Source organism: Anoplolepis gracilipes, chromosome 14, assembly GCF_047496725.1.
Source record: "Anoplolepis gracilipes chromosome 14, ASM4749672v1, whole genome shotgun sequence".
NCBI lineage: Eukaryota > Metazoa > Arthropoda > Insecta > Hymenoptera > Formicidae > Anoplolepis > Anoplolepis gracilipes.
The window spans coordinates 6,031,697-6,271,801 of NC_132983.1; the positions used below are offsets into that span (position 1 = coordinate 6,031,697).

The window sequence follows — 240,105 nt, forward strand, 5'->3', positions numbered from 1 at the left end:
CGTAAACAGTCCTCATTGACATGTGATGAAAACAGATCTCAACTTATTTTTACCTAAAAATGTTTCAAGAATAGACTTCTCTATCTTTAACAGAAATAAGAAACTTGGCTTCAGAGTATAATAAGGTAAATTATCTATTTATATAGATATTAAAATCTTGCATTAAATATATCAGATTATTTAAATAACAAGATTATATAAAAATGTCTTCATATATTTATTCGTTAATGCAAGTGTTAACAAACAATCAAAGTTATGTATCCACATTGTAGACAACACTTTTGAGAAAGAAAATTGTATCTATTACAAATGTAATATTGAAAATAAATGTAATATTGTCACAAATTTCACAAGTTTGTCTTTTCTCAAAATAATTGAAAGTTAATAATGTAGTTTTTTTTAATCACTCAAAAAAATACATTCGACAAGAAAATAATGCGTAATTTAATTCTCTGACTTCCAGCGGTCCATAAGATTAGAACATTTTTTTCATAAACACGCGTTGATCACCATTGACTTGGACTGCAACTGTTCCAATTGATTATGAATGTTTTTTCACTAATCTATCCTCGCAATCTCGTTCTTGCAGACAGAATAAGTGGAATTATCGATGTCGTATGAATTTTTCTTATAATTCCTTGTCTTTGCTCACTACGTCAAATTCACATTATAGGTTATGTATCCTGAATCACGTGTTGTCAAAATTTTCGCGCTTCCTATCCATATATTCCATATATTGCTGCGTATGCGCGAAAGTTCTGCTCTACTTAAGCCGTATCCGCATTAAAGATTGACTTGACCAATCAGAAAAAAGAAATTTTAATTCCTTACGTTTTGATTGGTCAAATTTAAATCTTCAATTTTCAACACGTAATCCGATATAACTATTGTTGTTAAATAGTGAGAATTTTATGTAACCAAATTTGACAGTTCTAACCAGAGAGAAACGTGAGAGACGCCAGAGGTCCGGTTTTACGTAATCCCTGAAAGCGATACGCCCTCTGTGGACATAAAAACGTGGACATTGAACTAAATAGCCAATGTCCACCAATGTTCTCAATGGATAACACATAATGTGCACAGTTTTGATTGCGATCCGTGCTATATCCACCAAATTTATTAACACATTTTGCTTATTCACTTTCACCTAAAAATAATTTCTTATTTCTCCACACTGGCGATAATTTAATTTTAATATCAAATAACCATGTAAATATTGTCAATAATCTAACTTTGCCGATAATATCTTGATTTTTGGTAATTCTTTTTCTTTTATTAAACGCTATTTTTACATTCTATATTTTACAAATTAAAACTTATTTTATATAAAAAAAAAATTTTCTTTCAACAATTTTATAATTTAGAGTATTATATTATTCTACAAATACAATAATAAACTATTAGATATATCGATAGATCAATTAAATGAAATAACAATCAGATATATTATATGTATACGTATATATACAAATTTTTTTTAATTAGAAAAAAATGTTAATTTTTTTACTTATTTAAGTAAAAATTGTTCGAATTATATCGTGTTCGCTGTCATAATCGTAAAAATTTCATTAATTTTCATTACATATTATTTTAAAAAAGATAAAATAAAATATAAAAGTTTTAATTTTTGCTTGAGCAAGCATTTTAATTTATATAGTTAAAGCATTAGAGCTAAAAGAAGGTCCCTGCTAAATATTTAATCGTATAAATTCTTGTATTACTAATAAAAAAGTTGATGCGAGACACTTTCTGTAATAACTAATCGTGATTTGAAAAATTACTTATCAAAATTAATTAACCCAGATCATTGTTGCAAAAGACTCTTATGTAACTATATATATATGATATGAATACATTTTTATAATATAATTTTATTTTGTTTAATTACTGTAATTCTATTCATCAGTTGACTCATTTAATTAATCTACTTGTCGCTTTGAATTTTAAGAGCAGAACGTTTGATATATCAATTTCGGGAAGAGAAACTTTATTAATTACTGTTAATTAATGCCGATTATCCAATTGGCATACTTGTACGCGATTAGTAATATTTAATTCTAAACTTTGTAATATTTTACTTTAGAATATACTCATATTTTTGTGCGATCGATATCAATATCAATTGGCGAATGTCGCGGGGTTGTGCGCGCTTCAGTGGGCGGAAAGCTCCGACCGATCGATCTATGCCGGCGCGTATCGATTCGGGTAAGGATCCGCGGGTGGATCGTGATTGGCGGCTTCTCGCGGGGTGCGGTTTCGTCGGCTCGTTCGAGTGGCCGACAAGATGGCCGGGAACGGAAAGGACCGCTTTGCTCGAGACTCGTAGAGCGTTTGGATATGATTAAAAAACGGGCGCTCTGCGCCTCTGCCCATTGTCCGTCGGGTGTTGGCCGGGTAACGAGGCCAGTATTTGACCACGTACTTTTCTAGCCAGTTGGACCTACCTTTGTTGCTCCTGGCCATATTCATTCTGACTCGATTTTTAGTCAGAGATCAAAGAAGAAAAATAATTCCTTCCTATTGCCGGTTAATTATATTATCGCCGGCAAATAAGACGACCTATATTTATTTAGGATCGTACGATATTATAATCGTTTTCTAGACGCGTTGTACGTCATTCAGTCGTTTAAAGTCGCAAAAAAGATAATATAATCATGTATATGTATACCGAAAAAATTATATTCTCGAAATATATACTTTTATAAACTCTCCTTATAGATATATTTTTAATAAACGAGAATATTTTCTTCTTTACATAATACTTTTTTGACATATCTTATATATATAAATTAAGTAAAACTATGTATATATATATATATATATATATATATATATATATATATATATATATGTTTAAATTGTCAAAGTTTTAATAAATAGCCAATGTCAACAATTTATAAAGTTGCTTTTTGAAATTATTGAAATTAATGATCTCAAATCTTAAATAATATAATGGTAAAGAAATATCCATTTTAGTATACATTCTTACATGTTAATAATATCTAAAATTACTTTACTCTGTAGAAGATTTCTCCCTTAAACTAATATTAAGAAGATTCTTTTGATATCTATTTTAAGAAGATATTATAAGTAAAGTACTCTTAAGATGAAAATATAATTTTTCCGATGCATATAAAATATATTAGCATGTATGTTAGATACCCCTCTGTCGGCAGGTCATTAACATCTGTATCTTTAAAATTGTTTTATAAAACTCATATTACAAATATATAATTAAAATTAATACTTTATGTATATTTCATTCATCATATTCATCATTACATTTTATAATACGTGTCTTACATAAAATTGGAATAAATATTACATATTCTTATTCCTAAAATATTTTTCCTTTTTTTTCAATTTATATGTATAACTTTTCTATTTTAACAAAATTTTCTATTAAAACAAAATGAATAAAAAATATAAATTTTATCTTACATATAACAAAGATATAAAAGAAATTTTTCTATGATTTAAAATTGACTCAGAACTCACTAGAATACGTTATCCTGCCGTCCGAGGGTTAAAGCAACGGATTTATCTACAATCTACATCTCTATCTACCAGAATCTCTACATAAATTCGTTGCTTTAAAATATAATAAAAGCTTTTTGTCACTCACCGACACTGATGCGCAACAGCGGAGTTATCGATATTGAAGCTATGTTATCTGTAACATACATAATAAAATCCAAATTATAGCAGCGATATTAAATAATTAATATTGAAGAATTTATTATTATACTTTATAAATTTATATTCGACGCGTACAATAATAAGCAGATATATATATAAATATGGAATAACTTTGTAAATTAAAAAACTTTTCTTTTTAAATAAAAACGTTTATAAGATTTATATAAAAATCTTTATCTTCGAATTTCTTTTGATTAAATTATTCAAATAAATGAATCGAACTCATTCGTATAAAGAATTTATAATAATTAATATACAAATAATGTTTACCCTAGGGTTGCTCCGCCGATGCAGGATGCCTCTCCTAGGCCTCCTCCTCCTCTCAGATTGTAAGGGACGTCAAGAACTCATTGTTTTATACGCGCGATATACTTTTTTTAATTTGTCGAAATCGTACAAAAATAAAATTGCGCAATATTTTAAACCGTACAAAAGTAAAAACGCGCGATAGTTTGACGGCACTCCCGCACTTTTACGCGCGATACTTTGACGGCACTCCCGAATTTCAGAACGATCGAAAATTCAATTTCATCACGCGCGAGAATCATATTTAGAGTCAACAAGTCAGGCACGATCAAACTCCAACGAAAGAAAGATCAAAATCAGGGTAAATGAACGAAAACACGATCGCGATCGCGACGAAGTCGAGACAAATGTCAAAAACAATAGCGCTCTATATGTTACTAAGATCGAATGTTATTATATCATTTCGGAGTCATTTTAGACGTACTTTACACGTTAAGATTTATCGTAATATTATTACATATTATTCGTATTATTTTTACGTATTATCGTCGCGAAAAACGTGTACGGCGCGCTCGACCTCGAGGTGCCCGAACGCGAGACGCACATGACAGCGCCGGCGCCGGAGTAAAAACACGTGCGCACACTACGTCGGCCCAAGTCGGAATGAATGATTCACCGCTGTCACGAGTCGCGTACGCCGTGGTCTCCTCTCTCTTACCTCTTACTATGGAATGCGTGACGTCAAAGACAACAAGGTCGAGTATGCTCATTCTCTCTCTCTCTCTCTCTCTCTCTCTCTCTCTCTCTCTCTCTCTCTCTCTCTCTCTCTCTCTCTCTCTGATTTAATCAAGAGAATGAACATACTCGACCTTGTTGTCTTTGACGTCACGCATTCCATAGTAAGAGGTAAGAGAGAGGAGACCACGGCGTACGCGACTCGTGACAGCGGTGAATCATTCATTCCGACTTGGGCCGACGTAGTGTGCGCACGTGTTTTTACTCCGGCGCCGGCGCTGTCATGTGCGTCTCGCGTTCGGGCACCTCGAGGTCGAGCGCGCCGTACACGTTTTTCGCGACGATAATACGTAAAAATAATACGAATAATATGTAATAATATTACGATAAATCTTAACGTGTAAAGTACGTCTAAAATGACTCCGAAATGATATAATAACATTCGATCTTAGTAACATATAGAGCGCTATTGTTTTTGACATTTGTCTCGACTTCGTCGCGATCGCGATCGTGTTTTCGTTCATTTACCCTGATTTTGATCTTTCTTTCGTTGGAGTTTGATCGTGCCTGACTTGTTGACTCTAAATATGATTCTCGCGCGTGATGAAATTGAATTTTCGATCGTTCTGAAATTCGGGAGTGCCGTCAAAGTATCGCGCGTAAAAGTGCGGGAGTGCCGTCAAACTATCGCGCGTTTTTACTTTTGTACGGTTTAAAATATTGCGCAATTTTATTTTTGTACGATTTCGACAAATTAAAAAAAGTATATCGCGCGTATAAAACAATAGTTCTTGACGTCCCTTACAATCTGAGAGGAGGAGGAGGCCTAGGAGAGGCATCCTGCATCGGCGGAGCAACCCTAGGGTAAACATTATTTGTATATTAATTATTATAAATTCTTTATACGAATGAGTTCGATTCATTTATTTGAATAATTTAATCAAAAGAAATTCGAAGATAAAGATTTTTATATAAATCTTATAAACGTTTTTATTTAAAAAGAAAAGTTTTTTAATTTACAAAGTTATTCCATATTTATATATATATCTGCTTATTATTGTACGCGTCGAATATAAATTTATAAAGTATAATAATAAATTCTTCAATATTAATTATTTAATATCGCTGCTATAATTTGGATTTTATTATGTATGTTACAGATAACATAGCTTCAATATCGATAACTCCGCTGTTGCGCATCAGTGTCGGTGAGTGACAAAAAGCTTTTATTATATTTTAAAGCAACGAATTTATGTAGAGATTCTGGTAGATAGAGATGTAGATTGTAGATAAATCCGTTGCTTTAACCCTCGGACGGCAGGATAACGTATTCTAGTGAGTTCTGAGTCAATTTTAAATCATAGAAAAATTTCTTTTATATCTTTGTTATATGTAAGATAAAATTTATATTTTTTATTCATTTTGTTTTAATAGAAAATTTTGTTAAAATAGAAAAGTTATACATATAAATTGAAAAAAAAGGAAAAATATTTTAGGAATAAGAATATGTAATATTTATTCCAATTTTATGTAAGACACGTATTATAAAATGTAATGATGAATATGATGAATGAAATATACATAAAGTATTAATTTTAATTATATATTTGTAATATGAGTTTTATAAAACAATTTTAAAGATACAGATGTTAATGACCTGCCGACAGAGGGGTATCTAACATACATGCTAATATATTTTATATGCATCGGAAAAATTATATTTTCATCTTAAGAGTACTTTACTTATAATATCTTCTTAAAATAGATATCAAAAGAATCTTCTTAATATTAGTTTAAGGGAGAAATCTTCTACAGAGTAAAGTAATTTTAGATATTATTAACATGTAAGAATGTATACTAAAATGGATATTTCTTTACCATTATATTATTTAAGATTTGAGATCATTAATTTCAATAATTTCAAAAAGCAACTTTATAAATTGTTGACATTGGCTATTTATTAAAACTTTGACAATTTAAACATATATATATATATATATATATATATATATATATATATATATATATACATAGTTTTACTTAATTTATATATATAAGATATGTCAAAAAAGTATTATGTAAAGAAGAAAATATTCTCGTTTATTAAAAATATATCTATAAGGAGAGTTTATAAAAGTATATATTTCGAGAATATAATTTTTTCGGTATACATATACATGATTATATTATCTTTTTTGCGACTTTAAACGACTGAATGACGTACAACGCGTCTAGAAAACGATTATAATATCGTACGATCCTAAATAAATATAGGTCGTCTTATTTGCCGGCGATAATATAATTAACCGGCAATAGGAAGGAATTATTTTTCTTCTTTGATCTCTGACTAAAAATCGAGTCAGAATGAATATGGCCAGGAGCAACAAAGGTAGGTCCAACTGGCTAGAAAAGTACGTGGTCAAATACTGGCCTCGTTACCCGGCCAACACCCGACGGACAATGGGCAGAGGCGCAGAGCGCCCGTTTTTTAATCATATCCAAACGCTCTACGAGTCTCGAGCAAAGCGGTCCTTTCCGTTCCCGGCCATCTTGTCGGCCACTCGAACGAGCCGACGAAACCGCACCCCGCGAGAAGCCGCCAATCACGATCCACCCGCGGATCCTTACCCGAATCGATACGCGCCGGCATAGATCGATCGGTCGGAGCTTTCCGCCCACTGAAGCGCGCACAACCCCGCGACATTCGCCAATTGATATTGATATCGATCGCACAAAAATATGAGTATATTCTAAAGTAAAATATTACAAAGTTTAGAATTAAATATTACTAATCGCGTACAAGTATGCCAATTGGATAATCGGCATTAATTAACAGTAATTAATAAAGTTTCTCTTCCCGAAATTAATATATCAAACGTTCTGCTCTTAAAATTCAAAGCGACAAGTAGATTAATTAAATGAGTCAACTGATGAATAGAATTACAGTAATTAAACAAAATAAAATTATATTACAAAAATGTATTCATATCATATATATATAGTTACATAAGAGTCTTTTGCAACAATGATCTGGGTTAATTAATTTTGATAAGTAATTTTTCAAATCACGATTAGTTATTACAGAAAGTGTCTCGCATCAACTTTTTTATTAGTAATACAAGAATTTATACGATTAAATATTTAGCAGGGACCTTCTTTTAGCTCTAATGCTTTAACTATATAAATTAAAATGCTTGCTCAAGCAAAAATTAAAACTTTTATATTTTATTTTATCTTTTTTAAAATAATATGTAATGAAAATTAATGAAATTTTTACGATTATGACAGCGAACACGATATAATTCGGACAATTTTTACTTAAATAAGTAAAAAAATTAACATTTTTCTCTAATTAAAAAAAATTTGTATATATACGTATACATATAATATATCTGATTGTTATTTCATTTAATTGATCTATCGATATATCTAATAGTTTATTATTGTATTTGTAGAATAATATAATACTCTAAATTATAAAATTGTTGAAAGAAAATTTTTTTTTTATATATAAAATAAGTTTTAATTTGTAAAATATAGAATGTAAAAATAGCGTTTAATAAAAGAAAAAGAATTACCAAAAATCAAGATATTATCGGCAAAGTTAGATTATTGACAATATTTACATGGTTATTTGATATTAAAATTAAATTATCGCCAGTGTGGAGAAATAAGAAATTATTTTTAGGTGAAAGTGAATAAGCAAAATGTGTTAATAAATTTGGTGGACATAGCACGGATCGCAACCAAAACTGTGCACATTATGTGTTATCGATTGAGAACATTGGTGGACATTGGCTATTTAGTTTAATGTCCACGTTTTTATGTCCACAGAGGGCGTATCGCTTTCAGGGATTACGTAAAACCGGGCACCGGGCCATGGCGTCTCTCTGTTGTAACCTTGATATAAAATATGCACCTGATTGAAGTACAATTTAAAAGAAAAAGGAATAACTTGTTAATCATGAAAAAAACATTTTTACAAATATATATATTTTTTTCTTGATGTATTATATATTATATATATATAAATTAAATTTTTAAACAAAAGTAGTTTATGATAAAGTAGTTTTTTTTTTTAAATAACATAATTATTTGTACTTCGTACTATTGAATCAATTAACTAGCCACGTTATATTAATAATAAACACGGAAATTTTGTTTTGCGGATGAGGATTTGTACGCGAAAACAAAATGACGAAAAGCGAAGGAAGAACAGAAGGAACGAACGTGCAGAATGTGTTTGTTACTTCGCTTATTGTGAGCAATTTATTGCATTTGTATAATATATTATTACATATATTGTAAGATTTGCAAATAATATTTAAAATCATTCTTTTACACATAAATATAATTAATATATCAGAAGTGGAAGGATTAATTAAAGCTGCTGTAACTTAATTGTTGATCAATATTTGTATTTTTAATGATTGAATCATAAAATTCTATTTGTCAGATAACGATAAAAATCACTTGTGAAAATACGAAATGTAGAAGTTGCTTTAGGTTTTTTTTTCTAAATTTCCAGCTTTTGGTTTTGCTGAAATTAATATCACAGATTTTATTTTTATTTTCTCTACATTGCGACTGATGTAAATAACATTACAAGTAAGAAACAAATAATAGTTGTATACTTGCGTAATAATATTTATTTGCTTAGGCAGGAGGCGCCGCAGGAACATTTGTAGATGTTACATTATATCCGCTAGATACATTGAAAACTCGATTGCAGAGTATGCAAGGATTTTTAAAAGCTGGAGGTTTTACAGGCCTTTATAAAGGGATTTGTCCAGTTATAATTGGTTCGGCACCAACAGGTATAATGCCAGATTTAAAATTTATATACATACTCTTATAATAACATTTCTCTCTCTTATTTTAGCTGCGTTATTCTTTTTAACATATGAAGAAATTAAAACTATAACGCAACCAAAGATTTCTGCCAAATACCATACAATAGTTCACATGGGAGCAGCGACATTAGGAGAAATGGTATGATTTTAATAATTACATATTATTTTTCTTTATTAATAATTAAAGAGAATGAAAAGAAAAAAATAAAAATATATACATACAATTTGATGTTTAAAGTCAAAATGTTATAAAAATAGTTTAATATATAGACTATATTGTTTTGTCCATATATTTATTATTATAATTAATTTATTTGTTGTGAAAGAAAGATATTTAATCATATTAATGATGTTATGCAAAGGTAGCATGTTTAATACGAGTTCCAGTAGAAGTCATGAAACAGAGAAAACAGGCACTGATACATGACAAGGGATCACTTGATTTAAAGTTATTGTACCGTGGGTATTGGAGTACAGTATTACGAGACACACCTTTTAGTATTGTACAGTTTCCATTATGGGAACGTTTGAAGAAGTTCTACAGTTTTTACATCAAGAGAGAAATATATCCAATGGAAAGTGCAATCTGTGGTGCAATTTCAGGTTTTTATTTTATATTATAAATAGAAGATAATAAATTATTAAATTAATAAATAATTTAATTTATAATTATTGTATAAACAGTAATCTATTTGTATCTAATCTGTGTACATATCTTTATAATTTTAGGGAGCATCTCTGCAACTGTTACAACTCCACTGGATGTTGCAAAAACTAGGATAATGCTCGCTAATAGAACAATGCTTTCATCACAACTGACAATAATAAATGTACTCCATGAAATATATATAGAAAATGGTTTTCGTGGGTAAGTATTTCTCAGTGTCTTTTTTTTTCTCGATAATAAAAAAATTACAAATATTTTAAATATTCTTAATATCTTTGCAAAGATACATTAAATATTTAATACTATAGACTATTTGCTGGTCTCGGACCAAGATTAATGTGGATCACATTAGGAGGTTTTATATTCTTTGGAGTTTATGAAGAAGCAAAAGTGCTTACAAAAAATATTTTCAATGCTAAAATAATAACTATGTGAGTTTATAGAGTACACATTGTTATTTGAAATATGTATAAAAAATTTATTTCAATATATAATATTATAATATTATTCTATTCTTTGATATAATAGTATAAATCCCGCGTTTAATATAATCCTCATTTATATGAATAATTTATAAAAATACAATTTTATATTTTATTTTTTATATCCAATCTATATTTTTTTTTATTTTGCTTTTATAAATAAAGAGATGTTTTGTTTCATGGAAACAATCAAATATTTAAGCCAAAAATACTGCTACTAATGTAGTAAATATTAATTTGTCGCAATTTGCACAATTTATATATATTTGCATTTCCTTAAACAATGTTCTTAATCTCGATTTGGAATCAATATTTCCTTAGAAAAAAATATTGAAACATCAGTAGTTTTTACATTAACATTTAAATGCACAATTTTGAACATTTTGAATATTTTATGTTTTTAATCAATCTTGCTCTTTAACTTTCATATTTCATATAAAACTTTTTAACAAAACTAACAGTTGGTTAACCAACATTAATATTCAAAATTGAATACAAGACAAAAAATGACATTTACAATGAAAGTTTTGTTAAGGAAATATTGATGCCAAAATTATGCAAACACTTTTTGTCAAAAATCCAATTGTGTCAACATACACTTCCCTTACTTCTACGAAAGATAAAAATTGCACATGTAATGTGCACGTATAAGATGTATATTTAATCCTTGTTTTTTTCCTAAATTGAAATCTTTCTTTTATATCATATATAAAAATATAAAATATGTAATATATATATATATATATATATCTTCAACAACATTATATCATTATTTCAGTTTCATAATTTTGCTTTTAAACTACCCATTAATTTTTCCAATTTCATTGCTTTCTGCAGATTTCCACTTATATTTAACTTGCCTGTCATAAATGCTGCAGCAGGTTTTAGTTTACCTGTCGATAAAGTAAGTAATTATATTGTTAATATAATTTAGAAAATTTATTTTAATTATATTAATAATTATCACACTTATGCTGTGTGTGTGTGTGTGTGTGTGTGTGTGAGACACACATTAATGCACACACATACACACACAAAAGAAGTTATATTGAAATATACATATACCTGAAAACATGGCAAAGAAATTATCTGAATCCATTGTAAGTGTTGCATCTGCTGGTTGACTGGGTTCTCCTTTTCCAGTAGCGCCTTTTCCATTTTTTAAATCCAGGAACCACACACCAGCTTCTTTTCCTAAAATAAAAAAGAATTATATATATAAAACAGTTATAAAAAATATATGTATATTTTATAAATAAATATATATTTGTTATAAATAAATATACTTATGTATATTAACACTTGTCATATTATATTATAATATTTGAATCAAGAAATGAAAAATTACCTTTCACATTAAATTGATATATTGCACCAACTTTGTTTACCAGTTCGTTACTTAAATTTGCATTAATGGCAATAAATATACGTTCCACATGTCCCACTTCACCGTTATTTGTTTTGTCAGAATTATGTTTCTTATCTTGGGAATCCAAAACATATGTATCATCCAAAAAGAAATCTGTCATTAAATTGTCCTTGTTTGCTAAAGAAAAAATTACAAATACACTTATTGCAAAAACAATCATTTAATAACTTATAATATCTAGCAATTCTTACATGTATCTATTTTTACAAAGATTTCATATATAGAAAACGATTTAAGTAACAATACAAAATAATATGTGAATTTTATCAATTATGTATAATTTGTTAATACTAATCTATTAATTGTACAATTATTCATAAGTATGAAAAAATATAGATACCTGGATTACATGCATAATTTGTAAAATCAGTAACACCCTCATTTTTTAATATGTCTTCATCAATCAAAAATTGACCAGTAATAGATTTATCATCTTTACAAAGCAAACTGTAAACCGCATCTGCCATGATTTCAGGTTTTCGGCAAACATTACTCGAATCCGAACCGGTTAACATGTCCATTGCAGCAGTATATATAGCTGAAAATAAAAAATAAAAGTGATACAAATAAAATCTATAATCTATAATAATTCAATATATTCTATATGAATTCTATATAATTATCCACTACATTTTATGATATACATAATATACGCAGCATTAAAATCATTAAATAATTCACTCAAAGTCGATTAAAAATAATTATTTCAAGAATGAACTTGATATATAAATGCTTTTCATTATCATGTTTTTTTTCATATCTAAAGTCAACTTTCTTAATTACATAAAACACGTATGTAATTCAACTTTGGAGATAGAGAAAGAAAAAAGAAATATTTATAGAAAACGCAACTGAAATAATTAAATCCATTGATTATTTGTTACTCATACATAAAAAGACAATATTAATAACATACCTGTCCTTGGCCAAACAGCGTTAACCACGATACCGTCAGGTTTTAATTCTTCCGCCATGCCGAGAACACACATAGACATTCCATACTTGGCCATTGTATATGCAACATGATTTTTAAACCAAATCGGCTTCATATTTAACGGAGGACTTATATTAACTATGTGTGGATTTGTGCTTTTTTTTAAATATGGTATACAAACTTTTGATCTAGAACACAATTTTATTGCAATATGATAAAATATGCGATAATTTTAATAAAATATCTCATTTTTTGTTTAATTTAACTCTATATACAGAGTATATATGTACATAAAACGTTTACTTGCTTGAACATCAAGGATATCGTGATATAATAAAAAAAAATATACTTACACAAGGAAAGTTCCTCTAGCATTAATGTTATTCATCAAATCATATTTTTTCATATCGGTTATGAGAGTACCCGTTAAAGAAATAGCGCTCGCATTGTTCACTACAATGTCTATACCGCCAAATTTTGCAACAGCATTTTCAACTGCATTAATCACTTGGGCTTCATCACGTACATCTACGATGCAAGGTAGAGCTTTACCACCGGCTGCTTCAACTGAAAAATATATGAAGTATATTTTACATATATATATACACACATATATAAAAGTTTTTAAACTCAAATTCTTTTATATAAATTATATCTAGCCGAGAAATATCTACTATACAAATATAAAATCGCAGAATATCTCAGTTTTATATATTATAAACAAGAAAAATTAGTTCAGTAATAAATTTTTAAAAATATTATATAAGTAAAATTTAAAACATTTTTTTAATTTCGAAACTTTAAGTATATATCTATTAAATACAATATAAAATATCTGTCACTGATAAAAAAATCAAGATCATCTAAAGTAATTAACAAACTACAAGATATTTACTTCTTTTTATTTAAATAATTCCTTTATTATATGTCAACAACTAGTTAATTTTTATTAAAATTTAAAAGTATGAGTTTTCCACAACATGTAAAAATACCTTGGTAAAACTTTATCTCAGAAAAACATTTTTATATCACTGCAAAATAAAATTTATACCAGAAATCTAAATTTGTTGAAAAATTAATAATTAATAATTACTTTCATTAGCTGCTGTATAAATGGTACCCGGTAGTTTTGGATGCGGTTGAGCAGTTTTTGCAGCAATAACAATATTTGCACCATCTTTTGCCGCTTTCAATGCTATACTTTTTCCAATACCCCTTGAAGCTCCTGTAATGAAAATAGTGCGACCAGCCAACTTCCTGTATCAAATACATATTAATAAAGATCAGTACCATTTTTTTTTTTTAAATAAGATTTAAGATAATTATTGGAAATATAAATCTTATACAAATAATATTTGGGATATATATTCAATTTTAATAAAATGTACACACTTAAGCCATCAAGATATTTACTAATTATAATTTCACGAGGCACTAAAGAAATATATAAAGCTACATTGAATTTTATTGAAAAATATAAATTATAACTTTTGTTGAAAAAAATTATCTCAACATTTAATTACTTTTTTATTCAGTAAATATATATAAAATATAATAAAAACAATTTTTATTTATCAATATGAGACATGATATAAATACTGTAAGAAAAAATGTTAAATATAAAAGTTTTAATTCAATAATATTTATCATACTTAAGTTTCGTACAATATCAAAATTCAATAAATATTCAGTATTCTAATTCTAAATTTACAACCATATCACTCAATATTAAACTTAAAAATCTAAATGATAAATATGTTTCATACATTATAAATGATTTATAAATTTACACTTACCCAGTATTAATCATTTTAGCGATTTCTATAAAATTGAGACGTATTGTCGATAATAAAAAGTATACGTGGAATGATAAGAGGCAAAAAACTAAAACGAACGTTGCTCAAGATTTGCAGATTGAAAATTAGGAAAAATCTATCATTAAATATGTACGTATGCTTTGATGTTTCAATTCTTATTTATATGAGGTTCCAAGTACATTGGACTAATAATTACACAAGTGTATTTACTTCACGCTTTAAATATCAGAAATAGAATCGTCATTCTGACATTTGTGCGGCTTGCTTGTGTTGCTTGCACTTTGTACTTCGATCAAAATAAAAAGAGACAGGTACATATCTTTGTGTGGACATCTCTCTCTTACATTTACTACCTGAGCTAAAAATACTTTCTCATCAATTAATTAGCGATAAAAATGATACGCAGTTTCTGGCAAATGTTTTAGTTTTACTTATTAATTTAGACGATAAAATTAAAAGAGATTAGGATTTTTTTAGTTTTTTTTTAATTCGTAAAATACATATAAATTAAATGTTTTTTACTATGATACTAAATACTAACCTAACCATTAACCAATCAACGAATCCCCGATCCCGATAAAGATGATTCAGCTTTTCTTTCTTTATAAATAATTTCCCCATTTTTTTAAAAGCTCACTCCATTGTATTTCAATTTTTTTTTTTTAAATAGTTTTTGCCCAAACATATGCGATACCCACCGGGATGTAAAGACTGTAGCCATTTGACGCTCCAATTAAATAAAAGTAGCATAAACATATAAGCAAGTTATATTTTATTTCAATTTTTATATTTACATCATAATAAAAAGAATTGTGATACATTCCTACAATCATATAGGAAATTAATATCGCGTATTATTTTATAAAACATTCCATTTATCTCATTCAATCATTTAGATGAAGATCTTTTGCCAACATGTGTGCAGTTACGTACATCATCTTACTTTTCTTATTCAAGTATACATTGATTGCTCGCTGACGCATCTCTTGCCACTCATACAAGTCTCGAAATATAGGGCGAACAAATTTCATGCGCCCTTGTTCAGTGGCAAAGTCCAAAGCATCAGAAACTTTCGCTTCCCATCGACTTTTGATGCACAAGCGCAACCAAACAAACCTGTGAAACATGTGTTACATCGTGTAATTGCAATTTCATAAATACAGTATTCATAAATAGAGATGCTCAAATACCGTATTTCAGAATTCTTCATTAAGTCCAACTGATAAGTGGCTGTCATTAGCTGTATCTTGTCAAGTGATAAAACAGTAGATGATTTATGTAGATTGGTTAAAAACATAACTTTCTGGCCAGGAGACAAGCTCTCTATATCCGACTTGACAAAAGGCAAAGCAGTATTCTCATCCCATTGAATCCATCGGTTTGCTAACTCAGTACACGCATTTGTCAAGGTTTTGTCATAATCTGGTATCACAGGTGGCATACCTGGCTTATGGAGCCATGTATCCCAATCTACAGAATTTAGCAACTAAAAATCAAGACGTTATCTATAATATTACAAATATTAATGTTGAAACTCTATATATTATATATTTTTTTTTTAAATAAAAAAGCAAGTTACCTCGACTTTATCCGAAAAATACTGATACAAATAATCCTTCCAAATATTAGTCTTTATGCTTTTGTACTTGTAGATAGCCAAATAAGATTTTAAAAATGGTTCGAACACTTGTGGTCCACCTAAAAGCTGCTCCAAATAGAACAGAAATGTATGTCCTTTTTCATAAGGCACAATTGAAAATGCGTCATCAGGATCGACGCCGATTAAATTTGGTACCAGGTTTGTTAGCTGATTGGTTTCACCGAGGTTTTTTATCTATAATAATAATAATAATATACTATTAAAAGACATTGGAAATGCAATGATATGTGATATATTGTTTCCAAGTAACATATTTCATTGCTCATATTTATTTCATCATTTTTTGGATATTTAATCGGTATCAAGTACATACCTCTTCTCTCAAACATTCAATACCATGCAATGCTTCAAAATGTCTCATTTTTTCACCAAACATTTTTGCATTAATCTTCCTCTCTATAAACATAGTAAAACCTTCGTTCAACCAAAAATGTTCAAAATTTGCATTTGTAACTAAATTTCCTGTCCAGCTGTGTGAGATTTCGTGAGCAATGACATTGGCTAAAGAACGATCTCCAGCAAGTATGGTCGGCGTCACGAATGTCAGGCAAGGATTTTCCATTCCGCCAAATGGGAAACTCGGTGGTAACACTAGTATGTCATACATGCCTGCGCAAATGTATTATTTAGAATATAATAAAAATAGATTAACGAAAAAAAACCTCTTGAAATATAACTGACAAAAAGAATTATAATACATATACAAAACAAATTTTTTGTACTTTACCCCAGACATAAGGACCACACAATTGTTCAGCAAATTTCAACATTGTTTCAGTTTCTCCAAACTCATATGCACTTTGATCAATAAATTCTTTTTCAGCCCACACTTTGCTTCTGGGACCAACTTGTTTTGACACTAGTGCACCTACAGCAATAGCCACCAAATAGGATGGAATTGGTACAGGCTGATGAAACGTGTATATTTTTTTTTCTGAATTCTCTGACACTCTATCCAAAAGTGCAGACATTACAACTGTAAGTTCTTTTGGTACAGAGATCTAGAAAATATAAAGTACACATGTCAATGTGAAATTTAAATTAGACATTTCTCTATTACAGTCTAATTAAAGCAATATTTGAGATTGTTTTTTTTTTTTTTTTTTTTTACTAATATATTTTTCCTTATTTTTAAATAATTACCTCGGCAGAGTATGTGGATTTGACAGATGGTGTATCCTGGCAAGGAAACATAGATCTAGCATGTATGGCCTAAAAAAATAAACAAATTTATATATAACACATATGTTAATATAAGTTATAAAAATTGTATTTAATTTTACCTGACATTGAGAAAATAAGTAAGGATGTACTCCACCAGCAGTTTGCTCAGCTGTTAGCCATTGTAATGAAGTAGCATCTGGAGATGTTTCATACTTAATCTCAATTTTACATCTGAAAGGAAACATGCTATTAAATGCTTGAATTGATCATTTTTAATACTCATTTTTCTAAAAATATTCTATATTCACTTAGTATCATCTCCAATAGTCTGTGGTAATTGAATAATCAATTTACTCCCAAATTCAACATCAGCTTCTATGGAATGTTCTAAAGTAGATCCGTCAACAGCATTTGTAGTATTTGATATAACAAGTTTGCGATTGTCTAAAATCTAATTTTTGAATATGTATTAATATGATAAAGTATGTTTCTTTTCTATATCAAACAATCAATATCAAAATTTTTACTTACTATTTCATTAGCTGAAGATGTCTTTTCTATATGTAATATTGCTTTGCCCTCAAGGACTTTTCTATCAAAATCAACAATTAATTCCAAATGAGTATGAGTTACAACTGCAAGATCTGCAATAATTAAAAATTTATAAGTCATGTATAAATATATACAAGAGGTATAAAATTTCAAAACAGAAATAAATTTACATTTTAAAAAATATTACAAAATGTAAGTTACTAAAAGAGAATTATGCAACAAAATATATATCTTAAAAATTATCAAAGATATCAAGATTTCATCCTTCAAATATGTTAAATATATATATTAAAAAATGGTAGACTTTCTTCATTTTACTTTCTTTAATAAAAAAAAATCAGATTATTTCAAAATGTTTAATATTTTATTAACTTAAAAAAAAAAAAAAAAAATACCTGGTCTTGCATAAGAGCTCGGATCTCCAGGACTTAGAGCCATTTTAAAAGCGTTTTAGTTTTGACGAATAACTTTGGATAATTCGTTGCAAGCTTTTTAAATCAGAACACTTCTCTTAATGAGATAAATTTAATATCGTATATTTTTTTTTCCTTTTTATATTTAGATATTTATTTCTTTTGCGATATACCGAGTATAGTGCAAATATATATCGCAATACTACTCTTCCTATCTCTCTTTTGCCTTTTTTGATATCATATCAACCTGTTTGGCAGTACAAAATAACTACAATATCAGATCTCGGATCACGAGTGCCGCATGATTATTTTATGCGTTCACTAAATCAATCTATTATATACAATGCAATAGACTCATTCATTTTATTGTCAGCTACATTCTGCTTGTTCTATTTTTTTCTTCCTTCAGGCTTCGTTTACAATAGAATAATAAAATCGTAAGAAATTAACCAATCACGTTCGATTATTTTTCGCCAAATTCAACTGATTGGTAAATTTTTCAAGACTTACGACCTTTGACTATATAAGTGAAAGAGTAAAAAGAAACCTGCTAGCAGGCTGCATATCCTATGGTAAAATCAAGCGAGTATATAGAGTTCACTCGCATTTTGCGCGCGAAATACAAATCATCATCAAATACATTTTTCAAATTCTTTTATATTATTTAATATTATTTCTATTGTTTTATTATTATGCTATTATTTTATAAATTCTTTTTCAAATTCTTTAATTCAAAGCTATATATGCATGTACACATTACGTAATGTAAATAATGATTATATGTATATTAAAGTAATATATCTTTTTTTAACAACAATAAACTGACGTATAAACTTTTGATGTTTTTTTTTATTTTCTCTTAAAATTTAAGTACACATGCCATAGAATTTCTTGTAATACTATAACTATACTGTTATATTTGTCTTTTTTTATATTACGTGTTTTTTATTACAGATTATGACGTTCTTAAAGTAGTAACACATTCCCAAAAAAATTTCCCTAAAAAAGATGTCTGATAAAAACGACTTATCTCCTTCTCCTCTCCTTTGGACATCTTTTGGTCCTTTTGTCATATCCGGGATTTACAATTTCTTGTATGTAGGTAAAAATGGCACATAAGATGTCCATTTCCACCTAAAAGTTATTAATTATTATTATTATCCACGTGCAAATACGTGCAAACGAAAAGAAAGTTAATAATGCGATAATACTTTTTCAGTAAACTCATTCCAAACGGAAAATCGAAAGTGTTCCGGACGAATTTGATACTAGACATTTCATCAACTTTCTTATCAATCGTACGAACGGTCAATTCCATTTCCTTCGCCCAATCCTCTAATCCACGTTCTTTTGCACTCCCTTAATGTTAAAAATAAGTAAATAAATTATATATTTGTTATTATTTAAATTTCATCATAAATAACATACCTGGGATAATATTATCTAAAAAACAACCTAATGCACCACCGACCAGAATAGTAGTGCTAAATAGTACAGTGAGTACACTATCTATTATAGTGCTTCCTGTTTGTATTATGTCCGGATATTTAATTAACCATTTCGATAAAACCTGAAAATGATCGGATCAAGATATCATATTTGCACATATTCATATTTTTTATGCTGTTCCTTCGATTTTATAAACTGATAATACCAACAGTGAGGTTTGTTTACATCCTATTGATGTGTGCGATACGGAAAAAGTTTTTGTTTACATTATTTGAGGAAGATCAATGTATATACACATATATATATATATATATTTATATAAATTTATATATACAATATATGAAAGTTTATGCATGTATATACGTATGAATAAAGCGAAGACCAGTATAAAATTAATTACATCCCCGAAAATGTACTCACCAGAGGAAAAAATATGGATAGGCCCAAGATGAACAGATTTCTCGAAGAATTGAGATTTACATATTGCAATGTCGACAGACCTAACAAAAGAATTGGATTGAAATTAATTAAATATAAAAAAAAGCAGTAGATTTTAAGGCTCCTGAGTATTCGCCGCGGAACTTCGATGTCGACGGTGGCGACATATAGTTCTGTCTCTTTCTCTCTTTTGGGAAATATGTCAGAAGCGAGAAATGACAGCCCAATTTATGTTGCAACCTACGTCGTAATTATTTGCTTTTTGCTAGTGTTGTCATGTGCAACGTATTTATGAAACTTGTGAAAATGAACGGCTGCCAAGCTGTGTGAGGAATAAACTGTGTAAAGTAACATTTTCCTCTCCTTTCGACAGCTGTCAATCGTGTTTTTCCGCATTCCAAGGGTTCATTTCGGACTCAATTTACAGTTATTTATCAATTGTCAGGAGAAAGGATTCTGAAGAGATTGGTAGTATTATTTCGTTGAAATATGTTTTTATTTACATGTCAGTCGCAACATAAATTAGGGTGTCATTTCTCGCTTATGACGTCACGATTTCAATGTGGCCGCGGTGACTACTCAGGAGCCTTAAAAAAAAAAAAAAGAGAGAGAGAAAGTTTTGGGTGCGTACGTACGTGTTTAGACACTCACCAAAAGCACAAATCATTCCAAACATCACACAAAATATTCCGCCTATTATCGGTTCGGGAATTATGATAAACACTGCACCGAATTTGCTGATTACACCTTGTAGAACCATCAGGAAACACGCCCATTGTATGACTCTGCGACTACCAACTTTGGTAACTCCTAATTATTTCCCCAAGCTTTTATTAGATTATATTATATGATTTACGATCATGAAGACCGTAACAATAAAAAATGTAAATAATAAACAAATCGATCAATTGTAGTCAAGTATTCTCAAGTTTATGGATCAATTGTAAAATGTAAACGGTAAATAAATAAAAAATGTCAGTTTGTTTACTGATTATGTTTTTTTAAACTGCTTAAATCGACGAAAAATTCGCTTAAAATAAAAGTGCCTTTTACCTATCGTGCCAACGTTCTCGCCAAATGTGTTCGTGCCGTTACCACTACCCCAAAGCCCAGCTAGTATTGTACCGAGGCCTTCGATACCAATACCACGATTGATCGCGTGAATCGGTGGCGGCGGTGCTCCTAGAAATTACGCTAATTATAAAATCATTAAATAAAAAATCTTAACATGTACATTTATATCTACAAATATAGTCTTATTTAATCATTAATTTTGTGCTCATAAGATGTACAATATCGAATTGTACACGTGCTTAACGTTTGACTTGGAAAAATCACTCCAAACATATATAATGAATGGAATATTTCAAACATCTCATTATCAGAGAATACAATTTATTTTTATACCTTATACTCTGAATTTATTATTATTTAAGAGAGAGAAAAAAAAGATTTTAATCATATTTAAAAAAATATATTTTTTTTTGTTAAAAAGTTATACTATTATCTATGTTACTATCGGTAACTTGAGCTTAGAAGCCTAGATAAAAAATATTCACCTTGTGCAGCACAATATTTGTTTTTAGGTGAATACCTTTTTTTTAAGCTTCTATAAGCTTATTTCTAAAAGTTCACAAATATTCTTTCATGCAATTCTGAGAGGGGAAAACCTATTTTATTTCATGTGTATATAAATTGCAACTTTTATATTAAGCAAATATATTGTTTTGTTAGATTAGAACTCGGTCGGTAGTTCATACCGAACTCATTATCCCCATTATCATTACTCCCCATTCTAGTTGTTTTTCAAGTAAAAAATGGTGGCTCTAAAGCTAATTTACCTACCACACATCCTCGCAGTAGTCGGGTAATAACTGATAGACTCGACCGTACACGCTAATACTCCCGCAAGCATACCGAGGACTCCTGATAACGTTACGGTGGGCATGCCCCACTGTCCAGGATACGGTATTCGAAACCATGGTGAGTCGCTTATTATTTTCAATTTACTGTCAGATCTGGCGGGATGACCGTATGGTAGCGTATCGGTGACCGTTAGTATAGTGCAAATTATCCACATGATAATTATGGTCAATAAAATCTACAAATGCAAAACAATAATACTTGTAGTTTAGAAGTACAAAAGGAAGCAAGAAAGGATGCCGTTCACACATTCACCCTGAAACGGCACAAGTGGTAACGATACTCGAGGAGTCGGATCGGAGCAAACCAACGGGGGCCCTTCGCAAAGCGTGAGGAAACAGGATTCTCACTATGAGGATGAGCTACCCAGCATTAGCTTTACATCGCAAGAAACAAAATTACGACGTCTCCTTCGTGGCCAAGCGATGGACGATGAAAAGCCATCGGTGTTTCTTTAACGATTCCGCAACCTGGCAACTGAGCAATGCAATGACAGTATTCTACGTAGCCTATTTATGGAGCAAATGCTCGAGAACATGCGCAGTATTTTGCAGATCAGTCAACTAGATGATCTACCTCAACTCAAGGTACTCAGGTCGATGGAATCGCGGAGGTGCTTCGCCCGCAGATCGCGGACGTTGCCCAGGAGCCGACAGGCATGGTCGCATTGCCGGAATGAAATACCACAGGAAAGGACGCCAAGCCGATTGCAGCTAATCTCGATCCACACAGGGAGATACTCCCCCTCGATGGTGAGGGGGCTCAGTCACTCCTGTAAACTTGGCACACTATACTTAAAAATCTGAAATTTTTTTTAGAGTTCTGGCATTCTTTTGAATAGTTCTAGAGTTCTACATAAAGATTTTAAATAGTTGCGATGATTAAACACAAAAAATCAAAAAAAATAATTATTTTACAGGAAAAAGTCATAAGGCCTTTCTTGTAGAACTGAAGGAACTCTACGTAGAACTCTCATTAAATCAGCTGGAACTCGAGAAAAATTGTTTACAAATTACAATTTGGTCACTAGATTTTCAAAAATCGTTTTTTGCTTTTAATTGATAGAACTATTGATATATTTAACACAAAACTGTAGAACTAACTAGAACTCTAAAGAAATAATTGATTCTCATGATTTGGTGCGTTGCGTGAACTTAGAACACCATATTTTCGAATTCAATTTTTAAACGTAGGAGGAACCACAAAAAATTTTTCATATTTATTTATTTATTTATCTATAAAAATTAATACTATAAATGTGTTTTAAGAGTTACAACTGTTGACGTTCTTATATGGGTGGGAGTCTATTAACCACGTCGCCAATTGGCCAGTTTAAAATGAGGCCCTCTGATTGGTTAATCGTTGCTGATGACCCTAGGCATCGGTCGATATAAGTGGCTGTGGTCAATCGTGACGTGTCAAACGGGACGCTCCCTCTTATATTTGCCATTATTTTACAAAAACTTATTTACTTAGAAAGAATATAATAATGACTTAAAAATCACATTATTATAATGACGTTTTTGTACATCATTATATAAGACGTCACAAAAAAGACGTCTGTTAATTAAGCAATTTATTAGTCATGTGATCAGCAATGGTCAGTTTTCGACGTTAAAATGACGTATGCTTGCTATTTGCGGCAACTCATGTGTTATTATTATTGCAAAATTCCAAATTCACCATCTTCGTTTTGTACTTACCGGAAAAAGTTTAAATAGTTCAAACCAGATAATATGCAGTCCTTGGCTTTTGCGATACATTGGAAATGGAAATGGCACGTTAACCATTATTTGCGAGCATGTCGTCAGCAGTACTATTGTTCTAAAAATATATGCAAAAGATTTTCAATATTGAATATTATCGCAGTAATAATTTAATATAAAGTGTTTTCAAACTTTTTCGGAAATTATAAGAGACAATACCCTACTGCTATACCCCAGTGCTGAGACGCGGCGTCCGCTGCATTTTCGAACAAAGACAGTCCAACCAATGAAACCGTCGGCACTATTGTTAACGGGGTTATAAATTTCAGCAAATATCCGACGATACCTAAGCACGTTTTAATGTCTCAATGTTTAAAAAAAGAAACAAACTAATGTACGTGATAGAATTTGACGATTGAAATCACCTCCAAACCCAATGATCACTTGGAATACAGCCGAAACAGCAATGGCGCCAGATAGTTCTCTCATTCGAATTTGCCACAGCTCAGTCCGATTCTCGTGGGACATCTGACTTAACACTTCCGGCACGGGGCACTGCCACTGCGGCAGATTCAATATCGCTAAAGTCGGCACTAAAAACGATATAGTGCCACCCTGCACTAATGGCAACCTAATACAAAAATGCGTTTTTTTTTTTTTAACATAAACTTTACATTCGGTATTCTCCTAAATAGATCAATTAAGGCTCCTGAGTACTCGCCGCGGAACTTGGATGTCGACGGTGGCGACATATAGTTCTGTCTCTTTCTCTCTTTTGGGAAATATGTCAGAAGCGAGAAATGACAGCCCAATTTATGTTGCGACCTACGTCGTAATTATTTGCTTTTTGCTAGTGTTGTCATGTGCAACGTATTTATGAAACTTGTGAAAATGAACGGCTGCCAAGCTGTGTAAGGAATAAACTGTGTAAAGTAACATTTTCCTCTCCTTTCGACAGCTGTCAAATCGCGTGTTTTTCTGCATTTCAAGGGTTCATTTCGGACTCAATTTACAGTTATTTATCAATTGTCAGGAGAAAGGATTCTGAAGAGATTGGTAGTATTATTTCGTTGAAATATGTTTTTATTTACATGTCAGTCGCAACATAAATTAGGGTGTCATTTCTCGCTATTTCTTGCTTATGACGTCACGATTTCAATATGGCCGCGGTGACTACTCAGGAGCCTTTACATTACAATAAAGTTTTTATTGTAATGTAAACTGAAAAAAATAAGTATTTAATCATCATCTTGTTATAATCAATTTTACCTTGATAATGATTGTACATACCTACATCCTATAGTAGTCTGAAAAAATGTTACCAAACCGGTGACGAAGATCATCGTAGAAATAATATGGCTCCTTGCAGGATCATCTTCTGCCATGCAAAGGGCTGGCGTTAAAATGAAAGGGATAGAAACGATAGCACCGATCATAGTTAAGTAATGCTGTACAGAATATATTATTAAATATTATATCATATAAAATATAATGTGTCGAATATACATATATGTAATTATAATATATAGTTATATTCTGTATATATTGTATTATGTTTTTTGTTTTTAAACATGATTTTTTTCAACGTTATTTAAAATATATCTGGAGCATTAAAAACACGTTTTAAACAAAAAAATTTTTTTAAACATGATTTTTACCAACCCTAATTTCACTATTACTTTTGCGTAATATCTCGTATACTTATACCTGCAGTGCCATAAATAAACATAGATACCACGGTGGTATATCATCGATGCCGTAGGTAATGTCAACATTTCTCTTTTCGTCTCCCGTCGTTTCCTTTGCTATTGTTGTCATTGTCGAATTTTCTGTCTCCTGAAAAATCAAAGAGCACACAAGATGGCTCTTATACCTTATTTATACATACTTGAACAAAATCATTGATGTATAAATATCTGGACGGAGCCTTCAGGTGCGGGGAGTGAAGATTTTAGGGAAGGAGAAGGCCGCCATATAGTCTGGCGACATTAGTACTGCTCCTTTGTGGTGGAATAATAAAATACATAATTAGAATTCGACCGAAATTTCGGGCTAAAAATTTTTGGGAGGATCCCGTTAACGTAATATATATAATAAAAATGTGTAACTGATAGTTACAAATTCAGATTTTTTTCTTAAAGATAATTATGTGTTTTAATTACATCAATTGATTCGTCTCATTATTCTGTGAATAAAAGTATTAGGGTAAGATAATCGAGAAATGAATATTTAACGAGATATCTTGTATTTTATGTCAAAATATTGCAACTTTGAAGCCTTATAACTCGAAAAATGTTTAATGAAAAAACATTTGATTATAGTGTTTTGGAAAGCTCTCGAAGTCAGCTACAAGAATTTGTAACAAAAAATAGAGGGTGCCATTTAAAAAAATTGAGGTGACCTTCACGTGACCTTCAAATCACTCTTCAAGGTCAGACCAATGGTACCATCTTATGGCCCCCTCGAAACCGAACAACTTTTGCCTGAAACATTTTTCTCTCTCAGGTTTGATTTTCGAGATATTCGACTGGATCGATTAAAATGGCCCACCCTGTATAATATATATATATATATATTATACAGGATGTCCGGTACCCGAAAGACTCAGGTTCGATTCTCGATTCAGTGACTTCGCCCCGATCGATATTTTTCTCGCCTACGTCTCTTTAAAAGAGTAAAGAAGAGTTTATAAAATTCTCAAAAATGAGAATTTAAATCTTGGTAAATACAGCAAGAAAAATATGTGCCCTGTGCACTTATCAATTTCGCAGAAAAATTAATAAATTCTGTGAAATCGACGTATTAACATTCGCGTTTAGCTCTTATTCGCTCAGTTTTCTAATTGGTTGTTTGTAAACCTTAAAGAGCCTTTTTCTCAGTAATTTATAAAAATATAATTTTGTTATCAGAGTGTACTTATACAGTTAGATTAATCCATAAATAGGCAGTTGTTAAAACTCAGTATCGGTAATAACAGTAATAAAAGTATTGTGTCATATTTATCTTTTTAATTAATTAATTGGTATACTTAAACTGATAATAAATGATAACACAGAGATAGAAAGAGACATTACCCAACCACGCAACCTTCTAAATATTGAAGATACTGTAAATTATTCGCGATTATTACTCGCATTACTAACGTATGCTCGACGCAATAAGCGATTATCTTAAACGTAGCTTGTAAATGGCTAACTATAAATTCTTAAACAAGTAACTATCAACTTGGCGATAAAAACCATAAAAGCGTGGATGTTAATGCGTAAATTTTCTTTAGAAATTAATTCTTTCCGCGAAAATTTGAAACGTGCACCCCCCCCCCCCCACCCTAAAGAGATGTAGGCGAGAAAAAATATCGGGGCGAAGAGGGGATGAAGAGAAGTTATAAAATTCTCAAAAATGAGAATCTATTTCTTGGTAAAATACATCAAGTAAAATATGTGCCCTTTGCAGGTTTCAAATTTTCGTGGAAAGAATTAATAGAATTTTCTAAGGAAAATTTACGCATTAACATCCGTGCATGGCTCTTATCGCCAAGATAGTTATAATTGTTTGTAAATATTAGGAGCCTTATTATTTATTCGAAATTTTAAATTCTTATATTTCAAAAACTCGGAATAAAAAAATATGCTTTTATTCTTAATTTTTTTCATACTTAATTTTTATACTGTAATCTTTATCCTCAAATTTCGGAATATTCTGTATTTATCGTGCACACATGACTGCTATATGCAACATACTGACAATATGATTGATAAGAAAATGGAGAATGTGCTACGTAATATAAATAAAAATATTTATATCACTCATGCATTTCTTTTAATTTAGAGTTTTAAATATATGTATATAAATATTATGAAATAACCTGCACCATTCTTGAAAATAAAATTTCCTTTAAACTATGTTCTGTAGTGACTCTACTGTATTTTGCATATTTGTAGTGCTTAAACTGCGTAATTTTCTCGTATTGATGTTAACGAACAATATTCACACCGATCAAAACTGAAAATTAGAGAAGACATTATCACATTTCATTCTAAATACGCTAAATATTTGGCGATAATAAGAATATTAACTAGAGAATATTAGGAAAATTCTACTGTTCAGACGAGACATAACTCATTGCGTTGTTCGTTTTAAAATAATATTAGAATAATAGCTAAATAGTATTTTGAATAACTAAAATATTATTGTGTACCGACTTAATCAAATTCATTACAGTGATGCAAAATTTATTTTACAGCTCTGCATTTTTGTAAGCACTAATGTTTAATAATGTAAGAATTATAAAAATATATATATATATTATTTTATATTATTATGACATCGTTTTGACATAAACTACAATAATTTGGAATAAAAAGTTTTATTAAAAAATTTTTTTTTGTTGAGCTTGCATACGTGTGCAGATTCTTGCTTACAATAAATGACAATCGACAAAAATGGTTATTCATTGTTATTTAACTTGCAATGATTTGTGATTAACTAACACACACAATTATTTGTATTAGAACTAGACTATAAAATGAAATTATTTCAAGTTAACTAAAACTAATTTATAACTATATATAAATTAGTGCATGAATTAATTGCACATCCTTAAAGTTTTATTCGCGAAGAGACATACAATTTTATGATAGCTCATAAAAAGAGCAAATAAAAATAGCTCCTAATATCTCAATCCACAGCAAAGAATTAAGTTTCAATTATAAAAGTATAATAATTATAATCTTTCAAGGTGCTACGTAGCATTGTGAAGACATTTAAAATATAGAAAACTCTTTGTCGTTCAAGATAACTCACCATTTCCATTATTTGTATTTCGTTCTCCGGCATTTTAGCAAAAAACACAGTACAATATTTCGATGAACTTGATCAATCGAATCCTATACGAAAAAGTCTCGAGTCTCGTTGAAAGAAGAAACACGTGTCAGTGAACACAAGCGCGCGAATCTTTGCTCAAATAATCAGTTCATATATGTCGACACGTATGCATTATGTGTTAAAAAAATGTGCGATCTTTTCTTATATATGTAATATGTACTCTCCTACTATCCGTCGTCTATAGACAAAGTTTCTTAATATACCAGATTGCCTCAATCAGGCACTTTCTTTTCATTGGTCGTGACATCATTGATAATGTATCCATCCTTATCGCATGCATCTGTGATTTTCATTTTACAGTTTTTATAACAAATTGATCATTTAATAAGGAGACGTGATACCATTCGATTTCAATGAAGCTCATTGTATTGATAGAGCATGTCAACGATAAATTACACAAATTACTAAAACGTTTTTTTTTTTAATAATTATATCAGGCGATATTATAAAGGTTCATGTCGTACTTGATGGTAAAACCCACTAATAAATTTTTTTGTAAAAAGTATTTGTTTAAATAAATTAATTTCTTAACCTACACACTTGTCAAAAGCAATTGCATATTTAATACTGTTGTTAAATTCTAAGACTGAATATGAATCACATTCGTTTTTATATAATATTATTTCTATATAATTAATATTATATATAAAGTTTTACATAATATACTACGCACAAAAATATAGGACTATTTCATTTTATGTTTTATTAAATATCTTTATTCCTAAATACTTGTGACTTTGATTGCAGTAATGAAAAATGTATGATATATTATTTGAATAATTTTTTTAATTGGAGAAAAATGTTAATTTTTTACTTATTTAAGTAAAAAATTGTTTGAATTACATATCGGGTTCGATGTTATGTTAATCATAAAATCTCCATTAATTCATTATAATTATTATGAAGAAGATAAAATAAAAAATAAAAGTTTTAATTTTTAGTTAACAAGCGCATTTTAATTATTTAATTATTTTTTTAAATTATTTTGATTACATATTAATAAAAAATAATCCAATTTATGTCGTGTTTGGTGTCATTTTAATTCGCGGATTTTCTTCTATCTCCAGTCTTTCGTATCGTATTTCATTTTACTATAGAAAATAAAATTGTTACATTACGCATTTTATTGATCCGAAAATAATTGTAATGAATCAATGAGGTTTTTGCGATTAAAGTGACACCAAGCACGACATAAAAAGCACAGACTCGAACCAATCGGTTGTTTTACCATGGCACCATGGTAAAGTAGATCCAGCCATGTAGTTCCATCGATCGATAAAATGCATCCAGTTAGCACCACTGTCGCGGGCGGGACGGAAGGGGGGGAGAAAGCGTCTCAAGAAAAACATAGGGCATGGCGCCTCTCACAACACATGTAAGCAGCCTTAAGCATGAATGGAGGGTTGAAGGTTTGAAGTTTGAAGTTTGATGGCTCTGATAGTAAGATGTCTGCCTCTGTGGTGTTGTCTGATTTGTAAATTGTAACCTATTAATTTTGTCTGATATATAGTAAGCCGTTATTCGCGTTAACGACTATACTATTGCGAAATTCACAATACTCAGTCGCTTTTCTTAATAATATTTAAACGTCTAGCGCATTCGTTGCATCTGTGCAATGGACGAGTTTGACGAATCTTCGGACGTGGAGATGGTGCCTATCGAGGAAATAGAACGAATCAGAACAGCTTCAACAACAGAATTACGGGTAAGAGAAATAGTATTTAACTTAATCGATACCGTTATTAATTGATATATTCTAAAAAAAACATGTTTTAAACTATTCTATGTAGACTCAAATGCAAACATTAGACAACAGTCGCTATGAAAAATCCATGAACAAGTTTACAACGGGTATAGATATATTCAGTGAAGAGGAGAAATTGAAGATGGAAGAACGAGCAAAGCGTTTTGGCTTATCAGAGAAATCCAAAACGTCGCCGAATCAAGAAGAGAATTTATATAGCAGGTAAATAGTAGTTATTTGTTTTAGAACGAAAGCAAATTGGTATAATAGTTAATAATCTATATTTTATATTTATATTTTATATTATGTTATATTTTATATTTATTATATTTTATATCACAGTATGGGTATCACGGATGATGGCGAGAATGCAAAAAATGTTAGATTAAATGTAATTCATATGAGAGGAACTGAGGAAATGAGTACCAACGATGTGTTTAAATATTTCCAAGATTACGCCCCGATGTCTATCGAATGGATCAATGATGTTTCGTGTATGGTTTAAAGTTTGAAACACCTATGATAATATATCATTAGTGGCTGACATTTGTTTGGTGAATAATTCATTCTATCGCAGGTAACATAGTATGGTTCGACAATTTATCAGCAGCTAGAGCTATGCTAGGATTATCCAAGAAGATTATAGGTAGCGTTATGAAATGTTCAGATCGAGAAAACGATTCTGAAAACAGAAAATACAGCGAAGCGACAGTGGATGGAAAAGATGAGTCTGTTGATCTAGATAAAAACAGAAAGGAAGAGAATTGCATAAGCATTAAAAACATCGATTATCCATTACCTCCAGGTATATGGAGAAAGGGAGTGGATTATCCAAAGTCTAAAGGAGTCTTTCTTCGATTTGCTACCAGAATGGATAAAAAGCCTGCCAATGCAGAAAAGAAGAGCGAATACTACAAAAAGTATGGAAATCCCAACTTTGGAGGTAAATTTGTGTACATGTAACAAAAATAAATTAAAATCGAAATAAGGAAAGATGATAGGATTGTTTAAATTTTCTTTTGGATATTCTCAGGTCTTAAAGGAATTCTAACGAAGTCTCGTAAGCGTATGTACAAGCAGATCCAACAAAATGAACACGTATCATCGAGTGAAAATGAAGATCGAAATCAAACGAAAAATCCATGGGGCGCATTGTCCGAGACGTGGGGCTTGAACGACGTTGTGGAGGAGGATTTTCTTCCAAAGAATGGCGTTAAGGACCAAGTACGTGGTATAAAAGAGAGATTGGGTATCAAATGCAGAGACAAAGATACAGTACAAACGGAAGACCAGGGAGAGACTAGTTCGGGTAGTGACAGCGACGAGAATTGGTGTAAACGGAGTAAGATTCCACGTATGCGAATGCACGCCGACGATGAGGAAGAGAAGTTGCAAAAGCGACGGGCAAAGCTCCGATATCAAGTTAGTTATTTTCTTTTTATTGAAAAGATGTCTCTTTTACTTGTTTTTTTTTTTTTTTATAAACAATTAATATTTTACTTCAGATGGTTCTCAACAACTTAAATAGTAGCGGTGACTTGCGATCGAAATTAAGGAGACCAAAAACGAAAACGCAGTTCCGCGATCCCATTCAAGTAGTAGTTACAAACACGAATCTAATGAAATCGAAGCACGATAATTCAGGAGTAATCCTGCAAGATTATCAAAAAGAGACACAATTGTCGGAAAAAGAAGAGGGAGAGTGGCAAGAATCGGAAGACGAAGACAATCAAGCAGAAGAAGGCAAGAAAGAGCAAAAGTATGGACAATGTGCTTTGATGGAAGAGGAAGAGAGAGAAGAAGACGAGGAAGAAGAAGAAGAGGGCGAACACAAAGAAGATGAAGAGGATAGCGATGAAGACAGCAATGTACCTGCAAAAGAGATTCAGGGTCCTAAAGGAAGCGTGATAAAGGTAGTCCCACCCAAGCCGCGCATTGCTTCTACTGTATGGGCAAGATTAAATCATACAAAAAGCGAAACAAGTGACAGCTATTTGAAAAACAGGTAAAAGAATTATTTCTTATCTATTAATCATAACTTGCTGATTTTCTTTTGCCTTTTTCTCTCTCCCTCTCTCGTCTTTTCCTCTTTCTCCTTCTTTGCTACCTATTTTTTTTTTTTAATTTTACATTGTAATAAACTTTTAACATTTAAATATTCTGGTAACTTCTTATAATTTTTTAAAGTAAAATTTATATAGACTATCCAGAAAATTCCCCGCAGTATTTCGGGACCCAAAAAGAAAGAAAAAAAGCTATATAACATAGGTCCGGAAATAAATCATTTCCGAGTTATAGCCACTTTTATATTAAAAACATTGTAATTTATTTTTCTTAATCATAAACATAATAATCATAATTTATTTTTTATAATGTTTTAACATAAACAACTTTATTTCGGACTGTTTTGGCGTTATTCAAGATGCATCACGTGGAAGCATAGTCCGCTTTTGACATTTCTCTTTTTCAATTTAAAAAAATTTTTTTAATATTTAATTTTTATCTTTTTTTAATTTCTTTTTTGATTTTTGTAATATCGGGCGATTTTTCGGACACTCTGTATATATAGATGAATTGTGAAACAAATCTTTATTTTTTTTTTCTAATATTTTTTAAAAAAATGTGCATGTGTGCAAAAGATATGCTGTGTAACTTATTATATAATTAAGTGTTTATTGTTTCTGAAGACTTATGAGAGTTATATTTCTTAAAGACGATCGAGCAACCGTGACTTGAGAAGTACCATAAAGGGCGGCGATTTGCGATCACGCATTGGAAATCATACCAGAGGACGTTCTCCATTGAGAATAGAAGTGAAAAATGATAAATATACAGAAGACAATAGTGACGGAGAGTGATTCTTGCATGACCTGATTGTTTAAAAATTTGAAACTTGTGAAAAGAGTGCTCATTATCTTAGTATATTGTTTTAAGACTTTCCATCTTTTCGTAACATTTTACATTTGTTGCGGTGGAATATAAATAATGTATACTTATGTTTATGCAAGTATATATAATTTTGATTTAATCGAATTTTTGTTCAGGTTTTTTTTATGCAAATGCGAAGAAGCAATAGAAAAGATATCGATAGATTTAGTAATCATTATTATTTCTACATTTTTTATCGTTGGAAGATAATGAATGCTTTTAACAATAGTTCATGTAAATTTGAAAAATCATGTATCTATAAATTGATGTATATTTCTGCAGATAGAAAAAAAACAGATAATTAAATACTTTGATCAAGTGTTATTTGTGCAATTATAGAAAAAAAATGAGAGATTTTTTAAAGATATCTCTTTCAGCATGTTATCCTGAAAGCATAAAATGTACTTTTTACATGAAGTAAATTATAGAATGGATAAAAAACAAATAGGTAAAAGTAATTTTATAGTTTTTCGAAGTAACCTTGAGATATCTTACAATTCCAATAACCCGAGAGTATGATCGCTGGGTGCTCGATATCACTGTGAAGAAAGAAATAAATAATACTTGTATGCATTAATCTATATTCGAATATCTATATTCTTGTTAAATCACATTGGCATGACCAAAATTATTTGATGCGTAATTATTAAAAAATTATTAAATAAGATATTACTTTTTGTTAGTTTAGTACAAGTGTAACTCAAAAGATAAAACTGGAGAGTGTTTATAATTTAAAAAAGTTTATAGGGATATACAAGTGGCGCAATAAAGACATCAAGTAATTGGCCAATAAAGCCATTTTTATATTAGCACAATAATAGTTTGGAATAGCTGTTTAAAATACAATAGTCGATAATGATAATTTAATAACATGAATTATGATAATCCATTTTGGATAACAATTATTTGGAGCAGTAAATCGAGGTATAAAGAAATCAGATAAAGAGAACACAGTAAGTACATTTATTTTTCAAATGACTCCTTAGCTACATTCATAGTTTATGTTTCTATTTTTATGGTTTTTATATTCCATATATTTTCAAAGAATAATATCCTTAATAACAACCTGCGAGTAATTATCAAATTAATAATGTATTGAAAATTATATTTTAATTTTATTTAATTATTTATTTGTACGCACATTTAAAAATCTATTTGCATTTTTTATTCAATATTTATTTATAATATTTGTATTATTTACCCAAAAATCCGAACAAATTGTAAATTTGATTAAAAAAAAAAGCATTAAAATAATTTTATCACGATTGCAAAATCAGAAATTATGATTTCAACTATGTAATCGTATTAAATGTATTTATATACTCGCTTTGAACACTATGAATGTAACTTCGGCGATGAAAACACCATCCATGGTTCACAATTGACCGGACAAGATGATATCTTTCACGATTGCCGTTAACGACGAAGGACCAAAACTGAAACAACAAAGAATCAGGAATTCTGCTTTTTGTCGACGATCGAAGATAAAGAAATTACTTTTAATTAATTGATTAAAATTAATTTCTTTATTTTTTAATTAATTTATTATTATTCATATATATATATATATATATATATATATATATGTGTGTGTGTGTGTACCCTGATGGAAATAATTTATTTACAACTTATATGCGAAAACTACAATTTTTTGATGATGTATAACTAGAAAATTTTTTAAATTATTTCTACGTAATTTTTACGTCACTACGCGATTTGGGCAATATTTATAGTTTTTCACTTTATGTAAAAAGTTAAATTTTCTCCGTAAAATTTGTGTAAAATCTTTATGATTTTCTACAACTATATTACGTAGTTTACTTTTTTTTTAATCATAATCTACAATTTACTACATCGCTCGTAAAAAGTTGTAGAAATTTGTAAAAATTAATAAATATTTCTCACAAATCACTACAACTTTCCATAAGTTCCTACAAGTTTTTATAAATTTGTAGAAAGTGTATGATTCATTGTTAAAAATTTTAATTTTTCCTAGAAATACATTATTGTAATTTTACAATTTTTCATAGAAATCAAAGGTATTTCCACCAGGGTACAGTTTTATACTTTTTTCCTTGTCCCAGAAATTGTTATCTTAAAAAGCGACGTTGGTGCGACAGTATAAATAGATCCTCCCGCGATGTCTTGCTGGATACACATTTGATTGACGCACATGTGAAAAATGCCGATCTTGCCCGTCGTTATAAGAGGTAGTGACCTTTTTTTCTCAAAGTTTTTCTTTTTATTCTAGTCTACATAAAAACGCTAATGATTTTCAACCATCGTTTGTTTACGAGGACTAACAACAGTCGTCCTATATTCCTTGAGAAAACGGTGCGTAGATCTACATATCTTTACTCTCTCCTGTCCTTCTTTTTTTTTTCTCCCTTTTATTTCAATGATATAATCGTCGATCGTAACATCGAAAATCGACGGACGACATGTTCAGATATATGTATATAAGAATCGGCAACAACAACAAGTACACGTAAATAACTTTAAGTATATTAGGCCTGATGATATTGATGTTTCATATACATATACACAGGGTGTTTCAGAAATAGGTGGCTAAACTTCGAGAACATGTACTTACCGTAATGAGATGAAAAAACTCATATGAATTTGGAAACGCTTCCTTTTCCAGTTATAATCATTTTCATTTTATTCATGACAGATTGATTTTTCGAAACACAATTCTTGTTTACTGACAAACTTTGAGATTTATCGAGCTATAAACACTATTACTTTTTACTACGGATTTAATGATAAAATGTATACTTATATAATTTTAAATAAAGAAAACAATTTTACAAACAATGAACAAATTTTTAATTTTTACAACTCGAAAAAAAAAAAAAAAGCGTTTCCACACCTGTTTACCTGTTGAGGCAACTTAGCGCACTCCGTTTCAGCAAGCTATGTTAAAATTCAAGCAGTGTTGAAAACGTATGGTGTAAAATGGATATTAATATGGAGCAACGTGTTGCAATTAAATTTTATTTGAAAGTTTGAGGACATGCAAAAAGCAATAAAATCGAGAAGCTGAAGATTCCGCAATAAGATTTTATCCGTGCTTTGCACAAAACTTGAAAATGCCAGTCAACCAATGCGTGTAGCATTAAATGGAGACTGTTTTGAATAACCAATGTATTAAATAAAGTGTTGTTCAATTTTTCCAGCATGCAGAGCTTCTCGATTTCTTTTTAACTTGCAACTTTATTTTCAGAAAAAGAAAAATAGTCTGGCAGATATTTCCGTCGCATTCAAACTTTAAAATAAAATTTAATTGCAATACCCGAGTAAACGCTAAATTTTCCTGAAATATTCCAAAAGTTCTGTATATCCTGGAATAGTAGAGAAATGTTATAGAAGGTTCAAATAATTGTGAAATATTCAGAATATTCTATGAACATTATACCTGTACGGTTTAATAAGGAACATTCGGTGTAAATTTTGATATAAAAAATAGAACAGTATACAAAATGATAAAAAATCAGAACATTTTCTGCTTATTTGAATATTCTCTGCACATTCTTTAAATATTCCGCAATATTTTGCAATAATCTTGGAACGTTCATTTTGGATTTTAGCAACATTTTATAAATATTTCAGGAATATCTAGCGTTTACTGGGACGTTGCTCCATATTAACATCCATTTTACAATGAGTAACGCAACCATCACAAACACCATTCATGCGAAACGTTTGAACACTGCTTGAATTTGAACGTATAATATTTAGCTTGCTGAAACTTTACACGAGGCGCGCGATAAGTTCCCTCAACATACTCCCAAAAGTACAGGCAAATCACTCCACTAGTATTGAATTTAAAAATTCAGTCCGGCAACTTTTGGGACATACCGTGTATCATCTTTTTTTGCCATCATCCAAAACACCCTCTGTCTATGCGTGTGTGTTATATGTACGTGTATGTATGTATGTGTATGCGTGTGTAACGCGCAACGTTTTGCATTTGCAGTGTTGGCGCTTTTCCAATTTTTATCACTTTATATCACAATTTATGTATATATATATATATATATATATATGTATATGTGTATATATATATATATATATATATATATATGTATATAGTACATATCCAATTATCATTGACAGGGGCATCTTCGATTTCTCGTCGGTTTACATTTTTGCTAAACGCACGATTTTGTTGTCGCTTTTTCATGATTTACAGTATGAAAGCATCATAGTTTTTTAAAAAGGCTTCGGAATGACCACCACTTTTTAAAAGAACTCGTCTATTATGTACAATATCTCATAATCTGCTAAATAATATAATATAATAAAGACTTCATTTTTGTGCTTCGAATTGAAAATTGTTAACAAGCACAGCAAAAAAATTTTATATATATATATATATATATATATATATATATATACTAAATATAATACTAAATCTATACATATATTAAAAATGTGTACATATCGTAAATTATCAAATGGTTCTCTGTCGAGATAAATAAAAAGTTTTTAGAAATCATTGTTACACAAGAGATCAGTTATATTTAAATTCCATTTCGTTGATGAATCGTATAAGAAATAGGAATATTATACAATGAAAATTAAATTTGTATGTCGAATATTCAAAGGCAGCGATCTGTCTGGATCGCGGGAAGAAAAAGGTATATATATATTTATTTCACTTCGAGTTACATACACAATATGAAGAATGTTTACAAGGAATTTCACCATTCCCAAGAAAATCTCTAGTCGTAACTAATTTAGAATTTGTCGCTACAAAGGATTGTCGTCATTATATAAACTAATGATTCTTTTCCCAGAAAAAATTATGTATGTACTTGTCGTGAATACTATTTGCAATCGTCTACATAATTTGTGCGCGTTATAATCAAGGCTTGCAGTGCGCGAGAAAAGTGTAAACCGCAAGAGATTTCTTTAATTCTTTTTATCCACGACAATATCTTGCCCTTATCTCGAATGTATGTTGATAAACGTCGAAGGAAGATGAATATATTAAATCGACAGAGATTGATGTAACATGAAATCATGACGATGTGATAATATTATAGAATGTTCTTTGCTATTATATACAGGGTGAGGAAAAAGTATGGTGAAAATGTGAAAACTCTGAAAAATGGCGAAAAGTATAAATTTTCAGAAAAAGAATCTAAGGCAAGATCAAGGAAGGCTCCCGGCCATCTTTATTAAAAAGTGTTATGACAAATTTTAAAATATCTCAGGAAATTCTTAACCGAAAAAAGTTTTATTATAGTGTTTAAGAAAGCTCTGTGTCGAGGTAAGCTACAAGAATATCTAATTAAAAATAGAGTATTCCATTTAAGAAATTAAAGGTGACCTTCACGTGACCTTCAAGTGACTGTTCAAGGTCAAATCAATGACACCATTTTATGTCCTTCTCAAAATCATACAATTTTTCTCTGAAACATTTTTCTGTAAAACTTACGTTTTTCGAGATTTTTCGAAGGATTCGATACTTTTTCCTTATGGACAAAGAACGTCAAGACAATGTGGGAATCATCCTCAACAAGAATCCATAATTACTAAAAATGCGTCTTAAATCTAGATAAGAATCTGTCTTTAATTATCAATTTATTGGGTGCATCGCGAAGAATATCGGTAACAGTTTTAATGGAGGAAGTAAATATTTTTCTTTCACCTCTTTTTTTTAATTCTCGCTCAATTTAGTGGAAGAAATTTTTTAGTGGATTCAACAAGACCGAATGAAAACAATTGGCGGACTCGATTGCTAAAGTAATTTAAATTGATCTTATCGCGGGTAAATTTTCAAGTTGTAATATCAACTCTGGAAGATTTTTTATACTCAAATGAGTACTCAAATGAGACTTTTATATTCAAATGAGGTTTATATATGCTAAGATCTCCGAATGACAGAAATATTAACTTGGAAGCTTCTTCTAAATGTTATTTTAATTATCGCTTTATTTGTATCTTATTATTCGGGCACCATCGTTACTATCACACGTGCAGAAAAAGAGAAAGAGAGAGAGAGAGAGAGAGAGAACGAGAGAAAAAGAGATCACGATTCTTTTCAACATAAATTATATTCTATTATCCTCTCGTACGCTCAATTATAGTGGCGCCTATATGTCGCGTATTTGCCTATAATGGTTGACTATCACGGACAGATTATATAAATACCAAAAAGAATTCTGTCATACACACACGTGTACACACAGTCATACGTACACACATGAGACGAAGAACATCGTACGAGATAAATTTTACACGAATTATATACGCTATATAAGCGTCCGAATCTCGGTTTGGAGCGTTTAAACGTTTATAGAGCTGAATCCGATATCTAAACCAGGACCTTCGCATTCACGAGTCACGAAAGATCAAATAAATATATATATATATATATATATATATATATATATATATATATATATATATATATATATATATATATGTGTGTGTATACATGTATACATATAGCCTGATTATGTCATACAATTAAGCGATATGATCGCAACTATTTCCTTTGCTTTCGGAAAAGGATAAAGAGAGAACAATATAATATAAAGACAAAATATGTTACGCGTGTTACATTTCGGCACGCTCGCAATTCACAATTCACAATTAAATCACAGACAGACGGTACGGTGCAGTACGATACGACGATAACATAAATAAAAATACATATTGTACCAATTGTGAAATATTATGCTATGCTCGGTATAACATAAGAAACACTATATTTTTCTTTCTTCTTCTGGTAAGAACATGCGAATGTACAAGCGTATGTACGATTGCTTCACTCACCCGATTAATCGGCTCGATTAATCGTTCGTTGATCTACATCTTTCGTCAATATCCTAGCACTTTATGTCTCATTAATTAGAGCAGCAATAAGCGGCGAATTAAAAGTACGTTTTCTTCATACCAATTCCGCTGTTTGTTTTTTTTTCTTTTCTTTTCCATTCAATCGTTTGAATCCGCTATTGAAAGTCCGGCAACGACATGCCTGATAGAAAAAAAAAAAAAAAAAGAGACAAGAGCACTCGATTATCAATAAATCATGAGACCAAAAGAAGCCGCATTTAGTTAGTACTCACCAATCGACTACATAGCGTTTTCTTGATGATTCCTTTGAAATAATAAAGTTTCTTCAAAAATATACTGTTTTAATACTTCTTTTGGGAGATCATCCAACTCCATGTCAAATTTAAATGGCTCCTCTGCTACAGGCTGAGAGAAATTTTTATTAATTTGAAATATAAATTTTGAATATAAATTATCGCAATAGTAATATTCCGTAATCGCAAGCTTACCTCATCGGCAGGATCATAATATTGCTCCAAATAGGGATGCGCCAGCGCATCTTCCACCACAATGCGTTTATTGGGATTAAACGTTAACATTTTATCCAAAAGGTCCAAAGCTCTCGGATCAGCATTGGGAAAAAGACTCGTCCACGCTACCTTTGGTTTATACGGCAAAGATTGCAGGTAATTGCGGGCCTAAAATCAAAGGGTTTTAATACCGAACAAAGTTAATGAGAAATTATTGAGATTAATAAGGCTCTTTTAATGTTTACAAATTATTTTGAAAACGGAGCGATTAAGCGCCAAACACGGATGATTGTGCGTCGATTTCGTAGAAAATGATTTTTTCTGCGAAACTGATTGATGCACCGGGCACGAATTTGACTTGTTGTATTTAATCCAAGACTAATGTTTATTAATTCTCTATATATGAGACTTTTAATAAACCCCCTTTACACTCCTAAAGAGACGTAGGCGAGTTAATGAGTATACAAGTTGTATTGCATAATGCATTTGCGGGATTAGATTTGGATGAGATGCAAAAAGGCATAAACGTAGGTGTAATCCAGTACTTTCTCGTTTATGATGCATTCGAGATCCTCCGGCGAGGGCGATCCGAGAACACCGAGGATATGATTCAACTGATCCAGGTAATGTTTGCCGGGAAATATGGCTCGTCTCGAGAGCATTTCTGCCAGGATACAACCAACTGACCAAATGTCTATAGACTTCGTATAACCCTGAATAAAGAGAATTACGTTAAAGTAATGTTAGATTTTTTTCCCCCTTCGACGCGTGCGAGTTTTTTCATCGTTTAAATAATATTTTTGTTTGGAAGAATTGTCTAAATACCTTAGAATTAAGCATGATTTCGGGAGCTCTATACCATCTTGTGGCCACATATTCCGTGAGGAAACCCGCGTGATTGTGCTCCGGATCCGCGACCCTCGCTAAACCGAAATCGCAGATCTTAAGGTCACAGGTGGTATTCAACAGCAGATTGCTCGGTTTTAAATCTCTGTGCAACACGTTTGCCGAATGTATGTACTTGAGTCCTCGCAATATTTGGTACAGAAAATAGCATATGTGGTCATTACTAATAGCCTGAAAATAAAAATTTCATTTGAAATTTCTCGCTTGTAAATTTCATAGCTTTTTTTCCTTTCAAACCAATAATTATCCAATAAAACCCAAACATTTATGTTATATAACAGAACTGAATTAATAGGTAATATTGTTAAATAATACTGGTAAGCTATTAGCAAGTTGCATTTAATTTCTCACTCATAAATGTAACATGTAATATAACAATATATACAATTTCATATATCGTTGTTACATACAACATACTAACAATTGAATTAAACATAATCATACAAATAAAGAAATAAACTATATTTAATTCATAAAATTTGAGATTTAATTTATGAAAATTAAATACCAATTTTAATATGCAGTAAATTTTACATTTTAAATATGCATGTAATTTACATTATTTGGTACTACCATGTTACATTGCAACAAATTTATTTATTGTAGAAATATATGTATGTGTGAATTATATACTTACTTGTGTTTTCAGTAATTTATAGAGATCAGTTTCCATCAGACACTGAACGATATATACGTCTTTCATCTGCTCTAAATTAGGTGCTCTTAATATATCTCTTATATCTATTATCTGTTGCAAAGATAACGATTAATTAATGACAATAACATTTAAAAAATATTACGTTTTAGATCATTATCAGATATTCATGTTAACTTACATTTTCATGTTTAAACCTAGTAAGAATTTTTATTTCTCTCAAAGTTCTCTGGCTATACGTTTGATGCTCGAACGGAGAAATTTTTTTAATAGCTACTTTCGTTTTGGTTACGTTGTCGTAGGCAGATCTGTAAGATAATATTATAAAGATATATATCTATTTATGTATTATTTATCAAAGACCTTTTAACGCTTTCTCGATCCTACAATTTTTTTTATTCATATATTATCCTACTGCAATTATAGATTTCCGATTATTGAAATAGAAAAAAAGCCGCTCCTCTTATTGTTAGTGGAAGCAAACTGTTTCAATGACAGAAACAATATTCGTTTTAAAAGAAAAATAAAAGAAAAATACAATAAAAATAATATATACTTTGTACGAAAATCTTTCGCTACAAAATATAATGGAGAAACTTCATACAAATATTCTTTTCTTTTTCCGCATTTTTATTCGAATACACTCGTATTCGGAGTCTCATTGCAATAGACTTTCATATTTGCAAGCTTAAACTTGTTCACGAAGAAATTAATAAAAATAATAAAATATTTAATAAAAAAATTTAGGCAAAGTCTAAGAAGTATATGTATAAGAGTTTATTTTGTAAGTTTACTTACAAAATAAATACAAAATAACAAAAGAATGTTTTTCTTTTATTTCCTTATTATACATTTTTTTCATTTAATCTTAATCTTTTTGCAATTTTTTAAATTTATTTCGTATTTTGATAATAAACACAAAGATAATATATGATTTATGTGTGTGTGTGTGTGTGTATGTAATATATATTTATAATTATATGTTATAGAATTATAGAATATACGTATTATATAAATATGTGCGTATATATTATACGAATTCGATTATTATTATATACAGATGCGCGAAACAAATAAATATAATTTAAAAAATGTTTTAATTTACTTCCTTGTAGTAAAGAATACACAAATGCCCTAATATTCCCAATTTGAGGCTTTCTTCCAAGAAATAAAAGTATTTATCATTCATAGATGTAGAGATACAGAGATCGAGCATATTATTGCAGAGAGGAACTTAATTAATGGCCAATGCGAAACGACAAAGTAAATTGTGCCTAAATTTGATTATTTTTCAGTACAGTTATTACCTGTTATTTTGCAAAGTAAGCACATTCACCTTCATTTCGGCTTCGCTCCTCTTATCCTACGAGTTTATGCTCGGTTCCTGTACTCCCTATATCTATGGCTTCATCTTATATCTGTTATATTATTTATGTATTTATCTTTTGCCCTTATCATAAAGAAACTTTCTTCTTAGACTTCCTAAACAAGCTCTCTAGAGGAATGTGTATCTTTGAAAATGTAGCGTAAATGTAGTGTAATATGTGATTATGTATTTTAGACATGATGAAAATTAGTAAATTTTTCCTTAATTTTTTTCTTATTTTTTAGTATACAAATACTGAAAAGATACAGAAATTTTTTTAACTTATTGATAGCACATTAAAGTTGAAACTTTAAAATGCTTTTTTAATTTTTTATCTTTTTAAAGCCACGTTTTATCGTTAAATGCCGACATTATTTCTAAAAAATACAAGTTTAGTTAGAAAATTATGTAATTAAAAAAAATCATAGAAAAATTTAAAACAATGTGCTTTAAAAATTCTTATTTAAAGCACGTAACAAGGAAAATTAACTAAAAACTACCGATAATGTGTTAATAAAGCTGGTATTGGTAATTTTAGTAATTTTTAAATTTTTAAAAATTTTTCTTGTTCTCTTTATAAAAGAACACATTGTTATGTTCTTTAAAATTATGTATTTTTGACACTCTGCGTCTCAATAAAAAAATTTCTCTCGGAAAATTTAAATCAAATTCCATAAACTACAACATTTTGCCTACAAAACACTTTTGTTAAATTTTCTCACGATATTTTTCGTCAAATTACACGATTTTGAAATTTTTGAAATATTTAATTTTTTAGAAATAATATCGATACTCAAAAAATCATTGCAGACGAAAAATTAAAAACGCATTTTAAATCTTGAAGAACTTCAATTTTAACGTACTATCAATATATCTTTTTAAATTTTTGTTATATTTCTTTTTTAATATTTACATACTAAGAAGTAAGAAAAAATTAAGGATGTCTAATAATTTTAACCAAGTCTGTATGTAACATAGAACACGTGGAATTTATTCAATTTGATCTGACGTATCCAGACAATTAAATATGTTTGACTGAAGAATGATCGAGAACTAACGTTCTTACTTTACATGTTAAATATATTTTCTTTAATCAATTTATTAAAATTTTAATAATTAACGTGTATATATCCAATACAATATATGTATAATAGAGTGATACAAAACATTAAAAGATAATTAAATACGTAAAACATGCTATAACAAATGTTTTTCTTTTATATTATTAATTGACATTTTACTCTCTTAAAATGTTTATTAATACTTAATAATAATAAACTATATTTAATAATGAACTTCTAAGAAAAAAATATTAAAATGAAAATAAAGTCTTGTTATTATCATAAAATAAGATTCACATAAATAATTAAAAAACTAAAAGTTTTATTTTAATAAAAATAGCATATAATATAAGACAAGACTAGGAATATTAAATTATTTTCAAATGTGTTGCTAAAAATAAAGATATTAAAAATATTCTCCAATATATTATTATCTTAAGACAAGATTTACAAAGTTATATGTAATTGAGATATATATAACAAACAATAAGATTATGAAAAGTCTTTTTTATTTGGAATAACTTACAATTAAAAAATTATTAATATTTTAATGTTCCAATTCATACAATAATAATATTAATTCAACATCGTAAATATTAAATTTATCAAAAAAAAAAAAAAAAAAAAAAAAAAAATATATCGTTAAAATAATGTTTTTTCTAAACCTTTTGCCGCGCAGGACTATCGTCAGTTCCTAGTCTTGTCTTATTATGCGTGTGCGTGCAAGCGTGTGCGTGTTACAATAATAACTGTAATAAAAATATAAAAGAGATACAAGGATAATAATCTATGCCAGCAGAAAAAGCGTTAAACCCGTATCAGACTATGTATTGAAGATTAATATTAAAGATTAAGATTTGACCGAGCAAAAAAAAATGTTAGCTTCTTTTCTTCTAGTTAAATTCTAATCTTAAATTTTCAATGCAATTCGAGATACGGGCTTCAAGCGTCAACACTTGTTTTCCATCGCGGTTTGCTATGTGATTGCGCACGTGTTGGATAATACGTCGATAAAATGATAAGATTGATAAATCGTGAATTTCATCTTATTAGCATATTAATATGGAGGAGAGGGCTAAGTGTAAAGAGAAGAAAAAAGAAGGATAGAAAGAGAGAAAAGGGAAAAACAAAAGAGACACGGACAATAAATAAATGAGAAAAAGCGTGAAAGGGGCGTGACATGTGTTCGAAAGTGGCGGCACAAAATGAAGGTATACATAAGTATGTGCGTGCGAGGATTGGTGAGAATATTGTCGTGTGTGTGTATATATACTCGCGATCGGCGATTTTTATCGCGGCCACATTCGTTGAATATAATATCGGCGAGCTGTGCGCGATAATGGCGAAAACGTTGCCGCAAACTGTCACAATTGTTACATTGTTATCCGCTCTCAATGTTTATCTCGGGCTCTATCTACTGTCAGATGACGGCCTCGAAAAACCGACCACTAAACGCGAAACACAGTGAATGGGCGCACACTCAGGTAACGAATACTTACACGACCATGCCGTAAGCACCCTCGCCCATGTATGACAGATTCGTGTAACGCGGTCCGACCTCGAACGTTTGCCCGCGAACCACCTCGCAATTCGGATTCACGCCTTCCAACGCCGCCATTTTGACAACTACTTTGCGGCGACAACGACGTTCTGACACACTACCTCGCCGGAGAGCGACGCGTCACCAGTGATGCCAGAATCGAGACGCGGGCAACCTTATATCATCTGTGCGAGCAACGCGCAAACTGGTGGAGGGGATGATGACGCGCACTAGTGAAAACCGCGCATACATATGAGCCAATGGCGGAACATCTGCTGAGTTGTCGTCTTGTCAACACTCCACCCTGATTGGTTCTGAAAATACGGCCTAATCGTGATTGCTCGTAAGCAATTCGTTCTGTTAAATGTCAATAGATTTGTTTTTTATTCCTGCACTTATAAACACTTATGAGTGCAGTAAGTTGGAACGAGAAAAAGTATATTTGTCCTATTCTAACTTATTGCACTAGTTCAGAGGTACAGGAATAAAAAAACAAATTTAATGTGAGCTCAGCGCTTTAAAATTTTAAATCCAACTCTTTAGCAATTTTCCAAATTTTGTAAGGAATATATAAAAAAAGACTTTACGAAGAAGTATGACTTCTTCAAGGACTTCTTCCTACATATGAAAAGTATGGATATCGCTATCTGTATCTAAGACACAGCTAATAGATTAGATTAATAGCAACTAAGGAGAGACAAAATATAAGATAATAATATCTAATATCTTACAATATATAATGATGTTTTTTTTATACGAACATACACCAATACATCGAACGAAAGCTTATTTCTTAATGTTGGTAACAGTGACATTGGAATTTACTTGTCACTCTTGCTGACCCTTAATAAAAGTTTATTAGAGCTCAATCATTATTTCCTGCATTCTTCGAACGTGTGTCTTACTTTACAAAGTATTAGTAATATAGACTGTATTGACGTCATGACTGATTAGTCATTCTAATTTATAGTTCTTTTGATTAACAACAAGCAAAGGCGGCGTGAATCAATGCAGTCAATTTCAGCTAATGCCTTATAAAGTAAAACACATCACGTTCGAAGAATACGAAAAATGGTGATTACCATTGAATTCTTTCATAGACATAGTGAGTATATATATATATATATATATATATATATAAATAAATATATATTAATAAATAAATATATATATATAAATAAATATATATTAATAAATAAATATATATATATATAAATAAATTGAGTGTCGAGGAATGGGGGAGCATCCCGTTTGACCACGTCACGATTGACCACAGCCACTTATATCGACCGATGTCTAGGGTCATCAGCAACGATTAACCAATCAGAGAGTCTCATTTTAAACTGGCCAATTAGCGACGTGGTCAATAGACTCCCACCCGAAGAATGGAAATACATAAAGATGTTTTTTCATGCTGACGCTCGACGCTGATTTTCAGCGTCAAAAGACATCACGTGACCAAAAATAAAAATACCAATTCGTTAATTTTGATCACGTGATCTGTTTTGACGCCAAAAATGAGCGTTGAGCGTCAACATGAAAAGGCACCTTAATAGTACAGTCTGTCCTTTTCTCTTCGGCTGATGGACACACCCCCCACTCCTTGCAGGCTTGCTCCAACTCCAGTATGCTTTGACTATATAAGTAATAGTCAAAGGCTCAGTGGGTCAAACGGGACGCTCCCGCGTATGTCGCGTGGGGAGTGTCCCGTTTAACTACGTCATGATTGACCACAGCCACTTATATCGACCGATGCCTAGGGTCATCAGCAACGATTAACCAATCAGAGAGCCTCATTTTAAACTGGCCAATTGGCGACGTGGTCAATAGATTCCCATCCGTCGAGTGAATGATAAATGCACATGCGCAAGAAAGGAAAATGTGTTCATGTTGGCACTACGAAAATAATGTAAAGGCGACACAAGGCTTTATCTATATTTAATATATCTATGGTCGTGACATACTTTGATTTCAAATATGACATATGATTATCAGCGACTTATACTTGCATAGTCAAAAATAATACAAGGTTGTGGATACTGTGACTTATTTATTGAAAGAAATTTGTACAAAAAGAAAAGAGTTTAAAACAAAATGAACGCACCTCCGACCTTTGAATCGTTCTTGCTATACGAAGGAGAAAAAAAGTATATTCTAATATCCGGTTATTATTTGACCCTAACCTTATTTCAATGAGATATATAAATAATTATATTTATTTCTGCATGCTTGTTACAGGATAATAAAGGAACAGGACACTAAAGTGCCAAATGCTGCTATTTTTACAATCAACAAAGAAGATCACACTTTAGGAAACATGATTCGCAAGTAAGTATATATAAGTGTTACTTTATTTCTTTTTCACATAACATAAACTGTTAATAATTATTTTTGGGTCTACAGTCAATTATTAAAGGATCCTCAAGTATTATTTGCTGGTTACAAAGTCCCTCATCCATTGGAACATAAGTTTGTTATTAGAATACAAACAACGTCAGATTATACTCCACATGAAGCCTTTATGCATGCCATTACTGACTTGATTGCAGAACTTTCGTTGTTTGAGGAACGTTTTAAGGTATTTAGTTTTATATTATAACTAATTATAACTATTATAAATTAATTTTGTGAATAACAAAATATAAAAGTATTATTGTACATATTAATGAATATAGTTTGTTTTTTTAGGAAGCAATCAAAGAGAAAAAGGAAGGTTTGGATTAAATAGATGAGCTAAAAATATATCTATGCATAGATTAAACTTTCTTTTACTTAATACTTAGTTCTTTAACTTTAAAATATATAATAGACACATTAAATATGATAAATTTATCTTGTAAATAATTTAACATGTTTAATTGTACTAATTATAAATCTTGAACTTTATACATATGTACATAACTCCATTTTAGTAAGTATTTTATAAAAACTAATATAAGTTGAAAAATTTATTTTCTATGTGCATTCTATATTATTTATTAATGAAATATTTTCGTAAAATTATACAGACAAATTAATTTAAACTATCTGCTTAAAAAATTATTTTTTTCTTGAGCAATAGCTCAAGCGATGAAATGTCCGGTATTCGGATTGTATTGGTGTACTAAACAACAGTTAATATTTTCTTAAGAAAGGTAAAAAAAGAATTTGAAATTTATAGGATAATTTAATTCTTCAAATAATAATAAATTATAAAATATTTTAATATTAAATTAATGTACTAATTTATTAATATTATTAATTTAATGAAAATAAATACATCACAGTTGTCCTTAGAGAAGAATATCGAATATCATTGGTTAATTTTTTATAGTGAAATCACATGGTACGGGAATCATGTGCGGGACAGAGGATGCGTGATTCAAACAGCCAATCAGCGCGGATAAAAAAATGTGGAAGAGCGCTGATTGGCTGTTGGAATCACGCCTTCTCTGTCCCGCACGCTGATTCCCGTACCGTGTGATTTCACCATTACGGTTTAAGCCTGGAGCATATAAAAAAACTTAGACAGTAAACTTAAGACTTAAACGAATCGACCAATCACAGTGCGTAATAGCACGAGAAGGCCTAATTCAAAACGCGTCACATCTTTAGCTTAGTTTACACCGAGCACTTGATACACGTACTAAGTACTATACTAGCCAATCATGGCCAGTCTTCCAAAGAATGGAATGGCTATGATTGGCCAGTAGTATTTAGTACGCGTATCAAAGTATGTCGGTGTAAACAGGGCTTTTATAAGCGCATTCTGAATACGGACCATGGGATAGAAGCCACATGCCACATGTATCATTAGATCGAACCGAGATTTGGGTTTATAATCAAAACCGAAGTTCGTCCTCCTGGGTTCTATTCTCCGCACTATTCAGAATTCAGATTACTCTGGCAGGGTAAACCAAGTCGTTCTGTGTCAAAAAAACAAGAAGATCAGTGATTCTCCATGACTGCCATGGATGATTGGAAAGCACTAGTAAATATTGAACCACATTTATATAACCACTAATACAATTTTATACATTGTTATCAAGCATGTATCTTCATATATTAAAATATATTATTAATTAACTTAATAATATATAATATGATTTGCCGTTTAATATTGTATTTGTATACAACAGCCTATTATAATTTTGTAGTTTTTAATGTAATAAACATAATTTTTCTGAGTTTTATAAGAGAAAAAAATATATATATATATATGTAGAGAGAGAGAGAGAGAGAAGATATATGGCTAAAAACAAAAAAGATCTAAAATTTCTTTGTGATTGTTAAATTTCAATCTTTAATTTTTCTCAATGCAGAGTCTGATATGGATTTAATTCCTTACAATTTCTTATGCATGTTTAATTTTGTATTTTTTATTGTTCATTGCAAATGAATACTATTCATCATTGATTGATATTTGATACATTCAATTTATGAAAAAGTTAAATTGTTATTAAATAATTAGAGCAATAATTTTTAATTGTAATGGATTTAAATCCGAGAGTGATTAATAACATTGCAAATTTTATCTTGTGTGTTACTCGGAGAATAATGAAAACTCAACTTATATATTTGATCTATTTTTATTTAAAAGAGAGACATTTGTGAAAAATATTGCAAAACAATTGTATGCAAAACTTGTTTAATGATAATATTTTAATAATTTAATATTTTAATGTATAATTATAATAAAAACATTTTCGTACGGTCCATGATAAATTGAATTTAATTGCTCTCTGATTTATTACTAACATATTATATAATAAAATATTAATAATAATAAATAAATTATAAGTTACAAAAATTTTTGTAATTTATAATTTATTTATAAATTTGATAGCATCTTGTATAAGAATTTCTGGTAACATACTTTATTAATAAAAAAATAAATGATTGTTATTAAAAATAGGGGCTTGTGGACACGCTATGTAATACATGTGTTCAATTAAAATGGCAAGAACCTACAAAAATTCAACGAGAAGCTATTCCTTTGGTACTTCAAGGTAATTTTAACAATGATACAATTAAATTCTGGAAAGCAATGTATTAACATTGATGTAATGATATTTATTTTAATTTATAGGCAAGGATGTAATAGGATTAGCGGAGACTGGATCAGGAAAGACTGCTGCTTTTGCATTGCCTATACTACAAGCATTATTGGAGAATCCTCAAAGGTATTTTGCACTTGTATTGACGCCTACGAGAGAATTGGCTTTCCAGATTTCAGAACAATTTGAAGCGCTAGGTAAGAATAAACTTATTTTGCCTGTTGTTCTGATTTATATCATATACTGATATAATTATCATATAGTTATTTTAATAATTATCATATAATTATTTTAGGTTCTAACATAGGTGTAAAATGTGTAGTGGTGGTAGGTGGGATGGACATGCATGCGCAGGGATTACTATTGGAGAAAAAACCTCATATCATCATTGCTACACCTGGTAGATTAGTTGATCACTTGGAGAATACAAAGGGCTTTAATTTACGGCAATTAAAATTTCTGGTAATTATATACATGCTCATAATTTATCTTGAGAAAATTATTGAATTAATTCTAATCTGTCTTCTGTTTTATTTACAAGGTCATGGATGAGGCAGATCGCATTTTGAATATGGATTTCGAGGTAGAGGTTGATAAGATTCTCAGAGTAATACCACGAGAAAGGAGGACATTATTATTCTCCGCAACTATGACGAAGAAGGTACAAAAGCTACAACGCGCGTCCTTACGAAATCCCGTTAAAGTTGAAGTATCCACCAAGTATCAAACTGTGGAAAAACTGCAACAATATTACATATTTATTCCAGTGAAATTCAAGGTAATTGTCGACAATAAATATAACGGCATGACTATAGTACAATCTAAAAAAATTTATATATATATATATATATATATGTGTGTATGTATATGTATAATCTTATATATATTAAACGATTTTGTGTGGCAGGATGTGTACCTGGTACATATATTGAATGAACTAGCAGGCAACAGTTTCATGATATTTTGCGGAACTTGCAATAATACCGTAAGAACGGCTTTATTATTGCGAAATTTAGGATTTACGGCAGTTCCCCTGCACGGCCAAATGTCGCAAAACAAGAGAATCGCCGCGCTGACGAAATTTAAAGCAAAAAATAGATCTATACTAATTTCAACAGATGTTGCCAGCAGGTCAGGCTCAATACAAAATATATATATATATATATATATATATACTATTAAATGTTAAGTATTAAAAGCAAATTTTAAATTATATTTTTCTTCTACAGAGGGCTTGATATTCCGCACGTAGATATCGTTATCAATTTCGATATACCTACACATAGTAAGGATTATATACATAGAGTAGGTCGAACTGCACGTGCAGGTCGTTCTGGCCGTTCGATCACGTTTGTCACGCAATACGATGTCGAATTGTATCAACGAATAGAACAGTTGATATCAAAACAATTACCATTATATCCAACGGAAGAAGAAGAAGTAATGTTACTGCAAGAAAGAGTAAGCGAAGCACAACGAATAGTGAAAATGGTAAGAGCTAATTTAAAACACATAATTTACAATAAACAAGTGCAAACAATATATAAATATTATCTATAATTCTCTAGGATATGAAGAATATCGAAGAAAATAAAAAATCAGGTAAACGAAAGCGAGGCGACAACAATGAAGACGATGACACAGAACAGTCTATGGGGGTGAGAAAACGGATGAAAGTAAAAAGTAAAAGAAAGTAAGAATGCTAGATATTGTGTATAAGGTATGTCATTAATATTATATAATTAATTTTATTACAATAAAGGTCTTTCTTTTCTATGATTTTTGTAGTTTAAATAAAAAAATATAATGATCCTTTCTACTTTATATTAACTCTATATCTCTTTTGATAATCAATAAAAATTTTCTCATATTTAAAAGGCAGTTCGTCTTATATTTGTATATTGTATATTATTTTATATATTTTTTCATATTTACTGAATATTTTATATCTTTTTGTTAGATTATTATTCTTCACATTCGATTTTAATTCATTATAAAATATATTGTTTATTCTGAATGGATTAAGGCTCCTGTAAGGCTTGAAATGCAATAATTAATAAGGCTCAGCAATAAAGCAAACGTTATACTGAAGAAATTAGTACTGTATTTTAACGACTTGTAGTCTTTGCACAGAGCAATATGGTATTTAAATATCACTCAAAGAATCACAATAAAATATATTAAGTAAAATCACAATTTTTTTATCATTTGCGGCGAACGCGTTAGGGGAAATTAACGAAGCATCGAAGACAAAATTCATTATTATACAACAAAGAGAGGTCTCTTCTTTCACGCTTCTTACTTGCATGCTTCTATTTGAGTGTTATCACAAAGCAGAATATTATCCCATTTATGAGAAGAAATGCAAACAAAGAAAAACACGTTCGTCCTTATATATATATATATATATATATATATATATATATATATGTATATATACTACAGAAAAATGTTATAACGATCGTTATGTACAGCTTTTAGACTACTATTGTAAAATCGATAGTTGATTGTTTTTGTCAAACCTCTCTATAGAAAGTCAGTAAAATCCATTGTACAAGGTTTTTGTAGTACAAAATACGGTACAAGAAACACAATAAGTATTTCTTCTTTACAACTACGATGCATTTTCATTAGGGGATTATTAATCGCGTGTATAAAGTGGCAACAGATTCTTATTACTTTTTATGATTTTTTTTTTGAAAATGCATAATATTATGTAATCGCGTATATTGCAAAAATTAAAATATATATATATAAATGTGCATTTCTCTCTTGAGAATATTTCGGTGTTCTGCCATTGTTATCTTGTCATTGCAAGAAACACAATTAAAATGCTGCAGTTTATCGAAGAATTGTGTACCCATCACGCATTTAACTCGATTATCAACGTGATACAAGCTGTTAAGAATTTCAGATTTTCATTTCTAACGTACAGTCAAGTTTTCGATAAAATCATTCTTATGTATCACCTTTTTTTTTGTATGATTTGAATGTACATAATTATATATACTCTCGATATCAAGAAATTGCTACATACATAATCATATGTATATAAATTTCGTAAACATTCGCCATAATATATTATTTACTGTGTTGTTTTGCAGATGTGTATTACAGAGTAAGGAAAAAAAAAAATGGAAACCCTGAAAAATCTCAAAAAATATAAATTTTACAGAAAAATATTTCAAAAGTTATATGGTTTCGAGAGGGATACAAGATAGTGTCATTGATTTGACCTTGAATAGTCGCGTGAAAGTCACCCACCTTCAATTTTTTCAATAAAATACCCTATTTTTAATTGTATAGTTTTGCAATTTACTTTTTAAAACATTATAATAAAACTTCTTTCGAGTAAGAATTTCCTGAGATATTTTACAATTTGTCATATTTTTTAATATAAAATATGAAGAAAAAAAAATGAATAGATCTTGCCTTAGATTGTTTTTCTGTAAAACTTATATTTTTCAAGATTTTTCAGGGTTTCCATACTTTTTCCTCATCCTGTATAATAATGTCTCTTGGATCACTTAGTAAACTTGAAAAATGCGTGATTGTGCAGTTCCATCATGCAAATAATATTACTCATCGCAATATCTCTGCAACAGGAATACATCAGCTTAGAGTACATGTATACGCTACGCTTTACACGATATATATAATTAAATCATACCTCTATCCCGCTAAATAATCGTATAAGAATTTCAACTCAGTTTTTATTACTATGGGGAAGGAGGGAGATGTACATTTAATCTCTCGTTATCGAAGGTTCTTGCGAATGACGCACCCACGTGAAGGTGTCACTTCGATTTGCAATGTGACGATCTTACGTATGAAATTATTTATCTCAAATGATTAATTTTGTAGTGTTTATGTATGTACATACTTAACATACATAGTGCGAATATTTACTTAAAAATCTGACAGAAATCATATAGTGTATAAAAAGATACATCTCAATATCTTTTTATTTTTAATTTGAACAATGTGTTATTTATTTTGTAACTTAAGAATATAAATATTAGTATATCGGATACCCTGATAAATGTAATGTTTTTCTTTTCTAACTTTCTGGAACAATATTGATCGATTTATTTGGAAATAATGCTTTGAAACATTAGCAAATTATGCACTCATATCATTATTATTGCGCTGTGGTGTGTCGATCAACGAGATTTATAATAAATAATTTATAATTAATAAATAAATTCGCGCGCGCGCGCACGATTTTCGATAAAAGAGATACGCACATGCATATCGATAGTGATAAACGTCATTCGACGATTATAGTAAACTTGTATTTGTAAAGTATAATATTGCAAATCTAAGGACTGCAAAGAGTGTAGCATGAAAAGTAGCTTAGCCTACCGCGCTACTGTTATTAATAATATCCGGTACACAATCTTAAAACCTTGACGAGCCTCCCTCGTCCTCGGATCAATCGCATATAAGTAACCTATTTCGAGACAGCAGAGGAATCACGATCGATCTAATCACGATGGATGGAATGTTTTTTCCAAATATAGATTGTGAAATGACATATGCTATAGTGTGTGTGATAAAATCGAAACACAACTTAGGTTTCATTTAAATGAGAAATAAAATATATTCCATAATATTATTATTCACTATTTCTACACATTCTGTACATTAATTCAATTTAAGGGTTTTATACCTCGATACACTTTATACAAAAAGGCTACTTATAATCTAACATTAAGACATACCATAGCATGAGCGCCCCCCACTTAACCGCCAGACGACGGAGGGCCGCACGCATGTTTGTACTGGTATTATAGAATCAGTCGCCAGCAAGTATACCATCCTTTCCCTCTTGTTTCATTTTCATTCTCTCCTATTATCACACAGCACAGTGAATTATCTCATATGGTTTGTGTAGTTGTTTCTTTTTTGCTATCTTTCTTTCTTCTTTTTGCTCTTTCACATCGTTATCATTTACAAATAGTTATGCTTTCTTTCCCAAACAATCTCTTTATTTTTTCATTCTTTTTCTTATGTCATCTATTTTATAATTAATGGTTTTTCTCTTCGAAAGAACGATTAAAAGAGATTTTATCGTCGCAGCATCAAAATGTAATGAAATGCTTTCATTGGTTTTTATGCATGAATTTGTTCTACTTTTTTTCCGTCATATTCTTTACCGAATTTTTTCATTTTATCTGAATCATTTGCAAAAATTTCAGAAACACAATACCGGTACGGAAATGGCGTATCTCGAAGACTTGACGAGTGACAGAATTATTAATTCAAGTCTCTGTCCTCTAAGTACTTATACTCGAAAGTAAATCCTTCTTTTTTCCTTTGTCCCCATTTTTCATAGTCAAAATAAATGTACGTTCCCTAAAACGCAAAAGATTCGTATAGAATGTCGCAAAATATTAGTGATTAATGTACAAATTAAATAATTTCTCCGTAAAGAATTTTTTCTAAAAAAAAAAAAATAAATAAATAAAAGAAAAAAAAGAAAAAATAAAAAATATTAACCTGTTCATATTCTTCGTTAATAACTTTTGGTTCCTCGTGCCTTTGAAACCACATCATATACTTGGTGTGAAACCTCCAGCTTTGCTTCTTTAAAGCTTTTGCTGCCAAGTACTGTCCTTTAGACCCCTCCATATAATAAAATATGAAGAATAATGTTTCTGTAGAAAGACGTTGGAAGAACTCCACGGTATCCGAATGGGGAAGCTGAACCTAATCGAAGCACGTGCGTGTCAGCTCACACTTGTGAGTTGTAGCGAATGCTACGCATCAGACAAAATATAAAACCTATAAAAGAGATATACCTGCTGATAATAAGGTGGCGTGGTGCACGTGTTTCTGGGCAAATACGAACGTAGTCTTTCCGAGTCAGACGGATGTGGCATATGACAGTACGCGGCCTCCATCATTTGGAATTGCAACTGATGTTCCCTCTGTAATGGTACAGGCCCCAGAGGCGCGACTCCAAGCAGCGGAGGAATGTGTGCTTCCGACGTGGCACTGTTGCCGCTGTTGTTGTTCGTCTTGGTACTGTCAAAGATGTTTCTATTCGGCTCGGAAGGCGGTATCTCGAGACCTGCTCGGACAATTACTTGTTGGGCAATGGATTTTAGAGAGGACATGTTCCCATCAGGAAGCTTAGGGATGAGACCATTGGCAGTGGACGGTGCTGGCGAGCAAGAGTTTGCAGGCATCGGGGAGGATCTACTGCTGACCGATGATTGTGGCGATGACGACGGCGGTATCGGCGTGGTCATTTCCGTCTCGCTATTGTGATTCTGACTCTGCTGACTGTGTAGCACATGCGTCGTTTGTATCGGCGCCGAATTACTATTATGCTGCTGCGTAACCGTTTGCGGTACATTTGACGTAACGCTGGACGTAGACAACGACAAGAGACTATTCTCGTTGTTGTGGGCTATAAAAAAAATTGAAGAGATTTATAATTATTTAATTTAATATAAAAATCTAGTGTAAAATAAATATTATAAAAAGCGCGAATTGATTTTCCGTGACGAAAAAAAATATCTTACTGGATGTTTTATTGGAGGTAGAATGGATGGTTTGTGAACTGCTGTGCGAAGCAGCTACGGTGGCGAAATTGCCGGCATTAGTGGTGGCAATGTGATTACTCGTAGAGCTAGGCGAGCTGTGGCTAGGCGTCATGGGAATGGTTTTGCTCGGAGTGCTGCTTGATAATATGTTCGATTTTATGGTGGCAGTGCTTCCCGTAGTTGGAATGCTCGCTTGTGTATTCAATAGCGGCCTGACTGCTGTCGGTTTCACAGGCTGAAATCAAAACGCGACATCGGAATTGATGTGTCCTTTGTGTCCTGATGCCGATTTTATCGAGCTTTATTTTTAACTCGATTCTTATGGTATATTTCGATTTCTTTTTTCGAAATGAAAAATGAAAAGTGTGTACCTTTGTTTTTTTATCGTTATCTGTAGAGCTATCGCTCGAATGATTATGCATAGTTGAACTCAATGATGGTGACGGTATAGGCGAAGTACAGGAATTAGTTGAAGTCGGCGTTCCTCCAGTTTCGTTGCTGTTGTTACTATCCGTCGTTGCTGACGAGGGTATACCAACCCCGGACAACTCGACTTCATCGAGGCCGATAATATCATCATAAATATACTCGTTTTCTTCAAAATCAGGATCTTGCGAAGATTCGATATAATACTCAACATCGTCCTTTATCCTCTTAATCTGTTGGCGATTTCACGGAGAAATAAATAAGAAAAATTGTTCTATGTGACAGGATACGTTATACCGTATATGTATATACGTTATGACGTTGTTTTTACGTATCGAACTAAAAAGACTTACTGTATTGACTTCGACAGACATATTGTCAAGCATACGTAATAACGTTTCCAATTTACGAATATGATAGCGATGCTTGTCGAGCTTCGTCTTCAATTCGTCTACCCTATCTTGCTTATCTTTGTCTATTCTTTTTTTCTTTCCCGCCTGTAATGATTCTATTTCCGATTCAAATGTATCCATCTACATCAAAAATAATGACAGATGTGTTATAGTAACTCGTACTTGAGTAGTATTTATCGAAGACCATCCAAGTAATGCTCTCAATGTAATAATAACTGGTACCTGTAGGTTGAGAGCGTCTATAGAATTGGCGAGCCAACTAGTAACCTCGTCTTTCTCTTTCTGAGCTGGGTCTAATTTCTGAGCTGCACCCAAACCTTCTTTAGAGTAAGCCTTTGTTTTTGTCTCTCTCTCTACTACTTTAAATCTTTCCATTTGCTGCAATGCATATAAAACATTCGTTAGTATTTTTGATAATGCATAATATGTAGATACGCATACATGGTAAGCATACTAACAGTTTCAATCAATTTTCGGTAGTCGAGCAATGTGCTCTTATCTTTTATTTCACCTGACGCGATCCAGCTCTTAATTTGATCACGTAACCTTTGAAGTTTCTTAATTTCCTTTTTGAGATCAGCCTCGTACTTCTCCTTCTGATTGCTGTTGGTGGCATTATGAACTTTTTGCCAAATATCTTCAAAGGTTTCTACACCTTCCGTTACTTTTTTAAGGCACCGATCTATTTCACCTGAAACGATACAGATGTTTATTATAGATTTTGTTTGCTTTTTTAATATACTTAAAATGATTGAATTATTGCCAATTAAGAAGAAATTTATACAATGCTTTTCTTTAGTTTCCAATTTAATCTAACGGATCAATTAATCGTATAAATATTTCTGAAAAATAAACCAATTTTCTTACTACGTAATAGAGTTAAGTTAAAGTTCAGATTAATAATTATTTCATTAACTTTCTGAATAAGATAAATTATAAATTATAATTCACACAATCATACACACAACATATATATGTAAGATAACGTTAAGAGATATCATTAGAGATGTAAAAAAAAAAAACACAAAGAAATCTAGAAAAATTATTACTTTTGCAAGATGAAAATCTGAAAAGGACGAAATATACAAAATGTAAAGTTAGAAAAATTGCCACAAAGACTGTATTTGACTAAATATTCTCTCATAAATTAAAAAAATTAAAAAAAAGCGGACATCTCACAGCTATGCGTAACAGCTTATTTGTGTATAATATTAAAAAAAAAAAAAAAATATATATACGCGGATGTGAATTTCAACAGCAAAACGTATATATTATTCCAAATCATCTTTGGCTGCAATTAATTGAAAAGAAGCTGATTTATAAAGTACAACACTTTTAAAGGTTATGCCAATACGTGTGAAAGAATGGATGCGTTTGCGAGGGAAAATTCGAGGCAATCACGACAAGGATCGCAATGACAAGGGACCCAAGCGTAACCGTGCAAAATCAGGCGGAGTTAGATCCGTCAAGATGTGCCCCGAACACATGATCCGTCATTGGCATCGGGACATGACACTGAAATGATGGTATATCAGAAGGATTGTAAGTAAAATGGCAAGAACCGAATTGACAGGATTGTCGTTAAAAGTCGATAGAATCGGACGGGTGGAGGAGGAAAAGGGCGACGGGGAAAAAAAGCTGTGAGATGCCGCAGCACGACTGATGATCCCCTGTCGCATGTAAACACGCTGTTAGAAAGACGTTTTTCCCCTCACCTTGCAACTTTCTTGTCGCAGCCATGGCTATGTGAACGTGCGGCAAAATGGTTCATGCATAGTCTAGATGTATTGGAAAAGGTACGGAGCAATTTATCCGAAACGAATAACCGCGACTATTATTCCTCGTATATATAATATGGGAGACTCGGACCACACACAAGATGGCTTCCGTTTTCAAATGACAACGTCCCACACCGTCCGTGAGTGTGTGTAGACGCGAGAGATCCCTCTCTCCTGGCCTTTGAGAATCTCCGTTTTTCTCTAGAGATTTTCCTGCCACCTGCGAGCCAAGTGCTATACGCGACGTAAATACGATGCAATCTTGTTTCTTTTTTTCTTTTTTTTTTTTTTCACAGTAATACAGTCGGCTCACGAGAACCAAGTAGCATCAACAAATGTGATATATATGAGATGCGAGAGAAATAAGATAGTATATATAATCGACGTTAATTCGCATACACTCCGTTCTCGAATCTCGAATACGCTTATGTTCCATGTGTTCGAAAATGTGTTGTGATGTCTCTATGAATTAAGGTGCCTTCTCATGTCGACGCTCGACCATAGATCATATATATATAAAGGTAAAGGTGCCTTTTCATGCTGACGCTCGACGCTCATTTTCAGCGTCCAAAGACATCACGTGACCAAAAATAAAAATATCCATTTGTCAATTTTGATCACGTGATCTGTTTTGACGCCAAAAATGAGCGTCAGCATGAAAAGGCACCTTAAAGGTAATTTTCACGAGCCGCTGAAACCATTCAACTACAGTCGGACCTCTTAAGGTGCCTTTTAATGTTGACGCTCGACGCTCATTTTTGGCGTCAAAACAAATCACGTGATCAAAATTGACGAATTGGTATTTTTATTTTTGGTCACGTGATGTCTTTTAACGCTGAAAATGAGCGTCGAGCGTCAGCATGAAAAGGCACCTTTATGCTACGAACCTCATAAGCCTCGTCTACAATGGCCGTAGAACGTAAGGTCGCAAGCAAATTGACCAATGACAGTCAAGCATTTTCGAAAATGGGATGTTTTGATTGGGTAATTCATGACTACGTTTCATGTCACTCTTAATCGGGTTTAATAACATCCCTAGTTCTAAAATGACCCAATCATAACTATTCCTTTGAAGAATGGAATGACTGTGATTGGTTAGTCTTAGAACTACGGATGTTATTAAACCCGATTAAGGGTGACGTGTAAACGTAGTCTATGACGTGACGGGATGACGCATGCGTGACACGCTCAATGAGAACGCACTTTTTTGCAAGTTTGTCTGGATATGTCATAAGGCCTTGTTTACACCGACATATTTTGATACGCGCACTAAATACTACTGGCCAATCAGAGCCATTCCATTCTTTAGAAGTCTGGCCATGATTGGCTAGTATAGTACTTAGTACGGGTATAAAGTGCTCGGTGTAAACTAAGCTATAAAGGTTATATTTCAAGAAATAAAGTTTTGGAACGCAATCTAGTATGTTCATAAACAGGCTGTCTACGCGGAATCGCATCATTTCCCGCTGTTCCCGCTTTCGACTCCTCACGAGAGGTATCAAGAATTTCGCTGATCGGAGGACTAGGCTCGCTGTCGTCGCCGGTTTACTCGCCGGTCATCGGTCCTTGTCGGAATTCCTATGGTTGAAATGAAGAGGTTGGGATTTACAGAGACCCTACAATAATATAATACACTCGTGTGTGTATATATATATATATATATATATATATATATATATATATATATATATACGTTGCCGCGAAATGTATCGTCGTTCGAGATTTCGCGCGGTGGTGGTCCTAAGCAACGGACAAGCGGAGCAAGACATTGGCACTCGCACTCGCTTGTCACCCATTGTATATCCAAGTTAAATCCACGGCGGCAGCAGCAGCAGCAGCAACTACAATAGTAATAGCCGTAGCGTCATTCGCCTGAACTGTCAGTTCACCTACGTCCGCTCGTGATCCGCGGACTAACCTTCTCAGGACGGTCGTTGGAGCGAGCCATGGCACGGTCGCTATGACAAAAGGTGGCATCACTGGGTACGTGTTGGAGGTTGGAAGCACGGACGTTAGAGCGCCCATTGATATGACGCCATTTTACTAACCTTTCTCGTCGTGTCTATCGCGACCAGCGAGTCGAGGCAGCGTCGAGGCATCAACTACGGGTTACGTGTCGTGTTTTCACGCGGCCACCATCGCTATCGAATAATTGGCTCGGTTTCACGCCCTGTGAGAAGTAAGTATAACGTTAGTCACGTCTCTCTCTTTCTCTCTCTCTCTCTCTCTCTCTTTCTCTCCCTCCCTCCCTCCCTCCCTCTCTACGAATGCCCGCGCTCGAGAGTCATCCTCGCGCGCATCCAGCATTTTTGTCACTCGTGTTCCTAGCGTCGTTTCTTGGCCCACGCCAAGGATTGTCGTAGTATTTTACGGGAAAGGCGGGGAAGAAAAAGTGTTTATCGGTGATAGATTTTACCGGCGATTCCTCTCTCGTCCCGTCGTCGCCAGGATATGAAATAAAGGACGGTGTCCCTTAAATCGCTACCGCATTTTCTTGGAGGTTGGCAATTTTGTGCGATCGCGAAATCGGACCTGGTGGCGGTGAGGTTTTTCCGTATTTTTCTAAATGCTACAGGTAACTGTATATCGAGCTTGTGATATTTTTTTTTTTTTTTTTTTTTTTTTTGTTTTTTCTACAAGACCAAAATCTCACGTGTAGAATTAAGAGGGATTATTTTCGGTGAAACACCGCCTACGCATTATTATGTGCACGTTGCGACGCAATAAACATCAATTATCTCAATTTCGATGTCCGAATGAGATTTCTAATGAAAATGCATTAATATGCTGTTTCTATATTTTAGGAAATTTTTGATCACAGATAACTTCAAGTTTTTACTCTACGTCACCTGATACTTTTGGAATATTTCTTTTAATAGTGGTAGATATATTTGTGTTATTGCTAATTGCATTATTATTATTTTATATTTATTTATAATATCATTATTATTATATATTTTTATTATTATCGATTTTTCATGCTTTGGATTTTGATAATTTACATGTACATGTATCTTACATGGTATGGGTATGTATGAAAAAAAAAATAAATGTGTAAATGTAACTAATTAATTGTTTGTTTCAGGTAAATCGCTACAACAGTTTGCATTATTATGGAAGATGAGGATGGAGAAGGTAAAATTATAGATATGTGGAATATCTTGGAGGAACAACGACTCAAAGATTCGACATTGGGTAATGCATTGAGACATTCCATCGACGATGTATACACAGATGTAATAGAGGAGAAGCAGCTGATACGCTACAACTCGATTATAGCAAAAGAGTCTGCTAGAAACACAGTAGCAAATCCGAAATTTACAGGCTTCAAAGGCTTCAAGAAACGCATCCTAGCCCAGGCACGGGAGGTACATACCTCCACCCCGAAGAATAGCACCCCAGAAACGCAACATCCTAATGCGAGGGCCGGCAAGGACAGGAGAACGGAAGGGAAACGAGAGCGTAAGATAACGGAATACGCTCAGTGTTTGGGCCTTCAACCATCCGCGAGATACAAATGCTCCAAGTGTCAGGCGTGGTCGGTTTGCGGTTCCAACACGAAACAGAACTCTTGCACCTGTAATCCTAGTATGACACCGATGCCGAGTACCTCCGAGTCGAGTACTCCAATGTCGCACAGCGCCAGCAACTTCAAGATTACGAGGAAGGTTTATCTGTGCGCGGCGTGCGGTACATATTTCGAAAACTGGAACTTATTCTTACATATGAGGGACATACACAAGCGTCACATATGCCTCTACTGCCTCGGCATGTTCGGCCAGGCGGAGAGGCTGTCGTACCATCTGATGAAGAAGCACAACGTTCCGGAGATGGCGTTTACCTCGGTGGAGGATTTCTATAACGCCTTTAAAGGTTCCTGCTATCTGGTTTGTTGCAGCTGCGAGAGGGTTTTCTCGGAGACGGACGATTTTTTCAACCATTATTGTTCATTGGCGTTGAAACAGGACGCGACCGACACTGAGACGCCGGTATGTACCATATGCAGACAGAGTGCGGGTACACACGCGAGTACCTGCAGTTTCGCGCTATCGTCGGACACGGATAGGGAATTGTACGGTTCCGGGACGCCATTATCGGTCGCCGACGCGACGCACGCGGGCAATGCGTCGCCAGCGGCTATCCTCCCGCTGGAGAAAACTACAAATCTCGGAGGCAGGGGTCCACCGAGAAAAATAATAAAACATAACAAGAGCAAGCACAGCGGAGGAGATGGTGCACAGAATTTCCGCCAACAAAGATCCATCGCATCAGCGAAGAAACTAGGCACGAAGACCCCGTGTAACGAGAGCCAACTCAATCGCAACCTCGATATCCAAAGAGAACTAACAAATAATTTACCTAGGGACACAGTTACCGAGACAATAATGGAGGTGTCCAGGTACACGGGCGATTTGTCTGATGAGAACGACGAGAACGATGAGCAAGCAATGAATAAAGACGTGTATAACAATCGTGACAGGGAATTGGCAGAAACGTTGCCGGCTCAAAATTGTCAACTCGATCGCAATGAACCTTACGACAGTGTAACCGAGACTATTATGGAAGTGTCACGTTACATAGGTGAAGATAAAAACGAGAAAGAAGATTCAACGTGTATTACAGATGAATGTACGTCGCGCACAGGTGAAAAAATGAATATCGAAAACAACGAAATGTGCGATAAAAGCGATATTGACTTGGCGCGTTCGAGCAGTTCAAGACCACCTAGTCCAGCACAATGGAAAACCGAGGAGACCAGGGACACCAAAACAAATGCTACGACGTGCGACCCTGATATTGAGGCTGAATTTCACGCGTATAATAGTCCGGAAAATGCGCAAAGTCCTGTCAATCGATCGCTATTTAGTCCGCAACACGAATCACATGCGTTGGATCCGCAATCCAAAGAAAAGGAACATGTCGATAATATTGAAAAGAACGAGGAAGAAAAGCCAGTTAAGCCATGCGCCGCTGAATCTCAAGCTTCGGTCTCGTTTAACGCTGTTGTCACTTCTGACACGAGTTTGGTCATCAAGATTTGCAACAGAAATTCACAATTTAGCGTTGCAACCACCACTACCGTGAGCAAAAAGTCCGAAGAGAATAATAACGCCCAAGGATCGACATCGAACAAAATGTTAAACGGTTCGAAAATGGAAAGAAACATCAACGGCGGTGACGAAGCGAATAACATGCTGGACGATAGCGATTCCGACAGCGATAAACTGGCGGTAGTGGATAGCAATCCGGAGGAAGATGAAGAAGCGGAAGACGGTGAGGAGGTTGAAGAAGCTGACGAGGAGATGGAAGGTGACAAATGTAATGATGCGAGAGACGACGACGAGAACCAAGGGAATGAGGAAGGAAATGGTGGAATCGGAACTGAAACGAATACTGATCGAGAATCCTTTGCCGTCACACCGATGCCGAGCCACGACGTTGGTATTGAAAAATTCGTTAACAATGATACTGAAGACACGGCGAGAAGTGTTGTCAGCGACCAGACGGACCAGAGGAGAGACGGTACAATTGATGTCGATGGTATCGCATTAGCCGGCGAGGACGCTCCATGTATTGACCTGAATGTTGAAGGTACTTTGGACAGCATGGAGTTGGAGGAGCTGCTAAAACGTTGCATCGAGGCAGCTAGTCCTATCTGCGTTTATTGTAATCATGCGCGACACATAGCTATCAACGGCAAGCAACTGGGTCTGCATATGCTGGCGGAACACAAATTTCAGCCGCAGCATCCCGCGATAATCATACAGATGGAACAGTTCACCACACGAGTGAGGAGGTCTCTGGACGAGCTCGAGTTTCGCTACTTCAATCTAAACACCTATACTAGTACGGATGGCACGTACAATGTTCCGGCAGTGTTGATATACGAGTGCTTTCACTGCAGATTCCATTCCGCGATACACAAGGAATTGTATCTGCACAATCGAAAGATGCACCAGAAAACCATATTGATTTGCATAATGTGCAAATCGACATTTTATAGTTATAGTGAGCTGTTGTGCCACCTGTGTCCCGGTGTTTACTCGCCAAACGTGAACCTGCGATACCGTTGCTGCCTCTGCTCGGTGGCCAGTCTCCCATCGGCGTTTCGACTCATGGTGCACCTGCGCAAGCGTCATCACGTCTGCGACGTCTGTCTAGAATCTACCGGGAACCAACAGCGTCTCTCGAACCACGTATGGAAACATAAGCTACACCATTTGTGCTACAGATGTGGCATTGCCTACCGCAACAAACCGGACATCACGAAACACCTGTTTTGGAAACACGGCACGGAGAGTGTTCTGTGCCGGAAATGCCTGCAGAAGAAATGGCCACACATATATCACTTTTGTATACCACCCACGGCGTTCGTCTGCGAGGAGTGCGGCTTGAGCTTCGGTCGCGCAGTGGCACTCAAGGTACACAAAAGACTGCATTCGGGTGACTCGCCGTATGGTTGCGACGAATGCACAGAACGTTTCATATCGCGGAAACTCCTAGCTAAGCATCAAGCGGCTCACAGAGAACCAAAGTCAAAAGATATCGATGTGAATATGATGGAGATAGTTCATACTCCACCTACGGAAAGAGATGAAAAATCGGACATAGTGGCGTCGACCATTGATGGGATTGCCGTGGTCGGAACGGGAGTCACGGGTGTCGAAACTACGAAGAATGTCAAAGAGGCTGTGAAAAGGGTAGTCGACGTGTACGATCTGCCTCCGCTGAATTTGTCGTCCGAAAGCGACACGGATAGCGAGGAAGAAAAGGTCGCTTCCACGGAGAAACTGCTAGAAAAAGAAAAAATCGCCGAAGACGCAGCGGAAAAGAAAACCACCGAAACCACCGAAGAGCTGTCTGTTGTCGTCGCCGATGATGTTGCTGCACTGAACAACGACATAGTCGAAGTTGAGCGAAACGAGGAGGAGAAGAAACAGGAGGCACGCATTATGGATGGTATATGGGACAACTTCAAGACATATGCCGCCAGTCTGGACGTAGAGGAGTCTGCCAAGAACATTGCGTTAAAGGAGAGCGTACCCGAGACCGATGCCGCGTATCTGAGAAGTATTATCTTCGCCGACCACGACTATTTCGTAGTGTATTCCTCTGATAAGGAGAAGAACGACGAGGCTCAAGCGATTTCCAAGGACGATGACGTAAAGGACGAATGCGACGGAGTTAAATCTAAAAGGAGTCCGTCACCCGGTACGCCAAATCGTAACGCCGGATGCGATAGCGACGCGAATAAACGAAAAGCAAAGACTCCTAAGAAGAAGAAGAGAAGCGGTAGCACGTCATCCACGAGTGATTCCTCGAGCGATACTGATTCGAGCAGCTGCTCGTGCGGCACCAACTGCAGCTGCAGCAGTTCCTCTTCTGGCAGCTCCTCCAGTTCTAGCAGCAGTTCCGATTCTGATAGCTCCACGTCTGAGAGTTCACCTAGGAAGCAATCGAGCAATCGTAAAGAAAAACATAGTAAGAAAGAGAAAGAAGCCGCGCCGGAGGACAAATTGCAATCCGTCGAGCCGGAGAACAAGCCGGAGGTCACGGTAGAGAACGGTCTGGTGATCCCCGAGATAACGAGCGAGCCTCCGACAATCGTGGCAAAGCCGTTGTTGCGGGAATCCGATTTGGAAACCGAGGAGACGGAGACGGACGAGGACTTTTACGACGAACATCCGCAATTGCTTGCCAATAAATTATTGTCGGAGAAACGCAATCAGTTACAGGTATTGGCCGCTGTCGCACCGGCGTCGGCCCCGATCCCAGCGTTGACACCAGCAATGGAACAACCATCGACACCACTCAACAACGGCATTTTGGATGCGGAAAAGGCGTTACCGGAGCCAATCGTGATGACCACCGAGGATCATCAGCAACCACAACAACAGCAGAAGAGAAAAACGAAGACCAAGAAACGACGAAAGGGTGAGAGAGGCGGTAAACGTAATGCTACTACAACAGTTTCTACAGTGGAATCGATCAAGCTAAACATTCCCAAGACGTTTTACCGGAAAAATCCGGGATTCGTCGCATCATCATCACCAGCAATGCTGCATCCCAATAGCAGGTCCTCGACACCGAACCAACTGCCGGCTGTCACATGCAACGATCACTACAGCAGTATTGGCGGTGCAATGGAGATGATGCAGCAGCAGCAGCAGCAGCAACACACATCGATTACTACCGTCATCGGCGTGCCAAATCAGCATATCAGTGCCAGTGGGCCGGAGACGGAGAACAAGAGGGTTTCCAAAAGGAAACGCGTGCCGAAGCGATTTTATGGCGATTCGAGTGATGACGAGCCGCAGGACAAGCATCCAGCGTTCAGTAGATGGCGGAAGGTTGAGGTTTCCGCCAGCCCGTTAACCTTCGCATCGCCACCGCCGCCCCCACCGCCGACAGCGATGACATCGCCAAACCCGAGATCGATCGTATCCCCCAGATATTCCTCGGGTGGCAAGACAATTACGCAGACATATGGAAATAGGTCCCAGGTAGTTCAGATGGAGCAGGTAGCTAGCCAGCAGCAGGCGGTCCTACCCGAGACGTTGCCGCGCGTCATCGCGCCAGCGTCCGCCACCGAATCTGACGATCCTGCGGAGAGCAGCAGTGACAGTAGCGAGTCGGAGGATCAGACGGAGGATCAGACGAAGATTAACCAGATGAAGAACAACCTGACGATGCCGCCGAGTATAAACGCGTCGGCCGTGGAGCGGCCTGGCAAGATTTATTGTTATTGCCGTTGCCCGTATGACGAAGTGTCGGAGATGATAGCCTGCGACGGCGAGGACTGCCGCATCGAATGGTTCCATTTTGAGTGTGTCGGTATAATGGTGCCGCCCAAGGGCAAGTGGTATTGTCCGGATTGTCGGAAGAAACACGGTATTGTACAGAACAATGAGGAGTATTGCGATTGATAGTAAGATGATACAAACGGGACAATGATGATGAGCGACGGCGTACTCTAATTACTAAATTCGAATCAATCGGTGGAGAAATCGTTGCTTTTAGGTGTAATATTAGAATTTTCCTTCTTTCTTTTTTTTCCACGAAAAGGAGAAAAAAGATACTACACACTGTTCCATGTTGATATTTTTCTTAAGCCGATATGTAGACAATGTTTGTACATACTTGTGTAAATACGTCCTAGAGTTTGTAAGAATGAAAACATGAGGTTTTTGTGTACATTTTTTTGTATTTCTTTTAACGACGGCGCCATGTATAAATATAATGAAGTAGGAATGTAGATAAATAGATAAACACACTGATAGGTAGGATAGATAGGTAGGCAGATAAACAGGCTGATAGCGGATGCTGACGATGGTGCAAAATCATAGGAATCTTCATAAAGACAGGACACAGCGTTTTACGAATTTAAAATTTGCATCTGATAGCGATTGTCACGTGGCACTGCTGATGACATTTGCATTGATCTTAGCTGTTCTCGTTGCGTCAATTCTCGCATTTTTTCTTTTTTTTTTTTTTAGTTTCACAAAAGTATTATAGGTCATCTACAATGGCCGTAGAACGTAAGGTCGCAAATTGACCAATTTTCGAAAATGCTTGACTGTCATTGGTCAATTTGCTTGCGACCTTACGTTCTACGGCTATTGTAGACGAGGCTTTAAATTTCTAATGCTAAATATCTAATTGTCGCGGATGATTGCCAGTTTTTTCTTTCTGAAACTTTTATAAATTTTTAAATCGTTAAATTTATTAAGTTTGTATCATTAATCATTAACTGTTCTCTTTAACAAAATGGCTATGTTCGAATTGTAGCGCTTCCTTAAAGCGGTTGTACCTGTTGAGAGGTGAATCTTTCCTTGCTTCTAGTCTACCATGAGGTAAAATATACCTTGAAGTGAAAAAGTTATTCTTTCAGCAGCCGAAACAGCCCTTCCGTCGACAGTCTTGTGTCACATCGAACAGCCGATTAATTATATCGACGCTTGTATATTGCATCAATGAGATTTACAAACGTGTTTAATTAAATTGGAAAGCAGGCGCCATTTTTCAACCATGAGAATAATCTATTAATAAAACAACGATGTGCGGAAAGTACTGTTAATATTAGAAACTACGAGGAACTTCGTGAATTTACTGAAAATTTCGCTTTAAACAGTATTATAGGATATATACGAGGAAACGTGTAACCATCATGTTTATATATATATATATTCCAATTTCACAGTCAGTTCGTATACATATATACAAGGTGTTCAAAGTTAAACGATAGTTCTATTCATAGAGTATGCGAAGTTTAATTATTTAACTTTGAAAAACCTTGTTATATACAAGCTGTCCTGTAATTGGGCGAAAAACCTGCTAATAACAGACTCTCATTCGGGATCATTCGGAGCCGATTTTTCCTCAGCGATGATACGAGAGACGTCGTCATTTCTTGCAAGTTTCCAATTTTTATTTTAATATATATCTTTGTAATTAAGCTTTAAATTAAAATTTTATTAAAGTAAACTCTATCTGCAATTAACTGAAGAATGTAGTTTTAACTTTAAAAATTTTAATTTGCAAAAAACGCCTTTTTTTTTAATCGCTTATAATTCGGAAATTATTGATGCCTCGACATTTTCAATGAGGAAAAATCGTCTCCAAATGATCTCAAGAATCTACATTAGCAGACTATTCAACAATTACAAGGCACCATATATATATATATATATACATGAAATTCGGAAGTGTATATAAAATAGAGAACATGAATGTATATATATTCATGTGTATGTGTACATGTGTGTATGTATATATATATATATATATATATATATATATATATATACATATATAAACACACACACTCACATACATGCACCCGTAAAACTGATAATACCACTGGAAAAGTGATGGTTCTATGAAAAAATAAATTAAAAATATAAAAATTTTTTATATGAGATTTCATTTCCGAGAAAAGACTTTGAAAATTGGAAAATTAATAATAGCATACTTTTTTTAAGCTTAATTGGCGTGATTGTTTAAATTATATAAAGATATACATATTTTCTTTATTGAAAAAAAATAATGTTTATCTAAATATTTTTTTTTCATGTACAATATTTTTCTTTAGTGTAAATTATTTTAACTCGTTAAATCATTTTAATTTGTGTTATTAAATGAATAATAGTTGTATGTTTACATGTTAATAATCACTCTCGAGACGAAAAAATTTAAATATGAGAAAAATTATTTAAATGAAAAAAACCAAATATATTATCGATGTTCCAAATTGTAAAGTTGATTTTTCTCGAAAACAAAATCTTATGTAAAAAAATTTTGTTGTATGTTTTCGATTAATTTTTGCATATAGAATCCTCGTCAAATCTGTTTGAACAGATTTTGGCAAATGTCCGCTACAAATTTTGTCAGCAGAAAGGCTATAAATTTATTTACAGAGTCCATTAATTTCGATTATGTCTGTCGACAGACTGTCAGCAAAACTAAAATAGAACCTGCTGATATAAGGCCTAAACATAAAGATTATCGTAATCGTTACCTACAGAATCGTAAACATAAATCATAAACGTAAGTTAATGTATAGTGATTGAGGTAAACGTATAGCTATTACATATTCAATATGCGATGGATATGTTTACGTCAATCTTTGATTTATATTTACAACTCTGTCGGGAATGATTGCGACTTTGCGAGTCTTTGTGCTTCAAATCCTCAACATACATATACAGGGTGTCTCTATAGATATAGAAAGCATAGACACAGTTCGTTTGTTTTAGACTTATTGATAGACAAGGTAACGTAACAAAAGAAACACTTGACGGATTGCTTCTCTCTTTTTATTGGAAATAAAGAGCGCGAGTTAAATAATCTTTATTATATTTTTTTTTTATTCGACCAAATACATCATATAGATTGAATGAAGACTATGCTTCCTGTATCTCAAAAGAAAAGAACAATATTTTGGCAGATGATAGTATCAACCATTATAAGGAAGAAATCATTATAGAAAAAAGTTTCTCAATATATTTTAAATAATTCTCGTGTGCGAGATTGACAGCGCTCTCTCTCCCCCCCCCCCTCTTCCCTTTTCCCTTTCTTCTCTTCATCTCCATCCTTCTCTTTTTTTTTCTCCTTTTTCTCATCTCTAATTTCTTCTCTCTTTTACGCACTTTGATTAAATTTGTGAATAAATGCAGCTAAAAAAAAGCATAGACTGCTTCACTGTAAGTAAAAAATATAAAGTCGTTTGAGTAGTAAACATAAAGCCTGCTATATTTTTCTGTGTCCTCTCTAGTTTTGAAAAAAAAAAGAGAAAAGAAAATATAGTTTGTTAAATATATCACTTTTTTTTTTTTTTTTTTTTTTTTTTCATAATCACTACTATCAGATACTATCTCAAAATATTGATCTTTTCTTTTAAGAGGAATATATTATTGCTGCTTTATTATATCCCTTTATGCAAATCTCGAAGGAATGGATGATGGACAAATGTCGACGGCCACTCTGCATTTCTTCTTTTCTTCTCTTTTAATTTAAGTTGACGTTTACAAGAAATAAACAGTTTCGGTTTTTTGTTTTAGGGTTGCTTCCATCACTTTCGTTTATTTCTCATCTCACAGCAGTATATATGTATATAATATATATATATATATATAAAAAAAAAAAAAATCTCTAGTACCGCGCGGCTACGGATAATCATCATGTTGGTTTCTCCGATTGTCAACTTCAGTTTCCTCCAATGTTTCGATACCCATAATGTCCACGGCAAAATCTTTGTAAGATATTGTCTGTATCATAACGTAACAATACATTACTCTCGACGAGTTTATCTGGTTTATTCTACATTTACTGCCTATATTTGCATATTGTCTATTTTTCAACAAATTTGAGGAGATAATTACTGGCGGAAGAAAAAGGAAATTGAAAAACACGTCTCTTTCCGATGGACTTGACGGCTCCGTCGTTTCCTCGTCAGAAGGCACGAGCAATTTAAGATACGTGTATGCCTCTTCCAAAGTCAACGGTTCACCTGTCACACACAACACCATATATAAATTGAAGAGACAAGTCTCGTTGAGTACTGCAAGTAAAAATTGAATTACTTTGAAAAAAAATGAAAATATATTCAACTTTGTTTCAGTTTATGTATTCAAGATCCAATAATGTAGTGTCCGTAAATTTTGAAACTGTTTTAACATAGAAAAGTATAGATTGTTACATTAATTAATATACAGTATATAATAAATTAATTATAATAAATTAATTTTTAATATTTATTAATAATATTTATATATTATTTGAATATTTATTAATAATTATATATTAATTTTTATTAATTACTCATTAATAATTAATTAATGTACAGTTTGAGAAACAATTATGTTCTCTCTAATTAGAAGCACGAGCAAAAATTAAATTAAGCAGACAGATCATATGGGAATTAAAAATTTGACAGATTATTAATTTATATCAAAATGCAATCAATAATGATATAAAATTACAAAGGTATAGATTTTATACATATTTTTGCGATCAAAGTTGAGTGATACTTAATCCTTTGAGTCACAGCGGATCACCCAAAGACCCACCTTTTTTTTCGTAGTTTTTTTTATTGTTTTAACTACTTTTTTATCAACAAATACCGGATTTTTTGTTTCTACAGAGTCTCTAGAACATTAATAAGTGTAAAAAAAATATAAACAGTCATTAATTGTTAATTGCAAAAATACCATATATAAACAGTCAAAATTAGTACTTTTTTACGAAAAAATGCATTTTCCACTAATCTATTATGACAATAAATACGGCAATTTTTTTATAATCTTAGTACACTCTAAAGTATTTTTCAGAATTTTTTTACAATTTTCCACCGTATTGTTTTTGTTAAATCCTTTTTTTGATAAAAAAATATAAAAAGCAATATTTTCTGTTCTAAATTAAAAGTAACAGTCGTATTCTTTTTTAAATTTTTTCTCTGAAGGTTTTTGTAGATCGCAGAATCTGAATCTAAAGGAAAAGAAATTTAATTTCCAAAATTTAATATAGGGATCCAATATGGCGGAAGTAAAATTTCGTGGATCCGCTATCTTGAATTTTGAAAATCTGACAACGGATTCGTAATCAGTGGCCCCAAAAACCCTTATAAACCAAATTTTATAAAATACTGACAATTAGACAAATTCGTGACTCGAAGGGTTAAAGAAGTTAACTTGGACTTGCCGACACGCTCGTCGTCTTCTATCGAGGTCTTCGACGTTACTTTACCGAGTAAAATGTTTATAAACTGCTCTCTTGTCAAGGTAGGATTTTTCATATTAATAGAATTCTCATCGATGAAATTACGGAAAGCTTCCTTTATTTGGCGCATGCAAAGTCCGAACGCCGGTCGGTGATTCACGTAAAGTTTCACGAATTCTTCAAAAGTGATCCTCTCGACGAATTTACCGGTTTCGATATAATTTCTATAGCGCACTTCCGTCTTGATATTCTCTATCTTGAAAATAAATGTATACTTATAACGTGATAGAGTCCCGCTTTTTAAAGTTTAAAAAGATTTCGTCCACGAGTTCAAAAATTATTTATAATAAAATTAAAATTATTTGAAATATTAAGGTTCCTGAGTACTTGCCGCGGAACTTGGATGTCGACGGTGGCGACATATAGTTCTGTCTCTTTCTCTCTTTTGGGAAATATGTCAGAAGCGAGAAATGACAGCGCAATTTATGTTGCGACCTACGTCGTAATTATTTGCTATTTGCTAGTGTTGTCATGTGCAACGTATTTATGAAACTTGTGAAAATGGACGGCTGCCAAGCTGTGTAAGGAATAAACTGTGTAAAGTAACATTTTCCTCTCCTTATTTCGACAGCTGTCAAATCGCGTGTTTTTCCGCATTTCAAGGGTTCATTTCGGACTCAATTTACAGTTATTTATCAATTGTCAGGAGGAAGAATTCTGAAGAGATTGGTAGTATTATTTCGTTGAAATATGTTTTTATTTACATGTCAGTCGCAACATAAATTAGGGTGTCATTTCTCGCTATTTCTCGCTTATGACGTCACGATTTCAATATGGCCGCGGTGACTACTCAGGAGCCTTAACATTATTTTATAAGCACCCTGTATGTACAATAGTATTATGTGCATGCACACACACAAATAATATAATATATAAAGAAATACTTCTTCGTTGGTCAGAAAATATCCGATAGCTCGCATAAGGTTTGGAATCTGTTCGATGGCCACGGTATCGGAGACAATTCTGGCAGCGGCCGTATTTTCCTTTTGTTCTAACATTTGCACGTAATAAAACAGAGCCTTCATCTCGTTTATCAGCCATCGAGTTTTCCTCTCGCCTTCGACGAGACAATGAAACGGTGAGAGTCCTTCTCCGCCTAATTGCGCCATTAAATCAACGGATCTGTTGTGAGAAAAATGTAATAAAGACTCGCAATCAATCACTTTGCAGTCGTATTTAATAGCGATGATGTCACATATGTATTTAGCGTGAAAAGACTGGAATAAATTTTTAATAATTAATATAAATAGGTTCAAAATAAATTAATTTTTCCCATATTGTCTCTCTCTCTCTCTCTCTCTCTCTCTCTCTCTCTCTCTCTCTCTCTCTCTCTCTCTCTCTCTCTCTCATGTATGATACAGAAAAGGTTGCAAATTCTAATCTTTTTTATTAAAAGCAAAACAAAAAAAAAATAAATCGTTTTTATTTTGACGACGATATATTGAAAAGGAAAATATATATATATATTATTTTCAATTTTCTTTTAAGGTCAAAATTTAATCCGGCTGTAATAAAGGGCTAGAAGTCACCACTGCTTGTCAACATTTATCAACCTGAGTTTGATTTTCCACATCAACACACACGGATCGTTGTAGCCTGTGGTAAAGAGTATTTCTCTGTTGTTGCTGACAGCGATATTTGTTATCTAGAAATATATATAAAGACACAAATGCATAAATATATATATATATATATATATCTATCATTTTGTAAAAATGAATATGTGTATAGGTAGCATCTAACTTTTCGTGGATGTCCTGTCATACCGACAATCTTGTAAGGATTGCCGTCGAAAGGCAGTAGCTGCAGACCAATTTCCTTGTCGGTGGCGAATACCATGTAACTATTATGATTGACAAGTTTCTTCGTCAACACCTGTTGTAGAGATTTAAATACGTGAAATTTTTCAATAAAATATTCTAATTGATTTATCATAAAGAGATAGGAGGAAATTTCTCCGATAAATTAAATTCTTAATGTAAACACACAACAGAAAAAAAAAATGTAAAAATTCAGACATGCATTCTACGTAATTTTAATTATTAATAATCGCTGTATAAAATTTTTAATGATTATCTCTTGAGGAAAAATGTCAAGATTAAATTATCTCATATTAACATGACGAACTTAATTAAAATTAAGAGACGTTAGAATGTCTTGACAGATAAGAGTGATGACAGGTCTATCTGTCATTATTTATCATCAAGTATTTCTTTTTATCTGAAATTTTTCTATTAATCATAATTTTAAATAAAATATCTTAATAACAACTATATATGGTAATAAAATTTCTTTCTTTCTCTTTCTCTCTCTCTCTAAAACTTTAAAATTTTTGTGATATAATATTAATGCAATCTTTTAATTTCTATTAAACCGATTAAAATTAGTATAGACTTGATCTCGAGATCTCAAAAGTTTTGAGATATCGAAAATTTCAAAATATTTTAGTTTTCAATGTTTATTACATATACTTGCTAGTAAATAATGATAAATAAAGTTTTTGTATTAAATAGAAAAAATGTTGGCTTTGTAACAAATGTATTTATATATAAAAATTATATATAAATATATATATAAATTTTATAAATATTCTAATAATAATTATAAAAGAAATAGATATATTATTATTCTAGAAATATTCTAATGTAATTAATGTAAAAAAGATAGGTATATTATTATCTAATCAAATATTAATATCAATTAATGTTATATTACATTAACATTATGTATCAAATTCAAATCTAATAATTGCGGACATTCCGTCTAAACCAATCAACACATCGTTCTAACAAAATATATATAAATGTTCAAACGCGTTACTTGGAATTGTTGTACTGGTTCTCCAAAGATCGGTCCTAAATAAGTACCACGAATAGTCTTGGTAACATCGAAGATTTTATATTTGTACTGCAATGAGTGTACGGATTAAATTATTACATCTTTTTTTTACATAACTCGAACAAAACAAATTTTAAAAAATCGCAGAGAACTATTTATTGAAGTATTACTTGGGAATTTGAGATCATAAGGAATCTCTCAACACCAAACTCGGGATACCACGCTAGGCAAAGAGGAATAGCGCTCTGTTCGATTTTGTCAATGCGCAAGATTTGAAGTCCCGGTGTTGGATACGGCCCGCTGTAAACGACGAATTATAAAATAATAATACAGCCTGTACATATATTGTAATAATTACCTCTTTCAAGAAAAATGCTCGACAAAAATATCTACAGAACTTTAGCGCACGAATAATTCATTCATATATCTCTTTTTAAGAAAAAAGATTTTATATTGATTTTTTATAGCCATCATGGCTATAAATATAGCTGTAAATCTCAAACTATATTTTAAATTATGTTTACCGAACAAAGAGCCTTCGATCACCACGATTTCACCACTCTGTATTATTGCCAATGAAAAAAATTGATTTATTTCCCAAGAAAAAGAGGCTGATGATTTTTCGTTTCCATAATCATAACTCAATCGTTTCCCAATTTATAGAATATCATATTAAAATTATTATCCAATTGATTAAATAATTGATGCCATTTTTGCGAATAATATAGTAAGTCATGATGCAACCTGCGTTCGAGATCGTATTCGATAAGCTCGCGATCCTCTCCGAGCGAAAAAAATCGGGACCCAGCGGAGTCGGATGTAGCCGGGCCGAAAAGTATATCTCTGATGGGTAGATAATGCGAATGATATTTTCCGATTAGGTTCCACAGGTTGACCTCCTTCGAAGCGATATTGTTTCTCTTAAATACTACTACTGTCAATGCGTCGTCCTGAAAATAAAAATCTTATATCGATATCTCCCTTAAATATAGAATGTCTTTGAATGACCATGTGTTAGTTTTTTCCCGCATGAATTTAATTTGATTTAAACGATCGCTGCGTTGCTATCCTTCAACCAATATGACTGGTTTGTAATTAATAAGAACTTCTTGTATTGTTAAATTTCAAATAAATCAATTGTATTGTCTTACTTTTATTAATTAATTTTATGTATTTTATCTTACACATACTATATCTATATCTATATTGTGGCAAGCTTTCAGGAATGTTGCATGCAATATTCCAATCTTGCAAAACAATATTTCCGCAATATTCCATAAATATATCGTGCTGTGGGGGTGATGTTATATTTTTTATTCTGTATTTTGTATATTAAAGCGGAGTTTTTTCTCTTGTCCCTACAACACGAAATATTGTTAAAATATTAGATGAATATTTCAATATTGCGACATATTACAAATATTGCAATAATATTGTCCAATTACAAGTTTAATATTTTATTAGAGATATTGCAAAGATATTACTGCTATATTATAATATAATTATATATATTTCGTTACTTCGTTCGCTTACCGTTATGTAACGAACTATGCATTATTTATCTGCGTAATCAAGTTTTTTTTTTAAGTATCTAAAGCCTGCAAAAACATAACAAGTAACATTAAATATATTTTTCTTAATTTATAATACAATCCTAACACAGGGAGTTCAGATATTGGATTAATTGTTTAAAAATTGAACAAATAAGTATTATGCAAATATTCTGCAATATCTTGTAAAAATATTGTATTCACGTTGCAGAAATATACATACATGCAATACGATTTGAAATGTGCCAGCATCATTACAGAATATTGCACAATATAGTTTTGGAGCGAACATATGTATCTATATTGTGGCAAGCTTTCAGGAATATTGCATGCAATATTCCAATCTTGCAAAACAATATTCCCGCAATATTCCATAAATATATCGTGCTGTAGGGGTAATATTATATTTTTTTATTCTGTATTTTGTATATTAACGCGGAGTTTTTTCCCTTGTTCATTCTCTAAATAAATAAATAAATAAACTCTTAAAAATAGATTTTACGTTCGATCGATGAAATATTTCCTCACTGTGTAAGCCATGTAATTAGCACACGAGGCGAAAGTGATTTTATTGACAGCTGCTGAGGAATGTTTGTATGGAATCTCCTCTAAGAGATCCAAGGTAATGTGATGTAGAATCCAAATCGCCCCGTTCTCCATACCGCATACTAACATACTGCCTATTGTAGAGGGAGAAAATAAATAAGCGCTCTTCTATGCAGACTCGAAAAGAAAAATTATGACATTTCTCGAGATACCAACATTTCGGTGAAAACTTTAAAGCTGTAATGGCTTTTAAAGACTCGTGTCTTTGCGGACAAGTGACGTAAATAATCTTCTTGTCAACAGTCTGTTCTTTTTCGAGAATCGGCCGGAAATCTGGTAGGGTCGGCATTCTCCTGGATATCAATAAAGTATGCTCTTCGTAATTGTACAGACGCAGAGTACCCTGCATATCGCCTACGGCTATGTAATTACTGTAATTAAAATTAACAAATGTAACAAGTATTTTACACATTAATTAATTATTTTAAATATTTTCTTTCAAAGTATAATATGAATATAAATAATATAAAAAATACTATTATATAAATATAATTAATATAAAAATAAATTAAAATGAATATATTTATGTGTTTTTAATTATATTAATATAATATTTAATAAATTGAGAATTATGATTAAAAGTGAAAAATGATGAAAATCTTTTTCTCGTGAAATAAATCAACTTTTTTCGTGTATCACTCGCATTTAATAAAATGCAGATTAGTAAAATATATTAAAAAATCTTTCTTTTTTTCAATAGTCATAGATTAATAAATGTAGCTGTAAATCTCGATCAATTGTCATACTAATAAGATCTTTTTTTGCTAAAAAATATAAGACATACACGAATTAATTATCGTGCATTTACTAATAACAAGAGAGAATAAGGGAAGTTTTCGATACAGGGTGGTTCATTTTAATTTTCCTAGGCAAATTCTCGAAAAATATAAAAGATAAAAAGATTCTTTGAAAATGTCATATTTTTCGAAATCCCCCTCTCTCTTTTAATTTTTAAAAATCTAACATAATTTTTAAAAATCTAACGTACCATCAAACACGAGCAGTGATCTACGAAAAAACTAATTTATTTTGTAAGAAAAAAATCACTCTAATTTCTCGCTTTTATAATGCAATATTTAGTTAAAATAAGGAAATTATATATGCAATTTTTCAACAAGTAATTTACTCTACGTCTCCTTTTTCTTCTACCTTTCTGGATGAGCATCTATGCTGATCGCGGCTGCCACTGGATGGTGTAATATAAAGTGCCATTTTTGCTTCGGAATTTCTACTAGTGCTATTACTCCCGTAAAAGAGCCTAAAACGAAAGACTAAAGCTCAAATAAAATACCATAATGTATTTAATAATATTTGTTGAATCGACGAATTTTTATCTGAATCAAATTGAATCGTTATAAAACATGATTTGTAATCAACAATATAATTATTATAGGATTAAATTAAACAAAGATAATAAAGAAAGACTTTGAGCTGAGAAGGATGACATTCCTTGCAAACAAATTTTGCAAGATTGGCACCAACACATTGTTTGTATTAAAATCTTCTCGATTTGAAATTTTCGAATAATTCACACTTAAATGGTAGGAATGTGAATTAACATTTTTAGCGAAATAAAATGTCTTACATGCAAGAAAATTTCGGATGTTAAGCGGAGAACCGTCCAGTAGAGTAGCATCCATTGGCGGATAGCTTGACTTCACTTCGCTAAATGTTTTGTTGTTTCGCGAAACATGTTTTGCATTTGTAATGAATTTGGACGAGGCCATCTCTATTTTACCATTTGCTTCGTATTCTAATTCATGAGAATATTTCATATTACTGTGTGTGATCCGTATAATTGTATACTTTTTTGTTTATATACAAATATTGAAAATTAATTTTTTAATGTTAAAACGAGACCAGAAATTAAATAAAAAATATACTTTTGTAATATATTTTATTTAAAAAATTAACTAAAATATTAATAAAATATCAATAAATTTTTAAAAATTTTTTATTTTAAATTCGTAAAACCATAAATAATAAAGAAAATATTTTAAAACACTCAAAGTATAAATAAAAAAATTTTGGTTTGTATTGTATTTATAAATATAGCTAAATATACGATATATTTTTTGTATTCTCATAACTTTCTTTAAAACCTATATAATACACGTTTTACATTATTATCACATAGTTTTGATATCAACTCTAAAAAAAATTTACGAATAAAAAAATACATAAAAATGTACAAACATAAGAAATAAATAACGTGTATAAAGACACGCATGAAAATGCAAATACAAAAAAATAAGCGATAGAACTTGTACTTGAAGGATAATTTTTAAAGTTAAAAACTGATCGCTCGAAGGAAGGGAAAAAAAGATTTTTTTTTTTTTTTCCAAGACTTACTCTCATTGTCAGACATATTGGTGGTAAATACCGGAGATAATAAGTTTGAATAAGGATCGAAACTTATCCATCGAATGGATTCAATATTGCAATGTTGACACCAGTATAAAAGTTGCAATTGGTAATTATAAAAAGTGATCCGTCCATTTGAACTTCCTGTGACAAGCATACTGCAAAATTAAATTCGTATTACGTATATAGCACTATTAGGCTATTATTAAATCACAAAATACAAATACCTAAAATGGTCTACGGCGTGATATAAAAATAATTTGTGGCTGCAAAATAAATCAAACTTTGCAATGGGTGCACCTTGAAAAATACCAGGGATGGAAAGTTACTTTTAAAAAGTAACTAGTTACCGTTATTCATTACTTAAAAAGTATAACTATTAGTCACATTTTTTTGTTACTTTTTTCATGTTAAAACGAGACCAGAAATTAAATAAAAAATATACTTTTGTAATATATTTTATTTAAAAAATTAACTAAAATATTAATAAAATATCAATAAATTTAAAAAAATTTTTTATTTTAAATTCGTAAAACCATAAATAATAAAGAAAATATTTTAAAACACTCAAAGTATAAATAAAAAAATTTTGGTTTGTATTGTATTTATAAATATAGCTAAATATACGATATATTTTTTGTATTCATTTAATTTGACATTATTGTGACTTTCTGTTCTACCTGGCTGGGAACTAAACCTTCCGTTCCTTGATATTGTATTGGCTCTCGTATCGCGGCTTAAAAAGCTGGCTCCTTTAGAAGAGGTAGCCAACCAAATTTAGAAAAAAACAGGGGTGTTCGTGTACGTCATGATGGGACATTTTTTTTCAAGGGTGCGCCCATTAGAATATTTAATCTACTTATTATTATGCCTCATCGGCTGCTATAAAGTTATTTTTATGTAGCGTTATTTCCTATATAAATTGGGTATCATCTTTTCAGACGTGTATACTTTTCGCAATGAACGATAACAGCAATACTACTGCTCTGTAAATTAATTGTTTTTATATGTTTTTTCTTCTTATAATTATCATGATTGGTCGCCTGTTCCTTGCGAGAAACCTCATTCCAAATCAAAATGCATCCTGAAAGAGTTATTAACGTTAGCACGCAATATGTTAGATAACTACTAATTAATCGGCAAGCTATCGCGTCGTTAAACAGAGGATACCATTCGTAGTCGCTGTAAATGCTTGCTGTATTTTTGAAACGTAGCAAGTTCCAGTGAAGATTTCAACACGTCGAAATTTTGTCATGACTTTGGGACAATCGTAACTCAAAAACTGGCCGTTCTTGTTTGTGAAATTTGACATGGAAATATGAAAATCAGAATTAAATCAGGCATTCGAATTAAAAATGTATGTAAGATTATTTTTCTTGTTTTGACAAAATATTCAATATAATAAAATTATATTTAACGTAAAATCAAGTTGTATTAACGCAGTGTATATTTTATGAAAAATAAAATCTGAAATTTTATGTCGTACAAAGAAAAAGGGCTTAAAAATTCATACGATATATTTCTCACTAACCCAAATTAGGAATAGAACGTGATAATCGGTAGTTAATGCAAACTGTTCCGGATATTCATCATTGAAAGTTATTTCCTTGACGGGTTCAGATGCAGTATCGATCAATGAAATTGATGCTGGAAATATATATATATATTATTAAATAAATCGATAATTTATAATTAATATACCTTTTTACAAAACCTTAATAAATCATAATAATCACAATTGTTTATTTTAATAATTATTAAATCATATTAAATCCGATTATATATCAACAACTTTTGCATAAATAAAAAATTAATCACAGAATAATTACAGTATAAATTTCTTAATAATATAAAAACTATTATTTATAATATTAGGCAGATCTAGAGGGCAAAAAGTTATGATTAAACGAACGATGAACAAATTAAGGGAGCAAACCGTCTGGTTTGTCTCCTCCACGAGTCCACAACCAGACGTGCACATTCTGACACTTTCCATTGCCGACAGTGATTATCTGCTCAGCATCGGTACTGATACGAGCGACTGTCATGTCTTCATTTGCATGTGGATTAAATACATTATACACGGCCACCCTGCAAACGCATCAAAATAAATAATAATATTACGAGGATATGTAGTTTTTCCGAGAAAAAAAAAAAACTTGCCCCTTTTCCGTGTCCCAGACCATCATTGCGGAATCCTTCCCGAAATTTGCTGTCAACAACCATTTGCCGTCTCGCGAAGTCGATAACGTTCCAATAGCATTTCGCTAAAAGGAGGACCAGAAACAGGAAAAATATATATTTTGTGCTACAAGTGTAAAAAAAGAAAACATATACCGACATGGCCCAGAAGCGGCAACATTTCCCTTGAAACATAGTCGTAAATCACAACTACATGCGAACAGGCATACGCTATTAACGTACGATTTTCCCTGGTCAGATTTATCACCGGTACTTCCGGATTTATGCCGAAGGACCATTGCAACTTCTAAAAAAAAAAAAAGGAACGACAATTTTCTGACAGTTATAACAGCGCTGACAGATACTCGTGTCAGTAAATGTTCATCGCTCAATATAGTTTTCACTTACGAACGGGCAAAGATCATGCTCCGTGAATGTCGGTTTATGGCATTTTTCCTTCGCATTTTTTTCAATACTCTCAGTATCTATTCGAGATTCGGAAATTGAAGGAGCAACGGCACACATCGCCATTTTATAACAAATGCGACAGAAACATTCAATTTACAATACAATTGCAAAATTTTGATATAAAATAAAATTCGAATTTATATTCGATTCTTGATTTCCGAGAGATGATGTTATCAATATTGTAGATAACAACTGTTACTCATAAATGTATACAAAATTTATTATTTTTAATAATATATATAAATTTTTAATATTTATAATAATGTAATCGTTCCTAAAGATTCACTTTTTGTTAAAGTAAAAATGCATGTTACAGTATTCTTGTAAATTTATTATGATATGAAATAAATAGTAATTATAAATTACAAATAAAAATTTACAAGATTATTAAAAATGTTAATTTTTATTTTCTTTTACTAATTAGAAAATAAACGATTCAACACAAATAGAGAATTTTCTTTAGCTCGATAAGAAAGCTTATTTTTATTCATAAGGATATTTTTTTAAGCTTACAGCAAATGCTAATTACAATATCAATGTATTATAAATATATTTATTTCTTTTTAATACTTAAAATAATTATAATTTTTTGTCATTGATGCATATGCCATAAAGACGCTTTGTTTCTTGAAAAAATAATATATATAAAAAGTCACTGTATCAATGCAATATTATAATGTATCATTTCTATATTCGATTCTATTATTTGCTGCTTATTCTACGCGATATTTCAGCGCTCTGTATGACAGATTAAAACACTATCTGAGCTGAAAGGATCAGTTGATGACTGTTAAAAATGTCAAAGTTATCTTCGAGTAATAGATAATCTTATGTTAAACGATGACACTATGTATTTATGTACATCAATCTAACTACAACAGCTTTGTGGCTTAGGATCCAGGCCTGAACGTTTGGTGATGGATATACGAGTAAACTCCTCCGCTACCGTTGGATGAATTCCTACAGTGGCCTTCAATTTCGGGATTGTTAAACCACATCTACGAAAATACGACAAAAGTATGCGTTATAATATAGCTTCGTAATGTAATTTTTTTAAAGATAAATTTGTAATTTTAAATGATAATGATGTGTAAACTAAACGCTTACTTAATAGCAACAGAAAATCCTTGAATCACTTCGCCCGCGTTGGGTCCGACAAAGTGCATACCAAGCACTCTCTGATCATCGGTTCTGAGCGCGACAACCTTCACGTAACAACGATCGACGCCTTTTTGAGGAACGAAAAATTCCGTTGGTTTGTAGTACGCGTGATAAATCTCTATCTGTTCCTCTCCGTGAAGTGCGATCGCCGATTCTTCGCTCAGTCCGACGCATCCATATTCTAAAGGACTAAACACCGTTGTTGCTACATTTATGTAATCCATTTGCTCGGTAGAATTACCAAACAGCCTTTTCGCTAGGAGTTTGCCTGCATGTATAGCAACGGGTGTTAATTCGGGCCTTTTCTAAAATGAACATTCAAAAATTAAAAATCATTTTTTCTTAAAGTCGTTTATCATATTTGTATTAAGCTCATTTTAAATATTCAATTATAAATCTTTTTAACAGTTTATAAATAATTATTAAATATATTTATAATGAACATTGCCGCTTTCGACAACAATAAGATAAAAGAAATGGCGTTACTTGTTTCTTCTCTTTTCGAAAAGTTCGGTTTCTTTTTGGACAGATGGTATATATTAAATACATAATATATAAAATATATTAAACATATATTAATACATTAATTAAATGTTTAAAAGATTTATATGTATATTGAATAGTAAAAATATTTATATTTTTAAAATATGTAAAAATCTTTTCTGATCCAATATATATTTTAGTATAAAATTTCACGAAAAACTTACATGAAGTACATCGCCAACTGCGTAAATGTTTGGAATACTTGTTTGTTCATTAATTGCTTCAATCTTGTCAGTTTCTGGAACAAGCTTCAGCCCAGCATTCTCCGGTTTTAATTCTGCCGTAAGCGCTCGTCGGCCAATGGCAAATAAAACGGTATCGTACACGTCTTGATGAATTTCCCCATCCTAAAAAAAAATTTAAATTATATTACAAGTGCTACTACAGAGAAACTTATATTTATTCTGATTTTTTTAAATATAAATTTCTGTAAATTGGCACATATACCTTGTCGACCCAATCAACAAGGAGACGGCCATCCTCTTGTTTCGCAATTTTCTTAGGCTTTGCTTGATATTTGAAATGCACACCACGTTGTTCCATTTCTTCGGCAACGAGGTTTGCCATTTGTTGATCAAATCCGCGCAACACGATCGATCGGACCATTATTGTCGTGTCGTAGCCTAAGCCATTAAGAAAACCAGCACACTCTAGGCCAATATCTATTTCTTCATTAGAGAAAATATTAATATTCTTTTGTGTATAATTTTGTTATATAAATATCTAATGGAAGATGATCTGATAATAAATCGTATAAACTTGGTGGAAAGGATACATCCAGCTCCGACAACAAGAGTCTTGCCCGGAGCACGTTCTAAACTGAAGATATCGTCACTAGTTATGCCATACTCTAGAGCGCCTGGAATGTCGGGATATCTAGGTCTACCACCCACTGCGATTAGTATGTTTTTAGCTGTAAAAATCTTCTCCTCTCCTTTTTTAGTGATTCCAACTATCGTGTGCGAATCCTTGAAATGTCCCAGAGCATTGAAATATTCGACTTTCCTATATTAATGTAAATAATACTTAGCTAGCAAATGTAAAAGAAATTAAATAAAAGAAATAACAACATAAAGATTAAGTAATTAACAAAATAATAAGATTATAGATAGAAAAATTGGAAAACTACTAACTTTGTTCTAAGCTCGACACGAGTGACCCAGTTGACAGACTTGACGTGATTTTGTACAGCAGTTCTCAAAGCTTCCCAGTCAATCTTCACAGTCTTAGGATCAGGTAATTGCCAACCAAATGTTGCCGCCTCCTACAAATCACGTAATTCATACAGAGATCAGACGGAGGCTCTTTATCTTATTTTTGAATTATTACAATAATTTGAAACATTTATATACATGAACAGCTTCACCGAGCAATGCGGCTTGATGCATTAACTTTTTCGGTATACATCCCACATTGACACAAGTACCACCTAAACCCCAAGTGGTACCAAGGGGAGTGGGAGTTACATAATCCAAAACTGCCACTTTTGCATCTAGTCCCACTGCTTCTTTAGCTGCTGCCAGGCCACCGGATCCTCCACCAATGACCAAGAGATCATACGTGTAACTCTGATCAGCTAAAAGAAAGATAATCATATATTATATATATATATATATACACACAGGAAAGAAATATTTTAACAAAACGAGTTCTTGAAAAAAAAAGATGAAGCATTATCGTTAAAAAAGAAAAAAAAAATTAAGAAAGACGTTTCTGTTTTTTATGTATTTGTCTCTTTGAAATGTCACTCGAAGGTTTGAATCGCTCGCGAACCGACAGCTCTTTTACATATGTAACTAGAGGTTTGTTTTTTATTCAAAAGTACAGGAATAAAAACAAACCTATGTAGTGTTAAGCCCGTATCAGACTACGCATTAAAAATTGAGATTAAAGATTGAAGATTGAAATTTGACCAATCAAGACAAAGCAATTTTAGTTTCTTTTATTCTGACTAGTCAAATTCTAATCTTTTATCTTCAATCTTCAATTTTCAATTCGTAGTGTTATACGGGCTTCATCGCGATTGCTCTCCAGGTAGACCAGAAGGCCACAATAATGTCAAACTGACAAATAAAAATATGATCGAAAAGTGAGTTTTTGTAGTCATATTCTCGTCATTTTGACGTCATTCGATGTTACTTCGATATTATGGTGACTTTCTGTTCTACTTGGGTCTTGTCAATGGCTTATACCCTTGTTTCACACTCACTGCACATGCAAGCCATTGCGCTTCCGCCGTAGACGAACTCGTCGCATTTGACAGACGACGGATGCCAACGCGGTAACCCGAGCAACCTGGCGTGCGCGCCTCGAAGTGACAGGAGCCGCGTGAACACCGTTAGAGTCGCCATGATAACCGGCGACATATGCGATTCACGATATTGCAACACGTGACGTCATCGACGTATCGCGTCACATCAGTCGTCACGCGTTCTCCGAACGCGACGCGTTTTTCTCTGCGACCTGTTTTCCACGAGCGACGGAACGATGAGATCGATCCTAATCACCGGCTGCAACCGCGGCCTCGGTCTGGGCCTGGTGAAACATCTGGCCGAAACGTCACCGCCGCCGGACGTCATCTTCGCGACCTGCCGTGACGCGAGCAAGGCGACGGTAAGATATATCTTAGAGTGGGCGGCTTACTCTTACTATTTTATTCGTTCCGTCAAACACAATCGTCGGCATCTTTTAATTTACATACAATTCTGAGGATCTCAGATCTCGTGTTCCACTTACCAATCGGCGCCATCGCGACTCTCTTTACTCCTCGTGTGAAAGAACGAATTTTGCCCGTGCGATACAATCGGCTAATTGTCAAAAGGCGTTCGTGTAATGTCAAAAGTACTGAATTTAAAAACGCTTAATTCGGAGGAGAGCTAAGGTTGTACTGGCATCGATGTACGTTCACTCGTCACCATAAATTCTCAGTCCTCATCACCGCCATCTGGTATACTTTTACGTAGCCTTCCTGAGTCTTCCCCCTCCCTCACTCCTCTTCTTCCTCCCCTCCCCCCCCTGTCAAGTTGTCGCAATTTTGTAATGAGTCAGCGATAAACTAGGGTGACGATGATGATGATGATCAATGATCAACGAACGATTGTGACATCGGTAAACCAATTATGCAATTAGACTGCCCTGGAATGGTCCAGATTAATTTCTTTTGTTTCGTCTTCTTCCTCCTCTCCCCCCCCCCCTCTTTTGTTCCTCAAGTTGTCGCAATTTTGTAATGAGTCAGCGATAAACTAGAGTGACGATGATGATGATGATGATCAATGATCAATGATCAATGAACGATTGCGACATCGGTAAACCAATTATGCAATTAGACTGCACTGGAATGGTCCAGATTAATTTCTTTTGTTTCGTCTTCCTCCCCTCCCTCCCTTCCCCTCCCTTCCTCCCTCTCTTTTGTTCCTCAAGTTGTGGCAATTTTGTAATGAATCAGCGATAAACTAGGGTGACGATGATGATGATGATTAATGATCAATGAACGATTGCGACATCGGTAAACCAATTATGCAATTAGACTGCCCTGGAATGGTCCAGATTAATTTCTTTTGTTTCGTCTCTTCGACCCGTAGTTATTTCGTTTTGAAATATTTTTCACGGTCATTGTTACGTTTAAATTGAATTAAAAAAAAAAAAAAAAATGAGAAAAATGTTTGCAGGAGTTACGCGCACTCGCCGACAAGTCGTCGAACATACATATTATCGAGATAGGTAAGTGATTAACTAGTTTTTTTATTCGTTTCATTTGGTTACGCTAATTTCAATCGCAATGCGTGAATGCAGTTACGTCGTTATTATCTTTATTAGCGTGATAACATTCTTACTGCTAGAACGATTACAACTAAATTTGATGAAAGCGTTTATGGAAGCATCTCGAAACTTCGATAATTACTTTTCGATTGTGAGTTGTAATTAAAATAAATGTAGTTTTTTTTTTTTTCAAATATAAAAAGAATATATATTATATGCAACAAACTCTACACTTGTGCAAGGTAGTTTCAAATTAACGATATTTCGATAAAAATTGTAGTCGCATTGAGTTTATCGAAAAATAGTTAATGTCGAAAAATAAATTAATAATAAATAATTATAAGAAATAAATGCGACATACAACATTCTTCTGTAAACACTTTTATCTCTCAGATTTAAATAAGATTTATTCAATCCTACATTTTAATTATGGTGGTTGATAGATTACATTGTCTTGTCATCAAATTTTCTAATAACTTTTGAAATTAAGTTTGGGTGGATTTGTGCTGATATTTATAAACTTTTTAAAATAAGCTTAGAAACTCTTAGAAAGTAAAAAAAAATTTCGGTCTAAAATGACTTAATAGGGTTTATGACTCATAACCAGACTTAATAACTTTATATAAGTCATTTTAGATTGAAAGTTTTTTATTTTATATGTCACTTATGTAAAGAATGATTAATACAAAGAATATTACAAAAGTATAGCCTAGTGTGTGTTGTGTGTCATTTCATTTTTGGGATATATATTTTAATAATTTAAATCGAAGAATCAATTGTCGAGTTTCCAGTAAAAAGAATGCAAATGTTTAAAAAATATTGAGAGTCTGATACAACAGACATATTATTTTTAAATCGCGCATCCATTAAAGATGCGACTTTTATTTATAGGTAAAACACATAATCCGCAGAAAAAATACAAATGTGATATTAATAAATTAAAATTATATATATAAAAAAAATTTGAAAATTAAAATATGTAGGATAAGTCACGGAAACCCCTGACGATTTTGAAAATGAAATATATAACTGTATCAAAAATAACAATAGGATATAGAATACCGATTTATATTACTTATTCAGTTTTTAAAATTAAAAAAAAAAATTTACACTTGTCAAATGTCCTCCATACTTATCCTATATTACTCCCCCAGTAGAACAGAAAGTCACGATAATATTAAAGTAACGTCAAATGGCGTTAAAATGACACGAATATTATTACAAAAACTCACTTTTTGATAATTTTTTTGTCATTTTGACGTATTTTGATATTTTACATTATTTGTCACTTTCTGTTCTAGTCTACAGCCTTGAGCTCGTTAATATACAGAAAAAAATTACAGAGCAATGTAGAATAAATGCGGAAGACATTTGATAAGTGTAATTTTTTTTTAATTTTGAAAAATGAATAAGATCAAATAATATAACTCAATAAATGACATTTTATATCCTATTGTTAGCTGACAAAAAATAAATATTCAAGTTCATTTATTTATTTCATTTCAAAAATCAGGTCAAATTTTCACGACTCACCCCGTACTATAAGTAATTTTATATGTACATATCATAGACTTTTATATATTAATATGTCTATATAGATTTCTATATATTATTTTATATATTATTAAATAATATGCAAGCTACATAAACAAAATGATATTGTACAAGTTGATTTGAACATAAAAACATTGTAATAAATACCATACAAGAAATATTTGGACAGTCTCAATTAGAGAATGCTTACTTAATATAAAAGTAATATTCCTCGGCTTGACACATCGAAAACCACGTTTTCGACTTGTTTGCTTTCATATCCGCGGCCACGCACGTCGATTTATGTAATAAAGAGAAAAGAGGAATCTGACAATGAGAACGCGTTATGTCGTAAGTGTTTGTAGAAAGAAAATATGATTTTGTCGGAAGTTTACATCGATCGATATGTGCTATCTGATATCAGCTAGCGCTAATTTTCTACTTGAAAAAGATCAAACTTTTTCCACGTGCGATAAGAAAATCAATGTTTATTGTTTATCAGTGCATGACGCGACTGTTTCTATTACAATGCGATAATGACAATCGTATATAACTTGGAAACATTTAATTCAAATATATTTCACACGTACCTATCACATATATGTATATTTTGCGGATTAATATAAAATATATTTAATGGGATATAATAATATATACATGAATCCATGTTTTTTCTTGCATTTTAAAATCAAAAGTATTTATACGTGTTTTTTTTTTTAATTCTCAACATTTTTAGTTGTAATTTTTTGCGTTTAATTATGCAATTATTGTAATATAATTTAGGTTTAATAATATTCAAGGAAACACAAATACAAAAATACTAGTCATTTCCCATTCTTGTTTATTTGCTAATGAGATTGAATACAACTCCAAATTGCTTTGACACGTCACAATTTTGAGAAATTTGCAATTAAAGTAGCAACTAAATTTTGATGTATGTATTTTGTCATAGCTGTGTGGTATATAATGTGTTGGAAAAATTTTATTGCAATCACAATTAAGTTGTTCAGCTCTCAAAAAGAATTTGTTGCGTCAACTATAATTAATAAAATATTCAGTTAAATATCCTATCTATTGCGAATTAGATTATTGAGGATCTATATTAGATAGGTTTTAATTATGTATATTTAATGTTTATATTTTTTTAAAACTTAAGTTTTTTTTAATCGTTTTTGAATCATAATTTTTAAATATAAATTTTCAATGTCAAAGTTTAAAAAAATGTTTTAATTTTTGCAAAAATTTAGCGTATATATATATATATATATATATATATATATATATATATATATATATATATATTTACAGGGTGGCCCATTTTAATCAATCCAGGCGAATATATAATTTGAGTTAATTTTAACATTAAAAAAAATTTGATTTTAACAACTTAAAAACTCAGAAACTTAAGACCTATTAAAATTTTATTTATTAAATATATTAAAAATAATTTATTAATTATTAAGAAGTAGTTTTATTTATATTTGTTAAGTAGTTGATAGAAAAAAAAAAAAAAAAAAAAACAATCTTACCGCATTCATTTGATCAAAAGTTTAGGACTCTCGTAAGATCATACACAATTAATTGCAAGAAAATACAATAAATCATGTTTCGACACATTATAGACTTATTTTTTCGCAAATATAGATTTAGTATTGATTGTTCGTAAAACGGTACTTTATACATTTCCTTTTCTCTTATTATCAGATTTGACAAACACGGATGGCTACAAGAGAGTCGTAGATATAGTCAGCAAAAAAGTAAATGACATCGGTCTCAATGTTCTTTTTAACAACGCTGGTATTTCCAGTAAGTTTACACGCCTCGGCCTTGTGAAGAAACAGCAAATTATAGATGGTTTTCTAATAAATACCGTCGCACCTATTATGCTCACAAAGGTATGCTTATACAATGCATTCACTAATATTTTTTTAATACAATTAAAGTACTCGATTTACACATATATATATATATAACAATTGATTCAAGGCTTTTTTACCATTGCTGAAAGTGGCAGCGAAAAATGTCAAGGACAAAACCGAATTAAGCGTAAGAAGAGCAGCTGTTATCAATATGACTTCTATTTTAGGCAGCATTGCTGAAAATAATGACGGCGGTTTTTATCCTTACAGATGCAGTAAGGTAGGGTACTCTAAGACTTAAGATATCCATATACATATATTCATTATAAAAACAAATGTTTAAAAATTTCGGAAATCTTGTTAAAGTTAAAATGAGAGTTATCTACGAGCATTAACCAGCAACATTAATTTCTTTAACAATTTTTACATCTTGACTATTTCAAATAGTCTATTTGTATTCTAATTTTTTATGTTTTAATATTGCTGAAGAGAGTTCAGTCTAAAAGAACGGTTTGCATTATTATTTATGTGATTCATTAAAATTTTTGCTTTAATATATTGCACATACATCACTATATTTTCTTGAGCTTTCCCTATTATTTTGTTTAAAATATTATCTCATATTATCTTGGTAAAGTTCATAATATGCATTCAACAAAATCCGCGCGTGTACTTATTATAATCTATTATGTAATCTTCTATGAAACTAAAATGTTATATTAAATTTATGATCAAATTATAATATCGGTATGTATTTCATATCGCATATTTAAATATACTTGAAACAAATTTTGAAAAACAAATATATCTTATCTAATCTCATACACACAGACGGCACTTAACGCAGCGACCAAATCGATGAGCATCGATCTGAGAACAGATGGGATTTTGGTGACATGCTTGCATCCTGGATGGGTACGCACTGATTTAGGTGGCAACAACGCTCCGATGGATGTTGACACCAGTGTCAACAGTATTCTAAATACCTTGAACTCGTTGACAGAAAAGCATACTGGTTGTTTTGTCCAATATGATGGTAAAATACTGCCCTGGTAATAATGGGCAAATAAAATATTTACTCAAATAAAATGTTTTTTATACATTTTACACAATATTGTTTTTAATAATGTGTGTTATATAAAAAGATATAAATAATTTAAATAATATTAAATAATATTATATACTTTGTAAAAATTTGTCAAGTAAATAAAAATTTATCTCAAGATGATCAAGTTTTAACTTAATATTTTGCATTAAATAACTTTAGGGAAAGTATTTCTATAAATATTAAATATTTTCTTTTCTCGTATCTTTTTCATACTCAAACCGAAATACTTGCTATAAGAGCTAGTGTGAATATCTTTGTACAAAGTTTAAAAAACAAATATATCACACTTTTTCGTAAGCTATGTATAGTATGCACTGATTTAACTATTTTATTTGTATGAGCTCAAGCTTATTTTGTACATATCACGGTGCTATAACGCAAAGGAATGCAAAGTCTTCTATAGTATCAATCATATAAAATTCTATAGTAAGTCAAATAAAAAGAAAAAATGATATTTGGTATATATACAATGATTTGATGACTCACAACTTTTTAAAAGCAAAAATGTGTTGAGACAAAATGTACTTGTGTTTTTATACACATCAGCAGTTAATTTATAATAAAAATAATTCTAACGATATTCGAATATTTTGTAAATACTCTCTGGTATAGTAATATATCATTACAATCAGAAAAATAGCAAGTAAAAAAAGAAAACAAAAGAAAATATATAATACTTCAACATTGTTACATATAATTGCTGCAAATGTACAATTTGTTATCAATTTTTATTTTTACTGACTTTCAAGATTATTTTTGTAATATTGCAATTTTTTTTGGAAAAATTATATAAAAACCTGAATTTTAATAATAAATTGATTGAGCATTTTCCAGTTTTTATCTACCAAATTGATGAATCATTATTATAATTCCTAAATTCAATGGAGAAATTTATAATAAATCCATGTGTAAAAAAATAAACTCCATTATACATAATTCAGAACATTTCATAAGATTATTCATAGTTATATATATATATATATATATATATATATATATATGTGTGTGTGTGTGTGTGTGTGTGGGTGTGTGTATGTGTGTGCGTGTGTGTGTGTGTATGTATGTATGTATGTATGTGTATGTATATATATTATCTCGAAGATTTCATACTAAATTTGTATAAAACAAAAATTTTTCTTGTAATTCAGCCATGTCAAGAGGTACGATTTAACACAAAATTATCAAATTTACAAAATAGATAGATTCCTAAATGTCAAACTGTATATGACAGTGACGATGTTGATTATGAATCAAACATTAGTCAGTCTTTAATCTCTTAGGTGCAGATTCACTATTTTGTGAATTGGAATCCTCCGAGAAACCCAAATGTGCAGAAAAATCTGTCAGTCCTTGGGAATCGCTAACAGTGGAAAAACCTAGAATAAGATCAACACATTTTATTAATCATCAACAATAATATTTCTTTTAATAAATCTTTAAAGCCAAACTCACATGTATTAGAATCTTCTGTAAGTCCAAAATTAGAATTTGACGAATCTATTCCTGCTTTTCTTGGTAAACCATTCTCCTTATCAGAAACTGTTTTACTTTTCTTCTTCTGGAAAAATAAAACATTTACTATTAATTATTTTCTTTCATTATAATTTTACTCATGATTCAAATTATCTTATATACTTGATCAAGAGTGGAAATTGGAACCCATTTGTATATTTTCATAGTTGTCTCTCCTATAGTAACCCATTTTTTTTCCCTGCAAGATACATTCAAAATGCTAATTAATTATTTACTTTTATATGAATAATATTAACAAAAGATGAAAGAAAAGCTATTGGCTATTTTTCATAGCAAAAAAAAATATATATATATATTATATATTTATTATTGTACAATAACAAATAATATAGCCATCCAATTAAATAATGTAGCAATATTATATGCATATAGATATATGTTATAAAAGTTATAACATATGAAATAATGTAAGCTAAACTATCATTACATACAAAGAATAGTTTACATAAAATACAAAGAATAAAGTAATTTTACTTTCAACAAATTAGCTCTTATTGCATGTGATAGTATTTACTACGATCTCATACTTAAAAACAAATACATAATTTAACTTCAATTATTAACAATTAATCTAAAAACTCTAAAAATAAAAGTTCTCTCCCTCATATGTTATCTTCTAAGCGAATGTAACAAATGACAATCGCAAGACTTGGTAATTCTTCCTCTCCAAAGCTTCCATAGAAATACTTACCAGTGACGAACTTTATCGACTACCTGCATCACACGTTTAATGTCATCCTTGGCACGACTACGGGTCTCTGCGCGCACTGACCGCGACATCATATTATTGTTTCTCGCACGATTAAATCACCGGTAATCGATTATTGCACCAGTCACTACACCAAAAACACCGGGACATCCGTGAAGCTGCGGGTGAGATGGACAGGTTAGAAAAGTGACAGGAAGCCACCGACGAATACCGATTGTTTCGTGCTCGATATATATAATAATATATATATACATATATATATATATATATATATATATATATATATATATATATGTGTGTATGAACACTATTCCATCCACCGATGTCTATATAATAAGTAGACGCACATACATATACATGTATTTGTGCCTTCGATGGTCTCACGAATACCACTCGCAATCATGGTGTAAATACCATGCTCGCGATTCGCGAATAGTATAGGGAATATAATATACACCACTCCCAAGACTAGGGATATATCGGGTATATAAACAACCCGGCCATCAACTGGTAAAGTAAAGGTGCCTTTTCATGCTGACGCTCGACGCTCATTTTTGGCGTCAAAACACATCACGTGATACAAAATTGACGAATTGGTATTTTTATTTTTGGTCACGTGATGTCTTTTGACGCTGAAAATGAGTATCGAGCGTCAGCATGAAAAGACACCTTAAAGGTGCTTTTTTATGCTGACGCTCGACGATCATTTTTGGCGTCAAAACAGATCACGTGATCAAAATTGACGAATTGGTATTTTTATTTTTGGTCACGTGATGTCTTTTAACGCCGAAAATGAGCGTCGAGCATCAGCATGAAAAGGCACCTTAAAGGTGCTTTTTTAGACTGACGTTCGACGCTCATTTTTGGCGTCAAAACAGATCACGTGATCAAAATTGACGAATTGGTATTTTTATTTTTGGTCACGTGATGTCTTTTGACGCTGAAAATGAGCGTCGAGCGTCAGCATGAAAAGGCACCTTAATTCACCTCCAGCCGACAGAGGTCATCACAGTGTCTCCTGGAGATCGTCAAAGAAAAGAAATAAGGTTGGCAATTCTTACAATTATTCTCGATAGATATTAGAGATATGAACAATTAAATTTAGAACTTAGTACGCATATTAAAATATCGAGATAAGTTTGTTGAGCAAATTCTTTTTTTAAATTTTGTGCGACATACAATGATATCATATAATATATATTATGTTGCGTTTATCTATACTCTAACCTACATCTAATCTATACCTGTAGCATGTTTGACATGTGTTCAGCAAATAGTAATGGATTTTATTCATTTGTGTAGAATTTAATGAAAGGTGTATGACTGAGACAAACTTTGATAAATATGAGCAAAGCTGAGGAAGAAAAAGTAAACCACGAAGATCGATGGATGGTACTTTATTACATTTTTCTTCTTATGTATCATCTTTTTATATTATATTATTTTATACATTCTCTGTCCAAAAAGAAACCGACTTTTTGAAAATAGACGAAACAAGTAACGTTATCTGCTTTATCTTATTGTTGTCGAAAGCGACAATGTTCATTATTGTGTATAAATTTCATGCCATTTGGTCCATTAGAAGCCGAGTTAGAGTGCCAAGAGTTACAGTGCGTTTTGACGACTTTCCGTCGTCCTCATATAGCATGAAATTTGTACACAACAATATTCTATTTTTGAAAATTTCGGTTTCTTTTTGGACAGAGGATATATTATTCGAATATCTTATCAATTATAAATTATATACTCTTTTGTTAGGTGAGGCCATGTATGATATACAAGGCCGAGTACGACGATTGTAGCAGTATAAGAGCTCGTTTCAATCAATATTTTATATTCGGCGAAACGCTCGATTGCAGTCAATGGAAGGCCGATTATGTCAATTGTTATGAATGGGAAAAAAATAAATCAGAAAAGGCATATGTATGTGTGCTATAATATTTTAATATATAATCTTAATGTAGCACAAAATAATGTTGCGGAAAATTGCAGGAACAGCTGATCGCGAGCGAGAAGCAGCGGAGGAAGGAGCGTTTACGCGCACATTATGAGAACGACGTCTGGGAGAAAAGGCAGAGACCGCCAGAGAACTGGAATGCTCCTTTACCCGAATGGATGCGAAAGGAGTTTGAGAACTCGTACCTGCATATAAGAAATCAGGAGATGAAGCAGAACAAGGAAATTTCCCAGCTTGATTCGAGATGCACTATTTTGTAACAATTAAGCAACGGATTTGATGTTTAAGAGTAAGTAACATGTACATAATATGTATATATGTATTTATTATTTATTATATAAATCAAACTACATACATTGATATATATGTGTTATTTGGTGGTTTCAATATACACCATTGTGTATATTGAATTTTACTATATCTTTCCATGCAAACAATCATTTGACATTGCTTTGGATTTTATTGTGTCAAAAGGTGTGCAACTGAAAGAAGAATGAGAACAATGTCGAAAGAAAACAATTGCAAAAGGACCTTCTCATATACCAAAGCATTGAATTGTTTTAAGTATTGTCTCGAGGGATGCAGAACAGAAAATCGACATAAATTCCCATACCATTTTCTTTCAGCATTTATTTATTCATTTCTCGGCATAGTATTTCATCCAACGAACGGAAATCCAAGAGGAAAAATAAATACATAATGATGATCTTATTTTAGTGCCCTATGCACAAAAAGTCGGAAACTTTGTCACTACGCATTATCACCTAACGTTGGCTCTTAATGGTCCGCGAAACTTCAAAAATTAGTTTTAATATTCTTATTTAGGAGAATTTCGACAAAGATTGTTTTTTCATTTTTCTTTAATTCTTTCATCCCTCTAATAATTAATTAAAAATATTCATTTCCCGCCAAGTACCTATAGTCCTTATCGCGCTGAAGCGCTGCGCAGCTGCGGCTCGTTGGCAAACTCCGCGCATGCGCAGTGGAAGAACTGGTTTCCAAACGAAACCACCGGCCACAAGTGAATGCAATGACGTGTTTCGTGTAAAGTCGCCGATATCGGGCATGCGCAATTGGCTATCTTATTTTTCTGTCACCGTCTCGCGATAAGTTTACGCCGATGTGGATGACAGTCCACAGTAGTAAAAAGAGACGGACGAGAGACGCGAAGCGGGAGAGAGAGAGAGAGAGCGGAAAGGACGCTTGACGTTTCGAACGCTTTGCGCGCGCGTCGGGCATCCCTGCTCCACTTCGCACCCTTTCTCCAGTTCCGCATCGGAGCACTGGCTCGTTGTTGCGTACGTGCGTATATATACGTACATACGCAACGCAACGCAACGCAACGCAACGCAACGCAGCGCGTATCCGTAGTGATTGTCGGCGTACACGAGACACCGTCAGTGAATGAATGACGTAACATCTGTGTACGGACATATCGGCCGGGCTTTATCGTTTTAAGTAAGACGGTAGTAAAGTCTGAAGTGAGTCTGAATCGAATCTCTCGCTCGACCTTTATTACGCGTCTCGTGCGCGCGCCGCGCGTTTCCCGCGGCACGTGCATCAGTGCGTTGTAGCATAGCAGTGCGACACGCAATGGCCACGGACGTGGTCGACGGCGATTACCTGGGTGCGTACTCGCGTTTCTTCGCGGAGTTCGTCGCCCGGGTGAATCCGAACGATCAGCTGCCGGTGAAGGTGAGCGCTTACGACGTCGACGAGGGCGAACTGGTCGGTGAGATCATCAACGTGACTCTACAGTACCTCAATAAGCACACGATGTAAGCACACAAACGCCTTGCTTGTTGTTTGAATTAATTGCCTCGCGTAGGAGAGACGTGTGTATCTGACATTTCGCTCGCATTTTTATCGTAAAACTGCGAGACTCGACGCTTTCGAATATACCTTAGATAAATAACTTTATCCTTGAAATGTCCAGGATAAATATTTGGAATCTCGTACAGAAATGTGCTCTCTCTAATTAACTCTGACTCGTTTCCATGAACGTTAATTGGAGAATCGATTATGATTTCATTGATTAGGTCTGTTGTTTCCTAGAAATAGATATTGAAAGAGCCGCGAAAAAGTAACTTTAATCGTAGTTGATTGTAATAATATTTTATACTTCTAGAATACAGTGCGTTAGATCCTTGATTTTTTTTTTTTTTTTTTTTTTTTTTTTTCCTACATATTCCCTCGCATTCGCAGATAAAGAAATATATATTATTTCTAACACAAAATATTCAATCACTTTATGAAAAGTTCCGATCAGATCATATTTTTTTTGTTAGATAATTTCTTTATTTAAACCAGTTTTTTACTTTTTATACAATTTATTGGAGCGAATGCAAAAATATTAGTTAAAAGTAACATATTTAATATTAAATATTAAAAGTATATTTAATATTATAAAGATATTTAAATTGGTGCACGTTGTATATATATATATTTTCATTAATATAAATTTTAATAGAAAAATAAATGTAAATTTTTAAATCAAAATAATATTGACAATAATTTATTATTAGAAGGATGAAAAAATTAAAGAAAAATGAAAAAACAATCTTTGTCGAAATTCTCCTAAATAAGAATATTAAAACTAATTTTTGAAATTTTGCGGATCATTAAGAGCCAACGTTAGATGATAATGCGTAGTGATAAAGTTTCCGACTTTTTTGTGCATAGGGCACTAAAATTTCTTGGTCTTATACCAAGTAACATAATATAAAATCGACGCACTATCATCCTTTACATTCAAATATTATGCATATCGAAATACATCAATTTTACATTTTATTATGCTAATCTGGCATACAAAAAATTATGATTCTTTTATTTTAAAATTAAAAAAATTAATATTGTAATCTCTTTCTTTCTAAAGTTTTAAGAAAAAAAAATGACGTATTGACAATATGAATTTTTTCGTCAAATTTCAAAATTGCTTTCATATAAGGAACCTTACTATTAATTTAATTCGTTTATTAAAATAAATTTCAAAGCATCTTTATACATGGATTTGAAACTCATCATTTTTATAAAAGAAAAAAGAAAGCACTCGCAGAGTTACGAGTTATTTTCTCAGTTTTTCGAGTAAACGCGTAAATTTGTATTGCGATTCTAGTGCAGAAATGCCCGAGCGCTTTTAAAACCGCGAGAATATCTCGTGTGCGTGTGTGAAAAAAAATAAAGTTGGCACGCAAAAAAGTTACGCATAGCTGCGCGATGTATCACGCGAGAGGGAAAACGTGCAGGAAGAATGGAATTTTACTTAGCGAGTGTGTACTCTCTTGAGTACATATACGTATATTTGCTCTTTTGACATTTGCAAATTTCGCGAAGAGACGCGAAGAAGAAACGCGGCGGGTCGTCGTCGTGCAATGAAAACCACTTCCGCGCCGACTTGGCGGCACAATAAATTTTATCAGTCGCAAGTGAAACCATCATGAAGGCTATCACCGTTCATCGTCGTCGTTGTCACGCTCCGTACGAGAAGGATAAACGATGAAAGATAAACGATAAGAGAGATAACGGGGCGAACACGGACTTTTCTCGTTCGTTTAGAATATTTAAGTTTAATTCCCTCAATTTCGTGTATTCCTGTTTTAATAGATATTTTTTTTCCTTCTCTTCTAAATTAAGTATTTATTTATTTTATTTTAAGTGCAGAGAAAGAGAGAGAGAGAGAATACAATACGATAAAAAAAAAAGTTTGCCATAAAAAATGCGCACTTTTTATTTGATTTCTTTTTATTTTAATTGCATTGATTTAAGATTAAAATATAAAAATTAGATAGACTATATAAATTAATATATGCAAAATATTATAATTAAACAATTAAATAATCTTATTCTATTTATTATATACATTCTCTGATTTAATTTTTTAATCTCGTTAATCATCTTTTTTAAAATTTATTACTATATTATTACGTGTTTATCGATGTATCTTCTCGAAACTTTTATTGTGCATTAAAGAATGGAAGGTAAAGGTTTCTTTCTCGTTTATTTAATAAATAAATAAATAATTTTGAGGCTGCAAAATATATTTGTTATTTGCTTTTATTTTTCTCTCTTGGAAGTTTTTTGCAAACAATTATTGTAACTTTTAATTACTTATAACTGTTATAAACTTATTGCTACAAAAATGCCTTCATATATTAAACAATTAAAATCGATATTGAATTAATCAAAGAGTGCATTTTGCAAAGTTTATTTAAGCGTTATATAAACACTTGTAGAAAGTAAACAGAATAAACACAAACACGTGATTGTGATTTCAGATATTGTCCACCTAGTTTACAGTCGTATATCGTGCATCTCGTGATACAAGCAATCAAATCAACATGCAAGAAGCAACCCGAAATCTGCGGATTGAGACAGCAAGAGAATAGTAAGTTTAGTTGTTTATTCGTTCATTTACATACATATTAACGGGAAGAGAAATTTTTTGACAAATAAACGTATAAAATAATTACAAGTGAATCGCTCGAGAAATATTTGCTGAAGGCGCGAAACACGATCATCCATCTCGAAAATGATATACGAATTCAATGTCTAAACGTTAAGATCTTAATGAGATTAATAATAAAAATGGGATATATGTATACATATATATATATTATCTAACAGATTTTATTGCATTTAATTTTACCTATATATTAAAAAATGTAATATGTTAGACTAAACGGAGAGTATCTTGTAGAGACGAAATAATTTATATTCGATATTTTTAATCATCATTTTTTTCGCAGTGTACGCGCCTTTGAAGCTTATGCAAGCTGTCACGAACGAGGTAAACGAGATCTGCAGGCGATATTTGGACAACAGCAGGTTGGCGCTTTTACCGCCGCCTTCGTCGACGCCGCAGGTGACGGTGGGTGCCACCAGAAATGCCAGGAGAAAAATGGAAGATCGCCACATGGTCCTACATGACTTGCACACTATTTTTAATATCCAAGTAAGGAAATTCAGCAAAAAGTCTCCTGACAATTAAAATTAAACTCTGAAATTATAATACTAACAAGGAAAGGTATGGAAGTGTCCCCCTCCGATTTTAATCAGATTTTTCAAAAATTGAAGGGTGAAGGGGGGATTTAAAAAAAATATGACATTTTCGAAAAATTTGATTATGCAGTTTTAAAGTACATTAAAAACATTTTTTATATCTCTTATCGTTTTGACAGTATCCGTTCAGAAATCTAAAAACCGATTTTTTTCAAGAGGGTGTTTCACCCCCTTAATGGCCGTAAGAGTACGTATAAAAAAATACGTGTCTCCTATTTTGACCTAGACTACAATATATGTTTTGAATATTCAAAACGCATTAAAATCGAAAGGGGACACTTTCATACCTTTCCTTGTAAGAGAGATCAAAAAGTAAGGTTCTTTGTTTCTATTATAACTTGTGCATAAATTGAACTTATTAAGTTAAGATATAGAAACTAATAACTGCTTTTCAATATAGTTTTGAAGAAGATTGATGCACTTGTCTCATCTTGGCACGAGTTTGAGATTTTCTCTCTGTAAAAACTATATTTTGTATTACTGCATCATCAAGAAGGCAATTCAACAAAGGAGAGTTATGCTTCTGTAGAGAGAATTGATTGGAATATTAGGTCTGTTCTTTTTAGCTGAACTGGCTGCACTAGTTCAGCTAAAAAGAACAGACTTGTTGTGAAGCATCCTTCTTACAGCCCGGATTTGACTTTTTTTGATTTTCATTTGTTTGAGCCACTGAAGATATATCTTGAAGAAAGACAATTTCCAGATCATGCAACAGAATGTTATTTAAGAATGATTTAAACATTGTGTCGGATTTTTAACAAGAGGAAATCTTCAAACTCGTACCTAACCAAGGTGGAATAAGTGCATCAACCTTCTTGAAGACTATATTGAAAAATAGTCATTAATTTACATATATAGTTCAACATACAATATGTTCAATTTGTGGATAAGTAGTAAATGAACAGCTTTCTAGAAGGGGACTAAATCACTCAATTATACAACTGAGACTACAATAAACAAAGATTTATATAAATTCTCTATTAACTCTCCATTAATTTTATTTCATCATTATGGACTTTTGGAAATTGTGAGCTATATTTTATCTATCTGGTTAGGATTTTTTAAGTACCTTACTAAAATGTTACAAAATCTGAGTTTGTTTGTGGATTGGTTCCTTTCTGCAGAAAGCTGCCTAAATAAAAGTCGTAATAAAGTAGAAAGACAACTTTACTATTTATTAAAATTTATTGCCCATCGCAGGATGACACGATCGCAAATTACTATGCTGTGTTCGACGGTCACGGTGGACAAGATGCTGCAGCATATTGTGCGACGCATCTGCACCAGTATCTGGTTGAGAGCGTCCACTATCCCACGGATCCGGAAAGTGCGTTGCGCGATGCCTTCCTTACTACTGACGCGCAATTCATAGCGAAATCGAGTACGCAGGTAAACATTTTTTACACGTACACAGTGTCTCTAAGTTTGTCCTATATATACAGCTGAACTGAGTTAAACTGGTCGCATTAATTCAGTTCAGTTCAGCTATAAAGAATATAATGGACCTAATATTTCATTCGCTTCTATCTCGGTCATCCACTAATCTCCGTTGATCGTTATCTGCTGCAGAAACTGAATGGTGGAACCACCGCGGTGTGTGCGCTGATATTAAATAAAAAGTTGTACATTGCCTGGGTCGGCGACAGCATGGCCTCGCTGGTCTCGCACGGCAGTGTGAAACAGTTGGTGAACCCTCATCGACCCGCACGAGAAGTAAGTGATCTGGATTTCTATTTTAATGTAATAAAATTAGATAAATAAACGTAAAATGTTGTCATTTTCAGCGGAACAATCTATATTTAGATTATGTTGGCCCAGTTGTCTCGATTCCCAAAATGTCCCACTCTTGCGACGTTAAATGCGCATTCTTGAATGTGAAACTTCGTGATTTAACTTATTAGGTTAATTATGAAATTTTTATTTTTACTGACAAATTATAATGTATAAATAGAAAATCTTTGAAACATACGCAAGTATGAACTTATAAATTGAACTTTTTTGTTTATTAAAATACTTTTCAATTGTCGCACTTATTTTTACATTTTTTCTTCTTTGGAAAAAGGATAAGGGGACAAGACAAGATTAATTTTGCGATTTCGTAAAACATCTAGTCAACGTAATAAAGTCGAATGCTATTGTGTCTCTAATTTTCAAGAATGATTTTGCTTCTGACCACATGATCGTACAATATCACATGCTCATAAAACGGACAATGTATCCGTACTCTTGTTGTGTGTAGACCAGGTGATGTGGCAGTTGGATCGACAGTGATTACCTGTCTGTCATGAATATTTTTAAACAGCAAGCCACGTTTGGGATCTACGATCGGTACGTAATTGCGGGTTTCATTCAAGCACGTGCTGCCCGTTCTCCAGTGATAATACGCAAGATCTCGCTTGAGTGGCGACAATCTTCTCTCGCCGCGATAATACGGCAGCCAATTTTCCGACTCGAGTCGGTCGCCGAAATCGATGTAGGCCGACTCCTCGAATCGCAGTTTCGTAACGAAGTGACGGACAAACACGATAGTCGACAGGAGCCCTAATCTATTGGGTCGCTCACGTAGACCGAGTTCCTCCATTAACCTACCGGCGGGCGTTACGTATTCGCAGGTGAGTACGTATGGCCGATGAACGGGAAACAGCAGATTCTTTACGATTCCTAAGCGACGATAAAAGTTCCTCTCGCTCAGGATCTCGCCGGTACAACGGTAACCGAGTTCGGCCAATTGTCGAGCGGTTTTGCTGCTTCGAAGGTAATAGATATCTTCTGGACTCACCAGCGAGTCCAAATATTCCTCATAATTTTGAAAGTCCAGCAATCTTCTGTCGCTGTCGGTCTGCGTCCCGATGACTGTCATGTTGAGAAGGAGATAGATTCTTAAACTTGTAATTTTACCTTGTCATCGTACAATGTATTTAAAATACCTTGTCCTATATAAACAATCGAGGCGCGTAAAATGCACATTCGAGCGAGAATATCGAAGTATCGACATGTGTTTGACACCTGTATGTATCCCGAGAATGTTATTTTCTCGCAACGACAATTTTATTGGCAATATCACCTGAATGTCACACTCGAGATTTATCGAGCCAGACAGCAACGACGTGTCCTATTTTTCACCACCTGTATTTCTTCCTTAGGATGAAAGCGAACGAATCCGCAATATGGGAGGAGTCATCGTCCATTGTATGGGAGTCCTACGAGTAAATGGGTTTCTTAGCATATCCCGAGCCATAGGTAAGTTGTTATGGCATATATGATATATGTATGATTTTTTTTTATTACGATAAGTTTCTTACTTTTAATTTTTTTTTTTTTTTTTTTTTTTTTTTTCCATCTCTTGCTTGAGAACATTTGTAGTGAAAATATTACGGAAGAATGTATTTTTTTTCAGTCTACATATCTTTCGATTAGGTTTTCACTTTTCACTACCGATGATTCACTAACTGATCTTTGCCGCGATGTGGTACAAAATTAATGTACAGATGGAGACAGCGACACAGTGGTCGTTCATATCACAATATGGGATGATGGATTATCTCAAGCCTAGTCCTTGTATTTTTTCTTAAATTAAAAAAAAAAGAAAAATGTGACAGCAATATGACGCTCGCGCATTATTTCGCACAGTTTCCTCTACAGGAAACACGATATCTTTCTTGGTAAATTTATAGTCTATAGATGTAATATACATATATAAGATATATAATTCTATTAGACTTATTACAAAGAGATATTGATAAAATCGCATATAAAAGGTTTAATGTAACAACAATTTAACTCGCATTTTAATCTAATTAATTATTTTACTCTGTCCCTGGCTACATATAAGTCACAATGTCTTATCGCAGTTTCAATTGTCTCAAAGTGCTTGAAAAAATTCACAAAGGTTTATATTCCTTGACATCTGTACAAAATAATTTTGCATACCAAAGGCTAAAAAATAAATTTTAAACATTTTTTTTATTACTGATTAAGATTTTTAAGGAAATTTTATTGTTAAAATATCGATAAAGTCAAAATGACCCATATGACCTTTGAGGATTAAGAACCTGAAAAGAGGGGAGAGTGTAATTTGAAGTTAACTTTTCAGGCTCAGTTGCCTCTAGTTTCCAGAAAAATTTAATCTTCTTCGTCATTTCCCTCTTTTTTTTTTGCATTTTTGAATTCTTTTTTCTTTCATATACCTATTTATACGCGATCAGAATTTGGAGAACACAAAATTGGCGGTATTTCGGCAAATATTCAAATTTCCATTTGAATGAAGATTAGCAGACTCTGGGAACGCGACTATCGATATTTTTTTCATGAAAAATTCGAGTCGCGGATCGAAATATTTACTGCTGGTCGCGTCTAGCGTGAGCCAAGTATAAAGGTGCCTTTTCATGCTGACGCTCGACGCTCATTTTTAGCGTCAAAACAGATCACGTGATCAAAATTGACGAGTTGGTATTTTTATTTTTGGTCACGTGATGTCTTTTGACGCGGAAAATGAGCATCGATCGTCAGCATGTAAAGGCACCTTAAGGCTCCTGAGTAGTCACCGCGGCCATATTGAAATCGTGACGTCATAAGCGAGAAATAGAGAGAAATGACACCCTAATTTATGTTGCGACTGACATGTAAATAAATTAATAATAATTTTAACGAAATAATACTACCAATTTCTTCGGAACACTTGTAAAAATGGACGGCTGGTAATCCTTTCTCCTGACAATTGATAAATAACTGTAAATTCGAAATGAGTCCGAAATGAACCCTTGAAATGCGGAAAAACACGCGATTTGACAGCTGTCGAAAGGAGAGGAAAATGTTACTTTACACAGTTTATTCCTTACACAGCTTGGCAGCCGTCCATTTTCACAAGTTTCATAAATACGTTGCACATGACAACACTAGCAAAAAGCAAATAATTACGACGTAGGTCGCAACATAAATTGCGCTGTCATTTCTCGCTTATGACATATTTCCCAAAAGAGAGAAAGAGACAGAACTATATGTCGCCACCGTCGACATGGAAGTTCCGCGGCGAGTACTCAGGAGCCTTAAGGACGGGCGACGAGTAGGTACCCAATTACGGCTCGCGACGCGAACTTGAGCTTGTGTATGTAGGTGCAAAGAGGAACGAGAAAAAAATTCTCGCCACGTGTGTCGGGTATCCTGTTGGTTCCGTTTGCCCGCTGACACAATAGTACGTGCAGTTACGCTCCGGGAGCGCTCCACCGAGTGGCTCGCATGTTCGGAATACAATTAAAAAGATTATTTCTGCTTCCATCTTTAGCATAGACAGAGCGATAGCGAGGCTTGCGACATTCGAACGTTCATAAATTTCAATGCTGCTGGTCTGGAGATGAAAGGTGATGTTTGGATCTTTTGGAAAAAAATGTTTATCATACATACATAACTTCAATTATCACAAGTTTTTTAATTTCTTAATCAAATATCACGCTATACATGTATGAATTTTACTCAATAACGTGAATTATATAAGTACAGTAAGCTTTATCTTTTCCTCGAAAATTTAATTAAACAAAGTCAACTTTCAACTCTTTGTGTTGGTGGAACGGGTATCTCAAGAGATAAATAAATTTCGAAAAATTAATTTGCCTTGCGGCGGATGTGAGGTAATACTTTCAGTTGCGTGATATAAATATTTCCACGTATATATATATATATATATATATATATAAGCGTCTACGTAGTTTCGCGAAGGCGGGGAAGAGGAAAAAAGCGGCTAGTTCAGAGATTCATAATAACCGGAAGCGCATTGCGCGGTGGCGTCGTTATTTAAATTAGCGCGTTATTCATTAAACAGTTAATTATAGCTAATTGCGTGCCGCGTGGCATGTTTTTTTTACGTGTAAAATATCTGAATTACTGGGTTTTAGCGATGGATATAAACCGCAGGCTACGATCTTAATACGTGCATACTTTCGGAATCGAGCATTCCTTTCCGCTTTTCGCGTCCGCGAGAAACAGCCTGAAACAGCGAAGAGAGAACGGTCGTTCTTTCTTATAGTTTTTCTTTTTTTCTTCTCTTTTTCAGGCGATGTCCCATATAAACCGTACGTTAGCGGTGAGCCTGAGGTTCGATGTGTATCTCTGGATGGTAGCGAGGATTTTCTCATAATCGCCTGCGACGGATTGTGGGACTACGTGGATCAAAGGACCGCGGCCCTCCGCGTTTACCGACAGGTGCAGCAGAATCCACGTAAGTAGTTTTTTTATTTTTTTCATCGTAGCACGTAGTATTTTTTTTTTTTTTTTTTTTTTTTTTTTTTTCAACACATGTAATCGTAATGAGTTTCGCTGCATCATAAAATTTGACGCTATGTTCGCGATTTCCAAGTTACGACACTTATTTTTTTAGTAGCAGACGATATAACGGCGAACGTGATGATTTTATGTGAAAAAATAAGCTGAAAATGTAAGATATTTTGTTCATGTAATAAGACTTTGTTTTCACGAAGATTTAGGCTTTTTTAAGCTTAAACATATTTAATGCTTTTTACATGTCTATCGTTGATTATTTGTCTCGTGGCAACGATTATTAATACATAAATATAAAAATTTTAACAATCTTCTATTTACTAAAACAAAATATTTTTAGGTGTATAAAATATCTGGATAAATTTTATGTATTTTTTACAGAAAAAATATACTTTTTATGTACACATTTTAATAATCATTGTTGAGATAAATTTCAAATGTATACAAGCTGTTTTAAAAATTATTCAAGTTAAAAAAAGCGCTATACATATATATATATATATATATGTTATTTTTGAAATTAATTTTTTGGAAAATAAATCCTCGTACGAAAAAAAATTTATTTCACATTTTTATTAATTTTTTCATGTAGAATCATCATCTTTCTGATTATATCATCAGTTGTGAAAAACAAGCGTGTCATATATTATATATAAGGAATTTTTTTTGCGCGCTGATAACAAGCTAGTGCGCGAATTGTGATAATTTTTAACTTGCAAAACCTTGAAAATAAAATCATAAAATATAAGTTCTTTACGAAAGGAACTTTTTAATAAAAAGCGAGAGAAGAAAATTGCCGCTCGATAAATGCAGGAAAAGCAGATCGAATTATTTTCATTATAGTATGATCGTAGAAGATATTCGAGACGTTAGGGGAAACGATGTGATCTCATTGGGGAATATGCGCTAGAAAAGACGAATCTCTTTCTAATTTAGTCGCTTTCCTCCTCGTGGCCTTTACTTGTCATGCTCTGCTTCCCTGATTTCCGGAACGGACGTGTCGTAAAATTTGCGTAGCATTTTGTCGATTAACGACGTTTTTGGCAAAGGATGCAAAAGATGACCTCGGTAATCCTATTGTTTAGACCAACTATTCGGTGATCAATTTATTTCTTGTAGATTGAGCTACTTTTTAGCAAAGAGTAGAGACGAGAAGGAACAGCTGAAGCAGCAGGTGAGCGAGAAATCACCACGATTTCGTGCATCAGATGCACACAGCTGTGACGAGATATTTATCATTTTTATTCGAGGGAATAAAAAGCTCACAAATTTTCACGTCGTTAAATAACATCAATAGTTATAATAACACACACTAAACTTATTTTTACTCATCAATCTTTCGATATTAAAAATTGCCTAAGAATTTATACACATTTCTGTCTCATTTTTCAGACCTGGAAAGTAGATTTCAGACAATCTGTCTTAATCATCAGGCTTATTTTTCTGAAAGTTTCGTCGTTCTTATGAAAATTCGGACATCGTGTCTGTAAGAAAACTTCAGATACTTTTGCTGCAGTTATTTATTCGATAAAAAAAATAATATTTCGACATTTTATAAAGTCGACTCGATCAAACAATTGATATATATCACATTGGTATTCTCGTTTTATTTATTTGGAAATCAATCATAACTCTTGCAGTACGTGCAAACATTTTTTTTTTTTAATATTAAGAACCTCCAGCGCAAAGTTTTCTTTCAAATTTTGCAAATTCCACTTGGAGGATAATCTGATCGATAATTGAATCATCTTTCTCACCTTCTTAAAATTGTAAGGTGATCTCTCTAGCGTAAAATGTTCTCTCTGCTCGCCATCGACCGCTACATCTCTCGCGTGCTTTTGTTTCTCCTTTTTACGGTACTGAAGGGAAGTCTACCGAACGTATAACGCAAACCCGAATGCCTCTTCCTTCGTCCTCGAGCGAGCCAAGTCGATGCCTGGCGGCTCTTTCCATCATTCGCTCGCCTGTCATCCGTTTGCACGGTCGGTCGTCTTCTCTCTCGGCACGTTTTTCCTTCGATTGATTTTTCGCGGCCAAACCTCTTATACGTCTTAGTTGGTGACTCAGTGATTCACAGTGATTCATAGTGTTCCCGAGGAGGAGGCCCTCGGCTTGCATATTACGAGTCCGACCAATAAGCTTTCACGCGAGTCTTGGCTGGTAAGTCGCAGACCACCTGCAATCGATTAAGCCATGAATAATGAAAAGATATATGTATTTGGTAACCCTTGAAAGAAAAAAAAAAACGTTGAGAAAAGCTTTAGAATTCTAGGACCGCGATCGAACAATTTTACATGCTCTTAGGATCGAATTAAGAAATAATTGAGAGTATCTATGAATAAATAATAGAGTAGGTTTTTCGAATGATGAAATTAATAACTAGAATTTTGTACCGTGATTTTTCAGTAATTTTACTGAAAAAATAATGAATTACTTTATATTACTTTAATTACGTTGCAATATCTATTAATTTTCTATCATTGTATTGCCCCATTTTCAATTATCTCGCTCGGTTTTATTATTTACCTTAGATTTTTAATTAATATCCGAAATTGACACTGTGAACAATAACTGCAGACAAAGTGTCAGAAATTTTCTTACAGACACCCTGCCCGAATTTTCAGACCATTTCCTAAAGTTTCAAAAAAGAACGATTCTAATGATTAAGACAGATTGTCCAAAATTTCTTAAAAATTTCAAACAGATCTTTTTCAGACAAATCTGAAAATTCAGATAAAATTTTGTCTGAATTCTTAGACAATTTTCTTACGGTGAAGTCATGTGAAATTAGTGTGTTGGTCGATTATGGACGTCATGCTTATACGTCATTGACTTACATTGTAAAAAATAATAGACAAAGTTTTTTTTACAGACACGCTGTCTGCAATTTTCAGACATTTTTTTATTATATACCTTAGATTTTTTTGTAATTAATATCCGAAATTGACACTGTGAACAATAACTACAGACAAAGTGTCAGAAATTTTCTTACAGACACCCTGCCCGAATTTTCAGACCATTTCCTAAAGTTTCAAAAAAGAACGATTCTAATGATTAAGACAGATTGTCCAAAATTTCTTAAAAATTACAAACAGATCTTTTTCAGACAAATCTGAAAATTCAGATAAAATTGTGTCTGAATTCTTAGACAATTTTCTTACGGTGAAGTCATGTGAAATTAGTGTGTTGGTCGATTATGGACGTCATGCTTATACGTCATTGACTTACATTGTAAAAAATAATAGACAAGTTTTTTTTACAGACACGCTGTCCGCAATTTTCAGACATTTTTTTCTGAAAAATAATCCTGACGATTAAGACAGATTGTCTGAAATTTTTACTTTCAGATCTGAAAATTCCGGCAAAAAAGTGTCCGAATTCTTAGACTAATTTCTTGCAACTGATAGAAATGGCGACTGACGTAGAATGACAAGATTCAACATTTTCTTTTCTGAATAAAAAAGGAAGAGGAAAACTGATCTAATCGAGTAAGTGGCCGGCCATTGTCGTCATGTGCGAGAGACATTTTTCCCAGCGACGTTGTGTCCGTCATTCACCGCGAAAGGAGTCCGGAAATCTCCCCCCTCTCGCGAAATACCGTATTGTCGTCCGCGAAAATGTGTCTACCCGTTAGGAAGTGCGCGATTATTGTCGCCATCCGCCGCGCCGACGTAATCTTTCTTCCGCGCTTTTACGCAAAGGAATTCGAAAATTACGTAAATCCTGTGCCGGATTCGCGCTGTTGAATTCCGTAGAAGCTGCACCGCATCGAATTTCAAATATAGAATGGCATAAGCCGCATAAATTTCCGCTTATTTTTAACACGGTAAAGCAATTTAAATTCTTAACAATATTGTTTCAACAAGCGCAAACAGATTTTTTAATCACAAATAATTATGCCAAGACAGACGAAATTTCGTTTAAAGAATAGACAGAGAAAAAGAAGCAAAAAAAAACGTTAATTTCTATTTAATTTCCAGTAAGTTATTTCGATAAAATGCTTATTTAAAATTGTAATTTCAGCCAAATAATTTAATTATTTTCTGTTTGCTAAAAAAAAATTATATATAATTATCTAATGATTGTAAGCTTACTCAAAGTTAATTATTAGTTCGATCATATTTATAATCATATGTGTCAAGTAATACTTTTCTAAATAAATAACGAAATGGACATTTAGAGTACAGGATTTACAATAAATGGCTTAAATTAACTTAAATTATTAAAATTCGTCGATTATAAATTCTCATTGTTTCTAAAATTTGTCTTAATAAGTAGTTGATTAATCTCGTAAGTCGACTAACTGACTTAATAAAACTTAAATTATTAATTTCAAACACATGTTATATACGTTTTAGTCTGCTAATAAATAATTAAGATTCTTATATATATATCCATGCATTATATATTATATTCATATACATATGTAATAATAAGTAAAGTTGATATGGACCACTTTTGATAAAAAAGAGTCATAAAAAATAGAGATAAGAGTATTTCTAATCATTATTTGTAGAATATGTCAATGTGTGACGTTACAGTTACAATCACACATTGACATATTCTACATTTATGCACTAATGTAATTTTTTAAAGAGACAAATGGGGATGAAATACACCCTCTCTCTTTTTAATGTAAGGATAACTTGAAAATAATGATTTATAAAAGAAAAAGGTATCTCTTTTTCTAAACGTAATCCATCTCTATTTTCATCAAAATTGATTCATTTCGAGAGAGAGAGAGAGAGAGAGAGAGAGAGAGAGAGAAATGAATATTTTTCAAAATTTTTTATTAAATTTGGCTGGTCGAATTATTTGAGGGATTGAGAAAATTCAATAATTTAATGTAATTTAAATAACTCTATTTAACATTAAAAGACGATAGAATTTAAAAACGTGAAGTACACATATTAAATTGCTAAATTATATTGTACACTACGCAAAAAAATTAAAAGGCCACTTTCTTCCATATAAAAGAAGGCCAATTTTCAAGTACTTGTAACTTCCTTAAAAATAATCGGAATAAGAGCAATAAAAACATATTTCAAAGCTTAAAGTTTCTAGTTTTAGAATCTTTAAATAAATTTCAATTTTTTCTATTTGTTACAAAATTACATTGTAAAAAACCGACGTCCGTCGATTGAACAAATTTTTCAAAAGTTTGTCCAAGAATACCGAATTAAAAAAAAAAAAACAAAAAAACAGCACGATTTCATTGATTGGGCGTTAAAGTGCAGAGTTTTAGCTTTAATTCTTTCTTTAACGAATGTTCTATGATTCTTTTTCGCCGAGATATTCGTTATTAAAGCAAAAACGAGCTATGACTTTGAACACTTATAACTAGTGAAAAAATGATCGTATAATAATCAATAAAAAAGCAATTTAAAGAGAAAAGTTAGAACTTTAAAATGTTCCTATTGCTTTTTCAATCATTATTCATTTATAAAGCGTAATTGTTATTTAAAAATCAAGTAAAAATTGCATTTTTATCTTTTTTTATTTAAATCAATAAAAGTTAACGAAAAACTGCTAAAATTTTCATGAATTTACAAGTAAAAAAAGATAGATAGAAATCGTAACAATAGGGAGTTTGCATTAAAAAAAAAATAAATTTTTTTATATATGTAATAAAAATATATATTATTATAAATTTATTTATAAGAAAATTTTAAATTTTAATCAATAGAAAGGTATTAAAAAATTAAATTAAAATTTAATAAAATTTAAATTGTGAGAAAACGGTTTTGATTGGTTGGAGGGCGTGACGTCATACAGGGCAATAGTTTCAAACGTTTGTTTTCTGTATTCTGTATTGCGATATTCGGTCATTCTTGATCTCGAGGTACAAAGAAAAACAATTTATTGGCTGTTTTAATTATTGTACTTTTACATAGAGGTACAAAAGAGGTTTTTTCGTGTTACCTTTGCCCATTTTCACAATAACTGGATATTTTAATAAATAAAAATAGTGTGTTGACACTGTATATATTGATTAGGTTCGAGGAGACGCTATTTCACGCTATTTAGCGCTATTAGTGTCTCCCGGAATGCAGATATTGCACTGTGACGTCACATCGCGTTCGGGAGGACTCGGTCGTTTCCGGATCGTATTGGACAATTTCAAATAATGTAATTCTTATTATTGATTTTCTCGCTTAATTTGCATGAAAAAATTACGAAAAAAATAATTACATTTAAAAGTATATATAAATTATAGAACGCAATTGTTTTTCAAAATCATGCAAACTCCCTATTGATAGAACACGTTGTGTTCTTTTCTCGCTCGAGGCGGATTTTAAAAGCGTAAAGGTCAGTATCTATGTATACACGATGGGGAGAAACTCTCGGAGGAGAGTACAACATCCGCATCGGCATTAAAGATCCTCTCTATCCGTCTCGCATTCCTGCAGTTGTCGAATCGGGAATAACGCACCGCGGAAATTCGCCTGTAGAATCGCACGACGTACGTCTAAAATTGACGACGTTTGCGCCAGTTATATATCTAGTAGCCGGAGAAGCGCGGTTGGTCGCGCAGCATCACAGAAATACGTCGGTGATTCTGTCACGCTCTGACGCATCGTTGACACGATGCATAGTCCGACATAACTTTGCTCTTCGTATCTTAAACAACATTCTAAACTAAATCTGCGATGACGGCACAGCTGTATATTCAGCGTGCGCTGTATCTGCCTTGGTACTGGAACTAGTAATCGTATATACATAATTATTCCAACGGGTACTATAACGTACCGGTAATATGCTATAACGTAATAATTTATTCGATGAAAACAAATTGAGAGAAATAGTTGCAATAATTATATATGAATTTTTTTAGAGCATGTTGCTAAAAAAAAATCATAAATTGAATCTGCAATAGAGAGAAAGATGATTGAAAATATATATTCAATTATTTATGAAGTGAAGTAAAATGTAAGTACCTACCGCGCTTGTTATTATCAAATTTTTACATCCTTTGAAAAAGCTATTACTTAAGATTGAGTTCATGTAACAGTTATTCCTGAAAATATTAAAATACTTGTATTTATTGTATTAAGGAAATGCCAAGTGGATTAAATAATTTAATTCCTAAAGAGAATCATAATTGATTCTCAATTTTTGCTATAACTGCTAATGATGAATGAAAATAAAAATGAAATAAAAAAATTTGAGTCAAAGTCTTTTATGTAGAGAATATATAAGTACAGAATGAGATCTTTAAAAAATTAATTCTCGTGTTACATTTCGTCATTACCGATATGTACATGATATGCAAAATGTACAAAGAATAAAAATAAAAATTATAAATTATAAATAATTTAATTTGCATTTAACTTTACGACTCTATTTATATACCATATATATAGCATCCCTATTGTCACATGTTTGGTCATTTTATGACGTATTAGATTGATAGCAAAATATATTTCAGGCACTTTACAAAGCTTTATCCAATCGCGAAACAATAATTCTGACTAATTATAATTAATTGACGCTATAATTGAGGACTTGTACTAAACTGGAATTTCTTTACTTTTATTGGTTGATTATCGCTCGGCCTGCAACTTTCTAGTAATAAACGATTAGCGAAACCAGTTTTGTTTAATCTCGGTTAATTGAAATCTTCGAAGAAGAGACGCGATTCTGCTGGACTCGGCTCGGCTCGGTTCGGCTCCGTTCGCTGACGCGCATGGCAACAGTGCAATGGCGTTAAAATATCGCAATAAGGCATTAAACAAAGGAATCCGGGAGGAGCTGAACCAAGACCGCGGTTACTGAAGCGAAACGCCTGGAGCGTTTCTTCGTCTCGAAAGGACTCGTCGCTCGTCGGGGGAACGAGGGTTCCGGGGAGAGGGGCAGGATGAGGATGAGGACGAGATGGGGGTTAGGTTCGAGGGACGTTGGAGGGAGGGGGGTATCCATTCACGAAAGGTGAAATTTGGGTTACACCAGTTCCTTATTGCTGAGCTACACTTAATTCCCTAGTGGTTCCTTCCGATCTTGTCTGTTGTCCCATTTCCTTTCTAAAGGATAGATATTTTCGATGTACGATGATCAAAAAATGTCTCTCAATGCTTATTAAACGTAATATCGATTACTACAATTTTTTATACAATTATAATATTAATTTTATTTAATTATAATTATCCTTCTGATCTTATCTCTTTTCTTTCTCTCATCTTCTTTCTTCAAGAAGAGAAGATTCTTTTAAATGTACAGTACCGGCCAAAAATATATCACCTTTTAGTACTTTTGAGTATAATTTTATTCAAAGTGCACGTGGATATTTATAATATCATAATATATGTTTTGATAGTAAATACAACTTAGCGAATAAAATATTTTTCATAAAATAATATAAAAACTGAATTTTAATGATATAAAAAAATTAATTTTATAAGTAAGTAAATTAAATTAAATTTATGCTCAAAAATCCTAAAGGTGATATATTTTTGGCCGGTATGTACTGTATAATATAATGATAAAAATGTCGCTTAATATTGTCGATTAAACGTAATATCGATTGTTGTAATTTCACATTAATTATTTTTTGTAACATAATTTATACTTTTATTTAATGTTTTATTTTTTTTTACTGTAAATGTAGCTATAATTTTTTTCACTTGTTTTTGTACTTGTAGATAAACGTATTATCTTGTGCAAATCATTACGTTTTTATTACGTTCGAACATAGTGAGTTCAAATTCTAATATTTATTTTCACATATCTATTTCAAAATCTGAACTCATTCTTCTTCTGTCTCTTATTAAATTTAATACTGATTAAAATTATTCTAAATTCATATATTAAGATTGAGTACTATTTTAACCATGAATATAAAAGATGTTTCTCTGATGATATTATTTATAAAAAAGGGGAAAAAGGAGAGAGAGAGAGAGAGAGAGATAAACAATTAAATGATTTATTTTATTTACTTATATAAATACTGAAAGAAAATTCTTTTAAATGCATGTAAAAAAAAAACAATTAAATAGATAATAGATATTCAGAAAGAGGAACATTAATTGAATAAATATTATGATCAAAGTTAATCGCGAAGGAGACCAAACACAAAATTATTATTGGACATATTCGGAATACGAAATATTCGCTGGTGCTTATTTTCGCGACGCATATTAAATATATGTACATACACGACCGGTCTGACAGTGGTGGACCTCGTCCTCAAAAAGATCGACTTTATAAAAAAAAGGTCGAAGGCCATGATCAAAGGGTGACACACATACTGGACTCTTCCCTCTCCGATGATACCCCGGATAATCCGAACGCTTTGACAAGAGACGATCTGCAATCGAGACCGATCGGTCGTTCCGTACCTCCTTTTTTTCCGTGGCTGAAGGGAAAAAACTCGGATGTACCTCGTTATTCCGTGCAAATGATCGGCGTTTTGTCTCGCGTAACGAGTCTCTCGGATCTTGTTTCGCATGAGAACCGCTGAACCGCAATAGCGTTCGCCACGATCGCCCGTACAGTCATCGCAGCTCGGAGCGACTTAACCGCACACCCGATGAATCATCCCAAGGATATCGCGCTTATCCTTGTATATATCTCCACAGCGCATTTTTTAGATTATTAAAAGAATTTTTTTACATTATTAAAGTAGATCATAGAGTATTATATAAATAGGTATAATGAATTTATTAACAAATATACATATATGTATATGCACAAAGCAAAAAAATTAAAGGGCCAATTTCTTCCATGTAAAAAAAGACCAATTTTCAAATAGTTGCAAATTTCTTAAAAATAATCGGAATAGGATCAATAAAAAAAAGCATTCCAAAACTTCAATCCCAAGGATATCGCGCTTATCCTTGTATATATCTTCAGAGCGCATTTTTTAGATTATTAAAAGAATTTTTTTACATTATTAAAGTAGATCATAGAGTATTATATAAATAGGTATAATGAATTTATTAACAAATATACATATATGTATATGCACAAAGCAAAAAAATTAAAGGGCCAATTTCTTCCATATAAAAAAAGGCCAATTTTCAAATAGTTGCAAATTTCTTAAAAATAATCGGAATAGGATCAATAAAAAAGCGTTCCAAAGCTTCAAGTTTCTAGTTTTAGAATCTTTAAATGAATTTCAATTCTTTTCATTCGTTACAAAATTACATTGTAAGAAAGCGACGTTCGTCGATTGAACAAATTTTTCAAAAGTTTGGCCAAGAATACAGAATTAAAGACAAACCCTAGGACGATTTCATTAATTAGGTGTTAAAGAGCAAAGTTTTAGCTTTAATTTCCTTTTTAACGAATGTTTTATGATTTTTTTTTCGCCGAAATATTCATTATTGAAGCAAAATCGAGCTATTGACTTTGAACACTTATAATTAGCGAAAAAATGATCGTACAATAATCATTAAAAAAGCAATTTAAAGAGAAAAGTTAGAGCTTTAAAATGCTCCTATCGTTTTATCAATCGTTATTCATTTATAAACCGTAATTGTTATTTAAAAATCAAGTAAAAATTGCATTTTTATCTTTTTTTATTTAAATTAATAAAAGTTAACGAAAAACTGCTAAAATTTTCATGAATTTACAAGTAAAAAGCATTCCAATTACTCGTACAAAAGGTCGAAGTGTTAAATTTTTTTTCTGTACATTTCAAAAACTTAAATTAATGATTATTATACGATCTATTTCTCCCTAGTTTTAAGCGTCCAAAGTCAATAGCTCGATTTTGCTTTAATAATTAATATCTCGGTGAAAAAATCATAAAACAATCGTTAAAAAAATTAATTAAAGCTAAAACTTTGCTCTTTAACACTCAATTAATGAAATCGTGATAGGATTTTTTTCAATTCGGTATTTTTGGACAAACTTTTGACAAATTTGTTTAATCGACGGACGTCGCTTTCTTACAATGTAATTTTGTAACGAATAAAAAGAATTGAAATTCATTTAAAGATTCTAAAACTGGAAACTTGAAGCTTTGAAACGCTTTTTTATTGATCTTATTCCAATTATTTTTAATAAATTTGCAACTATTTGAAAATTGGCCTTTCTTATATGGAAGAATGTGGCCCTTTAATTTTTTTGCGTGTATATATATATATATATATATATATATATATATATATATATATTTATTTGTTATATATTTATTAAGTAATAAAAAAAGTTTAATAAATTATAGTCAACTATAAATATAAAAATATAATATTTTCAAAATATAAATAAATATAAAATTGATATACATATATGTATATCTAATATAATGATATTATATTTAGATAAAAATATGTGTAGAATGCAAACAGTTAACGTTGAATTATACTTTTTAGGACATTAAATTTAAATGGACAATGAAGAGTGTCATATTAAATTAATGACATACATTCTCGAAGATTAGAGGGTCCATTTCAAACAACTATCATTGTGAAATTATAGACATCTCGATATTTCATCTTAAAAAGTAGTTATTTTACTTTAATTAAGTTTACATAATTAAAAATTAAAATAAAAATTTGCATAGGTTGGAACAATATCAATTAGAATAAAAACTATAATAAAAGGTCAGTATTAGAGCCAAATCACAAATGCATGGACGAGTTTATTATTTATATTCAATTAAAAACAAAATATTTGATATTTATATCGTATGTAACGTTTTAATTATTATGTTTACGTACCACTGAAGATGATTCTAAAGAGAAAGACCAAAACATCTAGTAACATAATTATATTTTATCTTTCATTGAATATATAGATTCGTTTGCTCTTACATCTGCTGTTTGCCTCTGGTATTGGCCTGTCATTATAATTTTTATTCATTTAATTAAGTAGTATACGCATTTGAAAGAAAGAAAAAAAAGTTTCAAATTTGATACATATATTTCACTTAAACATTCTTATCAAAATCGGAGACGATTTTAATTACATTGTTCTAAAATGTTAATCAGTGCGATACCGTTAGCACTTTCCCGAGGCGTTAACAAAAAGCCGGATACAATCGCATCCGATATTAATAGTCGAAAACAAAACCTAGCCTGAGAGAGAGAGAGAGAGAGACGAGGTGTCTTCGTGCTTTTTACGCTTATGACGCCAGCGAGTAGTTCCAATTTTAGTGTAACGTGCGAGAGCATTTGCTCGCGTCGAGACATTCGTATCTGACTCACGACGACATTCCCAACATCGCTCGCCGGATGAAATTGATTTTTTAACGCGTGTCAAGCTCGCTGGTTGGTCCCAAGGAGGGAAGAGAGGTTAGGTTCTCTCTTGCCTCCTGGAACGACTGAACGAGATCCGCGCGTACGAAAAGGTAGAGAAGAGACGGCGCTCTTGAAAATTGCCTCCTCGCGGATGTCACTTGGCGGCGAGGGCTAAAAATACGAACTCTCGCCGCCTCTCGCCTCCGTGTTAGGGCACCTACACGCGCTCACCGTTTGAAGGATTCTAACAGCTGAAAGGCATTTCTCGTCCTAGGACGCGACACGCCTAAGGTCGACGACCTCGACGACGGCTCTTTTCCGAGAGCGACACGTCGGGGACGGCGAAACGACCGTGGTATTGTAAACTCTCTGGTTCCGAACCAGGAGGCACTGACCCGCACAACCTGACGACTTGGGCGCGATTTCCACGAATCCGGCCGGGTGATAATGACTTTTTTCGCCTCTTCTATCGTAAAAGCCAGATCGTAATCTAAATCGCGCTCGTATTTCATTATCCTTGGTCACAATTGAAATATTAATCTCTTCCCTCATAGCGCGATATATTGATGGAATATTGCGGGAATATTGCATGCAAATATTCCTGTGAAAGCTTGCCACAATATATATAGATATTGTGGCAAGCTTCCACAGGAATATTTGCATGCAATATTCCCGCAATATTCCATCAATATATCGCGCTATAAGGGAAGAGATTAATATTTCAATTGTGACCAAGGATAATGAAATACGACCAAATATATTGTGCAATATTTCTACAACGATGCTGATATATTTCTGCAACCTGAGTACAATATTTACAAGATATTGCAGAATATTTCTCATTTGCATAATACTTATCTGTCCAATTGAAATATTAATCTCTTCCCTTATAGCGCGATATATTGATGGAATATTGCGGGAATATTGCATGCAAATATTCCTGTGAAAGCTTGCCACAATATACATAGATATGTCTGCTTCCAAATATATTGTGCAATATTTCTACAACGATGCTGATATATTTCTGCAACCTGAGTACAATATATTGCAGAATATTTCTCATTTGCATAATACTTATTTGTCCAATTTTGAGACAATTAGTTCAACATCTTCTCTGTATTAAGATTGTATGTAGAAATTAAGAATAGAATAGAAAAACATATTTAAATGTTACTAGTTGTATTTGCAGGTTTTAGATGCTCTTATAAAAAAAACTTGAATACGGAATAGATAAGCGTAAAGGAACGAACTAGCGAAAGATATGCGATTGCATTATAATATAGCAGTAATACATTTTGCAATAAAATATTAAATTTATAATATTTGCACAATATTACTGCAATATTTGTAATACATGTTCCAATATTGAATTATTCGTACAATATTTTAGCAATATTTCGTGCTATAGAAATTGGCACACAAATTTAAATCGACTTTTATTGTACTTTTATCAGCTATAAAATTTGATCCCTTTCAAAGGAAATAAATAAAAGATGCTGTCTGCTTGGAAAAAAAAAAAAAAAAAAATTGACTGATTAAATACGCGTCAGTTGCCGCGGAAGGGTCTATCAAATTTTTCTGTCAGACTTTGGATTGTCGATGAATTAAAAATACATCAAATTGCATCGTTTGATTGCTATTTTTAGTTTTATGTCATACTTATCGTTACGTCATTCTGACTATCTTTATCAGAAATACCCCATTAACGACTTCCGCTTAGGACCTGACTGCGGATGTTTATTCAGAACGTGTGATCGACACTCTGTGAATATAATAATAGTTCATATGAGGGAAAGGGGGAGACTTTCTTTTCTGCCATCGCGCGTTTTCACCGAGGCAAAATGAACAGCGCGAGCTTTCGTGCGAGCTTTTGTGACGCGATGATAAAGGAGATGATGTCACCGACGCGACGGGAGCGGTTAATCGGTATAAAGCGTGTAAAAATATATGATACACACATATATATATATATGTATTATGATATGTGCCATCTGGTACACTTCCTTGTTCGCGTTGGGAAGTATCAGCCACACCCACACAAATGGTCGGTCCGAGTAATTAGGAGTTTTAGACTGCACGTATTATATACTTTACGACTATTAATTTATGCGGTTTTATTTTCTTTAATTATATCTAATATACGAAAGAAGAAAGTAGGCCGGTTAGCATGCTTCGTTCATTGCGATGCGTATAATGATCTAGATATAAATTTCATATTCCTTCTTCTCGCGGAATATCTTGTGCGCAAGAAGAAATTAAAGAATTTTATTTATGACATTTATTTTTAATCACAAATGAGATATTCTTCTTTTACTTATTTGTTATAACAAGATACTTTAGGATTCTGTATGTAGTCGCTGATGTATAATTGTGTATGATTTTGATTAATTAAACATGAAATATCGTCATATCTATATCGAATGTGAGAAATACATTTTTTTTTAGTAAATAACATATTGTTACAGGTGTATTATATAACTTGAATATTAAATCATTATAATTTTGTTACAAAAAGATAGGAGCTAATAAGAATCAAGCTTTTTGATTATATTTTAGTAGAAGATGGCTTGAAACTGGACCGAGTTTGTAATGTATTTAAAAAAATAATTATTATCTGAAATATAATTTTAATAAATAAAATAATAATTATTATCTGAAATATAACTTTAATAAATTATTATTTTTCAACTATTAGACCGATAGAATTAATATGTTTGATGTTTCAATTATATTCAGTTTATTTAGTTAGTACTGTATTTTAATATTACCTAACTTGTAATGTTTAATACAGTTTAAATTTAGACAAGATATTAAATTTTTTTATAATAAAGAAAAGAGAAGTTAAAAGGACATTTATAGTCAGTCATATTTGATAAAAAAATTTTGTGAAATGGTCTATCCCTCTCTCTCTCTCTCTTAAAAATGGATCGGTTTTGATAGAAAATATATGATTTACTTTTAAAAGCGACATCTCTTTCTTATACTATTTAATTTTCGATAAATAGATTATAATTACTTTTTATATGGACAAAAAATATTGCTAACACAATATTAAGATATATAAAAATATGTATTTAATTTAGAAAACTTTAAGCGGAACAAAAATTTGGGAACGCTATTAAAATTGTTGAAAATAATATCAGTATAAGTGTGATTTGCATACGTTTTGAGCAATGTTCGCAAATTTCAAACAACATTTTAATAATTAATTTAATAATAAATAATAATTTTCATTATATAAATTTATTATACGTATAATTGTACATATGTGTTTATTTTTTATTTGTATATTTAAAAATTATTTGTTTATAATGTTCCTAAAAATTTAAATTTATTTCTTCCTCTAATAATTGTTATAAAAACAGTTTCAAAACATTATATTTTCCTCATTGGTCCATTTATCCATGTCATCCGGTCCCATTATGCGGTTAACCGTATACTAAAGGAGGTATGGACTCACCATACTGTTTCTTCTCATCGCGTAGTCATAAAAAATTTATTTTAGTACACAAAAAGTGTGTTAGAGTGATGCTTCAGATCGATATTGAGATGTTGAGATAAGAAAAAAAAAAAAAAAGGTAGTTCATCCCATCTGGAATTATATCATACATTCCTAAGTTATAGTTATTGAGATAATTACGTGATATTACATAAAATGGGCCGCTTTATGTACGAGCGAATAATTGATTTTTTATTCACAAACACGTCGTTTCTAGAAAAAAATAGAAGTGCCGTCGCGTGTGGACGACTTCTCATAAATGGAGAAATTGGCGAATTAAAGCGCGAGGAGTTTCTCGTAAAGAAAAACACTTTCCAGGTACATAAATGCACATCTCTCGAGCTATTTACGCCCGCCAAGCGATACATGCGAGTTTGATAAATTCAAAGTTGAGAGCTGTATGTATGTGTATGTTATCTCGCGAATAAACGTCGACTTGTAACTGCGTAATTTTAACACGATGAGGCCCGATAATTATATGGTAGATTATCGCCGAGAAAGTCACTCAAAGCCAAGGATTCGCGAGCGTTCGTTACGCTTGTACGACCGCATTCGCGATCGTTCCACGTCGCGGAGATCGAGCAAAAATCATCCATATTCATTTTGCTTTAGGTCTGGCCGGTTTTTTTAATTGGAGCTTTAATTCAAGATGTATTTAGAATCGACAATAGATCAAGGCTACCGCGCCAGAACATCGGAATCCTTTCTCCTGATTTTGGAAAAAAAATTAAACGGCCACTTTCTTCCATATAAAAAAAGGCCAATTTTCAAGTTGTAACTTTCTTCAAAATAATCGAAATAAGAGTAATAAAAAAGGGTTTCAAAGCTTGTAGTCTCTAGTTTTAGAATCTTTAAAGGAATTTCAATAGGGAGTTTGCATGAGTTTGAAAAACAATTGCATTTTATAATTTATATATAGTTTTAAATGTAATGATTTTTTTTGTAATTTTTTAATGCAAATTAAGCGAGAAAATCAATAATAAAAATTTATTGAAAAAATTATTTGAAATTGTCCAATACGATCCGGAAATGACCGGGTCCTCCCAAACGCGATAGTTCAATTTTAGTTTAATAAAAAATATCTCGGCGAAGAAAAAATCATATAACATTCGTTAAAAAAAAATTAAAGCTAAAACTCTGCTCTTTAACACCTAATTAATAAAATCGTGCTAGGGGTTTTCTTTTAATTTCTTTTATTCTTGGACCAACTTTTGAAAAATTTGTTCAATCGACGGATGTCGCTTTTTTACAATGTAACTTTGTAACGAATAGAAAGAATTGAAATTCGTTGGAAGATTCTAAAACTAGAAACTTGAAGCTTTGGCATGCTTTTTTATTCATCTTATTCCGATTATTTTGAAGGAAGTTACAACTGTGAAAATTGCCCTTTTTTTATATGGAAGAAAGTGGTTTTTCCAATTTTTTTTTTTTTTTTTTTTTTTTTTTTTTTTTTTGCGTAGTGTATTTCCGGAAAACTAAGGAAAAGAGAAATTTGCAGAAAAATATAGATTTCATATCTTTAAACGTACTTAGTTTCTAATATTTTTTCAATAAATAAAATTTCTTTTATATTTTATTTATCTTTTATATTTATTTATTTTATTCGTATATTTATATTTTATGATTCGTATGATATGGCTTCATAAATACACTGCAAGAAATTGCTTAAGAATTCAAACATATTTTTATCTGATTTTTCAGATCTGGAAGTACAAAAATCTGCCACATTTTTCTGAAAGTTCAAAAGAATGAAAATTTAGATACTTTGTCTGCAATTATTTTTTTATAGTATAGAAATCGAAACATTGTATATCACATACACACATATACCTTTTACACGACTTTATCTCAACGATTTGTGGAAATTTATTTCTCGATTATCGAACTCTAACATTTGTTATTAAATTCAATTTATTTGCTGGAATATTTGAAAAAACTAGGCGAAATCTCTCGAAATAAAAACAGTTATGGCAGAGAAAGGCAGCTAAACTCGGACAAACTTATTCACTCGGCCATGAATGCCCAGTGTTCTCGAATTCCTCGCTAATGTCGAAAAAGAAGGAATTAGAGCCAGTTTTATAAATTCTTTAATCTCTTTCTCCTTTCTTCTTTTTAGCGCGGGACCGAATAATGAATTAAATAAAATCTTGAATTTATCAAGATTCTATTGTAACGCTCGTTGAACTTTGAATTTATTTTTACTTTTATTTTATTTTTTTTATTCTTACGCTTATAACATTTATTACTTTTCCCAAGGTTCCTTAGAATGTGTATGAAAACAATTTGTATTATTTATAAAGAAATACGGAAAAAAAGAAAAGGGAGAGAAGGGGAACATGAAAAATTTGAAAAGTTTATAACTATTTATTTAAAATTCCAGAAGTCCAGCATGTGTATTATTTCAAAAAAATTGTTTACATACTTGTTGTTATATTTGATATTAATGACAGAATGTGTATATAATCTAGTGATGGGCGATTTTTTAGAAAGAATCGATTTTTGAATCGATCTTGAATCGAAGTAACTGAGATCGATTTACTAAAAAAATCGAACCAAAAGAATCGATCTAAAAAATCAAAACTACACAACAAAAACTAAAAAGTCATAATTTTGTAAGATGGATTATATTTGCATAATTAAAGTAAATTATGTATTTTACTTTAAAATAATTTGATTTATAAAATTATTTGACATTAGTTTCGGAGACACTCAGAAATATTTAAAAAAAGAATAAAAATATTTTAAAACATTTTTTTGTTTTTTTTAATATATTTATTCAATTTTCCATTCGTGCGGAACTTCTGGCACCACTAAACGTACAACGTATATCAAATCAACAGATCGGAATTCGATTTTCTACAAAAAGAATCGATTCGTATAAGAATCGAACAGAAAAGAATGGATTTTTTGAAAATCGAATCGAGATCGTCCATCACTAGTGTAATCCAATTCAAATATCGCAAAATTTTCAAGAGGCTTCAATACCGGACTGCAATTTGTGTTGGCAATTTGTCGCCTAATTTGGATACGATTTGGCTTGTTGTTAGTGTGGGACAACGTTGTGCATGCACGTTCGGGCTGCAATTTTTGCGAGCGAAAGGTACTGTCACGCACGACAGGACAAAGCTCGCAGCTGGCTAGGTATTGACGTGCATCCATAATTTGCCAATTATATGCCCGACTATATATGTGAGTCATTCGCACCGATCGATCGCTTCACGCGTTTGAAATATATATTTTGTGAACGTTGTTAAAATTAAAACTTGACGACATTATCGCTCATATTATACAGTACCGGCCAAAAATATATCACCTTTAGGATTTTTGAGCATAAATTTAATTTAATTTACTTATAAAATTAATTTTTTATATTATTAAAATTAAGTTTTTATATTATTTTATGAAAAACATTTTATTCGCTAAGTTGTATTTACTATCAAAACATATATTATGATATTATAAATATCCATGCACTTTGAATAAAATTATACTCAAAAATACTAAAGGTGATATATTTTTGGCCGGTACTGTACATATGTATAATCCAAAATTCATGCTACAAACAATTGATCTTGAAATAGATTTCCTCCATTCGGATTGAAATAAAACTTTGTGAAATGATTAGACTCTGGACCTTTATGTGAAAACAAATATTTTGCAAAATTTTGAGAATTATAAACAGGATGTGTAAAAAAGGACCTCGGAATATATTTTGAAAAATATAAATTTTATAAAAAATGTTTCAGATAAAAGTCGCAGGGTTTATAAAGATCCATCTTGTTAGTTTAATTTTGGGTGGCGCCCTCAAGGTCGAGACAAGGTAATCTCGAATTTTTTTAATGCAATTACTATTTTTTATTGTATATTTTTGTACCTGATGTCGAGATGTATTTCAAAACACTATATATAATGAAAACAATCGATTCCTTACATTATTCAAAATAATTTAAATAATCACTGTCCCACTTAAAAAATTTTCTTTAATATATACATAATATATAATGGAACTCTTCAGTCAATAAAATTAAAAAAATACTTTATATTGATATCTTTAATAAATAAGGCGTAACAAAATTCGTGAAAAATCCTGTATATAATTGTATTTAGTAGCTTTCAGTTTATGAAAGGCTTTCATATTTATTTGCAACTCGACCTGAATTTTTAAGCAATTTTTTTACATACATTTTTTTATATATACATATATATTATACTTGTACCTAAGTATTAAACGCGTCATTTTATTTTTATCATAACGTAATACTTATCGCGATTATATACACTATGAAAAAAAAAAAAAAAAAAAAATTAAAGGGCCACTTTCTTTCACATAAAAAAACACCAATTTTCAAGTAGTTGCAACTTTCTTAAAAATAATCGGAATAAGATCAATAAAAAAGCGTTTCAAAGCTTCAAGTTTCCAGTTTTAGAATCTTTAAATGAATTTCAATTCTTTTTATTCGTTACAAAATTACATTGTAAGAAAGCGACGTCCGTCGATTAAACAAATTTGTCAAAAGTTTGTCCAAGAATACCGAATTGAAAAAAATCCTATCACGATTTCATTAATTGGGTGTTAAAGAGCAAAGTTTTAGCTTTGATTAATTTTTTTAACGATTGTTTTATGATTTTTTCGCCGAGATATTAATTATTAAAGCAAAATCGAGCTATTGACTTTGGACGCTTAAAACTAGGGAGAAATAGATCGTATAATAATCATTAATTTAAGTTTTTGAAATGTACAGAAAAAAAATTTAACACTTCGACCTTTTGTACGAGGAACTGGAATGCTTTTTACTTGTAAATTCATGAAAATTTTAGCAGTTTTTCGTTAACTTTTATTGATTTAAATAAAAAAAGATAAAAATGCAATTTTTACTTAATTTTTAAATAACAATTACGCTTTATAAATGAATAACGATTGAAAAAACGATAGGAGCATTTTAAAGTTCTAACTTTTCTCTTTAAATTGCTTTTTTATTGATTATTATACGATCATTTTTTCACTAGTTATAAGCGTTCAAAGTCAATAGCTCGATTTTGCTTCAATAATGAATATATCGGCGAAAAAAAAGTCATAGAACATTCGTTAAAAAGGAAATTAAAGCTAAAACTTTGCTCTTTAACACCCAATTAATGAAATCGTCCTAGGGTTTGTCTTTAATTCTGTATTTTTGGACAAACTTTTGAAAAATTTGTTCAATCGACGGACGTCGCTTTCTTACAATGTAATTTTGTAACGAACAGAAGGAATTGAAATTCATTTAAAGATTCTAAAACTAGAAACTTGAAGCTTTGGCACGCTTTTTTATTCATCTTATTCCGATTATCTTGAAGGAAGTTACAGCTACGTGAAAGTTGGCCTTTTTTATATGGAAAAAAGTGGCCCTTTAATTTTTCTGCCGAGTTTAGATCGGATTGCAGCCGTAGCAACGCGACAGCGTAATATACGTCGTATCGCCCATATTTTCATGTATGTACGGACCACGCTAGGTACTCGAGAATGAATCATACCGGCCGGAATGCGATGTAGCAACACAGTGCTTTCCTCTTCGAGGCTTCGTCTCGTGGATCGGTAAAGGGTGAAGGCGCCGCGACCACGCTTCGCCGGTTTTCTTTCTCTCTCTCTCTCTCTCTCTCTCTCTCTCTCTCTCTCTCTCTCTCTCTCTCTCTCTCTCTCTCTCTCTCTCTCTCTCTCTCTCTCTCTCTCTCTCTCTCTCTCTCTCTCTCTCTCTCTCTCTCTCTCTCTCTCTCTCTCTTTCTCCTTCTTCCTCTTTCCATCCGTCTTTTCCACCTCCTCGGAAGTCGTCCGGATGCGTGATGTGGTTGCGTCACGTTCGACCCGGTGCGATATTCGTGCGGAGCGGAATAGAAAACAGAGTTTCGTGCACTATGACAGTTTGCACATGCTCCTTTTCAAATAGTATATTTAATAAAATAAATATAAAAGTAAATATTAGAATGCATTTAATAAAATAAATATTAAAGGAATATTAGAATATATTATAAAATATTAGAAATGTTAAAATATATTCTTATGTTATATATGTATATTATAATGTTATATTTTATAACATTATATATATATATATAAAATAAATACTCTACTTTATAAAACAACATTATAAAAATATATTTTAATATTTCTAATATTACAATTAGAATATATATTATAAAATATTAGAAACATTAAAATATATTTTTATAATGTTATATTTTATAAAACAAAGTATTTATGTTATATAAAATATATTGTATAAAATATATTATTATTGGTATTGCGATATATCTTCCTTAATTTTTTTATTTTCATGATTAACTTGTTATGAATGATAAATTGAATATTTTATATGCGCGCATGTATTTGTAACTTTCTCCGCAATTGCATAATTTTAATTATCTTATCAGGGAAGGATACTTTTTACATTTCGATATTTCATGCAATTTTTTAAACGCAGCAAAGAAGCGAACGAATGCAGTCTTTTTAAACCTGTGAAAAACCTCCTTATAAAAATGTAAAGAAAGCACGTACTTTTTTTATAAGTAGAAATAAATATACAAATATGCTTTCTTATGCATAATCAAAGCTCTTTAATCGCGGAGGATAGTTCTGTATGGAAAATTAAGAAAATTTCTTGTAAAAATTATTCTTTCTGTTGAGGATAAATTTTCAGAAGAATTCACAAAGAATAGAATTGAAATTTTGACTGCAAATATATAGAATTTTCTGATCACCAAGAGAATAATGAAACCGCGAATACGGAGCTTTGGCTTTACTATATGAAACAAATTAATAAAATTATTAATAAAATTCGAATTACTCGATCTCCTTTAAGTTTGGGTAAAACTTATTGCGTCTGGAATTTGTTGGTAAGAAATTTTGCTGTCACCGTTGCGACGTTATATAATTCGAAAACATGATTTAAGAGTCATGTGGCCAGCTGGTGGGAATATTAGCCATGATTCATCGCGCGTCGTGTAGAAAATATTAAAATCCGTGTAAACACTTTTAAACGTGTCCTTGGTCTAGCTATTTGCTGAAGAGGCCCATGATCCTCTTGTCCATTAGACTCGAACGACCCCGTTTGTTTCCTCGTTTCGCGCCCGAGAGCGCGGCTAATTCACAAAAATAGCACATATCGTATTTATTGTGCTAATTAACGTCGTTGTTATTTCGGGTTCGAAACTTTCTGACCCAACCCGGAAAGAGGATAGTAAAAGTAGGTATCTTTTAAAATATCTTTTAGAAGGCAGATAAGATCAGCAGGGCGATTATTTCTAACTTCCTGTTTTCATATAACGCAAATAAATGTGCGATATCGATATTTTTAAATAATTCATAAATTCATAAATTCATATGTTTTTCTCATTTAAGGATGTTTAGCACTTACAATTGCAGCAAAAAGTAGTCGAAATTGACGAATATATATACTTTTCTCATATATTCTTAATATATGATTATTATAAAGATTGCATAAAATCTTATTATTTATTCATAGCTAGAGTGTAGAAATGTATTTCCCAACTTTTGTTGCTTTTTTTCGGAGAATTTTCGTGTTTCTTAAATTATAATGAGAAACTTTTATTATTGACGGTACCCCTCGATTTCAATATTACAGCACAAAATTGGAATTATAAAAATAAAAGAATTTACTCGTACAGAGTAATTTAAAATGTCAGAATGAAAATTATAATAGTGAGTAATGACAAAATATAGAAGATTTTTAACTATTTCTTTGATAAATTTCATAATTTGTCATTTCTCCGAGAAGAAAGAAATGTGGCAACATGGTAATTTTTCATAAATTGATCAAATTGCAAATTAACATATGAGGCCTAGTCGCTTCTCGCTTACACGTTTGTATACAGAGGCTTCTTCACATGAAAAGATAGCTTATTTAAAATGTCAAAAGAAGGCTCAGCTGAATGCTATGTTGCCACGTTTTCACAATAAATAATGTGTCATCTCGGATAATAGGACGAAATTGAGAAAATTATATTCAATATCTTTTCAACTAGTCAATACCTGACCAAAATTATGTGATCAAATAATTCCTCTATATTTAAACTATATTTTTGCAAATTTTGAATAAATTCCTATTATTATTTCTATCTATTTTAGCTCTTAAATCAAACACGATCACAGGTTTTTTTATAAGATAGAAAATCTGTAATCGTATCAATTTAAGGGCTAAAAAGGACAGAAATAATTATATTTATACTTATTTATATAAATAATTATATTTATAATTATATTAATACTTTTACTTATAATTAGATGCACAAAATAATTATATTTATAATAATATCGACGGGTAAATTCATTGCAAATTAAAATCCTTAAAACTTTTGATTGCTTCAGTGAATCAATTCCAGGTTTTTTTATAAGTTTCTGAACATGTATCAGAACAATCTGTGCAAATTTTATTAAATTCCTATATTTTTAAAAATAGGTACTAAACATCCTTAACATCGATACATTATACAGTTTAAAAATGCGTGCACAAATATGTTTCATATAATTCTATACATCACAAAAGGATGTCTTAACAACACTAAAGGATATTTTAAAGATGTCAAAAAGAATGATAAAGCGTCTTTAAGTCGTTTTTCTGATGTCTTTTTTAAACCTTTGAAAAACCTCCTTATAAAAATGTAAAGAAAGCATGTACTTTTTTATAAGTAAAAATAAACGTACAAATATTCTTTTTTATGCATATAATCAAAGCTCTTTACTTGCGCAAGATATAGTTCTATATAGAAAATTAAGAATATAGAATTTCTTGTAAAAATAAGAAACACATGCTATATGAAATATGTATTTATAAAATTTCTTTCTTTCCAATATTTAAAGTCGATTTTCTTGAAAATTAATCTTGTATAAATAATGTCATTCCATACATTTTTAATTTATTTTTTCATATAAGGAATTACACTTTATTTGCGGTTGCTTCTCTCTTTCTCTCTCTCTCTCTGTCTATAAATAAAATATATCTCTGAATATCCATTAATAATGAGATTATATATATAAAGTATAAAGATAGACTATAGTTTCTCTCAAGGCTTTTGCATAATATAAAGTATATAGTTTGAATAAATCTAAATTCTGTGGAAAAAAATAGCTTATGTCAAGTTATGTGTTTGCGGTTGTTTGTTATCCTTAGCTATATGTTATGACAACATTTTAACCGCGAAACAGAAACGCACATTATTGTGGTACGCATGTCATTTGTTAAAATGTATAGAAAATTAAATTAACCAATATTTTATAACTTTTAGTATTAAAAAACTTTTAAGTAAATACGTTTAAGTAAATTTTAATGCCACAGAAACAGTGAAATTTTTTTATCTGACACACACACATTTTTTTAAATAAAAACTTGTCATATGAACCATTTGCATTATTTGTTCACAAATAATTTTGAATGAATTAAAATAATATTGTATATTCACAAGTAAAGCTTGAAATTAGATATATAATTAATATATAATATGTATAATTAGTATAATTTTGTTATTTACACTAGAATATGCAAATGCAAATTACATTTCATTTAAGTAAAATTAAAATAATAAAATACAATAATTATATATTTGAGATATAAAATAAAATTATAAGATATTTTTTGATTAATTATACTTGTTAAATAGTTTGTCTTATATTTGACATCTTTTCCAGATAAAATATTAATTTTTATCATACTAATGATTCAATATTAATGGTCCTTATCTCTTTTTCGTCTTGCATTCTTATTAATATATTTCATATATATTATATTATGTTTATTTTTTATCTAAAAGTTCTTTGTTAGATTAATAATAATAATAATGCTATCTCGAACAACTTTATTCATTTTTCAAAAATTCCTTTAATATGATAACTCGAACTTTCGTTTTATTATTGATATTATGATTGAAAGGGAAGAAAGACTAGCCATTACATATCATAAAACGAAGTTTATTGAATATTTTACACTCTTTGCGTTTCTCCATATTTGTTCGAAATAACGCTCTCTCATCGACATAAACAATCGCGCGAGAGCATCGATCGTGTTCGTTAAAAAAGAAACTTTCTACACTGGTGAAAGCAGCGATTGAAAGCAACGGTATAATTTCGATGAGTTCAATCTTCAGCGCCGCAGATATATAAAAAAAAAAAAAAAAATTGTATCGCGAATATCCCACGAGGGTGGCGTCGCGTGATGAGTCATTCGGTGTCATTTCCGGGAATGTCCGACGACAGAAAAATTTCTGCATAGATGCGTATATTCAGATTTTAGATGAAGAAGGAGTGTAAAAAAAATTCAGATATAAATAAAACAGATCTCACGAAAGAGATATAATTATATCTTTTAATTTTTTCGAAAAAAAAAAAAAATTAATTTTCGAAATCTGATGTTTTTGATTAAAAATTCAATCATACCTTAAACATATACGTATTACATGGTACTTACTACGTCAGAATTTGAAACTGTTGCTATCTTTATTAAAAACAATAATTATTTATGCCGCAGATTGTTTTGTAAAGGCTAGGTTGGCTATAGTCATGTTTTTATCGTCAAGCTAAACAAAAAAGTTTTTATAAAACATGTTTCTAAAATGCTTTGTTTAATAGTTAATATAATGACAATCCATGACGTGAAGAATCCAAAATTACATTCTTTTTTTAATTTTTTAACATTATTTTTTATTTTTTTAATGTTAACATGGAAATTTATTCTTTTAATCTGGACATTAACTTTTTAACGAAATATGTTAGGAACTTTTTGTCTGCCTTGAGAGAATATAAGAACATGCATGACTACATTATAGCCAACTTTTATGTACCTACATAAAATGAAATTATTTATAAAGTATTCTTTGATTACTTATACTTGTTAAATATTTTGTCGTGTATATTTGGCATTTCTTTTTGAGAAAAAGAAATTTTTCTTTTGCCAATGCAACATTAAAGAGTGGAGAAAAAAAGAATTATTTTTCCTTTTTCATAAAAAGACCGATTTATGAACTCTTTTTCGATAAAAATGAGTATTCCGAAAAGTTCGCAGATAACCGAATGGACACCCCATATAAAACGCATGCGCTATATGGGGTTAGCCGGCTGGCGAGCGCACGAGGCACGAGGGTGACGTGAGTCATCTTTGCTCGCGCCGGGGCTCGCCGGTGGCGACATCCCGTGGCGGGAAATTGCGACGGACCGGCGAGCGAGAAGCGAGAAGTCGCCGGCGAGAGAATCAGTCGTGATACGCCACGCCCGGTGTAAAGTCGTGGAGGCAGCTAACGTAGGGTTTGTACGTAACTTGGTCCGCGCGCGACGTCCGCCGCCGCGGTCAGGTAGAACACCTTCCTCGGAACACCTGCGTCGCGTATATCTACTGCCCGTAGTCGGTCCCCGGATTCGAGAAAGACGTGACGTTCGTTTCGCGATTGTTTCACCGGCTCGGAGTCTGCGCCAAATTCCGCCGCCGGTTCTCCCTCACGATAGTTTTTTTATCATCGGCATAAACTTACGAGTGGATTCAACGAGCGGATCTGCTTGCGAATCTGTTTGGGATCCTGCTGCCCGAACCGGCTGGGGTCGCCTCTGACAGAGAGAGAGAGAGAGAGAAAGAGAGAGTGAGTCATCGCTACAATTTTTTTCTCTTTTGTTTATTTTCACCTCGACTTTTTATGCGAGAAAATTTTAAATGATTGTCAACGATCGTTTTTTGTTTTGCTTGTTTTCTACGAGATCGAATAAAGGGATTTTACGAAAAGAGAAAAAATATTTGGAATAAAAGAAAGAGAGAGAGAAATTTTCTCGAGCGACGGAAAAGTAGTGCATTTTTTCTTTACATGTTTTGAACAAATTCTTTATATGTTTGAACATTGAGTATATATTACTTTGGATATAAAAGGTTGAAGGTAACTTTAACCGTTTGATAAACATATAATGAACAATTGGATAAACCATTTGAAACATTTCAAATTTTGTGTCAACGAAAAAAAAAAAAAAAAAAAAAAAATGTGTTATTAAATATCGAGCTAAGTTGTTTTTATTTTTTAAAGAATTTTTTTAACGAAAAAAATTAATAAACTTTTTTTAACAATACTTGAAATTTTCTTACACAATGACATATATTAGAACTTGACATATTCGCGATATCAGTAAAATGAAAAACGGGAATAATTATCTCGGAAACGAGATAATAAAAAACTTGTCCGATGATTGCAAGAATTTGTAAAATGCTTGCAAAATACTCGATATTGACACGAAATCTGGAATTTTCTTCCTTAGTAACAGCTCAAGATACGCAAAATCAAGTATTCTCCTCAATTATTGATTTGTGCGCAGCAAAAGATCTCCGAAAATATGTGTATTAAATATTGTATTAACAAAGAATTAGTTTGGAGAATCACATTCCTATTTTTACCAACGATAAATGCGACCTTTTTATTATTGCATATAATTAATTAAATAATTTCTCTTATTTATCGGATATAATTAGATATCTTCCGAGAAGAATTTATACTACCATTTGTTAGTGAAATCGAATAAAATATGAGGAAATATATATAACTTTAGGATCTTATAATACATAATTATTAAAAAAAACTACATTATTTCATTTTTTTAACGCAAGTAATTATATTAAAATAATCAATAAACTAATCCTACGACCTCATCCACGAGTTAGTTTAACAGACGCGGATATTAAAATCGATAAGGTCCAAAATAATATGGTTGTCACGGAGTTGAGAGTTTCTTCGATTTTTTTTTTTTTTTTTTTTTTTAATCAGCTGAGATACGTCAAAGCATAGTCTCTTGTAAAACGTTGATTCACTTCGCGAGGCGCAGCCTTAGACGAACAGACAGGCAGTCGGCTCCGATGAACATTGGTTCAACGATCGTTCCGCGAGCGAGAACCTGGATACAATACTTACGCGCGTGCCACCTACATAATTCATATCGGGTATAAGAGCCGAGCGTTTTGACGAGGAGAAAAAAAAAAAAGAGAAACTGCAGACGATGTTCTTGAGAGTCGTGGAGAGAGAATTCGTGACCGAGACGATTGGCCGCGCGAAATTCCGATCGGTCAGAATCCCGAGATCGAGAGAGCGGATGTGGAGAAATAAGCTCCGTTTTCTTTTCTTTCTTTCTTTTTTTCTTTTTTTTTTTTTTTTTTTTTCCTCACAGTAGCCACACACCGCATCTCGACACGCGTAATCCAATATTTCCGTGTAATTTATATCGCCGTGCGTTGGCTGCAAAGAGAACCCGTACATCGCAGCCCGACACAGGCTTCTCTCTCATCCGATAAAAAATTTACTTTTCTATACTTAAGGAGGAACTAAACGGATCAGCCATGTTTAAAGTTCATAAATTTAATACACTTTGAGATTCATGAATTTGACCTAAAACACATTTATTAAAATTTGTCCTGTAGAATATAATTCAATCTCAAAATTATAAATATTATCTTATATCGGACTAATTTTTTATAGGGACTGTGTGTTAGGAGGGGGGAGGGAGAATTTTATATACAAATTGTGTAGCTGTGAGAGATCCGTTCCTTTTTAAGTATATAATTCATACAAAATGCTACGAGTCAAATTACTTTTTTCCAAAACCTTGTGCAATTCTATTTATTTACCATTTACATTTCTATAAGATTTAATTAATTCGCAAATAAATCTAGATCTTTGTTTGACTGAAAAAAATTACTGATTTAACGAAAAACATTATTTTATTCGCACATATATACGTAAGCTATTTAACTTTTTCATCGATATAATTATTATATTATATATGTTTTAATTAAATAATATCAATATATATTAGGATTATAATTATTTATCAACGTACAAAGTCTGTAACCGGATTCAGCCTATTGTAAGGTCGCGAACTGGTGTGCGTCAAGCGCTATCTATGAGTTTTTCATTCATGGCTTTATCACAGTTTCGCTATCAATGTATGCAGCCAGTTTGTACTATAAGTGACCTTGGACAGCCATAATCGCTGCATTGAAACGCGGTTGGGATCCATTAACCTTCTTGAAGGGTGAATCCATTCATAGTAAAATTTCTTTTACGATTATTCTTTCAGAATAAATAAATAAATAAATATATATATATATATATATATGTGTGTGTGTGTGTGTATGTGTGTGTGTATGTGTGTGTGTATGTGTTTATCCTAATTTTATTATATTCTTTTCTATACATTTTTTTTAAAACATTAAAAATTATATGAAAATTATGTAAAAATAAATAAATAATAAAAATGAGATACTCTCATACTAATAAGAATTCGAGAGAGAGAGAGATTTAAAGCACGAAAGAAATATATTTTTAGATTTAAATAAATATGGTTTATATATGTATAATAAAATTAATTTTATTTATATATAATAAATAATTTTCTTATACAATTTATGCAAAATATTAATGCGCTAACAATAAGTGCGACGTGCTAAAAACCTAGGATCATTTATGAGAATAAACGGGAATAAGCGTCGTTCTGTGACGTCATTTACGCATGTTCCTGAACGTTCGTTTTTTTTACCCTCTTCGCCGACTAACAATGTGACACGCGTTAACTAAATCCTCGAGTACGGACAATCATTAGCGCGAATCGCTGTTTTTTTTTTTTTTTTTTTTTTTTACTTTTCGCTTTTCCCCTATATAATCCACTCTCCTGCAAAAAAAAAACGCACGAAATGTTAGCTTTCATGGAAATATTACGCACCGTGTAATCAATTGTAATCACGTACTCGGATATTATAGAGATATCCATCACACACATACATACACACACATACAATTATCACTCCGTATATTTATCATTGATGCACTGGATTATCGATCGATGTAACGATCCCCCTGGTTGGCCGATGCGTCATCAGCGTACCATATCCGGATATCCGTCACGTGACCGCGCGTTGACATTGATGATTTCGATTTGCGTCGGTTATTTCGTGCTGCTAGCGTTGTCAAATTTCGGTGTCGAATCTCTCAATCGTTCAATTTTTCCTTTTTCGACTCAAAGGACCTCGTTTGTGCGCGACGATATCGTTCGCGAAAGAGAAAGAGGCAGAGCGGTAGATAATACGAAGAAAAATGAAGATCGGTGCAAAAATTAACATCTCCCCCTCCTCCAGATGGCAAGCGAATGCTCTCGCAACGTAATAAAGTCACTAGAGCGCGAATGCAAGAGAATGAAAGAGAAGACGACGAGAGGTGAGCGGCAATGACTGGCCAGAGGGGGTGGGGGGAGAGGGGAAAGAGGAAAAGGGTGAAACGAAACGAAGAGAGGCGGAGGACGAAGGAGCGAGGAATGAGAGGGAGAGGACTATACGCAGGCGTCGATAGGCGGTGTAGGTCAATGTACTTTCCGCCAGGGCCGCACGATATTCGCGGATATATTCGCAACTACACATGTACACGCAACGACAGAAATGGTGTCCGTCGGCAACTTCAGGATCACACGCATACACATAAAGTTAGTGCATATGTATACGTATGATTTCTGTTGTATGTGTGTAACGCTGAAGTTGTCGACGGACACCATTTATGTCGGTACCCGTACACGCAACGACAGAAATGGTGTCCGTCGGCAACTTCAGGATCACACGCATACACATGAAGTTAGTGCATATGTATGCGTATGATTTCTGTTGTATGTGTGTAACGCTGAAGTTGTCGACGGACACCATTTCTGTCGGTACCCACGCAACGGCAGAAATGGTGTCCGTCGGCAACTTCAGGATCACACGCATACACATGAAGTTAGTACATATGTATACGTATGATTTCTGTTGTATGTGTGTAACGCTGAAGTTGTCGACGGACACCATTTCTGCCGGTACCCGTACGTACATATGTGTGTGTGTCGTCAAATAATTTTTTGTCTGGAAAGTTTAAAAAAGGTCGTTTATTATTTTTTATAAGGGGGAAATTTTTTTATAAGAAACTTCTACACATATGAATTTTATTTAAAAATAGTATAATTAAATATATTCAATTAATTAATTTTTTTTCAACTTTTTCTTGCGGATACAAGTTGACATATTTATGGTATTTTTTTTTTACTTTTGTAAAATTTTTTTAGCGAGTATGTACAATTTCTAACAAACAATTGTATAATATGAGTCATTTGTGTAAAATTTTTCTCTCTTTTTTTTTCTTTAAAATATAAACAAATTTATCGTTCTTTGAATAATTGAATATCGTGCGATATCCGGATATTTATTAATTCTATCCATGAAACACATCACGAAAATTTGCTTCTGATTCTATATCCAAATCGAAATTTTGCTTTTAATCTACTTTTATTAATGAATTCTAGAACATTTTGATGTGAGTAGTTTCATTTGCGTATGTATATTTATAGGAATTTGTTGAATCTACACTTTGTACCTGAAATAAACAGTAAACAAACAATTGTTTACTTAGAGGTTAAAAAGAGAATCTTACGACACAGCCGTAAAACATAGATTAAATAGTTTTAAATTAGAATGATCTGATTGTTGCCAAAATAGATGTTAGCTGGAACAGTGATGTAAGTAGGAGAAAAATTTCGATTTGGATAAAATTGGAGAAACGTGTCGCGATAACTTTCATCTTTAAAGTCGATTAAAAATTATATTTATAGTAATTGATACATTGCATAAATCAATTCAATTTTTTAACTTTAAGAGTTAGACCATCTTCATGTGAGAAGAGTTTCGAATTTTATTATAAATAAATATTATAAAAAAATATAAAAGAAAAAATATACATTAATTAATATGAAAGAGATAAAAATATAATTCAATTTTCCTAGATTTTTTTTTTAAATAATTGTATATGATAATTTGTCCATGGCAATTTTTTAAATAAAAAGTCTTATATTTATATTTATAGTAATTGATAGGTACATTGCATAAATCAATTTATTTTTTTAATTTTAAGAGTTAGATCATCTTCATGTGAGAAGAGTTTCGAATTTTATTATAAATAAATATTATAAAAAAATATAAAAGAAAAAATATACATTAATTAATATGAAAGAGACAAAAATATAATTCAATTTTCCTAGATTTTTTTCTTAAAAATAATTATGTATGATAATTGTCCATGGCAATTTTTTAAATAAAAATTCTTATATAATATATTATAAAGAGAATACATTCTTATATACAACAATAGCAACAGCGATATTTAAGAATAAAAAATTTAGAAATTCAGATTACGTTTAACATAAGTATATGCGGAGATTTATAAGAGAATCAGAAATGCTCATTTTTCTCGCTTATTGTCCAAGAATCAATGCAATTTACATGTCATCATAATATCATATAATTATACATGCCCAGACGTTTTTACAGACGTAAAAGCCAAAATAAAAAATGTCTCCAAAACTTGTCTTTCTTTTTCTTCAGTCTTCTTTTTATATAAAAAAAATCATTTAATTCTCACGTCATCAATTTATATCGAAGATATTAATCATGACGAGGATGTCAAAAGAAGTCATAATTTTTGGAAATTTTAATTTTAATATTTGCAATTATATATCTTTCTAACTAAGCCTTAAATTAAAACTTTAGTAAACTCTATCTAAAATTAACTGAAGAATTATATAAGTAATTATGTTAATGTCTTGTAATTCCACAAAGTTTGTGAAAAGCTCTTCCTTTTCAATCGCTTGTAACTCGAAAATTATTGATGCCTCAACATTTTCGAGGAAAAATCGTCTCCAAATATATTCAGTCACCCTGCATATATTCATATTTTACAGGAAACGATATATCTCTGATATTCGCGGGACGGCTCTTGAACGCGATCGCGTGATGATCTTCGAGCGTGCTTTATTCACGAACCATTGACTTTGCCGACTATAAACCGTGGCCGCACTTTTATTATTCGATGACTCCCGCCGATAAGCTAATTGACTACGGAATAGCGTATTCATTGAAAAATATCTGCTACATTTCCTTCGCGTTTCCCTTTTTCGTGTCTTGTCTTCCATTTTTATTATATTAGTGTAGGGTATGATGGCCATATATAGGCTCTATATTTTCTAATAAACGCTACATAATGCGCTTTTTTAGTCATTATCAAAGATAATCGATACTATAAATATCGATTAATGATTAAAAAAGCGCATTATGTAATGATTATTAGAAATATCACAGCCTATGTGGCCTATAGCCATCATACCCTATCTTAATTTGGATTATTACATTTATCTCTCTCAAGGAGTAGATGAGATACTGAGGCAATTTTTCTATCGTAATTGAATTGCGAGACAACATAAAAATATGTGGGATTGAGGCTCCTGAGTAGTCACCGCGGCCACATTGAAATCGTGACGTCATAAGCGAGAAATAGCGAGAAATGACACCCTAATTTATGTTGCGATTGACATGTAAATAAAAACATATTTCAACTAATAATAATACCAATCTCTTCAGAATCTTTTCTCCTAACAATTGATAAATAACTGTAAATTGAGTCCGAAATGAACCCTTGAAATGCAGAAAAACACGCGATTTGACAGCTGTCGAAAGGAGAGGAAAATGTTACTTTACACAGTTTATTCCTTACACAGCTTGGCAGCCGTTCATTTTCACAAGTTTCATAAATACGTTGCACATGACAACACTAGCAAAAAGCAAATAATTACGACGTAGGTCGCAACATAAATTGGACTGTCATTTCTCGCTTCTGACATATTTCCCAAAAGAGAGAAAGAGACAGAACTATATGTCGCCACCGTCAACATGGAAGTTCCGCGGCGAGTACTCAGGAGCCTTAAAATAATTCGCTTGGTTAAAAAGGTACGTCGGGAAATTACCTGCAGACACACAGTGTGTGTTTCCGTCGCGGACTTTTGGCAGGCGGAAGACTGGAGAACGGGAACCGTACATACAAGATTTACGTACCGTTTCAAAGTTATGCTCCCGACGATAATACTGTAGTAATTAAAAAGCAATCATAGTATATAGGATTGTGGAGAAAAACTTTTAACGACCTTTTCTATCTTTGCAGACGATCTCAAGCACGTGCATCAGGCGCTACTGCAGAGTGCGAAACGCGCGGGATCCTTGGACAATATCACTGTGATCGTCGTGTTCCTGACACCGCCGGTCGAGATTGCCTTGCGGCATTCACTCTTGACACATCAAGCACCGAATGGTCTACTACTGAACAACATGGACCCGAATAATCCGGTCTCGTCGAATTCCGGCCAGTTCGACGTGAACGCTGCTTTCCTTAAGCAACAGCAACAGCAGCAGCAGCAGCAGCTGACGACCGACACTGATTTTGATGTAAATCAGATGATCTACGGGATGGCCAGGAATGGCAAGCATCAGGACGGTGATGGCAACGATGACGATTACGATTACGGTGATCTGGGTCCGGAGACCGACGTCGACGCCGGCGAGGACGCGGCCGACGTTAATCGCTCCTCGGAGCTTCTCGTCACATCGTCGTTGTCGAACAATCGCGAACTCGTCGCCGAGAAGTCACCTTTGATGGAAATCGAGGAACCTGACAACAAGGAGGAGGATCTACTTAACCGGCGCGATAACGCAAACGTCTCTCCGGTGGACTCGGTGCTAAAAGACGTGTCCGACAATCGTGTCAGATTGAGTGACAGGGACGTTCGTTGCGATGAAAGGCCGTACGGCAACAATGATGACGACAACGACGACGACGAGGACGAAGCGCGCGTGGAATCTACTACCGGCACGCATACCCACGTGGACGATGACGAGTCGCCACCCTCGCCTAGTCGAGCTGCTAGTAAGTGCACCTTGTCCGTTGTAAAGACTCGCCTGTGCGCCGTCTTGGTGTACGGTTATGCTTATCGCACGGTGAGCAATCTGTTTATATCGTTAACGAATTACATCTCGGCCTCATTCGCTGCACACGTTTTTGGTCTACGCAGGAAGTGAATGCGTCTCCTTGAAGTTTGAGACGAATATACAAATATATATATATATATATATATATATATATATATATATATATATATATATACAAATTATGACAAGCAGATTTAAAACGAAACGATGTAAATTATAGGTAGATTTTCAACGTTGCATGCAAAGTCTGCGATAAGATTGCACTGGTCATTATGCATCGCGTAGCACGAAGCATTTTTATACTTATATCATAGAACGAATCCTCGAAGAAACGATACGAAATCCGCAAACGTCTTGAACCAGTATAATAAATCTTTTGTCGAGGATAGAGACACATGTGTCGCTTGCTGATAATATCACTTATTTTGAAAAAATACGAGAAAAAGATTATAATATTATATACTGCCATTATTTGACATTTCTCGCGATATACATATATGTATATTCCATGTCGTATTTCTGTGTATGTACATCCTAGAAGAGTAAAATTGAATGCATTCCTACGCGATTATATCACTAAAAATAGAATTCGTTTTGCAATGATTTGATTTTCGTGCTCGCGATCCGTAAAAGTGAGGTGTATTCTTTTTTATTTTATTTTTATTTTATTCTTTTTAACATCAAAATATGACAAATTCATATTTCTCTTTTTTATCGATAATATCTCTCAGAGCAATAGTTTTATTCAGAATAGAAAATGTGAGATTAGTTAAAATCATTCTTTTTTCTAGAAGGAATCGACGCATCTTTCTTTTTTAACATTCTATACTCTGGATGTTCTCAACGTTAATAGGCTTACAAATTGCAGTAGCATAATTACAATTGATCGAGTTTTAGATGACGGAAAGAATCATTTTTTTCTTACAAATTAATAAACTCAATTTTATTGTAAAACCACAAAATTTTACGACTTATGTGCCAATCTGACAAACAACGAAACTTAAAAAATCGCGAATTAACGGAAGTAACGAATATGTCAGCAAAGATACCGCACGCGAGGAAACCTGTTTCTCTAATTGATTTTGAAATTGATTCTACTTAACCCGCATCGGCAGCGTCGCGAAAAGATTGAAATGCAATGAGGGTAATAAAAAGCAGTTCTTCGTTGTAAAATGCTTTCCTGATTAACGGAAATATCGAATATCGAGTAGGCAAAGTTCACTAGCATAAAACTAGAAAATAACTAGCATATTATTAAATATGCAATTTTTCTAAAAGCTTATTATATTCAAAAAGAAAGAGAATTTCTGAAAAGAACATAGTTTCTAAATAATTTATTTATAGAAAAGAAAAATAGATAATATTGTCACAGAGTAATAATTAATAATAAATGTTTGACGTGCATTACATTTTAATTATTAAAGATTGAAAAATTAAAATTTATTTTATGTTAATTAAATTAATGAAAGTAGCAAAGTGATTTTAGTATTAAAAAATTTTAATGTTAATTTGATTAATGAAAAAAGTCCAAATTATATATTAATTTATTTAATAAGTAAATGGAAAATAATTTATTTGATAATCAAAGATGTTTAAAATTATTCTTTAATATTATGTTAAAATATTGTACATGACATAACTGTCAGTTATTATTGTTCATTATAAATATTATCATTGGTATTACGAATAATTATCATTTACAAAGACACATAATGATTTTACTTTTTAAAAAATATTTATATCTGGTAAAAAAGAAAAATGATTTTACAACATTTATTTTCGTTATCTCTTTTTTTTTATTAATATAATATTTATTGAACATCCATCACTAATGTATGCAAGAAAGGAATTTTTACAAAAAAAAAGTGTTATTGTATTCTCTGTCGGTAATGTTTGATCATCGACGAAACAGAATACGATGTTTATGTCATGATAATGTTAAATTTATATATTTCAACTAATCAAAAGACACGTCAATAATACAATGACTTGGCCATTAACGTTATCGCTCAGCAGATAAGTAAACAAATATCATCACATGTACATATATGTCATTATACATACGGAGTACCGTTACGTTACTTTCGAATTGAGCGCGTCGGCGTCGGAAGGCGCGCTCGGTCCCGCGGCGATTGGCCGCCGCGCCACGCTCGCGTCACCGATAGGCGGAGGCGCGACCAATCGAACGGCGTGCCGCCAATTGTCGCCGGCCGCGTGGAGGGGGAGCCACCGACAGTTCTTCCTGAGCCTCGCACGGTCGTTTTGTGAATGTGCATCTTTCGTGTCGCCTTCGAGTGCATTTTCGCAGTGCTCGCGTGTTAAAGTCGACTCTTTCCGTCGGATATAATCATCCCTGCAACGTCACCGTCGCGCTTTTCGCAACAGGAGGACAAACACGCACGCACGAGCGTCTCCGAGAGAGGTACGTTGGAGAAACCGCGTGCGTTCGCGCGCGGGCGCGCGCGCGCGCGCGCACACACACGCGCGAGAGAGAGCTTGCCATCGTTGCCGGGAATCCAAATTGCGTATTTAAATTTGCAAGTCGTAATATTCCCGAGCCTTACGAAATAACCACCCGGCGAGCGTCCGATCGCCAAGGACTTTACCCGGCCGGACGTAACCGGCATCGTAAGTTTGATGACGTCTTTGAAATCTATCCGATAGATAGGAGACATAAAGGGAGATAACAAAAAAATGCTCCCTTCGCTGCGTCGTTATGTGTGGAGATTTTCGCCCACAACGAAGGCTCGATCGACGATGTTAGCTATATACCGGTTTTGAACTTGGAGCTACGCCGGTGTTTTTCCTTCTCACCCCCTCCATCATTTCTCTCTTTTTGGAGGTGAACAGATTCCTACAATAGCTGCGTTAGCTCTCAAGGCCCGCCTTGTCTAGTCTCGAATACTCTCTGGTTTCCGCCTTCCGTGCGAACGAGAAAAAGGAAACGAAGGAGGAAAGGAGGGTGGAGACCGGCGGACGGGGCGGGGGAGAGGAGGAGAAAAACAGTGTTCTCCGGCGCGCCGCATCATGCGAAGCGTGTACGAAAATACCGTGTGTTGTGAAATCGTTGTGTTGTGTATTATTCTCTGTCGTCATCGTCGCGTTGTCGCGTTGAGAACCGGGTCACATCGAGAGACGACGTGTTGTGACATATTTTGTCTGGAACGGTAGAGATTACTTCGACAAGTCCGATTCGCGCGTGATCGCTCCATCCGATGAGTAAGCCCGGCGATTTCCGCAGGAAAGCTAATGCGATATCGAGAATAAAAATGATCCCGGGACTCACATCGAGAGCCACCGAAAAACTCTCTTCGCCGATGCGGGTTAAGATTCCCTAATTTTGCAAAAAAAAAAAAAAAAAAAATACATTTTGACAGGTGTAGACTGTCTCTGAAAATTCCCGATCTTATGAAGAAAGTAAAGAAATATTCAAATTATGCTACTTGAGATAATAAAAGATACATATGTATAATTTTACGAAGGATATATTTAAAAATTTGAAATTCTGATAGTGATTTTTTTTAGGCATTTTAATTGTATTTGGCAGTGAATTGGGACCTTATCTTGTCCAATCGTTGCCAGTTTCAAATCGTAGGAGTGAATTGGGACCTTATCTTGTCCAATCGTTGCCAGTTTCAGATCGTATTCTGTATATCCCGAGCACGACATAATAAAACGAGTATCACGCGGAAGAGAGAAAGAGAGAGTCGAAGTATGTCGTAATTTGTAGGAAGATTACGATTTTTACAAATTCGCGCAGAGATGCAGAGAAAATGATTAATATGACTTTCCCCTATCGGTTTTGCGATGCAATTAATTCGCCAATTGCGTGTCCTTTCTGCGTCACGCGCTTTTCTGTCTCTATTTATAGATATGAACACATACACACATACAGTGCAATTTTAACGTCCCAATATCGTCTTTCAAACGTGAGGTGATTTTGTCGTGCGCGGTGTCATACAAAATAATTGAATCTATCGCCACGGCAGGCGATATAATCCTTATCAGTCTCGTCTTATGCTGAATTTAAGGAGGAACTATATATATCAATTAGTTAAAATTAATACATTTTGAGGTTCATGAATTTGATATTGCGCAAAACATTTTTACTCTTTTAAAATATAAGATAATTAATTTTATAATTAATTTGTGAGTTAAAACAAACATTTTTGCTTGTAGAATTAAAACTTTCAGTTTCATAAATTTGTACAGTCTGCAAAATTTTTGTGGTACAGTATATCGCTATAATAAAAGTTAATTCGATATAAAATAATATTTACAATCCAATATTTTATAGTAATTACGATTATTATTAATAAAATTACGATAATTATTAATTTTATATTTTAAAATTTTAGTAATGCCAAATGTTTATGAATCTCTGAATATATGTCTTCTGAAATATATTAGATTTATTAACTTTTAATGTAACTGATCTGTTTAATCACCGTAACTCAGAACGCGATTGTTACTGAGATTTACAGATTTTTATTTCGTTTTTTTAAATTTAAATTTTTTATTTATTTTTAAAATTTATTTTTATTTTTTAATTTTTCAAATTTTTTATTTATTCTTAAACTCCCCTTATTTTTTTAATCTTGATTTAACCTACCTCAAATAATAATATTTTATTTATTTATTTTTTACTTTTGAGTCACGCTTTTATGACTTTTATGAATTTGTCAATTTTTCTTACTTTTTAACAAATATTTGTACAATAAAAGTTTTGCAAAGATTTGTGAGGTAGGTTAAATAAAGATTAAAAAAATGAGGAGTTATATTCCGAAAAAGGAAGAAAGATGACAGAGAACGAACGTGACTCGAAGAGACAGAGCAGATTTATCTATTCTTCTGGTTGCAAAACTACACGTCCTGCGCATTTTTTCCTTTTCAAAGCAAAACAGGAATTTATCTCTGTTTGACAAGTATGTAATATTAAATATGCAGCACATTAATCCTACTGACTGCTGTGATAATATTAACCTTTGACATTTTTTCTGCGATTTTAAATTGCACAAATAAATTTACGTACACGTACAGTATCCGCAGATAAATTACACGTTAAATTCTGATGAAATGAGGGTCGACTTTTTTCGTAGAAATATTTCACGTAAGACACGAAGGTCTAAATTATTATTTTTATTTAAATTATAATTAATTTTCTCTATCTCTCTTCAGTGGCAAAAACTAGATTAATGAAGTTAATAGATTTTATATAGAGATAGCCTCTCATGAGGGAATTTAATGAGCGGTTTTACGTTTTTTAGAGGCAGAAATTGCCATCTGGCAAGAAGACGCTATGCAAAAACGACGTTAAAGTAGCGAATGTGACGTGATAGCTGCAGCAACCGTAGCAATAACGTTAAGACAGATAACAGACATTTTTTTTTTTTTTTTTTTTTTTTTCAGATTTTAATAACGGTAATTTAACGCTATCTCTCTCTCTCTTTCTCTCCAATGCTACAGTTATAATGCTGTCGCACAATTTGTGCCGGGGTTTGCTTCCCGCCGTATCTACGCTTTCTGCGCTTCTTTTCTCTCTTTCATCGGATGCACAAGCGTAAATAAACTCGGTTTTGCTTGAAAAAAAAAAAAAAAAGTAATAAAAGAAAAGCAGCTGAAAGAGCCAGCCATATGAGCGCGACTTTCGGTCTAACAGAGAAAAATGATTGGCCAGTCGGCTCGATGAATTTGCATGACCCGTATGCACAGTTTGTTCTTAAATAAACGCTTGGTCATTTTACTTAGATAACTATTTGTGGAATATATAATGTCGATGTGATCCTCCGTTGCCGAGGTGAACGAACGAGAATACGATGTCGATATGTATACACTAGGTGGAAACGCAACTCCTGATGTCGAGCAATTAAACTTGCCATTTATTAGAGACTAGAGAATAATTCAGAAGAATCTAGGTATTGTGTATGTACATTTTTTCGACTTTGCTTTTTTTTTTTTTTTTAGATCGATTATATCAACCTGTATGTGCGATTTCGTGATTTGAGGTGGCAGATATACATATTTGAAAATGACTAAAATATTCAACTTTTTTATTTTTTAAAAAGGTAAATATTCGGAATATTTTGAGCTCTAAAATAAAAAAAAAAAAAATAAACTACGATTTAAGATGTTTAGTTAAAAAAAAAAAAAACAAATTGTAATTTGATTTTATGAAAGTTACGAAAGATCAAAGTGTATTTTATTCAAACACTAATTAATTCGGAAAACGTGAAAATTTCTTAGATCAACTGTTATAAACAAACGATCATTTACAACCATCGAGCTTTATTTATAGTAATTTTTGCACTCGAATTCCTTTTCAGGCTGCATCTGGTTATGCGAAGTCGAACACGTGCACTTTAATAACGTTTTCGTATGTAAATTAGTTACAAGTTGTCTATTAATAAGCCATCGATAATTTTCCCTTCAAAAAATACGTAATATCATACAAGTGATATTAATAATAAATTATTTATTACTCTTTCCAACTGTATTATGTTGCGTAATTATAATTTATATTTTTTTCTCTTTTAATCCGGAATATTAAAATTTTTATTAAATATATATTTTTCTTCATCATCATTATTAGTACAACTTAAAAGTCAAGCTTTAAAAATTTTTAATATTTATGTTGAATACAAATGCTTTCTATCGGACATGTTTGTCTTTTTTGGAATATACGCCAGCCATAATATATTGAAAATCTCTCAAGATATAATCGCAATTACATCTCTCTCTCTCTCTCTCTCTCTCTCTCTCTTTCGCGCATTCTCGTTGGTTCTCCTCTGACGTTGGTTTAAAATTAACTCTTCCTCTTTGCGAACGATACACTTTACACTTTAGACGCGACAGTAGCGTGAAAATAAAAAGAAAAATATATTTGAAAAAAAAAAAAAAAATAGTTGAATGTTGAAATTGTGCGGCGCGTCTTCTTTTTTAATGAAGCAAAGCAAAAAACGGTTCTTGAAAAGGACGTTACTCCAAATTGTTATATTTCGAAAGAAAAAATTCTGCAGTTATGTACTTACTTTACTACTCTGGTTTTATATTTCCAGTGACCAACATATTTCTGTTTAAAAAAAAAAAATTCTATATGTTGACAATGCATTTTTAATTTAACTTTTTGGAATAAAACTCTCTCTAAGATGAATAATTAGAATGGATATTCCTTTTGTTTGGGTTTAAAGATTTATTAATTTATAATATTGGAAGAGAAAGAGCCGATTAATTATGCAATACTATTATTAAGGAGATCTTTCTAATGTAGAAATAATGTTTGTGAGAACTCTATAGCGCTACAATTTTTCCAAATAATTGAAATAGTTATAAAAGGTTATAGTTTGTAAGCTATATTTTTCTACCTTGTACATCAATAGATAATTTTAATACAACAGGCTTTATTGGGTGTTGTGCAATCCTTGTATATATATTTTAATATTTATTAGGACTGACATGATATTGGAATTTAGATGAGAAATATCGACAAAGTTGATGAGAAGACAAACTGAATATTCAGGGTGTCTACTCTCTGGACCAACTTGGCAAACTTGAATTTTTTTGAAAAAGAAAAAAAATAAGAAAATGGAATTTTATTGAAACTCATTGTCAGAAATTTAAAAAAAATTCTTTGATATTGACTTTTGCTCTTATATTGCAATTAGTAAGCCAAGTAAATTGTATATTTAAAATATATTACAAATAGATATTTATATCTGTTTTAATGTCTCAATAAAATATCGAATATGCAGTACATATTTTTTATTGTAATTTTTAGTGATAAAAAATGATAATGTAATGCGAGTAAAAACGCTTATCTTAAATGTGGTTTTTAATGAGTGCAAAATGTTAGAAAACAGATATGCAAGAAAAGAATGTAACTTAGAAAAAATTTGCCCCAAAAAATCTCCAAAATATTTTCTTTACTTGAAACATTTTGAACAGAAATACCCCTTTGAAGACCAGGGAATTTTCTCCCAAGATTTCAGTAGACATCCTGATATTTCAGGAATGAGAACATTTACATTTCCAGTAAACATCTTCAAGATACGGCGGCGAAAAACACACGTTGCGAGATATTATTATCCGAAATCGTGTGGACCAGCGCTCTTTAGACGGATGCAAAATGCGTTAGTTAGATAAAGTATGTGTGTGTGTGTGTGTGTGTGTGTGTGTGTGTGTGTGGGAGAGAGCCTTCGTGAGTTGGCGCGAGTTTGCATTAGTGGCAAAGAGACTTGGAACGGAATTAAGAAGGGATTAAGCGAGCGTGGGTTGAGTTTTTTTTAGCCTCCCTTAACCAGTTTTCACGTAGCATTTTCCTAGCTTCGACCAGATGGGCCCGACGTTCTTATCTCTCTCTCTCTCTCTCTCTCTCTCTCTCTCTCTCTCTCTCTCTCTCTCTCTCTCTCTCTCTCTCTCTCTCTCTCTCTCTCCCCCCCCGACTGAGTGTTTCTCACACTCTTATACGAGTCTTTTGTTCGCCTTCTCCTTCGCTCCACAAACTCGTGCCCTCACTGAATTTTTTTGAATCCTACGAATTTTACGCAAGTATCTCTTGCTCTCTGTAATTTGTAAGAAATATCTTTGCGTAAGAATATTTTTGATAAGTAGATCGAAACATATTATTAATCAGTATTAATTCGTGAAATCATTGTATCTTGATAGTATTAAATTTGCAAATTGACGGATTTACGTAGATTTATTATGCCCATTCACCTCACATTACATTAATGTTAATCTTTGGTTATTTATTGTTTATTCTGGAATGAATTTTCTATCTTCTATTGGGCATATTAATTATTAATTATGTTGGAAAAATTATCATACATTCTGTATATGCAGAAATACATTTTATTTTGAAAATTGAAGTCCGGAGAATGGTATTGTGCTGAGGCTAGGATTTTTCTCGACAGTTAAAACGCAAAATGTAAAGTGCAGGAATTTTTATCACGAATCTGATGATTCCGCGATTCATTTATCTTATTAATTTTATCACTTTGCGCAGAAATGCTTGACTGCTAAAACCAAGTGTTCAAGGATCTTTTTCAGTACATTTTACTAGAAATATTTCGATGGAAAACCTGGAGCAATTTCTGAGCAATTTCTTTTGTACCTGGAAAAATCAGAGAATTTTGTTTTGGGATTGGAATTTTATTCGGGGAATTTTTTTTTTTAATTCCCTTGTTGATAATCTTCTTCTCATGTTATAAAAAAACAATCAGCCTTCAAGCAAATGATGCATTTAAAATACATATAAATAGATATCTATTTTTGTTTATATATTCAATGTCTTTACAAAATATTGAATATGTATAGTACGCATTTTTTATAATTTTTAATGATAAAAAAATGAAAATTTTATGCAAGTGAAAAAATTCTTATCTTATAAAAAATTATTCAGTTTATTTTAATACGTTTACAAATCCAGCACCTGAAACTTTGCTCTGTGTTTCTTTCTTCGTAAACAAATTTTTTAAACATTTAAACATTAGAAATGGCATGGGATGAAAAATTTATTTTGGAGAAAAAAAAAATTGTATTAAAAAATCTTTAAAATATTCTCTGGAATTGTGAACAAAAATACCTGGAAGGTCAAGGGGGATTTTTTCATAAAATTTGAGCGGATACCCCGTCCGAAAAATATTAAAAAAAAAAAAAAAAAAAAAAAAAACAGTGCAAATCGCAAGAGAAGAGCCGAGAATACTCCCCCAAATGGATATATGTATGTCGTCGATCGATTTCCAAGGCCCATCCCTCCAATCGTGGAGCGGGGTGGTCGCTCTCCTGTAATCGTCACGACGGGGTGCACAGGTGGGTGGCGGCGGCAACGAAAGGGGCGCGAGGGGGGAGGAGGAGGAGGAAGAGGGGGTGAAGGGGAGGGGGAGTGAGTGCTCCGGCTCCGGGGGCTCTGGACTAGATCGATAATGCATCTCTTGGCGGGCGTAGTTCCTCTTAGTCACCGAAGGGCGATCATCGCTCTCGTGAAGAAGATACCCGTCATTTTACGGGTCGAAGAGGAGGTCAGTAATGTGTGTGTGTGTGTGTGTGTGTGTGTCGGCCCATCTGTCATCAGGATTAACGTGAAAACGAGCATGTAGATCGATCCAGAATAATCCACCATAGTGCGGATCAAGTGGTTGATGATTTCTGGCATTTTGATTTGGAAAAATTTACTTGTTTATCGCACAATTTTTGTCCTTTTTTTTTTTTTTATTTCCGGTGATAAGTATCACCAAAAATGTCAGCATTTATAATTTGAAATAGATAGAATAGTACGTCCACTAGCTAACGTAATCTATTTTATGATTAAGACACGAGAATGACATGATAAGAAAAAAATTGATTGTTTGATTCTCTCTAATTTGTTTGGACGTTTATTTCAGAATCCCTTCAGCATGCATTAATCCCTGAAGCGGAGAATGTAGCGGAGAGCGAAGATTCCGAGGACGAGTGGAATTATTACCGTATCGATCCGAATAAGAAGGAATCCGGGACGACGGCTGAAGCGACAGGCGAATCTGGCCAGGTCGTTGAAGAACAAAGTACACAGGATTCCGAATCTGATCCGAGAGGTGATTCAGAAGTCCAGTCTTCGAAAGTCGAGGCCGATATTAAATGTGAAAGATCAGAAGAAGAGATCTTTTCCAAGCCTATCGACATTGATGTAAATATAACTTGCATTATTATTATTATTATTATTTTTTTTTTTTTTTTTTTTTTATGGAAGAATTTTTCTCATAAAAGTATGCATTTCAAAATAATTCTGCTGTACTTTTAGATAAGCTATCAGAAAGAGCCGAGCGAATCCGAGGAGAAGGATCAAGCTCATTGCCTGGACGACGAAAACAAGCTGGCAGACGACAACAAAGAAGACATGGATTTCCAACTAAATCCGGAAGCGGCCGAGTTTGTGCCGTTGTCGCCACCACTGCTGAATAACAAGAATATTTTGGATTATCCCATCAGCGGCTCCCCCCTGAAACAGACGCCGGCGATGGATGACATTCTGATACCGAGCCAAAGTGAATTCGAGAAAGAGATTTGCCTCCGACCGAAGGACATAGACGAGAACAATGAGCAGCAGCAACAACAACAACAACAGCGTGCGCCGTGTGATTTGTTGGACTTGGACGCGTCCGAGATCTCGTCGACCAAAGCCGAGGTGGACGATGAATCGATAGCGCGTACCGTGTCGACAACGCAATGGCAGGATAACTCCTCGCAATGGAACTCGACGACGCGTAACGACGCAAGTTCCGACACAGAGGAATACGAGATCGTCACCATGGATAATGCTATGACGATGTCGTTTACCCCTGGTGACTTTGAGGCGGCGTTCGAGAAAGGCGTCGATCTGAATGCCGTGCACGAGCTGAACGATAGCTCGGACGATGCCGAACACGTTGACACGCCGCCGCGTTCACCTGGTGGTGAACCGTGCGTGAACGAGAATATACGCGCGGATACACCTTTGTTGGACGAAAAGGGACCGATCGATCTTCTCTCATCGACCCCACATCCCGCGGATAATCAAGCGACACGTACTGCCACCTCCGAATCGGACGAAGTCAAAGACACGTTCTCGGTCTTTAAAGCGGAAAGTCTACCTACGGACCAACTCGGTGTCGCTCCTCTCCCAGACGACTCTTCGCATCCTACTCAGAAAGATACATCTCCTGATCTTGAGCTTGATAAATGTACTGTCGATGAATCCACGAATTCTGATGAATTCAAACCTATGAGTTCCGTGGAAGAAGATGTCTTCTGGAAGGAATTGTCATCAAAAACAAATGATGATCATCAGTTGATAGTCGAAGGTGGTGATGTAACACAACCTAACGTATTCGATGAAACGACGACTGACTCAAGTAAGTGTGATCTTGAGATATCGGACCTCTCGGCGGATCAGAAGATGCAATCGGCTGATGAAATGGAGAGGCTGAAAGAAATGGATATTAGTAATAATAGTGAAACAAAATCTCATGTTCCTGAAGTTTGTTCAGAGGAAGAATTCGATAAAAAGGGTTCAGTTGAGCAATCTAAGGATATAACTAAATTACTTATTCTCGACTTTCCTCTATTAAAAAATTCCACACCCGTACCAAATTGGGAACAATACTACGAAGACTATAGCAGTAGCTCGAAGCTTTTCCCGAAATCTGATGTTGATCAGGACAGATGCAGTCAAGCCAACGATAAAAAGACTGATTCGGAAAATGAAAATGATAAAGACGGTAAAGACAACAAAGACGACAAAGACGATAAAGACGATAAAGACGATAAAAACGATAAAAACTACGATGATAACTACGATTTCAAACCTGATAATACAGAACCGTCCGATCCGGCAGAAGACTTCACGATTGTGGAGAAGCCTGAAATCCAACTTGAAGACCAACCACATCAGCAAAGCGATGTGGAGATGCCGTCTTACACATTGTTAACTATTGCGCCAACCGAGCAAAAGCTAGTAGAAAATGAACCCATTCTAGCTCCTTTTGTGATATCTACGAAACAGGTCACACCCGAATATATTCCTACGAAGAAGGAAGAAGAGACCGAGCCGGAAACCGCGAAAGCATTGCCAGAAGAGAACGCAAAAGTAACCGAGTTAAAGGAACAGATCACGGAAACCGCCGTTGCAACGAGCACCGTAGGTACGACAAAGGTAAAGGTAACCGCGAAACGTCCAACGAAGACTACGACCACGGCGACGAAGGTAACGGCAACAAAGACGGCGACGAAAATTACGCCGACATCGCCCTCTAAGGTGGCCAGTACGACAACCGCGCGAGTAACCACATCGTCCTCATCGCAACTGGCTTCGAAGAAATCCGTTGCGGCTCGTCCTAAGCAACTGGTGGACGGATCGACCAAAGCTATCTCAAGTACTAGCAGTAAAGTCACTGGCACCAAGACAACGACATTGTCTAAAGCCACGACGACGACAACTACAGCGACCAAGACCAGTATTTTACCGCGCGCTAGCACGACCAAATCGAGACCTAACACTGCCATCAGTTCCTCGTCGAGGAGCACCGCAACGTCAGAGAAAAAATCAACGACAAATCTTGGTGAAACAAAACAGGTCGGTAGAGTCGCCGCCAAACCAGCAACTGCGAAAACCACAACGACAACCACGAAGACCACGCTATCCGCCAAACCATTGCCGTCGACAACCGCGAAAACGTCGACAACGTCCAATGTAACGTCGAAGCCGAGACCTACGTCTGCCGGTACAACTGTCAAGACGTCCATGACGAAACAGCTAGCGACCGGCGCGTCATCAAGACCGAAAACCGCGCCGGCGACTTCAGCAGCCGGCGCAACTAGGCCGCGTGAAAGTTCTGCGAGAACACTCGCAGCCAAGTCACCGTTGACCGATAAGCAGAGTAAGGATTCGGTCAACAAGGAAATCTCTCGTTCCAGTGCCACTGGAACGTTGTCACTGTCGTCATCAAGAACCGGTAGCAAACCCTCCACGCCCCTCGGCAGCACGGCTGCGAAACGCTTGTCACTTGGGAAATCACCCGGCAAATTGCCTGGCAGCACGGTCTCTCCGATCAAGAAGTCCGCTCTGACACCCAAGGCCGCGCCAAGGACTGCTCCCGGCACCAAAAGCACGCCCTTGGCCGAAACCACCCCTGTGAAAGTGTTGCAGAACGGAATTTCTGAGAAAGTGGTGGAGGTAACCCGAACCCCTGTCATAACAGCGACGAGCGACAAGCCTGAAGACGACGTGCCACGGAAGGATGCGTCACCGGTGAACGTACCGACTGACAATCAGCTGATAGTCACCGATTGAAATGTCGATCGAGAAGCCAGAAGTTAATCCGCCGTGGTAGTTCGCAACAACGCAACGTCGGCCTAGGGCTTATAAGACATAGGGTCGCAGATTTAACGCAAACCGTTATAGGTTTCTTCTTTTTTACAATTCTTATTTAATGGATACAACAAGAGCGCTCGTGCGTCGTCAGAAGAGAATAGTATTTAGAAGATAAATATATATATATATATCGAATATGAAAAAAAAAAAAAATTGCTGTCCTTACGCGCAAACATTTATGTGTGACAGATATGTTTGATCTAACATGAGGCGAGAGAAAAGGCATTCTAGTATTCTAAACAAATTACTTTCAACAACTGCTGCCTTATCATAATAAAGAATCGATAATCTCTTGTTATGTAAATATAATTCGGATGCGTTTTCATGCGTCATTTTTCTTTTTCAACCGATATGTTCGCGCTTGGGATCGGATGATGCTCCAGTAACTGTCTGGCAATAGATTTTCAAATTCTGATACGGCAGTACGTTAATTTTTTCAACATTCAATACGGAAACTCACGATAAAACATAAATATGGATTTTTTACCATTTTTTAATTTTATATGCGCAATTGCAATTGATAAATACCATTACTCGCGATACATTTTTACTCGAATGACAGGAGAAAATGGGGGGGAAAAGAAAAGAAAATAAAAAAAAAACAAAACAATAGGGGTAAAGAAAAACGTATATTTATTCTTGTTTGTTCCTATTTTTTTTTTTTGAAGTTGAATTTGTTGCGAGATTTATATATCGACTCGTAACCATGATAATATAACGCTATCTAATCTATGTACAGCACCCTTATGATTTTAATGTGATACCTTACAATACTATTAAATAAATTTGAATATTGAAAGAGAAGTTTACAATAATGTGTACGGATAAAGGAGAGGAACGAAATTGAAAATGTTAGTGAGGGAAAATGGAAGGAGAAAAATATAATGAGAGAAACACATATATCCTACAATATCATGTGTATGTATTTATATAGATATATTTCTATTCGTTTCCAGTTTTTTTTTTTTTATTTTTTTTTTTTTTTTTTTTTTTTATTTTTCTCTCACTAAATATTTCGAATCTCGCTCCTTTTCGGAATTACAGCGTCGGAGATCGCGCGCGCGCTTAATGCCTTTTTATTTCGCATAAATATCTTCATGCAGATTTTCTAAAGTAAGCTTTTATAGCGCTCGAGGTTTGTGATGCTTTTTGTTTAAAAAAAAAAATTTGGATTTTTTTTTTTATCACCTCGACATTCGCATTACCACCTTGAAACATTAATCTTTATCTTGTTCGATAAATCCTGTTGTCTTTAAATATGCAGCGAAGAAAAATGTGAAATCGGAAGATCGATCGTCACCAAATAAATGTGTCTTTGAATGCGCATGCGCGCGCGCGCGCGCGCGAGAGAGAGAGAGAGAGAGAGTCCTTTTTGCGACACCGACGAAAATTTATATACGCGCACAATATTCAACCCGATATGCATTAATAACGCGACCTCGTGTGTTGTCAGAGAGAGCATAACTTAGCGTTTTACACGCGAATGCGTGATATTCCGATTTTTTGCGTATTTGTCACCATTTATTTCTTAGAATTCATACTTAAATAAATAACATATTACGTTGAAATTTAAGCGTGTTCAGTGTACGTCCTTCTCTATCCACGCCATGGATATTTTTTTTTTTTTTTTTTTTTTTTTTTCTTTGAAGGAAATTGGTGGAGAGTAATATGTAAGACACCTTCTTTACTCTTCGAGCTCTTTAATAGAATGATTCGATATCACATATTACATGCTATTTAAATTAAAAAGTGGCGTTACAGTCTTTTGTAAATACGCTTGATTTTAACATCGCTTTTATTGGTGGATACGTGCTGAAAAAAAAAAGAGATGGCAAATGTATGTAAGAATTTTTATAACATTGTACTCATCCAGTGGCGTAGCCAAAAGGGACGACCCCCCCCCTCCCCCCCAAGATTTAAATTAAGGACTAAGAGTCCAAAGAAAAAATTTTATAATTTCCAATAAAAAAGAAACGTAGTCTTCAAAGATGCAGAAATATTTTTTAGCCCCTTAAAAGGTCTGGCTACGCCTCTGCATTCATTGGTACTAAAAACTACACTTACCGCGGTCATTCCGGTGTCTGTGAATTCATAGATTCTGATCACTTTGAGATCTGCAGTTAAAGACGTCTCCGTTTTAAAGCCATTGCCCTGTTTCGTGGTCACGCTCTGCAAGGTTGAGAAAAATAACAATTGTACATCTGTTAGAAAACTGATGTAACTTCGAATGAGGTAATAATTTTTTTCAGGAGAGCGCCATCACTTGCGCTCTTAGTTGAAGAAAGTGACTTTCTGTGTACTTTGGTAAGATGAATTAAAAAAAAAAATGGAAGATCGCTTCGAAATCGACCTCTTAAATCAATATGTTAATCATTTATTTTGTCCAATTTCAATTTTATAGAATATAATTTCTGGAAAAGATGAGATGAAACAAATTTATCAAGTCCCAAGTGCTAATCTTGAACGAACTCTATAAGCGCTTTCAGAATCTTCTTGAACTTGTTATGACTTATTCAAACTTGTTATCTGGACGCACTCTATGATCCCCCACTCACCTGGAAACTGAGGCTCTGAGATGGAAACCGCTCATCGTAGGCCTCCCCGAGCTTGAAGGTGCTGGTGACAGTCTTGTCCTGATTGGTGACCGCGACCACCCACTGATCGCCGTTCATCTGGATCTCCACGACCGGCGTAGACTGCAGGAACGTGTCCGTGAGATCGAACTTGCCGATGCTCTTGATAAATTCCTCCGCGTTCTCGCTGGACACGTACTGGTACTTGCCGACTATTTGCGCCATGATATGACAGGTGATATACAAGGATTAACTGTCGCGCACACGAGTCAAGACTATAAGGTAGTCGTCGAAGAAACACACCCGGTGAAGCCGAAGCGCGCTGGCTTTTATATCAACATCCGTGGCGAGAAAGGGGAGGGGAAAGAGATTTCATGAAGGGATATCTCTGCGCAAGAGAGAGGGAGAGGGAGAGAACCCCGCCGGCCAATCTGCCGATGATTCCGGACAAAGTATTCGACGGATTATATTATCCGTCAACGGACACATGGATAGAGAGAGAGAGAGAGAGAGAGAGAGAGAGAGAGAAAGACTCGTCGTTGCTTCTGATGTGCCCTTCGCGCTCTCCTCGACCAAGGGGCGGAAGGGAGACGCCGCATTTATTCGCGTCCATTTGCGGGGTACTTGTGCGTTAGTTACTTTGCAACTTACATCCTGCCCCGGCTCTCGGAACGGGTGAATTTAATGTCTTTCTTGATGCGAGAAGGGTTCTTGTCGTCAATTTCATACTGTGTTGTATTCGATCAACATTTTTACGATTAATCATAAAATATATCATTCCTTAAATTTTATAAATCATCATTTTTAAAATTATATATATAAAGAAATACATAAACATATATAATTTTAGAAAGAAATATATATATTTATATTTATAAATGTCATATATATATATATATATATATATAAATATATATAATTCGCCAAATCCTATATTGTTGTGTAAAAAAAATTACGTATAATATATTGCATTATTATATATATTTTTATAATAATAAAATATATCATTCCTTAAATTTTATAAATCATCATTTTAAAATTATATATATAAAGATTTAAGATATAAAGAAATTTATATATATAAAGAAATACATAAAACATATATAATTTTAGAAAGAAATATATATATTTATATTTATAAATGTCATATAATTCGCCAAATCCTATACTGTTGTGTAACAAAAATTACGTATGATATATTGCATAATTATATATATTTTTATAATAATAAAATATATCATTTCTTAAATTTTATAAATCATCATTTTAAAAATTATATATATAAAGAAATACATAAAACATATATAATTTTTTAGAAAGAAATATATATACTTATATTTATAAATGTTATATAATTCGCCAAATCCTATATTGTTGTGTAACAAAAATTACGTATGATATATTGCATAATTATATATATTTTTATAAAAATACGAATTATAGTAAAGCACAATTGTTTAACTAAAACAATTATTTAAAATATCTATTGATATTATAGTTTTATTAGCATTAAATTTACCATGTGTGAACTGAATTGATAAAATAATTGAGGTAGATTCTAAGCGATATCGATAATCATAGAATCGAAAAAATTAAACATCTATGTAGTGAGTTAATAGTTGGTCGACAGAAAATTGGTATCGTGTAATAAACAAGATCATCAGTTACATTTATATCAACGATGAATAAATAACCATATTTACCAATTTTCAAAATCGCTCTGATATTATCAACTTTTCTGGACTTTTTTTTATCGCGTTTTTATTTCAAGAGGGTATATCTTTTTAGTGAAAAATTTACATCGCTTATCGCAATGGAACAAAGTTAAACAGGGCAGATGGATGCGACGTCGAGTGTTACGGGCAGCGTAAATCTCAATTTGAATAACACTTGAGACGGAGGACGGAGCATCGATCACATAAATATGTGTGTGTGTGTGTGTGTGTGTGTGTTTGCTGTGTGACAGATATGAAGGTACATAGGTCGCACATGCGCGTGCTATACCGGATATGTCACCTGTTTGTTAATACCTGTTGGTCTTTTTCCAGAAAGATTAGATAGACACGTGACTAGATATTTCTTCTTAATAGCGATATCATCATACAGAAAATAGCTGTTGATTAAAAACGACTCACTCTGATGATATCATTGACAACAGTTTTTATTTAATTTTATCTTTTATATATATATATATATATATATATATATATATATATATATATATATATGTATATATATAATATACAGGATGATTCTAAATAATTGTGAAAAATTTTAGGAGATTATTTTTTGCCGAAAATTAATGGGTATGTTTTATATATGAACATATACTTCCCCTTCTATACATCCCTCTTGAATTACACTCTTTCAAAAAGGGAGATTTTTCTTGTTTTCCTTTTGAGAAGATTAAAAAAATATAAATAAGTATTTTTTTGTACTAGTGGAAAATGTCCGTCAAATTTAATTTTGTTTAACTTGTCCAAAATTTGAGAAAAAAAATAAGAAATAAAAACTTAATTTTTATCTTTCCTTTTAAAAAAGTGTAACTTCTCAGAGAGATGTTTATATGAAAGACCTCCTTTAATTTTCAACAAAAATCATCGGAAATTTTTCGCACTTATTTAGAATTACCTTGTATATATACATAAATATAAAATAGAAAGATATGTAATGTAATATAATATGTATATATATGTAACTTACGTGCGTATATATATATATATATATATATACGTAATATATATACAGAGTGTCACAAAATTATTGGATATCCTTTTAATGACAGATTTTTTAGTCAATTTGGAATCAATTTTTCGAAAGTATTATTATTTATTTCGACATAATTATTAAACAAAATTGTCTCTAAAGTTTTGGATTAAAGAAATGTTTTATTATTTTTCTAAAACTCTTCAAAATTCCGTTTGCGCAGAGTCTTTGTTTTTCAATTGTTTATAACTTGAAAATTACAACATGACATTTTTATTAAGAGAAAAAATCGACTCCGACAATCAAGGAGTCTTACCTATTAAAAGTATATCTAATGCTTTTCGGACACCTTGTATATGTATCGTATCTCGACGGAGGGTCAAGAAAACAGTTCCAAAGAGCGATCGTTTCGCGTTTCACGGTCACCAGACAAGAAGGTCAATGATCATTATTTATTAATCATACGTCGTTTCAATTAATCAAAGTGAAAAATACATCATCTTTATGTAATATGTATTAATAAGGAGTGAATCATGACGCGAGATTAAATAACGAAAAATATATAAGAAAGTTCAAAAGGAACGGTCAATAAAATTCTCATACTTTTCTTAATCCAAGTAAAACAGAAAGTCACGATAGTGTCAAAGCAAAATGTCAAATGACGGGAATATGAGTAGAAAAACTAGTCCATCATTTTTTAATCATTTTGATTATATTGTGACCTTCTGTTCTGCCTGGCAATATTTTATAATTTTTAATTCTTGTGAATCAAGTCTTTTCACACATACCTACATTAAATCTTTCATTTCCGTCGTCAAAATCGCTTCTATACGATAAGAATAAGTATTGAGAAAATATATCCAGATGATTAAGAAATGGATGGACAAGTGAGTTTTTTGTAGTCGTAATCTCGTCATTTTCACATCATTTCACATTACTTTGACACTGTATCGTGATTTTCTGCTCTACACTTGTACGTCTTCTTCCAAGGGGCCAGGGGACAACCATCGCCACTCCTCGCAGATTGCTTGTCCCCGCCTTCCAAAACCATAAGTATAGCCATGAATTGACAGCTAATTGCCGGCGATGAGGATACATCAAAGACTTAGACGACACGCTGGGTCACGTGACGTCTCCGCCGTCTCATCTCGTGTAATACGGCATGAATGAGCTTATTCCTATTAAGAACGTATGTACATGCGATTCTTTACGACGCTCAATTGAATTTATTGTACCTACAGTATATTATATATCCTCTCGATTCCCGGTTACCCGAACAATTGCACAGTCGACGATGCCAATGATTCCCAGACAGCACACAATATTTATGATAAATATTTATGAAACTATATTTTTCTGCAATATTATATAAATATTTGATACATTTATTTTTTATATAAAAATCTTTATTCGACATATTTTTAAAATATAGATGAAATATAGTTTGTATAATATTTATGATAAGTAAAAGATAAATATTTATAGTAATTATTTTGTAAATATTTCTCAAATATTTGCTAGGATATTTATGATCTATTCAATCTAAAATCTTAAAAATATAAAATATTTTAATAATAATATTTTGTGTTGTCTGGGTTTTTTTCTCTTCCTCTACGATGCTGCAAAATAATAAATATCAGCCATAATTATAATTGATTCATATAAGGCATTAATCTACAAAAATATCTTAATTAAAGAAATATTATTAGTAATAATATTTCAATTCAAATTGAATTAATTATTAATCAAATTAAATTAAAATATTAATATATTAATATTTGTATTAAAGTTTTAATATTAGTATTTATACATTACGTGAAAAAAAAGCAAAAAAAAAAAATTTGCATTACGTTTAACTTTCCAAGCGATAACAGACTTTCTACGTTCAAAGAGCAGCAGAAGAGAGATAATCATTTGTTTCTTCAGGAAATGTACAAAGTAATAAGATTAATGTCTCGAATTATATAATTCGATGAAAAAGAAAAAAAACATAGGGAAGAGATTGGTCATTTTTCGCATTTTGTTGACGCCGAATATGATTATCGTTCACATTACATTGCTTCATCGTTACACAATTTTGAAAAATGTACAATTAAAGTTGCAAAAAGGGGCTATTTTATCGTATCATAACTACACGATATGTGCGACGTGTAGGAAAATTTTATTTCAATTAATATATTAAATATATTGTTATATAAAGGTTTTCAATAAAACTTAAAAGGCTTAAATGTTAAATTTTAAAAACCTATCAAATTATTTATTTACAATTATTTGGTTTTGTCATTTTGAACTTGTCGACGTCAGATTTGTATTTAGCGAAAACTATTGAGTGTTAATAAATATGTTGAAAAATGTTTAATATATTTATAATAGCACCTCATAATTTTTCCGCAATAAAGATTATTTATGAGATTTATAATTATAAATATCTTATTAACCATATAATCAAATACAATAAATTTTTCTTTTGGAGCCTAAAGTTCTTAACAAAGCATATAATTTTCCAACATCAACATCACATATGGCTTTAACACATAAATTTCATTAAAATAGCTTTTTTGCAATAAATTTCTCAAAAAACAGTAACGTAACAAAGCAAACTAAAATAAAAGAAAATAATATAAAAAATGTGGAAAAATATTTATTTTTATTATACTAAAGTTGTTTGTGTTATGTAGATAATATCGTCTAATATGTGTGTATGTGTATACGATATGTAATATTACAGCTTCGAATCGATAAACATGAATCGAGGCTTCGCTTTTGTGTATGGAAAAATATATAATGTAAAATCGTTTTATATAATAATAGTTTCTCTCATTTATTGTTTCTCTTTTTCTGTTTCAAACATGCAAAAAAATTGATATATTATGAATCCATATACTTTGGTGTTTAATGGACTATAAGATTCTCAACTTATTGTTAAACATGATATCTACATTCCGACCTTAAATTAGAGAGAGGTTTTATTCAAACTCTCTGTATTAAAATAGAAAAAACATGAACACAAAATATGTATACAAAATATTTCATAATATATAATAAATTCTAATAAACAGTAAATCTAATAAAACACTTTATTAGAATATAAAATAATCAAACAAAAAAGTGTCGTAACAAAATTTGTCCCTGGAAATTATATAGTTGTCCCAAGATACTTTTAAGACAACTATATTTACCTAATATATACAGAATACATACATGTATAGATTTTGTAACAAATGATAACCTCTTTCAAAATACAATAGAAATTTTTCTTACAAAGAAATTGACTTCAAATTTGTTGCGAAAATCCAGCATTAAAATCAAATATTTTAAAACACTTTTTTTATCAAACATCCTAAATATATTCTCTGCATTTTCATTTATCTTTGAAATAACTATATTAATGTTAAAGCAATAACAATTTTTGTTTTTCTTTTAAATTTAAGCAATTAAAATTTTTTAAAAGCGTTTTGCATACACTAGCAACAGATAAAGATTTAGTTTTAAATTAAATTTATTATAATTTTATGAATTAAAATTAGAATTACAGTAATTTTAATAGTTAGAAATTTATATATGTAAATATATAAAATTACTCAATTAAATAAAATTAGATGTTTAAATGTCACAAAGTTTTGTGTAAAAAACAATATCTTGTTTAAGTTTCATTCGAAGAAACGTCTGCAATATTACAAGTAATTCATATGAAAGCACTAGAAAGTGGGGAGAGAGAAGAGGTGACTATCTAGATTTATAAATTAATAATAAATACTTCTCTCATACATTTCCTCTTTAAATCTGGCAACGCAATGCAAAGGAGCATTAATTACTAATTATCTATTTACATATTTAGACGTTCTCTCATGGATGGAGTGAGCCTAAACAATCGGGAACATTGTTACCCTTGTAAGTACAATGCGTTCCTATGCACATGTGCGTTTGTTGCTTGCTTATAATTTACACAGGCAGAATAATAAGGGAATAAAAGCACCGATGGCTATGAAAACAGGTAACATTACAGACGAATCATCTATCGAGTACGGATCGGGTGTTCTAGGCCCACTCGTGTGTCGACTGCGCACAGTAGGTTCTTCTTCCTCTTCCTGCATGTTATGATATTCCTCCGGATCTTGCGGTATCGGTCCCAACTGTGGTATATCTATATAGAAATATGCAAATTATAAATTTTTATTACAAACAGACTGCTCATTCATTAAAATGAAAAAATGCAAACCTTCCAAAGTGCCTTTTACAACAGCTATAGCATTTATTTTTGGATTGTCCCTGTAACCCTGTACAAAATTACAGAATTGATACAATTATACATGCTATATGTATGAAAGAAAATGTTTACATAGCTATTATATATATATAAAATATACTAATCTTACCTTTATAAATTCTACTCTTATCTTTCCCGCCAAAATGTCTGATTCTTCATCATTGTATATTAATTTTCCACCCTGTACCCTGAACGGCACATATTCGTCGTGTGCGACGCCTCGGCCGACCCTTTCGAAGATATCCAAGTCGGTGACTACGGTATGATCACCATTTAGTACAACATCGAAGACCTATCCAAGAGAATATACGTTACAAATTTAATCGACAGTTTTTAAGGAATATAAACTGTATAGATCAGCTATATCAAAGATTAATAAATGTTAATATATTTCAAGATTCATTAAATTTGACATTTTTTAGTCTTTTAAAATATATAATTAATAATTAATTTGCGAATTAAAGTAAAGATTTGCCCTGTAGAACTGAAATTTTTATTTTCATGAACAAACAAGTTAATTCAATATAATATTTATGATTTAAAGGTAATTAAATTATAATATTCTACAGAGGAAAAATCTTTATTTGAATTCACAATTAATTGTTAAGTTTTATTTTAATATTTTTAAAAGTTAAAAGTACTTGTCACAATTATATATTTAATTTGAGATCTGTGATGAATTTTTTCCAGTTTCTATTGTTTTTCTTTCAGTTTTGCCATTATAGCGATATATTGGAAATTATATTTGAGTATGCTATATGATTATTCTTACGTTACATTGACAAAGATGGTCCCACAGATGGACCGAAAAATTCAAATAAATGCGTTTTTTTTTTTTTCAATTAAAAAAGACTTGAGTTTTGATTTGCACCCATGCATCCTGCGCTGGCTTCTACTTCCTTTCTCCGTAAAGTTATTTAATTTTATGTAAGACCCTTATAAATGATTATTTTTAAATTGATGAACTTTTGTGATAGCCAGTCCATGCAGTTCCTCCTTAAGGGTGCAGTGAGCATTTGGCGGAGGAAATTTACCTTCATATTCGGCGAGTTGAAGTAAACTTCGCAGAACTTGAGTATCATAACGTAATCGCCATCCTGACTAATCGGCACGTCGTATCCGAACGTATTGTGATGGTAGCGCTCAGTCTGATAGAGAATCTGGTCCACGTTGTTGACGCGTCCTATGATCAGCTGTTTACCGTAATCGGACGCCGTGCCGACCTTGCTCATCAGAGGATCCTTGGCGTAACGTATCCCGTAACTGTCCGTGTGCGACTCGCCACCCGCGTTTATGGCATATATCACCTCGAGGCAGTGGGATCCGGGAATCCAGGACACGCCAAGCAGCAGCAACAGTATCGTCGAGGGACTGTTGCTTCTCCTTGTTATTTTCACGTTCCCCGCTGGCGATCGCATCCTTAAAATAGACGAGTCATTCACGATTCGAGAAAATTCGGCTCGAGGAGCACGAGGTTTTCATAACTCGTGTCCTTCAGGATCCGTCGTTGCCGTCGTGGTTTCTCCGGGCGTCCCCTGTCCGGAATCGCATCGAGAAGGAAAGAATCGCGATCGCACAATTGGCTTTTTATATCGCGTGCTGCAATCAAACGGCACGTCGAGTCGAGCTTGCCGAGCCTGCGGGAAAATATTGATATACAGCTGACACGCGGCCATATGTGTAATGCGACCTGTTATCCAGCTAGATCTCTGACTTATCGACCGTACTCAGTTCATGGTAATATCGAAAACGCCCGTGCGATGTCGCTACTTGCGATCAGATTCGTAAAACTGTAACATTGAAGAGAGGGATTGGAATTTATAACTAGAATTGTAATCAAATTTTTTTCATAGTGGCCACTATGTTTTTATCGGGCAAAATGTACAAAAATGTGTAAAATTGCATAATTTCAGTTAAATATTATTTAATAATAATAATTATTTTTTAATATTTTATTATAATTTATTATATTTATATTTATATTATTATAATTTATTTGATTTAAATTTTGATAAATAAAAAAAAATCTATAAATATAATTTATCTATATTTATATATATAATATAATAAATACACGCGATAGTATAATATACATATACATATATTTGTTTGTATCGAGACTTGTATTTTTATTTTCATTTCTACATTTCAGCGTTAAGCTCGCCATCGATCTGATAATCGATGAAACTATAAAGCATTAATAATTTCACTTTCGTAACGTTCAAAGATAAAAGAAATTTGAGCATCAAAAAGAGACGCTTCGCTTGATTTACATATTTTTCTTACAGATTACGTCACGCAGTAGGTATTTATTCTATTCATCGAAAATCTGTCTACTAGTTACAAAAGCGACACAACAAATTTATGTCCGTCCGAAATAAATCCTCTACAGTCTTATATATATCATATATTGCTAATATTATATATATTACTGCTATATATATTCGCGAGGTCTTTGCGCTTATTTTCAGTGACAGTTTCAATGAAAATCAAAAATACTTCGCGTGACGTGCATATATATTTATAAAAATATTTAAGTCATATTTTCCGCCTCATAACGTGCATCTGATATTTTATGCACTTTGTATATATACAGGATGTAAAATCATCTCCAAATGATCTCAAGAATCTGCCATTAGCAGGTTTTTCACCAATTACCGGACACCCTGCATATATATATATATATATATATATATATATATATATATATATATATATACAATGTTCTACAACAAATTTATTTATTTAATAAAGTTAATAAATTTTCTGTATATACAATTGAGACTCGATATTTTTCTCAACAAAAATGCTGAAATACAAAAATTGTAGGAAAAAACGAGTACCTTTTTTCAAACTAAACTGAATAAATAAATCTTTATTCCTCCTTTAATTTCAAGTAGATCTTATTATACTCTAATATCATCATTAAATTTAAAAATTTTAAGTATATAATGAATAAAAGAAAATGCATTTGTATTATTAAATTTGTATTAAAAACAAAAAAAAAAAAACTTTAAAATTAATAAGGAAAAGTTACACTTTAAATAATTGTTGAATTTTTTAAATAATTGTTGAAATTTATTTCGAATTTCTGCAGATGTGATATATATATACTTCGTTTTTGTTTGAAACAAAGAGCTTAAAACTTCGGATATACCTGGTGTATTGTTGAAAGAAACACGCAGGGCCATCTGAATGTGGTCAATGCGCCAGAAAGAGAGAGAGAGAGAGAGAGAGAGAGAGAGAGAGAGAGAGAGAGAGAGAGACAAAAAGAACAAGGACGATTTATTATTATCTCCTTTTTATCAGAATAAATGAGAGCACGAAATAGTAGCAATTTTTTTTGAACAAAAAATTTCACAAGCGTAAAATTAGATTAAATAATTCAAGACGTCAGATTTTCTTTTATTTTATATGTAATATTTTTTCGTTTATTCAGCAATGGACCATTCAAAACCTCGACGAAATAACCGAAAAATATCCAGCAGCTTTTGAAAGTTTCCATGAAAACCGATGGAATATTAACGTAGGGTCGTAAAAGAAAGGACAGGAAAAGACCTGCACTAATACTTGATGTTTGTCCTTAAAAAAGGACAAATATGTGTGAAAAGAAACGAAAATAGAAGAGATTTTTTTTTTTTTTTTTTTGTAAATATAATTCCGTACGAGGAAAATATATGTTATTCCGAATAAATTATTTCGTCGATTAATTATCGAATTATCTCGATGACATCACAGTCATTATTTTGCATAGCTTTCGTTTAATGTTTGATACTTTCAGAATATTTTAACGATATTTAACATGTTTGATGGTTGGATTAATTTATATTTCTCAAATATTTGCTGCGATATTTATGACAAATATCTTTCTGATCAGTTCAATCTAACAATAAGATTACAAAAAATTTATAAAATATTTTGATAAATATGTATAATAAACATTTAAATAATTATTATAAATAAGAGAGTTATATATTTATATAAATCGAAGTTCTCCTCGCGAAAGCTACAATATTTCACCTGCATAAAAACTATGTATGAGAAAGCGTCTGATTCTTCGTATAAAGATTGCTATGGTTAAAATTAACTGATGCAACTGGCCTATTAGCTCTCTCTCTCTCTCTCTCACTCTTTTTCCTTCTCTCCTGCCTGAATTTAGTGTACGTGAGTGTTTCCAAGGAGAAACCGTTTGCAGTGTATTGTTGTATCGCAGCTTCCTCAAAGGAGTCGGGGACCGTTAAACGCACCTGGCAGGTCTGGCCTAGCAACACTTTGAACCTTGAACTACACGTGATAAGAATGTCTCGTCAAATATTAGACTCCTTTTTTCCCATAATAGCGTATTTTATATAAAGCAAAAAACATTGCAATAAAAATATATGAATAAGTTAACACTGGGTGGATGAATCATCTCCTCTCTCTTTTTTAAATTATATTCCCCTCGACAAAGGAAGAAGATCCAAAGGAAAAAAAGAAATATCTATATTTTCATACATTTATTTTTCTAACGTCATATCGATCGACGTCGCGTTATATCTTATCTTCCTTTGAAAATTACCGATATAACATACATTTCAAATGGTATGGGTCATAAGCAGTTTTTCGAGATAAGCGTTTACGTAATAATAATTTGCTAATTCTACTGCGAAAAATGTGCGTCATCAATGACACGTGAATTTAATCAAAGTGATTTAAATTGTATGGATTAATTGTAGGATGTAAATTTACGCTTGGGACTCAGCTTATATCCTTTATATTTGTATTTATATTGTCAGAGCCGGTTTTTTCCACGTGATGATAATTTTGTTAACATTTAAAGTATTTTTATTATAAATATAAAAAATTTACTTTTTTATACTTGCTGTTTTTTTTTTTTTTTTTAGAAAAAGAAAGTCATCTCAAGATATCTCTCGTGTGTTTATCTCTCCTATACGTTATATTTTTCCCATATCTATACAACTATATACTTGATGAAAATTTTCTATTGTTTCGCTAAATGTTCGAGAATCTCGTCCAGCACATTGCTGAGTTTATCATTATATCGACCGCATAAATTGCACTTTCTTGCAAGTTTTTTCACGCGAACACAATAAAATTGACGTCCGTGGTACGTCACGTATGAACATATAAAGTCGCTCGTACATGTCTTATACATAGAAAGAATAATGTATGACTCACATGTGTAACTTTTTTTCAGACCACTGATTATTTTTTACAAAGTAAATGTTCCTGCCTGTCTTAAATACCAGAATGTAGCTATTGATTTAATTAGTATCCGAGACAGCACAAAATATTTACAACAATTATTTCAGTATTTTATAAAATGTATCAAAATATATTTTACAAATATTTTTAAAATTTTAGATTGAATAGATCATAAATATTTATCACAAATATCCTAGCAAATATATTTGAGACATAATTACAAAATAATTACTAATAAATATTTATTTATTTTCACTTATCATAAATATTATATAAAATATAACATTTATAAATATTTATCATAAATATTGTGTGCTGTCTGGGATAGTTTTGGGATTTTATGAAATCTAATTTTTTTTCTTCTGTAATATACAATAAAATTTCCTAAAAAGGAAACAATTTCCATATTTAATTTATACCATTACAATAAATTGTTACCGTGAGTTGGAAAATCGAATAAACATTCTATCAGTTATATATATATATATATCACTTTTATTGGATTTTCCTTCTCTCTCTCCTCTCTACCTCTTTTTCTCGAAGTTACCTAAAGCCACGTGTATCTAATAGTTATGCATGTATTTGTAACTCATAGCATTATATAATCGCAGAGTGGAATTTTTTCTCTTCTTGTGGTTATTCCCGGAACCACGTGTATCCAACACGTCATCATGCAAATATATATAATTTTCCGCTTATGAAACTTAAGATAAGATAATCTAAAATCTAATAATTGCGAGTCATTGTGAATTGTACATGACGTCAAATTGTAAAAAAGATTCGATCGTACAAATAATAAATAAGCACAAAAGACTCCTTTGTGCTCTCTCTCTCTCTCTCTCTCTCTCCCTCTTTTTCGTATCAATACTTCAAAACGATGCTCAATCAAAATAAACAAATCCGTAATCTCTCCCGTGTCTAAAAATCCTCTCCCAAAAAACGCGCGGGAAGAAAAAAACAATCGATCTCTTCGCGCAATCAATTTACAATAGGCGCGTTCGGGGAGACGCTATTAGCGCTAACAGCGTCCTTTTATCTTTGTTTAACTTTTAATGAGTGACAAAGATAGAATGACACTGTTAGCGCTAATAGCGTCTCCCCGAACGCGCCCAATGACTTTACAGATACCACGCGAGTGTCATGGAACCTTGTAACGAGCACGCGCGTTCTGCGCATGCGCGCGCACGAATGTGCTCCGCGTTTCTAGAATCAACGAACATTCTCCATCCTTCCATTCCGTTCGATTTCCGTTGTTCCAGCGACGGATCCTCTCCCCACGTGACAATAATCTCCCTTCCAACGTCCGATCGGCCGAGAATTATCAGAAAATACGATAGCGAATCGACGGGAATTCGTTTTCACGCTGATCGGGAATTCATTTCTGATCGATATAAACAGCGCCTCGTTGACGGACGCTCGATTGATTCCGACGGTAGTGGCGGCCGGGAGGGGCGGGGAGGGGAGAGGAGAGGGCGCCTGGGTCGATCGCCGTTCGGCCAATCGCGCGTCAGGCGCGAGCGGAATCCGGCGCGCCGATTGGTCCTGCGCCCTGAGAAGGTTCCAGAATCCCATCCGGGCTTTATATATACCGGCCGAGGGCGCGGACGCTGTTACTCACGTTGCGAATCGTCAAACGAGGAACTTCTTCGCTGTCCTACCTTACAACTTCACACGGAAGTGCAAACCGTTAACGGAGCTCCAGCAAGTTCGAGAGAGAGAGAGGTGGGTTTTCTCTTTCAACGTGATAGGTGTTTGATTTTTTTTTTTTTTTCCCTTTGCTTGAAAAAAAAACCTCACGGAAATCTCTCGCCTCGTGTCGTTGCAGAAATCGAAGAGAAAAAAAAAATGGCGAAGGCACCCGCGGTCGGTATTGATCTTGGCACGACCTACTCCTGCGTTGGAGTCTTCCAGCATGGCAAGGTCGAGATCATCGCCAACGATCAGGGCAACCGAACGACCCCCAGCTATGTGGCCTTCACGGAAACCGAGCGACTCATCGGGGACGCAGCCAAGAACCAGGTTGCCATGAATCCCAACAACACCATTTTCGGTAAGTTTCCGCCTTCTCTTTCTCCTCGCGGAAATATTAATTACGTTACCGAATTAATCGTGACTCATCGATTTAGTTCGACGTCAACGCGGAAATATATATATATCTCTCTCTCTATATATAAAAGTTTATCTTATTAATGGTACTCTTTATTGATTAACATGACCAAAATTGATAACGTCATGTGCATAAAATATCTTTGTATAAATTATATATTACATTTGTATTTAAAAAAGAAATCTATTTATTTAATAATTATTTATTTTTTTTTTATTTAATAAATTTATAATTTATTAATCTTGATAAATTTAAATAAATAAATTTATAAAATCTATTTCGAATAAATAAATATTATGGTATTATTAATTGTGGTATTATTTTAATGTTGTTGTTTTAACATGTTATATTTATCGTCAATCTTGCACTATTATTTAAAAAAGAAATGCTCACATATTTATTCAAACAAATAATTATTTAGTCTTAATAAATATAAATATAAGTAAATAAGTTGAAGTTTATTTTGAATATAAAGATAGTGTAATATTACATATGTATGTTACGTTCTTTCTCTCACTTCATAAAACATTAAGTACAAACTCTGCAAGATTACTAACTTTATTTTCTCATTTTAATTTAGATGCTAAGAGGCTGATCGGACGTCGCTTCGAGGATCCCACCATCCAGGCCGACATGAAACACTGGCCCTTCACTGTAGTAAATGATGGTAGCAAACCAAAAATTCAAGTACAGTATAAAGGAGAGACGAAGACTTTCTTCCCCGAAGAAGTGAGTTCGATGGTTTTGGTAAAGATGAAGGAGACCGCAGAGGCATACCTGGGCAAGACCGTTACCAATGCCGTGATCACCGTCCCCGCTTACTTCAACGACTCGCAGCGTCAGGCAACCAAGGACGCTGGTACCATCTCGGGCTTGAACGTTTTGCGTATCATCAACGAGCCCACCGCCGCCGCTATCGCCTATGGTCTCGACAAGAAGGCCACTGGTGAGCGAAACGTCCTCATCTTTGACCTCGGTGGCGGCACCTTCGATGTATCCATCCTGACAATCGAAGACGGCATCTTCGAGGTCAAGTCGACGGCCGGCGACACCCATCTTGGCGGTGAGGACTTCGACAATCGCATGGTCAATCACTTCGTGCAGGAGTTCAAGCGCAAGTACAAGAAGGATCTGACATCGAACAAGCGCGCTCTGCGTCGTTTGCGCACGGCCTGCGAGCGAGCAAAGCGTACCCTGTCATCGTCCACGCAAGCCAGCATCGAGATCGACTCGTTGTACGAGGGTATCGACTTCTACACCTCCATCACCCGAGCTCGCTTCGAGGAGCTCTGCGCCGATCTCTTCCGCGGCACTCTTGAACCCGTTGAGAAGTCCCTGCGCGATGCCAAGATGGACAAGGCTCAGATCCACGACATTGTCCTCGTCGGCGGTTCCACGCGTATCCCCAAGATCCAGAAGCTCTTGCAGGACTTCTTCAACGGCAAAGAGCTCAACAAATCCATCAATCCCGATGAGGCTGTGGCGTACGGTGCGGCTGTTCAGGCTGCCATTCTGCACGGAGATAAGTCCGAGGAGGTTCAGGACCTACTTCTGCTCGATGTCACTCCACTCTCTCTGGGTATCGAGACCGCTGGCGGTGTCATGACCGCGCTCATCAAGAGAAACACCACCATCCCGACGAAGCAGACTCAAACCTTCACGACCTACGCTGATAATCAGCCGGGCGTGTTGATTCAAGTATACGAGGGCGAGCGTGCCATGACCAAGGACAACAATCTGCTGGGCAAATTCGAGCTAAGCGGTATCCCACCAGCACCGCGGGGAGTTCCCCAGATCGAGGTTACCTTCGACATCGACGCCAACGGCATCCTCAACGTCTCCGCCGTGGACAAGTCCACCGGCAAGGAGAACAAGATCACCATCACCAACGACAAGGGCCGGCTGAGCAAGGAGGACATTGAGAGGATGGTTAACGAGGCGGAGAAATACCGTAGCGAGGATGAGAAGCAGAAAGAAACCATCGCTGCCAAGAACGGCCTGGAATCCTATTGCTTCAACATGAAGAGCACGGTTGAGGACGAGAAGCTGAAGGACAAGATCAGCGCGTCGGACAAGCAGACGATCCTTGACAAGTGCAACGAAATCATCAAGTGGCTGGACGCGAACCAACTCGCCGACAAGGAGGAGTACGAGCACAAGCAGAAGGAGCTCGAGGGCATCTGCAACCCGATCGTCACCAAGCTCTACCAGGGCGCCGGCGGTATGCCTGGTGGTATGCCCGGTGGTATGCCAGGAGGTATGCCCGGCGGCTTCCCCGGAGCCGGCGGTGCGGCACCAGGTGGTGCTCCCGGCGGCGGCGCGTCCGGACCCACCATCGAGGAGGTCGATTAAATCAACTAAGTCGACCGTCTGTTACCTTCTCGACTTGCTACTGCCCATCATTTTACCGCGTTATTTAATTAAGCGCGAATTAAACGAATAAACGAACATAGAACAATTATACACAGCCGCGGTCCTCGCTCTTGATCATTCCGTTTGTACATGTTTGTACGTTCCTTTAGCGTCTTCTTTTTTTTTTTTTTTTTTAATTAAAGTTTCTTTTGTACTCTCTTCGAAGTATCTACTTATTTATTTTATTTGCGTACTGTGTACTTATGATTTAATTTCGATAAAAATCTGCGTTCATAATCTATGTTCCACACTTCGTAAATATATAGAGCGATTCCCCCCAAAAAACGCATTTTTCTTTTATCCCGATAATCAACACTTAGGAAAACACGAGAATTTGATATGTAATTTAAAATAATTTACAATAATAACTGCACTTTAATATTTGTGAATCGCTACTTCTTTACTTTGTAATAGCAATGTTGGATGAAAAGTAGAACAAATACTTGATAAAAAAAAATAAAGACTCTTTAACTCAACATATATATTTTTATTTTCTAAACATACTTTCTGAGAATAAGAAAAGAAAAATGTTAAAAGATAAAATTTAATAATTATTGTAAGTTATTTTATTCGCTTGTGTTATTGTTTTATATTTGAAACGAGCATACAATTAAATCTTGAAGAGAAGGAAAATCTGTACAAATCATTCAAGTACCAACGGCATAAAATTGAAGTAAAATTTTATTCGTAAGTGAGAACCCTCTACAGAAAATAATTGTTCTTTATACCGTAAATAATTGCAATAATTTTCAGTACAGAAATAAAGACATTCAACACGTATGTCGGATAATAATAAGTAGTACACAAAAGATGATAACAAAATTAAAAATTTTCTACAATCGATCCAATGAAGTTACCAATTATTATTATTATTATTATTATATAGCAAGAAATTAGCACGCAAAAAATAATATACGATCGTACAACTAATTACAAAGAATAGCCAGATGTCATGCCAGTCGTTAACAATACAGTTCCTTTATTCTTCTTCTTCTTTTTCTTTTTGCCGGCTACATCCTTTGTTTCTGAAACCGATAACAATTCAGCGATTAAAAAAAGAAATTTAGTCGAATCTGTATTATATGTAATTATATTATTCTAATAATTTATTAATTAATTTTTTCAATCAAAATAGCACGACTTACGTTCAGGGCCGTAGCATCTTTTTTCATCTTCATTGGACGAAGAAGTACCTGTTGTACCAGCATACGTTTTCGATTTTACAGACTTATCATGTGTTGCTAGTTTCGAGGATACTTCTTCTTCGTCCTTGCTGGATGACGTTGTACCAGCGTTCCTTTCCCATACAGACGGCCAAGCATTGGCAGATTTGTTCTTTGTAGGCATTGTTGATGACTTTTTCGTTATATCGGCAAATGTCCGAGTCTGCCCGTGCGATGAATGATCCGTTTCTTGTTTCGGAATTTCATCGAACGTGCTCAAGGGTGGACTGCTAGCGATACTGGAAGTCGCTGATTCTGAGAGCGATAGTACATGCTCGCTGTGTGACAAAGCAAGATGAATGAAATGACATTTCTCTACGTCACTAGACCATTTACAATTTGCGTAGATACAAAGCTTTGAAATAAAATAACGTTGACGTGTAAGCGAAAAGTGTTACTGAAAGACGATATTAATAAAGATGAGATTATTGCGCTCACTTGGAAAATTGTAGTTCCGCTTGCAATTGAGGAAAATGTTGATAAGATTCGATGTCTATTTTGGGCGTTGGATAGATGCCAATTAGTCTATTCTCGACTTCTATTATTCTTTTCTCCCTCTTCTTTTCTTCGCGTTCCTTCTGTTCTCTATTTTTCTGTCTCAAATTCAATTTTTCTGGCGACATAAAAATATCAATATAATAACAATAAGATAATATATTTGGAGAAGTAAATTATATAACAGAAGACGAGAATACCGTTGAAATTGCGAAGAACTTCCTCCGATACGAATGGTGGTTTTAAATCAATCTCAACCGATTCGAATAGACAAGTAAGCGGTAAGTTGCAAAGATATGGTAATTTGTCTCTCAAGGTTTCTGTACAGATGCTCGTCTGCTTTTCGAGAAGCTTACCCGTTATAACAGGTGGGCAATACTCCAGACTACCATATTGCTCTTTCAACATGTTCACATTCAACCAATCAAGATACATGTGCTGTCCATCCTCAGCTAGAAATTAGTTAATAAATGTATTAATTATTATTTTTATCTGTTAAATATTAAGTATTATATAATTTGTTAAAGTTTATAAAGTATAATATGTATAATATGTAATATATACAATATTATATGTAACATATATAAGCTATATAATATATAGTATAATATATAATATATATTATATTTATATTTTAATTAAAATTTTATTATATAATTTATTCATTATTCTTTTATTATATAATTTACTTATTGTATATATTTTATAAATATATCTAAAGTACACATAATAAATAAATTATATAATAAAATTTTATTTAAAAATAAAATAAATTATATAATTAAAGAATAATGAATAAATTATATAAGAATCCATGTGAATATGTACCTTGATAAAAGTATAAAAATTTGAAAGGATTTGAAACAGACTGGTTATCACTAGAAACGCTATCTGTTGAAGATTGTTTTACTAAAGATGTAGCATCCTCTTTGCAACATGTATTGGCATTCGTTTCATTTCCTCGTGGTGTTTCTTCAGTAATGTCTCTTTCCATGGTTGAAGCATCTTTAGACTCTGTATCCTTGTATTGCAAATAAATATTTTTCATTATTCCATATATATACATATATGATATAATTATGTACAGGGTCGTGTCAATGTTACCTTGCATAACTTTTCCTTCCTTTTCGACAATTCGCTGAGTGCTTGCTCGATGTCAAAAGCCATATCTGGATTATTCCCAAGTTCAAATTCTAATTCAGAACGCTCGCGCTCTATGATGTCCATAATCTGACGACAAAGTCATTATCATTCGCATTTCATTCTTGCATTTGGGAGCATAATATATTGAAAGTATTTATAAACCTACGTCTTTTACGCTTGCGATAAGAAGTTTCGAATATATCTGATTAGCAGCACTTTTTGAAACGGATAAAAATGTTGTTGGTGGATGAATCATAGATTCCACAGGTGTTGCAAATAGCGATTTCTTTTCGCATCGCATTAAACGTAATTTAACCGTGTCACCCAAATTGTACGTATTTCGCGTAATCTCGACCACACTGAAAGATAGATATATATAAATATATATATGTGTAAGAAAAAAAATATACACTCGTTCAAAACTTAGGAAGCAGTTCTTTAGTTAAACAAAAAAATCTTTTTTTAATATATTTTCAAAAAAATCGCCTGTAGTAAAAATTGGATATTTTGCCTACTTTGTAAAAAAAAAAAAAAAAAAAAAAAAAAACCCGGCTTTTCTAATCACATTTCTCAGAAATTAATAATTAATTAATAGTTGACAATTCCTAACTGTTTCCTACTTTGAAACAGTAGTATACATGTATGCATGCGTGTACATCTAATAAATAAATATTTTCGAAAACATCTCAATATGTATTATAACACACGATAATGATTCTATACAATTACCTCTTTAAATCATTTTTATGAAGATATTCATAGCAAATGGGACATTTGTAATTGCCTGTTTCTTGACAGTAACGTAAGTAACGAAGAATGCAGGGCCAGCAATAGACATGGCCACAGCGAGTCATTTTGCCCGCGATTGGTGGGTGTAAACAAATAGGGCAAGAGATATTTTCCGAATTATGTAATTTCTGGAAACAGAAAAACCAATTTAAATTAGACTTAATTAATATTTATCAATAATATTTGTATAAACATTTTTCAATAAATTTGGTACTATAACAAGATTAGTATTGAGTTGATGGTAGAACTTACAATTTGCTCAATCAATTTCCATTCTACAAGAACATCAGGGCTGGTCAAATATAAGGAATAATCTCCGCTCGCAGTCACAACAAACTGACAGCTACCAATGTAAAGATATGTGCAGAAAGATAATGTATATATATTAAAATGTACAATTTTTAGAATTTTCATATAATTTGTACATGTTTTATCTGATATATGTATATAAATAATATATGTTAATATAATAATACTAATGTTAATACTCGATTTCTAGTTCTCAAGTCCAATACATATGTAATTTGCTTTGAAAAAAAATTCAGAAAATAAATAACCGAATTTTTTGAAATTTTCTGTCTAGAAAGGTTCATATGATCCTAATTTTCGATATTATCACATGAGATTTTCTTGTTTGCGTAGATAAGCTAATAGATTCATTAATTTCAACATTTATCTCTGAATATTCAGGTTTTATTTAAATAATTATTGAAATAATTTGTTAATATATCTGTGATTTCAAATGGATATTCAAATAAATATTCTGTTCAAATAATATTCTGTTTTGAAAGGATTATTACCTAGCTTGTATAAATTGTTCTTTGTTGTATTTATGCCGTTGTACTGGTGGAAGCAATCTATCATTGTTGCAACTATGTCTTCCTACATCCCTGCTTTGTGCATCTCGCGTTATATTTCGTGCGTAGTGAAAATTCAGCAAATAATTGCCATTCCTTTTTCTTCTTTGGACCAATACTGAGTCATACTCAGGTAACTTGTCTTCCACTACCTGTGGATGTACATTAAACTTAAATTTCTAGCTTGAATCAAGTCGACCTAAGCCAGTATACATATTATTTCTATAAATATATTCATATATAAAATATATGAAATCTGACTAAATTTAAAAAAAAGATATAAGTATATTCAACCTTGGAATTCTTCTCTGCACTGCCATGATGTTGTCTTTTAGGTCTCTGTCTCTTAACAAAATCTTTTGCTTTCTGTACATTGTACTTTGCTGGTTGTTCATGTTTAGTAAAATTACCGGCGCCAATAGGTTCTCTTTTGCGCAATGTCCCCAGGTAGAGCTTGTTGTTATCAGCTAAAAAAAAAATATATATATATATATATATTTTGTCCGTCCCGCGCGATGACCTTGATAGGTGGACGTACCATGGTTCCCTCTCGCATCAGTGGTAGCCCCCTCGGCGGGGGACGCGGTGAGTTTCGTCTTTACATCCATTTGTGAATCGAATATAGTCAGTCTGGTGACTCGCCTCGTCGCAGCTGCGGTCTCCTCCGTCTCCTCTCCTCGGAGAAATGATACTTCTTCGCACGGCCGTCATCTTCTTCAATAAGCCATGTTTCGTCAGTGCCAAAGTGATAAAAAGTGTCTCGATGTGCCGACGTGCCGACAGGTCTCGATGCGAGGGCTGCGAACGCGAAGGGGGATGAAAGCGACGCGAGCGTGTCGGTGAGCGTGATGCTCGTCTTCCAGGGAGCAGTCGGCCTCCCCTTTCGTCGTGGACGATCTTCCTGGCCCTTAACCTTAACGACGGGTCACGATCCAAATGGCGAAACCCAACCATCTGCGGAAACGGAAGTGTGTATAAGTATATTCGATACTCGCGTGATTCACGTGGTACCCCATATATTCCGCGGGAATCGTTTGAATCTGCTAAGAATTGTTCCCGACTCGAACGATTCTCTAATTTTTCATAATTTAATGAAATTCTCTCAGTAAAAATTAATTTTCTCAATAAAAATCAAATTTTCTTATTGCTAACAATATTTAATTATTACAAAATTAATAATGTGTATATTACTATAATAATATTAATATTAATATTATATTATTATATATTAATTTTTTATTATATAATTATATATTATATATATATATATATATATATATATATATTAAATATAAATTATATTATGTATTAATATTATATATATATATATATATATATATATATATATAATATTACAACATTAATTAATTAATTAATTAATTATACTAAAAGTATTAATTATTTAATTTTACTTTACTGAGAAAATTAGTAAACAAATATTTTACTAAAAAAAGTAATTTACTGATTAACTGAAATTAATTAATTAATTAATTCTTTCAATAAAATTCTCTCGCAATATCTTGTCTCATTAGATAAATTTTAGAGTTGGAAAATATGTAAATATAAGCATAATATACTTTTTGATTATCAATAAAAAAGAATGAATTTTTAGGTGTAATTCTTAATGAATTTTACAATGCAAATGTTATTTGTTCCAATTTTCTTCCAATTTTTTCTAATACAATTTAAAAGTATCAATTTTTCATCTATGTATACACGTTTTGTGCGGTAATAAGTAATAAATGAACAAATTGGTGACTTCTAAATTTTATATATTCATTCACTACAGTTGTAATTTGAATAATCCAGTAATTTAAATAACGAGTACTTTACGAGCACGTTCGGGGAGATACTATTAGCGCTAACAGTGTCGTTCTGTCTTTGTTACTCATTAAAAGTTGAACAAAGATAGAACGATGCTGTTAGCGCTAATAGCGTCTCCCCAAACGCGCCCTACGTTGAATGGAATTGGTGATCTCAGTGGGCGGTGACAGCGGATGCGCAAACAAACCTGCGCAGCTGACTCGAGAAAACAAAGGATTGTTCCTACTTTGGGTTATTCCCTGTTCCTATTGCCTGCACACTGCGCGACAATAAAGTTTGATTTATGCGGACCGTAACTGGTAACTTATACAATTGACCAATCCCAATTAAATAGCTAGGGGAATTGTTAGATTTCTTCTTTTAAACTGAACTAGTTTAGAGTTTATCTTTCTTCTTTTACCGCAGAAGAAAAAAGACAAACTTCGAATCAGTGCGGCTAAAATGAAACAGACCTCTTTGTACATACGTTCTTTTTCGCTCAACTGGTTACACTAGTTCAGAGCTTATCTTTTTCTTCCTGCAGTCGAAGGAGAAAGATAAACTTTGAATTATATAGTGCAGTCAATTCAACTAACGATAGAACAGACCTCTCGTCGGCCAGCGTACGTATATTTTTACGACGGGGGGACAGGGAATTTAATTTTTCTCGTTGACAGTTGACAGCTCCGCAGCCGAAGCTTCGCATTTTCACCGCACGGGGTCTCCACGATCCAATTGATCGTTGATCGTCACCGTATGTGCTGTTCGCGACGCGGCATTGCATCGCACCCATCTCGCGTGTGCATACGCTTGCGCGCGTTATAATAATCGCGTCCAGTACGTGTTTTCGAGAGAGAGAGAGTGACGTAGTGCGTGAGTGTATCGTGCGCGTATCGACGAGCCACCGGTGACAGTCGGCCAGCGACTCGCGACTAATTCCGAGCACGCCCGACGCTAACGTCACTCCCCAGCCTCTCAGTTGTCGCGAGACGACGCGAGAAGGACGACGCACCGTCCGTTTGTCTTTCTTTTTTTTTTTTTTTTTTTTTTTTTATTCTACACCTGTAGAAAAACGCAGGTTGCGTTTTCCAGAATCGATCTCCGGGAACAGTGCCTAGATATGCGTTCGCTCGGCGTGGCAGCGCGAGAAGCGGCGGATCAAGCGTGCGAGCATTGGTGAGGAGCGGTACCGGTGGTAGTGGAATTTTCAAGGAGAAACCCAACGTCCCGCCATCCCTGGACATCCAACGATAGGTAATATAAAATATATGCGTAGTAAAATACTCGTGGATGAAGGTGACGGGAGATTGGCGCACGCGTTCCCAGCACCTCTCGCTTTGTCCGCGACAGCGGACTCGAGCGGTGTGACGTTACGTGACGTGAGGTGACGTGATGCGTATCGGACGGACCTGTTGATATCGTGCCTTCTTATCGTGTGCGACACCGACGGGCATGCCCGTGCCTGACTCGAATTGCGATCGCAACAGCGATATCGCCGACTGTTAGGTTGCTCTCCTCTGCCTTTTCTACTTATTTCTCAGCTTCGCGTCACGTCACATCTCGCACGATTGATTACTGTTACGCGCTATTATTTATTTCGAGAAACTTCAATCGGGCTCTCCAAAAATCACACCAGCATTCCTGCGTATTACCTGCAATTAACCCTTCGAGTCACGAATTTTTCTAATTGTCGGTATTTTATAAAATTCTAGACGGCGGAAAATTTCTAAAACTTTTCTTTTTTTTTTTTTTTTCAAAATTTTACTTCCGCTATATTAAATTTCTTTTCCTTTAGATTCAGATTCTGCGATCTAAAAAACCTTCAGAGAAAAAAATTTAAAAAAGAATAAAGACTGTTACTTTTAATTTGCAACAGAAAATATTGTTTTATATATATATTTTTTATCAAGAAAAGGAGGATTTAATAAAAACAACACGGTGGAAAATTCTAAAAAAATTGTGAAAAATACTTTAGAGTGTACTAAGATTATAAAAAAATTGTCATATTTATTGTCATAATGGATTAGTAGAAAATGCATATTTTCGTAAAAAAGTACTAATTTTCACTGTTTACATATGGTATTTTTGCAATTAACAATTAATGACTGTTTATATTTTTTTTACACTTATTGATGTTCTAGAGACTTTGTAGAAAGAAAAAATCCGGTATTTCTTGATAAAAAAGTAGTTACAACAATAAAAAACTACGAAAAAAAGGTCGGTCTCTGGGTGACCTGCTGTCACTCAAAGGGTTAAGCGTTTTAGGTTTGCTTCATTTCAAACAAAATATTTATCATTTACTTATAACATATGATTTAATAAATATGTTATTTAATATATATATATACGTAAGTCATTGTTTTTGTAAATAGAATATTTGTAACCTTGAGGGGATCGATAAACTTATTTATAATTACATCAATAATATATATATAACGGTATATAACTATAAATAATTCTCTCTATATGTATATGTGTGTGTATATTTATATCTATATATATATATATAAATTATGAAATAATTTAAATTATTTCATAATAATTATAACAACTCGATAATTTTCTCTCGAGGCAAAGCTTATCAGAGGATGTAAATTTCAATCGAATCTTTAAGCAATAAAATATATCGCTTTGTCTTAATATAAATAAGCAGAGAAAAGAGACCGTGAGAAAAAGACAGGAGCGATCGATCAAACATACTCGAAAATATAACATCGCTGTCTTAAGCACACTAAGAGAAACATAAATATATGTATATAAGAATCGGTTAATTCGATACAAAAATTTTATCATTTTACGGGAGAGGAAGTAAAAGTAATGTAATTGCTGTATTTTTTTTTAATATTTACTCGCACACACATGTGTATATATACAGTAAACTAGTATGCGAATTTTTTAAACGCCCCTTATAACGCTCCCGATTATTGCCGCCTTTCACTCGCAGTGTTTCTTACGCTATCGGTACAGGATTTCCGAATTTTACACCGAATTTTCATCTATAAATTTATTTGTACAATAAGAAGTGTAAGAAATATGAACGTTTTATTATTATATATAAAAACGCGCGCTGCATATTTGCTTATCAACTTCATTAGACAGCTTTTTACGATTGACATTCAAGTTAGAATACATATATGTATCGTTTTAGAGATAAATGAGGACATTTGAAAATTGCAAATATCGACAACTATGTTAAAAGTTTCAACAAGAAAATATTGTACTTATTACTATACATATTAATTTTCATTTGCAGTACTCTAATATTTTTTTTTTTTTATTGACAATTCTTACCCATTAAGTTAGTGATTTTTTACCATTTAATTGCAGATTCTATAATTTTATTTTTCAAAGACATTTTTGTAGCGAAAATAAATCCCTCATCTCATTAAGCTGTATAAATAATTTAAAATGTTTTTCAGATTTTTTAAAAGAATTTTTTCTTTATATAATTTTTCTTTACTAAAATATACAAATATATAACATTTTATTCTATTAAATTAATGTTTGATTATCACTGCTTTTCATAATATTTTTATCTGCTACCAATTTTTCATAATACTTTTATAGTTTCCATAGTACATAGTACTTTTATCTGATGTCAATTTTTATAGTACATAGTCTTTATCAATTAATATACAAATATGTAAAATTGTATTCTATTAAATTAATGCTCGATTATCACTACTTTTCATAGTACATAATATTTTTATCAATTAATATACAAATATATAACACTTTATTCTATTAAATTAATGTTCCATCATCATTATTTTTCATAGTGCACAGTATTTTTATTTGATACCAATTTTCATAGTACATTACATAGTATCTTTATCAATTAATATACAAATATATAAAATTTTATTCTATTAACCCTTTGAGCCACGAATTTTTCTAATTGTCATTATTTTATAAAATTTGGTATATAAGGGTTTTTTGGGTCGCTGATTACGAATCCGTTGTCAGATTTCCAAAATTCAAGATGACGGATCCAATATGGCAGACGAAATTTTACTTCCGCCGTATTGGATCCCTATATTAAATTTTGGAAATTAAATTTCTTTTCCTTTAGATTCAGATTCTGCGATCTAAAAAAATCTTCAGAGAAAACATTTAAAAAAGAATACGACTGTTACTTTTAATTTAGAACAGAAAATATTGTTTTTTTATATATTTTTTATCAAAAAAAAAAGGATTTAACAAAAACAACACGGTGGAAAATTTTAAAAAAATTCTGAAAAATACTTTAGAGGGTACTAAGATTATAAAAAAATTGCCGTATTTATTGTCATAATAGATTAGTAGAAAATCGAGGGGTTGGTCACTGAGGTAATTTTTGTACAAGAGCTAGGTAATTCAGCGGCAATCCCAGCAAAATTTTGGGTAAACTAAAGTTATTTTTGATAAATCTAAATAATCTTTAGCGTTAAAATAATTTAAAGTAAAATTTCTTTTTAATTTGAAATACTATTAGGTAATCCGAGATATAATTTAAGGATAATTTTTGTACATTATAACTGTTAGTGACCAACCCCTCGTAGAAAATGCATTTTTTCGTAAAAAAAAATACTAATTCTGACTGTTTGTTTATATTTTTGCAATTAACAATCAATGGCTGTTCATATTTTTTTACACTTATCGATGTTCTAGAGACTCTGTAGAAACAAAAAATCTGGTATTTGTTGATAAAAAAGTAAAACATTAAAAACCTACGAAAAGAGGTGGGTCTCTGGGTGACCCGCTGTGACTCAAAGGGTTAAATTAATGTTTGATTATCGCTGCTTTTCATAGTACACGGTATTTTTATCTGATACCAATGGCTTCGTCGAGAAGATTGTTCCGGTTGATCGTTTGGATTTGTCGCTCGCAGTGACATGTGCCTCGGCAGAGATTTAGGCACTTGGAGGTATTCGAGATATAATGACAATGCAATGACATACTCGCGACCTTCGTGCTCCCGTGGTTTCCCTCGCCAGTACCGTAGGAAAGATTTATGAAACCATCAGAATCAGCGCGCTTGCATTCTTCTCTAATTGTAAGAAATTTACGCAAATCAAAATATACAGAATATAAACGATTGATAGAGACGGCATTTCCACCGGCGATGGCAATTGTGTATAGAAAGTATGAATGAGAGTAGAAAGTATCCATGGCGTTATACCGTTAAAATCTGATGCTGCGAACGCGAAAGCGCGACGATGAATTCAGAAAAAAAAAAAACCACTCGTATTTTTGAGAGACTCGGTTGCTGATAAAATCTATTTTTATATATTCACAGTATCTTAGCATTTCAGCGAAATCGAGTTTTAATACAAGAGCATAATTTTTCTGCGAATTTGTCAATTTTTTAAATATTGTGACAAGGAAGCCATGTAAATTTAAATTCCGCAAAAAATCATTTTGTTACATATATTTAAATTTTATGTATATAATCTGGGGAACAATTTTCATTATTAAAGAAAAATTTAATAACGTGGGGAAATGGGTGATAAAAAGAGTAGCAGATTATAATTCTGAAATATTCTTTATTCACGCGCGCGAGTAATTAAACGAAAATCAACAAATATTTATAATACGAATATTTATTATACAGGGTGCGCTAATCATCGTGTATAGGAGATCAAAAGAATCTGTCGAGCGAGAGAAAGTGCGCGATGTATAAATTGCACCCACTCCTGTATAATTTGCCGTTTTAATTCACAACGCGTGTTTCGTGACGTGGACATTCGGACAGACGATTAATTAGGAAGGGGGAGAGGGAAGAGAGCGATGCGTGCTCTTTTGCTACAGGAATGTGCATTACGGAATATACACGAGGGACAAGATACCTAGACACAAAGCAGGAAACGGCCGCTTAAGTGCAATAAACAAGCTGTTAGGATATACATTGTCTGCGATGTGTATATTAACGCGATAGTGCAACAGTGGTAACACAATTAAATGCGCGATAATAATAGTCGTTGCCTGAAGATTCAGAGTTTTGGTCGTACTGCTTGGGAAACGGAGTTATCCATGAGTCAGCTGGTCCTTTTTTTTTTCACCGCAAAAAGAAAACAAAATTATATATATACATATTTTTTTATATACATGTTATATATATATATATATATATATATATATATTTTTTTTTTTTTTAAAAAAAGAACTTTTTTCCTCAAAGGCTATAGCCGGATAAGCATAAAGTGCCCCTGATTTTAAATAATACTTGGCCTGTCATTTGCTCATTGTAAAAGAAAATTTTCCTCAAAATTTCAGCTCCTTAACTTTATTATTTGCCGAGTTATCGAGAAAAATGTCATTTTTAGTTTTTATTTCTTTTTTCTGTAAATATTCGAGATGATCGCGTATCGATTTTTTTCTGAACACTTATCAATGTAAGACACAAAAAAATATTCTTTCATTAATCTCGAATGAAAACTCGACTTTTAAAAAAAGAATGAAATTAAGAAATGGCTTTTTTAACATGTTTCTTTCGGGGTTCAATCATCAAACTTTTATAAAATACTCTTTTTATAGGTCTCAATACTCTCAAATTTTTTCAATTTTTTCGAGTTGATGCAACATGGTGAAAAAAAATAAAAATCTTCTTTTTATTATTATTTTTTGATAATAGGATGGAAAATTATTTATTTTTCTTGTGATCTCTTCGCTATAATTATAATAGTAATGATAAGAGTAATAATGATAATTGTAATAGTTATAATTACACTACAAAATAGAAATATTTTTTATGCAAAAACAATTTTCAAAAATTACAACTTTTACATAAACTTTAAAATTTTTTTTGCATAAAAAATATTTCTATCCTGCAGTATAATTATAACTGTTACAATTATTATAATTACTACTATAATTATTACAAGAAAATAAATAATTTTACGTTTTATTACTGAAAAATAATAAAAAGATTTTCCATTTTTCTCATCATGTTGCACCAACTCGAAAAAATTGAAAAAATTTGAGAACATTGAGAGCTATAAAAAGAGTATTTTATAAAAGTTTGATGATTGAACCTCGAAAGGAACATGTTAAAAAAGCCATTTCTTAATTTCATTCTTTTTTAAAAAATCGAGCTTTTATTCGAGAATTAATGGAAAAAAATATTTTTTTTGTGTCTTTCGTTGATAAGTATTCAGAAAAAAATCGATATGGAATCATCTCAAATATTTACAGAAAGAAAAAATAAAAACTGAAAATGATGTTTTTCTCGATAACTTAAGAAATAATAAAGTTAGGGAGCTGAAATTTTGAGGAACATTTTTTTTTACACTGAGGACATGACAGGCCAAATGTTATTTCAAAACTCGTCCGGGCCACTTTTAGTATCCTATAGCCTTTGATCTCTTTGGTAAAATTTTCTTAATAAATGCTAAAATTCGTAATTTAATTTCCGTTTAACTATTAATTTTGCCATCAGCTATTCGATTGTCGAATTTAATATCTAGCAAGTATTAAAATAAGCGTGAAAGAGAGGATAAATCTTTTAAAGGTATATTAAAAAGAAACTAAAGGTATATTAATATTAAAGATATGCTAATAATGACGTGATAAAACCATTATTGATATTAGGTATCAAACGCATGATTTCGCAACGAATAATTCTAAAACGATTAAATATTATTGACAAAGAGCCAAAGAAAAGAAAGAGACGAAAACACTTTTGAAAATTATTATATGTCGTAACAATACCTCCTTGATAAAATTTGTCAAAACATTTTTTAATTCTTAGTCGAATTATAAAAATTACATTGAAAAAGAATCAACATCATACATTCAAGTAAACTGCAAAAATTATTGATTCAGCTTTGAATATTTTTTGCAGAAAATTGATTGTAAAATATCAGATTTTTACTATTTAATTTATTATTTATTTATTTATTTTACGACTTATTTGTTTTCATTTTTTTTATAATTACATTATAATAATATTTTGGAAACGATTGCGACTCGAAGGAAGTTAATACGCGAGCACACATTTAATCAGCTAAAAATACGGAACTTAAATATATATGTTCGAATAAATCGAGGAAATGGTTAATTCGATTCATCCTGCATCGTCATCCGATTCGCTCGCCGTTACTTAAACTTTCTGATTGTAAATCGAGACGAGCGCGATGACATTCGTGGCGATTCGCGTTATTATATCATTATACGAACGAGCATGTGCTCACCCTTTCGAATACTCCTGTAAGGCAGGTATTATATTCCCATTGACTGTTCCTCGCGTCTCCTACCGGTTTTTCGAAGGATAAAATCAGGTATTACTCGTCCGAGACGGACCGTTCATCGATCGCGAATGAATGCATTGCTGGGTATAACTGGGTAAAACTTTATACAAAAGAACGACTTTGATGTAAAATAATTTTATAGTAGAAGAAGAAATAATTTCTTACGTTTTTTTAAATATTTTTTTAACATCTCTCACGGTATATTTGAGGGAATCATCATTTATTAATAATTTAATATGTATTTATAATAATAATACTATAAAAATAATTATATAATTATTATCAATAATATAATCTAATATAGTTTGTTGGTTATTTAATCCTTGCTTTTCCGTTTGCATATCAAATCATAATTGATTAACTTAAATACAATGAAATAATAAATGATGTAATAAATTAGATAAATACAATGACAGTGACATTACTTTACTTTAAATTTAATCTCAAATCTGAAATCCATAGAGCTACTAACTGAGGAGAAAATAGATATAAAATTAATGAAATAGATCCGAGTAATAAAATCAAATTGAATAAATTAAATAAATAAATGAAATCTAAATAGACTAAGATAACATATAATCTAATATAACATTATTGGAAAAGATAATTACAGAAAGTCACTTAATTGCCAAATATGATAAATAGAATACATTTTCTTTACAAATACATTAAATAAATTATTAATTAATTAAATAAATAATAATATTTGCGGCAATTTATATTCAAATATATTATACTCAAAAATTCTTAAATTCTATAATTTAACATTACTTTTGATTTTATCGCATTATCATGTAATACTATTCTTGAATATTCGAGTACTGCTATAAATGAGATCGAAACGAGGTCAGCGATTTATGCGATTTTTTTCAGATCGAAATGTAAATCTTTCATGCGAATATTTCCTCAATGTTATGTCGCGAGCTTTCCGGTGCACCGGGACTGGCTAAGGACGATGAGCAACATAACGAGCACGATACGCACAACAATTACACGCACCACCGAATTCGATGGTGCCGGTATAGAGCATTTGATATCTAACAATGCTCTCCTCAATCTTTCTTTAATATAATATTACATGACCTCGAAAACATCGAAGCGCGCCTAAAGTTTGTTGACGCTCTTCAAGAATCGCAAAGAGTTTAGAAAATTTTTTATACGATACTGTTCGATATTTATACGTACTCTTAGAAGCCAAAATTGATCAGAGTTCCATCTTGTGAATTTTAATTTTAACATCAGAGCATATAATTAATGCTAATATCGGAGTACAATTAATATTAATTACGTGTTCTGGTATTATAGTTCAGAAATTTATTTCAAAAATGAAATTGATCAGTTTGGCTGCTGGGAGAGTCATATATGATACTATTTCGCAAAATAATTTATAATTAAAATTTGAGGCGAGAAAGTGTGACGTGCAAATTAAAAAAAAATTTTTACAAATAGTTAGAATTTTCAATGTTTTTTTCATAATTCAATGATATATTGAATTATCAATATTTGGCACACACACGCACATATATATATATATATATATATATATTGATATTTTTTGTTAGGACTTATTTAAAAACTTGATTATTTATTTGTTTTTTTCAAAATTTTGTTTTAAAGCTAAATATTAAAATAAGTACAAATACAAAAAAATGCAGTTATTCCTGCATGAAGTTTAATGATAACACGCGAATAAAGTTTTACACATTTCTAATAGTTTTCAAATCGATTACATCTTGGAAAAAGTATTCTTGTCTCATAGAAGAAAGATATTATTTAAATTTTTAGTAAAAAATATCTGGAACTTACTCTGTGTTTACGAGCATGTATACATTCTGGCGCCAGAATCTTGAAAGAAGTACAAGTTGAGCACATTTGGAGCAATTTAAGTACGCCCTAAAATGCGCTTAACTTTATGGGTTAAGGCTTTCCTTGTTCCTAGTGTGTGCATCACACAGAAAGATTTGGGAACCACTGAAACAGTGTGTACCTCACGTGCGAGCGTAATAGTAGTAGGGATCGGAGAGGGGAGGGTGAGAGTGAGGAAGAGTGAGAGAGAGGGAGGGAGGGAAGGCGAGAGCAGGTAGAAGCGTGTACTACTCGATAGTAGTACACACGGCGATCCGTGTGTGCGTATCCAGAGAAATTCGTCGTAATATGTACAGTTGAAAATTGCGGCGTAGAAGAGCGGAAACGAGATGAAACGGGACCGCGGAGTGCGTCCGATCGGCGAAAGAATTTCAAACACACTATATAAACGAACGAGGAGTAGTGTCGCTACAATTCGCGTGTCGTCTCAACGATCTTAATCACACCTAGTGGGGACAAGTGACCAAAATGGCAAAAACCACAAATTTCACCGGTATCAGGTATATATTTATCTCTCTCGCTCCTCCTCTCATTTCATCAATCCTCAACTTGGCGATCAAAATAACACGAATACATATTCACGAAAAAACGGCCCTAACGGCCGGTGAGACCTCAAAGGCGGGGAGGATATCGTGCGTAGCAAGGGAAGTCCCCTCTTTTCCCCGTCGTCCCCCCCCTCCCTCCCTCCCTCTTCACGGGGCCCGACAGAGTTACCTCGTCGGTTTGTCAGTCGCTTTGCCGTACGCACGGTGGTCGTCGTCACGCGTGGAATTCAACGAGCAGCGTCGTTGGGTGTGGCGGATCGAGTGTTGGATTGTTGTACGTACGTACGCGACGGTGCCGAAAAAACGGTGTGTTGGGGGAAGTTCGCTTCCCTCCCTCCCCCCTCCCTCCCTCCCGTTTCCTCGAATTGGACGAGATAGAAAAGCGACGGAACCGCCCTCGAGACAAATTCCGACCCTCCCGAGATTAGTGTCTTCTACGCGTAGAAGAAAAGTGGAAAACCAATGGAGGGAGAAAATATTTGTTAAGACAAAAGAGGGAGCGCGGGCTCTTCAAACAATCAGTTTGTTGTGAATCACTCGCAGAGAGTGTGAGGCTCGTTCTCTGTTCTGATGTTTGAGGGAGCTCGGAATTTGCCGGAGTGCCATTGTTCTTCAAGGAACTTTGAATTCTTGAGGGCTTTATGAGAGATAATTGCACAGTGTTTGATAAAAAATTTTAATTTTTGCTAGAGAAAAGGTTAATAGACACGTAGATTAATCAACATCAAGTCCCGATTATTCCCTTTTTTTTATAAAAATAATCTAAAGATAAAGTCTGAATTTTTCCTCCTTGAAAGCGTTTCTTATTCAAAGTTACTTTCAAACGCAATATTTTTTTATCTAAATTATATAAATGTTTCTTCATTCAGTAGTAAAATATTTTACATTAGAATTTAACAGGGAAAATGTTGATTTTTTTTTTTGTTTTTTGTAATTTAATGATGAGAGTTACGTCCAACTTTGTGAATCGTTCGTTCCGTTCCCAGAAAATACAGTGGCAGAATTGACTTTGCGGTTCGACGACGTGTTCTTTGATGTGACATGAAAAGAACATTTCTTCGAAGACTCTGAAAGAATGACGGTATCCGAAGAGTGAGTACAATATCAAAATGGAGTAAAAATTCGAAGCGACACGAAAGTAAACGAAAATATAGTATTTATGGGATGATCATATTTTTTCCTACGTTTCTTAAAGCTGATAAGAAAAAGGATTGCAATATTTGCAACTTTGTAAAATATTTATGTCACTACATTTATATTTGTTTTTTTTTTTTTTTTTTTTTTTTTTTTACATTTATATTTTATTAAATTTATACTTAAATTTGTTTTACAAAATTTTAACGAGAAACGTAGCGTGTGAAACATTTCTGAAACATCTCAACCATACTTTATAAGTGCAAGATATTGGGATACATTTGGAGGACAAACTTTAGGTATGCAGGACAGGTCCCTTTGAAAAAAAAAAAAAAACGACACGTCCTGAAGAAGCGGTTTAATCACCATGAATTGGCGCCGACACGTACATAGAAAAATTTCGAAAGAAAAGATTGTTTCGTTTAAATAGGCCTTCATGTTCAGAGGCGTTTCCATTCAATGTCCAGTGTTTACCGAAGTTTCTCCGAGACGCGGGAGACCTGATGAATGCTTGGTCTCTTCGTCTCTTATGGCATATAATAGTAAAGAACGTAGTAGCGTAGGGCGGTAGAGGTGGGGAAGGGGAGAGAGAAAGAGAAGCTACGCTTGTAGTAAAACGTGTTGTATAGACAGGTGCAGAAGTAGTGTTTCGTGCTATTAAACTTCACCACCAAGTCTTCTTTGTGACACTTAGGCTTAAAAGCGTATGCTTTCCGCTCGACTAATACAGCTCAATAAAAAATTACTTTTTTCGAATACACAAGAACCAGTCATTTTTTTTTCTTTCATGCTGAATATATTTTTTTGAGTTGCTGAAAGCGAATCTGATGTCAAAATTTACAGATTCAAAATGTATATATACATTTTTGCAAAAATCTAAACCTCTTCAAATTTTTTTATTCTGACGATTACATTTATTGATTTTAATTTTAATTAATGTCTATTTAATTTACGTTTATGCATATATATTTAATTTTAATTTTTCTTCTATTTTGACATATATACTAATTTTCTCATTAATTTTTTGGGATGAAATTTCAGCGACCAAAAAATCTTCAAATTTGAATAAACATAATTGAAAACTACTTAATATACAGATCCTTTTAATCATGAATATCTAATTAACTGTCGATGCAACACATTTTTTGAAGGTTGAAAATCCACATACTTAATTCTGATTGCAATGAAACTTCTTTATACGTCACACATACCATAATGTGATAAATATAATTTGAAAAATACATTAAAATATATATTAAATATGTTAAAATAGCTCTTTCTTGCAATTTAAACTGCAAATTTTCTAAAAGTGTGATGTGATGGAGCAATTTGGGAGCGAGAATCATATTCGGCATAAAAGAAACTATAAAAAAGAATTCTTTTTTTCCAACTGTATAATTAATTGACACATCTCGACTGCTGTAAAAAATAGGGACAAAATGATTATTAAGATAAATTACTTTGAGATCCCGAAATTTGAAAATTCAGACAAAAATGCGGCTGAATTCTTAAGCAACTTCTTAGTGTAGGTATATTTTCCAAAAAAAAAAAAAAAAAAAAAACAAAGAGACTGCATGAGTCGTGCATCTATCCTCGTGAATGCATGAGTATATTAATGTACTCGATTGTACTACGTCGGGGCCGAGGCGAGACGCGTTACGTGCTTTGAATGCGTGATGAGGTTGACACTCCTCGGAGGAGATTGGCACTCGCGAGCGAGAAAGTTCGTATCACGATTCCATTGACGATGCGTGGATCGCGTAATGCGAAATAAATCGCGATTTAAATTTAATTACGCAGTATGCGTGCGGGTTATTGTATAAATTTTGTCGCAGAGACCCCTCGATTGCACCATATCCTCGCCGTCTTCTATCTACTTGCGATGCTCGCAAGTTTGCAAGGCAAACGAGTGACGCGCGCCTCATATTTTAGCGTATGAGTCATCGCGGTTTTACTTATCTTCAGCGAGGTTACCTGCAACGATATCGCAGCCGGTGATCGTGCGATTAGACCTTAATGGATGAGAGGTGGCCTAGAATTCCGCGATTCCATCATTTTCTCATTCCAAGAGCGCGTTAACTCCCATCGATCTACATCTTCCAATTTAATCCTCAAACTGAACACGTGGCTCTTTCGTGTCCGTGCCATTTTTAATCCATTGTTTAACAAAAAATATTTATAAAATCTCGAGGTTGGAAACTGATCCAAAAAAAAAAAAAGATTTGTGTCAAAAGGGACTTATAACTGAAAGGACAATTTAAACAGTTCATTCGGTGCAAAGTGCGCTGGCGAATCTAAATCTGAAGCGGACACAAAAAAACGTGTTCAATAAGGAGTTTGCATGATTTTGAAAAACAATTGCATTTTATAATTTATATACATATAATTTTAAATGTAATTATTTTTTTTTGTAATTTTTTAATGCAAATTAAAGGAGAAAATCAATAGTAAAAATTACATTATTTGAAATTGTCAAATACGATCTGGAAACGACCGAGTCCTCCCGAACGCGATGTGACGTCACAGTGCAATATCTGCATTCGGGGAGACGCTAATAGCGCTAAATAGCGTGAAATAGCGTCCCCCCAAACCTAATCAATATATACAGTGACAACACACTATTTTTATTTATTAAAATATCCAGTTATTGTGAAAATGGGCAAAGGTAACATGTACAAAACCTCTTTTGTATCTCTATGTAAAAGTACAATAATTAAAACAGCCAATAAATTGTTTTTCTTTGTACCTCGAGATCAAGAATGACCGAATATCGCAATACAGAATACAGAAAACAAACGTTTGAAATTATTGCACTGTGACGTCACGCACTCCGACCAATCAAAATCGTTTTCTCACAATTTAAATTTTATTAAATTTTAATTTAATTTTTTAATACCTTCCTATTGATTAAAATTTAAAATTTTCTTATAAATAAATTTATAATAATATATATTTAAATTACATATATAAAAAAATGTATTTTTTTTTTTTTTTTAATGCAAACTTCCTATTTAGCTTGTAATCCCATTTTACTCCTAAACACGGTTATTGCATTTTTTTTCAATATTTACCTATAAAGGTAAATTTTCTTCACGAGCCGCTGAAACCGATTGTTTGAGCGATCACGTGATCAAAAAAAATGAATTGATATTTTTATTTTTAGTCACGTGAGCCTTTTTGTCGGTCAAACAATCGGTTTTAACGGTTCGTGAAAATTAACCTCGAGATAAATATAAAAAAAAGGCCAGAGTTAGGTTATTATCTAATCTTGCTTTGCACGTGACGTTGGAAAATTCAAGTTAAAATATGCGACGAGATTGTTAAGATTTTTATTTTAGATTTTATAATTGGATTATAATTCATACTACTTATAATAAGTATTTTTTAAAAAGGTATAATATACGTAAGATAAAAATTAACTTGTGCATCGGGAGGTTAAAATACAACGAATCCTTAAAAGAAATGCCTGAACGCGCTTTTAAGGTTTTAAGATTGAGAAGGAGGGGTATGACAGGAATGCTTGGCACGTGACTGCCTGTCGAGGATCGTTCGGAGGAAACTTCGAGGCAGATTTCGTTTAGCTATACGATTTAAGTTAATTAACACACACACATTGCATGTGTTGGCTTACTTGACAACCTGATTAATAAACCACATTTGATTTTTTTTTAGCTAATTAAGTTATTAATTAATTCAAGTTAAACAAAAACCTTTTTTTTAAATTAGTTTTTAGTTTAACTGAGTGAAATTTGATTAACTTTAATCTGGAGATTAGCTGTCAAATTCAACACTTGTCAAATTTCGGAAGCTGTAATGTACACCTTTTCTCGAACACCCTATATAGTTTGTAGTATTCAAGGAGGAGTCGTTCCTAGATGCATCGCATGCATCGGACACTCGTGTTGCATAGCCAGAATCATAACAGACAACGTGATAGGGTGGCCTGGCGTACCGAACAGACGCCTCGTACTTTATTTCTGCCGTGATAATTTATCTCGACGAGGTATATTACAACGCCGGACAAGTTAGGGACGGCTTTAGGATTCATTTCTAAAGGGGCGAAAAACAAAATCAACAAGTATCTTGCGTGTTTTTCGGAAAATATAAGTTCAATTAAATTCTACATTGTTTTTTCTTGAAAATTCAAATTTATTTTTTACAGGCAAAACTTTATGGCGTTGTTCGATTATTGGATTGAAGATATGTTTGTTGATCTTTAAAAAAAAAAAAAAAAAGCGGAATTTCTGTGAATTTATGTCCTCAGAAAATCGTACACACCACACACACTGACTCATACACTAGTTTCTGCAGCTGTGCTTGTTACCTGCAATTATATGAACCTTGTGCATCGTGTTTTTCAGGATGGCAGCGGATTTGGCGAACAAGAGGGCAGAGCGAGAGGCTCTCAGGGGAGTCATACAACAGTGGAATGCCAATCGTTTGGACCTGTTTGAACTTTCGGAACCCAATGAGGTGAGTATTGCAAGAGCTCTCTGCAAATACCTTAATTTTTAATTCAACAATAGATATTATTATTCATGTGACTTATTTCATTTGTATTCTAATCTCTTTTTTTTTTTTTTTTTTTTTTTTTTTGACAGGATTTGGTGTTTCATGGCGTAATGAGATTCTACTTTCAAGACAGTGGCCAGAAGGTCGCTACCAAATGCATCAGAGTTGCCTCGGATGCGACCGTCCCGGTAGTAATAGAAACGCTCATAGAAAAGTTTCGTCCTGATATGAGAATGTTGTCCGTCCCGGAATATGCTCTTTACGAGATTCACGAGAATGGAGGTGGGTTAAATCAAATTGCAATCTACATTACATAATAAAAGACAAAATTTAGCTATGACTAAAACTATATGTTTAACAAGAAGGTAATATTAAATAAGTATGAATTTATTAATTGTTTTAATTCAGCTAATAATATATAATTGTATGAAATTAAGGCATAAATTATACTATATAAAGTGTGTGTATTTAAATATAATTAATTTTTAAAAATTAAATTTCTTATATTAATATTACACACAAGTTTTTCTGTCAACTATTTTTTAAATTATACATATTTAAGTTTTAAATCATGTTTGTGAATATATAAATTTAATGTTTAAAAAAATTTTTTTTTTTTTTTTTTTTTGTGAGAAAATTGAGCTTTAATTTCAATCTTTTATTATGTATTTAATAGTTTTACTTTGTATTAATATTATACATATAATGAAACTTTTTCTTGATTTCCAGAAGATCGTAAGCTTGGATTGGAAGAGAAGCCGTTGCTGGTTCAACTAAATTGGCACATAGATGATCGCGAGGGTCGCTTCTTGCTGAAAAGAATCGACGACACGTCGAGTGCACAGGGCGTCGCTTTTTCTTCAGCCGAGGCTTTCAGCTTTCGAAGGAAGCTGAGCAAGCGGGAGAAAAAGCAGATCAAGAAGCAAGAGAAGCTCAGTCGGCTGAAGAGCTTGGAGCAAGACGAAAACGCTGCGCCTGGCGATCAGAACGGCGTCGCGGAAAAGCTCTATATGGGTTAGCAACCATTATTTTTATATGTTCCTTTTGTTTGTGTCGAACCATTAAACATAAACTAAAAAAGCCTTTGGAGAACGCGACTGAAAGAGATTGCTCTCTAAAATCTGTCTGCAGTTAATTTTCTTCATCATGTCCTCTAGTGTAATATTTTTTATCTCCTCTAAGCATAAATGCAAGGTCTGAAAATAGTTTGATACGTCAGGCACAATTATTTTAGTTCAATCGTCGATGATTGTTTAGTGTGATCAGCGCGAGAGCTAAATCAAGATATTTTCTTACACAACTAATAAGAATGTTTTTTTCTTTCGATACTAACGATGATGTTATCGCTTGCAGAACTACCCGAGACCAGTTTCACGAGGAGCATCTCGAATCCAGAAGCGGTGATGAGACGCCGTCGCCAACAAAAGCTTGAGAGGAAGCTCCAGCTCTTTCTCAATAAAGACGGCGGACCCGACACTGGCGGTACATTAAAAATTTATGGCGAAGCGTTGTGCAACGCCGTGCCATACAAAACATTGCTGTTGAGCGTGCGAGACTCTGCCGCTCAAGTTGTGCGAGAAATGTTAGTTAAATACAGCCTAGAAAAAGAGGACCCGCAGTTGTATTGCCTCGTGCAGGTTAGCATATACATGAGATCGTCGTTTATTCACGAACTATTGTTAGAACGTTACTATACATATTTATATAAAATAATTTATAAAATTTGGTAACTGTATTATAAGACGAGAGAAGAAAATAATTCTGATAACAAAGAGACAAAAATAGAAAGATTATGATAATAAAATAATAAACATATTAACGAGATTTGAAGTTTAAAATAGGAACGTTGGTTGTCTTAAATAATATTCATATATTTTGTTTAATTATAATTAGATGATAAAATGGCCTATTTTTGCAATAAGATATGATAAGAAAATTCGTCGAAGGCATTAAAATGTTTTTTAATATGCTAGATATAAATACTGCTGTTGGCATAAGATTAAATATTTTAAAATATTTATATAATATATATTTTTTATATCAGAACATGGTGAATCTGCTAGTTGAAAATTTTATCAGATTTAGTAATATGTATAAGTATTAGATATTTATTGTTAAAAGCGTTAAAATTATTATTTTATTTATGATGTAGGTTAATAATGCGAATGTGGGTGGCAACGCGCATCAGGAGTACATATTGGACGACGACGAGTGTCCCCTGGCGATAGTAATGAATCATCCGTCATACACGCCAGGTAAGAATTTATGAAAATGTTTTGGATTTAATAACTAGCCATGATTCTCGTAAGCATTTTATTTGTATATTATTATTTCAATATATAATATACAATATATAATAGGAAAAAAAGCACTTATGATTTTAAAGTGTTTAATCTAAATTTGCGTTCTTTACATTTAATTAGTTGAGGCTATATATTGAAATTTATATTTAGAAAAAAAAGTTATTTTACATTAAATTTTTTGTCTTTCAATCTTCCATCGAGAGTTTAATATTGAATTAATATTGCCACGGTAATTTAATATAAGGTCTGTCAACAATGATAGCTTGTAATCTCTGCTTATTTTTATATTATGAGATTTTCTGGAACCATGGTACAGTTTTAATTATTCAATATATGATACATTATATAAAGTGACAGTAAAGGAAAGAAATAACTTGTCGTAAACTTTAGTTTTGTTTTGTACATGATAGAAATCTTTAACTTATTTGTCCATAGTTTATTTACACAGAATTTTAATTTAAATTAAACAAAATTTATTAAAATTATTTTATTAATCTCAAAGATTAAATAAAAAAAAAATTACATAAAATGTGAATATAAATTTTGAAATATTTCTATTATATATAAGACTAATAAAAAACTCAAAATTATTAAGCGTGAATTATAAAAATAATAAAATTAAATTAAATATAAATCCTAAAAATAATCATCTGTAATTTTTAAAAAACTTAACATTATAATACAAAAAAAATAATAATAAATAATGAAAATGATAAAAAAAATAATACAATCAGACAAAAACGGAGGAAGAAAGAATCTATAAAGAAAAGAGATGGTAAGATAAAAAAAAAAAAAAAAAAAAAAAAAAAAAAAAAGAGGAATAATTCAATGAAATGGATTGACGTCAGAACTTATGAGAAAAGAATAAAAGTTTGACTAGAAAGGAGAAGATAAAGGGAGGCGACATCAAAGAAAGAATTATATTTATACGATTGTGCTCTGCACGCACATAACAGAAGCTTAATATCAGCTGGGCGAAATTCGACGAAAAAAAGGAGCAAAGGAAGAGCGAGAGAGAGAAAGAGAGAAGAAGGAGCCGACGCGACGAAGGGGTGGAGAAACAGCCGATGCCAACATCGCCTCAGTTGGCTCATTGTCGTCGGTACCGATGCCAGTGCGCGGGCGCCGTCGTCGCCGCCGCCTCGTCGTTCTCTTTGCCCCCATTTCAACGTCATCATTCGTGGCGGACAATAATTGCCCGCGATCTCGATAATTGCCAGTGATTTTTTTTTCTTTGGTCAAAAACCTGTCCCGACGATCTCGCGAAGAAATTAGAATTGTTCCATCAACGCAAACACCTCACTTAAAAAAAAAAAAAAAAAAAGATGTGAAAGTTCAACGCCGAAGGCGTGCATGTTGCCTTCCGTATACATTGATTTATATACATATATGTATATATATTAATTGTGCGTACGACCAGATTTGGTTTGTTTAAAAAATGCTTTCACGTCGAGCTCCAAGTCGTTTAATCATCACGAGAAGACTCGACGAAAGGGTATTCATTTACCTACGCATCTGGTGATCCATACATATGTATATATGCGTGTGTGTATGTGTGTGCTTATTCTTTGCAACAATTTGCAATAAATACGACGGAGAGTATTAATAGCCCAGCGACGAACTCGGCTGACTTATTGTGGTCGTCGGGAAAAAATTTACAACGCTTCATAAAATTGGATCCACCCACGCGCGCGGCTGTAATTGCCCGGTGATCATAAGAAGAAGAAGAAGTAAACAGCCGTCACGCAATTACACGCATATAATGCGAGGGGTCCGAGGCGTGGCGTTACCGAATCCGATTAGCCCGTCGACGTATCAAAGACGGTTTACAGCAGTGAAAGCGAGTCCACCCACGCACGGGATAGTCGTAACACTCGGCGCTAATCCAAACCAAGGTGTAAATAGCTGTTACAATTGTTGCAAATACAACGCGAAACATCGGCATCGCCGTATCTGGCCGATCGACATATCAAGGGGAGTTGATGAATCAAGGTGGATTCACTCTACGCAATCTCGTAACTCTCCGCAAACGCAAAGAATGACCTACTAATCTTATTCAATTGAACCAACATACTCGGTAATTTGATGCAATCCAACTTATTGCATCTATTACTTAAGATGATCTAATTGTAAGGAATTGTAGAGGAAGAGGATCGTAACAATAGGAGTATTATATCGCCTCTCGTAATTCTTTCGTAAAGGGCAAAACCCACTATATCGATTACATGAATAAGTTACAATATAACAGACAGTATAAAAGATTGCTGTGTGTGTGTGTGTGTGTGTGTATGTGTGATGACCTAGTATTATTGAGATATCATAAAAAAGTGGAAAGATTGTACAGCTGGTCTTTTTTGACCAGCAATTGTCAATTGACAAAGTCTATTTAATCAAAAACGACCGATCCAGCATTACTGATGATTATTGTACCTCTCTATGGGATTTTGAAGCAACAATCTCACGGTGATCATTAATCACCGCCGCTACAGATTATCTTTGTGATTTACTATGTGGACCAGACTCGTGCGACCTTTATTCAACTATATCTTTAAATGTCATATAAATCTAGAAAAATAAGCAAGAGGCTGATTCAAGGACATCGTCGACTGTGATCGATGATATACTATTGACTTATCAACGTCGCACACCACAGTAGACAATTTCTTTATCCGAGATCGTCAATACGATAGTTCCTTTCATAAGTCGCACGACCCACAAATATATTGCAATTTATTTGCGAGAGCTGTGTCGTTATCTGAAGCAAGATCTTGATACGACTATCAGCGCGATATTGTACCTATGAACGCATCTTCCCCAAGCGTGCTGTCATCAGTATCAAGAGATTTTTGTCCGAAATAAATTTATTGTTCTTCCAGTTGTGTCATTATTAAAAATAAAAGAAGAGAAGAAGCGTGTTCTTATTTTTATATTTAACGGTCTGGGTAATGTCATCACCGGGATATAAATCAAACATCATCGATGAGGATGGGATGGGAGTAAGTTTGGGTTTAATCACCATTTCAAGCTCGTCAGTGTTGTTAGGAGCAGTTGATGCTCAAGTGATTTGATTATATACCTCAACGCTCCATCGACTTCACAACTAGTTGATAAGGTTCGCTTAACCAGCTTGCGAGGGACCAGCAAGTTTCCAAGTTTCACGGAACAACGAAGGAAAGCAACAACGAAGGGGACCAATATATTTCAAGCAGCGGAAGCAATAATCGACCAAGGGACCACGAAGTTTAATAAATAAACCGGTCGACATGATGGATTGGGGAATACGACGTAAGCTCTTATTAAAGCTGACAGAATCATGCATGACGCATATATAAAGCTCAACTTTCTTTTTTAAGTGTGATGTCATCATATGTTATATATCGACCCAATTTAAAAAAAAAAAAAGATTTATCGAGGTGCATTATTTGGATAATTCGTTCGTACTGTAAATACCGAAGACAATTATTTATATATTTTCTCCTCATTTGACTTCTTTAAGATATGTCCTCTCGTAATATATACCTGTTTTTATTGCTTCTTACATTGAATAAGAGATTAATTATAGAATATAGAATTTCTCGATAATTGTCAAGGCTTGCCTTTTGTCTTGTTTTGCATGCATCTCTTGCATCGTATAAAAAAAAAAAAATATGCTCTTAAAGGCGATATTATGAATATTTCGTGTAAAAATTTTATTATATCCAAAGAGAGAGATAATTGCGTTAAATAAATCATATGGAAATTAATTTGACAAAAATGTCGAATGTATCGTTCAATATCGTCAAATATTTCCTCGATATAAAATTATACATATATTTATATAGTTTATAAAAAATATGAGATAATTTTAAAAGGGACAAGATTATAAGACTATAATCGAAAAAAAAAAGTAGAATATTCCTCTGCGCCTCTCCCCCTCCCCCACCTTCTCTCGCGATCTCGTGTCGTATTCGGAATAGTGATGGGCGATTTTTTAATCGATCTTGAATTGAAGTAGCTGAAGTCGATTTACTAAAAAAAAATCGGACCAAATGAATCGATTTCGTCAAAATCGATCTAAAAAATCAAAACTATATAACAAAAACTAAAAAGTCATAATTTTGTAAGATGGATTATATTTGCATAACTATAGTAAATTATGTTTTACTTTAAAATAATTTGATTTATCAAATTATTTGACATTAGTTTCGGAGATACTCCATAATATTTAAAAAAAGAATAAAAATATTTTAAAACATTTTTTTTTTTTTTTTTTTTTTTTTTTTTTTAATATATTTATTCAATTTTCCATTCGTGCGCAGATTGAAGAACGCCACTTCTGGCAGATCGAAATTCGATTTTCTACAAAAAGAATCGATTCGTATAAGAATCGAACAGTAAAGAATCCATTTAACTTTTTGAGTCACGAATTTTTTTCTAATTGTCAATATTTTATAAAATTTGGTATATAAGGGTTTTTGGGGTCGCTGATTACGAATCCGTTGTCAGATTTTCAAAATTCAAGATGACGGATCCAATATGCCAGATGAGATTTTCAAAATTTTACTTTCGCCCTATTGAATCCCTATATTAAATTTTGGAAATTAAAATTTTTTTCCTTTAGATTCAGATTCTGCGATTTAAAAAACCTTCAGAGAAAAAATTTAAAAGGAGTACAACTGTTACTTTTAACTTAGAACAGAAAATATTGGTTTTTATATATTTTTTATCAAAAAAAGGAGGATTTAACAAAAACAACACGGTGGAAAATTCTAAAAAAATTGTGAAAAATACTTTAGAGTGTACTAAGATTATAAAAAAATTGCCGTATTTATTGTCATAATAGATTAGTAGAAAATGCATTTTTTCGTTAAAAAAAAGTACTAATGTTGACTGTTTATATATGGTATTTTTGCAATTAACAATTAATGACTGTTCATATTTTTTTACACTTATTGATGTTCTAGAGAACTCTGTAGAAAGAAAAAATCCGGTATTTGTTGATAAAAAAGTAGTTAAAACATTAAAAAAGGTGGGTCTCTGTGACTCAAAGGGTTAAAAAAAATCGATTTTCTGAAAATCGAATCGAGATCACCCATCACTAAATTCGGAAGCGGGGTAAGGTTGAAGGAAGGGTCAAGGGGGGGATGGAGGGGATCGCAGCAGCGGCGATGATCTTCCGCGACCTTTCGCGCGCCTCGCGCACGCATCGCGAGATGACGTAGCGTGTACGTACGTATTTTACGTATATGTCACATATACGTATATACGTATTACATTGTAGACTCTCGGCTGGAATTGGGTGTGCGCGGAAAAAATCAATAAAACTACCGGAACGACCTGCGTTATACGCCGACCTACATTCGAGTAGCTACTAGCGTGCCACCTCTTTTCTTTCTCGAAAGATACCTCCGGTAGTTTCTCCTTTCCGGCAATAAAATCGCGTGCGCCGATTCCCTCCCCTCCCCCACCCTCCCCATAATTTTTCCCCCGTCCCTCTAACCCTTCCGCTGGAGCGGCGAAGCGAAATTTCGCGGCTTCCCGATTGCGAGATTGCGATTATGATGATGAGTAAAGTCGAAGACTGCAATATAATTAGAAAGAATTTTAATTGAATTATATTATACTTTCACTTCTGGAGAGTGTCTTATATTAATATATACGTAAATGAATATTATTATATAATTATTTGTAAAAAATTTATTATTTAATATATAAATTATATATAATAATTATACAAAAAATAATTTTTATATATATAAAAATTCATTTTTTATATATACATATTTAATACATTTATGAAATAATTATTGGATAATGTTACAAAAATATTAATAAATATTGAATAAATATAAAGATTAAAAAATATAAATTGCATACATTTGAATGAATATTGATTGAAAAATCTCATCTTTCTCAGATCTTTCGATAAATCTTACTAATTACTTCTGTACAGGACGAAACTGTTTTATAGTTCTTACGTCGATCCCAGGCTGTTATTTGATAACATCCATGGGATGATTAATTTCGAAATACATTATATATGCATATATTATATTTATTGATCAAATATTGATTTGAAGAATCATCATTAAAAATTCAATTTTTCTCATCATTTATAAAAAAAAAATAATAATAATATAGTATTGTAAATTCTGTAGCTTAAATTGCGCGATTTTATTATTCAAGATAAAACGAAAATTTCTAGTATCAAAAAAAATGACAAGGCATCGATAAATGTGATACGAATATAAAATCTAAAAAGAAAAAAAATTTCCAAAGTTATTCAAATAAGGGTTTACATTTGTTGCCCGTTTGTCGATGAAAACATTACAACTCTTACACGATTATACGAGATCCAATAATCGTAAAAAAAAAAAAAAAAAAAAGGAAGAAGAAAACCAATATCTCGCGCGGTGTAACGCGTCTCTTTGTCTCTATTTTCGATTAAAAATTAACTGTTGCATGAATCCATCTCTCTCGCGAAAAGCCAATAAATAATTTCACGACGAATATAAACGGATAGGTACTGCAATACTATAGTTCCGTATATATATATAGCGCGAGGGACACTCGTCAACACGCTTGCGCCGATCTCACGTGCTCTCTAGCGTATTGTAGTTCCTATATACATATCCTGGGTACAACATACGTTACACGGGACGAAAGTAACAAGAGGGACAACACACGCCTTAGTGTTGTTTTAACGGGCGAGCCGCGTGCAGTCTTGTCTCGAGCGCGTCACGAACCTTCAAAGATTTCATTAGCGTTATCGTTATTCGTCTCGTTATATCTACGTTAATCGAGTGGCACTGCAATTGTCTTGGCCGCGATGTTCGATGTCGTGATAATATCGATAAAAGCGAAAGTGCGCGATTTATCGGTTCATCCTCGTTGAAATATTCCACGATATCATAAGAGTTGTACGGCTAAGAGAAATTTATTATTAATTTACATATATATATATATTTATAAATTATAATTAATTATTCAATTCTTAGCATACTTGAAATTCTTATCGCTTAATTAATTAATTTGCTTTTTCATTTTTATCTCTCACTCGCGCTGCACGTGTTGCTTTCTATTTGATTAAAATTTACATTTGTAGGTTTTTTCTTTTTATTAATAAAATACAATTTTTTCAATTATTTTGGATGTAATAATTTTTGCGCGAAAGGATTTATTGAGATCGAAATTAATTGATTTAATAAGGATAAGAATCATGTTGCTTTTAAAGATTCTATTGTAATTGTTTTTAGATATATAAATTCGAATAAAGTTTCAATATGAATTCAGAATTATTGACTCTGAGCCATTGATCAATTTATTGCGAACTTATTAGTCTACTACGATCGATACGATATAATATTAAGTACATTTTAATATATAGTGCTTGTCTGATCAATTTGGATCAATCGACTGAAATTTTTCTTTATAAAAAAAATTATTGTACCTATAAACTCATCAAGATTGTGTCGCGTGCGATTTTCAATATATCGGGAGTAATCTCCGTTTGTTTGTTTATTTTTTATAAGTTTATAACATCGATAAGAATAGAAACCGGTCGATTTTTATACATAGCTGTATGTACTAGAAAAAAAAAAAAACAGCAAACATATATATTTATCTTCTTATTACGATTGACCTATTAAATTTATTAAACGATCATTTTTGCTTATCGTTTTATAATGTGACTTTAATTCTGACCATTACCAACCTTTCTTTATACGTATTTTTATTCAGGTGTATAAAGCATTTCCTGGTCATTTTTCAATATTTTGTTAGAAGCAGTTTATACGTTTTTATACGTTGACTATTAATTTTTAAAATCACGAAAATATATCCCTGTCGAACAGAACATGTTACTTGTCGCAAACATGTTTGTGTATTTGTGTTATTATCCGCGAGCGAATCGTTGATCTCGAAGTGTCGTTGGACTTCATAGATATGATCGGGCTTTGGTCGTTCAAGCCACGCCGAAGCGGCAAAGTGGAGGTGATGTTGGGTGAGTGTTTTCGGCAGAGATTTGAATTTTTTCTTTTTTTTTTTTTTTTTTTTTTTTTGAATAATTTTTTAATCTACATGCATCGCTGGCGAATCCAAAATGATTCAAAGTTTACGAAAAAGCTGTCAAACATATCAGGCCTGGCTCAGGCCCCAAACTGTCAAACATGACCTGTCAAACATGACCTGTCAAATATGACCTGTCAAACATGACCTGTCAAATATGACCTGTCAAACATGACCTGTCAAACATGACCTGTCAAATATGACCTGTCAAACATGACCTGTCAAATATGACCTGTCAAACATGACCTGTCAAACATATCAGGCCTCACCCAAACCCCAAAAAATCGTCTGAGGTCCCTTAATGGGTTACTGTGCGAACGTATCACCCACCCTAAACTGAAAATAAAGAAAACGACGTCGTTTGCAAAAGCAAGGACGAGGGAAACTCGCTGATGAAAACGACGACTGGGTGCAATGACTGTGCGGCTCGCTGACCCGAGAAGCCGAGAGTCGGCTTCTCCCTTTCCGTCCTCTTCCGTGAGAAGTTACCGTGCTCCGAAAGCACACACACACACACATGTGCGTGTTGTGCGTAAGGGGAACGGTAATATACTTAAACGCGAGAAAAATGCGTGATCGCTATCTCGAGTCCATCATACTAATTCGACGATTTACCGCGAAGCTTCTCATGCGCGATTATTACATATTATGTATGCCACGCATCTCTGAATTTAACGATCAAGCGCCCCCCTCCTCCCCCCCTCTTTTCGCTTCCCACGCGTCGTTTCCACACCTGATGAAAGCTACAATGCATTTAGGTGTACATATATATATATATATATATCTGTCATTGTCTTATTTATTTTTCGCAAAAGCGCTGTACTTATTTATTTGAGTTTTAAAACAAGTGACGACCTCTCCCCCCCCCCCCTATTTTTGTATGCAAGAAGTTAATCATTACTTCCATGAACGGGCTATTGTAAATGTACCTACGCTCTAGAATGTTTATATTGACCTTTTTTATTGTTTACGTATTTTATATACTGAATTATAACTCATAATTGTGTGTCTTTATAGTTTATTATTTATGTAGATGAAATGTATATAGAATTTTTGCTTGCGCGATAACGTCGTTTAATTAAAGTGCACGTATACTTTTATTGCAGGTTCCATTATGTTTCATGTGAGGAGGAGACCCGCGGATTACATGCCGCGGAAACGTAAAAAGAAACCTGCCGGCAAATGGAACGAGCTGGATCATAGGTAGTGCAAGAAACACAAAGCTTTCTCCCACAACGGATTATTTCACAAATTTAATAGCGTTCGTGAAAATTATTACAATTAGTCGTCAAAATTCGAGATGGTCACTGTATTCGATACGGCGTCCCTAAAAAAAGAAAAGAGATCTGGAATTTTCAAGAATTTCCTTTCAACCTGGAAAAATCAGGGATTTTCTTACGAATTTTCTTTTATTAAAAATTCTCGGGGAATTTTTGAAAAATTTTCTCTCTGATAATTTTGCTTATAAGTAGTTGACAAGCCAAGTGACTTGTGTATTTAAAGTATATTAAAAATATATATGTATCTATCTCCGTTTATTCAATGTTTTAATATTGAATGCGCGATAAAAAATAATAAATATTAGAAAATGCATGCAATAAAAAAATTTATTTTAGAAGATTGAAAAAAAGGATTTTTTTTTTTTTTTATAAATATTCTCTTTCTGAAATTTTGAACAAAATGAATGTTCAGCGAAAATTTCTTTACAAGATTGAATAGACACTCTGTCGTATCAAGTCTTCAAAGGCTATAGCCGAAAAAATTGAAAAAATTTGAGAACATTGAGAGCTGTAAAAAGAGTATTTTATAAAAGTTTGATGATTGAACCTCGAAAGGAACATGTTAAAAAAGCCATTTCTTAATTTCATTCTTTTTTTAAAAATCGAGCTTTTATTCGAGATTAATGAAAAAAATACTTTTTTTGTGTCTTTCGTTGATAAGTATTCAGAAAAAAATCAATATGGAATTATTTCAAATATTTACAGTAAAGAAAAATAAAAACTGAAAATGATGTTTTTCTCGCTAACTTAAGAAATAATAAAGTTAGAGAGCTGAAATTTTGAGGAACATTTTTTTTTACACTGAGGACATGACAGGCCAAATGTTATTTCAAAAAAATTCGTCGGGGCCACTTTTAGTACGCTTATCCGGCTATATCCTTTCCTCGACTATAAATATCTTGACTATGAATGACTATGACTATCTTGACAATTATAGAGCTCTTAATCCTTGCAGGTACGAGGACGAGAGGTTGCCGTTCCTGCTGGAGCTTAACCCCGACGGCAGCGATATCCCGAACGGGGCCGGTGCGCGACACCGGTTGCAGCCAAATGTCACAGAGGTGGGCTCGGAGAGGCCGATCGGGCCGCAGGCGGTGCAGGCGCAGACGTTGACGCTGTCAGGACCAACGGTGATGCCTAGGCATTGCGTGATAGCCTTCACCGAGAACATCGTCACTCTCACCCCATGCTCCAGGGACGCGCACACATACGTCAATAATCAGAGGATACAGCAGACCACCATACTGCAGGTGTGTGTTGCCTGTTTCTTGTGATCTTGGAATATGGCTCGCGCGTATTTTTTGTATTATATTTATTTATTTATTTGTACCTAATTGTTGATTAATTCAATGTAAATAGTACTAAATGTATAAAACGTTCAAATTTAGATTTCGAGTTGTGTTGATCGACGAGAAGTAATTTAATCGCAATCATTTAACGTCGTGTACATTTTTCCAGAATGGAGCTATCATCAAATTTGGCAGACTGCATACTTTTCGATTCATCGATCCGGCGCCGGAGGAGCGCATTAGACAGAGACACGATTCCAACAAGCAGACTGACTACGCTTATGATCGGTAAATTTGAAATTCTAATTCTTAAATCGTTAACTGTAATTAGGTGAAAATAAATGTGAATGCACGAATGTTTTGCTGCATTCGTTGTACAATTTGGCCATTACGCAATTATTTTTAATTGCATCTTATATGCACACACGTTAGCTCGTCATTATAATAATCAATTATCACGTAATTGCTATATCGATGGATTTTATGTACCTTATAACGTACATATACACAGTATGGAGCACTTTTAATAAATCATATATTTGTAAATAAAAAGAAAGCACGGCATAAGTCTAATAATATTATATAAAAATGTTGTGTTGATGTTATATTAAAAATATTAAAATATGATTTTATAATTAAAGGAATTAAAAAAAATATCAACACTGATAAATTCACACTTATTCGTATTTTTATTAAAGGTCCTTCATACTTGTAACTTAGAAAACTGTGAGACTTATTTCCCGATAAATTTTTATCACATTTTTTCTTTTCGCACTTTTTCTTTCATCGATGTTTATTTTGCTCGATTTTTGCTTCTCGATGTTTTTGCTTTTCCCATCGCAAATCCTTGCTTCGCGCGCACGTCTTACGGTAGACGCTCGCCGGACGCGACCAGTCAGGACGTAAGCTCGGAAAAGTTTAACCCGGGATCCGGGACGCTGAACGGCGGCGGTCAGACTCCGAGAGAGAGCCAGATCCAAGAGAGCGCGGCTCCGTCGAGCCCGTCCAAGTCTGCCGCAGTCGCAGCACGTAGTCCTCGTAGTCCCACGCACCCGCCAGAGCCCACGCACAATTACGAGACCACGTTCGATCTAGATGGAAACGTGGAGACCGCCAGTCTGAGCAGCAGTAGAGATGGCAACAGGTAGCGAAACGCAAATCTACGGCGAATTTACGACGCTTTGTGACTTTAATTTAAAAAAATATATATAAATATATATACTTAGGAAATCGTGTTGAGTCACTTTAATGCGAAGATTAAATTATTCTTATTAAGTTGTGATTAAAGTCTGTGTTAGAAGCAAACTGTGTATGTAATGTGTACAAAAATTAATTTTTGTTTTTTTTAGAAGTTAATTAAATTTAATTCTCTTATTATATGTATTATTTAATGTTAGAGTAATGTGTTATAAAGTGTATGCTCTTTTTATTAATGTTTTTCACACACAATTATTTATTACATATATATATATATATATATGTATAACTGTTGACAATTTTCACAATTATTTTTAAATATTCGTATAATTATTATAATATATTTATAGTTTAAAACAAAAATAATATTACACAAGTATTTTTGTCGAATATTAAGTATTTATTTGTGAAAAGGACGAAGAGAAGACTGGAAAATTCGAATCCAAGCAGGAGAATTAATTAATTTATTTCAATTTTATTGACAGGCTTTCGCAGTACGATCGACAGCCACGAGGCACGGATCCGATTCTGCCAGCTGTCTTGGAATTCCTCGAAGAGACAGAAGAGACATTCCTTCACGCTGTCATCACCGATGTGGAGCCCTCGGCGCCGCAGTTCAAGCTGGCGCCCACTTACACTCTCTACCTGAGCGCGAGGTATCGTGCCAGCACGCACTACAGACCGGAATTGCAACCTACGGAGAGAGCGCACCGACTCACCGTCATGCTGGCGAACGTCGCTACCATGATTCAACGCGTTATCCAGGTATATTTCAACTTCAAGAAATAATAAATAATTTTCTTTCCTGTTTGCAACAAAAGAATCCACTGAAAAGCATATTAATAGTTACTTACATCCGAAAAGGCACGATCCCACCAGTAGGTGGCACCTAGTAGATGTGTAATATACATAAACAGTAGAGTTTACAAAGAAGATTGTATATTTTCCAGGAACGTTACATGGACACCTCGTCTTTGGCCTTTTGGTTAGCAAATGGCTCGGAGCTGCTGCACATGCTGAAGAGCGACCGGCATGTAGGCGCGTTTTCCACGCGAGCGCAGGACATCCTGGCGGACGCGGTGCACACAGCTTTCGGCTCGCTGGTGCGTTGCGTCACCCTGGAGCTAACTCCGGCGATGACGCAGTTCATGGCGGACGCGGACGAGCCGGCGAAGGAGGCCGGGGTGCTGCAGATCTTCTCGAACACGATGGCGCTGCTGCGACGATGCCGGGTGAACGCCGCGTTGACGATACAATTGTTCAGCCACCTGTTTCACGCGATCAACGCTACGGCCTTCAACACACTCGTCTCTAACGGCAATCTCTGCGTCAGGTGGTTCGGACGCAGACTTAAAGCCAGGCTGAACGCCTTGGAGACTTGGGCCGAGAGGCAGGGACTGGAACTTGCCAGTCAGTGCCACTTGGCGACAATTATGCAGGCGACTCATCTTCTACAGGCTCCCAAATACAATGCCGAGGAACTGGCCACGCTGAGCTCAACTTGTTTCAAACTGAATTCTCTTCAGGTCAGAGCGTTGCTACAAAAGTATCAGCCGGCTGCGGATGAGCCTAGGTTACCTGCCGAATTGATTGAGAACGTTGTGAGAGTAAGTACACTTGGGGATACTATAATTTTGATCTTTGTTATTGATTATTAAATCGCTGTTATACATAATCTTTTTGTCATAGGTGGCAGAGAGTGTCGCAGATACACTTGCGCGTGCAGACGGTCGTGAAATAAGACTGGAAGAGGAACCTGTCCTAGGATTGGCGTTACTACTTCCTGAGGATGGTTATAGTTGCGAAGTAATAAGAGGTGTTCCACCAGGACTAGCGGAATTTCTAGCACCTTTGCAACGAGACGGTTTATGTCGCATGGCGGCCCAACCCACCAGCAGTGGCTATTGGACCATTTACATGATAGAACATCACAACAATGTAAGCTTTTATTAATTTTAAATAAAGTATACGCAGCTTTCAGAGCAAAACTTTATTAACAAGCAATTATAGTCTTTATAAAAGAAAAAAAAATGTCCTATCTTTATGTATATTAAATTTTCTTAATTTAAATAAAATCTGCTCTTTTTCTATTTTTATAGTCTACATAAATTTTTGTATAGTCTTAATAAAAGGAGCTTTGTTTTTGTAGTTTTATTTTATAGTCTATGAAAAGTGTCTCAATAAAAAAAATTGTCCCATCTTTATATATATTAAATTTTCTTAATTTAAATAACAACTTTTTTTGTATTTTGCAGTTGCGTAGCCCCAGCGCGATGAGTAACAGATCCGGCGGTTACACCAGTCACATCAATCAAAATCAAGCTCAACCAGAAATACATGTCATTAAACTGCACAAGAGTACCAATGGCATGGGTTTGAGCATTGTTGCAGCGAAAGTACGTATTCTCGATCCCGTGTGTGTTTGTTTGCATATATCTATGTATTATAATTATATATAATTACATAATGTTTTAAAATTATACAGGGCGCAGGACAGGACCGATTAGGTATCTACATCAAAAGCGTTGTTGCTGGTGGTGCGGCTGACGCTGTAAGTAATTGTTATTTAAAAAAGCTTTGCTCAACATACATACAATATTCTGTATTTAAAATAATTAATATTAAAATATGCATTAAAAATGCACATATACTTGATAATACTGTTATGACAAATTTTATTACACGCTTTTAAATTTTTTATTATGTCTAGTGAATTAGATTAAATGATTAAATAAAAGAACTCGTAAAGCCAGGATAAAATATAAATACATTTTCAACACACAAGATTAAATTAAGAATTAATTGTGTAATCTGGAACATTTCATATTTAAACTTTTGACACAACAACGAATTATTTACATTTCATTAAGTTTATTTTTATACATCTATTTTTTTTAGGATGGTAGATTAACGGCAGGCGATCAATTGCTCAAAGTGGATGGACAAAGTCTGGTTGGGATTACCCAAGAAAAGTACGGCAGATTTAATCTGAAAAAAATATAATAAATCCTTTTAATCTCGTTATATTTCTCATTAAAATTTCACAGGGCTGCCGAGTATCTTGTGCGAACCGGCCCGATCGTGACATTGGAAGTCGCGAAACAAGGCGCTATTTATCACGGACTCGCAACATTGTTATCTCAACCTTCCCCTGTGATGACAAGAGGTAAGTGGAAAAAAGATGAATAGATTGATAACACTGTTTTATTTGGAATGCTAATTTAATCTTTGGAATATATAAGAAAGGAATAATTAAAATCTTATTATCTGTTTCTATATCTGATCGATGTGTTTCAATCGATAAAGTTCGTGTAAAGAAAGGGACTATAGCCATATACACATTATTTATAGTGTAGTACCTTACAAAATATTAATTCAAATTTTCGACCTAGTTTCTTCATAAATAATTTATTTGTGTATTGATAATAGAGAATTTTAAGAAAGCTATCGCGTGAGAAACTTGTATTAAAACGAAACTGACTTACGATGCAGTTACAAGGATCTATTGTAAATGGAATGAAAATTTAAAGTTAAAATAAATTGTTGTCTCTAACGAGATCACGCAAACCTTCGCTTCGAGCACACGTGTCGACAGGATTCTATTTTCTACATAATATTGCCCTGGCGAGCGTTTCCTAATCCGAATAACTTCTCCGTCAGAGTAACCGCCTTCCGCTTGGCTTCGCTCGAAAAGAGCCCGCTTTACTAACGCTTGACTAACCACTTGTTTCGTGCAGCGCATAAGACCCGGCCGAGGTCCGAGCTCTTAGATCCGGCGATAGGAGCGACGGAGACGGCTGTTGGTGGTCAGCCAGCCACCTCACACTCGATGGGCGACTTATTGTCCTTTCCGCAGCAGACGGCATACTCTCAGGATTCTATTCAACCAGGTGCGATTCCGTCTCGACGTATTATCGAGGCGTCCGTTTATCCTAATCGGATCGATCAAGGTTTTCCACGAGTCGATGATTTCGACGAGTACCGCTATATGCGACAAAATCCGTCGTATTCCCTCCTCCATCAGAGAGGTGCGTATCCTATCGACGAGAGAGAACGCGTCCCACGTCCTTCCACCCCCATCATCTCCCCCGCGCGTCTACCGCGAACGTCTCGTATGCCCTGTCCTCTGATCTCCATCACGAGCGACAACGAGATATCGTCCATCATATATCAGAACGAGAGTGATGCGAGTGATGATAAGATCGTAGAGGAGGAAGAGGGTAATACGGAACCAGGCGAGGCCGCGACGAGTAGTTTGAACTATTCTCCGAACGCTTTGAATCCGTTCGAAAGAATCACCACTCCACCAAGAGAGTACGCGGAGACTGCGAATGACTATGAGCATCCACTGGCTTTCGATGAGAATGTCTTCGACGCTATACCCTATATCGATCAAAACGATGACGGTAATCTCGCAGAATGTAGAGACCACGTAGAGTCTAGTGACGAGCGCTGTAATAAAATTGATCGCAACTCTAATCTTGGAGATTTTCAGAAGCGTATAAAAGTAGAACCCAAGTTAAAGGACCCTTTGTATCTTCGAAATGCGAATACTAACATGAGACGTGCGTTAAACGTCGACGAACGTTGCGAGGACAAGCTGTTGGATGATGTTTCCAATTCTGAAGATTGCGCGGACGAGTCCAGTTCCACGATTAATGACGATTGCATCTCGAGCAGAGTCGATGGAGATGCCGAGAGTGGAATTTCCACCCCCAAGATGTACACCGTAATGCCAGAGTTGCATCTCGATCTGAGCGGACTGAACAGCGACGTGTCCAGCGACGAATCCAAGACGGAAAAGTGCTGGAAGTCGCCGGAAGAGGTGCGTCTAGGATCCGGCAGAGTCGCGGCGTTGGCGAAACACTTCTCGAAACTCGGCGACGCCGGTTTGATCAAGTTCAAGTCTACCAAATTAACCGATTCCCGTCAGTTTGTGTCGGAACCGAACATCACACTATCGGAAAAGGACAGTGAACGACATTTGCCGCGATCTCTGCCGATTGTGCAGAAGGAATACAAATCGGATTCAAACCTGACAAGAGACTCGGCGAACAAGAACTCTCGAGTTTGCTCAGTCGGGAGACGTGTCATTTTGGTTGATGTTGAAACTGATAGAAATAATCTTGCGATCGAGGAATCTCATCATCGTGGAATCAAGCGAGTCACCATCACCAGGATTCCTTTGACGGATGATAACAAGGATCAAATCGCGATTGATACTAAAGGAGGATCGGACTTGGCCTCGATAGAGAACACGAGTAACGATTGCAAAGACCAAGTGATCACCAAGAAGGATGCGACTCTTGCTGTGACCGATAATGATAAATCTCAGGTTCTCGTTGATACTGAAAATACGTCGATTAATATCAAAGATAGCGATTCCAAGCTCTCTTTAGAACAGCAACGAGTCATCGCGGAACAACTCGAACATTTTTCAAATCTGGATAACACCGATGCCCCTTTGTTTATACCGGAGCGAAGTGTGATACAAGTTCCTCCCGCTACCTCGAAGAGTGAAGACAACATAACGTCCGCTCTCGGTGGTTCGAATCAATCAGTGACGTCTCACGAGAAGTTATCATCGTTGATCGATGATAGCTCTCGAAGAATGAAGCAAACTTCTGACTCTTCATCGTCTTCTTCTCCGCCTTCCCCCTCATCTTCCATTGTACTGTCGCTCTCGAATGTTGCCGGGAATCCTCCGTTCTCGGAAAACATTGGAACGCAAGCTCGTCAGTTTTGCAGGAAACGTCCCAAATCTTGTCTGCTCATCGATATCTGTCATTCTTCCGCTAAGATTTATTCCAATTCCTCGGAAAGTCATACAAGCGCTTATTCGGGGGATAACAAACTGAACATCCTGCGAGTGCGAATCGCCAGATCCCTCTGTAACAGCGAGAATAATCTGATTGGCGCTGCAACTTGCGAGAAAGAGCAGAATCTTCTCGGCGGATCCGCTAAATTGACCCGCAGCTGTGAGAGTATCCCAAACAGCAGGTTCCCATCTGATTCAGCCAATCGACTCTCCGAAGCTTTTAATAAAAATACCAATTTATCTCGTGCATCCTGCAATAGATCAGGCTCTAAGGAAAAGACTCGATGGTACCGTCCACGTTCTCTCGAAGAGCTGAAACCAAAGAGGGGCTGGAGAAAGCAGAACAACTCGACGGACTCTATTCCAATTCGGACCGCTAAAGCTCAAATTAAATTCGGCAAAATCTTCGGCGATAAATCAGATTGCGAGAACGGAGAGGAGACGCGACGGAACCGCCATCTGTCGCTCGAAGAATTAAGATCGAAGAGACAGAACGATCGCAGGAAATCGAGCGAAATCCCTCAAGTAATACAGAGGTCCGATTGGACGCTGAGGAAGAGATTTCGCGAAAAGCTCCGCACCAGCTGCGATCGGTTGAGAAGGAACTCCGCGCTTGAATTGTCTCGTGGAAATAGCGAGACGAGGGATGAGAAACGACGAGGATCGGGAGTCGGAGAAAGGGAATGTCGGAGCGAATTGGACATTTCGCGACCAAAGTCCAATTCGGAGAGGGACGGTTGGAGCTTTCGTGAGATCAGCTCAACGCGTAAGCCACCATCACCACCACCACCACCACCACTACCCTGTGTGTTTATGCATTCAGTGTATGCATTTAGCAGAATTTTTCCTTTGTTCGAGCACTCTCTCTTGTTTGAACGAAATGAATGGACTCGACATTTCCAGATCAATATCGCACGATTAGAAAACAAACTGTAGAAAAAAAATTTTTTTTTTTATACAGGGTGTTAGAAAAAATCTGGAAACGGCGAAATATCTCGAAAACGAAACATCTCTGAGAAAAATGTTTCCAACCAAAGTTGTAGGGTTTCGAGGGGGCCATAAGGTGGTACCATTGGTTTGACCTTGAATTTTTATTTCAAGGTCATGTAAAGGTCACGTCGATTTTTTTAAATGGAACATCCTATATATTATTGCAACCAATTTTTGGTTCGAAACATTTTTCTCAGAGACGTTTCGTTTTCGAAATATTTGACCGTTTCCAGACTTTTCTAACACCCTATTATGTTTCTTTATAAAGGCGTCCCTCCCCTCTTCCCTCCCTTCCAATAAAAATGTAATCATTCTCGCATCTTATTATTTTACGGCACATAACGGTTGACAGCGATAAAATGAAAAACAAAAAACTGATCAAATTATTTTTATGAGAGAAATTGTACAATCAAATGACACATGGAAATTTTATGGGAAATTTTGATGGGACAACGATTTCACGTTACTACGTTTCATTTTAGGAATGTACCGTATACATAATATGTTTTAAAATAATGATAAAATTTTTCAAACAATGCAATTCTCGTTTTATTAAGAAAAAAATAATAAAAACTTGTAATAAAATTTTTTTAATCTTAAACTTTTAATAAAATCTATATCTAACTCTCTACAAAATTAACATTCTCAAGAAAGTAATTTGATGAGTTTTTTTTTTATATAAATGCCTCAATTAATGTATATAATTTACGTTAAATTTTATATAATATTTAGCTTTGCTTCATGCAAAAGTGGAACCAAGTGTTATTTTATAATTTAAAAAATAAATTTTTATTTTAAAATGATTTGCTGAATGATAAGCGGATATAATATATCAATACAATTTTTATATATTTTTGCACTTTAGATTTTTAGAGTTTATTGTTTTTAGAGTAGCGATACATAATTTTTTTTACGCATGTAATGTGAATGTGTTAGAAAAATTATGGATTGCGACAAAAATGAACAGAGTTGAGTTTTTTTTCAAGTATTATATGTACATTTATTCTTATTTTTAATTCACTTGATTGCACTGAACAAACTAGTTATACAATTGCAAACATGCATGCAATGTAATATATATACAATGTTTATAAATATTATTTAATATTTATTATGTATATACAAGGTGGCTTTTTTCTACAAAATTTAATATAAATCTAATATCTTCTACTAATCGAATCAATGAAAAACTACATAAGTGTCATTCTTGTATATTGCTCAATTATGTCGACATTTAATAACATAATTAGAATTATTTCGTCTGAATATATATGATTTTCGAGAAAGCAGCTTTTAATATATGGAGACCATCTTATATAAAATGATAATATGATACAAACTTCTTGAATGTAGCTTAACATGTCATGGTCATAAGTATAGTCTTGCACTTATTTTTAGCCATATGATATTAACAGGATTGGGAAGTAATATTACTTGTAATCCTCTTATATAACATACGTCTGTAAAAGCAACTTCGATGACGTAACGAATTCAATAGTTATTTTTAGCGATACCTTTCAAACTTATGCGATATAATTTTCTCTGAAAATTATAGAAGCATAGAAAAATAGATACAAGTATAGAAAGAGAGCATTAAATTCTTTTAAAAATTAATAAACAATTTTTAGCGACTTTTATTTTAGATTCGTAATTCTTGTAAAATAACTGTTTGCATATTAGAAGCAAATTTCATTTGTAAATTAATAGTAGAATTTATTATATTTACAAGTCTACAAAAAGAATAAAAAGTTTGGAAAACATTTTTTATTTACATATATTTAAATTTTTGTTTACATGTTTTTATTTCACAAAATTGGAAAATTTTAAGAAAAAAAGCTTTTAGAAATAAAAAAAAAAATTTCTCTAATATTATAAGGTTCAAAATTATTATTAAAATTGTATATTAAACCAGACATAAAAATTATATTACTTTAATATGTAATATTAATTATTTATTATTTAAAAATATTAATTTCAGTGTATTTAACTTACAATAGTAATAATATTTTTTTTTAAATAATGAAGTTGTATTATAACGATTCGTTGGTTTTAGAACAAAGTTGCTTTTTACAATCGGTAACTTTTATAAAGTAACTTTCCCAACCCTGACATTTTGCTGCTTTCAAAGTGTCGGTTGCCAATCGTCGAGCGCTTTGGCCCGAAAGAGAAAAGAGCGTTGTTCTATTCTCGAAAAATGTTGCTTCTCGCGTATGTGCATGAGTTGTGTCAATTTAATCTATCGCGTTCACGGCACTTTTGTGCGTTCACCGATGCATTAACTCAAAGCTGTCTCTCTTTGTGTTTTACCCGCTTTACCCGGGCTACCTGCAGGTCCACGTCGCATGAGCGAGCGGGATCTACCGTCCCGGCTTGGACACGACGCTACTCCCCAGCAAATCCACAGCAGCAAGTCTGTACCGGCGTTGCATAGTAAGTAAAAGCGTGCTTTACATGTGTCAATCACTCAGCTTTTCACTGTGCTAGACACTCGATTAAATGTAAGTTAGGGAAGGGAGGGATACTTATACATTTTTTTTTTTTTTAAATATACAGATGTTTGGGAAAAAAGAGTATTCATCGATGAATTTTGAATTTATCTAGATATGGGTAACGAGGTCAAGCAGCAACACGAGGTATTTAACCCGGGATACAGCAGAGCCTCCTCAAGCAATAGCGTTACACCACCCGTTCAACCACCTTCCATGGCGACCATTACCAGCGCAACTTCTTTGCGTTCCAGGTTATTGTTACATCTTCGTATTTAATAGGGAGTTTGCATTAAAAAAAAAAATACATTTTTTTATATATGTCATTTAAATAAATATTATTATAAATTTATTTGTAAGAAAATTTTAAATTTTAATCAATAGAAAGGTATTAAAAAATTAAATTAAAATTTAAATTGTGAGAAAACGATTTTGATTGGTTGGAGCGCGTGACGTCACAGCGCAATAGTTTCAAACGTTTGTTTTCTGTATTCTGTATTGCGATATTCGGTCATTCTTGATCTCGAGGTACAAAGAAAAACAATTTATTGGGTGTTTTAATTGTTGTACTTTTACATAGAGGTACAAAACAGGTTTTGTACGTGTTACCTTTTCCCATTTTCACAAAAACTGGATATTTTAATAAATAAAAATAGTGTGTTGTCACTGTATATATTGGTTGGGTTTGAGGAGACGCTATTTCACGCTATTTAGCGCTATTAGCGTCTCCCCGAATGCAGATATTGCACTGTGACGTCACATCGCGTTCGGGAGAACTCGGTCGTTTCCGGATCGTATTACATTAATTATTTTATTATACACTATAATTTAATATATTTTTAATAAATTTTAATATATATTTTTAACACATTTTTATATATATTTTTAAATATATTTTCAACAAATTTTTATGTACAATTTTATTCTAAAAAGTTCTAAAACAATTTTTAATAATTGCGAAAATCAATTTTCTAATATGTATCTATCAAAATCTAAGCTTAATTCATGTAATGCATTTTTCTTTTATTCTGTTAAAATCTAATTTGAATGGATTGAAAATATTATAAATTTCTAAATAGTTTAATTTAATAATGAAATAAATTTTAATGAAATTGTGAAAATTAGTAATAATGTAATGTATTTGTAAGGATAATGTACATTTTGTTGTACTCGTAGGTCAAGTCATAATTTACACGATCCCATGAGAATCGGGACTTTACCACCCAGTGGATTGGTTAGCAGGCAGCAATCGTCTCCCAATTTAAATCCGCATACGAATACAAATGTACCGTCAAATATGCAAAATGCAGAAGCGGAGAGATTTTACCAAAATCTGAGTATTTATCGAAATCAAGACTCGACGATGAAGCAACAAATTAGTCCACAACAGTTGGAAGACAGGTACAGAATATAGTCGAATTTCTCTCTATTCTTAATTATATTTTATTTTTTCATTTTTTCCGTTTTTTTGCCGTTTAAACAAATTTTTTCCCTTTTTCCCAAAATTATGTGTTCAATTAATTTAAAGAAAAATCTCGTATTTTTCACAGAAACTCTCAGCACATTCAAAAGACTTCCCTGAGAGGTTCGCAAAACTCCCTGAATCGGCCACCCGGAAGTGCGCTGGAAGCGAGCGGCGTTCACATGCGAGACCGTCCGACTTCCGCTTACGTCACTCAGCCGCAAGGCCAGCAACAGCACCAGAGCTACTCGGTGATGGGTAATCAGCAACTGCATCAGCAGCAACCCCCACCACCGCGTTCCCAGTCCTCGCGCGACATAATTCGTCAGGAAGCAAAGATGCAGGAGATGCAGGAAGAGGTTCGTCGGCGCGAGCTGCGAGGCGGAGGCCCGCCCATGCTCAATCAACATAGACCGCCGGTAGCGATGTACAACATGGCATCACGAGTAGCCGCTGCGCCTCCCCCTGTTCAGCAGGCTCCGAATAATACCCTGATGAATGTTCGCTCGCCGAGAACACCGCTCGGATCCACGTCGAGCCTGGGCACGAATCCTGGCTACATCGCTGCGAGACAAAACGCGCCTGGTTATAGTTATTCGGATACCCAGTACAACAGTACGCAGTACAACCAATACCCCAATCGGTATCCGGTATCTGCTGGTGGTCAATATGGCGGTCCGATGATGCCCAAGCCGAAGAACGAGGCGCCAATCGTTCGCGGTCACCATCCGATGCCCAATGAAAATCCGTTGCTCGGCACTCGAGACTCTAACAGTCAGGAGGCGAGGTCATACGCCGAACAAAACCGACATTTTGTCAGTTCCCAGAACAGTTCGATCTATCCGAATGGCAGTCTGGAGCAGCGCGTCGATCAGTATACGAATGACGGTGTCGTCAATCGAGCCCAGAACGGGGAGGGTCATTCTTTGACGTCGTCGGAAGTCCTGCCGTCGAGACCGGCTCTGCCGTCTGATAACACATTTAACGAGAGTCCGCCGCCACCGCCGCCGAACACCTCGACGCACCCTCTGTACAAACAAGCCGACACAAGGTGTGTAATGTGTCTTGACCTATCGTATAGTCATTATAATAAATTCAGTTCCTAAATAACAGAAGGGAATTTCTCTTTTTAGGTACACCGCGAGCATGCAAGATCCACCACGGGGTAGTTACTATCCTGCGGGAGGAATCAACGCCATGCAGCAACCGCGTCAGTATCAGTACAGTGCAACCAATCCTTGGCAGCGAGAAGAAAGGGAAAAGGTAAATTAATAGCGACACAAATAAATTGATAGTAAAGAAAGCAGTAGTAATAATAAATACACAGAGTTTGAATTTTCAGTTTTTTTACTTTGAAATTTACATGCTGGTTATCCTTTTTAGGAACAAGCCCGCAGAAGAGAAGCCGCCCGACAATGGCGAGATCAGCAAATCGCCGAGCTAAGCGCGTTGACGCATCGAACGCAGCAGCAGGAAGAGCAGCTACGAGCGCTCCAATTGGAGAGAGACTTCCAAAAACGAGCGGAAGAGGTCGCCAATCAAGATGACGATGAAGAAAGCAACGATCTGGACAACGAAAGTGTGCAACGGGTTCAAGGCTTGCTAAGAATGGCGGCTAGTCAGGAAAAGACTGTCCAAGGGACTCAGCAGTTGCCAATCTTATCGAGAACGAACACAGGAAATCAGTCTTTAAGAGGTGGTCTACCTCTCCAGCCTATTGGTAGCCAATCTATCGTCAGCGGCCACTCTCATATTCTGCCCAATCAAGCTGCCCAATCTCAGAACGTCGGGATGAGTAGTCTCGGTCAAGAGAACAGCGGCTTGAACATGCAACCGAGCCAGCAGCAAACGACGACGGGTCAGAGCGAGGAGCATGTGTCATCACCCAACTATGGCACTCCCCTTTCCAGCCACTTCGGTTCCGGTCAGAAGCCGTATTCCATGTCGCATTCCACGGACGACAGGGAATTACAACGGAGGATGGACGAGGTAAAACGAAAACAGGCTGAATTCGAGGAGAGTCAGAAGAAACAGGAGGAACTGCAGCACCAGCAGCAGCAAACATATCAGCAGAGCCAGCACCCAAGAAGCCAGCTGCATCCGGGCATGCTACGCTTAGACAACTTGATCATCAACGGACCCAGCGTGTCTATGCGTTAGTAAATTAAATATGAAGCTATGCCTCTGAGGCGTCTATGGATCGTGAGGGCACTTTGTCCTTGTCTTAGATTATTTATATCATCTGTTAAAAAAATTGGTAGATAAAAATTGAAAATATCATTTATCTCTCTTCATTTTAGCCTCGCAAAACAGCGTCAATGATGCACCTCCGCCACCGGAACGAGGCTCCAGTTACGCTGTTATGTCTCAGCAAAGTGCTCTCAGGTCAAACGGCTCGACCGCATCTAATCTACCTCCAACCTCTCAGCAGCCAGCATCGATGAAAAGGGTCTCTTTTCATGATTCGAATGCAAATAGCGAGTCTATGCTGCGCAATATGTCCTCCGGAACATCGAATCCACCGTCGATGTCAATGGACATTATTAGAGAGGATCCCAATGTAAGTGTTTTATATATATATATATATATATAAAACATCAATTTTTTGTCATTGAATTAATATCTGCAGAGATTGATTTCACGTGTTTTTTCGTTGAAACAATATTTCAGTGCCATACACAAATTATATATTGCAAATCATATATGTATACTTTATTAATCTTCTCGAAAGAAGTAAAAAATAGCCATCCAAAAATCCATAAAATTATATATTTTTTAATTATTATATTTTAGTATATTTTTAAATACATTTTATGTTACTTGAAGTCAAATACATTTTGTACACCACGGTCTGCATTTTAGATAAGCAAATTTAATTCCTCAAAGAGTTAACTTCTCCATCGTTAATTCACATTTATTATAAATATGAATATTCTGTCGAAATGCATACGATGGCAGATATACATATAAGCAAGTAAGATATAACTTACAAAACAGATATATCGTTGCTATCTGTCATTATTAAATGTTTAATGATGCATGGACTGTCAGTCATAGCGATTACCGTCTAGTGAGATTACGTATCTCTTATTCGAGTGTATTGTGCGCTCTGTGTATTCATTACTAGATGTTTTATTCATCATATCATCTATGCTACATGACCGATGCTAATTTCTGTAACCATTGCTTTACGCGATTACATTATTCTGGTTGCTCTAAAAAATTGCGTTACTTGTCTTGGCAAGAAATTTAATCCTTATTATCATGCATTTCCTATTATTACCTTTGTATATTAATTATCAAAATAATTCAGCTTCTATTCAATTCGATAATGTAATAATTCAAATTTTGTTAACGTCCTATTATTTATAATATTTTTAATTATAATTATAATTGAAATCATTAATTAAAATTATAGTTATATTAGAATTAAAAATTAATTATAATTATAATTGAAATTATTAATTATAATTATAGTTATATAATTATAATTAAAAATTAATTACAATTATAATTTTAATTTTAATTATAAGCTTATTAAATTAATTGTAAAATATATGCTTTAAATTATTAAATAGATAATTTATCGATCTTTGATGCCTTAGATTACATTCTTGCCAAGAGATACAACTGCAAATGCAAATTACGCGTGGATATTGCTATATATATATATATATATATATATATATATATATATATGTGTATTTATTCTATTTCCAATTTTCTCGAAATTAATACATTTACAATCTGTTGGATTATGCTTTTAGAATTTTATCAACGACGCGGAGAATCTATTGGCATCTCCCAAAACGCCGGAAGGATCCGGAACTTCATTTACTGGTGCCACTCCTGGAGTAATCGGGGCTCAAGAGGTGTATAAGTAAGTTTGTTCAATAAATTATATTTAAATATGATATAAATTATTATTTATGCGATATAAAAGAGTCCTAAAATCTTGAACAAATAAATAATTCTTTTTCGCTTGTCCAGGGACCCGAGGCAAAAACGACTGGCGGAAAAGCAGAAACAGCAGCAGCAGAATTCGCAAATCGGGGCGGTGCCGGAGAAGCTTAGTTTCAAGGAGAAGATGAAGATGTTCGCGATGGAGACCGGCGAGGACGGCACGCCACGTGACAAGGTGAAGATATCGCGGGCTCAGCGCGAGATCGACAACATCAGCAGCCCGCTCAATTCCAGCAGCAACAACAACAACAACAATAATAACAATAATAACAATAATAACAATACCACCAGCGGCAATAATAACACCAACAACAATAGGACCTAAAGTAAAATTGCAAATTCTCTTATCTTCAGACTTTAGCAAGCAGAAATGTAGGATGGTATTAAGTATTCGAAGTATCTGGGATGGACTTGGAAGGAAAAGTCACGCATATTGTGAAAGATAAAATGGAAAATAGTGATAATTCCTCTACAAAGTATATCTGAATTATCGCGAAAATGACTGAGTTTATTTGACCGAGAGAATTATTTCGGAAAAAAAAATAAAATAAAATCTACATTTGCATTTTATCTACTGACATGTGACTATTAAATTACTGAATATCCGCCTTACACTCGTTTCCTTTCGAACATCCTAGATACTTTGTCGTGTGTTTTCTGCCGGGTAAAGAAAGAAAGAAAGAAAGAGAGAGAGAGAGAGAGAGAGAAATATACAAAGAAGTAGATGTAGCTGTATTTTCACACGCGATATGTTAATTAGTTTTATTACTACATACGAATGAAGGGGTGACACAAATGAGTTCAGGATGAGCCCGATTAGCCGGCGATTCTCCACAGTAGCGTCAAAGTACAAACGAAATTTTGTATAGCTCTTTGACCAAAAAAAAAAAAACAAAAAAAACGTGTGTTCTGTCAAGAAGGACCATTAATAACATATAACGATATAATGTTGCGGTTGCGACGAGGAGGAGCGACTATATTTCTCGTCTGATATTCCTGATTACTTCCGGACCAACATAATCTTATGATAAAGTAATTGATGTCTGTCGAAACTAGCGTAGAGGACAAGCTCGCGAGTACTGAACAAGTTTCTTATCGAGAGGCGCGAATCATTTCGCGAGTGTACATAAGAAAGAGATAAATAGTAGGCCGGGCAACAATAATATATATATATATATATATATATATATATATATATACATATATATTATTGTACGCGTTAATTTTATATTTATCTTTCTCGGCAGCAGAAGGTAGTTTAAGATATATATTTAAATTATACGATTTAAACACTCTTACGCCATTATGCACTTAAAAAAAAAGTACGACAAAGTAGTGAAGGTAGCTAGAAAATAGAAAAAAAAGGAAGAAGAGGACGTGCATGAGTACGTGTGTGTATGTGCGTATGTGTTGTGTGTGTGTGAGAGAGAGAGAGAGAGAGAGAGAAGAGTGCGAATAGTTGAAAAGATTTATATTTATATGACGCGCATTTCACAAGCACTAGCGTAGCTCTATTTTATGTAGAGCTTTGAATGAAAAGTTCTATTCTTCATAGAATTTGAAAGCTCTAGAATCTTGATAGTCTCTGTTTCTTAGAATTCGACTAAAGATTCCACTTTTGTAGAATGAATAAGATGTTTCGTGGAAAAGAGATAAATTGATGATTCAATTTATGATGGGAGACTTTTATTTTAAAATGCTAAAGATCTTGATGTATTATATATCGATTAATAATAATCGATAATTTTCTTCTTTCATTAATAGAGTACTTAGGAGAAGGAATTATTTTTGTTTCTTAAAATCTCTCTCCTTTTACAAGATTTCTCATCGACGTGTAGAGTGAATCGTTTAATATATTCACGGTGTATTTATTATTTTCACTAATCTTTTCTTAAACAGATAAATGTGTTTCCTTTCTGATTTAAATTATACATGTTCGTAGATGATAAATAAATATAGGATTGCCGTACAAGATTTATGTTTTAACGGTATAATTGATAGACATTATAATTAATACATATGTTTATTGCATATAAGAATGCCATTGCAGCATAAATTATTATTATTATTATTATTTTTGGAAAAGTTCAAAATTTTTTAATTTTTTTAAATTAATTTTTTAACACATTATTTACTGTTGAGGGCAATCTATAAATCATGCAAATTTGTCCTCACATGTGTATATCGTAAAATATATATTATAAATATGATTCCCATGATTATTTTTCACTTATACTTTACGAGATTAAGAGATATTAGCTTAAATATGATTATATTGATCAATGGAAAATTGAGATCTTAAATGACTCACTCTATGCAATCTTTCTATTATATATAGTCTTCTCGACGTCAGAGGATAATCAAAATGTCATCGCTGAATGTGAAATCTGCGCGTAAAACCTTTAATTCTAAGAATTTTTTTTGAATTTTTTTAAAAATCTTAGACTCTTTCGCACTTGGAGAGTATATTTGCGGATGATGATACGCAGTATTCCAAAAAGAGCTTAGTGATCTAATGCGAAGAACAAAGCGTAGCAATATTAGAATCTAAGGATCAACTTATATGTAGAGTAAATTCTGTACAAATGAAAAATGAGTGGAGAGCGTTAGCCGATTTTTTTTTTCGCAATAGAAATCGAAAACGGAGGCCGACGCTTAAGAAGATACTCGTTCACGTTCCACTCAGTGAATTCGTTGAAAAATTATGCAACAGTTTATTGCATTCCTCGCCGTCCAATCTGTGTGTTATCACACGGAGTAAAAGAAGAAAAAAAATTAAATATCATAGAGGCTTTTTTTTTTGACAGTATTCTACGAAACTTGGAGTATTATTTGCAAAAAGAATGATTCATCTTTATCGCGACTTCACGAATATTATAATGAAGCTTATCTTCCAGAAGAGATGCACAGAATAATGCAATATATGATATGAACACAAATATCGCTTCCAAGGGAAATCATTCACATTTCTGTTCTCATATATTATTTCACGAGTTGAATTTGCTGGTAAAAAAAAAAAAAAAAAAAAAAAAACGAGGAATCGCGATATCAGTATCATGATGATGATTTTTTTTTTTTTTTTTTTCCTAAAAAATAATGGCTCTAACGCCATTAAATAAAATATCTATTTTTTTCGCAGAAGAATTCCAATTGATGCTTCATTTATATTTTGTTATACACTTTATGGCGTCTCTGTCGAGATCTATTGTTCCGGCCTTTACATCCATTCCTCCACTTAGGAACGATAGTGATAATACTAAGCAGCTTATCATTATATTCTGCGAGACAAATGATTTTTTTTTGCTCGCGATCACAACGAATGTCCGTTTTTAATTAGCTAATTTAATAAAGCTAATTAACGTGAGGTTCCATCGTCCGTAGTCTTAGATCTTTTGAATTTTAATTAGCCATATCGAGGGGTGACTCGACATATTAATAGGGATTAATTACTATTGACAGAAGAGTATTCACGTCAAATTCGTTAATCAAATATTAGTAAAGAATGAGAGAGAGAGAGAGAGAGAGAGAGAGAGAGAGAGAGAGAGACAATGATTGAAGGGTCCCTTCTTGTTGTGTATAGCGCGAGCGTATATATATTATATATTTGCACTATATATTTTGTAAAACTGTTTTCATCTTCTCTTGTAGGAAAAAACAGAGAGAGAGAGAGAGAGAGAAAGAAAGAAAGAAAGAAAGAGAGAGAGAGAGAGAGAGAGAGAAAGAGCGACGACATATCGATCGATCGCCGAGAGACAACTTTACCGCAAAAAATGTTATAATATTAATACTATATTTTACTTATAGTACTGACTGTCTAATTTCGCAAAGTACAGTATATTTTTTAATTATTGTATCATGTAATGTTATTAGCGAAATATGATATACGACGGAAAATATATGTCAGATGTACTCAACGCTCTCAGTGTTTTCTTTCTTTTCTCATATATTTATTTACAAATAATTATATAAAACAATTTTATACCTGGAAAAAATCTAAGAATTGAATTTATTGAGATTTTATTGAGATTCTTAAAAATATTCTCTCTTTGATAATTTTGTTCACATATTTGTAAATAATCAGCAAACTAAATAAATTATGCATTTTTAATATATCAAACATATACCCTATGCAAAAAAATTAAAGGGCAAATTCCATATAAAATAAAGGTCAATTTTCAAGTAGTTGCAACTTCCTTAAAAATAATCGAAATAAGATCAATAAAAAAGCGTTTCGAAGCTTGAAGGTTCTAGTTTTAGAATCTTTAAATAAATTTTTATTCTTTCTATTCATTACAAAATTACATTATAAGAACACGACATCCGTCAATTGAACAAATGCAGAGAGAAGCGTGAGAGACGCCACGGCCCGGTTTTACGTGATTCCTGAAAGCGATACGCCTTCTGTGGACATAAAAACGTGGACATTGAACTACATAGCCAATCTACGAATGTTCTCAATGGATAACACATAATGCGCACAGTTTTGGTTGCGATTCGTGCCATGTCCACAAAATTTATTAACACAATTTTGCTTATTCACTTTCACCTAAAAATAATTTGTTATTTCTCCACACTAGCAATAATTTACTTTTAATATCAAATAACCATGTAAATATTGTCAATATTCTAATTTTGCCAATAATATCTTGATTTTTGGTAATTCTTTTTCTTTTATTAAACGCTATTTTTACATTCTACATTTTACAAATTAAAACTTATTTTATATGAAAAAAAAATTTTCTTTCAACAATTTAATAATTTAGAGTATTATATTGTTCTACAAATACAATAATAAATTATTAGATATCGATAGATTCAATTAAATAAAATAAAAATCAAATATATCTATACGTATATATACAAAATATTTTAATTAGAGAAAAATGTTAACTTTTTACTTATTTGAGTAAAAATTGTCCGAATTATATCGTGTTCGCTGTCATAATCGTAAAAATTTCATTAATTTTCATTACATATTATTTTAAAAAAGATAAAATAAAAAATAAAAGTTTTAATTTTTACTTGACAAGCATTTTAATTTATATAGCTAAAGCATTAGAGCTAAAAGAAGGTCCCCGCTAAATATTTAATCGTATAAATTCTTGTATTACTAATAAAAAAATTGATGCGAGACACTTTCTGTAACAACTAATCGTGATTTGAAAAAAAAGGAAAATTATTTATCAAAATTAATTAACCTAGATCATTGTTGCAACAGTCTCTTATGTAACTATATATATATATATATGATATATAAATACATATTTATAATATAATTTTATTTTATTTAATTACTGTAATTCTATTCATAAGTTGACTCATTTAATTCATCATCTACTTGCCGCTTTGAATTTACAATTTTAAGAGCAGGACGTTTGATATATTAATTTCGAGAAAAGAAACTTTATTAACTTTATTAACTTTATTACTGTTAATTAATGCCGATTATCCAAGTGGCATACTTGTACGCGATTAGTAATATTTAATTCTAAACTTTGTAATATTTTAGTTTAGAATATACTCATATTTTTGTGCGATCGATATCAATATCAATGAGCGAATGTCGCGGGGTTGTGCGCGCTTCGGTGGGCGGAAGGCCCCGGACCGATCGATCTATGTCGGCGCGTATCGATTCGAGTATGGATCCGCCGCGGGTGGATCGTGATTGGCGGCTTCTCGCGGGGCGCGGTTTCGTCGGCTCGTTCGGGTGGCCGACAAGATGGCCGGGAACGAAAAGGACCGCTTTGCACGAGGCTCGTAAAGCGCTTGGATATGATTAAAAAATGGGCGCTCTGCGCCTCTGCCCATTGTCCGGCGGGTGTTGGCCGGGTAAGGAAGCCAGTATTTGATCACGTACTTTTCTAGCCAGTTGGACCTACCTTTGTTGCTCCTGGCCATATTTATTCTGACTCGATTTTTAGCCAGAGATCAAAGAAGAAAAATAATTCTTTCCTATTGCCGATTAAATATTATCGCCGGCAAATAAGACGACCTATATTTGTTTAGGATCGTACGATATTATAATCGTTTTCTAAACGCGTTGTACGTCACTCAGTCGTTTAAAGTCGCAAAAAAGATAATATAATCATGCATATACCGAAAAAATTATATTCTCGAAATATATACTTTTATAAATTCTTCTTATAGATATATTCTTAATAAACGAGAATATCTTCTTCTTTACATATTAATACTTTTTTTGACATATCTTATATACATATACAAACTAAGTAAAACTATGTATATATGTATATATATATATATGTATATATATATATATATATATATATATATATATATTTAACTTGTCAAAGATTTAATAAATAGCCAATGTCAACAATTTATAAAATTGTTTTTTTTTGTAATTATTGAAATTAATGATCTCAAATATTAAATAATATAATGGTAAATAAATATCCATTTTAGTATACATTCTTGCATGTTAAGAATATCTAAAATTACTCTACTCTGTAGAAGATTTCTCCCTTAAACTAATATTAAGAAGATTCTTTTGATATCTATTTTAAAAGAAGATATTATAAGTAAAGTACTCTTAAGATGAGAATATAATTTTTTCGATGCATATAAAATATATTAGCATGTATATTAGGTACCCCTCTGTCGGCAGGTCATTAACATCTGTATCTTTAAAATTGTTTCATAAAACTCATATTACAAATATATAATTGAAATAAATATTTTATGTATATTTCATTCATCATTTTCATCATTACATTTTATAATACGTGTCTTGCATAAAATTGGAATAAATATTACATATTCTGATTCCTAAAATATTTTTCCTTTTCTTTCAATTTATATGTATAACTTTTCTATTTTAACAAAATTTTCTATTAAAAAAAAATATATAAAAAATATAAAATTTTATCTTACATATAATAAAGATACAAAAGAAATTTTTCTATGATTTAAAATTGACTCAGAACTCACTAGAATACGTTATTCTGCCGTCCGAGGGTTAAAGCAACGGATTTATCTACAATCTACATCTCTGTCTACCAGAATCTCTACATAAATTCGTTGCTTTAAAATATAATAAAAGCTTTTTGTCACTCACCGACACTGATGCGCAACAGCGGAGTTGTCGATACTGAAGCTATGTTATCTGTAACATATAAGATAAAATCCAAATTAAAGCAGCGATTTTAAATAATTAATATTAAAGAATTTATTATTATACTTAATAAATTTATATTCGACGCGTACAATAATAAGCAGATATATATAAATATGGAATAACTTTGTAAATTAAAAAAACTTTTCTTTTTAAATAAAAACTTTTATAAGATTTATACAAAAATCTTTATCTCTGAATTTCTTTTCATTAAATCATTCAACTAAAAGAATCGAATTATTCCGTATAAGGCATTTATTAATTAATATACAAATAATATTTACCCTGGGGTTGCTCCGCCGATGCAAGATGCCTCCCCTAGGCCTCCTCTTCCTCTCAGATTGTAAGGGACGTCAGGAACTATTATTTTATACGCGCGATATACTTTTTTTAATTTGTTGAAACGGCACAAAAATAAAATCGCGCAATATTTTAAACCGTACGAAAGTAAAAACGCGCGATAGTTTGGACGGCACTTCCGCACTTTTACGCGCGATACTTTGACGGCACTCCCGAATTTCGGAAGATCGAAAATCCTATTTCATCACGCACAAGAATCATACTTGAAGTGGACAAGTCGGGCGCGATCAAACTCCGAGCAAGAGTTAAGTCCGAATCGGAAGAGGACGGAAGATCGAGGGAATCGATCGCGAATAAGGTACGCTCGATTCTCGTTCGTGCAACACGGCATCTCAGACCGACTCAAACTCATTAGGTACGATTTCGGATGAGCATATGTGTCTATCATACAGACAGTCCACATGATACGTCATAGGGCTGGTAGACGGTACAAGAAAAAGGGCCCATCAACGATTTATTCCAACAATCGACCGACCTCTAGTCAATTAGGACCGAAACCCATTGCCGAAGCACAGACCGTGCTCTCAACAACCGATTATCAATGTCAAAAACAATAGCGCGCTATATGTCACCAAGGTCGAATGTTATTATTTTATTTCGAAATCATTTTAGACGTATTTTAACACGTTAAGATTTATCGTAATATTATTACATATTATTCGTATTATTATTACGTATTATCGTCGCGAGAAACGTGTACGACGCGCTCGACCTCGAGGTGACCGAACGCGAGGCGCTTGTGCCGGCGCCGGCGCCGGCGCCGACATCGGAGTAAAAACACGTGCGCACACTAGGCCCGCCGGAGTAAGAATGAATGACTCATGGCTGTCACTAGTCACGTACGCCGTACGCGCCGGGCTCCCTTCCCTTACTATGGAATGCGTGACGTCAAAGACAAGGTCGAATATGCTCATTCTCTCTCTCTCTCTCTTTCTCCTCGCGCCAGACAATAACAAATACGCACTATACTACGATATAATTTAACGCGTTAAAATATGTACAATCAAATGATTCTAAAATACATATAAAATTCCTTAACTAAAATGATATTATTATTTGATTTAATGCGATATATTTAAAATACATGAAACACGATTATGAAATGTGTAAAATACTTCAACGAAAGCAATCTTATGACTTACTGTATGACTATTATAATTGCACGATTTATTTATTATATTTGTAAGAAATTATATCAATGATGTGTGTGAACAATTATTTGTAAAAGCGATAGAAATTTATATTATACACACATATATTTATAGACGTATAATAATTAAATATAAATTAATAATGAAAAATATGTACAAATTTACTGCCTGTACTTATTACATTTACTAAATATGTATAACGTTCTGTATTTATAGAAATTTGTCATATTATATTAAATAAATGTTCTCTCTTTCATCATAACTATTTAATTATTCATTTATATATATTACGTATGTTTGTTTTTTTTTCTATCAGAAAAAGAAAAAGAAAGAGAGAAAAGAACAGATATTCTATCACTAAAAATTAATGTATTAAATACAATTTATTAATATTTTAATATTTGTTTATTATAAAAAAGTTTTTTATTAGATGTGCCTGTTTCTATTATAGCTTATACTATTTAATTTATTCGATTAAAATATAAATTTTTATTAATAAAATATTTCACATAAATATCGGCAATGTACTTCACGAGCAATAATGTATCTTAAAACGCTCGAAAATTCGCTTCTGAATGATTAAGAAAACATGATTCGCAAAGAAGGTATCGCTAAAATCCGCGGGAAGAACGATACCTTCTTTGCGAAATATGTTTTCCTAATCATTCAGAAGCGAATTTTCGAGCGTTTTAAGATACATTACTACTCGTGAACTATGTTGCCGATATTTATGTAAAATATTTTATTAATAAAAATTGAACTTTCGAGGATATTAAAAGACACATATTATTAATCGCGTATGAGTATATCAATT

The 240,105-nt window shown here is 33.1% G+C and overlaps 22 protein-coding genes and 1 long non-coding RNA gene across 42 annotated transcripts; 10 read left to right on the forward strand and 13 right to left on the reverse strand.

The window, feature by feature from the left end:
• The first annotated feature begins 8,552 nt into the window (after window positions 1–8,552).
• LOC140673156 (mitochondrial S-adenosylmethionine carrier protein-like) lies at window positions 8,553–11,578 on the forward strand. Of its 2 annotated transcripts, none has more exons than XM_072905859.1 (6): window positions 8,553–8,940; window positions 9,345–9,497; window positions 9,563–9,672; window positions 9,896–10,136; window positions 10,263–10,401; window positions 10,509–11,578. In XM_072905859.1, exons 2-6 carry the CDS (start codon window positions 9,416–9,418, stop codon window positions 10,633–10,635), a joined length of 699 nt encoding a protein of 232 aa, XP_072761960.1. In that variant the 5' UTR covers window positions 8,553–8,940; window positions 9,345–9,415; the 3' UTR covers window positions 10,636–11,578. The 2 variants fall into 2 exon arrangements, with proteins under 2 accessions (XP_072761960.1, XP_072761959.1); XM_072905858.1 differs by having other exon boundaries at window positions 8,555–8,940; window positions 9,341–9,497.
• On the reverse strand, window positions 11,442–15,161 carry Hsdl2 (Hydroxysteroid dehydrogenase like 2). Its single transcript, XM_072905857.1, has 8 exons — window positions 14,842–15,161; window positions 14,139–14,302; window positions 13,399–13,612; window positions 13,028–13,233; window positions 12,452–12,649; window positions 12,031–12,228; window positions 11,748–11,876; window positions 11,442–11,575 (listed from the first exon to the last, which is right to left on the reverse strand). The coding sequence occupies exons 1-8, from the start codon at window positions 14,853–14,855 to the stop codon at window positions 11,463–11,465; spliced, it is 1,236 nt and encodes a 411-aa protein (XP_072761958.1). The 5' UTR covers window positions 14,856–15,161; the 3' UTR covers window positions 11,442–11,462.
• A 575-nt stretch (window positions 15,162–15,736) lies between these two features.
• On the reverse strand, window positions 15,737–18,989 carry LOC140673153 (leukotriene A-4 hydrolase-like). The gene is made up of 10 exons (XM_072905856.1): window positions 18,634–18,989; window positions 18,218–18,330; window positions 17,995–18,137; window positions 17,806–17,917; window positions 17,666–17,734; window positions 17,250–17,523; window positions 16,836–17,131; window positions 16,442–16,696; window positions 16,053–16,348; window positions 15,737–15,978 (listed from the first exon to the last, which is right to left on the reverse strand). The coding sequence occupies exons 1-10, from the start codon at window positions 18,674–18,676 to the stop codon at window positions 15,747–15,749; spliced, it is 1,833 nt and encodes a 610-aa protein (XP_072761957.1). The 5' UTR covers window positions 18,677–18,989; the 3' UTR covers window positions 15,737–15,746.
• Window positions 18,990–19,534: 545 nt separating this feature from the next.
• LOC140673350 (solute carrier family 23 member 2) lies at window positions 19,535–29,236 on the reverse strand. Of its 2 annotated transcripts, XM_072906268.1 has the most exons (13): window positions 28,971–29,234; window positions 25,875–26,003; window positions 25,458–25,615; window positions 24,593–24,798; window positions 24,387–24,513; window positions 24,165–24,285; window positions 22,384–22,639; window positions 21,592–21,720; window positions 21,190–21,348; window positions 20,521–20,600; window positions 20,080–20,221; window positions 19,863–20,010; window positions 19,535–19,785 (listed from the first exon to the last, which is right to left on the reverse strand). In XM_072906268.1, the coding sequence occupies exons 1-13, from the start codon at window positions 29,001–29,003 to the stop codon at window positions 19,734–19,736; spliced, it is 1,740 nt and encodes a 579-aa protein (XP_072762369.1). In that variant the 5' UTR covers window positions 29,004–29,234; the 3' UTR covers window positions 19,535–19,733. The 2 variants fall into 2 exon arrangements, 1 of the variants encoding a protein (XP_072762369.1); XR_012048046.1 differs by lacking the exon at window positions 19,535–19,785 and having other exon boundaries at window positions 19,875–20,010; window positions 21,174–21,348; window positions 28,971–29,236.
• A 1,203-nt stretch (window positions 29,237–30,439) lies between these two features.
• LOC140673022 (uncharacterized) lies at window positions 30,440–34,345 on the forward strand. The gene is made up of 7 exons (XM_072905585.1): window positions 30,440–30,756; window positions 30,842–31,017; window positions 31,138–31,289; window positions 31,373–31,738; window positions 31,829–32,217; window positions 32,301–32,800; window positions 33,509–34,345. Exons 1-7 carry the CDS (start codon window positions 30,667–30,669, stop codon window positions 33,651–33,653), a joined length of 1,818 nt encoding a protein of 605 aa, XP_072761686.1. The 5' UTR covers window positions 30,440–30,666; the 3' UTR covers window positions 33,654–34,345.
• Window positions 34,346–35,539: 1,194 nt separating this feature from the next.
• On the reverse strand, window positions 35,540–46,746 carry Rl (Mitogen-activated protein kinase rl). The gene is made up of 8 exons (XM_072905586.1): window positions 46,530–46,746; window positions 42,785–42,911; window positions 42,586–42,696; window positions 41,868–42,119; window positions 41,588–41,755; window positions 41,022–41,210; window positions 40,806–40,938; window positions 35,540–40,714 (listed from the first exon to the last, which is right to left on the reverse strand). The coding sequence occupies exons 1-7, from the start codon at window positions 46,646–46,648 to the stop codon at window positions 40,813–40,815; spliced, it is 1,092 nt and encodes a 363-aa protein (XP_072761687.1). The 5' UTR covers window positions 46,649–46,746; the 3' UTR covers window positions 35,540–40,714; window positions 40,806–40,812.
• Window positions 46,747–48,511: 1,765 nt separating this feature from the next.
• On the forward strand, window positions 48,512–49,485 carry Rpb11 (DNA-directed RNA polymerase II subunit RPB11). Its single transcript, XM_072905980.1, has 4 exons — window positions 48,512–48,717; window positions 48,809–48,898; window positions 48,974–49,148; window positions 49,259–49,485. Exons 1-4 carry the CDS (start codon window positions 48,665–48,667, stop codon window positions 49,292–49,294), a joined length of 354 nt encoding a protein of 117 aa, XP_072762081.1. The 5' UTR covers window positions 48,512–48,664; the 3' UTR covers window positions 49,295–49,485.
• Window positions 49,486–50,315: 830 nt separating this feature from the next.
• On the forward strand, window positions 50,316–53,350 carry Pths (ATP-dependent RNA helicase DDX47). The gene is made up of 8 exons (XM_072905772.1): window positions 50,316–50,540; window positions 51,465–51,558; window positions 51,639–51,803; window positions 51,902–52,068; window positions 52,148–52,384; window positions 52,514–52,737; window positions 52,836–53,097; window positions 53,175–53,350. The coding sequence occupies exons 1-8, from the start codon at window positions 50,511–50,513 to the stop codon at window positions 53,301–53,303; spliced, it is 1,308 nt and encodes a 435-aa protein (XP_072761873.1). The 5' UTR covers window positions 50,316–50,510; the 3' UTR covers window positions 53,304–53,350.
• A 2,857-nt stretch (window positions 53,351–56,207) lies between these two features.
• Window positions 56,208–61,082, reverse strand: Not3 (CCR4-associated factor Not3). The gene is made up of 9 exons (XM_072905771.1): window positions 60,715–61,082; window positions 59,458–59,690; window positions 59,222–59,377; window positions 58,940–59,119; window positions 58,532–58,819; window positions 58,140–58,395; window positions 57,411–58,024; window positions 57,109–57,318; window positions 56,208–56,964 (listed from the first exon to the last, which is right to left on the reverse strand). The coding sequence occupies exons 1-9, from the start codon at window positions 60,737–60,739 to the stop codon at window positions 56,866–56,868; spliced, it is 2,061 nt and encodes a 686-aa protein (XP_072761872.1). The 5' UTR covers window positions 60,740–61,082; the 3' UTR covers window positions 56,208–56,865.
• A 1,465-nt stretch (window positions 61,083–62,547) lies between these two features.
• On the forward strand, window positions 62,548–73,583 carry Mesr4 (misexpression suppressor of ras 4). 3 transcript variants are annotated; one of them, XM_072906710.1, is made up of 3 exons: window positions 63,041–63,352; window positions 63,582–63,658; window positions 63,863–73,583. In XM_072906710.1, the coding sequence occupies exon 3, from the start codon at window positions 63,891–63,893 to the stop codon at window positions 69,702–69,704; it is 5,814 nt and encodes a 1,937-aa protein (XP_072762811.1). In that variant the 5' UTR covers window positions 63,041–63,352; window positions 63,582–63,658; window positions 63,863–63,890; the 3' UTR covers window positions 69,705–73,583. The 3 variants fall into 3 exon arrangements, with proteins under 3 accessions (XP_072762810.1, XP_072762811.1, XP_072762812.1); XM_072906709.1 differs by lacking the exons at window positions 63,041–63,352; window positions 63,582–63,658 and adding an exon at window positions 62,548–62,956; XM_072906711.1 differs by lacking the exon at window positions 63,582–63,658.
• Window positions 73,584–75,457: 1,874 nt separating this feature from the next.
• On the reverse strand, window positions 75,458–85,124 carry LOC140673474 (cilia- and flagella-associated protein 251). Its single transcript, XM_072906455.1, has 18 exons — window positions 85,002–85,124; window positions 84,754–84,900; window positions 84,576–84,679; window positions 84,349–84,503; window positions 83,944–84,059; window positions 83,583–83,703; window positions 83,364–83,496; window positions 82,401–82,570; window positions 81,634–81,801; window positions 81,198–81,306; window positions 80,205–80,419; window positions 79,971–80,122; window positions 78,637–78,842; window positions 78,063–78,192; window positions 77,875–77,961; window positions 76,798–76,929; window positions 76,608–76,699; window positions 75,458–76,176 (listed from the first exon to the last, which is right to left on the reverse strand). Exons 1-18 carry the CDS (start codon window positions 85,122–85,124, stop codon window positions 75,807–75,809), a joined length of 2,730 nt encoding a protein of 909 aa, XP_072762556.1. The 3' UTR covers window positions 75,458–75,806.
• A 478-nt stretch (window positions 85,125–85,602) lies between these two features.
• Window positions 85,603–89,713, reverse strand: Trxr1 (Thioredoxin reductase 1). Of its 3 annotated transcripts, none has more exons than XM_072906714.1 (8): window positions 89,502–89,713; window positions 88,118–88,341; window positions 87,899–88,029; window positions 87,541–87,770; window positions 87,213–87,427; window positions 86,930–87,112; window positions 86,169–86,527; window positions 85,603–86,059 (listed from the first exon to the last, which is right to left on the reverse strand). In XM_072906714.1, the coding sequence occupies exons 1-8, from the start codon at window positions 89,512–89,514 to the stop codon at window positions 85,930–85,932; spliced, it is 1,485 nt and encodes a 494-aa protein (XP_072762815.1). In that variant the 5' UTR covers window positions 89,515–89,713; the 3' UTR covers window positions 85,603–85,929. The 3 variants fall into 3 exon arrangements, with proteins under 3 accessions (XP_072762815.1, XP_072762813.1, XP_072762814.1); XM_072906712.1 differs by lacking the exon at window positions 89,502–89,713 and adding an exon at window positions 88,975–89,131; XM_072906713.1 differs by lacking the exon at window positions 89,502–89,713 and adding an exon at window positions 88,388–88,523.
• Window positions 89,247–95,125, forward strand: Sni (SDR family oxidoreductase sniffer). Its single transcript, XM_072906715.1, has 5 exons — window positions 89,247–89,378; window positions 90,434–90,485; window positions 93,762–93,952; window positions 94,044–94,196; window positions 94,748–95,125. Exons 1-5 carry the CDS (start codon window positions 89,253–89,255, stop codon window positions 94,970–94,972), a joined length of 747 nt encoding a protein of 248 aa, XP_072762816.1. The 5' UTR covers window positions 89,247–89,252; the 3' UTR covers window positions 94,973–95,125.
• Window positions 95,126–96,155: 1,030 nt separating this feature from the next.
• On the reverse strand, window positions 96,156–97,500 carry Bcl7-like (chromatin remodeling complex subunit BCL7B-like protein). The gene is made up of 4 exons (XM_072906716.1): window positions 97,249–97,500; window positions 96,660–96,735; window positions 96,477–96,582; window positions 96,156–96,400 (listed from the first exon to the last, which is right to left on the reverse strand). The coding sequence occupies exons 1-4, from the start codon at window positions 97,338–97,340 to the stop codon at window positions 96,282–96,284; spliced, it is 393 nt and encodes a 130-aa protein (XP_072762817.1). The 5' UTR covers window positions 97,341–97,500; the 3' UTR covers window positions 96,156–96,281.
• Window positions 97,501–98,184: 684 nt separating this feature from the next.
• Window positions 98,185–99,905, forward strand: LOC140673093 (synaptic plasticity regulator PANTS). 2 transcript variants are annotated; one of them, XM_072905749.1, is made up of 5 exons: window positions 98,185–98,312; window positions 98,569–98,658; window positions 99,025–99,189; window positions 99,259–99,512; window positions 99,698–99,905. In XM_072905749.1, exons 2-4 carry the CDS (start codon window positions 98,611–98,613, stop codon window positions 99,481–99,483), a joined length of 438 nt encoding a protein of 145 aa, XP_072761850.1. In that variant the 5' UTR covers window positions 98,185–98,312; window positions 98,569–98,610; the 3' UTR covers window positions 99,484–99,512; window positions 99,698–99,905. The 2 variants fall into 2 exon arrangements, with proteins under 2 accessions (XP_072761850.1, XP_072761851.1); XM_072905750.1 differs by lacking the exon at window positions 98,185–98,312 and adding an exon at window positions 98,329–98,377.
• A 552-nt stretch (window positions 99,906–100,457) lies between these two features.
• Window positions 100,458–161,514, forward strand: LOC140673088 (uncharacterized). Its single transcript, XM_072905743.1, has 10 exons — window positions 100,458–101,001; window positions 103,501–103,610; window positions 103,972–104,177; window positions 105,485–105,673; window positions 105,854–105,997; window positions 107,428–107,524; window positions 110,331–110,495; window positions 145,244–146,002; window positions 156,444–156,724; window positions 156,839–161,514. The coding sequence occupies exons 1-10, from the start codon at window positions 100,817–100,819 to the stop codon at window positions 159,863–159,865; spliced, it is 5,163 nt and encodes a 1,720-aa protein (XP_072761844.1). The 5' UTR covers window positions 100,458–100,816; the 3' UTR covers window positions 159,866–161,514.
• LOC140673092 (cilia- and flagella-associated protein 299) lies at window positions 106,012–107,568 on the reverse strand. The gene is made up of 2 exons (XM_072905748.1): window positions 107,212–107,568; window positions 106,012–107,137 (listed from the first exon to the last, which is right to left on the reverse strand). Exons 1-2 carry the CDS (start codon window positions 107,249–107,251, stop codon window positions 106,428–106,430), a joined length of 750 nt encoding a protein of 249 aa, XP_072761849.1. The 5' UTR covers window positions 107,252–107,568; the 3' UTR covers window positions 106,012–106,427.
• A 112-nt stretch (window positions 161,515–161,626) lies between the features above and the next one.
• On the reverse strand, window positions 161,627–162,834 carry LOC140673094 (fatty acid-binding protein-like). Its single transcript, XM_072905751.1, has 3 exons — window positions 162,502–162,834; window positions 162,011–162,115; window positions 161,627–161,758 (listed from the first exon to the last, which is right to left on the reverse strand). The coding sequence occupies exons 1-3, from the start codon at window positions 162,742–162,744 to the stop codon at window positions 161,702–161,704; spliced, it is 405 nt and encodes a 134-aa protein (XP_072761852.1). The 5' UTR covers window positions 162,745–162,834; the 3' UTR covers window positions 161,627–161,701.
• Window positions 162,835–167,668: 4,834 nt separating this feature from the next.
• On the reverse strand, window positions 167,669–171,194 carry LOC140673351 (malectin-A). Its single transcript, XM_072906269.1, has 4 exons — window positions 170,527–171,194; window positions 169,602–169,784; window positions 169,445–169,502; window positions 167,669–169,369 (listed from the first exon to the last, which is right to left on the reverse strand). Exons 1-4 carry the CDS (start codon window positions 170,908–170,910, stop codon window positions 169,161–169,163), a joined length of 834 nt encoding a protein of 277 aa, XP_072762370.1. The 5' UTR covers window positions 170,911–171,194; the 3' UTR covers window positions 167,669–169,160.
• Window positions 171,195–176,264: 5,070 nt separating this feature from the next.
• Window positions 176,265–179,698, forward strand: Hsc70-4 (heat shock protein cognate 4). 2 transcript variants are annotated; one of them, XM_072905745.1, is made up of 3 exons: window positions 176,265–176,419; window positions 176,523–176,747; window positions 177,385–179,698. In XM_072905745.1, the coding sequence occupies exons 2-3, from the start codon at window positions 176,543–176,545 to the stop codon at window positions 179,154–179,156; spliced, it is 1,977 nt and encodes a 658-aa protein (XP_072761846.1). In that variant the 5' UTR covers window positions 176,265–176,419; window positions 176,523–176,542; the 3' UTR covers window positions 179,157–179,698. The 2 variants fall into 2 exon arrangements, with proteins under 2 accessions (XP_072761846.1, XP_072761847.1); XM_072905746.1 differs by having other exon boundaries at window positions 176,303–176,445.
• On the reverse strand, window positions 179,331–184,679 carry LOC140673090 (E3 ubiquitin-protein ligase RNF10). Its single transcript, XM_072905744.1, has 12 exons — window positions 184,262–184,679; window positions 184,018–184,190; window positions 183,667–183,875; window positions 183,119–183,209; window positions 182,807–182,994; window positions 182,244–182,436; window positions 182,039–182,164; window positions 181,763–181,955; window positions 181,135–181,386; window positions 180,878–181,052; window positions 180,362–180,717; window positions 179,331–180,241 (listed from the first exon to the last, which is right to left on the reverse strand). Exons 1-12 carry the CDS (start codon window positions 184,329–184,331, stop codon window positions 180,147–180,149), a joined length of 2,121 nt encoding a protein of 706 aa, XP_072761845.1. The 5' UTR covers window positions 184,332–184,679; the 3' UTR covers window positions 179,331–180,146.
• Window positions 184,680–186,379: 1,700 nt separating this feature from the next.
• Window positions 186,380–234,559, forward strand: Cno (adherens junction formation factor afadin). 12 transcript variants are annotated; one of them, XM_072905737.1, is made up of 28 exons: window positions 186,380–186,543; window positions 186,619–186,780; window positions 201,661–201,772; window positions 201,901–202,093; window positions 202,541–202,825; window positions 203,165–203,448; window positions 203,964–204,066; window positions 213,267–213,363; window positions 214,396–214,690; window positions 214,899–215,017; window positions 215,604–215,873; window positions 216,412–216,691; window positions 216,877–217,533; window positions 217,616–217,864; window positions 218,182–218,322; window positions 218,412–218,477; window positions 218,825–218,898; window positions 218,974–219,092; window positions 219,664–219,816; window positions 225,066–225,164; window positions 225,336–225,474; window positions 226,397–226,621; window positions 226,771–227,733; window positions 227,816–227,945; window positions 228,066–228,837; window positions 228,983–229,242; window positions 230,450–230,562; window positions 230,673–234,559. In XM_072905737.1, the coding sequence occupies exons 3-28, from the start codon at window positions 201,662–201,664 to the stop codon at window positions 230,968–230,970; spliced, it is 6,495 nt and encodes a 2,164-aa protein (XP_072761838.1). In that variant the 5' UTR covers window positions 186,380–186,543; window positions 186,619–186,780; window position 201,661; the 3' UTR covers window positions 230,971–234,559. The 12 variants fall into 12 exon arrangements, with proteins under 12 accessions (XP_072761838.1, XP_072761837.1, XP_072761836.1 ...); XM_072905736.1 differs by having other exon boundaries at window positions 186,380–186,539; XM_072905733.1 differs by lacking the exons at window positions 186,380–186,543; window positions 186,619–186,780 and adding exons at window positions 196,371–196,471; window positions 197,152–197,257.
• Window positions 234,560–234,967: 408 nt separating this feature from the next.
• LOC140673095 (uncharacterized) lies at window positions 234,968–238,461 on the reverse strand. Its single transcript, XR_012047999.1, has 3 exons — window positions 238,065–238,461; window positions 237,724–237,771; window positions 234,968–235,046 (listed from the first exon to the last, which is right to left on the reverse strand). It is a non-coding gene; the product is annotated as an uncharacterized lncRNA (long non-coding RNA).
• Window positions 238,462–240,105: the final 1,644 nt, after the last annotated feature.

What these genes read in the sequence shown, in the direction of transcription:
- LOC140673156 (XM_072905858.1), top strand. Translation starts at nt 8,875, where the DNA reads ATGACGAAAAGCGAAGGAAGAACAGAAGGAACGAACGTGCAGAATGTG. An exon ending in CAGCGACATTAGGAGAAATG is followed by an intron (nt 9,673 to 9,895) that starts GTATGATTTTAA and finishes TGTTATGCAAAG; the next exon opens with GTAGCATGTTTAATACGAGT. An exon ending in ATAGAAAATGGTTTTCGTGG is followed by an intron (nt 10,402 to 10,508) that starts GTAAGTATTTCT and finishes TTAATACTATAG; the next exon opens with ACTATTTGCTGGTCTCGGAC.
- Hsdl2 (XM_072905857.1), bottom strand. An exon ending in AAATTATGCATGTAATCCAG is followed by an intron (nt 12,229 to 12,451) that starts GTATCTATATTT and finishes TTTTTTCTTTAG; the next exon opens with CAAACAAGGACAATTTAATG. An exon ending in ATATCAATTTAATGTGAAAG is followed by an intron (nt 11,877 to 12,030) that starts GTAATTTTTCAT and finishes TTTTTATTTTAG; the next exon opens with GAAAAGAAGCTGGTGTGTGG.
- LOC140673153 (XM_072905856.1), bottom strand. Translation starts at nt 18,676, where the DNA reads ATGGCTCTAAGTCCTGGAGATCCGAGCTCTTATGCAAGACCAG. An exon ending in ACTTATTTTCTCAATGTCAG is followed by an intron (nt 17,735 to 17,805) that starts GTAAAATTAAAT and finishes TTATTTTTTTAG; the next exon opens with GCCATACATGCTAGATCTAT. An exon ending in ATGAAGAATTCTGAAATACG is followed by an intron (nt 15,979 to 16,052) that starts GTATTTGAGCAT and finishes CATGTTTCACAG; the next exon opens with GTTTGTTTGGTTGCGCTTGT.
- LOC140673350 (XM_072906268.1), bottom strand. Translation starts at nt 29,003, where the DNA reads ATGCCGGAGAACGAAATACAAATAATGGAAATG. An exon ending in CGAGAACGTTGGCACGATAG is followed by an intron (nt 21,349 to 21,591) that starts GTAAAAGGCACT and finishes GGAAATAATTAG; the next exon opens with GAGTTACCAAAGTTGGTAGT. An exon ending in TTTAGATAATATTATCCCAG is followed by an intron (nt 20,011 to 20,079) that starts GTATGTTATTTA and finishes TTTAACATTAAG; the next exon opens with GGAGTGCAAAAGAACGTGGA.
- LOC140673022 (XM_072905585.1), top strand. Translation starts at nt 30,667, where the DNA reads ATGGACGAGTTTGACGAATCTTCGGACGTGGAGATGGTGCCTATCGAG. An exon ending in ATGGATCAATGATGTTTCGT is followed by an intron (nt 31,290 to 31,372) that starts GTATGGTTTAAA and finishes ATTCTATCGCAG; the next exon opens with GTAACATAGTATGGTTCGAC. An exon ending in GACAGCTATTTGAAAAACAG is followed by an intron (nt 32,801 to 33,508) that starts GTAAAAGAATTA and finishes TATTTCTTAAAG; the next exon opens with ACGATCGAGCAACCGTGACT.
- Rl (XM_072905586.1), bottom strand. Translation starts at nt 46,648, where the DNA reads ATGGCGGCGTTGGAAGGCGTGAATCCGAATTGCGAGGTGGTTCGCGGG. An exon ending in GGTGCTTACGGCATGGTCGT is followed by an intron (nt 42,912 to 46,529) that starts GTAAGTATTCGT and finishes ATTATCTTACAG; the next exon opens with ATCTGCCTACGACAACGTAA. An exon ending in CTAGGTTTAAACATGAAAAT is followed by an intron (nt 42,697 to 42,784) that starts GTAAGTTAACAT and finishes TCTTTGCAACAG; the next exon opens with ATAATAGATATAAGAGATAT.
- Rpb11 (XM_072905980.1), top strand. Translation starts at nt 48,665, where the DNA reads ATGAACGCACCTCCGACCTTTGAATCGTTCTTGCTATACGAAGGAGAA. An exon ending in CTATACGAAGGAGAAAAAAA is followed by an intron (nt 48,718 to 48,808) that starts GTATATTCTAAT and finishes TGCTTGTTACAG; the next exon opens with GATAATAAAGGAACAGGACA. An exon ending in TTAGGAAACATGATTCGCAA is followed by an intron (nt 48,899 to 48,973) that starts GTAAGTATATAT and finishes TTGGGTCTACAG; the next exon opens with TCAATTATTAAAGGATCCTC.
- Pths (XM_072905772.1), top strand. Translation starts at nt 50,511, where the DNA reads ATGACTGCCATGGATGATTGGAAAGCACTA. An exon ending in TACGGCAATTAAAATTTCTG is followed by an intron (nt 52,069 to 52,147) that starts GTAATTATATAC and finishes TTTATTTACAAG; the next exon opens with GTCATGGATGAGGCAGATCG. An exon ending in CACAACGAATAGTGAAAATG is followed by an intron (nt 53,098 to 53,174) that starts GTAAGAGCTAAT and finishes ATAATTCTCTAG; the next exon opens with GATATGAAGAATATCGAAGA.
- Not3 (XM_072905771.1), bottom strand. Translation starts at nt 60,739, where the DNA reads ATGGCTGCGACAAGAAAGTTGCAAG. An exon ending in TGCGACAAGAAAGTTGCAAG is followed by an intron (nt 59,691 to 60,714) that starts GTGAGGGGAAAA and finishes GTATCGTTTCAG; the next exon opens with GTGAAATAGATCGGTGCCTT. An exon ending in TAGACGCTCTCAACCTACAG is followed by an intron (nt 59,120 to 59,221) that starts GTACCAGTTATT and finishes TTTTTGATGTAG; the next exon opens with ATGGATACATTTGAATCGGA.
- Mesr4 (XM_072906709.1), top strand. Translation starts at nt 63,891, where the DNA reads ATGGAAGATGAGGATGGAGAAGGTAAAATTATAGATATGTGGAATATC.
- LOC140673474 (XM_072906455.1), bottom strand. Translation starts at nt 85,124, where the DNA reads ATGGCGATGTGTGCCGTTGCTCCTTCAATTTCCGAATCTCGAATAGAT. An exon ending in AGCATGATCTTTGCCCGTTC is followed by an intron (nt 84,901 to 85,001) that starts GTAAGTGAAAAC and finishes TTTTTTTTTTAG; the next exon opens with AAGTTGCAATGGTCCTTCGG. An exon ending in ACGTTCTATTCCTAATTTGG is followed by an intron (nt 83,704 to 83,943) that starts GTTAGTGAGAAA and finishes TTCACAAACAAG; the next exon opens with AACGGCCAGTTTTTGAGTTA.
- Trxr1 (XM_072906712.1), bottom strand. Translation starts at nt 89,131, where the DNA reads ATGTCGCCGGTTATCATGGCGACTCTAACGGTGTTCACGCGGCTCCTG. An exon ending in TGCTCGGTGAAGCTGTTCAT is followed by an intron (nt 88,030 to 88,117) that starts GTATATAAATGT and finishes CGTGATTTGTAG; the next exon opens with GAGGCGGCAACATTTGGTTG. An exon ending in TCTTGTTGTCGGAGCTGGAT is followed by an intron (nt 87,428 to 87,540) that starts GTATCCTTTCCA and finishes ATGAAGAAATAG; the next exon opens with ATATTGGCCTAGAGTGTGCT.
- Sni (XM_072906715.1), top strand. Translation starts at nt 89,253, where the DNA reads ATGAGATCGATCCTAATCACCGGCTGCAACCGCGGCCTCGGTCTGGGC. An exon ending in GTGACGCGAGCAAGGCGACG is followed by an intron (nt 89,379 to 90,433) that starts GTAAGATATATC and finishes AAATGTTTGCAG; the next exon opens with GAGTTACGCGCACTCGCCGA. An exon ending in ATCCTTACAGATGCAGTAAG is followed by an intron (nt 94,197 to 94,747) that starts GTAGGGTACTCT and finishes TCATACACACAG; the next exon opens with ACGGCACTTAACGCAGCGAC.
- Bcl7-like (XM_072906716.1), bottom strand. Translation starts at nt 97,340, where the DNA reads ATGATGTCGCGGTCAGTGCGCGCAGAGACCCGTAGTCGTGCCAAGGAT. An exon ending in CAATTTCCACTCTTGATCAA is followed by an intron (nt 96,583 to 96,659) that starts GTATATAAGATA and finishes TTATTTTTCCAG; the next exon opens with AAGAAGAAAAGTAAAACAGT. An exon ending in TACAGAAGATTCTAATACAT is followed by an intron (nt 96,401 to 96,476) that starts GTGAGTTTGGCT and finishes ATCTTATTCTAG; the next exon opens with GTTTTTCCACTGTTAGCGAT.
- LOC140673093 (XM_072905749.1), top strand. Translation starts at nt 98,611, where the DNA reads ATGAGCAAAGCTGAGGAAGAAAAAGTAAACCACGAAGATCGATGGATG. An exon ending in ACCACGAAGATCGATGGATG is followed by an intron (nt 98,659 to 99,024) that starts GTACTTTATTAC and finishes CTCTTTTGTTAG; the next exon opens with GTGAGGCCATGTATGATATA. An exon ending in ATAAATCAGAAAAGGCATAT is followed by an intron (nt 99,190 to 99,258) that starts GTATGTGTGCTA and finishes GGAAAATTGCAG; the next exon opens with GAACAGCTGATCGCGAGCGA.
- LOC140673088 (XM_072905743.1), top strand. Translation starts at nt 100,817, where the DNA reads ATGGCCACGGACGTGGTCGACGGCGATTACCTGGGTGCGTACTCGCGT. An exon ending in ACAGGTGCAGCAGAATCCAC is followed by an intron (nt 110,496 to 145,243) that starts GTAAGTAGTTTT and finishes CTATCTTTGCAG; the next exon opens with ACGATCTCAAGCACGTGCAT. An exon ending in CTCGCCTAGTCGAGCTGCTA is followed by an intron (nt 146,003 to 156,443) that starts GTAAGTGCACCT and finishes CGTTTATTTCAG; the next exon opens with AATCCCTTCAGCATGCATTA.
- LOC140673092 (XM_072905748.1), bottom strand. Translation starts at nt 107,251, where the DNA reads ATGTGCATTTTACGCGCCTCGATTGTTTATATAGGACAAG. An exon ending in GATTGTTTATATAGGACAAG is followed by an intron (nt 107,138 to 107,211) that starts GTATTTTAAATA and finishes TCAACATGACAG; the next exon opens with TCATCGGGACGCAGACCGAC.
- LOC140673094 (XM_072905751.1), bottom strand. Translation starts at nt 162,744, where the DNA reads ATGGCGCAAATAGTCGGCAAGTACCAGTACGTGTCCAGCGAGAACGCG. An exon ending in CTCAGAGCCTCAGTTTCCAG is followed by an intron (nt 162,116 to 162,501) that starts GTGAGTGGGGGA and finishes TCAACCTTGCAG; the next exon opens with AGCGTGACCACGAAACAGGG. An exon ending in CAGACACCGGAATGACCGCG is followed by an intron (nt 161,759 to 162,010) that starts GTAAGTGTAGTT and finishes TTTTTTTTTCAG; the next exon opens with CACGTATCCACCAATAAAAG.
- LOC140673351 (XM_072906269.1), bottom strand. Translation starts at nt 170,910, where the DNA reads ATGCGATCGCCAGCGGGGAACGTGAAAATAACAAGGAGAAGCAACAGT. An exon ending in TAAGAGTAGAATTTATAAAG is followed by an intron (nt 169,503 to 169,601) that starts GTAAGATTAGTA and finishes AATTTTGTACAG; the next exon opens with GGTTACAGGGACAATCCAAA. An exon ending in TGTAAAAGGCACTTTGGAAG is followed by an intron (nt 169,370 to 169,444) that starts GTTTGCATTTTT and finishes ATTTCTATATAG; the next exon opens with ATATACCACAGTTGGGACCG.
- Hsc70-4 (XM_072905745.1), top strand. Translation starts at nt 176,543, where the DNA reads ATGGCGAAGGCACCCGCGGTCGGTATTGATCTTGGCACGACCTACTCC. An exon ending in TCCCAACAACACCATTTTCG is followed by an intron (nt 176,748 to 177,384) that starts GTAAGTTTCCGC and finishes ATTTTAATTTAG; the next exon opens with ATGCTAAGAGGCTGATCGGA.
- LOC140673090 (XM_072905744.1), bottom strand. Translation starts at nt 184,331, where the DNA reads ATGGATGTAAAGACGAAACTCACCGCGTCCCCCGCCGAGGGGGCTACC. An exon ending in GTGCAGAGAAGAATTCCAAG is followed by an intron (nt 183,876 to 184,017) that starts GTTGAATATACT and finishes GTACATCCACAG; the next exon opens with GTAGTGGAAGACAAGTTACC. An exon ending in CATAAAAATGATTTAAAGAG is followed by an intron (nt 182,437 to 182,806) that starts GTAATTGTATAG and finishes TCTATCTTTCAG; the next exon opens with TGTGGTCGAGATTACGCGAA.
- Cno (XM_072905731.1), top strand. Translation starts at nt 196,089, where the DNA reads ATGGCAAAAACCACAAATTTCACCGGTATCAG. An exon ending in TGATTCAACGCGTTATCCAG is followed by an intron (nt 216,692 to 216,876) that starts GTATATTTCAAC and finishes TATATTTTCCAG; the next exon opens with GAACGTTACATGGACACCTC. An exon ending in CGGACCCAGCGTGTCTATGC is followed by an intron (nt 228,838 to 228,982) that starts GTTAGTAAATTA and finishes TCTTCATTTTAG; the next exon opens with CCTCGCAAAACAGCGTCAAT.